The sequence below is a fragment of the Pseudoliparis swirei genome, chromosome 13 (genome assembly GCF_029220125.1).
Source record: "Pseudoliparis swirei isolate HS2019 ecotype Mariana Trench chromosome 13, NWPU_hadal_v1, whole genome shotgun sequence".
Taxonomy (NCBI): Eukaryota; Metazoa; Chordata; class Actinopteri; order Perciformes; family Liparidae; genus Pseudoliparis; species Pseudoliparis swirei.
The window spans coordinates 4,765,345-5,053,702 of NC_079400.1; the positions used below are offsets into that span (position 1 = coordinate 4,765,345).

Genomic DNA, 288,358 nt, shown 5'->3' on the forward strand with positions numbered 1-288,358 from the left:
AGATGTATCAATAATTTAGCTTGAATATTGAATGTTTTTATATTTTGAGGATTGCACTCCTACAGGTAGCCAGAAAGCATTTCACAGAATACACATTTCTGCTTTAATCATTTTGTGGTTTTTAAAGGATTCTTGGGACATGATTTCTTTTAATGTTGAATAATTAAAGAGTCAATCCATAGTCAGTAAGCAGTGTTTAACACCGTGAATCTCTTGAGTCCTCTAAATCCCACTGCACATATGTTTATGTTTGTTGATCCTGTGGTTTAATGGGGAATAAAGAAATAGAAGAAATAGAAGCTGTCAAATTAAAGGAATATATACTGTAAGTGCTACCTAATTTACCCAGTCTGCATGGAAAGGCATATATATATAATATTTTTCAGATCAATTTATTGATTCTTTGTCATGAAAGTATGCTTTTGGAAAGTACAACTTTCACTGAATGTTTTGTAATTTTAATTTAACAATGTTTACTCTTTTACATCTGTGGCCAAATCAATGTCTGGGCTGGGGGGAAGAAAAGAAAAAAGAAATTCCTTGTCAACTAAACTCAACAGAAGTACTCAAAGAAACAGATTTGAAAAAATGCTCCCAGAGAACACCAAACTACTTTTGAGAAATCACTTTTCTGTGAACACCCTGATTGTTTCATGTCGAGCAGGGAAGGCAGCTGTGTGCATCCTCTGTGTTTGCAAACAGTTAATTACCCATCATGCATCCAATGTTGCCAACCACACCAGCTAAAAGGTCTCTCAACGCTGATTAACATATTACTGCTGGACATTTTTCCTTTTTTTCCTCACAGAAATATGTTTGTTTTATGGCGAATGTGGTTTGATTTATTCCAGTAATGACATTTGTTCACTTGACAACAAGTGAAACTTAACATTTAACTTCAGTTGCATTCGTCAAGTGCAAATTTCCTCTATTGTGCGGAGAGATGCTGTTAAGTATTTTGGCATTTTATTGTCAGCCCAGCTCATATATATTCTATCAGCAGGATAATACAGTCGTTAGCCATAATTACATATAGACTAATGGTCCTTTATAAATTTCTGGAACGGCCAGGAAGGAGAAATCTGATTTACCTGGTTATGAAAAGACTGTTTCATACTGTATAATATTCATATATTAATATAATATTCATGAGAGTAAAAGCAAAAACAGACAACAAATATCTCGATTGTGCTTGCGTTTCTGCGTCAGTTGTGTGTTTTTAACTTATTACTGTGCCTAATAAATTCATCATGTCACTGTTCCTCATGCAGAATATTTCTTTGTGTACTTATTTGTATTACTCTCAGAAATATTCGTTTGGCATTTGTATTTCTGACCTCAAAAAGATGCCGAAAGAGTTGGCTGCGTTGGAAATAAATCATGATGTATGTACTGCGTCGCAGCTCATATATCCCTCTCTCTATCTCCCTCTCTCTTATTGTACTTGTAGAAAAGGAGCTTCTGTGCTCCCTTGCCCCTCAGCGCGCCAATCATTTGACACAATAGGACAATACAGTTGATGAATACAAATAAAAGCTTTATATGCAGGAATCATGCTCTTAAGTCCTTGAATCTAAGAAGCCAAATGGTCAGAGTGTTGTGTTGACCAAAACCTAGGTTGGGGCTGAGGGTAATACCCTATTCACACACAGAAACTGTTGCTATTGTTATCATTGCACATGTACAGGAATACAGTGTGTGCTTTATGAGAGTCAACAACGTCTGAGGCCCTTTGGAAAAAAAGCACACTTTTTCTATTCCTTTTATAACTGAATTTCCTTTCGGGTTTGCAATCCACAATGAAGAGGAAGAGAATAATAGTGTAATGAGGAGTGAGTCACATTGGCCTGTGACTCTGCACTCATCTAAAATCAATATCCCCCTCCGGAGACGTCTCAACTAATATAACAAACAAGCTCAACATGCATTTCATTAGGTTAAAAGTTTATGAATCAATAACCAAAACCTTCGGATGCAGAGCCTCATTTTTATTCCCCCCCCCCCCCACCCCCCCTCCCTGTAAAAATCCCCGGAGTTGGATCAGGAGTGTTTTTCGTGAACAGCCTGGACACTCGTGATTTATGCAGGCAGTACGCTGCTTTTCCTATCAGTGTAGGTATTGGACTCCAGCAGGAGCCGAGTGTCTCCAGGACTCTCCCCCTCAGCATCGTGGGAACCGTATTAAACCATCCGAGCCGTCTCTGCCGTCCCCTCCAAAACAAACAGCCCAGCGGTTTTCAGAAACGGACGCGATAGTCATTAATCAAGGTCCGAGGCAGGTCCTGAACTCTGTGAACACGGAATCCACCCCGGAGAGACGAGGTAACCCGCTCGCCTGTCCGTCACGGCAGCATCTCGCGGGGAGAGGACAGCCGAGCCGCCGCCGCCTGTAAATGTTACCTAAAGGTCAATGCTATACTCGCCAGTGGGTTCACGGTTTGAGTCATATTTTCACGCTGGCTTTACAGGCAGGCAGCCGATTTGTGTCTTGATTGGGAGAGAAGATTCAATTCAGTTTAATTCAGTTTATTTGTATAGCCCAATTTCACAAATTACAAATTTGTCTCGGAGTGCTTTACAATCTGTACACATAGACATCCCTGCCCCAAAACCTCACATCGGATCAGGAAAAACTCCCAAATAACCCTTCAGGGGGAAAAATAGGGAAGAAACCTGCAGGAGAGCAACAGAGGAGGATCCCTCTCCAGGATGGACAGATGCAATAGATGTCATGTGACCAGAAGGACAGATTTAGAGTTAAAATACATTCAATGAATATGACAGAGTGTATGAATAGTTCATAGTAGGCATATTCCACGATGGAGACCTCCACGATTCATCAGGCAGATGGCGGTGGGGAGGAGGAGTGGGCGGAGTCTCAACAGTGGGCGGAGTCTCAACAGGACAGTGGCGTAGTCAGGAGCAGGAATTCCACGACCCAGACCTCGATGATCCATCAGGCAGATAGGATCTATGCCGTCTCATAGGGTCCGATGACCCGATGAGACGTGAAGTCACAAGGACTCCGGGGAGAAAGCAGAGTTAGTAACGTGTGATTGAGAGATGAAAATTCATCCTTAAGGAGAGAAAAAAGAGGAGATAGGTACTCAGTGCATCCTAAAAGATGGTTTTGTGTTTGCCACTGGAGCCTCTGTGGATTCACAGTTATCCACCTGCATGCCCACGCGGCGGAGCACGGTGTGGATTTCTCTTTTCCCCACAGAAACTCACTGACAGACTGTATAATGAAACCAGAAAAGGAATCATGGATGGATAACCCCCCACGGGTGTTCTGCTTAGGAATGAAGGGTTATTTGGGAGTTTTTCCTGGTCCGATGTGAGGTTTTGGGGCAGGGATGTCTATGTGTACAGATTGTAAAGCACTCCGAGACAAATTTGTAATTTGTGAAATTGGGCTAGACAAATAAACTGAATTGAATTGAATTGAATGCGTCCCCCTTGTGAAGAGTTGGATATAAGCTCTTCACTCAGGCTTTTCGGTCTCGACCGCCGGATCCTGATCAATTTGACTCGTTTCGTTAGTCGGCTCGCGAGCCACGAAGGAAAAAAAAGTCAGACGCCAAATTTAATCTCTTGACCTCTGTGTTTTTAAACCTTTGACTGCCGAAACAAAAAGCCAAAAGCAGATGCACGGGACAAATACAGAGAAAGTGGCTTCCTGTTGACCCCTGCTTTGTGATTGAGGAGCAAATTGGAACGCTCCCTTTCTCCGTGGGTCTTGTGTGCGGGACCCTCCACATCACGGGGCTTTTAATGGGGAGAAGCCCGTTGTGATTGTAGGTGAAGAGACGGGGAGCGTCGCATAGCAGGAACTTTCTCCAACAGGAAGCAGCAGGCCTTTTTGTGAGAGAAGTAAAAGAAGGAACAGTGTCATCTTCATGTTCCTGGCTAATTAAAATCACAGGGAGGGCAGGTTGACCTTTCGGAGCCTGAATGAAGGGTCAATATGTACAAGATGGAGGCAGGTCGCCTTTGTGAGAATGTGTGGGAGTTTAGAGCAAAGTGTGTCGGCTATCTTTTGTCTTAATTGGCATGTGCATTCATTTCAAGCTTTATTGAGGCTTTAATATATGCATTGACGTTCATCACATTTTGTACAATCGTCGATATCTTGTGATACTGATATAAAAGACAGTATATTGTGCGGCACTGGAATTCCACTTTAATTAAATCAAGGACAAGCGTTCTGCACACATTATTGCATCATCTTTAAAGAAAATCAAGTCAAACCGTGGAGAGGGATTTAAGAAATAAACATAAAGTAACCTTTTTTTTCTTCATTCGACCGCTGCTCATTTGCCGAGTTATAAAGTAGCGGCTGTATTTTCGTTCACTTCTTTGATAAATTATCGGAAAAGCGTCAGTGCAGGAAAACAACTGCTTCTTTAAAGCTCTTATATGCACAGTTATTAATGAGCAACACCGCGGAGACGTGACCTTGAGGCAAATGAGTCGCCGCTCAGTACAAACCGGAGCAGCATTTGGCTCTGTTTTCAATAACAGAATGGAAGATGAGGCCGTTAATGAGACAACAGTGTACGCTCTTTGTTCAAGACGAGTCAAAAGAAATCAAAACAGCATCCAAGGTTAAGTTCTGAGCAGGTTAGAGTTGATGCAGAGGCTCATATTTCTTTAGTCGCATATTTGTGCCACTTTTTTCTGCCGAGAGAAAACTGAGAGAGACAGCGCTCCTCTCTTAAAGAGACAGCGCTCCTCTCTTAAAGAGACAGCGCTCTCTTCCAAAGGGACAACGAGCACTTTCCTCCCTTCACAGTTAGTATGTGCACAACACATGAATTACCGTAAACACAAATTATAGAAAATGGACACCGTTGAATTACATCCGTAAGATATATGAAATTACATATTTCCAGGTGCTATATATTTGTTTATCCTATGCACAGTACAAGATCACATGTACTATATGCCTCAAACTTAAACGTCGTTGGGTACATCCGGGTCTGTAAGGATTAAAGTGTTAAACTCATCGTAGCATTAGTGAATCATCAAAAAGTATTCAGATAAAAGTCATGTATTCAAAATCTCACTTAAACTATAAGGAATGTAAGTTTGTTCTTTATATCTCAAAAGCAATCAAAGAATCAAATGCTCTGGTAATCCGATGTGTGGCTGTTGCTGAACTGTAATAAGCCCCAAATGCATTGAAAAAAGTAAATGTTAAAATACTTGATGAAGCGTTCTCACTCTCAGAACGCAGCTTGTTACTTTCCACCATGTGTCTAGTTATTTACATGCAGTTGTGATAGGTAAGGGTGGAAAAGCAGGAAACTTATGTTTCCAAGCTTTTATTACACAACTCTCTGTTGAGCCTCAAAATAAATAAATAAACAACAATAGCGAGGAGCATAAATCCATTTTGCACTCACATTCGACAGAACAATGAAAAAGATGTTGTTAACTAGCCTTGACCCTCGACACTGGATACAAAAAAACAGCCTATTTTAAAGTTATGGACATGGCTTAAGACATAATCATTCAACAGGTTTGAGGTAAATAAGTAATAAAGCAGACCTGAAAAGCAACAACAACAACTACAGTGGTGTACTTCCTCTCTTGTTGTTGTCAATATGACACACAGTTTGCTCAGAGCTGCTCTGAGAGGTCTGTTGTTTGAATGTTTGCCTCTGACGGAGCGATACGAGTGTCTGAAGTTTAAGGGCACAGTTGGTTCAGATATTGATTACCTCTCAGGTATTCTTTTTTTTTCTAAATTGATCCCAAAATCGTTCATTATCATACAGATAGTTCTGTTTTAGGCAGATCAGATACAGCGTGAACACACACACACACACACCAAAACGCACACACACACACACCATTAAGGCCCCAAAGCCTCATGCTTCCTCCTCGACATCAGTTTTTGGGCTGCAGCCCTCTTGGACTTCTTCAAGGATCCTAATTGAGAAATTAATGCAGAAAAATCAATTGGCCTCAAGTTTTGTGTCCGATAGCCTCCCGAAGGCTTGAAGTGAGCAGCGATCAATGCTTTCCACATGGGTGGCTCCAAAGCGCCCTCACTCTTTTGTTTATGTGCTCATAGCTGGAGGATTTTTGATATGTGAATTTCATTGAAATAAACACTAATGAATTTTCCACCTTTCCCTATCCCCTGTGATGCACTAAGTCTAAACCCGGGCATGAAACGATCTCTTTGGTCAGCACTTAAGTATCGCTTACCCACGAACAAGCTTCCTAAGAATTGGGATGTATTGTGCAGAAACTGTGCCCTCGCCGGCAATTCTTTTTGAGCCTGCCTTATTTACACTTCAAAATGAGGATCTTTTAACATTCTGTGATCATCCGCGGCATTGTTGAGGCGGCGTGTTTTGTGCATCCCTCTTGCCTCGAGGACATGGGCTCATTTAGGGCCATTTTAAAGCACTGCACATCCTCATCAGGTCAATGAAAAAGCAACCTTGAATTCCCTTTGACACAACTGTCTTTTTCCAACGCTCAAACAGCGCCGAGTGGGCATCACTTTGTTGTAGGACTCGAGGCAAAAAGGCAAAAGGTGAAGAGATGAGAGGTAAAAAATCTTTAATTATTGTAACAATTCCACCTCAAACACAACTGGCCTGTTCCTGCTTTTTCTCTCTTTTAGGGTCAAAATCTCAATGAGAAGAAAACGGACATTTGCGCGTGGTTGTTGCACGGGGGAAAACGAGTGCCATGTTCTTCTTTGTGCTCGTTAACCACCTTCCAAATTCATCATAAGCCCAGAGATCAGATCACAGTAATATTTGATCAATATTAATAAGGATAGGCAAACTCCTCCAGTAATTACCAGTCTCTGGGCTTTGATTTCGACCATTATTAACGCCTCTGCATCTTTAGATTTAAAAAAGCGACCCCCTTTTATTTCATAACATTAAATCCCGACATGCATCTTCTAAAAGCTCTAATAAGACAAAGATAAGATTTGCATCCCCATACAAGTGTCTTTTTCAATTGATTACGAAGCTGCCATTGATGTGCAAGAAATTGATGTTTTCCTCTGTTCTTAAGGGCGGCTAATAGAAGGGGCGGGCTTCGAGGAGGAGACTTTGCCACTTTGATCTTCAATCAGTGAAAAATCCCACTTCTTCTTTGTCAGTCTATATTTGGTAAATAACAGTGACAATCTGCAGGGCCTAGAAATGGAGAGAAGGAGAAAGGGGAGAGGAAGAGAGATGCGTTGAAGAGATAAGAGGGGTTGCTAAGTGGGAGAAAGAGGGAGGACAGTGGGAGAAAAGGGCATAAATGTGTGTGTGTGGGGGGGGGGGGCGCTTGTTAAATTCAGGGTGTTAAACAGTGAGATGAGACTTCATCGCTCTCCTTTAAAAAATCCCCCAAAAAGTACCGTGGGATAGAGTCCCAAACCTTTATGATTTATGTTTGTTTTTTAATTCATTAATTTTTTCTTCCTTGTCTGATTGTCCGTATAGTTGGTTGTTTTGTAATTTTTTATTTATGATCGTTTGGTGTAAAAACGTAAAATAAAATGATTGAAAGAGTCCCAAGACGCCGTCTGGCGCTCTCACCTCGCACAGTCGTGGACGGGAACTATTTCTAGCATTGTTTATTTTGGGCAATTCAGCCCCCCCCCCCCTCCCGTTTCTGTGAGCGACGTTACATTATAACACACAGTGAGCTTCTAATTAGTCCCTATGAAAAACAACAGGTGGATGTGAGGAAAGCAATAAATCATTCAGCCAATATGGCTGCCAACAGGACAGTTGTTTGTGCGCGTGTGTGCGTGTGTGTGCAGAGAGGAGTTGTTGCCGCACACGATGGTGTGTGCGCCCCACGCACTTTTTAAAACATTTTTTTTTACAGCACTTCGTTTCTGTCGGGCATTTTGTCATCAAACTCTCAGCGCTGCTGCTCGTGGCTCAGTGTGCGTCCCCTGGGCGCGAGAGAAGAGGTATAGAAAAACATGCCACCTATACATTTCACAAGCAGAATAACTGAGAACACGGAGTCGGATGAGAAGATTGATACCACCCTCCTATCTGTAGTAAACATGCAGCGGGAGACAGGCGTGAATTAGCATCGTTACCTTCGCATTGAAAATGCGGATGGTAATGTTTTGATCGCCGTGTATTTGTATGCGTGCGTGCGTGTTATTCGCATAAGTCAAAAAGTATTAAACCGAATCGCATGAAATTTGGTGGGATGATTGGTTATTATCCGGGGACCATTTGATTCGATTTTGGGATCGATCGGGTCAAAGGTCAAGGTCAAGGTCATGAAAAAGGTCAACATCTTCTTGAATCGGATGAAATTTGGTGGGATGATTGGTTATTATCCGAGGACCATTTGATTAGATTTTGGGATCAATCGGGTCAAAGGTCAAGGTCATGAAAAGGTCAAAATCTTCTTTTTACCATAGCGCGGTCAATTTATATCCAATTGGCATGCAACTAATGCCAACATGTTCATAATTCAATGCCCAATCTTGTGATATGTGAAGGTATGCGCTCTACCGAGTGCCCATTCTAGTTTAGCTTTTCAGATGGAATGTATTTACTCTGGGATTACAGTCGCAGTTTTAAACACATTACCTTTAGAAAATGAAACTAAACGTCAACACCACTACGAGGTTAGGTTTCATAGCGGATCACGGCTCGACTTAAAATAAGTGTATAATATGTTTGTTACGTAGCCTGATGTGAAACGTCACATTAAAATAAGTCAAGGTTGAATTTTAGCTTCACTTAGTACACAAATAGCGACCTCTTGGGTGGAGGTCACACGTTTGTTTGACCCGTCCATTGACCCTGACCTTTGTGGTCGGCCTGTGGCAAAAACTAACTGGGAGGAAATATGTTTCCCTGAACATGTAGTTGACAATGCAGTTCTGTTGTATGTGTACGTCGTGTTTATGACACCATGAATGTCCAACGATCACAAAGCCTCAGCCTCCAAAACTCACTCATCAATGTGTTATATTCCCTTAATTTATTCGGTCTGTAAACTGAAGTGTGTGAACGGGACGGTTTGTGGTTTTTTTGGGGCGGTAAATGTAAAATGTCTCGGGCCGGCTCAGTTACCTTTGTACTGTTAAACAAAAGAGAGAGACCGTGTTGATGAGTGAGTCTTTGAGTTCCTGGTCGGGGGGTTTGTTTTGAACCTTTTTACAAAGTCAGGCTACTAGTTTGTTTCCATTGGCTTCCGGTCTTTTATGCTAAATTGAGCTAACCGCCTGCTGGCTGAACCGCGCACACGTGAGAGCAGTATTGATCATTTCAGCTACCTCTCGGCGAGAGAGCTTCATCACTCCTCGAAGCTTTATCACATTAATCACCGTTACAAAAACAAAATGAATAAAGAAATAGCCAAACTTATATCATCCACTCCAGAGTGTCCAGTTTGATAAGTTTAATTTGTGATTTCTCAAAAACAGCACCGAAATAAAACTGTGAATTTGAATGTATCCAATCAACATAAGAGCTGTTATGGATAGCATGAAGAAAATTAAGCTTTCAACAAGTTTGTTCTACCATAAGTTAATATATTTTGAAAGAGACAAAGTGTTCACAGATAGATAATGGAAAACTTGTTGTGAAGGGAACTCAATCAACAGATGAAGTTGAGAATATATATATATATATATATATACAAATATATATACATATACTGTATTTATACATATATACACATATATATATACATATATATATAAATACATATACTGTATATATACATATATACACATATATTTATATATGTATATATACATATATATTTATATATACATATTTATATATATATATATACAAATATATACATATACTGTATATATACATATATGTATATATATATATATTCTCAACTTCATCTGTTGATTGAGTTCCATTCACAACAAGTTTTCCATCTTCTATCTGTGAACACTTCGTCTCTTTCAAAATATATTAATTAATTAATATTAATATATTACTGTATATATACATATATATATGTATATATACATATTTATATTTATATATATATACAAATATATACATATACTGTATATATACATATATGTATATATACATATTTATATATATATACAAATATATACATATACTGTATATATACATATATGTATATATATACATATACATATATACATATACATATATATAAATACACACATATATATGTATATTATATACGTATATATACACACATATACATACACATATAGACATACACATATATATATATATGTGTATATATATTCACATATATATATCCATAAATATACATATATATATATACATATATATATATTTACATATATACACATATATATATATATATATATATATATACACATATTAGAAATGAGAGGAGGCTGAATAACAAAGGCTTGAATAGAACACTGATATTTAATAAAGCCCAGAGTGTAGTTGAAAGGGACACGAGACGGGAGGCGGGAGCTGCGATGGAGAGCTGGATCGACGGAGCTGGAGATGAAGCTGCAGCCAGAGGGAGCTCAGTGGGAGGTGGAGGAGGAGCTGGGGGCAGGCTCCGGGCTCCAGGCACAGGAGAGGGCAGGGAAGGATTCATGATCCACGATCAACAACATGACACTCAATAAACCCCCACGGACGCCAGGGAGAAAACCTAATACGCCCTCAACACAGGCAAGCACTCATTTACAAATGTTTACAACCTTTAAGGAAGAAAAAGAGGCGGATTTGATGCCGTTCGATAACAATCCAGCAACGGGCAAACGGCAAACTGGGGAAACACCTGAGACAGAGGGCAAACACAGCAGACAGTCGTTTTATTCTTTGTTTTCGTCAATCGGTGGAGCGAATGAGAACAATCAAGTCTGAATTACACGTATATCCAGACCAGTCAGACTTGACGGAATAAACCAGACGATTGAAGGACGGCGGGTTATGGAAGGACTTATTTTCTTTCCGTCATGATACTAATATTCTATCCGAATTCAACATCATATTCATAAAGCAGCTCTTGACAAAGTGAATTAGACTTCAAAAGACTCGCATATGTACAAGTGTGTGTTTAAAAGTATTCTGAGATGTAATGAATATTCCTGTTTGTAACGCCTTTGTATTCATTAGAATAATTGTACAAGGGTTTATATATTTAGTGTACAGTCGCATGTGTTTCCAGATAATGAGAGAGCATGACCTCACCGCAACGTAATTGTGGAGTGATATTGATTCTCAAATGTCTAAGTGATTCATGAATATGGATTGAAAGAAAAGTCCCCCAAAAAAATGAATCCACGAGACACACACACAACACGGTACCGATAAGTCCGACTTCACCGCCTCCTCGCAGCAAGAGGCTGTGAGGTTGTGAGTGTGATCACGTCATTCCAGATCCTGCTTCCCATCTCGTCAGTCCAACTCCCTTCACCTGCCTCTGATCACCTCGTTAGTCCCTCATTACCTTCACCTGGTCCTCACGCCCTTCTCACCTGTTGCCCATCCCCTAATTAGTCCTTGTCGACTTAGGTTCCCTCACTTGCACTTGTCCTCTGCCAGATTGTCTTGTGTTTCTCAGACTAGGCCCTTGAGCGTTCCACAGTGTGTTTGTTTATTCGGTCTGTTCCGTTCCTGACAGCACTTTCAGTAAAGGATCTTTATCAGCATTATCTGTCTCCTGAGTCGTGCATTTGGGTCCACCCCAATCCAGTCGTGACAATCTCCGAACAAAACTATTAGAACTCTTCAGGAAAAAATCCACACCAGCAGAGCTCTGCGTTACGTAGAGTAATGAGGGCTCGGTAGAAGCGCGCTGTCGCTTACGCAGCGGAAATAATACGCGTTTAATAACTTCCTCATTGCCTTTACTCTTAACCCTCCTGTTACCTTTAGGGTCAATTTGACCCCATTCAATGTTTAACGTCGGTGTTCTTTGGGGTCAATTTGACCCCAGGCTGTTTTTCACTGTCAAACATATAAGAAATATCAACTTTTTTATATATTTAAAGGGCTATTTAGGTAGTCAACAAACAAACATAAAGTACCTCACACTTAAACTTGGAAAACAATATTAATTCTAATAATTTTCTGGAGGATTTAATTGCTGGGGTCAAATTGACCCCCGAGGGTAAAATGTGAGTAAATGTGAAGGTAACAGGAGGGCGCTAAAACGTGCTCATTTCAGTTCTGCCTTTCCCCGAGTGGTTTAAATTCAAATAGCAGCAGAGAAGAAAACCTTGACGTCTTTTACGAGGAATGAACATTTCAGAAAGGGCCGTTGCTCTCCGATCCCCGCAGGTCCATGAGCGGCCCCCGCAGCCCACCACCACGGCGGGGGGGAAAAACCTGTGTCTCAAAGTGTGTTTTCTAACGGCGCCTCATCTGCATATTTGAATAATACATCGCGCTTATAAGCATATTAAATGCGATGTGGCCATGCGTCATTTGAAGGCCGAGATTAGACCTTCCCAGTGAATTATAAAGATGTCAAACGTCAGCGGGCGACCCCTGGCCCTGGGGTCGCCCCCTTTAGTTTGGTGATTATATGCACAAACTATCGATACAGTGTCATCATACAGGCTATTAAGGCGCCGAGGCTGAAAGAGAGGCTTCCCCCCTCGCCCACGCTCTGAATGGATCCTCACACAACTCCTCCGCTCAGCCTCATCGGCCCCACTTTGAAAGATTATCAGAGAGGCTCAAGTGATGTTCACTTATTAGCTGGCTTAGACCTTCACGTTTCTGAAATCTTTTTGAGATAATACAGCCTTGCCTGAGACAATAGTGAGGCCGCCTGTGTGCATATATGTGTGTGTGTGTGTGTGTGGGGGGGCTTGCTTTGGTCATCACTGTACCATTAAGGCCCAATCAGCTCAGCAGGGGCAGCCTTGTGGAAAGCAGCGCCGGGCCTGACCGGGCCTGAGAGAGCACCTTGGGTTCACCTTGACAGGACCGCCAGTCAGACGGGGCAGCCCTCTCTGTGTTCCTGTCAATCTGACCCCCCCCTCACTAGCTCCCAACAGGTAAGAAGGGCTCATATCATCGGCCCTTAGAGAGAGAGCAGGGCCGAAGTCTGATGTGCTCTTTCAACTGTACTAAACTGTCGGTACTGTAGCTCGCTGACTGACTAGACACACACACACACACACACACACACGCACATATATTCAGCAGCTCTGGCGACTGATTGGAAAACAGAGAGGAAGAGCAGAAAGTGAAGGAGAATAGGCAGAAAGATGAGAAGAACTGATTTGCATGTGGAAATGGAGATGTAAAGAAACGAAAAGATTAAGGGTACGTGAGATTAAATCTCGGAGAGCCCGGCTGGCATGTGTGTGTGTGTGTGTGTGTGTGTGTGTGTGTGTGTGTGTGTGTGAAACAGAGAGGAGGGGGAAGAGGGGGAGAAAACAAGACAGAGAATGGTATCTTTTCAATGGAAGGTATATTGCAATCCACTTTTCTGATTTTAGGAGTGCACCGGGGGGCGAAGGAGTTTGTTTTGGTTTGGGGGAGCTGACACAACATCCACTGCCTACACCGCCAGGCAATAACCCCCCCCCTCCCCACACACACACACACACACACACACTCACACGAGGCCCCGCCCTTCCAGCTTCCTCAATATTTCATGGGGTGGACCCACGCCGGCTGACTCAAGGCCGAAGCGAGCGCGGCTCTCCGACCGGCCGGAGCGCTCGTGGTCCGCAGAGGTTCCCGGTTGCCAATATCCACGATCGCGGAAACAATAACATTTAGCCACAGTTTTCCAGGAATCAAATAAAACGAGACAAAGGAGAACGCGGTTAATCCGAGATGAAATGTAAATGATGTCGTGTGTTTTTTTCAAAGCGGCTCCGAGAAGCGAAGGCAAAGGCTGCCAACCGGCGTCGCGGTGCATCTTTTGCCGATAAAAAGACGAAGAATTTGCGCACATCCTGGAAGAAAGGCTGAAGGCAAACGCGATTACACGCAGGCGCATCTTTGAGAGCATCCTGTGGGTCTCCAGCAGGCGAAAGTTCTTGAGCTAAAACTTGTTTTTAGAGATGATTGCGCAAAGTTACCTCATGCAATGTTCTGCTACTTTTTGGGGCGGGAGCTTTTTGTCTCCATTTTGTCCTGCTTTACAATCCCGGTTTACGATCAAGAAAAAGATGAAATAAAAAAAGCTCTCACTGGTCACATGCTCTATAGTTATTGAACACGCTCAAAGAAAAGGCACGAAAAGGACAATGCTGAAGATATTCTATATTTTTTCTAATTGTCAACCAGATCTATAAACAGACCGGCACTAACAACGTGTTGTCCATCCTCAATACTTCCTCAACTCTTCTGTTAATCTGAGACCCGTTGGTTCATATCCAAGACTTGAAATAATGCTTTCGGAAAAATAAAAGCCTTCATACTTTCCATAAACAGTGATATGGTAGTATTTTCATTTATTTTTTGTGATAAAGAAAGTGCAACTGCATGGCTGAATGGTGTATTTGTCTTTGTTTTGGGGGACAGTTTGGATCTCTATGGCAACAGGATGCTGTTACTGCACAGAGAGCGTCAACAGGGTGAAGTCAGGGTTGCTTTGAGTTTTTTTTCCATGAGAGTTGTTGACAAACAACACAATATAGAATTGTAGGCTTAATGTTTAAAAGCAATTTGGAGAAAGTGTAACATTAAGTGTTCGGGGGGTGGATTTATATATTGAGAGATGACCACTGAGCCCCCCAGGGGGGTCTCCTTCCAGCTGGTGAGGACGGGGACATACAGCGGCAGGTTCATCAGAGGAAGACGTGAGGATGAAGATCAGCGTGTCGTTGGTAGATTTTAATGACAAACCTGAAACTGTACACAGTTTTGTCCTGATCTTTGTTCTCCAGTCTATTTAGATTGAATATCGAAACCATCAAACGCTTCAATTTTCGCCACTCTGCCTTGTTTTGTCGACATGTTCTTCAAGCCGAGTGTCATTGGAGAGTAAACTATGTGTATGCTTTCAGTCCTTTGTATTTTTTCCCCTCCCTCTCCCTTTTTTTTCTTCCTCTCTCGCCGGATGCGTGCAAGAGAGCCGATGCGCGCTCGTGTGTGTGTGTGTGTGTTTGCAAACGAACGTGTGCAGGCTTTGTTTTCCTTTTGAACATCCCTTTGATGTTGCTGTTTATTTATTTATTTCTCTTCCTGCGAAGGCCCTTTCTCTGCGGTTGGGGCTGCAGCGGATTGGGCGCGCGTTGCTCTGAGTGCCATCCGTCAGCGAGGAGCCGCTCTGACGGATGAACCGGTGACCTCGGCTGCCGCCGGCGCATCAGCTCGGAGCTGGAGACGCGCTCGGGGATTTTTTTTTGTTTAAAAAAACAAAAGGAGAGGAAGTGTAACCAGGAGGGCCTCTTCTTCATCACCAACCTGTCTGGCTGAGCATCAATGTGCGTCGCATGTAAAACAGCTATTTCATCTCCAGCCGGGAGGTGTTCCTTTACTTTGGTTTCCCAACGATAAAGGAGCTCTTGTAGTCGTGTGTGTACTTGTGTGTGTACTTGTGTGTGGCTGACTTGAGACCTGTGTCTTCTCTGCTCAGTGGGTTTTAAGATGAAGATTGTAATCATTCTCAAAAACACTCGGACCGACCTTGATGCGTCATCGCAGAGGGACGTCTCGTGTCTCCTGAATCTGCTGAATCTGTCCATGGTGCTGAAATGACTCGGCCAGCGTCAAATGTCCCAGAATGCAATGCATGGATAGACAGTTGACTCTGTACAGAGTTACTTGAATATTTGTTGGTTATTCATTTATCTGTTGGCACTTTATACAGGTTATTTTTTTATTTTTAGTGATGCAGAAAAATGCAGAAAGTCGAAAGCTGAATATACAGAAATGAAAAGCGTACCAATTTCAAAAGGTAGTTGAATAGCCTGACAGACACAATCATCTTACACGTTCATAACTATAGTGCAACTACACTTTGAAGCAACACATTCTCATTCCCATCTCCAAATGATGTCTATCACTCAGTGACCCTATACGCTCCAGACTATAACGCTCTCGGTGTCCAACCAGCGTAACTTTTGGACGTGCCAGTTCCCTCGTTAGGTTTCTCACTCTTTTCATAATAAACCCACGGAGGATTATTATTATTATTTACAGATGCAACAAAACTACTTAGTTAGGTTCATGCAACAACAATACCAGGTTAGGCTCAGAAAAAGAGGTTACATTAAAGTAACATTATGCAACAATTGTACCTTAAAATAACAGCTTGAAAAAAATTGTGCCGCTACAATGACTTTTAATATGGCGATTTGCGCCTCCGCCGTTGCCATCGGGGGTCTGTGGGGAAATAACTCCGCTATGTAGGATTCTGGAGCCGCCCGCTCCGGGGCGGATGGACTTGGACCTGCTTTCTGGCAGTGATTACGCAATGTCATATAGTGCCACTCCACGCTCGCAGCTCCAGTATAAGGGCGAAGCAAGCGAAGTCTCTTGTAATGAATTACACGTTCCAATGTAAATTATGAATATGTAGCTTTTTGGTGTTGTCAACAATATTGTATTGGATCACACGTACTCCACATTCAAACATTTAGAAAACAACGTATATCGGCTGAAAACGCGATCGGTATTTCATCTAAACTAAATGTTGTCATTCTTTTGGTTATGTTAGCATTCATCTCCGATATCACAATGAATAAAACTATGCAGTCATATTTATGTAAAATCTTTGAATATTCTTAGCTTATCGGTTGACATCATTTCTTGGTTTCTGACTTCGTCTGGTCATCAATACAAGTGTATGCGAGGCTGCATCTATCGTAACTGGGTATTTACGACACTGAAGTCAACGTTCAATACCTCCAAAACTGAAGGGGGCGCTAAAAGGGAAAAACTACATTATGGGGCTTTAACATAAGTATGTGTGTTGTGAAAAATAAATCTGCTTCTTACGTTACTGGGAATAGAATAGATGACGCGGTTCCCATTGGAGTAAGTTCAAAGCCGGATACGTCCCACACATTTAAACCGGTGATTTAAGGACTTATATACACTACCGTTCAAAAGTTTGGGGTCACCCAGACAATTTTGTGTCTTCCATGAAAACTCACTTTTATTTATCAAATGAATTGAACATTTCATAGAACATATAGTCAAGACATTGACAAGGTTAGAAATAATGATTAATATTTGAAGTATTAATTTGTGTTCTTCAAACTTCAAGCTCAAAGGAATGCCAGTTGTATAGCTTATATCACCAGCATAACTGTTTTCAGCTGTGCTAACATAATTGCACAAGGGTTTTCTCATCAGACATTAGTCTTCTAAGGCGATTAGCAAACACAATGTACCATTAGAACACTGGAGTGATCGTTGATGGAAATGGGCCTCTATACACCTCTGGAGATATTTCATTAGAAACCAGACGTTTCCACCTAGAATAGTCATTTACCACATTAACAATGTATAGTGTGTATTTTTGATTAATGTTATCTTTATTGAAAAAACAGTGCTTTTCTTTGAAAAATAAAGACATTTCTAAGTGACTCCAAACTTTTGAATGGTAGTGTATGTCTTATATAAGCACTAATGCACGTAAAGAATTGTCCGTCTCTTAACGTGAGCGCCTCTCTCCTCCAAGTCCACATCCTTCCATCCCTCGATGTTGATTTCTTGTCCTTGGAAGCACGTCTCTCAGACCATGGCTTCCAGGCCCGTGTTCAGCTCGTCTCTGACCACGTGTCTGGCGTTGCTCGGATGGCGTCTTCTCTGGCGGATAGCCATCATCCATCAGTCCGTATGTCTTAACCCGCGGAGTTACGGCTCTGACGGACGCCCGCCGAGACGTTCTGACAGCTGGAATAAACCCGGGCCCTCGTGTCCTCTCGCCTCTGCTTACTCCCAGTCGTCCATGTCGACCGACATGCATTGCTCGTTATTTAAGAGCGCTCGATGCTTCGACTTCCGCGTGGCTTTACGTTTATTTTTTAAGCCTGTTCATTATCCTGCTACCTTAAGAAGAAGAGTATTTTCAAATATTTAAAAACAAACTATTGGATCAGTCCAATGCGAGCAGCTGGAAACCTTTCAAGGCACATCTCCATCTCCATCTGCCCAGGAATTAGTCAGTGACACTCGACAGGTACACAACATATAGATCGCAAACTCCTTATCATTAGATCCCTGAAACCCAAACTCCACAACGTTTACGACTTGGCACTGTACGTTTTAATAAAGCGTGATACGAGGCTGATATTAAACGTATTAATAAACTTGTATCCTACGATTTACAGAAACCTACAATACCCCCAAAAAATACTCCGGCAACTGGGTTGTGTGAACAGGATGAGTTCCGAAAAAAAGGAACAGTGGACATCTTCAAACGAGTATTTTCAACCACAATAAGAAATGGCAATCAAACAACGGTGTGTAGTAAAGATCCATCACGCTTTTCAGACGTCCTTCAAGGTCAAAGTTGACCTTTTGTACTGTGCACACAGTTATACTGTCCAATGAGGGATAACAAAGTTCTCGCATATCACAAGATTGGGCATTGAATTATGAACATTTTGGCATTAGTTGCATGCCAATTGGATAAAAATGTACCGTGCTATGGTAAAAAGATGTTGACCTTTTCATAACCTTGACCTTGACCTTTGACCCGATCGATCCCAAAATCTAACCAAATGGTCCCCGGATAATAACCAATCATCCCACCAAATTTCATGCAATTCGGTTTAATACTTATTGAGTTATGCGAGTAACACGCATACAAATGAATAAATAAATACACGGCGATCAAAACAAAACCTTCCGCATTTTCAATGCGAAGGTATTAAGAATAATGGCCAAAGTCCCAAAGGTAAGACCCAAGTAATTACATGGATCTACCTTATACAACGTGAATACACCATTCTATAGGGGCACCAATAATCAACATTTTCAGGTTGCAAAAGTAGACACACGTTCTTTGATGTTATAACAAAAACAACACGTCTTTCTACTGTAACCTTGGTGAGATCCAAACTAGCCGGGCATCACAATGATGTCAGGATCCACTTTAATTAAGAAACTTTAGTACACAACTCACGTGTAAATAAAAGTGACCTCCGCGACGACAGCCGGCATTGTGAGACGTTTTACTAATATTGAGAGCGAACGGAGCTCCCTGACAATAGGCCCGACATCATAAACACAACGCTGCACCAATGGGATCCCGAGGCCGCCGCACAATCGCACAGCCCGACGCCCCGTTGGAGACGAGCGCTCCAGCTACTGACCTCGCTGCATTCTTTAGGTCACGGCAGATATCAACAGTAAAAAAAAACTTCTTAGTTCCACCATGTTCCGCTTTTACTTAATTTGCCATCCCATTGTCCTGCATTAGTGAGCCCTGCGTTTCCATTGAAAGGCTCCCGCTGTGAGCGACGGTAAGATCACCCCCCCCCCCCCCCCCGTCCTTCAACCGCTGCCATCAGCTCGAACAGCGGCTCGGTTGAGTTCGTCCCGTTGAACTCGTGAAAGAGGTTGTTTTACTTTTTTTGTCCATTGACATCATTTCTACGACCAATACATTTCAAAAACCCAGAGAATGCGTTTCGCGTTGACCGCGACGCCCCGGCTGCTATTGTGTCCTCGTCGGGGGGGGGGGGGGGGGGTGGAAGATCCAAGGTTGAAGATGTACACTACCGTTCAAAAGTTTGGGGTCACTTAGAAATGTCTTTATTTTTCAAAGAAAAGCAGTTGTTTTCAATAAAGATAACATTAATCAGAAATACACTCTATACATTGTTAATGTGGTAAATGACTATTCTAGGTGAAACGTCTGGTTTCTAATGAAATATCTCCATAGGTGTATAGAGGCCCATTTCCATCAACTATCACTCCAGTGTTCTAATGGTACATTGTGTTTGCTAATCGCCTTAGAAGACTAATGTCTGATTAGAAAACCCTTGTGCAATTATGTTAGCACAGCTGAAAACAGTTATGCTGGTGATATAAGCTATACAACTGGCCTTCCTTTGAGCTTGAAGTTTGAAGAACAAAATTAATACTTCAAATATTAATCATTATTTCTAACCTTGTCAATGTCTTGACTACATTTTATATTCATTTGATAAATAAAAGTGTGATTTTTCACGGAAGACACGAAATTGTCTCGGTGACCCCAAACTTTTGAACGGTAGTGTATAAACGGCGTGCAGACAAGAGTCGCCGTTCTGAAGGCGGGGGCAGAGGGATGGACGGGAGTCGAGGCGGGGCGACAGCAAAGCCAACGCAGAGGAGGGAAAACGAAGGCGACGCCCACATTAGGGTTACAAAGACAATCGGGGAGGGCACAAGGTAAAAGAGGGGGAAACAGGTGTAGGGCATGCACAACCAGGACACACACACACACACACACACACTGGGTGTTACAACTGGATGGAAATGGGAAACAGCACTTTTACCTACAGCCTATTAGAACAGATCAACAGGCGGGAAACAACGGTCAGTGATTTAGCTTTTCTTCACAGAGTGAAGAGTGTTTGACTGGGTTTGAACCGCTTCTGTTCTCGCGGCGCTTCGGTCTGATCTCACAAAACCATTCGACAAATCCAGAAGGTAAATACTCAATAAATCCGTGTGGTTTCAAAGTCTGGCCAAATATTTGATGGAGCAATCAGTCATTCTGAGAAGTCGGACAAACAGAACAATCCATCACTCAAACTGGACAACACGATAGTTATTTAATATAAGCGTCTCTACAGAGTTGAATGGACTCTTAACCTCATGTTGTTTTACAGTGGAGGCAGGTCAGCTGAACCGAATCCATTACTCTTACATACTTTTATCTACTATTTTAAAATTTCTATAAAAGTGAAAGTAGTGATGCACTTAAAAAATCATGACCAGTTGGAAAATGTAAATTAAAGATCTGCATCACACACACTTTGTAGCTGTTCAATGTTGTCACTATAAACAACAGTTGGTAGTTTAACATCATGCATTTAATTTTTTTTCTTTTTCTCTCTCTCTCTCTTATATTTATATATATATATTTTGATGGCAGAGTGTAATCGAGCGTCTCCTCGGCTGCAGAGCCGCTGAGGGGTTGCAGCTCGATCCATCACCCTCTCTCTCGACCGTCCGGCCCGTTTACATGTGGCTGAGTCCAGGCTGCTCGCTGGCTGGAACCATGAAGAAGAGGAGGCGTGAAGACTTCTCAGAACACGTGTGACATGTCTGCGGCCGAGTTGATGGTTTTCTGATCACGTCGATGTAGCGTGACGTTCACTTTCACCGAATATGAACAGACGTGTGCAACTTTAATAAAAGAAAACAACACACGTCGTGCTGGTTGTTTGAAATTTGTACCAGCAGTTTATGCAATATATATATTTGTTCTCCACCCTATGGAAGAAAAAAAAATACATAAATGAGTAATTCGAAGAAGAATTGTCCCATGAGTTGGGTCAACTTTTATAGTTTACTTTAACAAGCCAACAGAATAAATGTGTTGAGCCCCTCCCACGGTGGTCAAAGAAAGGCCTATAGGCCAAAAGTGTTATTGGATTGTTTAGCATAAAATAAGCGCATTAATACCTCGAGACTCAATTATTTGAGCTTGTTTGGCTCTACAGGTTACGAGAAGTGACGACTTTAAAGACCTCGAGACAGAGACAATGCTGCCGTTGCTCTTCTTATACACAGTCAGACTGAACTTGAAATGTTTCTTTAAAAACATGATAGAAAACACAATTATCATTTTTGGATCATATTTTTTTATTTGATCCAAATAATAAAAGAATCTAAAGAAATTCAAGTGTTTGTGTTGTTTGTAAAAGTTAAATTAGTCATCCTGCTTCGCGGTATGCTCGGTTTGGGTTCAATCCCACTTCGATGTCAGCTCTTCGCTCTTGGCCAGTGGATCCAGACGATTCTCTTTACCCATAATCCTCTTGCTGACTCCTTCCCCTTTCTCTCACCTGATTAGAATTTCTGCCGTGGCCTTTGGGATTGGACGATTTCAACATATTTTATTTAACTGCTTTTGTAAGCCCTAATATTCAGCAGCTGTGATCTATGGCTGAATTACAATTTCCAGGGTCAAGGAGGGACTTGGCTGTGGAAAAAAGGGGTGGATACAACCGCTGTGTGCTGGTGGGGGAGTGTGTGTATATGTGTGTCGGGGTGTGGGGGGTAGGGGGGGTAGGAAAAGGAAGAACAGAGAGAAAATGGGAAGGAAGAATCTCACGAGTTGTCTTTAAAAATGAATGAGAAAATGGGTAATCCCAGAGTCACAGCATGAAAAGAGGGGAAATCAATCTGGCCTCTCAGTTCACCGGGGCCCTCGCACGTCCTTGAGATGAACACAAAGTTGTGCATTTTGTTGCCACATACGTCTCAATAGAGAGGTGTGTGTTTTGTGTGTGTACAGTACGCCTGTCTGCTTCAGGAGACGTGGCATTGTGTGTGCGAGGCTGCTGTTTGCGGGGAGGAAGGCATTTCAGGGAAAGTTTGCTTCGTAATTTAGGGCTCGAGTGAATATTGTGAGTAAACCGATTGTTCCAACTTTTCAGCTGGTCGAAAGAGGCTGAGAAAATACCCGCTTATAAAATAAGAACCAAAGCCGGGTCCTTTCATGTGCGGACGTCAGACTGGTTCTTTGACCTTAAGACTCCCGATTCAATTGACCCCCATGGAACTGACCCCCCCCCCCCCCTTAAAAATACAATTCAACTTCCTGGCCCACGAGGAGAAAACGGGCCGGCGAGCTCTGGGATTGGATGCCCTCTCATGAATATTTAATTGCCACCAACCATCTGAGGTGGAGGTTTCAAAGAGGGGGGGGGAGAGTAGGTAACAGGCTGCTGGGGGTATCGGAGGAGAGGCCTTTAAAAAAAAAATTCTGGACAATGCAAATGCATATTCCCGTCTCCCTCTCATTCAGACATCCTTCCATCCACCTGCATGTCTCAGAGTGAACAAGTACGTGCACACCTTTCCCCTCCCTCCCTCCCTCCATCCCCCACTCCACCAACCTTCTCCTCGGTGCCGTCGTGCTAAGCGTGGCCCCCACCTTCCTCCCCTCCCCAGTTGATGAGCGAGCTCTTCAGTAGCCCGTCATGGCGGATGTGCTCCATCAAAGCTGATCGACTCCCCGTTCTCCAGAAAGATGTCTCGGGGTATCGGCGCGCGCTCAGATCTCGGGCTGCGGGACGAGCGTGACTGGCAGCCCGTCTTTTGAAGACAGCGATTCCTCCACTGATGCCTCCCAGTTGGACATTTAGAATCGTGTCTGGTAAGACACCATACGCAAAGCTAATTAATGTACCGGGGCGAACCCGACTAAACCCTCCTCTCTCCGAACGTCCAGGCCACTGAGTGCCTCCTCGGCAAACCCACCTCCTTTGCACTCATCACCACTTTTCTTCTCATTTGTCTGTTTCTATCATTCACCCACTCGTAAAAAACGGGGGGAAACTATGCTGAGCGTAACCAGTTATGAATCTGCTGGCTACTTCTGCTTAAGCATAGGGGGAATCTATTCAACACATGTGGCTATCTTTACCATCTACATGTGTACATGTACACATTCACACATTCACACACAGCAACAATCTAACTGAGAGGGCAAACGAGAGAGAAATGCCCACGAATAAATGTACGTGAAAGCTTCTGCCGCTATGAAACGGCTCCATTTCCTCCAACTCCCCATTGTCATGCAAATGACATCGCTGGTTACAACTGTATGTCTTTGTAGTGGTAAAGTGTTAATTTCAGTTCAAAGGCTGAGGCGGTATTCTACGGGGAGAGGTGGATGAAGATGGAGGGGAGAGGGGGAGGAGGAGGGGTGCCGAGTGGTTTAGCCCGGCTCAGCCCGGCTCTGACCGGCTCTTTGTGTTTCCATCGTCTCCGCGGCGAAACAGAATTAGAGTCTTCTGTACAAGGCTCGGTGTGCCCTTAAAACAAATAAAAAAGGCTATAGGTTTTCAGTTTATTTGTATAGCCCATTTGCACAAATTATAAATTTGTCTCAGAGTGCTTTACAATCTGAACACATAGACATCCCTGACCTTTGACCTCACATCGGATCAGGAAAAACTCCCAAATAACCCTTCAGGGGGGCAAAAAGGGAAGAAACCTTCAGGAGAGCAACAGAGGAGGATCCCTCTCCAGGATGGACAGATGCAATAGATGTCATGTGACCAGAAGGACAGATTTAGAGTTAAAATACTCATACTTCAATTAATATGTTTTAAAATGTCCGCTCCACGGCTTTACCGCCACCCTTTGTTTTTCCGGTCTGTTCGATGACATCACTCGGCGGCTCGAGGAGGGAAATGCAACTCATGACGCGGCGTCTGGGTGACGGAGATTCAGAACTGCTTTAAAACACCGACAGACTTCACCAAAAAAACATCCCTCTTTATAGTTTTTCGAGCAGCTCAGAGTCCGGAGGACACGAGACCGACGGGAGGTGGGCGGGACGCCTCCGTGACGCGGGCCTCGCGGACGGACACACGCAATATGCATGTATGGCCGCTCAAATAGCGGGGGTCATTGTCGTTTCTCCACGAGCACAAACGCCATTAAAACGGTCGGCGGCGCTGACTGACGGGGGCGAAATGAAAAAGACAGATAGAGGGCCGAGAAGAGAAAGAACGCCATTCTGCTCCGGCCTGGTGCCGTGTGCAAACGGAGAACACGGGTCCTCTTCCGACACGAGCGTGTGTGTGTGTGTGTGTGTGTGTAAGATTCATTGTAGTTCTCATCCAGCGCCATTGTGGGGCTTCTCTTGGGTATCTGTTGTTGCAGGGCCTCCTGACATGTGTGTGTGTGTGTTGTGGAGGGGGAGGGGGGGGGGCAGCATCTTGGACACTCCTGGAGCGTGGTGGCGTTTCCGCTCCTGATGGACACTCGCCGCTCACAGGGCGAGAAAGAAAGGGATGAAGAGAGGGAGAGAGAGATGCGCAGGTGGAGGAAGAGAGGAGGGGAAGATGAAAGCTGGGGGGGGGGGGGGGAAAGAGGAGAATAAGGGGAAAAAGGGGAAAAAGGAGGAGGAAAAAGGGGGAGGAGTGGTGTATTATAGCCAACGTCTGCCAAAGGGATCACGTGTTAAATAATAAAACAGGACGGGGGCTCGAAACAAATCGCTCTCTTCCCGCCTCCCCTCGACCCCTCCCTCCCCTCGACCCCTCCCTCCGTTCCCCCCGCTTTTAAAAAAAAGAACTTGTTTTAATTCCATTTTCTTAATGAACGTAATAGCTCGGCGCTAATAATGAAAAGAAAATGAAAACATCTAAAAACCCGGAGAAGCCCCCCCTCCCCCTCCCCCCCCCCCCGAGTTGTCGCAGGCGCTCAATTATTTCCTTGTCAAGTGGGTGTGTTTTTAATGAGGCCCCGCGGGACGGACGGCTGTCAGTCAGCCCTGACTTTTTGACACCATTACAACTTCAAATAGAAGCCGCCGCCACGCTGCCTTCCACCGCTCGCTCGCTCGCTCCCGCTCCTCTGACAGGCTGGGAGGGAGGGAGGGAGGGAGGGGAGGGGGAGGGGGAGAAAAGGTGGCAGGAGAGGGGGAGAAAAAAGGGGGGAGCGGGAGGCGTGGAGAGGGAGGGAACGAGAGAGGAGAAGGGAGAACGTCGGCTCGTAGGTCGGCTGCACGTGGAGATGGAGGCACACACACACACACACACACACACACACACACACACACACACACACACACACACACACACACACACACACACACACACACACACACACACACACACACACACACACACACACACACACACACACACACACACACACACACACACACACACAGGGTGAAAAAAACAATCACTGAGGGTCATTATCAGATGAGGTTTGTCAAACTGCCAGGGATTTCACCCCCGACCCGCCTCCCCACCGCCACGCTTCCTCCTGCACTTCCTTCCTTCTCCTTCCTCTTTGCTTCCCCCCCCCCCCCCCTTTCATGACTCCTCCCTCCTCCACTTTAATGATAAGTCTTGATGGGTCGCCATTAATTTGAGGCTTTGAAGCAGGTAAACACAGACACGAGGGCCGCGTCACGATCCCGACGAGAAACATACAGAACAGAAAGCGACAGATCTAAAACAGGTTTGATCCATTTATAAAGAACAGGAGAAGAAGAGAAGAAGAAAAACCTTTAAGACACAAAACATTTCAGTTGGTCCTGGTGTGCAGCTCATCGTCTCATTACTGAACGCCCAAAAAACGAGAAGAAAACGTGGTGAGAGGAAAGTCTGAATACCTTTTAAGTGAATAAAATGTACAGTTCTCACGTGGAAACGTTAAATGCATTCATAAATAAATAGTCAGAGAATCACTTGTATTGAGAGCAACGCACCATCACTGATGGAGATTTGAAGGTTAGTACATACAGCATGTGGAACGTTACGCAACGTTAGATACACGAAAAGTCTTCAGGAAGTCTGTTGAGCGATGAATGTACATATATAAATGTAAATATAAATCTACTTATTATGTGTGAGGACAACTTTCTCTGTATTTAGGTGTTGAGGTCAGTTAAAAACAAATTAAAAGAGATTTTTATTTAATTTTCTCAATCACAAAACCTTCTTGAAATCGTCATAAATCCTTTATTAAATGCGGTAATTGTAAAAGAGACACTGCGTTCCCCTTAATTGACGGAACTGAAGCTGAACTGACCTCGACCTTTTTTTTTTTCTTCGTGCGATCTCTCTTTTGGAGGCCGCGCCGCTCGTCTGGAGGCGCTCGCCTTTGTGCTTTGTCGGCGCTACGTGAAGAAGAAGAGCTGAATCATTTAGTTACAGGAGCTCATACATATTACAGCGCGTTGGTGTTAATAACAAACACGGAGCGGGCCCCCCCGATCCGCGTCAGTCATGCACATGCAAACATACAGAAGTGTGCGCTGTCTTTCTCCACACACACACACACACACACACATTCGGAATAACACTTGACCCGCCTCCGTCACGAGAAAAAAATAATCTACATATCTGTTCCGCTTTTGAGTTACAGAAAACAATAACACGGCCTTGTTTACCTGGCCGAGGACGACGCTCTGAAAAATATTAACTACCGTAAAAACATCTCCCCCTATTCGTGTCCCCGGAGATGTACGAGAGAGCCCGACGGAGAGAGAGAGAGAACAACACAGAGGAGAAAAGAAAGAAAGAGAAAGCAAAGTGGAAAATGAAGGCAGAGGGAGAAAGAAAAGCAAACAGGAAAGGAGAAAAAAAGCTCCCTGTCAGACATTGGAAACAGTGATTCATGGGGACCATTTGTCCTAATTACAGCAGAGCAACGCTTTTGTCGCTATTAATCACGCGTGTGTGTGTTTGTATTTGTGTCAGGGGAGTGTGTGTGTGTGTGTGTGTGTGTGTGTGTGCAGAGGGGCGATCAGTGGCCTCGCAGATTGAAATAGATGGCCAGGATGATGGTGAGAAGGATGATGGCTCCGAGGATGAAGACCAGGGCCCGGTTCTGGATGATCCTGCAGAGAGAGAGAGAGAGAGAGAGAGGGGTCAGCCAGGGTTCACAGAGGTCCTCGTGTTGCACGTAGAACAGTCACATGTTCATGTGCGGACTAAATGACCAGCCATCGGCTCGAGGATTATCCTGTTTAAGAGCTACCATGAGGTCTGCACACACACACACACACACACACACACACACACACACACACACACACACACACACACACACACACACACACACACACACACACACACACACACACACACACACACACACACACACACACACACACACACACACACACACACACACACACACACACACACACACACAACACACACACACACACACACACACACACACACACACACACACAATTTCAAAACTGCAGAACTTTGCAAACACATTCGTAGCCTCTGTAAAAATGTCATACTGACGTGTGCACACTCTCTCACACTCTCACACACACACATATCTATATATATATATGAACATACAAAACATTTATAAACAAGCATGACACACACACACACACACATCAGTATGAGGACGTCATATACACACACACACACACACACACACACACATATATATATATATGAACATACAAAACATTTATAAACAAGCATGACACACACACACACACATATATATGAACATACAAAACATTTATAAACAAGCATGACGCACACACACACACACACACTCAAACTTTATTTGCCCAATAAAGCGGGAAACAAGTGTCTCGGGAGTCTCCGGGAGGTTTTAAAATGACTGAATTACTGATGGAATTTGCCATAAAACGACTCACTCTTCTGCACATTTAAATTTCCCCACTGTGACCTGAGTAAAGCTGACAAGACGGGGGCTTTGAACCTCACACACTCGAGGGAGGGAGAGGGTGCCGGTGTGCAGCGGAGTTACAGGCCTCTCAACTCATCTCACGTGCGTGTTCCCAAAATTCTCCAGTTTGCATCAGCACACACACACAAACACACACACACACACACACACACTCTGAACCCTCCGCTGCTCCTGACAAATGAGAGAATTATCACATTTGCTGACATGTGGAGGAGAGGCCGAGGAGGGGGGCACTGTCCACTCCTCTAAGCAGGAGATGAATAGCCCATGCTGGGGCCATTTATCACTGGGGGGGGGGGGGCTGGCTGGTTGCTCAGTCACCCTTCTGCCCTCTAAAGCGCCAGTCTGAGCCCGACAGCCTCCTCCGGTCCACCGGCTCGGACCGGCGGTCGCCTCCGCGCTTAGTCTACAGCGCTCGGCCAAAAGCGTGACGACAACGTCCCGCAGTGGCGCTTTATGCTTACGTTGCATTTCCTTTGTGCAGAGAAGTGTCTACGTGTGAACTTTGGACGCTTCAGATACATACAGCATTTTATTTTAACTATAACCAATCACTTGTGAAACACCATTAGCATTTTTCACGGATTTTTTGGATGTAGTCACCGAGGCGACGCCCATCGGTTTCGTTGACTGACGATTTGAAGCCTCGACTTTGGATTTTTAGCCGTCGTCATCCTGGTTTTCTTTGCAACCAGAAGTGACACAGAGGGGGCGGAGCTAAGTACAACCGAACATAAGTCATTCGTAGTATAATTTGTTTTTTACCATCTCTAAAATTATGTTTGCAACCAGAGGAGTTGCCCCCTACTGGCAATTGGAAAGACCCGCGGGACAACACCAGCGAGCTCATTACAACTCCTGTTTGTAAGAAGCTCTGCTTTATAAGAAGACAGTTTATCCTTGAATAAATGCATATCTTATCAGGAAAGCGTCAGATGGTATGCAAAAAATAAAACTAATAAATAATGTTTTGTGAAACACAAGCGACAGCTTAGGTATATTTTTATATCCCGTTCCTGTTGTGACCACACCCCCCAAACCAAGAGCAACAAATACCAGCAACACGCCGATGTTGACGCCGTATTAGTGATGCTATGAGAGGCGGAGAGGATTGGCTGAAGCCAGCTGGGGAGATCCCACTGAAACACTAATCAGAGCATGTTAGCAAGGCCACGTCTCCCCCCATTAATTGACATCCATTATTTACAATGATTATTTATCCCAGCCAAATACCCAGAGGAGGTGCTTGCAATGTGTGTGTGTGTGTGTGTGTGTGTGTGTGTGTGTGTTGGGAGAATCCGGATCGCTTTATGCCGTTTGTTACTTTTTCAGCTGGGCAAAAGAGGGAAGCATGACGCGAGTCCTCAGGGTGGAAAAACGAACAGGAAGTTAGTTTTAGCCTCATGGATGAGGAGCCCGGGTGCTTCGAGAAATAGGGAGAGAGAGACAGAGAGGGAGAGGAGGGGGTGGGGGGAGGGAGGGCGCTGTTCTGTAAAAAAAAAATCGCATTCATTAAAAATAGTCTGATTTGGTGGCAGACAACGCTGAATAACTTCAAACAGTAAAATGTTCAAAGCAGTGAGGAATGTGACAGCGCTGAGATTCAAGAACTTTTTCTCAGGGGACAGATATTCTCAAAAATACTTACTTTGACCTAAACTGGTTCTCTGTACGCCAATCTAACAAAAACATGTCTGGCAGTCCAATGTAAAGTCGCTGATCTTATTTGCCGCGGCTCAAACCCCGAAACAGAAGCTGGATGCCAATGTGGCACGGACCAATCAAAACCTTCGAAGGTTACAATTCAATCTGGCCACAACTCAAAATCTAAGTATGCCTTTCACTTTTCTAGCCGTGTGTTTTAATCCACCGTGAGCAACAAAACGGCCAAACAAGTAATCTTATCCTTGCCATAATTCAAGTGATTTTGCAAGATTTTGCGAAGGTTATGAACCAGGGTTCACCTACGAGCAGAGGACCTGAAAGCACACACACACACACGGGGGTACAGTCATAATTCACTGGTTCAGTGATAAAACTAAGACATAGTGTCTGTGACACCGTCCAGAGTCACAGCGTTTTCCTTGCGGAGCGAGGATATTGATGACATCACTTTGCTTTAATCACCCCACAGGTGATGAGGCTGGAAAGTTACTACTTATATATTATGACCTGGGAAAATAGTTTTTGTCTTCAATCTCAAATGTATGAACTCTGGTTCGTAACTCAATACTTTAAAAGAGAAATAATAACGTTTATTTGTTCTCATCGTGCATTTAATCGGTTTCTATTCAGCGGCTAATAACAACTTGTGTCTATAAAAAGAAAATGAACATCCCAGGGGACGGAGCATTTTCATATCCGCTTGCTGTCACTTGTAGATTTGATCGACAGATTTATTTTCCGTATCCAGCGAAGAACTTTACGACGAGCTCGCACGTCAAATGAGCGTCTGCAGTCGGTCAATTCACTTTTACGTTTAAAATGTTCGGGGGAACAAAAGCACCGAGGATAAAACTTACGCCACAAAAAACCTGCCCCATGGCAAATCCCCCCCAAAACGAATGTTCTTCTTTTTTTTTTGAAATCCCAAAAATTGGGGAGGTAGGAGAGTAAAGAACATGGTTTTCCTCTGCCTTATGGTTGATCCCACCCTGACACGTGGCCAGACAGAACAGAACTTATCAAACCGGATCCATCCTCCAGCTTTGACACTTGACATAGAGGTGGGGTGCGGGAGTGTGTGTGTGTGTGTGTGTGTGTGTGTGTGGAGGGGAAGGTTTGGGGATGTGTGAGTGATTCAAACAGCGCACACACAAATACACACTCCTGAACACCACGTTTGAGAATCCCACTCCCTACTCTGATCCCCAAATATACTGTCTCTCCCCCCCCCCACCCCCCACCCCCCACTCATATGCAGACAAACCAACAGTAACTGTTACCACGACGCTAGCCAATAACAGCACTCGATACTGGTCGTTCTATTGGCTCCCGATTGTTCCTTCATCGCAGGCAACCAGTCAGCTGACGCCTTCCTAGAGGGAACAGCTGAGATACACACACCTAATGTGAGAGAGTCCAGATGAATGCAGAGGAGAGCAACACATGGCGCAAGCAGGAAGGACGGGAATGGACAGGAAAACAGCCCAGAGTGAGAAACAAGTGGAGAGACGGAAATAGAGAGGTGGAGTGAGGAAAGAAAGACAAAGAGAGAGAGAGAGAGAGAGAGAGAAGTCCGTTTACCCGGGGAGGCAGAGCTGGAGGAGAGGCTCCTCTGAGACAGATGAAAATAATGAGGACTTTTCTGTCAGGAAAGATTTACAAAATTGTACCAGTGTTATTAAAATTTAAAATCTACCGTTTTTTCCCCCTTCTTTTTCTCCCTTCCCACCCTCTTCCTCCCTCCCTCTCTTCCTTACCCTGTTTTTTTCCCACCTCTTCCAGCAGCACAGCCTTATTACCAGCTCTAATGAGCACGGGGATACACCTCAGCTCTGTGTGTGTGTGGTGGGGTCCAGGACACACACACACACACACACACACACACACACACACACACACACACACACACACACACACACACACACACACACACACACACACACACACACAGACACACACACACACACACACACACACACACACACACACACACACACACACACACACACACACACACACACACACACACACACACACACACACACACACACACACACACACACACACACACACACACACACACACACACACACACACACACACACAGTCTGCACTAAGAGGAAACTTAGCTGCAGAGTTGCATCTCTCTGGCCCTCCCCTATCCCTCCTCTTTCCACTAGTAGACCAATAAAATAAAAATCAATGGCTGTCTGAGCCATTCTGGCTCTCCTCCCTCCAAACCCTGGGAATATGCAGCATGGGAAAGGAGAGGGGGACGAGGGAGGGATGAGGGAGGGATGAGGGAGGGAAGGATCAATGTGTTCACAAATGGTTTGAGTGATGGACATGGAGGTGGAACACTGGTGGGGGTAAGTCCTAACTAATGCATCGTGTTATCATAACAAACTAATACAGAATCATGTTTCATTGCACACACACACACACACACACACACACACACACACAGAGTGGGGGCTACCACATGACACAACGTAAAGGTAGAGATGGACCTGCTCTCAGTACCGTTTGAGTGAAGAAAGGTGAGAAATGTGCGACGCTTCAATCAAGTGAAGGAGACGAGGAAGCGTCTTTGGGTACTCAGAAAAGCACTATAGAAATCTGAATTATTATTATTATTATTATTATTAAGAACGATGAAGAACAATCCACAACAATCCGATCGGGTTCTTGTTAACGACTCGACCCGTCTGTGAGCGATCTGATCCCGTCACGTTGGTTTTTCCTGTTGTTCCCAAGGGGGTGTTCAGGGTAAATGATGATGTTCAACGCACGCACCTGGAGTACGTCTTTAATTAAAGCCGTTTAGTGTCATTATTTAGAGCCTTCAACATCGAGTCCCTAATCACAAACGATATTTAAGAACGTGGCCACACACCTCAACACTCACACGTCACACGGTCTGTTGGTTAGCATGTAGCGTGATGTAATACATGTCTATTAACATAAATACACTTTTACGTCATGTTTTATATCAAAATACAGTCTACGATCTAAGCTTCTATCACTCCAGCAATTGATCAGATAAAACCCACCGTAATACTTGGGTTATTGATATCTTTTGATTATGACTGGGTTTGTTGTATTCAGTTTAAAATTTAATTAAACAAAGAAATGTGGCATTTTTTGCTGGATGATTGTTGGCTGGACTCATCAGTGCAGCTCTAGAGCACACAATACATTTGTTTTAAAAGTATTTATGTAAATAAATAAAAAATATTTGGTGTATGTGGCATTAAATCTGTTAATTTATCATCAAATCTACGTATTGTATGGATGTAGTTAACGAAGATATACACGTTAAATAAAAGAGTGGAAATATGTTTGACCCCCGATTCAATTATCCTGCGACCCACTTGTGGGTTCCGATCCCGGCCGTTCGAACGATATTGGACATCGTTCTCACAACGCATTCATTTTTTTAGAAAATATAAAGCCACTTCCCAAATTGAAATAGTTTCTCGATTTTTTTCCGTTGAGATTATTGATCCCTAAAAAAAAAAGACGGCAACCTTTTCTTGACCTGTATTGACAAAAAATATCTTTTTTTCACAACTGAGAAAACTGACATAAAAGATGGACATGTTTTTATGTGGAGGAGGTGGTCTGAGCAAGGTATTCCATGTCAGCCTGATTCTCTCTCTCTCTCTTTTCGCTCCCACTTTACTCCCCCTCTTTCCAGCATCTCGATGCAGGAGAACCGCACCGGGGCTCTACGAGTTCATCCATTTTTTATTCGCCGGCTAACAACCCTGGCTACAGCAGCAGCCGAGACCGGGGCCCGTTTCTCTCCCGGAAAAAAAAGTGTTGCAAGGAAGGAAGAGAAGGAGAATAGAAGAAGTCTGAGAGAGAGGAGGGATGGAGAGAGGGAGGTAAAAAAGAAGGAGGACATTCGGCGTGGGAGGAGAAGCGTGTATATGCGAGAAATGTGTGAGGCATGAAAAAAAAGTGAGAGAGAAAAGGAGATGGAGAGGGGAATGAAAACAGAGAGAGAGAGAGTAGGTGAAGGAGATGGAGAGAATACATTGAAACTGTGTCTGGAATTTTGAAGAACTTTTTTTGCCGGAAGCAATCGTGTGTTGCTGCAGCTTCTCCTCATCCCGGTATGATGTACAGGTGGCTTTCTGTGCTCAATACACACAGATCATCCCCCTGCCTGAACCCTCGCCTCCTCCATCTTCCCTATCTCCTTAATCTCCATCCTCATCCCCTTTCCGTCCCCTCTATTGGACATTCAGTGCATCCGTTCAGGAGACGGAATGGCTTATTTTCCGATCAACTTTTCCCAACTCCTGTTTCTACTTTCTTCATTCTTGCTGGAGGGGTGTGTTGATAGGAAGTACTTTATAAATGATGTTTACCCTCTGTGCTCATCACGCCATCAGGTTTATAGTCGACAGGAGCATGGCAACAGCCCATATTTACAGTACAACTGTCAATGTAGGCAATGAAAGCACAAGTGATCACGCCTTCTGCAATCAGTTTGTGCGTGCTTTAATATTATGAGTTTCAATACTTGGGAGCTGCCAATGAAAAAAAAGAGTTAAAGGAATTAGATTGTTTTATTATTTGACTCAAAAATGAATAATAGCTCTTCTAATCAGCTTTAACCCTCCTGTTATCTTCACATTTACTAACATATTTTACCCTCGGGGTCAATTTGACCCCAGCAATTAAAACCTCCATAAAATTATTAGAATTAATATTGTTTCCCAAGTTTAAGTGTGAGGTACTTTATGTTTGTTTGTTGACTACCTAAATAGCCATTTAAATATATAAAAAAGTTGATATTTCTTATATGTTTGACACAGTGAAAAACAGCCTGGGGTCAAATTGACCCCAAAGAACACCGACATTAAACATTAAATGGGGTCAAATTGACCCGAAAGGTAACAGGAGGGTTAAGGCAGTATGGTAACACACTTGGAGTATAAATAAAAGGGATTTAAATATTGTGTGAAGCATTGCAAGTTGGCTCAAGTTATTAAGTTGTACAGGTATTCTGTATTTAAACATATTGTAGTTGTGAAATAGTCGCAATATTGAGGTAAATATTTAACTCACGAGGGAGGGAAAAACCCACCAGCAGTAAGTTTCTGTTATACGAGCAAACTAAAGTGAGATGAAGTTCCCTTTGCCACTCGGTCAGAGTCACTCAGTGGAAAGGACATCCAGATCCGGAACTTGTGCTCAGTGTTTGCTCACAGTATTGCTGTATTCAAATTATGAAGAAATAAACATATATAGATGACCCCTTCTTTATTACACTACAACTTGGGCGTTATAGAATAGAGTAGATTCAATATCCCAACGTGATAACACGGCTTTCCTCACATTTCCTCCTTTCTGCCAAGAATTCCCCAAACCCCAAATCCCCCTCGTACACATTCTGCGAGGGCCAGCTGCAGATCCGATTACTGGCCACGAGGGAAAAAAAGGGCGTAACATTAGCCATCGGGGCTGTCGGCTTCCAGAACTATGAGGTCCATACATTTGTATTGTGTGTCCAGTCCTGAAATCTCATTAAGACACATGAATCATGTGTGCACACTGCTGCTCAACTGCAGTAAAGAAGCAGAAGAAAAAAGGAAATGAGACGGGAGAAGTACAGCTGGGATGCGTCGGGAGCGTAGGACACCCGAGGCGGTGGTTCATGGCATCTGCATGCCGTGTTACTGGTGACACAGATTAGGGGGAAAGAGACTGCTTATGCATCACAGAGTGTTTCTTTATCCAATTAATGCACAGACTTTTCTTTACACAACTTTTCAAAGCGAATGTTTTTTCGTTGTCGTTATTTTTACCGAGAGATATCCCGAGATGCGTTTCTGTTCGCGTTCGCGTCGGGGAAGCGAGGAGTCCCGCATCCAGAGTCCGACGCGGAACACCGACTCTATTGTTGTGAAATGTGAGCGGACTTTGTCGGGCTTAGCCGTGAAAGTGTTTGCACTCACAATGGGAACATTTTCACCACACAAAAGACTTCCATTCGTATTTCTGAGTGTAGAGAACATCTTTACCTTCGCATTGAAAATGCGGAAGGTTATGTTTTGATCGCCGTGTATTTATTTATTTATTTATTTGTATGCGTGTTACTCGCATAACTCAAAAAGTATTAAACCGAATCGCATGAAATTTTGTGGGATGATTGGTTATTATCCGGGGACCATTTGATTAGATTTTGGGATCAATCGGGTCAAAGTCATGAAAAGGTCAAAATCTTCTTTTTACCATAGCGCGGTCAATTTGTATCCAATTGGCATGCAACTAATGCCAAAATGTTCATAATTCAATGCCCGATCTTGTGATATGTGAAGGTATGCGCTCTACCGGGTGCCCATTCTAGTTGAAAGATGTGGTCGTGTGGAAAAGATTGGACTTTTATTTCCTTATCGGGCCTTGTATTTTTTTGGGGACTTTTTTTATACAAGCTGGTGTTATATGTCAATGGCAGAAGTAATGTTTATAATTGTTTACGTTAATACTGGAATCAAAACGCTTCCCTTCACAAGGACTTGTCACGACAGTTTCACTTCGTAAGGTGCCTAAAACTGGTTTCTGCTCAAAAACAAAACCATCCATTAGATACATGCTATAAACTCGTTGGGCCGTATGTTTAGGATTCCCCGGCAACGAAGCGCTGAGGATATTAGTGTTTATGTCTGAGTCTTTTTATTAACTCGTGAGGAAGCTCATTCGCGTGGGGTTTGTTTGCCATTTTAAAGCAACTCTCCAAATATTTGCTTCAAGTCCTGTGTGGTTTTAGTTCTGCATCCTGAGTGTCTCCAGATACGGATGATGTTGCAATATTGCCCACCAGCATGCACAAACACATCTACACACACACACACACACACACCGAACATACAAGAACACACACACACACACACCCACACAAGCTGACCCTCTTCTTATACAAATGTACAAAGAATGTGCACTGGCCAAGTCGAAAAAACACGATTTGCCTGCAACCATCCCCTCGCATGTCCGTAAAAAAAAAAAAGAAGATTGTCCATGACAAACTTTGTTCACATCACCAGTCGTTCTTGACAGTGTGCATCTCTGCCTGCATCAATGCACGGAGCATAAAAGAAAAATAAATATTTGTTTACAGATCCAATACACATGAGCAGACCTTTACATTAATATACATTAAATGTAGGCAACTTATAATCAAAGTGATTTTAACAGACTGGAGTGAACTAGATGCCTGTAAAACCCTCCCATGAAGAATAAACTTCATGTTTGCCTTTTTTTTGGTATCTTCTGTGTTGATTAGAACAAACTTCATTTTGAATAATACTGATGAATATGACAAATGTATGAGTAATCTAACTGATAGATAACATCAATGTCCCTGAGCAGTCCATGTGGATCGTGCACCTTCATGTCTTTACATTAATCATTTACTTTCAGAGAATAATGAAGGGACTAGAGTCATTTATTGGTTCGATGTTGCCATAAAGCAGGAATATGACTGCAGAGGACTTTCAAAACGAGTGAAATAAGGAATAAAAAGGAAGGCTGATCTCTCTTCTTCTGGAGTTGTTGTTTGTAATCTGCCATGGATCAGATATCTCAAACAGCAGGAAGTCTGCCAGTAAAGAAAGCAACGAAAGATAGTTTCCTCTGTTGCTGTCCAGGGGTTAAAGGTCACATATGCATGTCAGTGCGGACAGAATGCAAACTAACCAAGCAAAAAAATTCATATCAGGGCCAAGGGCGAGCAAAAGAAAGAGACATTTCTTGAACTTGACCCCTCGCTCTGTCCTGCAGGTATAGAATGACTCAGCCAGCCAAAGGTCAGCGTCGGACTGTGCGTGTGAGAGCAATTTTGGATGTGTGTTTGTCCGCATCAAGAGGGTGTTGAGAGATATGTGTGAAAACCTACAGGAGCGCATCTGGCAATCTGGTGTGAAATAACACAGAACAATTAAGGATTATGTGAACCATCAAGTCCACCACGTGTGGACCTGCAGGTACAGATGGGATTATCCATCAGAGAGAGAGAGAGAGAGAGACTGGGAGAGAGAGTGTAGGGGTATAATGTCATCCCACAACCCCCCATTTGACACTACAAGGGAGGCTTTAGTCAGCCTAAATAATCCATGCTGTTCCATTAAATTAGCAGACTAGCTTTCCCAGTCCCTGTGTCTAAACTGAGAGAGGGGAGGGGTCGAGCTGGGAGAGATGAGAAAGGGAAGTTAGATAATGGTTGATAATGGGGAGAAAACGCAAGCAACAGTTGTTTTTTTGCATGGAGAAAATCCCTGTTTAACCAGCGTTAAAGCCAGATTAGCTGCCCAGAACGGAATAAAAGAGGTTTATAAAGTGAATGAGACAAACGAGGGGAGAAAAAGAGCAAGTGTGCACACCGGGCCCTTTGAGTGACACTGATGTGCTCATGATTGCCTGCCTCACTGCCATATTTCTCCTCCAACCCATACCAAATAAGCACCTGGAGAGTATGTGTGTGTGTGTGTGTGTGGTGGTGGGGGGGAAGCCACCAGTGTGGCGGGGATTGTTGCAGTAGCAGTGTTATTGACTTGTTGCTCCAGCTACATTTGCTTGGTGCTCTGGAGGCCTGATCAATAGGCTCTGGGCTCTGCTAATCAGGCCTGCAGCCATGCAGTGTGAGCCTTTTGCAAAAACTCAGTTAAAGAAAAAAGGAGGGGAAGAATAAGCGAAGAAGCAAGAATTGGGAGACGATAAGGGGGAAAACGAAAGAGATGAAGACCAAAGTTGAGGGCCGATGACTGCTGCCTGTGTTATTTGACCAATAATTCTCTTTCAATACATTTCATTCCTTCCACCGCTAGAGGTGGCATCCCTCTCCCTCCCTCTCTCAGCAGCAGTGTGGGGGCGTGAGGCGCCATGAGAAATGCAGATTGCTGATCCACGTCTGCTTTCCTGTGAACCGTGGTTCAAAAGTCAAGGGGCAGTTGGGCCGCTTTGGGACTTTTGGAAATGCAAGAGCCAATCCATATTTGCAGAATCCAGTTGTGAGATCTCAAGAGGAGTCCATAGTGCAGAACAGATACCGGAGGAGAGAGTTCACCGAACGAGTGTTAACATGATTATCCTGGGGGTAGAAGCCTTTTAAACAGTGTGACATAATTACCTGAATGACATAATGAGCGTCGTAAACATCGAAACACAAGATATTCCTTCCGACTTTGTGACATTTGCGAGGCGGACAAACACACAAACACGGCACATGTGGACACATATCACCTCCATCTGTAGCCGTATGTTTAGCACATCACAAGCCCACTGTGAAATGCTATGGCAAATTCATGGGGGAACTGACCATCAAATATTAATGATCAAGTCGAGCGAAGTGGGTTTTCTTAGCCCCCCCCCCCTCCGATATCTATGGTCACTGCCGCTGAGAGACTTCCCACATGAAACGGACAAAGAGAAAAGGAGAGGATAGAAAGGAGAAAATAGGGCAAAGAAGGGTAAGGGGAAAGGCTAGAAGGGTGTTCAGTATTGTTCTTTTGAGGGGCCAGAGCCTGAGTCTCGATACACGGGTCCCAAGGTGTAAACACAAACGTGTACACTGCTGATGTCACTGTTTTTGCTTTTTCCTCAACACTTCTGTTGTGTTGTCGGCTGGCGAGGTGGGATTCTTGCGTCCAGTGACGCCGACGTGAAGGCCGGGTGCTTTTCACTGACGCCGGGCTTTTTCTTTGCGTGAACTTCTTCCAGACTTTGGGACAAACTTAGTCCAATGACTGAACTGTCGGATCGAATTTGACGGCCGGATGTAAAAGGCAATGGGTAAAGCTCTGAGGAAGAATATCAACTTTATGAAAAGAGAATGTGCAAATCTTTTCCCTGGGAGTCAAAGCAAGTCCCTCGTGGCGAATGGCTGCGGCGACGGGTCCTTTCTAGAGGATGCGAATCAGATAAGGGCGCCAAACAATAAAAAAAAGAGAAACCGTAGAACAAGGACGGGAACAAACCTTCCAGAAAACATTCAGCTCTAAAACACACTGGGATGGAAATATCGAAAACTGCTCATCGATGGAGCCCCGTCTTCCCCCTCTGGAATACCAACGCCCACCATCACAGCAACAGTGGAAGTGCAGGGTCAGCAGCATCCCCTCTGGCCTTGCTGACCAACAGATATTCCAATAATCACCTTCCTTCCGTCAGGCCCGCGACCGGCGGATCCCTCATCCCGCCTTGGTCCTCCGTCTCCGCTCAGACGAGGGGCTTTACGGAGCGGCGCTGCTTCGATACGTTAGAACCGCTGCCCCATGATCAAACAAGCAAATACCTCCCGGGTCAGCGAAGGGCCACCGCACGTCAGTTAACAATGCAGCATTTAAACATCAGTCGTATGCAAAGCGGCTGGGACACAGGGGAGGAGATGGGCGGCAGGAGAAAGCAGGGAAGCGAGGCCTGGACTGGGGAGATAATGAGCGCGGGAGCACACAGGAGAACATCAGCTGCTCTTTAGCGCCATCGTGTCAGCTCCTACACAGCGTTATGATATAAGATGTGAGGGCCATCCGCATCATATGAGCTAATGATTGAGCGCATTTTTTATCTTGGTCAAAATGCAGACTCAATATTAATGTATTCGATGGGAAGTTATATTGAGACATGTCCATTTGCTATGTCACTTAGAAGTTTGATTTACTTCAAAAGATTTCTCCAAGTTTGTAATGAATACTGAGAAAAAATAGTTTTTTTCCTTCATCAGTGTCACTGGGGCTGTTTTGATCAATTAACTTCTCTCATCTAATTATGTCAGGCAGACAAGAAGAATGAAAAGATTATTGAGAATCCTTAAGACATGCTGTTGCCAGGACTGGATGTCCCAGAAGATGCAGGCTAACGCAAAAAAATATATACATACAAGCGTAGGTCATATTTCCTCAAGAATTCTAGACACACTGAGACTATGTGTGGGTGTGTAGCCAGCATCAGGCTTCCCAATGAGAGCTGTATGTCTACAGAGCCACTAATGCTAAGCAAAACTCACTGAAACTGTTTTTTTTATTTTTCATATCTTTGAAAAAACAGGAGGGTGCATCTTTTCTTTTTTGTGTGTGAATAACCCTTCAATGAAGCTGAAGGGTGAAGAGGTGAAGAAGAGTGTTTTTCCCCCGGCTTATCCCTCTCTCCCTCTGCCTACTGCTTGGTTAACCAACTGACCCGCTGTCAAAGGAGCCTTTGTGAGTGCGCTTTGGCGGATGGCCAATCAGATCCTCTGGCTTGTCTGTCTCAGAGAGGAAAATGGCGCCCCTGGTATGCCATCAGCGGCAGAAATGTGCAGACAGTCTGACTGCTGAGGCAGGCTCGGCTTGCTGAGGTCCTTCCGAAACTATGCCGGAAGAATTACCTGCTTGGCCCATGGCCAGAGGGACTCGTTCTACAAGGGCGGGTGGTTACTTATCTGTTTATTCACTTAAACCTCATGCACACGGGCACTTTAAAAAAAGCAGTTCATCTCCTTCACTTCCACAGGTTCTGACAAGAGTCTCCGTTGGACTACACGGGTCGTTTCATGGGGTTCGAGTTAGTAACGAACAGTTATGCGTCAAAAGGGTTACTAGAAGGGTTCCAAACTAAAGCTGCACGCACACGTGTACTGAATGACTACTGGGTTAACTTTCTGCATCTTCTACTCACTACTGGATACTATAGAAAGGTTTTCCTTTACTTTGCACACACACATATCCAACTTCCAATGCCTGCTTTAATGACACTGAAAAATGATACATAAAAAAATAAAAATATTTTAATATATATATATTTAAATATATATACAGGACTGTCTCAGAAAATTAGAATATTGTGATGAAGTTCTTTATTTTCTGTAATGCAATTCAAAAAACAAAAATGTCATGCATTCTGGATTCATTACAAATCAACTGAAATATTGCAAGCCTTTTATTCTTTTAATATTGCTGATTATGGCTTACAGCTTAAGAAAACTCAAATATCCTATCTCTAAATATTAGAATATCATGAAAAAGTATACTAGTAGGGTATTAAACAAATCACTTGAATTGTCTAATTAACTCGAAACACCTGCAAGGGTTTCCTGAGCCTTGACAAACACTCAGCTGTTATAAATCTTTTTTTTTACTTGGTCTGAGGAAATATTAAAATTTTATGAGATAGGATTTTAGAGTTTTCTTAAGCTGTAAGCCACAATCAGCAATATTAAAAGAATAAAAGGCTTGCAATATTTCAGTTGATTTGTAATGAATCCAGAATGCATGACATTTTTGTTTTTTTAATTGCATTACAGAAAATAAAGAACTTTATCACAATATTCTAATTTTCTGAGACAGTCCTGTATATATATAAATATATGTAAATATATATATATAAATATATTTAAATATACAGTATATATATATATATATCCATTGTATCATATACAGTATATCTAAATTACAAATATGCACATGTTTTCTGGTGTGGTTCAAACTATTTGATACATTCAGTAAATATCCTGAAACTAAATACAAGTTTAATATGACATGTTATGTCCATATACTGTTGGTATTGTGTCTATCGTGTCTATATATATATATTTAAATATATATATATAAATATATATATATATATATTTAAATATATATAAATATATTTATATATATATTTATATATATATCCATTGTATCATATACAGTATATCTAAATTACAAATATGCACATGTTTTCTGGTGTGGTTCAAACTATTTGATACATACAGTAAATATCCTGAAACTAAATACAAGTTGAATATTCCATGTTATGTCCATATACTGTAGGTATCGTGTCTGGGTGAGACTGTGGGAACTCCCACATTAAATAACAAATCAAAAGCTGGAGTAAACACAAACACTACACAACAAGAACACAAGTTGTGACAAAGCCCTGGTTTACAGAGATCACAGCGGTTCCTTTCCGCTGTGTAAAACCAGCCGGAGACGAATACAACCGCTCAACAAAGTGCCACTTGTGACACATCATCCGAGGAAGAAAGTGTTTAAGCTCCTGCTTCAGAAACAAATCTCTGACAGCGGGAGATGATGAAACGGAGCAGATCCAAAATGAGTCTCGCACTCCTCAGAACCTGCTAAACCTGCTGCCGCCTGGAGCATCCCCCCCCTACCCTCCCCAATGGGAGAAAGGAAAGGACCAAAGAAACTAGTTAAAAGAAGGTAGAAAGGGATTGCAGGGTGATGAAGGAATACTAGAATATTGTCATATTATTTAGGATTGCACATTGCCACCGTGCAAACCCCCCAGGCCCTTCGGTTGTTTACCTCCTACTGTCGACGTAATGTCAGCAGTACAGTAAACGCGCACAAACGACAAGTCCGTCTCTCTTAAGAGAATCATAAACACACGCTTGATTGTACTCACAAACATTTCCTCAAGCACTGCGACATACTGAACGACCGCATTTCAAATGACTCACTCGGCCAATCATAAACCTCCACATGTTTAGACCCAAACAGCAACGCCACTCTCGGCTGCGGCTCACGTGTGTCTGCAAGCTGGTGGGGTGGGGCGAGGAGGTGAGTCGAGACTTGCTCATTTCACACCGAGAGGTGAGCCAGGGAGCAGTAATAGAATCCAGCCATAAAACATGGTGAACCAGGGGGAGGATGACGATAGCGTCGTACGTGTCCAACTGCCACCTCTTCTAGACTCCCTCCCTCCGAGCTTTTCTCACAGTTATCCATTATCACAACGTCTGTCTCTGTGGGAAAGTCTGACACACAAGCCCACATTTTTTGCGTGGCTGCTCTCACCTCGACCGGCTTCTTGCCGACGAAGCAGATGGGAATGTTTTGGATTTGCAAAAGCTGAACAATCAATGACATAATTATTTGTGACTTCTACTCAGCCTCATTGTGCACCACTGAATACATATTGTGATTTATTGTTTTATAGAATAGAATATACACTTTTATTTATCCCCAAGGGGAAATTATATGACTGTGTATTTTAAGTGTTCTCCTGCTGTGACACATACATGTGGATTGTTTACAAACTCTGTCCCTTTAAATCATGAAGTACCTTTTTTTGCTGGTCAAAAACTTGATAAATTGATATAAAGAATAAAGTAAACGCATCAAAACTAAACTAAAAATGAAAATGCACATATTTACTGAACTTGGCAGGACGGATCTTTTCATATTCCTTCTTCAGATATTGGGGCCTTCTTGAATTGAACCCTTTCAGCTCTGTAGCATTATCAAAGTCCGAGGTTCTCGGAAGGGGGTCGACAGAGATAACCCGTATCCCCATCGGCTCCTTCATTTGGGCTCAGTGCATCAGCTCACATTGCCCACGCAAGGAGAGGCAATTAGATGGAGGTGAAAAATGGATGAGAGTGGGAGGGAAGGAGTGAGGAAAAACAGGTGGATTTGACAAGAGAGGTGAAGAGTGAGAGAAATGGGGGAAAGTAGTTGTTAATAGGTGGACTGTTCTATCAGCGAGAGCAAATCCACATAAGATGGGAAGTTTCACAACACACCTAAAGTAAGAAAATTATGTAAGATATATATATTTTTTTACTGATGGGGTCATCAGATTGATCCAAAGGACACTAGATGCCAAGTGTTCTAGTGACGATGTCATTCTGAAGCAGATTTCACGAGTTATTCTATTCTGGTCTGCGGGTCACAGTGGTGTGTAAAATGAGAGGGAATGCAATGTTTTGGGAAATCTAAATTGAGGCCTGTGTTTGTTTTCCTGGCCTTATTTTGCAACCAGGAGGCTGGCTCCAAAGCAGCGCCACTCTCTTTACTCGGTCTAGTTTCACAACAACAATGTCCAACACTAACATCCAACACAAAAAAAACGTATATTCAATCGAGGCGAGGACATTAAACTGCATCTTTTCCTGTTCTGGATGTCTCCCAGTGCCGCCACAGAATTCAGCACACAGTTAATTGGGAGTTTATTCACCATGTCGCAGGAACATATGCACACTTACATACATGGGTGTATTTGAAAAAACAAAAATATTAGCAGCCATCTTTTGGCCGCTAATTGCGACGCGCTCCCTGTGGGACGGCGGAGAGGTCCTCGGTCGATAATTAATCCTCTTTTGGAAAAGTAAATGACATTCATTAGCAGGGAATCGAGCCAAGTGCCATTATTTACTTGGAAATAATCTGGAGCGTACTGGTGGCGCTTTTTTTTATGTTACAGAAATAACTCTGGGACAGGGGATGAGTACAGTTGCTTTGCTCCCTTTCCCCCCCCGTCTTTGCACCCAGGAACAATTAGGCCCGGGCGAACAGATGGGGCGCCTCCAAGTGAGAAAGCTCCTCTGAACGACTTTTCATCTCCTTCTTCTTCTCTCTCTCTCTCTCTCTCTCTCTCTCCCTCATTCAGATGCACTCAGGCATATGCACACACACATCAGATATGAAGGCAAATATGAGCACGCACACACGTCAGATATACACACGAGAGCGCATAACAAGTACTGAGCACACGGAGCTAACTTTTAACATTAACCGTTGAAAGAAGAGCTTCTTACAAGAGGCTAAACAAGAACTTTGAACGTGTCGGGCACATTGAGAACACCGAGCTGTGACAGTGAAAGCACACAAGCCGGCCGGAGAGCAGATATTCAAAGAGAAAACTAGAACGGGCACTCGGTAGAGCGCATACCTTCGCATATCACAAGATTGGGCATTGAATTATGAACATTTTGGCATTAGTTGCATGCCAATTGGATATGAATTGACCGCGCTATGGTAAAAAGAAGATTTTGACCTTTTCATGACCTTGACCTTGACCTTTGACCCGATCGATCCCAAAATCTAATGAAATGGTCCCCGGATAATAACCAATCATCCCACCAAATTTCATGCGATTCGGTTTAATACTTTTTGACTTATGCGAATAATACGCACGCATACAAATACACGGCGATCAAAACATTACCTTCCGCATTTTCAATGCGAAGGTAAAAAACACTGGATTTCACAATTGATGAAAAGCAAAGTTCTACATGGCAAATGTCATTTCTTTTCTCTCAAGATGTGTGTTTTTCTTTCCGTGTTTATTATTCATGAGTGAAGTGTGTATTTTGATGTTATAAATGAGAAAACCTCCCCGCCTTTGGTTACTGCCGTGGGTTCATAGACAGTGAAGGCTTTGTGCACATTTGCAGAACCAAACACAATAGATACATATAAGTGTGTTAACACTGCTGAGGCTGCTGTAATGATACAACTGTTACACAATGGGCCATTTGTTGCACAATCGTGAGGTTTACCACAATGGTACTAGCCTCTGCACAATGTACTGTCAGGGATGTACACTTGAATGAAAAGCAACGAATGTAAAGACAAAGCGGACTTATTGGTAGTGCTTATAAAAGCACAACATATGTAGACTTGTATTTAAAAAAAGGAAACAAGTAATGAAAAGATGTATAGACTCTATTTGTCGTTACATAATCAGTAATTGTGTGTATTATAAAAAAACAAATTCAAGGACATTTTGGCCGTTTTCATCAATTACACTGCTCTCAACACAAAACTCACTCTTATTTACTGCAGGTTCAGAGTATAATCATATTCTATACTTCAAACATGAACTTCAGGAAGTTGAGACAGGCGACAACAAACGGGGGTTCCAAATAAACAATAACCACCGCACTAATTTCACACGATTAAAACACAATGATTCATAATGTAATGGCAAATGTTTTCAGGTCATTTCTAATATGCACTGAATGAACACAGAGGACTCTTTTAGTTGCTCTCTTTTATGTCTTTACCCGTAACTGCAACTGCTAAGTGACTCAAACGGCCTTGTATAAAAGGGGCAACCGCAATAAATATTTCCTTGAGTAATTGATTGGTGGACTTCTGTGGAGAACCGTCAGGTCCGTGTCATTTTACAACACATTAGCCCTCACGTAATCTCTCTTCAGGATCGTTATCCCTGCTGACCTGGATCCTGCCGGGCTTATCGTACCGTCCGACATCAAGCAGCTGGTCACAGACATGAAAACTAACACACCTGTTATTGTGCGACCAGTTACCCATCTAAGTACAATGATCACGGTATCAGTCCCTGGGGAGCAGAGTGACCAAAACAGAGGAGACATAATTGAGCGTATACATCGCAGCCTCCCGGTTTCAACGGGGCCCTTAGCCTCCACAGGTAGTCCCTGCCCCCTCTGGTTATGCTGCCAGACAGGGAGTGTTCCACGAGACAGTCCCACTCCTTTACCAGTAAGATTAGGTAACAGCATCTTGTGTTTGCTGACACCAAGGAAGCAGCCCTGAGCCCAGGAGGGCCTCTTCCTTCGTCATATTCTGTTACGTCTCCAAACAATGGACCCGTCAAAAAAGACAAACACGAAGTATCTCTTCATCCTTCCTTCTTCTCACTACTCGATCTCAAAACATCCCTCGACGAGTAACATTCTTGGAGAAAAACTAAACCGTGTGAGGTTAAAAAAAAATGTCTAAACAAGGTCATGGCTAATTGGAACTTTTTTTGCTCTTTCGGTAACTATTGAGTTAATGAATGCCTAACGGTGTCCATTCTGTAAATAAAAATAGTTTTCTCTCCAATTTGTGACCGAACTTGAAATTAAACCTACTGGCCCTCTTTCCTCCCTCGACGCTGACTAAAAGCCAGGTTGTTATTTTAGCTATGGGCAGGACTGAGGCCTAGCGTAACCTTTCCCGTGCCGAAGGGAAACTTCCCCAAGAAATCCGATACAATCCAGGTCGAGGGCCTCGCTAATTCGTCCGTCCGGCTCGGCACACTTTCCGCAACCTCCTTCTCTTCAGCCACCCCCCACCAACGCCCAATCGATCTGCTTATCTCTCCAGATCAAAGGCTTGCACCTCGGTTGTACATTTAGCCTCGGCCGGTTCCTCCCACATCATGTCTAAATATTAATGATAATAAAGTCTCACACCCATCCCTGTGTCAGGCAATTACAGCCAACATTGATCCTCAGCTCTCTGCTCCAATTAGAACTCACCGCTCGTAATGCGTCCGAGCACATCAAAGGAGAACAGCCATTGATCCACTCCTGGATCTTAACGTTTACCGTTAAGAGAGAGAGGGAGAGGGACGAGGCGGTGGGGGGGAAGCAATATACCGACTGGAGAAGAAAAGGGGAGAAAATAAATCATTTTATCCAGCCAGTCAGGTGAAGGAAGCTCTGAAACTCAGAGGGTAAGGTATGGCAGAGGGGGCTAAATAATATTGGACACCGACAGTTCAGAAGGCAACGCGCAATCCGGAAAGACTCCTTCACAAAAGCATGGCTGCACACTAAAACATCTTCTCTCTTTTATGTCAACATAGATCTTATTGCGCAAAACCATTAAGTGCATGTGTCTGCCCACCAGAACTGCAGAAGCAATTGAAAAGTCAACTTGTAAATTCAGCAAAGGAGAATAAGCCTAAATCGTACGCAATCACTGCCAGACTTTCAGGAGTATTCTTACTACTTAATATCGATGAATGAGCTACAACCTAACTTAAATATAAGACAATACAGGTCTGAGTGGGAGGTAAGAAAAGCTTCAGTAAAACACGAGTCATCATGTCAACACCCACATCGATGTCTTGAGGCCAACTACCCTTGACAGCTGACCTTTGTGACATCTTAAAGTTTGAGGAAAAGGAAATGTTTCAAATCAACAGACAGAATACTCCACCATACGTCTGTCTAAAACAAAACATGCTCGGCAAAAGGAACAGAAACAACAGCGGGGTAGAACCGGGCCCATCGAGTCAATAGACAGCGACGTGTCACCATTAAACCGGGTGCATTCCTTGCACAAATGAAGCTTAACAATCCCAGTGTTGACACCATTATTTGGCAGGGCCTGTTGTTATGCTCTTTCTCTGCTGGACTGATAGCTCTGATAGTCCTGGCCTCGGGCGCGACCTCACAGCCGCCTTTGTCACAGGGCTGGAGGAAGGCTTAACCATCGCTCTGGGCTACAACGACACTCTTCATGGCACCATAATACACTGAACCGCTGTGCACTGGAACGCAACCCAATGGTTTGTATACCTACAATTAATTGAGTGACTATGGCTGGTCTCTTGACAATAAGCTGAAATATGTTGAGCAATGAGGTAACGGTGACAAATAAATGAAAGACGGGTACAAAATAACTACGCCAATTATATTAGTGACAATGCTGTAATAGTCGTGAAGCTCGCATTACAAACTGAATGACGATTCATATCTGAAACGGGAATGTGGATTGTTGTCTTGACTTGTTGAGGTTCATTCAAAGGTCAAAAAAGGAGGAACTATTTCTATGTTTATAGTAATATGTAGCACCTCGTGAATGAACAGCAAGTTAAGAAACTATTAAAATAAGAATAAATCTCTCAATATTGATACACACAAACCAGATGTTAGATCACATGACAAAACGTTTTTAAAATCTAAAAGTCATCCAGGCCATAGGTCAAATAAATTGATTGGAAATCTTTTATTTTAAGTCTGTCTCCTTAACACCTTATGCTTTATTTCAGCATCTGCTTATGTAGAATATTTCCCTCTTCTCAACCCACCGTCCTCTGGCTGCGGTATCCCTCGCTATTATACGCTTTGCTAACACGGTGCTTTGCTTCAACTCTCTACCTCGGCCGACAAAACGATGTAATTAAAGATTGGTGAAATGAAACCAGTGTTTAGAAATGGTTTATGTCGAGTCTGTTCCGAAATGCTACACCACAGTGGAACTTTTCGATGGGACGGGTGTGCATCGACGTCTTGTGAAATAAAATAGAGTCTCGGCCTGAAGAGTCGGGCAAAATATCTAACCGACAGAGCCTCAGTGTGAGCCAGGTCGAAATACGGAGGCTGTGTACAATAGCAATGGTAATTTGCTGTTGGGTGGGATATCGAGGCTCCTCACATGTGTTTTATACTCAGTGATGCATTCAGGTCAGCTGAGGAGAATGAGGGGATTGGCGGACTCCACAAACAGGCTGGGAAAGTGACACTAGGATGCTAGGCCCAGACATCAATGTCCTCACAACGTCCCTTTAACACTGAAGCAATGTTAACCCTGGCGCCATCAGAATATGGGTTTAAAGTTTACACTTTGGCTGGCAGGATGTCCATGTTACCTAGCAAACACTCAGAAAACAAACAAAGCGTCTCTAACATTTAAGAGGCGCTGCTTTTCAGGGCTGTGATTGATGGTTTAGAAAGAACTGGATACTTATGTGGAGGTTATCTTTGTGGCCAACAGGATAAGATACAGACCGAGTTGTGATGCTTGTTGTTCAAAAAGCCTGTCGACTATTCTTTAACTTTTGTAAAATACAGTGCCTGGCAGATTGAAAGAGTTCATAGTATCCTGATGTACATTCGAAGAAATTCTCAAAATACTTTTTCCTCATTTTATTATGACCAATTAGTCAATAGTTAGTTTATATGGATTTTATAAATTGTGATAAGCATTCATTTATTGTTCCTGTTGCCAGTAACACAGCAACTCATCCTAAAAATAACACTCTATAGAGTAAAGGAGTGAAAACCTGATAGTCAGCATTTTTTTATTTCACATCGCTGCAAGAACCTTGGTAGATGCAATATGGGCGACTGAACTTCTGAACTGTGGAGGCAAACTGTATGTATGTGTTTAAAAAAAAAAGTGTTGTGTTACATTAAATGGTATCAAACTATATTTTTACAAAGTTTTCAGAGCTGTTCTGTGAGCAAGGTTGTTGAAGCTGAGACGGATCACGAAGGGATGGTGTTGACCCTCGAGGTGCAAACTAAGATCCCTGTCGCCAGAGAGACGTGAAGATCCTGGTGTGAGTGGGGAAGTCTTCTCTCCAGTTGGCAACGAGCCTCGCCTCGCACTAGGGTGCTCCGCCAACAGCTCCTCTAGTCTGTCGGACCCCCCCCCCCCCCCCCCCCTCCACAGACTCCTGGATGCCAGTCTGCCTGGCTGGTGTGGGCCAAACAAGCCCCAGCCATCGGGCCAAAGGGGGCAACGGAACTGCTGCCAGCTGGGCCGGCACTTCACGGCCGAGCACCACTCTCCAAACAAACAGTGCTGCGGGCCGCGAGCCACGGCCAACATGGAACCTGTCATTACCAGCCGTGCATGGCTGGTTCACTCCCCAAAACCCAAGCCAGGCCAGGGGCTTGAACGGGTACTGCACTTGACTAAAACATTTTTTCGAGAGATTTTCTTTTGACAATATTGCTAGATTATCAGCATATCAAGGTAATATGTCTATTTGACCCTGACAAAAAGTGTTGACTGTAACTGTCAACACTTTTTGAAGGAATAAGAAGCAGAATTTTCAGTCAAAGACAATTGCACATTGAAAGACAGGGCCTGCCAAACATCCCTGAGGATTAACTGCATACCGTCTAATTATACAACATCTAGAAAACTTCCTATGTCTCTGGGCTAAAAATGGGCATTGGACCTCACTGGGGTTTTCTCCGCTGATCAAGGTTCTCCAGGCTTCTGTGGCATAACTCTGCTTTGTCCTTACAACTTTGGCTACAAGAGATGATAGTTTAAGGCCTCTATCATGAAAAGAGGGAGGACCTTTGTGATCCCATGCTGGGTAGCAGTTTACAATGATGGCTTCTTTGTATGAACATTAGTAATTTTCTACAGGGGCAATGACCACGCTGAATGGGGTTAACGATACACGGCAACAGCTTGCAGTGATTACCTTCGCATTGAAAATGCGGAAGGTAATGTTTTGATCGCCGTGTATTTATTTATTTATTTGTATGCGTGTTATTTGCATAAGTAAAAAAGTATTAAACCGAATCGCATGAAATTTGGTGGGATGATTGGTTATTATCCGGGGACCATTTGATTAGATTTTGGGATCGATCAGGTCAAAGGTCAAGAAAAGGTCAACATCTTCTTTTTACCATAGCGCGGTCAATTTATATCCAATTGGCATGCAAATAATGCCAAAATGTTCATAATTCAATGCCCAATCTTGTGATATGCGAAGGTATGCGCTCTACCGAGTGCCCGTTCTAGTTTACTTATGTTTTACTGCCATGAAGAAACTTATGATATTAGACCACTTACATATTCTTTTATATTGAGTGTCTAAATATTATCCATAGCATTATAGCTCGGATTTACAATGGTTTATAGTGTATTGTATTATTTTGGATGGCTGTTGGATACAGATATGCAGATGAGGAAAAAAAACAATGACCCAATAAACTATTTCCTATGACAAAATAGGGGAAATAACATTGATTTAATTTAATAGTCAACTGAGACATCGATTAAATTGGGCAAATAAGATATTTTCTAAGCCTCGTTTTCTAACTGACTTTTAGAGCAAGCATCAAACCAAAGTATGGGATGGGTTGGGTATAGAGATCTGTCTCGTAGTGGGGAAAGAAAAAAAATCTAAATCGGATTTTTGTGTATAAAAGCACTCAAGGTTCGGCATCTTGCTTCGAAAAGAGACCAATGCTCCGTTTAAGTATTGTGACGGGAGCTCCTCTTTAATATGGAAGCCTATAAATGCCTCGCCTTGCAACCTTTTTCACTTCCTTGAAGAAAAGTGGCCCCTTTTTTATTGTTTGGCCCGCTGTGATAAAGGGGATCTTTGATGCCATCAACAAGATGGCAACAATGTACTGCCTTTGTTTCGTTGCACCATCCTGGGGGTCTGTTAGGATGAGATGCCGACGCACAGAGGCGCAGCAAATGATTGATGGGTTGGGAGAAAATATTAAAAGAGAAAACGAGTCAAAATTCAGCATTTGTAAATATTTCAGGCTCTTGCACCCTGCCAAAGAGAGATCTTAGGGCGACAACAATAACAGCAAAACTATACTTAACCATCTATCCTGGTGCAAACACGACTTAGACAGCTGACTTAGATTTGCTGAGACACTTTTGAAAAACTACTTGGACATCTTTGTCGGGAATACAAACTACACATAGTCGCAAACTAGAATATTGAGCCCTATTGGACATGCTTCTTTATTAAGTTATCAGCTGTAATAATTTCGATTAACGTAGTTCACGAGCACATGGGACTGAGGTCTTCCCTTTCCACTGGTCTTTGCCACTGTATGTTTTTAGCCCCCCCCCAAAAAATAACTGTACAAAGATGGTGAGAGAAATAATCAAAATGAGAGCTGACTGAAAGTTCAGGGAAGGAATGTTTAGGGCACATTTTTGGACACAAGCCACTTTATCCTGGCAAGAAATGCTGCCCAAGAGCAACTTGACATGGCAAAGAGATCCCATGTCCTGGCACGGCTCAAGATGGAATCGTGCCTAACATGCGCATATGGGGATAGAGTCTATAGTTAACAAAAAAGCCTAATTTCCTCACCGACACATACTGGCATCCAGTCACGCTGTGGCATTCCACAATATTCCAGGCAGCTGTTGCATAGTATGCCCAAAAGTATGCACAACGGCTTGCTGGGTGGGAACAACAGTCAAATAAGAGACAATGTGAGAGCTTCTAATTGCTTCAAAATGTCCTGAAGAAGGCCCCCTATTATCTATTTAAATCGGCTGGTAATGGGAGGCTAGGAGGAGGAGTTGGAGGGGGCTACCTAGGCAGGGGGAGAAAGCTATCCTCTGCGCCGCTGTCGCCTCATTATTTTCCGTCTTGACGGACGCCCGCGCTCAACCCCCGGATGAATGGCCCTGTGCTGAATAAGTTATCGCCAGACACACAAAGGGAAGAGTGCCACAAACAACACAGCAGTACTGCAAAGCACGAATCTCTTTTTCCTCTCCTTCCCAGCCCCCCCCCACACACTTCCCCCTGCTCCCTCTAGACGAAAGGCAGGCCCTGCCACAGACCGAGATCTCACCTGTAATTTCTGAAGAAGCTCACAGTAGGTGGGTGAAATTTTTTTTACGGATATAATAAAATGAAAGGGAGGAAGGATGGAGGCATCTATGTGTGCTGAAAAGATATATACCTCCAATCCTCCATTTTGTTTCATCCGTTCCTTTTTGTTTGTGCAACTCCTCAGTGACGACAGGGACCTCCGTCGGACCGCATCTGAAGATGTTCGAGGGGATTTGTTCCGTTCTTCGGAAGACGAGGCACACGGCATGATCAGTGAAAGTGGTTTGGTGTCCTCTGATGTTTATTTTGTTTCCTTTTCTGTTGTTTGGACTGCTGGGACCTCACATATCATATCAAGATCACCTCTATGCAATGCTTTCATGAGGGTGGGTGTGAGGGGGGTTCCCTATAGCTGCAAAATGGGAGTTAGGAAAAAATGACCACAGGAAACGGTCCATTCCCAAACGGTTATGGCTGCGGTTTTAGCCACCTACCCTCTCCCTAGCTGTCACTCAAAAGTAGCAGGAGAACTTTTGGACAGGAGAGCCTTTCTCCCCTCTGACCGGGAAATCAGAGGGTGCCGTAGCCCGACAGGCGCTCGACGGCAGATCAAACAGGGCGGGTACCCTTGGAGTGACACCTGGAGCCACTTCAAGGGATGAGAGCGCCACTGATCTCCAGTCATCTCGTCAGAACGACAGTCTGTCAGGGTTAAAGCAAGGGGGGAAAAGAAGCTCCATCAACTAGGATGCTATGAGCGAGGTCTAACGAAGCATCACCTTGATGGCATGGATGGCTGACCCTCGAGCTTTTGGAGAAGCAATGGTGCAAAGAGGTTCTTTTTTTTGGTGGAATGCTTAAATTCAGCGTTGATGTCTATTTCTGGGACTAGGTGATAGCTAATTGTGCTGACATGGCAGTTTCACTCAAGATTTGACCATCGTTTTTACCTGTTGTTCTTTGATTGCAAATACCTTCTTCCTAAAAATGAATTATAAAGTATTTGTACAATGTCACATCTTTAAAGCTAGCTGTCTTTCGACAACTGAGGGATTTCTTCACCGCCTTCTTTGGAATCATTTTAACTTTGTCCCCACCTATCAAAAAACAGAAGCCCACTATAGGGTAGATAATAGAGAGAGGGAGACATGTAGGAAGAAAAAGGGGGCTTTGGCAGCCAGGAGAGCGAGTCAATCCTCACCAGACAAATGCATCCCTTATATAAAACAACAACACGTCTTTGCCCTTGTCAACAACCCCTTCTTCTACACAAAACCCAGGCTTGTGTGTGTGTGTGTATTTTCTCTTCTGCAAAAAAAACGTCCCATCAGCACTCTCTAATGGGCGAGGTGGAGGAAGAGAGAGAAGAGAAAAAAAAGACAGCGATAAAGCATGAGGGAGAGCAAGAGAGAGGAACAGAAAGCCCGCGTAAGAGCGAGAGAGCGAGAGAGAGGGAGAGAGAGAGCGAGAGAGAGCGAGAGAGGGGTGTCAGTGGTGCTTGTTTGGCTCAGGAGCAGCGAGTAATGAGGCTGAGGCGCACCCTGTCATTCTCCCAGCTGCAGCCTGTAGCCACAGACATACACACTTAGACACACATAGACAATAAAAAGTCTCTCCAAACAAGACACTTATCTGACATTCAAAACCGAAAAGTAAAGTAACTTTATACAAATGAAACAGAAGTTGAATTATAAATGTCTCTATTGTTATTGATTCCCGCTGAATATAAGAGGGGCCAGTAATACTTGCTTGTCAACAGTAGCAAATACCTTTTCAGGCTTACATGCTCCCCTCAATCCACTGGATATTCCCAGAATATGCATACATGCACAACAGCTGCGCTCTACGTGTTTATGTGTAAAGTTTAGCAAGGGGGGTTGCAGTGAGGTCAGAAACGATTCATGCTTTGGCACTATGAAAACAGACTGGACATGAAAAGCACAGAATGCTTCCCTGGAGGGGGCAGAAAAGGCCAGGGATAGGACTGACCCAGAGGGATGCAGCAATATGGGGGTGGGGGGGGGGGAGAGAGGGGTGGTAATGATGCCAGGCTGAACAAATTGCAAAGCAAAGGGAATGTGTTTAAATGTAGTACATGGAATTACCGTGGCAGCAACACGGAGAGGAGATCAGAGCGAGAGGGATCCACTGGGAGCGATCTGCCACTCCCGGGACAGAAAACACGAAAGCTCGACTGTGGCTACCGAGACGAGTTCAGCTGTAATACAAAGTAAAATAGAACGCGAAATAGGAAATGTCTTACGTAATGTCAAAGTTATGGCGTATGCTCAAATATTCTGATGAAACACGGAAGAAGAAGAAGAATTCCATGAGTGCATAGGGTTGTATGCGAGAGGTATAACGAGAGCAGAGCGCCAGAAAGCTGCCGCTGCTCCACCGGGTCGACTCTCCTGACCCCACACCGGCGTAATAATGCTTTTCTTTTGCTCTTCGTAAGGCTAAAAAAAGGGCAACGCAAATAAATTTGTAAAAAGAAAAAAAATAGGAAAAGGGGAAGAAGAAAACATCTGAACTGCAATCGTCCACTTTCAGCTTCAATTAATAAAAATGTAATCTTTTTGTTCAACTTCATAACGAGATTTCAAGCGGGCCCCGAGACTCCGATCCCACCACAGCTCACTGGTAGAGTTCAATTCCATTAATTGTGTGACCTACATATCCCAGTCGTTAATATTCCAGACAGATGATTAGAGAGAGAGAGATTAGATATTTGCCAATAGCACAGGATAGAGGCAAAACTTACTGATGTTATCAAAAGTTTCCCACTCGAGATGTTATTTTGGGGCCGTGCACTCTGGTCTCTTGGCTCATGACATTGTTCGCATGAGTTTATTGGGCCAAACAAACAAGAGAAAACTTCCAGTTTCCTGTGAATAACGCAGGCAGGAAACTTTTGATTTGTAAATGTACACTTCTTCTGCCAATTAGTCATATGAACAAGGTTTATTCTTCCTTTAACCCTCCTGTTACTTTAACATTTACTAACATATTTTACCCTCGGGGTCAATTTGACCCCAGCAATTAAAACCTCCAGAAAATTATTAGAATTAATATTGTTTCCCAAGTTTAAGTGTGAGGTACTTTATGTTTGTTTGTTGACTACCTAAATAGCCCTTTAAATATATAAAAAAGTTGATATTTCTTATATGTTTGACACAGTGAAAAACAGCCTGGGGTCAAATTGACCCCAAAGAACACCGACATTAAACATTGAATGTGGTCAAATTGACCCTAAAGGTAACAGGAGGGTTAAGTGAATTATCAACAGTAAGAGCAAGACTCAGGGGCTTGTTCTCATTTGGCTGGACTACATTTGCACTGAACTTGCCACAGGTACCTGCAGTGGAAAATTAAAGAAACAAACTGGGCTGCACATTAAGACGGCTCGTCACGACACGTCTCAAGGGAGGAAGTCGGTGTCTTGGTAACAGTGCGGCTGCATCTGCTTGTGAGCTCCTGCACCATCCTCATCCCTGGCTCATGGGCTGACATCTGAATCAGTGTCCAGAGCGCACGAGTCCTCTTCTGAAGGCTGATGCTCTGTCCATCTTCCCTGCCCATCGCTACTGCCAGTCCCAGCCATGAATATGGAGCTGTTCTGTGGCTCGGAGCTTGCTTATGTTTTCCGTCTGATATCTCGGCCCCATTCCCATTTCAAAGGGAGGTCCACCCGGGGCCTCGACTTTTTGATCTGCTTGGCGACTGAGTCGACCACCTGCATGTGGGATCAGCTGCCGGCGTGAGTAGACAACCCCTCTGCTTCAAAATATACATCCTCCCCCTCTTCGTCCAGCTTCATCGCCCTTCGCTGTGCCCCCCCCCTCCTTCCATGAAGCTTCCAGGAGGCCCAGTGGTCCTAACTGGGTCTGGAGCCGCACCCCACTCCCAACTGATCTGACCGTGCTGGGTGAGCGGCTCGAGATGTTCAGGACAGCAGCAGGAAGGCTCACAGCACAGTCACAGGGCCATTTACGAGAAGCCGTCGTGTCATCATGCCTTGTAAACACCAGATGCCTCATCAAAAGGTCTGTGGCTTCTCGAGTCAGGGTTTGTGATCCACGCTGTGAGCTGTAACCCGTCACAACGCAGACCGTACCAAACCCATACATCCATCAAACTGGAACACTCCACTTCAAACTGGTGGATGATGAAGGCCGATACGATAGAAGGAAAACACACTGAACAAAGTTTACATACATACATGTCATGACATGAGAGAGTTCAGCTCATATCAGTTGGATCAAATCTCAAAGAGAAAATAATGAATGATTAAACGCTTAAAGTGTGTGGTCATGTGTTCTTTATTTTACAGAACCACTGGTTGATAAAAGACGTCCTCGCTCCTGGTCTGATTTCACAAATTGGGTTAAGTTCAGACCGTAATAAATCGGCGTTATATTCACTGTCAATGAGGCGATCACAGAAGGTGTTGCTTGACGGCAACGAGGATTCAAATCTAAAATGACTACCCGAATTAAGAATATTCTACAACGGATTAATTTATATTCTAAGATGCCGAAGAGTACCTGCTTCTGCGATTTAGGTGCGGTAAATAGATATTATAAATATATATTTGACATTGGATTGATCTAAATCTAAAAGTATTTAAGTATTTTTAATAAGAAATGCAACGCATCGGATTTGTAAAAAGGTGATGCTCTCCAAGATATTTTCTTAGTGGTGCAAAGGTTCTGGTGGTGATGCCAAATAAGAACTAAATGGAATGATGATGGATCATTTGATGATCATAGATAGTAATATGATCTCAGGTTTGCCTCTCTGCCTCATTAGGATCACTGTGCCTGTCACGGTATAATTAAAACCCAAAGGATTTCACAAAATTGAATTAAACATTTACTAAGAGCGGATGCCCCGGATGCCCACCACTAGACCACTGACATCCACTCCACTGTGTAAATGAGACAGAGGCAGATGTTTGACACGTCATTACGACCCGGCCAATCAAAACCCTTTTTTGCAGTGATGGGTTTCACAGTCAGAAATGTGTAAGATTAATTTTTTAAACAAAGCCACAGCTATTTGAGATGTGTGGGCTTCTGAATAGTCCTTACAATAAGTTGTATTCACAAAGTCGTTAAGTTAATTGGCTTTCTTGAACTCTGACAGCGAGCTTAATGAGTGTCTAATTGTTTCTCAGCTGGGGTGAAACCCAAAGGCCATTAAGACACTTCAGACGAGGTGTGAAAGAAAAACAGTGGATCTATTTGTCTCACCACTGATGAAGGCCAACGTGTTGACTGATCATAAGCAACGTACAATCACTGCAGTAGTTATGTATTTGCTACTATCACAGTTTAAGGAAAAACGTGCTAAATCTCCGTTATTGATGTAAAAAAAAAAAAAAGTGCAACTCTTTGCCTGGACAAAAATATTGTAGTGGCTTTTATATTTAGCTTATTACAACAAAAAGGAGCACCAACAAATGAAAAGATGTAATATATATATATATATATACAATTGTGTATGAGTGAGTGTTTGTGTCCATATAGGTTTAGTGTCATAAGTACAAAGGTTATATAACACAACAGGTTATGTCTCCTTCACTTACTCACCTTAGTGTACTACATTTACCTAAAGAAAGAAACTACTTCTACAGCTGACATGTGGAGAATGACAGAGTAACTACCCCCAAACCAAACCAACAGTGTAAAGACACTACAATGCTCTGACATCGCACACAAATACACAATTAATCAAAAAGGCAGAAAACTGGGGGAGAAAATAATTAAATGAATAGAGAAATGAGAACAAATTGCCTAAAAGGGTGCCTAAAAATTCATTGAACCATCCTGAATTTACTTTTCGCTCTCAGTTCTCTAGCTCTGGTTATAAATTACTTCAGATTTGACGTTTCCAGTCCATAAACTCACAACAAAACACACGTCCTTTTATCCAAACAGCGAAGAAACGAAAAGAAAAAGAAGAAGGAAAAAAAAAGACTTTTTGTTAAAGAATGACAGGGGGTGTTCGTTGCGCTGCTCCCATCAAGCAGAAAGGCGGGCGGCGGTGGAAGAGCCTCGCAGCCGGGCCCCGCTTTGGAAGACCCTCATAAATCCTGATTTGAGCGGGGCGCTAACCAGAGGAGGAAAGATGCGTCGAGAGAGTCGGAGGGGGGTTGCAGCTCGCCTCCTAAAATGCTACGTCTGATTAAGTCTTCCCATTAGGTGACAGCTGAACTTTAACATTAATATGATAATATTGAAATAAGTGTGTTATTTACTTCAGCACCAGAAGGGGGTGGAGGGAAGAAAAGAGGGGAGGAGGAGGGAATGATGAATGATTTATGGACAGCTTTGGGTGAAGTGCCAGGCGAGCTGACCCCCCCCCACACACACACACACACACACACACACACACACGCACACACGCACACACGATCCTCCTCCCATAATCAGACTTGGCAAAATGGAGACATATGCAGAAATATTGGTTACAGTCGGCGTCACAGCCCTTCTCGGGCCTTCCCTTTCTAGTAACTGCCGGCCGCCCTGTGAGCCACCCTCCAAATTGTCTACGGGCACTGAAGCATCTATTTCAATTGACACTTCCTTTCTGGCCCGAGGATTTTACATTTAGTCGGTGTCATTTACATATTACTCTTAATCAAAATCCACAGTGGGCGACAGGGAGGGAGAAAAAAAAAACAAGAAAGAGGGAGCGGGGAAACAAAACCGTGTCGTCACGGTTCAGGGGTAGGCACACAGGCACTTTATAAAATGGAGATGTGACAAGACATTACGGTGAGAGCGTGTGCGTGTGTGTGTGTGCGTCTAAAAAGGTGGCAGTTGCATAAGACAATCCAAGGACTATTGGAATATCTGCGTGTGAATGCTTGTGTGTGTGTGCGTGTCGGCTGCCTCGTGCACGAGAGAGAGACAAAGACAAGTTGGATACGGGTTGTAAGTGCATCTTGTGAAAAACAAAAAGGCTCATAGAAGAAAAGAATGGAGACATGTACAGTGTGTACTTGTCTTTTCCAGCCTTTTTTCTGCGGGATCCGATGCAATGCTCGGCTGCCTGTTTCTCAGTCAGCCAAGGCACTTCACACACACACACACACACACACACACACACACACACACACACACACACACACACACACACACACACACACACACACACACACACACACACACACACACACACACACACACACACACACACACACACACACACACACACACAATAGCGTCACACGGTTTGTCGGCTTGTTCGTTCAAACGTACAATAAGTGTCTTGTTAGCGAGTCATAATCATGAGCAATCTGAATGAGTGAAAACATGACCTTCACATGTGTAACTAGAATGGGCACTCGGTAGAGCGCATACCTTCGCATATCACAAGATTGGGCATTGAATTATGAACGTTTTGGCATTAGTTGCATGCCAATTGGATAAAAATTGACCGCGCTATGGTAAAAAGAAGATTTTGACCTTTTCATGACCTTGACCTTTGACCCGATTGATCCCAAAATCTAATCAAATGGTCCCCGGATAATAACCAATCATCCCACCAAATTTCATGCGATTCGGTTTAATACTTATTTAGTTATGCGAGTAACACGAATACAAATAAATACATAAATAAATAAATAAATGGCGATCAAAACATAACCTTCCGCATTTTCAATGCAAAGGTAATTACACTACAGGACAAAGCTACAAAGAAGTGCATTTCTATATTGCAGTTGCACCTTGTTGAGTAGTTGTTTGATAGGTGTTGTCACAATAAAATAAACAGAAGTGGACAAAGTCAACTGTCAATTTAACTCGTGATGAATTATAATATTTCCTTTGAAATACAAATATTGTGTTTATTCATCCATGTTGTCTACGGTCTGTTTGTTTATCTATCCCCACCTGTGTTCTCTGGAATATCAAAGCAGTGTGGCAAAGAGCAACTAATCATGGATAGAAAGATGGATAATATAAGAATAAACTCAATGAGCTGTTGATGACTCGGAGCTCACAGCGCAGTTAAAGCACGAGACATACAGAGAGGTGCAGAAACGAGGTCCGTACCTGCCTCTTACCTTCTCAGCATGCCAGTAAGGATGCGAGAACTCTTGCCCAGGTTGGCGTCCGTTTCCCTCAGCTGCGGGAACAGAACAGGTTTTAGTTTGCATTCGGATACAATGATTCTCAAGGTTATGAAACACAGTCTACGTCTAGCCAGTAGTGAAGCATCAAGTATCAACACTGAGTACAAGAGTATACACAAGAGTATACAAGAGTATAACACCATCCTTTGACGACAAAATACACTGACATTAAAGCCAGGGTTCTTACACATTTTGACCAATGGATTTCCATGACTTTTCCATGACTTTTTCATAACTTTTCCAGGACTTTAAACCAAATTTCCATGACCAAACTGAAATCTCGGTTTAAACATGAACAATTTAGAACATTGTGCGTATCGAGAGCGTACGCCGGCTTATATTTTGAGCGTCTTTCTTTAAAAAACACATTAATTATTTTTAACTCCGCGTAAATGTGATGACAAATTTCCATGACTTTTCCAAAACCTTTAGGATTTACGTTTTTTCCATGCCTGGAAATGACCATTTTAAAATTCCATGACTTTTCCAGGTTTTCCATGACCGTACGAACCCTGTAAAACCTTTTAACAATTGCCCATCTCATTGTAAAAGACAGAAAGGAGAGGCCTTCTCTTGTTACATAACCGAGGACACTGGCAATGAACACAACATCGTATGTCAGCAGCAGATTGATGGATTACCAGCAACAAGGGGACCGACCTTTTATTTTAACACAAAACAAGTAATTGCCAATAACGTGTTGCAACATTAAATTAATTTCAGTTTTTACAGTGGTACTTTGAGCTTGTGCGAGGCTGTACTGTTACACAGTCGTGTATTACTGGCCTCAAGGCAAAGTACCTTGCTCAAGGGCAATTTCAGAAAGCCCCTCTAAAGTTTGGCACTTGAATCACAGATCCTTTGATAAAAAGCTTGCTTTTTTTTGTTGCTTTAGGTTTCTGGTTCACCCGTCTAGAGACAAACCTTTTCCCCCCAACATAACATAACATGTATTGCAAAGTATTTGAACTAGAGCCATCCGTAGTTATTTGCAGGTAGTAAATCTCTGTAACTTTAAAGTAGTCATCAACTAAGGAGGTCATTTCCTTCTGATAGCCTTCTGCTCACCTTGCTGCAAAGCAAACATTAGAATGCCGTTGTAAAATGTGTGAGGAGGACCATTTTACTGTTTACGTATGTAACAAGCACAGAGCGTCCTTGAAGGCAGCCTTGAAATAACACACATGGCTACTCGGGGTTAATTGCCTTGGATATTTCCCTTTCTTATAGCTCCATCTTCTTCTTTCTCTGTCTCTGTCTTTTTTCCCTCAGGGGTCAGGGAGATGTGTTCATTCCATCCTCTTATCAGGTGTAGGCACTTTCACTGGGAAAAGGAGTTGGCGGAGATGTTGCCAAAAAGGTGCGAGTGGGACTACAAAAAAAACTGCTGACACCGTGAGCTGCCACATACGTCTACCTGTAATCGCATTTCTAGAGGATGATGAGGGAATGTGGGGAAGACTTTTTGCAGAGAGGGAGTCAGCAGGGAGTCATTTATCTTCATCTCTCTCTGAGATCATAACTACTTTCCCAGTAAAGCCACTCTGACTCAGTTGTTTTCATCAGTGTGCTTATACACTCATTATACTGGAATTTATTCTATTTATTAATCCCTCACATGTCTTCTTCCAACCTTCCTCTCCGCTACAATGGCTCCAGCATCACTCTTTTACCCGTATGTTCTGGCTCATCTTGGAGTCATCTCTCAATCCGCCCTCTCTTCCCACCCCTCCTTTGCTGCTACTTTTTTCCTCTTCTTCCATCCTTCCCTTCTGCCCTCTGGCAGCCTGGGTCGGTGCGAAGCAGGTTGCGAGAGCCAAAGATGCATGTGGTACAGGGTAGGAGGTGGGGGACTCGGGGTATGGGCCCTCTGGCAAAGACAACAAGTCCTGCAGTTGCCTGATGTCTGCCTCTACCCACAGATCTGTCCCCTAGATACTTTACACTTCCTCCCAAAATACATCTCTCTCTGAATCATTCCTTCTTTCCATTCCTCTCTCTCTCCACAGCCTCTCACCAAATCTCCTGCTATCCTCTTTAATCTTAAATGGAAACTAACTCAAATTAACTGTGGTTCCCCACATTCATATTTAATGTACAGTTCAAAACAGAACTCAGCAGCAAAGACGGACTCGATCACTTTCTCGGATAACATCCATAGATATTATGTCACAGTTATCATAAAACAAAGATAATTTGGACATCGAATTCCTCATAGTCTCCGAGCCATATCATTTAAACCTATAGTGCCGAAAGTGAACATTTAGAAAAGAAAAGAGCAAATGATTTTCTTAATAAAGTTACAATCTCAAAGATCTGCGTTTTGTTCTCTTTGGCGCCACCTATGGCAATAATCAGTAATTGCAGGTGTGTTTTTTCCAAAGAGTGTGGGGCCGCTTGGGAGTTTTGTCACAGACACCCAGTTTGTAATAATGCAAATGTTTGTAATAATGCAAATGCAAGGCCATCACCATTATCTTTGTCATTTGACCTTTGAATCCTACTCTAAAAATACTTAAATGTAACTGTTGACGCATTAGTTATAGCTTTGGGGCTAGTCTGGTCAGTAAGTGATAAGAGGATAAGTAGCAGGCTACAGCTAAGTTTCACAGTTGCGGTGCACTCAGAGTATTTAACTCATGGTGCCTACAATAATGAGATCACATATAGCTGGACAAATAAAGCAACATTCATGTTTTCAATAGAGAAAATGTAGTAATTTGAAGGCATTAGGGGGTTCGGAACAAATTAATAATTGTACACCGTGGCATTATTGATTCAAGAATATACGAATTTTAGGGAATAAATCTTTAAATCCTCCCCATGATACCTATCGGCCCCTGCGTGAGCTGGCCTGGAGAATAAAAACTCACCTACTTCAAACCCCTTCGGTTCAGAGTTGGGAGTGAACTGATTTGACCCAGTGCTGAAACCGTCCATTGACTTCTATTTGTACCATGAAAGCAAAACAAAAGGCCACACCCCCTGCTGAGCATAGGGGTCTGTGTGTGTGTGTGCGCGTGTGTGTTTGTGTGTGTTTTGAGGTGAGTTTGATTGTTCATGGCTAAAACTATACCTCCTTCACCTTCATTTTAATGCAAAAGAGGTGTTCTTCCATCCCGTGTCTTTACATCTCGATTTCTCTTCTCTTGGCTTCTGCCCCACAAACTGCCTTTAAAGCCCTCTTCAGAGTGTGTGTGTGTGTGTGTGTACATGTGGTTAAAGGGGTTCAGCGAAGAAGACTCATGGGAAGAAGAGAGAGAGAAAGCAAAAGAAACACTGAGCAGGTACTCTCAGTAGACGCTGCGCACCGTTTTGAAAAGAGATGTTTGCCTTCCTTTGAAATCGCCTGTGCGAGGCCCACTGCCATGTTGTGGTCTTTAAGAGGGTGCAGTCAGTGCTGAGCCCCGTTCCTGTGTTTGGTCTTTTCTGTCCGTTCACTGTATGGGGAAGCAGTGCGGAGGATTTGGGGTTGGTGGGCAGGGGGCTCTCTGAGGGGGAAGTGGGAAAGAGAGAGGGGAAACTGGAGAAGAGTGCTGAGAAGTAAAGGAGGGTAGGTGAGGAAGGACGGCAGCTGGCACATCGCCGTTCAGATGAGGACAAGAAAAGGGGGAAATCCTGGAGAAAGGTGCACAGGTAGCGACACTATGTAGGTGCATATGAACAACAACATTTTAATTCCACTTAATACAAAAGAAAATTCTAATTGTGAGGTGATAGACTATAAATATGTACTTCACTTCAATACAGTGCTATCAAGAAATATGCACATTAACGACCTTGTCAATACAATTCTACTGATTTTTTGTGTGCACCCGTGTAAGCATACCCAAGACAGTGTGTGTGTGTGTGTGTGTGTCTACTTGGCAAACCAGGCAGAAAGTGGTGAATGTTGTGAATGTTGCGACCCAGCTGTAACACCTCGACGGTCTCACAAACACTTGTGAGAATAGACAGACGAGTGTGTGCATGTGGGGACTCACCCTTTCTCTGGCTCTTTGGATCTTCTCACGGTCACTGTTCAGGTTGGAAAGAATCTCCTGACCCACTTGTTCTGGAACATAAACAGGTGCAGGATGAGAAGAGCGGGTCTGACGTTGGCAACATTAAATGTAAAAAAAAAACGGAAAAATTATTTTGCTTGTAACATTACACATACACACGTCATATCTGCCTCGTTCGGAGTAGACGCTCTCTTTTAAAAGTCATGTCTAAACAGTCAAGAAAAGAAGAATATTTGTGAGTCTTTTTAGTAGAAACTGCTTTCTGCAAAAGGTCGTACCCGAACTGTAGAGTGGAAAGAGACAACGCTTTCTAGAAGGAGCGTCAGGCGGCCAGAAAGTAGAATATTGGAGTCTGTTTTTAGAACCAACATAAAATGCTTTAAATAGTAAATAGACAACAGGTCCTAGGGAACAATACCCCAGCATCCAGCCTGCCGGTGGGGTCCACTCAGCCAATGCAATATTCATTACGCCACTCTTTTTTTTAAATGCCTCTCGTCAGTTGCAGATGTAAACACATTAACGCAGCTATAAAACATCCCCGACGAGGCACCCGACGAGCTCGTCATCGGTCACCGTCATTTTCCCGCCCCTCGGGTTGAGAAGGAGAAAACAAAGCAAAAATAAGGATAAGCCAAATAAGTCGCGCCCCCCACCCCCCCAATCAAAATACCCACTGCTCTGCCATCAATGTGACTGTACCGCTCCAGTATTAGCGCTTAAAAACGAGGGAGGCTGAGGATGAATCGGGGGGGAAAAGAAGTGAAGAATCTTTGCATGGATCAAAGACGGGCTTTCAAGCGCACCAAACAAATCCGGAATAAACAACGCAGTTGCTGACTGTATTACACTACACAGGTGCCGCACACCAAAGGGCCCACGTGCTGAGAGCCTGTTTGGGAGGGGTGGGGGGCACAAATGGGCTACATCTGGCAGCTAAACAAGAGAAGAGAGAGAGAATGATAGAGAGAGACGGACAGAGAAAGGGGATCGGGGGAAAGAGGAGGAAGAGAGAGCACTGTCAAATGAATGACGTTTGCCTCCCATTCATCCCATTCCTTTTACCCCCCCCCCCCCCCTTTCACTGGAAGTGACTCAAATGTGTCTCTTCCTGCCTTCATTAATTTCTAATCTGGGACGAGACAGATTGAAGGATACCCAGATTAAACAGTGCAGTCAGACAGTCACATGTGACAAATAGGGCAGATTAAAAGACTGAGTGCAGGTATTAATAACCATAAAAATACAAGGCCCACCCCCGTCCCCATTGGAGAAGAACAAGGGATAAACAGGGAGGGAGTCGTTTCAGAAATCTTCTGTTACAGAGACAAATAAGCACATCTATCTGTCTCTGTCAGGGCTGGGTCTTTTTTTGTAAATAAATGAGTTTGACGAGGACTGCAGCAGCAGAGGTTTTTTTTGATGGCAGGTGCATTATTGGAAAGGTTTGCAACGTGTAAAACGATGGATGAGGCGGCAGGAGAAAAGGCCTCCTATGGTCGCTGAACCCGAGCAATCAGCTCTCATTACACATATTCTTAAGGTATGTTTTATAAAACACAAAACACAATACTAAAAGACTAAATACTAATACTAAATACTAAATCTACAATTTTGCGACATCATCAAGGTTTCATGAACTATAGGTAACAAAAAGGAACTAAAAAGAGGACTAATGATGAATAGCTACGCTCAGTGGACACGAACGAAACCACAGTGTGTTCAGGTTTACGTCTGTTGTCGAGAACCACGGGGCTGGTCTCATCTAAAGCAGGATATGAGGGGTTGTACATCCACACGTGAATGATTACCTGAGAAAAACATAACGTCAGGTCCTGAAGAACAATTAAGAAACTATACTGTACACTTGATCAAGAGAGGAGAACGTTCTACGCTCTTTCGTACGTCACTGAAGACGCCTCTTCTGCTCAAATGCGGGATTCTCCATAGACAACAAGGGTCGTCTAAAATCAGCAAAAAGTTCCATTACAGCGCGTGAAGATAAACATTTTACTCGGCTGTGTAAAGTCTCTCACCAGCCCCCCCCCCCAGCCTTAAGGGATGTCCAGAATGCCTCTCGGGGGAATGTATGGTGTTAATTGTCTTTATCATGGATCTTCCCTGGCATTGCTCATTCTCTGACATGTATCTACATCTCCATTCATCTCATTTAAGTGTCGCTGTCCAGTGGTCTGTGAAAAAGGTCATTAGTTACTGGGAGAAAGAACTTGTTGAGCAGCAAAATATTGAGTAAAATTTTAAAAAATTGAACGTAGAGGAATAATGAGAGGTTCCTGAAGAAACTACATTTCATCCTCCTCATCATACACGTAATGAAGACAAAGCTCCACCCAAAACTGTCAACGCCTGTGAAAAAAAACAGCAAACTGGTCCCTCCAATAATAATATCCTAGCTCATGTTGATGTGTTTTGGGGAGTCACTGGCCTTACACGCATGTTGGTGTGTACGATTTGGACGTGTATTGTTAAAATATGACATTCCTGTTTCAACAGCACCTTTGTGACACAGAATGACCACGGCAAATGTTGCGTGGGGTATTAAAAAGAGGAAACGTGTACAGTTGAGGAGCAGGAGAGGAGAAATAATTTCGTGTTAATGCTCCTGACTTGTTGCTCGTTAGTGTTTAAAATATTCCCCTCCTGTTTAAACAGCTATTAACAATTTAAATAACCCTGGCCCAGAGGCCTTGCTCTGACTCACTTGTTAAAGATCCCCCATCCCCAAAGGTCCATTTAACAAGCCCATTATTCCACTACATTGCGCTCGCACCAGCACCAGCGAGCCTTCATTCAGCGTATTCCCCAAATGTGACTGTACGAAACAATTAGTATCGAAAAGTTGAAGGCACAAATTAGATTGAAGGGGGAAATAATGTCTGGATCAGGAATTAGACACACAACTGACATATAGCACACAGCTCGGTTTTATCAACTCTTCACTATTCTGCTAGAAATGCTACGGTGGACGGAAAATATATATTTACTGGACAATTAACTTTACTAGTGTCGAACAAGCCCCATAAAGCCAGCCAAACACAGTTTGCTTCGACGCCTCAACAGAAGAACAACAGGAGGTCGATCATCAGGATAATAATCGGCAACTTACTTGATCATTGTTTATGTTTCCAGGCATGAATGCCAAACTTTCCCCGGTCCCAGCTCCCCGAGTTGTGAAGATGTGCTGCTTAGTGTTGGTTTTGTGTGATAGTGGACTGAACATCTCTGGATGGTGGAAGGTGGATGACATCATCTTGAGCTTTATACAATTCTGCTGTGACATTTTGCAGACTAAAAACAGATTTGAAACTAGAACGGGCACTCGGTAGAGCGCATACCTTCGCACATCACAAGATTGGGCATTGAATTATGAACATGTTGGCATAGAAATTGACCGCGCTGGTAAAAAGAAGATTTTGACCTTTTCATGACCTTGACCTTGACCTTTGACCCGATCAATCCCAAAATCTAATCAAATGGTCCCCAGATTATAACCAATCATCCCACCAAATTTCATGCGATTCGGTTTAATACTTTCTGAGTTATCCGAGTAACACGCATACAAATAAATAAATAAATACACGGCGATCAAAACATAACCTTCCGCATTTTCAATGCGAAGGTAAATATAACGAATTAAGAAACTAATCGTTGGTTTCAGTCCTTCTTTTGATTACTTCCAACAGCAGAAAGGCTTACGGGACTTATTCTCTCTTACCGTCAGGGGCTCGAAATAAAAGGCTTGACCGATCATTCAGAACGCTGTGTAAAGTAGAAATATCATAAACTGCACATGTCCGCCCAGCTCGGCTCAGGACAATACTGTTCAGAAGAGCCAACAACTCTGCTCCCATTCAATCCTCCACAGCCTTCCGCTTCCTCCAGTCCATGGACACATTTAATTGGAGGCATCATCTATTTTACAGGAGCTGTTTCAGAGCAGTTACACACTGTCCAAGGGCTCTTTCTCTCCTTCTTTGTTGCAGCTTTTTTTCTTTTTGCCTCGCTCCCTCCGTCCCCAGAGCGGAAAGGGTACAAGACCTGACAGCGGTGTGCTCCGAGGCTCAGCACAGCTCCTTTTCATTAAGCAGGTGAGACCACTTTTTGAAGGTTACCACACACAGTTGTATTCGGACACAAGCCACACACTCCAACAAACGGGGGATGGAAACCCACGGGAGGGTTGGGGGGGGAAGTAAGGAGGAGCCTGAGAAATGTTAGACCATATTTTGTGTCTTCTTCTCTCTCTCCCTCCCCGCAACACACACGCACGCACACACACACTCACACACCGTATATGCCTGTGACTCCCAGGTGAATAAAGTTACCTGTCTTTGTACACTTCCAGAGAAGCCTTTTTTTTTTGTTCTTCTTTTTTTTTTTAAAGAGCTTCTCAAGTCTACAACTGCATGGTGACAGACTTTCATCACCTCCATCAAAGTTGTACCCACACAGGGATGCATTTGTAATGCTGAGCCCACAGGCCATGAGGCTAGCGCCTTCGCACCGAGCTGCAGCTCAAAATAAAGGGATGCCAAGTGTTAGGTCACAGTGGGGGGGGGGGGGGCGGGGGGATGTAGCATCTGGTAGCTCGGCAACGTTCTGCTAGGAGGTTACCTAAAATAATGAACTTTTATACGTTATCAGGGACTGTTTCATGCATGAAGGGCACGGTCCTGAACATACCTGAACATCGATTCCTCTTTAAAAACACACCGTTTCAGGTCGGTGAGACGCGGGCAGACGAAGCACTTAAAAGGCCCGAAACAAGAGATATTCTTGGCGGGGAGAAGCAGAGCCAGTCCACACTGACTTAGCCCTTCCCCTTGCATGTGTGTGAGCGGCGGTGCGCAGTCAGGCTGGATTTCTGGGGCCTTTCTTCACTCCGCCAGGCTCTGTTTTATTCATCGCCTGCGCCCTGACCCCGCAGAGCTCCTGTTCTGACATATCACTTCTGATTAAGACGGATCTCAGTTAGTCAGCCACTCAACTTGGCCTATTCATCATTCCATAGAAAATATCCCTCTCTCTTCCTCCGTCCCTCCTCCACCCGTCTCGTTTGCCTGTCCGTCAGACCGAAACAAGGCGCAAGAGAAATTTCCGCCGCCGTTTTAAATGGCTGATTATAGACAATTGGTAGATGGAGAGACGTAAGAGCGTCTTGTGGGTGATAAGACGCAAGTTTAATGGGTATAAATGACCGGGCCTGTAGGAGAGCAGCTGGTAATAGAACCGTTTGTTGAAGGGTGAACCGTGGTGGAGAGGACTGAAAGCTATTCCTTCTATTTCAGCTCCGCCTCCACTTTTCTGTCGACCTCGGCCTCAAACTCTCAGATCACCAGATTCACGTTTTTTTTTAAAAGAAGTCCCTTTCACCTCCATTCAATGAGAATTGATGAGGCTTGGAAAGGAACAGCTTGTTTTACATTTATGAAATTACCCCGACCGGCACGTCCCTGTGGACATGCAGATACTCTGACATAACCATTCTTATCTTACATTGTTACCGTGAGTTAGCTACAAATGTAAACAGCAGACACGGTGAGTGTATTTACGAACGCAGTCACATGTCGAAGAGCATTTATATGCAAAGATAGGCCCATAATTAGAGCGCATACCTTCGCATATCACAAGATTGGGCATTGAATTATGAACATTTTGGCATTAGTTGCATGCCAATTGGATAGAAATTGACCGCGCTATGGTAAAAAGAAGATGTTGACCTTTTCATGACCTTGACCTTGACCTTTGACCCGATCGATCCCAAAATATAATCAAATGGTCCCCGGATAATAACCAATCATCCCACCAAATTTCATGCGATTCGGTTTAATACTTTTTGAGTTATGCGAGTAACACGCATACAAACAAATAAATAAATAAATACACAGCGATCAAAACATAACCTTCCGCATTTTCAATACGAAGGTAACTACAGCAAACTCCTTACTATGTACCAAGGCCACGAAGGTATTGTGTTAAACTGTCTAACAAACCAGATTAAATTAACCTGAACGACAACCCTGCTAGTGGCAGCGGGCTGAGTGGAGAATGAGGGTGCCGACAAGCAAATTGCCTGGACTTAATCAACCAGTCTCACTGAACCATCCAAATGAAAACTAATGGACTCGGGTGCTCGCTGTGATTGCCTCACATGCAACACTGTCGAGGCAGGAGCATTGCTTTCTGAAGTCTTCAATTAAAAAATAGGGAATTTCTACAGACGGCTGGTCAGCCTATAATCGTATCGCCTATCCCGATTGGTAAATTGTGAAGCTCAAATAGAGCAGATTTATTAATTCCTTTTCCAGTGCTGGGAAAATGATTTGTTTGTGTTGATTAAACTGTCAAAATTGTAAAACAAATTTATGACGATTAAAATTAAAACTCATTTCCGAATGAGCTAATTTGTGAATGCATTATTCATCCGTGTGACATTTGTGTCACGCAATTTTTGCTGGCCGCATTGCAGCTAAAATATTTGGAAAAAAATAAACAGCGATCGAATAAAGTACATCAAACTTTCTATTCAACCAGTCAGCCGAAATAATAAAACTAGATTGTAAGTGCTTTAGTCTGCAACTTAAATAATTTGAATTTATTATCAGCTGTGTGGCTGTATAAATGATGGTGCCACAGGAAATGAGCACTGTAATAACATAATAACCATATCTAAGCTGAAGGTCAAAGTTGTGTATAAATACATTAATAGAAGCATTTTCTCCTGGATTTGGAAAACAAACACATTGAAGCAAATGTGTGCTCTCCCACTGACTAGAGAATAGAAAAAAACCTGTCATTTGGTCCTCATCAAACACAACATCTGATGTAGCAGCCGCCGGTGGAACTGACGGAAGAGAAAAGTTTGTGGGAAATAGGAGAGAAATACAGAGGAGGGAAGAGGGAAGAAGAAAGGGAGAACTTGACGTTCCTCTGGTTCATTTTCAACAGTTTAGAAGCGCTAATCATCACATTACTGTTGATTAAAAGGCGTTCACGTCTCTAATCAGTAAGTCGACAGGCAGATCAAAGAGCCAATCGCAAATTTCTTGCCTTTTAATTATCTGTACAACACCACACCTCGGGCAGCTCATCCCGGCCCATCTCCTCAAACTCAGCGAAAGCAGATCTAACACTACAACAGTTCATTATCCAATAAAATTGGGAGGAAAAGAAACACACACACTCACCCACACACACACACACACACAAAGCATTCAGGCTTGATTGGTGAAAACCTGGGGGAGGCCTGCAGTCTTCTTTATTAACACGTCCCGAATTGGAACACCTTAATTATGTTCGTCAAAATCAGACGTGGCGTCAAGCTCATTTGCATGTTTTGACAAGGCCTGTTGGGAGGCTCCCTCTTTTTTTCTTCAGAGTGCTGCTGGTGCTTGGAGTATTTAGCACTTTTCAACGCCGACTGATGGCGGGTTCTTGCTGCTTGATGAATTAAATAAATAGTTAAACGTGCTTTGTTGGATTCACCCACCCAGCCCCGCTGTTTGTGAGCTATACGTTAGAACTGATGCGAACGCTGAGTGAAGTGCACACAAAGGAGCCTCCGGACTGTCTCCATCGCCGCTCCTGTTCAAACTGATGAGGACGTGACGGCTTTTCGGAGCCCGGCCGTTCCCGCCCAGCTGTTTCCCCGCCAAGTGTTTTGGACGGGAAGAATCGGCACTATATCCCTCAGTAACTTCTTTTAAATCACTTCTTAACCCTTGTGTTGCCTTCGGGTCAATTTGACCCGATTCAATGTTTCACCTTTTCAGTCGCTTCAATTTGACCCGATTCAATGTTTAACCCTCCTGTTACCTTTATATTTACTAACATACTTTACCCTTGAGGTCAATATGACCCCAGCTATTAAAATCTCCAGAAAATTATTAGAATTAATATTGCTTTCCAAGTTTAAGTGTGAGGTACTTTATGTTTGTTTGTTGACTCCCGAAAGAACACCGACATTAAACATTGAATCGGGTCAAATTGACCCGAAGGCGACAGGAGGGTTAAATATTGAATCGTGTCAAAATGACCCGAAGGCAACACAAGGGTTAAAACCCATTTTTATAGAACATCTTTTAAGTGATCTAGTCTTTTTATGCAGAACTTCGGTTTCCCTAATTTAGTTGTCTGTTTTTAATTTATTTGGTTTTTAATTTATTTATTCATTTTTTATTTTCCATTTTATTTTTTATTTTCCATTTAATTTTAAAATATACTTTTAAATGTAATATTGGTTTCTTGCTATTCCACTTGTTTTGCTTTGACTCTCTGTGGAGCACTTTGTAAACATTGTTTTTAAAGGTGCTATATAAATAAAGTTATTATTATTATTACTATATTTAGAAAAGTGTTCGCATCGCTTTGGAGGCGCTCAGATGTCCTACTTGTCCCTTCGCACATTCGGCACTACAACAGATTGCTACCTGACTCGTGATCCCATCCTATATCCCGCAATGGACCCCTTCCCCCATTAACAGCACACTTAATGAATCCTCGTTACGTCGACGATGTGTAAAACAAGCACGGTCGAAAGCAAACAAACAATCAGTCGGGACATCGGACTGTCGGCAGCAATTTAGCGACGGAAAAAAGGAGGGCATGAAAACGAGACTTCAAACATGAGCCTGAATGGAAGGCGTAGGCCTTTAGAAGTGGTTGCACTGACAGGATCTGACAGTTGGAAACACTTAGAGATTATTTTCCTCAAACTTTGAATTCATTAATACTCATGAGCCAAAACCCAGCAAAAAGGAGAGAGCTGGGCTAAGCGTGGAAGCTGGCTGTAGAGAGACGGGGGCCAGTTGATTGTGCAGCATAAAGAAGAGTTTGCTAATACTTCTTTCAGATTCAGTATGAGAAATATAAATAACTAAATAAATGATGATTTTCCAGATGGACAAACCTCATCATTTAGTGTAAAGTTAGGAAAAGACTAATGACAGCTATTTATGTATTCCTTAATTCTATCCAAATAGGAGATTCCTACAATAGCTTTATACTTAATAACTCTAAACCGCTTTCTGCATCCCCAGATGACAGGAAGGAAGTTGTAGAGTGAACAATGGCCGAAACTCAACTCAAATTGTTCAAAAAAACATCCTTTGCGTTCAGTGTCAGAAGTATACAAGGTCAAAGGGCAAAACTGCTCCTTAGAAATATAATGTTGCCTCTGATATCACTAGGAGAATAAAAAATGCCCCCATAATTTCCTCTAATAATTATGATAATTTAATAGCGTTTTATTTTTGTTCTATGTTGTGTGTGTCCTATCTACGTACACGAACAATAATGAATAAATATCATTTGTAATAGTTGTGTAATAACAATAAATAACCACAAAGAAATAAGAATACTATTGACAGTTTTCTGTTAAAAAAATCTAAGAAAACACTTTGAATCTGTAGACTACTGCCTAATAGTCTTATTATTGCCGTTGTATGACAACGCTTCATATACTGTAAGGCTAAATAAGTATATTTATTATTTTTGAACAACGGGTAAATGTTATTTCACAAGTTTCAAAAAGTGTCCCCAAATTTCTTTTTAAATGCCTCTGGATTTCAGTCAGTGGTGGCAAAAATTGCCCCTTAAAAAAAAAGGAAATTTCCTACCCTGTTTGTGTTTATCTTAAAGCCGATAAAGTTTGTTCGAACCACTTGCCGACAGAGATATACAATTAAAATGCTCGTCCTCTATTTTTTCGTGCTTGAGAACTGAAAGTAAAATGTTAATTTCTTCTCTCACAGCGTCACTTCAACATCGCATGTTTCTATTGGTGGCGTGTAATAAATTCTTTTGACAATTATGCGCAGACGATGCATCAAATTATCTCTGGAAAATCTAAGGTGCTCTGACAATTTCTTTTTTTCCTGAGCAACAGTGCAGCCTGTTATCAGAACACTGCGTCGTTGTGCGTGCTCCGACAGACGGCACAAACAGAAGTTTGTGTTTTACTTTAGGGTAATACCATCGCACTTCCCTTGCAAAGGGGAAATAATACCGCCATTATAGGCGGAAAACGAGGCACAGAGGGAAGTCGCAAAACGAGAGACGCATCACGCGCCTCATTTAACAATGACCGCGGCCACAGAGTTGAAGGCAGATTAATGTCAGCTTCTCCTGTGAACACACACAACGTGGCACCACATGTGAGGGCGTGCAGACGCTCTGGCGTACAGTGACACTGTTGATTGCTGCTCGCTTTACATTGTTCCTTTACGACACAGTTATTTCCCAGCAGCCTTCGGGCATTCTCATTGAAAGCCTCGTGTGTCGAATCCCTGCTTTCGTTAAGTGACATTCATGCAAATATCACATTGTGCATTACTGCTGGGCGACAAGGTGTCTCCTGTTCCTCATCATTAGCTAAACCGAGCTTAAGTGAATACCCAACTCGTCTGCCACCATCTTCCACACTAATGAAGCATATCTAAGTTTTAAGACGTGGCAGAACTAATTTAATCGTCTTTCTAAGGGGCCTTTGCACCATCAAATTAATTATTCATAAAGGACATGATATTAAAACTCAATTGTCAACCGAGTAGCTGGCCCTGTTTTTTAACCTCCCCTCGCCTGTCCCTATCTTTCGTCTTAGACTCCCTTTCTTTTAAAGCAAATCTTTCGCTTTTAATTCATAACTAAGCCTAATGTCATTGAAGCTGCCGAGCAAAATAGTTTCGGTTTCTTTTTTGAGTTTGCAGATGAAGATGGGATGGGGAGAGTTTCTACGATTAGCGTGGCTCCCTGAAGGTTTTACAGTATGCTCATATGGAGAGCTTCACCAGAGACAAATAAGACCGTAGATACTTTTTATGTTCCCCTCGTGAATAATGTGTGACATCTGGCAGAGCTAATCTTGCCATGAAGTTGCTTGGACAGGTCGGACATGAGGAAGTGGCACCAAATTACGACTCCACACAGTGGTTCTTTTAGCTAGGTGTTATTTTCTCTTCGGGGGCGGGTTGAAGGTATGCGACCCCGTCATGACAGCCAGCAGCAGCCGGGCCTTGCCTCGGGGCTCTCAAGTTTTGAAGACAGGCAAGAGTGACACTTCCATCAGCACCCCCCCCCCCCCCCCCCCCGCAGAACGCGAAATTGTCGGATATTTTCGTCAGTCGCACGCAATTCCAGGGTGCTTTATTTTCATTGGTTGCTGGATTAAATCTTACCCAGATACAGGTTTTTTTCTGATTTGGCTATTGTGTAGCCCATTTCTTTTTTTTTTATTGGCTGATAAGTGGCTCCTCACAGCAGACCTCCAGGGGAGCGCTTGATTCCTCCACGGTGAGGGCAGCGCGGCCAGCTCATGGCACATTAAAACATTAAATAGCCGAGAGTTTTTTTCAGCGTGAGAAATACGATGTGTGGCGGGAGTGCGTGACGTAAGACCGAAATGCGTGAGTCTCACGCTCAATGATGTATTTCAAGGTGCTCAATTGTTGTGATTTAGTTATATCACTCATCACTTGTCAAGGGCCAGTAGTTACAAGGTGAAGGGAAACAGAGTTTTGTGAATGCAGTCATGACAACCAATGTTGAACACAACAAGCGAACAGCATTAGGAAATAAAATGTTGATTTTGAATACCTATCCAAAATGAAAAGCTTTTTAGTTGCATATGTGAGGCTCTGCTTGTTGGTGATGGAATCGCTGTAAAAGAAAGAGAAATTCCATTGGCAGTCCATCTCCAGCGAACGTCATTTGCACGGGAGATGGGATATGACAGAGCGCAGCTATTACAACTGCAATCCGAGCCGTGACAGTGGGCAGCCGCCCCCCCCCCCCCCCCCCCCGTGTGCCCTCTCTGCAGCGGCCTGGGCATAGGGCGTGCTGACAGAGGAGGCACCGGAGACAGTGGCACTGGGTCCTGGCCTGGCACGACCATGGCGTGGCACCCTTAGGGGCACTGACCCCTTCCCCTCTCAACCCACTGCAACTTCCACCGCCTCACCTTTGTCGCCAGGCATCTCGGAGGCTAACGAGAGGGCAGCCGAGACTGCTTAACGATTCCGCCACATCCGTTGGCTGGGTATGCAAGCAGCTCTTCTTTTTTTTTTCTTCCTCTCTTCCCTCAGTGTTCCTTCACCCTCTGCTCTGAGACCTTTGGTGAAATAAGTGTCAGCCTGAAGAGACGGGCGCTCATCAACACTTAATACCTGGGAGGTATATTAATGCTGTGATGGTTCCCTGCTAGAGGGAAGAAAATATGCTTTGTCCTCGTGGAGAGCGATAAAGGACAAAGCATTGGACAACGTTTGAGGATGTTAACTTTGCCGGTGTTTATGTGGATATAATGTGAAAGGTAGAAGGAAGCAAGAGGCACAGACTGATAATGATCTTATCTGTAGTATCTACAGACACTGGCAATATATGGAGTTTCTGTTGATCAATGAGTAAATGAGAGTGATAGGAATAACATAATGTCAGAGCACGAGCGTGTTCGTTTCTCTGGACAGATCCTCCCCACCAGGATACGAGTTACAAATGAAACTTTACTTCCTCAACCGGTGGAGCTGGAAGCCTACGGGGGCCTTCTGGTAATCCAGTCGGAGACACATCATGAAAGGAACACGCAGAGGGAGCGTGTTATTACCTTCGCATTGAAAATGCCGGAAGGTTATGTTTTGATCGCCGTGTATTTATTTATTTATTTATTTATTTATTTGTATGCGTGTTATTCGCAAATCTCAAAAAGTATTGAACCGAATCGCATGAAATTTGGTGGGATGATTGTTTATTATCCGGGGACCAGTTGATTAGATTTTGGGATCGATCGGGTCAAAGGTCAAGGTCAAAGGTCATGAACAGGTCAAAATGTTCTTGAATCGCCTGAAATTTGGTGGGATGATTGGTTATTATCCGGGGACCATTTGATTAGATTTTGGGATCAATCGGGTCAAGGTCAAGGTCATGGAAAGGTCAAACTCTTTTTTTACCATAGCACGATACATTTTTGTCCAATTGGCATGCAACTAATGCCAAAATGTTCATAATTCAATGCCCAATCTTGTGATATGCGAAGGTATGCGCTCTACCGAGTGCCCATTCTAGTTACCAATGTTTTCATCAGGCCAAGTTAACACATTGGTCTCCCACAAGCTACACAGACAACCGTCAAGGAAGAGGATGGAATAGGACACTGCCTGTTGAGGTCTAAAACTGTTTAAAAAACTTTCAAATTAGTGCTAGGTCTGCATCTTTCCATTCTGCCATAGCTCACTGAAAACATTGAATTTTGACATTAGAAATGTGAAAAAAGCGTGAGATTTTTTACTCTTTTCCCAACATCCAGGCTTAAATTAGCCAGGATTTTTAAGATCAGGGACTGTTTTTTAGGCTATGAAAAATGGATTAAATGAAGAGGAAGTCTGGCCTAATGAGCTCCCTGGGCTATGGAGCAGCAGGGACCGTGAGGGGAAAGAAGGGAGACGAGGCAAGCCTTTGAGGAAGAAGGGGCCGCAGCCATGCCCAAAGTATGCCAGCTTCTCCTCGCTTTAGCGCCAATGGCACAGACGGCACCTGGGCAAAGCCTGGCCCTCCTGGTCCTGTGCCAAGGAGAAAAGAGGCTGAGCCGCAAGTTTGTGTTCAACCGGAAAACTTCTTCTGGCCGTCTCGTTTTGCTGTACGTTACTTTTATATATGTATCTCTTCCTGTTTTCTGTTTTGTTTTTGATGATGGTTCAGTGGAGAAAGGAAAAACTTGTTCTGCATTGTGTCTCAGCCTATATATGCCTTTTCATTAGAAATATCTCCAATGGCAGTCTCATTGTAAATGATTCAACACAATGGTGATGAATACTGTACATCATGGATGAATGACCTGCAACTTCCTGATGTTAAACTGAAGTTATTTTACTCGGCCCTGAGCACCTCAGAGATCAATTTTCTGGAGATGTGGTTTCTGTAGATGGCATTGCCCTGGCATCCAACACCACTGTAAAGAATCTCAGCGTTATCTTTGATCGGGACTTGTCCTTTAACGTGACGCAAATCTCAAGGACTGCCTTTTCTTCATCTACGTAACATATCGTCTCAAAATAATGCATAAAAACTGCAGTAACTGCTTGTTACTGCAACTCCTTATTATCAGGCTGCTCTAATAAATCTCTTAAATCGCTCCAGTTAATCCAGAATTCTGCAGCTCTACTTACAAAAGCTAAGAACAGAGATCACATGACCCCGTGTTAGCTGCTCTGCACTGGCTCCCTGTAAAATTAAGAATCACTTATAAATTCTTATTCTTTTCTTAACCTACAAACCCGTGATTGGTGACGCTCCGTCATATCTTAAGGAGCTTGTGGCACCAGTAGGCTGCTGGGGGACGTTTTAGGATACACTGAGCACCTGTCTCCTCTTCTCTCTCTCCTTATGGATGAATTTACATCTCTCCATTGCACATTATTAACTCTGCTTCCTCCCCCGAGTCTTTGTGACTTCACGTCTCATAGGGACCAGGACCAGGACCAGGACCAGGACCAGGACCAGCTTCAGACTGTGTCTGTGAAGATGGATCTCATATGTGTTTTATGCAATGTACAAAAATGCTAAATCTCTCACAGAAATAGAATATGGGTGTCTTGTCATGAAAATCACAAGAGACAAGAGCATCACAGTTGTGTAAAAGATATAAAGATATATAGTTGCTGAAGTCATATTTTCAGTCAGACAACTTTCTCATCCATTTTTCACATATTGAATAATTTGGCAGAGACACTAAACCAGGCGGGATGCCAATGACCATGGGACACATCGGGACAAGCCAAGTCTTTATGCCAAAGGAATGTCAACTGTCCACAGCAGTGGAAAAGAGGAGGTGGGGTCTACAAAGGGGGGAGCAAAGAGGAAGGGATTAGACTGGGAGGCACAGGCTCCTGGATGCCAGCCAAAAGAAAGAAAGAGGATAAGAGACAACTAAATAGGGGGAGACAAAGATCTTCCACTCACCTTTAAGAGATTTAAGTCAAAGGACCAGAGAGAAAGACAGAGAGACAGCGGGGAACAACAGCTACAGGAGAGGACCGGAAGGGGAGGGGGTGGAGCTGGCACATTCTCCAGCTCCTTCTCCTGACAGCGATTAGAACCTGTCAGAGCCTCTCAACCTGCCACTCCTCTGCGCCCATAGGAGGCCTGTCATTACAAATAGCCCAGATTAAAATACCACACTCACTGGGCACAGGCCGTGACCTCCACCTTCCCCACATGTCTACCCACACGGCCAGCCACCCTTTCGAAAAGGGAGGGAGGAGAGAAAGAGTGAGGAAGGCTGGAAAGAAGAAAATAAATATGGAGTCGGGTGGTGTGACTTTTTTGTCACGAATACGTACGGTGAATATAATATGGGAGACGAGAGAAGGGAGCCAGAGCGAAATGTAAAAAGATGGACTATAAATATATAAGCAAGATGAAGAATGACATGAAATATAGGAAGCTGCAATCTGGGATCAAATCCTGCATTTGTTTTCTCTTATGGGACCCCTCCAATGCATTATTTCTCACCATTCGTCTCCCACACCGATTGTGATGTCTTTGTTTCAGGTTATGCATTTTCTAAATTCAACACACACTTGTACTGCAGTTGCTGTCTACTGCAATGCAGTCTGATTGGGCTAATGGTAACAAAGCACCGGGAGGCGTGATAGGTTTTCAGCTCAAGCCTCCTGTACACGGCGACTTGTATTTCAGCTCGGAGCAGACGCATGCAAACAGAGAATAATGAGCCCAACGTGTCCCGGATCCGTCTGGTGCCAACGTGAATCCTCCGTCCTGACACTGAAAAATGACCTCTCTCAGCAAGATTTGGAGAGGTGTGTGTGTGTGTGTGTGTGTGTGACAGTCACCAGCAACATGCTGACAGCCCAATAGAGTAGAGAAGGAAGGCATCATTAGGATTACACACACAGATATATACGAATACACACGACATCAACGCGCACATATTCGTAAACAGAATACTCGCAAACACAACGTCAGACATGGGGAAATGTGTGCGTGCCTGCTTCCACGGGGGGGAAAAAAGGAAGAAAACATCTCTTGACTGATATGTTCTACCTCAAACAGAGCATGAAGTTGTGGCCGCTGTCACGTCTCAGTGGCAAGCACACTGTGGCGGAGCCAGACGAGGCTAAACGCAAGCAAAACAGACGGGAACCGATGATATGACATCTGAGTTATACATGGCCTTAATATAGACGTAAACACACGGCTGAGCGTAGCTCACTAGGCATGACATAATATAATACACACATCACTGCCAGAACATTTGATTGAAATAGATTAGCCTGAAATTACCTGACAGTCTTGCAAGCTCAAAATCAATGTCCATAGGGTGTCATAAAGAGAAGCACCAGGAGTGGGATGGAAACCAATTCAAATCAGTGCGAATACCTTTGGTGGCTCTAATAAAAGAGAGAATTGGAAATGTAACCCACGGGGACTGATGCCAAATACATGACATAATATATTGGCCTCATACTCTCAAAATCAGGGTGGAAACATCTTAGATACGTGGACAATGTGCGAGAGGATTGGCCTGGAAGCAGCATTTGCTCACCGTGATGAATTTAAATGAGCACATTTAGGGGGTTGAGAGACCAGTTTTTCCTCAAGAGAGCCCATTTCCTGAGAGGAGATGACAACTAAATGATCAGCAATCAGGCCCTCTGGGCCCTCTGTTTGTTTAATTTTCCAAACAAGGGTTTGAAAAGACAAACAGGAATAAAAGCAAACCTACAAGAGACGTTTTTACATAAATGATTCAACTTCAATAAGACCGGCAAGACCAACCAGTAAAACTAAAAGGACTGCTGCTCAGCCAAACCTTTTCTGAGACTAGAGCTATTCTAATGTCTAAAATGAATGTATGCAGGGCCGCAGTCTGTGTATTTATTCTTGCCAGAAACTTGGATTTGCGTGGAAGCTTTTTTTGGACGACAGCTTGGGTTTCCGCCCTGTTTGCTCATCCTGGATGCCTCATTACAGAAGCGGAAGCAAGGGGCGAACAGAGGGAAGGAAGGGTACAAGGAGGTGACAGAGAAAGACAGAGATCTCCAGTGACATGTTGAGACATAAACAGCTGATAGTTATCTGTGCACCGAGCCCAGGTCACGTTGCTGTAGGTTAGGCTTTCAGCGATGATGTCTGAGATGGGGGAAAAAAACAAAATCAGATGAAATTTCTTGACAGACGACCTTCACTCTGCTGCAGTGGTCATTTTGATGGCTGACTTTTAGCTATACTATGCAGAACACTTCATTTTTTATTTTATTTTTTAAAATATACTTTATTAGAGAATGTGCACAATATAGCGACAAGTATTTTTTTGTGTGTGTGTGTTCTGTTTGCAGTAATACTGCATAAAGTGACAGGAAGGTAGAGCAAACAGACAACGTAAAGTGAAAAATGAGAAGAAACGCAACTAATAAATTTTAAAAAACCACTTCATTTTAAGGATATGCCACATATAGTGAATACTCAGTGATGTTTATGACTCGACAAGACCGCTCAGATAGCTTAGATTTTTAGCTGGGAGTTGCTTTACTCCTGTGAAATGTTCCAAAGGGACCCAAATAGTGGAGTTTCTAAATCTAAAAGTGTCGTGACCTGAACAGAGGCGTGTCTCAGTTTTGCAATTCCGAATAGCTCGAGACAGTAAATTCAAATTCCACCTAGAGTTGGGTACACAGCAACACCTCCTCCACGCTCCTTTCTCCACTCCCTCCAAAAAGAACGTACTGAAAAAGCCTTAATTAAAATAACAAACAAAAGCCCCAAGTGCCGAGCTGCACAGTATTCATACAGTATATCATACCTGGACTGTACAAGCATATAATGTATAATGTATAGCCCACTCGCCCACCACATGTGAAAAATATGTACATATTCCAAAACAATGAGGCGGTACACAAGTGCAAGCAGCAAGAGGGAGCAGGAAAGCGTGTGTGTGTGTGTGTGTGTGCGCATGCTTGTGTGTGTTTGTGTGTGTGTGTGTTGTTAGAAGAAGGACAAATAAATGCGAATTTTTCTGGGATTAGCAAGAGCAAGACCAGACGGGATGGCACCTCTTGTGAGATTCAAATGCCTGGATTCATGTGTTTTAACCTGCCTGTAGATCAATGGTCATTGATAGGATAATGTGATATATGTCTCCCAATGTGTTCCTTATCCTGACCCCCGGTTAGAGGGTGTTGGCGGTCACTGGCTCCGGAGAGTCTCACCAGTCTGAAAGGATCAGAGAGTGTCGCCTGAGAGGTCAGAGGAGGCATTTACAACAGGCTGGTCAAGACAGGACAATGGCATCTCTGGTGATATTCAAATGAAGACCTGGTGGATTGTGTGTTGAGGAGCCCAAAGCCTGATCAAAGGGGCCAGAGAGGATGAGACTCCGGAAGTGAATAATCAAATGCATGGATTCATATGTGTTGGCCTGCCTGTAGATCAATGGTCATTGACATGATAATGTGATATATGTCTCTGTCACTGGCTCCGTAAAGTCTGACCCAGTCTGAAAGGATATAGAGGGGGGACCCAAAGTACCCAGAGACAGGAGGGAACAACGCCCTCTTTGATGTGGGACAGAGAGTCTCTCCAGAACCTCTCAGGAAGAGAGGGGGGGGGGGATGAATCCCCCATCAACACCCCAAAGAGGGGGACGGATATCCGGTAAAAGTGGGAGGAGCCGAGGGTATAAAGATGACGGACAGGCTGAAGAAAAGAGAGTTTTAGAGGTTTTTTTTGAGGGTCTTTGGGGGAGTTTTTGAGAGGTCAGAAAAAAGGGTTTTTTAGTTGGTGTGATTTAGCGTCAGGCTTCCGTGAGGGAACTGACTTGTAATTGTACTTTCTTTCTTTCTTTTTTTGAATAAAATATTTGGCTGCCTTGCAGTCTTAAACTTTACATTCGGTTTGTGGACCTACTTTGTTTGTGAAACCTATTTCTTCACCCGTCGACCCACCCGAGGAGACGGAAGGCGGAGACCCGGGAGCGGACCCCCCCCCCCGCAGCCTCCGAGGTGAGTCTGCACGGCTACCCCTACTGACCTCAGTCCCCCAGGGACCATTCTGAGCCCTCACACTCTCCACTGACATTTTGTACGGACGAGAGAAATCGCTGCAGCTGGTAGACCTCCGGCTCTCGGCCGAGCCGTGGTTGGCTCCGGGACCAAGAGAGGGACTCGTAACACTCGAGTCCTCGTCGCGGAGTTTGTCCTAAGAATAAGAATATTAATAAGTGTCCCGCCAGCCGCTCTAAGAGCCTCGTACCCTCGAGTGTTTGGGAGGAGACTAGATAATTGAATACCCAGCATTTCTCTCGCGGAGATCGATCTGACATCATCCGGGTGCCGAGAATAACAGCTACCACTGTCTATGTGCACGCGTCATTCATCAGGCCCGAACGATCGCGGAATCATATAGAGGAGTTACTGATCTCCGCCTCCTCTCCCCTTAACTCGGTCTTCGCCCTCGCTCGTTTTCTCTCCCTCCCCCTCAGGCCGTGCTCTGAGACCGTGACCGGGCCGTTCGTCAGAAGAGAGGACAGGGCATCGTGACGCCGGTCCCCTCTCCAGTGCGACAGGTTAGTCACACAGCTGCGCCTGGGCGCCGACGGGCTCTTACGACAGTTATCTACAGGTCTGTCATTAGAGCACGATTATTTCCCTCAATAAAGTACCGGTGTGAGCCGGCTCGCACCTCAAACCTTTTCCCCCTCTCTCCGCTCCTCTCCCCCCCAGTTTCCCCTACCCGAGAAGACTGCAGCGTGCCTTTTCTTTCCGTCTCCCACCCGAGGCGACCGAATCGGTTCACGTACGCGTCTCTCTTAACATGGCGCCCGAACAGGGACCTGAGAGGTAGATAGGCTTGTGTGTGATAACTTAATTAATCAATACGCGGTTAATTAAATAGAAACCAAGGATTAGATATTGAAATCTGGGTTTCTCAACTTCAAGCACAAGGAGCGGATTCTTCTCTCTCAGGTTAAAACACACGAACCCTCCCCGACGAAAACTGTATGAAACCAGTGAAAACGAACTGAATTGATTTATTTACTGAGCCAGAGAAGGTAACCGGTGATTTCCCGGAGCACTCGGACTACCTGTATGCTCGTCCGCGAACACCCATTATCTCCTCTGCCCTCATCACCGAGGCACTCCACCTGTTTATCGGGCAATCGAAGCCGTAAATCTGGCCGTCTTTCCTGGAAAAGGAACCGCCCATTTAACGCGTACCGATCGATTTTCAGCGTTTTGGTAGTTCCGGAGAGGAGGAAACTTTAAAACTAGAAGTACTTCACGAGAGGGCTTTAAAGGGAGTTAGCATAAAGTAAATAAATCAGTGCGCAATAGGTTGAAGAGTTACCTAGCTCGTTGGAATAACCCGCTTGGCGAGGGCGTACTTTCTTCTACCTCCGTCTAAAACCCAGCTTAACCCTAAAAATGCGTTATTGGCACACAGAGAAGGCCGAGCTGAGCTGATCCCTTAGTGCGATAAAGGCCGAGGAACCGAAGAGACGAAAAAAGGCACAAAAACTCTCCTAGTACTTGTAATTAATTGAGTTTAATTACAAAACTTTAAACACAAGCCAAGGAGTGAGGCTCCCCGCTTGGAGATAGCCGTCGCTTGGCATGTGTGTTTAAATAATTAACCGCGAATAAAAAGAGTGAGCGTATCACCATTTATTCCGGCTGATGTGTGTGTGTGTGATTGTCTATAGTGACGCCGTTCTAACCAGACTGCGGCTGTAACAATTACTCTAATAACGATAGGGGTCGAAATCCTTCTGGGATTTCTCCTCAAACATATTCCAAGAGGTGTGTGCGTGGGATCACAGCCTTTTTATTTGGAAGAGAGGTGCGCGGTTCAAGCGGAGGCTGAGAGGAGAAAGAGGGCCGTATACATCGTCACCACGGCTGTAAGTGACGTCCCACTCCGACCACAGTTGTATCGCTCAGACACTGGCCTCCCTCTTCCTTTATTGTGCATATTGATGTGCAGGGTGGCGCGAATAATACTGTAATAACGGCAGTGTTGTTTTGACCATCTATGATAAATCTGGCAGTGTTGGATAAACAATCCTTGTGTTCCCCCAGGACATGTGGAAATAAATATCTGACTAAATCCCGATAGGAGGCTGCCGTGTGATACATGCTGGAGCTTTGTTTTCATTGTTTCCCCCCCCTCTTCCCAAACAGGCTCTTGTCAAATGCATCATGCCTCATCCTCACGACCTCACCGAATATAGCAGTTTATGGACACTCAGACGTCCTAGTTAAACAGGAAAGTATAACAGGAACCTAGAATAGGATAACATATCCTCCTTTTATTTCCGAAGCGAGTTGAACTACCTTGAACAGGTGGGATCCTCCTAGGTTGTGAGTGTTCGATTGAACACACATTATTGACTTTAATTTAGTTGATAGTTTACATTAAAATAACCGAAGGACTTTAATTTGATTTATCGAGTTTAATTTGATGCATTGAGTTTGATTTGATTTATTGAGTTTAATTTGATTTATTGACTTTAATTTGATTTATCGAGTTTAATTTGATTTATTGACTTTGGTTTGATTTATTGAGTTTTATTAGATTTATCGACTTTAATTTAATTTATTGAGTTTGATTTGATTTATTGACTTCATTCTGATGAAGTGTTTTTGTTCAGGTTGATCCATTGATTGCAAATTATATTTTTGACCGTTTTAATCAGTTGCGACATAACTACTAACGTTCAAAATAAAACTGACAGATCGTGAAACCAAAACAAATTAAATAAAAAAAGACACTAATAAAAAGAACAAGCCGGTGCGTAGGCACGGCACAGACAGCTGAAGTAAATGACTTTTTGGAAGGCCTCTTAGCAGCTAAGAAGAACAACACTTCTAAACCAAGACTTGTAACTGACAGAGATTACTGTCACAAAACAGGTACTCAGGAATTGGAGTACTGGACACCAAGAGATTTTACAAATGTAAAAGGCGAACCACTCGCCCACGCGCATTTGTGGAGTCTGATCGCAGAAATAACTTGTTCTAGGTACCTAGATTGGAATCATGTTAATAGTCACACCGACGTTAGAGATTACGATCAGAAGGGTAATAGACAAGTTAACCTAATGGCTCAGACACGACTCAAGGTGGCCAAACTCTCCCTGAAATTTCCACCGGGATGGAAGGGAGAAGACGCACTCACTAAGGTGCCGCCTGACGATGCCTATCAGGTGGTCACTGAAGTGCACGAAGGACTAGGGCATGTGGGTCATGAGAAGATTCTAAAGGTTCTGAAACATGATCGGCATCCCTGCTCTGAACACACACACAACACAGGTCAGATCACGATGTCAGCAATGTGCCATGGGAGATGGGTTTAAGAAAGCTACGCCGTAGCGACTTAAGTCGAATGGCAAGTCCTTATCCCATCAATCCTGAACTTGAACTTGACATCGGTGACCTGACCACACACACAACACAAGCCATGTGGATGCTCAGCTGCTCGGGGGACAAAACCTGGGAAGGCGAAAGCCTGAGTAACCTGAAATTGTCTCTCAAAGGCAGCCAAACCCCCTGTGGGTTTGGCCAGAGAGGGCCTCCCCTCCTGTCGCATGATTTTTTGTGGGCCCTGCGTTACCACGTTTGGCCTAAGAACAGTAATGGGGCGTTATGTTGTAACGACTCAATAATAACTTTGATAGACGATTTAAGGACGAGCGTCCTATTTTTCTTTGATACGTTTATTCAGTTTTGTTTATTGTTTTGACCTCCCAGGATATTCCTGGTGGCGGAAATATCTGATACCTGTTCTGATTATGGTGATATTGGTTGCCATAATTGGTCTACTGCATAAATTAGGTTTGTTACCCTTAGCCCGATACATCACGGCTAAAATTCTGAAGGGGATATGTTATGTCATCAAACCCACCATTATCATACTGTTCCGTATGTTAAAATATGGCGTAGTGGCTCTAGCAAGTGCACTACATTCAACAGGTGCGAGCCCGAGGAATCGGCTCGTGCAGACCAGGGGTAGATCTCCGAAGGTGAGATTTGAACTTGGTGCTAAACAAACAGGTAGGAGAGCAACTCCCACAGATGTTCCTTAAGAACAGGACGAGGGGCGCGAGGAAAGGAGAGAGGGTGTTAGGGGAACGGCGGTTCTCTTAAACAGGATCTCCTGATGACAGGTAAAACAACAATTTTTTGACAGGTTTTTAAGACATTTTTAACGAACTGACTGATCGACTGAATGTGTGGATTTTTGTTTTTTTTTAACATTTTTTATCACTTTTTAGCCAGTTAAGGGTAAATGTTTAGACGGGGTAACTCTTTGTTTTGAATTTTGGGACGGCGACCTGTTGACCTTTTTGTTTCTCTCACAGGGTGACCTTGTCACCTGAGGGGAGTTTACTTTTGCGCCCGTTTGACCTTTTATCTTTTTGTTTTGTTTTTTGTTTGTTTCTCTCACAGGGTGACCTTGTCACCTGAGGGGAGTTTACTTTTGAACCAGTGCATGTCCCGCTATATTTTTCTTTTTGTTAGTTTTTCCGTCACATTCCACGTGATGTCGTTTAATAGAATTTCAGTAAATCATTGATGCTGGCGCGGCTATCTAATAGGAGAGCACCGTGAATTGGAAGTCGCGTACAGAATCATTTGTTCGCGCCAAACCTGGCCATAAAAGGGCCCTCACTGTTTAAATGTTTAATTTTGAAATTTTAATTTTTTTAATTTTAAAATTTTTTATTATTTAAATTTTTACTATTTTAATATTTTTTATTATTTTAATTTTTTTATTATTTTAATTTTTAATATTTTAATTTTTTATTATTATTTCCATTTGATATGAAAAACTTAAAAAAAAAAAAAAAAAGAACATGCATTAATTAGTCCAACAGAAGGGTTCTAAAACGAGCTTTCTGTTTTTCTTTGATATATTCTTTATTATTAGCTTTTATGTTTATTGTTTTAACCTCACATCACCCATCGGTACTTTGACAAGTTCAAACCCTCCGCCCAGAATGGGAGCACCATGAATCCCAATGTCAAGCAGGTCCAGGGCTGTTCGCGTCATCCACCCAGCGAAGCCTGGATCTGAAAGAAAGAGAGAAGCCCTGCATGTGCATCCTGTGACCAGAACCAGTGATCCGTCTTCCTGAAGACCGAGCAGCGCATGCAGTGACGTTCCGACCTCGACCTGGGGATCAAGACAGACTGTCACAGATCCCACCAAGGCCAACGGCGTTTCGAGAATCCCCCGAGCGGACCTGCCTCTTGGAGGCAGAGCCAACGGACGTGGCACTACCAGGACCGCAGGGGAGCAGCAGAGATCGAGCAGTATGAGGCTTCATACTGGGGGCCCGAAGTTGACAACCAAGGTCAACACAACGACAGTGTGGGCTCCACCCACATTGTTTTTCTACAGGCAGGACCGGGGCAGACGCGTCCCGGTGCTGACCTTTTCGAACTGAACTGTTCGACCGGGGGGACCAATTGTAATTCGTGCAGAGGGTTCCCCCGAAGGAACTCAATTGCACCCGGTGCAGAGGGTTCGAAGAAGACCCGGCTGTACATTGCACAGCGGGTCAGGACAGTTTGTCTACGAACGGAATATTGGACTTGATGGGTAATCATAACTCATAGACATTTAGCGGTCCTGATTTCTGGATTATGTGGATTATATGGTGACAACGATGCGGAAGAGACACTGGGACAATGGAGGGGTACCAAGGTGATTGAGCGTGAGTAACATGGGAAAAAAGAAAAAAAAATATGTGATATGACTTGTATTGAGGTATTCATTTTATGTTACTGATTTCAAGGTTTTCAATAGTTTATGTTGTATTTTGTTTTTTTATGTACATATAGGGGTTTTGGTTGGAGCATGATTCAGGTTTTGATGTTAAGTATCTGTGGCTAATCCGAGAGAGGGTGTGAGGAGTAGTCGGGTTAACACAGATAACTGATAATAAGGGAAACAAATTAAGTACCATTTGCCTAAAAGTAATTGAAATATTAAAGGGCTTGGTTTATCAAAATTCACAAGAGAGGGTGTTAGAAGAAGGACAAATAAATGCGAATTTTTCTGGGATTAGCAAGAGCAAGACCAGACGGATGGCACCTCTTGTGAGATTCAAATGCCTGGATTCATGTGTTTTAACCTGCCTGTAGATCAATGGTCATTGATAGGATAATGTGATATATGTCTCCCAATGTGTTCCTTATCCTGACCCCCGGTTAGAGGGTGTTGGCGGTCACTGGCTGAGAGTCTCACCAGTCTGAAAGGATCAGAGAGTGTCGCCTGAGAGGTCAGAGGAGGCATTTACAACAGGCTGGTCAAGACAGGACAATGGCATCTCTGGTGATATTCAAATGAAGACCTGGTGGATTGTGTGTTGAGGAGCCCAAAGCCTGATCAAAGGGGCCAGAGAGGATGAGACTCCGGAAGTGAATAATCAAATGCATGGATTCATATGTGTTGGCCTGCCTGTAGATCAATGGTCATTGACATGATAATGTGATATATGTCTCTGTCACTGGCTCCGTAAAGTCTGACCCAGTCTGAAAGGATATAGAGGGGGGACCCAAAGTACCCAGAGACAGGAGGGAACAACGTCCCCCTCTTTGATGTGGGACAGAGAGTCTCTCCAGAACCTCTCAGGAAGAGAGGGAGGGGGGGGATGAACCCCCCATCAACACCCCAAAGAGGGGGACGAATATCCGGTAAAAGTGGGAGGAGCCGAGGGTATAAAGGTGACGGACAGGCTGAAGAAAAAGAGAGTTTTTAGAGGTTTTTTTGAGGGTCTTTGGGGGAGTTTTTGAGAGGTCAGAAAAAAAGGGTTTTTTAGTTGGTGTGATTTAGCGTCAGGCTTCCGTGAGGGAACTGACTTGTAATTGTACTTTCTTTCTTTCTTTTTTTGAATAAAATATTTGGCTGCCTTGCAGTCTTAAACTTTACATTCGGTTTGTGGACCTACTTTGTTTGTGAAACCTATTTCTTCACCCGTCGACCCACCCGAGGAGACGGAAGGCGGAGACCCGGGAGCGGACCCCCGCAGCCTCCGAGGTGAGTCTGCACGGCTACCCCTACTGACCTCAGTCCCCCAGGGACCATTCTGAGCCCTCACACTCTCCACTGACATTTTGTACGGACGAGAAATCGCTGCAGCTGGTAGACCTCCGGCTCTCGGCCGAGCCGTGGTTGGCTCCGGGACCAAGAGAGGGACTCGTAACACTCGAGTCCTCGTCGCGGAGTTTGTCCTAAGAATAAGAATATTAATAAGTGTCCCGCCAGCCGCTCTAAGAGCCTCGTAGCGTGTTTGGGAGGAGACTAGATAATTGAATACCCAGCATTTCTCTCCGCGAGATCGATCTGACATCATCCGGGGTGCCGCGTGCGAGAATAACAGCTACCACTGTCTATGTGCACGCGTCATTCATCAGGCCCGAACGATCGCGGAATCATATAGAGGAGTTACTGATCTCCGCCTCCTCCCCTTAACTCGGCCTCGCGGAGACCGTGACCGGGCCGTTCGTCAGAAGAGAGGACAGGGCATCGTGACGTGGTCCCTCCAGTGCGACAGGTTAGTCACAAGCGCCTTACGACAGTTATCTACAGGTCTGTCATTAGAGCACGATTATTTCCCCTCAATAAAGTACCCGGTGTGAGCCGGCTCGAACCTCAAACCTTTTCCCCCCCTCCTCTCCCCGCTCCTCTCCTCCCCCGGTTTCCCCTACCCGAGAAGACTGCGGCGTGCCTTTTTCTTTCCGTCTCTCACCCGAGGCGACAGAATTCGGTTCACGTACGTCGTCTCTCTTAACAGTGTGTGCAGACAAACTCCTGATAGTGACCCCCCGTACCTCATCTCCAGGGCATAAATAAACATGTGTGTGTGAGCGCTCTTGTGGATTATAATCAGAGAGAAAGAGGGAATCAAATTTATTCTGCAGCCGTCATTAATATTTCAAGGCTGTTACTGTAGCCCATGTGAAAGATCATGAATGATTAATTTAGACATCACCTCTGTCACAATCCCTTACCGGGCCCGGCCCATGATCCACCTTTGAGAATAGTAAACAAAAGGTGGGTTCTCCTCCGTTTCAGTTATGGTCTGGTTTGGGCTGTTACTGTCTGGCAAGTGTGTTTGTGTGTGTGTGTGTGTGTGTGAGGGGTGAGGGGGGCTGTGTGTTGTTGGACAAGCTGGCTGTCTTCGTGGTTTGTCTGTGACATTCAGGTGTTTGGTTGCTCGGTGTGGCGGAAAAGATCCACAACTGGAAGCAAAAGTTATTGTCGGTTCATGGCTGAGGAAGGATGTTATGCGGTGTATGTCAGGTTGTAGGGCGGCAGTGCATTCTTCCTTTTCCACTAGAACCTGATTTAGCCAGTGATTCAAAAAGTTCAAATATGTTTGGGTTAAAAATCAAAATAACACCTTGACTTTTCTGAACTGGGACAAATGGTGCCATGCCAAAACCACTAACAATGCCCTGGCTATATGTTTCGGCTGTAGCTCATGGGGGCGGGTGGTCGTCCCGCAACCACAAGGTACCCATTGTGTTCACCACTCTGCCCATATGTCAAAGTGTCCTTGAGCAAGACACTGAACCCGGGCGCTTCACTGCAGCCCGCTGCTCCTAAAAAACTAAGGATGGGTCAAATGCAGAGGAGTATTTCCCCACTGTGGGATCAATAAAGTGTACATTATGATTGCATTATTATTATAGACAGATAGATAGATATATACTTTATTAATCCCCAAGGGGAAATTTGTCATCACAGTAGCAGCACCAATAAACTAAACACACAAGAATTAAAAAAAAATATTTAAAAAAACAGGGATGAAAGATATAGGAGTATACAAAGTAAAATATAAAATAAAATATATATGTATATATATATCATATATGCATACACAATACACAATACTAATGACAAATTAAATTAAATATAAAAATATTAAATATATTAAATATAGACAGTGTGCAAAATGCAAAGTGTGACTGAAAAACCAAACTCCAGATGACACGATAAACCAAACACAACTGTTCAACCCATTAGTCTGCAAAGCAGAAACATCAGCAGCCCAAACACTCTGACAGGCTCACGTTTACACCCTCATCCCACGTCAATGGAAGAGCATCTTAGCTGCTGACGGGTGGGGAGGCGTCTGCGAGGTCCTCTCCCACTGACATGTGCCCCATACCTGGGTTTTTCATCTGTGTTTGGGCTTTGTGTGACACTTGTCTGACAAGTGGAGATCACAAGGAGACAGGCTCCATCTATCAGACCGCCGATGCCACTGCTGCCGCCTCCAGGGCCCGAGGGCGTGGTGCATATGTCTGTGTGTTTGTGTGTGTTGGAGAGGGTACAAGCAAGTTTGTGTAGAGTCTATATTTGTCATATATTTTGTAGTTATCGGAAATCTATTGACTGTGTGTGCGTGTGTGTGTATTTTAAAGTGTCCTCATGAAGCACATTCTTAAGGTTTACTTGTGTTTTAGAATGTTAATAGTAGGTGTTAATGCTGTGTGTGTGTGTGTGTGTGTGTGTGTGTGTTTGTGTGCATGTGTGGCTACCTGCTGAGCAGTAAGCCCACAGGGGCAAAGCCAGGAAGGATGACACTGATGTGATGTGCTGGCATGTGCCCTCGGGTGGTTTTGGTGTGGTTGTCATTGTGTTGTTTCCGTACAGCTCCCCCTCCGTCACACCCCGCATTATTCAAATAACGCCCTTTAAAGTTCCATAAATAAATAATAATTTCGCAACGAGATTGATTGATGAACAGTGATGGAGAAGTATTTGGGGTTTTTTTGCCACCGATCTCTCATTTTTTGGACAAAGTCTCTGACAGGCATTTTGTCTCTCGGGAGACCGAGCTTACCGGAAAAAGAAGCGCTGGGTTAGAAGGATGCCGTCTCGCTGAGCTGTGTGCGTGAGTCTGTCTGTGTGTGTGTGTGTGTGTGTGTGTGTGTGTGTGTGTGTGCGTGTGCGCGCGCTGATCCGTTTCTAATTCAAACCACGGCTCTTTAAAAATAAAGAAGTTCCACACTCTAAAATAGTTCTCTGGATAAACCGGCTGTGCCAGTCAATAACTTGAAAGAAACAACCGAGTGTGTCAAGAGGTCACACTCGACAAGAAGAGCAGTAAGATACATTATACATAACACAGCACAATGGAGAATGATAACACACACAATTACACGTACACAAAATGGAAATTAACATGACAGAAAATTACATATGGGATCGTGCTCATGAACTTATTTATTACACATTGACATGTTACAACGCCCCAACCCCATCCTCTAAACAAATCTCCATAGCTTATGGGACCTAAGGAGGTCAATATGAATCTGAAACTTCCTCGTCTCTCCCCAGAAGAAAAACATTGTGTGGGACTTGAAAGCAGCGGAAACTCGCTGACTCTCTTCTCTATAGTTCCTAAAGCCAATGCAGATCAATACACAGCCATACATACCACAACTGGAACAACTCCTGTCAAAGGTTACTCGTTTTTCTCTGTGTCTCTCTCTTCATTTTAGCAGGGTGGAGGAGGATGAGGAGACGGGAAAGAAAACGAATGAGAGGGAGGAGACGGCTGTGGAGCGGCAAAAGGAAAGCAAGAAAGATAAACCCCAAAAAAAGGATCCCTCTCTATAGTTGCGGAACTCTGTGCTAATGGGTTTCGACACATCGCCAGCAGGCCGAAGAGAGAGGGGGCTGGGGGTGAGTCGATAGTGGTGCACGACGGTGGCCAGAGGCTAGCAGCAGCGGCGAGGCCAAAGCCCCGGTACCAGCATGGGCCGGGGGCCTGACCACCAATCATTAGAAAGTCAATGAGTCCTCTAGCGCTCGCAGCTACGCTAGCCTCACTAGTGAGGGCCCTCTTGTGAACATGCATGCACTCAAAAACAAACACACAAGAATACCAGACGTAGAACGATATTATAATAGAAAATATTAGGGAGAATATTGATATTGTTATTAATGTATTATGAAGCATAGGGGTAATGTTTACTCTATGCAAATGTAAATGGCAAGAATTAATGTATATTGCATGAGAGTGACTGTATGTTAGTGTTATAGATTGACGAGGCCGGTTGAATTCCGTCAAGTGACTTACAATAACAAGGGACTTTTATTGTGAAAGTGACTTTAATGCGGACAATAACAAGACGGGACTCTTATTGTGAAAATACTTGTTTAGCGACTTGCCCGGAAGTGACGTTTTGACCGGGGCCGGGGACATTGAGTATGAAACTCCGTGGATTCGAGAAATCGGGGCTCTTCCACAGGTATTCTCGACGCCGGAAGGAGGGCGGAGGAGCCGATGAAGATCACGATCGTGAGCCTTGAATGTTTGTTTTACCCTTCCTGCCATTAAATGTTGATAACTTAATTCACGCGCGTCCGGAAGCCTGTTTTCCATCATTTGCGAAGTGCCCGGTTTCAGAACTACTTTACAATACAAAAGGTGTTATGCACACACAACGACAGGTACAACGAGACACGCGGGAATGTGACGTCCACAAAAAACATTTAAAGACGTAAAGAGCGCAGACAAAAACAACTCGCTTGAAACACACACTGAAACACACACAGCGACACAAGTTGCACGATGTGTGTGTCTGCAGCCTTTGAAGCCTGGGCTCTATTATTAAGCGCGGTCCCTTCTCCTGCCCGAAACTGGCAGTTTCTATAATTGGCTTCATTAAAATAAAAGTTACATGAATGTAAGAAGAAAAAAAAATCATATCGATACCGATATGATTCATATCTAATGTGTTTATATCTCATGGAACCTAAGATTACATGTTTGAATTTGTGTTTTACTACGATGTGTGTGTAGGATCACTCTTCTTGACATGCTGTGCTTGAGGCACTAATATTCTCTACACACACCTACTCAAAGCTAATGACTGGTTAATGATGGTTGAGTAATTACAAATAACCTCTTGGTAGTGTAACATTGACTTCAACTTGATGTCCTGAGTTATCAGTATTATAAAGACTTATTCCCCTGTGCCTGCATGTGTGTGTGTGTGCGTGCGTTTGTATAGACACACTCTTTCCAAATATTTAGACGATTAAAATAAGCTAAAACAATGCAAATCTCCCAAAACAAAAGAAAATCAATAGCCCTACAGCTCATCAGCCTCACTCTGATCAATATGCATGCAATCAAACTTTTTGGCAGCATTACCTCCACCACTATGCCCATCGATCGAGTCCATTGATCACGCTCAACCTCCTTTTAGGAGCGGAAGGTATGGATATTTAGCACTAGAGAGCCCATCTGGACATCTTTGTCAACTTTGACCTTTGTGTTAATCCTCAAACAAAAGAACGAACTTATTGGAACCGATACAGTCCGACCCGGAAGCGTCCCAGGCGGTGGCACTCGAGCAGCGGGGTGTCGACAGAGACTCTCAAACTCAGACCAACGGCTCCACATTTGAGGTTTGTGACACACAGGCAAGGCTCATTTTTGTGATTTGGAAATACGGAGATTCAGTTTGATATGCAACCGTGGTGCAAGTTTGTCTCGACGTGTCAATTGAAACATTGGTTGAACATGACAGAGGAAATCAAGAGCAAAAGACACAAAGACTGAGCGGGACAGGGAGGAAGAGAGAATGACAGAGGGTCAGTGAGGGCGGGGCAGCCAGAGCCAGGGTCTAGTGGGGATTGGTGTTCACTGAGGCTTCTCACTGATGTGCCGCCGGGCCCTTTGAAGGGATTATTAACACATTTTGATTACTCTGGTCCAGTTGTCACAGAAAATATAACCTCCATCAGGACTATAAAATGGACGGCGCTTTTCTTCTCTTGCCTCCCTCATGTTGTTGCTCCCTTCACATCCCGCAGCCGCCCTGGGCTGGCCTGCCTCAAAGCGATCCACTAATTACAGTCACAGGCATCTGGAAGAGTGAACTAACACATTACTAGGCCTCTTAAGCACACACACGCGCATTATTGGATACACACTTATGCATTGGCACCGTGCCTGAGGTTTAAGCGCATAGACCGTGTTGAAAAACTTTCTTCATCTCAACTGTCTGTACCCATATTCATGACAGATAACAGAAATAAGGCAGGTTAAATAATTTAATTTAACATAAAAAAAGTTTTAAAAATCGTCATATCAATTTAATCCTGGTTTCTACCTGTAAGAGCCCAAATGGACCAATGGTTCAGTTACTGCAAGGCTGCAGTGTGAGGGGGCAACTTGCTATCGACACCACTGAAGCTGAAACATCCACTGTGTGCCATCAATTGCCCGAGTTCCCATCACACTAGTTGCAGGTGGCAAGGCCACATCCGGCTTTGCCTGAAAGGACCAGTTTGGATCAATTATACGACACAAAGCCAGTTTAACCTTCCAGTTGGAACCCAAGACAAAAAGAGCGTTATCTATGCATTTGCCGAGAGGTGCTGGCAACACACTGATTAGCAGTTGGCAATACTGAACATTGCAGTCTTTAACCCCGTAAGTCAACAGTGCGTTTCCCCAAATGGCACGGTGGTCATAATAAAGACATGACAAGAATCCACTGTAAGTGTACTTTATTGCTAATGTGCCTTTTTTCATTTCAAGTCTAGATTCACTTGTAACTACAACTGAGAAATGTTCAAATTACAGAAACTCCAATGTTATAATAAATGTGCAAAACTATTCGTGTTTAACCCTCCTGTTACCTTCACATTTACTAACATATTTTACCCTCGGGGTCAATTTGACCCCAGCAATTAAAACCTCCAGAAAATTATTAGAATTAATATTGTTTCCCAAGTTTAAGTGTGAGGTACTTTATGTTTGTTTGTTGACTACCTAAATAGCCCTTTAAATATATAAAAAAGTTGATATTTCTTATATGTTTGACAGTGAAAAACAGCCTGGGGTCAATTTGACCCGAAAGAACACCGACATTAAACATTGAATGGGGTCAAATTGACCCGAAAGGTAACAGGAGGGTTAATTGATAGTGTGCCTGTGTTATTAGAAGACATGGGTATTTGTAAGAGACAAGTCCAATTACGGTCAGTTTGATTTACTCAATTGTGAATTCTGCATTTGTGTGCACTGAAAGAGATTTGGATGAAACTTTGAAACCTGATGACTGAGGTGAAAATGTGAGTCCCTTGGTGGAGGCTATATAACTCTACACCCATATGAACTATACATAACAGGTGTGACAAGAAGCAATGCAAACTGAATAATGGAACTGAATGTAAGGAACTTAAGGGGAGTTCATGGAGGGTGTGCTCCACTCACACTGTGACGGTGACTTTGCACAGCCTTAGTGGCGACGGACAGCTAAAAATAAAAAGCCACTAAATATGTCAGTTGCAACTATATTGAGCGAGCAATGCAGTTTTTGCAAAACAGTTTTCTAAGAGGGGAAATGCCAACTGTATTCTAGGACTGAGTACAGGCTTAGCTAAAGATTGAGGGTGGTATTATTTCATCATTTCACCTCAAGAGACTGAAACCAACAATGAATGCGTTTAAGAGTCACAGTCCGATATCACGTCTACTTCTATACGGGGGGATTGCATCGTTTTCTATTGGCTTTTTCTGGATAGACATTCCGAATGCTCGTCATCGGGTCTGATTCAGATGAAACGCATGGTCCCAGCGAGGAGCAAACACGACAACACGGAGAAGGAGGCCCGGGCCATATTGATGGGCTCGCTGGAGTGAAGGGCGGCACGGGAAAACCAGAACCAGGACAAACCAGGAATAACACACCCGGCTGCAAGAAAAGGAGAATTCTTCGACAGGGACTCTGAAACACTACGTTCTGCTTTAGTCCACAGGAACCGGCAAAAATCAAAACCAATTGAAAGTTCCTCATATGAGCTTTGAATACACGAGAGAAACAATTAGTTGCATTAGATGGCATACTGAATTAGTGTGATCAATTGAGAATAAGTGTTGTTTTTCAAGCTATAATGTACTGGCTTGTAGTATCATCTATTCATTCGTTTTGATTGAAATACAAACACGTATGCACTTTGTGGCGAAATGATTTGATAGAAAGCCAAACTGACCAGAGAAATATGAATCCTAATCATTTCTTGTTGATTCCACCTTCGAAAATACAAACGGCCAACTTGGTGTCTTGTTGGCGTTTGCACTTTTGACTTCTGGGATGCAAACGCCGACTCAGCTCTACACCCCGTCACTTCAGGACTGAATGAAAAAGATGCTTACAGACAAGCAAACACACACTTCTTTCCTCTTCTCCAGGAACTGAGTGGGAGATTCGTAGGGGGGAAAACATCGACAACAAAGGGAAACAAACTCAGCAGCGACTCGAAAAGAAATGAGAGAATCAAGTAAACGGAAGAGTGGTTTTCACTGGAAACCGTAGCATCATTTACTGCGGCAAGCACAGCTAATACATAAGAGAGAATGCTGCTCTTTGTGGACCATTAACTGCGTATCCTGTTTGTGAAATGTATATTCATAAACAGACTGAGGATTGAGGAAAGGGACAATTTCCAAACATGCACATGATCTGTGGAGAGGGCCAACGTAGTCGACATCAAAGCGTCCAGAGTGGGAGAGGTAGAAGTAGGCCGGGCCATGGCCTGGGAGAGAAGTGGAGGAGGATGCACGGGGTAGAGAAAGAAAGAGAGAGAAGAGGCGGTGTGGATGGAGGGAGAGAGAGAGAGAGAGAGAGAGAGAGAGAGAGAGAGCTCAGGTGCGAGTTGTGAGGAGGCACCTTCTGTTCGTGGCGCCGAGGCCCCCATTGCCCAGACAGACATGGGCCCCTCTTGTTTGGCCCAAATAAATCCAGGTGGCTCAAGACGCATGCCCTTTCTCACTCAACACAACTCCACCCCCCCAAAAAAAAGTTACACACAATATTTTCTTTCTTTAAACGTAATTACGTAATGCAACCTTAAAGTGTTGCAAAGGCAGTAAAAGTATCAAAGAGTAAATAGAGCCTCCGTATACACGAGAGGCCGGCCCACGAAAGGTCCAAAGAACTTGAACGTGTTGAAATGCAAGACTTGCTAGTCTGAGGACTTCCTGCACAACAGAATCATATCAGAGGGCTCTTTGATTTCTGCTCCGCTGTTGACGCGTGTGATCGCTGTGCTACATGCGCTGCTCTCTGGTCCCGTTCAGAGACCCGAGTACACCGCGGCCCCACATGTCCACCGTGATGGCTGTGACTGCCCCGAAGGGCCGCACTGTCGCCGACGCACAGAGGCACAGGAAGCACATTTTTACAATGGACCTTCAAGCACAAAAATACAGTGATATGTGAAATATGATAAAAGACGCACTTTTTTGGGGGATTTTTTTGTAAATGAGACAGAAATGACCTGCTTTCCTCTGAAGATCATCTTGACAGATCCACCAAAAAAAAGATGCTCGAACCACTCAAATCAGTGACATCAAAGATGGAGCCCGCATATCGAAACGTGTTAAGTTAACTGTCGTCGTATTTGCAAAGGTAGGGTGCCGGAGCCATTGCTGTCACTTGGCGACGCTTGCGTCTAAATTGGGAGTGAAGGCCTCCCCAGGAGAGATGGGTGAACCTTTCACAGAAGACTCAGGGAGCAGAAATGTTCAGAAAAACACCACAACAGCACACACAGTATCTCCATATGCTTAAGATCTTAATCATCATCACCATCATCTGTTCTGTCCTTTTAGTGTGTGTGTGTGTGTGTGTGTGTGTTTCACATAAAAGAAGGACATCTGGAATACAATTATTCCAGGGCACCCTGACACACACTCACATATTTCCCTTTGCTCTGAATTTGCATGAATTCCATACATCTGGCCTTTAAGAGGCAAAAACAATTATTCATTGAGCTGGTTGTTGCAGCCCAAATGCAGCGGCCACTAGTCTAAACAGCTCATTATAATAGCACAATTGCTCACTTCAAGCACACAGGGAAATTGGCATGCAACTCTATCGTTGCAATATCGCATGTCCATTCTGGATAATATAATGAATTCTGAGGAGCTTTGTGGAGAAAAGGAATGTTCTCTATATTTTGTTTTGGGGATTCTGAGGCATTGTTTTTTTGCACTCCTTTGTCAGTCCATATTGTCTGAAATTAGGCTTTTGCATTTTTCAGGTAAGATTTATTTGGGATTTGGTCAATTTGGAAACAACATTCGAACAATGCATTGTTGTCAAATGATTTTGCATGTTTATTTATCTGAACGGACAACTACTTTTTCTTAAAGTAATGTTGACATTGTATGACTGATACGAGCGCATGGGAGTGAAATATATCATACATTTATATGAATGTGACTTTTAACAGTCAAGTTAAATAATTCTCTATATCGCAAAAAAATAATAGAGATAAAATATTGGATGAAAAAATGTAATTTCTACTTTCTGAAATGATGAGTTTTCTTTCCTCTTCCTGATTATTTCCCATTCGTGTTTCCATGCAGTTCAAAAGTATGAAATGAAAATGATATTATAGAAAAGAAAAACACAACAACATTTTCAGGGAAAAAACAAACCAACACAAATCCTAGTGTTTCTACGATCAGGTGGCCTTCGGCAAACATGAAACAAGTCCACATCAATGTGTGGACTCTGTTCTGCGTGTCGACTCATAACCACGCACATATTCACATCAAACCTGAGACGGGCCAGAACAAGGAAAGTGTCCCTTAGGCCATCTTAGCCAGTCCTTCACAACTGAGCTTTAAAAGATGGGCGACAGTACAGTACGCTGCAGTTGGCCTTGATTGATGATTGAGTAACCCGAGATCATAGATGTGCTCAGGGAGGACTTGCCGGTGCAGAGCTGTGCATACATCAGCCCTTCAGGACATACATCATGCGGTGAGACCGACTGATGTGAGCACGGGGACGATGTCGACCACTTAAGGGAAGCTTTCTACGCGGCAGTAAACAGTCAAAGTTGACGAAAAATTATTACAGCACAGGAAAATGAGGACTTTGTTGTTATGAATCACATTTTATCCGAGCCTGAAACAACTGAGGTGCAAAGCTCGTGCAACATCCACATATTACGAGGAGACATACACACACACAGCACACGTACAGTATTAACTTGTGCTGATATCCTTGACAGGCACAACTACAAAAGCATAACTCGGTGGTAAATAAATAAGTTCACGCTGTCTGCGTGTATTTTCTTTTAAGGAACTCTTGGGCTCACATAGACCCGTCCAAAGGATTATGTGCGTGCATTGGTGCGTGCACAGAGGCCCCGTTTCAGCACATTCTTACTCGGTGAGAACAAGCGGCTCCTCCCTCCGAAAGCAGCTCAAGGGCGCGGCCTATCTACCGAACGATAGAATGCACGAGTGGGATTGTGCTTCATCTCAACCAGACGGGCCAGCCGCCATCCACTCTGTGCATTTGTTTATTTATGTGGAAGTCAAACCGTTTGTTCTGTCAAGGTTATGTTATTTAACAGGGGAACGGGGAAAGGATAGAAACAACTTCCAGGCAATTTAAAAATTCTGACGAGAGCTCCGCCGACTGCGTGTCCACACGAAGTGGAGAGAGCTGAAATGAGACCAATTAACTTCAAACCAGCCGAGGACATTTCTTCGAGACCTACACATTGTATTCCCTTGAAATGTGTGCCACTCAAACACGCCGTGATTAACGCAGCAGTTACTTCACCCCGATCCGACGACAGAGAAGCCACGTTTAAATGTTGCCCATTTTGGTCCAAATGTGACCGTCCTGTATGTCCACACGACAATTAAAAGGACAATGTCAGCGTGTCGTTTGCGGCCAGCTTTGCTCAAAACCGCGATGCGGAGACTTCTGTCCCAAAAGCAGCGAGCGCACCATGCGCGCACACAGGTCCACGCTTGAGCGGCACACGGAGCGCTCCTGAGGTTACCCCCCCCAGGACAAAAGCTTTACCGTCCCACCGACTGGCAGATGGGGCAACCAGCTGACATCTCGGCCCGGCTCCGTTTCATGTTCCCTGGGTGTCTTAAACGGGCGGTGCACCCTGTCGGATGGGCACAGGACAGCCGAGGAGGAAGCTCCTTTGACGGGGGGGCTCCTCGGGGCTACCATTGAGGAAATGAGGCGCGAGGACAGACGGGGATGGCTAATGTGCTTAAGTGTGTTTGTACAGTATAATCGGGCGTCTTGCAGGGCGGGAGGCCCGGGTAACGTCGACAGACGTCACAGATTAATAATGAGCTAATGACTGCATTTAGCCCTGTATGGTTTTCTGACACGGGATTAAATATTTGCTTCAAAGCGAGAGCCATCGCTTGCTGCTGCAGAGATCACGAGCAGCTCCACTTTTATGAATTCAGACCGAGTCGTATAAAAAGCCCTGGTTATAGTGACACTTCAAGGAGCCGCATAGCAGTCTGCAGACATGAGGCTACAGGGTCTCTATCCGTGGTTCTGAAAAACAGCTGTGTTACGATCCGGGAACCGACACGCACCGCATTCACGAAGAGACGCTGACAACAAAGCAACAACGACAGCGTCTTAAGCTAAAAATGAGTCGTTGTTGTTGTTGGGTTGTTCCCTCAGAGACCTTTCGATGCAATACCCAGCTGGGAAAGTTGCATTATCTAATACTAATAACTTGTTTGAAATTATAAGAAGCAACACAATGTTTTAGATGAATTAACACCATTTATTTTATCACCTAAAAACACATTGGCACTTTTATCAAACCACATTAAATGATGTGATGTGTCAATTGTTACTGCTTTTATTTAGTACAGTAATCAATCATGTCTACAGGTGTAAAACTTGTATCGACAATATAACAAATAATACATCAAGTATTAAGTATTAAATTGTTTTTCAGGAACATTTCACTATAAATGATTTTCTGATAACATATCACTTATAACTCTCCAGCCTGCATTGAAACACTGATATAAGAATAATAATGAATGGGAAACACAACATGAGTGCACATTGCTTTTTCTAAAACAATGTACTGTATGAACACTGGCATAGCTATTAAAATGGTTTTTAGTGCAAGATAATTACTGCAAGTGCAGAAGTCATTGATTACTTTGTGAGGGGAGAAAAAATAAACAGGAAAACAAATAAAATACAGATAGAGTTTCACAAATACACTGTGCACTGAATTTGGTGGCACTGTGTTAACTTAAAGTTGTATGTACAGTTAAAAGTGACAACTGAGTATTTACATATTATAGAACACTAAGATTGTGAACCTGAAGAAAATGCAGATTTTAAGGTTTGTTAAACAGTATCTAAAAAACGATTTTAAATTATTTTTCACTTATTACCATGTATTTATTATTTTTATTTAATTTTAACAGTAAGACACGGTCTTCAAAAATATTTATGCAATCCAACTTTTATGTAGCTACCTACGTAAAGGGAATGATGGCAGACTACTGACATTAAAATGCTGGATAGCTAGCTGGGTAGTACCTTTAGACTGTCTGCTTACTACTACTAAATCTGACACAATTTCAACTGCACAGTGAATATGATTTAGGTGTTATTTTTCTCCCAATATTAAACGTTTGGAAACTCGAGTTCATTCTAGTGCCATTACAAGAATGAACTCTTGTGGGAGGTAGGTATTCCCAATTAAAAAAAAGTGTATATCGACTAACAGTCATGGGTTAATTACATATAAGTTACGAACAACAATCTGTGATAAATATGTTTTCAATTAAATAAATAATTCAATTGCATTCAATAAATACAATTGTAGTTGTAGGATCTTTTTGAAGTATAAGGAGAAAAAAGTTGTTAAATAAAAAATGTAAATAACTGAGCAAAGCCAAAGCGAAATGTTGAACAGTGATAACGCGACTCTCCTCTTCACAATTTACTTCTTTTGAATCTGCATAAAAAAATTGCCCGTGTATGTGTGCCAGCCTGACAGATGACTCGCTGTGAAGACACGGTTAATGGCAGTTTGACTCAGTAGTCATTTTTCAAGTGCTCGGCCGTAGCTCGCCTCTACCCTCTTTTCAAATAAAGATGGTTGTCACTTTACGACATTGGAAATGAGAACACATATAAAGGAGGTTACTGGTCAAAGAAGAGCCTCAGGATTCATTTGTTTTTAAACTAGAAAAATAATTAAAAACATTTTATCTGACTTTTGAATTTAGTCATCTCCTGCCCAACATCTCCATCTATTGTCCCTATAAAGAAGCCTTTCCAGATAAATGACTCCTCATTGTTTTTTACTCCTTTTAGGGTTTTGAATAACATCAATCCTCTCGTCATCCAGTGCGTCATTCTCATCACCAAATTAATATTTCTGATTTACGTCCTCGGGTGACAAGGTGGCACAATTCTCTCTCACTGCTCCTCCTTTGGTTTATTTCACAATTTATATTATTTGGTTCTCCCTTTCCATTTTTTTATATATTTCAGCGCCTTAGATGTAGCGGCTCTTTAAAGCGCCCACGGGGGCTCCAAGTCTTTGCTTTTGTCTCCCATTTCCTTCTGAAACTGTTTTTCTTTAACCCTATGCGGCTCTTCACAGTTGTTGTCTTAGCTCTCGCCTCTCTGTCGCACTTTCTTTCCCCCTCCCTCCCTCAGCTTTCTCTGTCAGCCAGAGGTCAATGCTGCATTTTTCTTCTTCTGCATGCAAGAAGGCAGGGGGGTATCTTTTTAGTTACTGTGACCTAAAAATAGAAACAAATAAATCAGATTTACGGTTGGGACGATGGTGTCTTTTAAGATATAGTGGCATACCACTATCTATCAAATGGAGGGTGTTTTTGTATCTTGAGGATTAGATCATATCAATAAATGATCTGGATGAGGTCTGATAGAGAATATAGTCCAATTTACAAACTAAATTACCCAAATTACTTATTTCTTGAGGTGAAGGCTAACTGAGCCTGTGCATCACTCAAAGCTGAAACCAGACATGTTCTTTGTATTCAGAGAAGTGTGACCGTCTGTAGTGTATCTAGTGTGATGGAACACAAAAACTCTGCATTTATCAGACTTCTGGACATTCCTCATGATCTGCCGTTGAAAAATGTTGATCAAGTTGTTATAATAATACATTTAAGTTGATGCAACCTGCACATACCCATCACAATGATGTAAAGCTTTACTTGTAATGGATAAAGACCCATCTTGAATATTAAAATGTTTGATTACATCTGTTCTTGTTGAACTAAAACTCAATCGCACAAAGTTTAGATTTCATTCAACATCAGCATCCTTTCAATTGAGAAACAAACATTTCTCTGAGTAATGTTGCCTCGTGTTTGACAGCCTGAAAGCTCCAATGAGCTCTCGAGTTAGATCATTACTTCCAAGGGTCTCATTATGTTGAGAGCCTTGTTGAAGCTCATAACTGACTGAAGGTCTAATTATTAGATTTTCTCATAATGTTATTAATGCTAGCTCGGGCTTTGTGCACACAGGGGGACACGAGGAGGCGAGTTCGTAGTTGCGATAGTAGTTGGTGGATTTGAACATTTGACAGGCATCCATCTCTGGCGTTTGGGGCTAGGTTCATGGAATTCGACACAAACGAGTCTCTTCTTCGTAGCGACACTTAACTTGAGCTAATATTTGGATATTTCTGACAACACCTGTCGAAATTCGGGGGAAATACAGACTTGGCCACTCATACACAGGGAAACCAGAGCACACACACACACACTTGAGTCTGTTGGTTCAGCTCTTCCATTGAGGGCGTGTATGCTAGCTGGCCATTGTCCCAGTTAGGCCCTTTGTCTGTGCTGCCTGAAACTGGTGATTGCACCTTAGCTACCGCAGTTCAAGCGTAAACAGTGTTTTCATGCCCTACGATATACACTGTTGCCAGTGGACCCCTAAATCCCTGGAACAGCTGAGTCCTAGGGTGTCAAAGATAATGGCGATTTATTGCAGTGCGAGGCTTTCTCATTGCCCCCCCCCCCCGCCCCCCTTTCCAATCGTCCCCCCCCGCCCCTCCCCCTTCCTCAAACAGATTAAAATTAAGCCTTAAACATGTGAGGATGGAATTAACACATTTAGCGAGTCTCCTCTTCCCACATCCCATTTTCGCTCCGGAGCGGCTGATCCCCGCTGCCGAACGCGGGTGCAATTTTAATGACTCGCAACGTTTTTGAAGTCCACATGAAAAAAAGCGTCGCTCGCCGTTTGTGGCGGCGCTAGATACGGCTGGGCCACGGCCGGCCATGATTGGGGGGGGGAAACGCAGCCGACTCGGACTCCAGGCTCTTCGATAGGATCGGTGTCATTTTCCTCTCCACGATAAGACGCCTTGCTGACAAGGTCCGATTAGGAGTGAAAAAAATCATTATTGCTATGCCTTTCATCCACCGGGGGGTTTACCGATAAACAGCTCACCCGCGGCTAGATTTTCTGAGCGCGAGATGTTATGTGTTGAAGCATATACATTTAGAAAATGTGGTTTCAAGCTACATTTTGGGAGTGTTTTTAATAATTATTATCTTTTTAAATAGCTATAGAAAAACATACTTTTCTTTAAAACTTTTTTTTTTACAAAAGGCCTCTTATCTCGTCAACTGAAAAATCAAGCTGTGAAATATTTAAGTTCTAGCTCTCAGCTACATTAATCAAACAAATATCAAATCACTACATGTTCTTTTTTAACACAATACAACATGAGAATTGTATCAGTCAATACAGTTATTTATTAAGCTATACCTAAAGGAAATTCACTTTAGCAAACTGATCCTTAAAATATCCACTATACATAGTGTACACAGAGAGAATACAGTGAAAATAGAATTGGGAAAAGATTCAGCTACTTGTTGAGAAGAAAAAAAACTTACGTTGCAATTAATTGTAGAAATTAGTCACACAGTGAGTACAGAAATAATTTATAATAAAAAAAGTATCAAATTGTGGTGTATTAGCAGGTCAAACTAAACTTTAATAATTTAATAATAAAAGGTCTGGGCATTAATAACAAAACTATTTTTAATTTGTAGGATTTTAATTTGTATACATGTTTTATTAACATGATTAAATAACAGAAGCAAATATATAGTCACGGATTAACACAATATTGTACAACATTAAAGAATTAAATAAAATGTGTCAAGAGCCAATGATAGCTCCAGCTTAAAATACGACTTGCGCACAATAAATGTCACTGATTATGTCATTCGCTAAGTGTTTGCTTTTGGATTTGAGGAGCGAGCGCCACTTTGGTGGCCCAGCACCAAAAGAATAACAGAGTCAGATCTTTAGAGGGAAGAGGGAGACATGAAGTGAGTGGGAGAGAATAAGAGAACGAGACGGAGATGGAGGGGGAGAGATAGAGAGTCGGGACAAACGTGTGCTGTGTTACTGGGCCACTCCAGCGCCCGTGGACTCTCAGCGAGACTCAAAGACACACTCGGCTTCAAAAGGGAGCCGTGGAGATTTTTTTTATTTTTTTTTTATGTTTACAAAAACATATTTATTTATTTCTCGTCACTCTGTCATTTATCTATTTATTTCTTGTCGTCCCGGCACCCCTTGCTCCGCCACTGGAATCGTGTTCTATGACGCCGACACTCTCGCCCTCCCCCCCGTTCCCCCCCCCCCCCCACTCTCTTTTAATACCGCTGCAGTTGGAAATCAAACTGCTCTAAAACAAATTGATGTACTCTTTAATATAGTCGTCACGACATCACAGGGTCCCCACGCGCCCGCCTTGCTGACAACTGCAGGGCTGCTTAGCCCAGCGATGGCTGCCACTTTGTTGGTCGCGTCAATGATTTATCACAAAAAGAGAGAGGGAGATTGCGAGAGTGGGAAGAGAGAGAAAAGGGGAGCGATGGAAAGAAAAGACCCCTGGATCACGATTGAGTCACTGGCACCTTTGATTGACACGGTCTAATCAGCTTATCTCCATCCTAATAAAGTTGATAGCCTGCGGTGCTGCTCTCTACCTGGTATGGCGTGAACTATGGGCTCGGCTGGGGCCCCTGGGGGCCAGGCCCTGGCCCTCTCTGCTTATCTGAACTGGACTGAAATCCATCCCTAATGAGCTGTTTTTATTTTGCAGGATTGATTACAGGCCCCTAGACACCAAGAACGGTCACCTAAGAGGTGTCCTCAGCCTCTCGCTGGCCACCTTTAAAATGCAGAGTAGCAACGCTTGTGTCTGCATCGGTTATTTTTTGCTGCCATTGCTATGTCAACTGAACGGATATAAATGGTGTTACATTTTAAAATACATTTAGTCCACGCTGGCTGAGTTATTGAGTCAAATAATATTAAAAAAATTGCCTCTAAGAAGCATCCATTCATAATAATTGTTTTTTTTTTAATCACAAATCATTTAGAAATGCCTCAAACATGCATTAGTCATTGCAGAAGCTTCAAGCACACATAAATAAATGTCTGCTAACACCCATCATTTAAGTTGATTATTATTATGCTTTTTAATATTATTATTAATATTATTATATAATGTCCTAAAATGTGCATTTACAGCACCATCAACCAAAGCTAAAATAAAGCAAAAGTAATTGAAAGCAATTTGATTATTAGAGTGATGCCGGTTCACAAAGCAGTGGATTTTTATTAACAGAACTGGAAAATTCAGCAGGAGTTGTTGATGGAGCATATTTTTGCCAAGTCTTGTATGAACTGTCGAACAGTATGTAACTCTCTTTCCTTCAATGAATAATAATCAAAAACGTGGAGCAGCTAATCATTGCAACTTATCTGACATGCTATCTATTTCTAAACAAGCAATCATAAATCATTCAAAAATCTTTTCAACTGTGGAGGGAAGGACTCAAATCTGGCATGTCTTTGATTCAACATCTGTCAAGCCTCCACTTTTGGGCATTTCAAATGCCTCTGACTCAAATGTCTTTAAATTGGCTAACTGCATGCCCTCCCTCTTTATTTAGGGCCCTCTTTAACTGGGCTAGCCCCCACGTCTGCTTGTTGCTAGGCCTGGGCTTTTAAGTCACTAATGAAGTTCTATACTTTATTTATGAGACAAACAGAGGACCCTGGTTCTTGAGGGTGCGTGTGGTAAATAGCTCTGCGTGTCCAAAGAGTCTCCTCTATATCCCTCTGAGGGCTCTCACTGCTTTTGGCAGGCCTTTGTTTCGCTAGATACACGGGAGACATTGAGAATGGTCGGGGGGAAAAAATGCTGAAATCTTAAAAAATGGTACTGTGTGAAGATGTATCTTTTCTCAGTAGCAGGAGAACTCTTTTTCTCCCTTAAATGTGACCTAGAAGCATCTTGGCTTTCTTGTTCCTGGTCATTAAGAGTCAACGCTAAAAAGAAAAGGGGGCAACGCTGAGTTTCTACGCCATTTCTTTGTTCAGGATCTATCTCTTTGAAATAAAATGTCTTTTCGTTCCACTTCCCCCATTGGTCAATTACAGTTCCAAAGGGTGACGATGTCATTGTCGATGGAGAATGCAACTTTGAATTACTGGAAAAATAACGATGCTAAACTACGTTTAGCATCCGTAAAATCCGTAAAAAGTACATCTTAGATGTCTGGGAAGCGTTGAGGTTTTGCGGCGAGAAAATAATTTGCAATATGACTAGAGAGTGTCTGATTGGAGAAACACTTGATGCTCTAATTATTTGTGTTTAGCGTCCGTGGATGCAATACCTCTGCGTTTAAAAACTCTAAAGCATATTCCTCAACTATTGCAAATGCCATGTGCACGAAGAAAGCGTGGAGCACTTCTTGAGCTGTTTTATATCATTATTTTGTATGTATTGATGTGGAAGAGAACAAACTACAATAAATTGAGCTTTTATTGGTCTATGGAAATAAACAGTTAAGCGTTTGCAAAAAGACAAATCATTAGTACCCTGTGTCTAAATACACTAAGAACTATGGCAGGACTCTGATCTAAATAGTGCAGTATTTCATAAAGGATGTCTTGGAAGTGTTGCGATCTTCTGTTGTGGGACCACAAGTGTAAACATATAATAAGAGATGGGTGAACAACCCTAAATTAACAGACCACACTGAACCATGTCAGATCTCATGAACCAGAGGGTAAACATGGCTACCTGAGGTTTGTGCCCAGCGTGTTTGCTGAATTAGAGAGCGTGGCATATATAGTAATTAGTCTGGTGGAGGAGAGCATATTCCCCGTGTGTCTATGTTTTTTGTGCAGATGTATTCCCGGTTTGACCCGGAGCCATTGCCATTTCAGGTTGTGCATCTGAGCGGAGGGTTGGTATCGACAGCGGAGTAAAGGAAGGGGTCATGGATTAAAGACGTGGGGCGAAGCTTCCCCAGCAAACCACAAACGCACCCCCAGCTGCTGTGGACCAAGCCAAGTGTGTGGGGACCAAGGCGGGATAAACGAGCATTGTTCTTAGTAGCTGCACACACAGTGGATGAGAGGGCCACCGGTGGAACGGGGTCAAGGGGCATGTGGCCGACCACGGGAAGAGAAACCGCCGGGCCCGGGAGGTTCTGAACACCGCGAAGCCACGGCCCACTTCTTTTAACACCGACCGAGCTGCGAGGAAAAACATCGAAAAATGAGACGCTCGAGCGAAAGATACAACTGGGTCGAATTTTAAAAATATCTGTCGGCTGTCGCTTAATTTGACGCAGTCAAGAAGCTCAGACGACGGCACACACACACACACTTACTGTAAATATTGTGTTGTTTTTTATTTGTAAATAGTGTGTACTTGTTGCCCTTGCACATTCCTGCTGCCGAGTGCCACACTTTCACTGCACACCCTGTGTGTGTATGTGACAAATAAAACATCTTGAATCTTGAATCTTGAATCATCAGAGCCGTTTCAATCGACACTTTTAAGCAGAGGGTGCAGATTGTATTTGTGAATTTGTGAATGCAAGTTACGGAGAACATCAAAAGCTGGTGGTCTGCGTGCGAAGCTTCCTTGACTTGAATTATTAAATCTGTCGATGTCGCACACGCCAGCCACCCCGCGATTATAGTGTAAATTGACAAACTTTTTCAAAACTACAACGGAAGCCACAGAAAGCCGGTTGATACTTCCAAGAATGAGCTTTGATACATCTCTGAGGAATACACTGTGCCTCAATACTGGGGTGACTGTCAGGAAGGAAGACAGGGAGAAGAAAAAAATATGCGAACTGGTTAAATCTATTTAAGAACCCAATGAGCTTTTTTTTCCTATTTTAAGATTAAAAACATCCTTGATAATGAGGAAAAAAGGACTTTGTGTACGTGTGTGTTTTATTTTTTGGGGATGGGTTATTTAGGATGTGATATGTGTTTTGTCTTCCCTCTGCACTCCTGAATTAAGAACTTCAGGAGGAACGCTGACGTTGTTTATTTTCATAGACCCCCCCCCCCCCCCTGTCTGTTTGAGGAAAAAATAAAAACACATTCGCTCAACCAACACACACACACATACACAACACACACACACAGCCGTAGCGAACACATTTTCTTCGGGAGCAGAGCAAGAAAAGGCGGCACTCGATCTGTTGCCTGTACATCTCTCTCTCCCTCCCTGGCTCGCCTTTGATGTGCTCCTGAAAATGTCATCAGGCGTCAAGGAAAGAGGTTTTTTTTCACCCACCCCAGCCAACACACACAAACACACACATCCACCCACCTCGCATATGAGCAAGACAATTAGCTGTCGCTCACTCGTCCCCACCACTATCTTGACTCCCCTCCCAACTACCCCCCCGACTCCTTCCTAACCCAATCCAAAACAGGCGACGTACCGGTTTCTACTGCTATCTGGTAGCCGGCCTCCAGTCTCCGGGATGACCTTTCCAGCTTCTCTGTGTTGTCCAACAGATGCGCTCTCTGCAACACATGGAGACACAAAAATAAATGAAGCCAGAGAAACAAACACAAAAAGAATTGATTGAGAGGGCGGGGACCCATTTCAAAGAAACACGTGGACAGTGTCACCTAAAGCAGACAGAACACATCCACAGCAACAACATAATACAGCTTGGCAATAACCTTCATGGATGACAATGTGTTCTATGCTGATGGAATATCAAGCGTATGCATGTTGAGGCTGACAATGTAAGAGGTGCTGCTGCCTCATCTTGGACATAAAACCCAAGAAGGACTTTGAGGCGTGTTGTTCCTCAGCCTTCAGCTGCAAACAGAGGAAAGTTTAGGCAGGGAGGCGGAGCAAATTAATGAAGCAGTACAATTTAATTTGAAGCTTTCCAGTTAAAGAAAATTCAGTCCAGGTGAGAGTTTTTAACAAAAGGAAAAATGTAAAACAGAATTCAACCTTTATCTCCTCAACTGTGCGTAATGCAACAAATAAAATGCACAAATGCTTGATTAATAATACTAACAATAACTACCCATCAATGTTATAAATGTTAAGAAACATCACTATAGATGTCAAATGTAATAATTCTTAAAGAAAACCATCAAATGTATTTTCTCCTTCTTGTTTATCCACATTAGTGGACAAATACCGCAATTCATGACGTGTGAGTTGCTGCATCCCCCCTCGCTTTACTCACAGCCATCAACAATTGACAAGGCTGCCCATTGAAAGCATGGAGCTCAGAGAGCATATCAAGAAAAATGTGTTTCATAAATAATTAAATACTTTTTTTCAAAGTGGATGTTTGAGTATCAAGGTGTTAGGAAGAGCTCTAATATAATGTGTAGACATATACATTGATGGCAGTTTCTTAGATACCAGAGAACCAGTGGTTTTGGTTTCTATTTAGTTTCATGTCTGACGAGCAAACAACAAATATCTGATCTGTGACTGAGGGCCTTGAGTTCCACCCAACACTAGGTGGTCTTAAACACACAAATCTACCATTATGTTGATATTTCATAATGTTCACCGATCCAATTATTAAGTATTAACGTATTTAATAATATATAAACGTGCAGTTCCATAGAAAAAGGAATAGGAACAATATTTCATATTTACTTAAACTTTTGAGTTCAGTTCAGTTTCTTTCTATCCAGATAAAAATAAATAAGGAGGAACCAATGCTACATTTACACTAAAGCTTATACTGACAACAATGCATATTAGTATATTTCTGACAATTAGTATTGTTCAGTAGTTAGTTGTACAAAGAGTTTCCAGGAGTGAGAGATTAGTTGAGGTTACTTGACTTAATGGCTTCCCATTTGGTTTGAACATAATCCTTTCCACTGTCACGATGAAGGTATCCAAAATGTTTATCTCAGTTACTGTTAACTACAATACATTGTTTTCACTAATTGGACAATAGAGGATTCCTAATTATGACTGAAATGTTGGTTGTGGTTGCAATATACTGCATAAATGTCAATAATAGATCATTTATCAACACAAATTCCCCATGCAGGTTCCCCTCCCCCTCACAAATGTTTTACCCCACGAAATTGTGAGTTCCCCACAACCTGTAACTGTCATTGGGAAAACATGACAGTTGTAAGGCATCAGAGGGTAACTTCTGTATTTTTCAACACGGTGTGTGGAAGGGATTAATGGGGATAGCAATTGGTCCGGTTTCGAGAAAGAAAGCTGCAGACGGTCGCCGCTCAAAGGGGCTGCAATGTCATCGTGGCGATTCCTTCCCTTCAATGCTAAAAGTGCTTATTTTTGCCCCTGGCTGCCTCAGGTTGTTATTGTAAGTATCTGACAACATTATGGAATGCAAACCTTTTCGCCGGATCCTGATGAGTTTGTCATTGTGTCTAACAAAGTCACTTCCACATTGTTGAAACAATGGTTGAAAAATACAGACGTTGCCCTTTAGGTTTGTTTCTGTGTTTCTGACTTTGTATGTTTTTAATACAATCCCCAAGATCTGATAAACTACAACTCTCATTAAAAGAGTCTGCTGCACTGTATCACAAGGAGCTTAATCATGGGAGCATCCGTTTGATCATTCTTTGTTTCAAACAATGCTTCAAAATGATATTGAAGTTCAGAGCAAGCACACCATTTCACCATCGCGGTTGCTTCGAGCCGATTTCAAATATAGACTAAACTGATATTTTGCCGATTGGTTGCAATAGACTTGACTACTTTCACCTTTTTACAAAAGTTCAGCAATAGAAATTAAAAATCTAAGTTTTACGTTTTGTGTATAACCTTAAAAGGGAAGTCAAAGCCATAGTTCAATCGATCTTCTCAGGCAGAGCCACAGTGTAATCTCAATAAAGTCTATTGATCGGTGGTTGTTTAGTGCAGAGTTGCAAGCACCTATCCAACACACACACATAGCTTCAAACAACATCTACAGCCCCATGTTGTCCACTGCAGTGCCCTAGCTTTGATTAAAATCAGACTGAATTCAGAAGAGAGGATTATAAAGAGCACAAACATGGAAGGCTTGAATGTTTACTCCAATGTGGTTGTTTTTGATCGCCTTTCTAATATGCTAAGAAACTGATCAGATGTTACATATTTGACACTCAAAAACAACCCGACGAATGACAGTCTCCTCTCTGACGAGGGTTTATGCCCATCAAATGAGCGATGGGGACAGGGGGAGAAGTGAAGTCTCTAGTTTTGGTTTGGCTGTCAAAATGTGTACCAGCTAATCACTCAGAGGAAATGAAAAACGTGGAGGGAAGAAAAGAAAAAAAGAAGAAAAGTCAACGACACACTTTTCAAAGTTTGACAATAAGAGGAAAGGGAAAAGAGCAGGGAGGAGAAAACTCCCACTGAACTCCTTTCTTTCCCTCGCTTCCCTTTTCTTCGCACTGCTGACAGATGTCATTTAAAATTGCAGAGATACTTCTCAATAGTTAAAGGGAGGGCAGGGGGAGAATGGAGGGATAGGAGAACGGGTGGGTGGGTGGATCGGTGGTAAAAATGGGCTGCTGGCAGGAGGAAAGCGATAAGGAGACGGTGAGCGGGACGGGATGCAAGGTGCGCTGTGTTGTTTGGGGGGCTTTCAGGGAGGGGTTACACGGGTGTGGAAGTTGTAGCGGCGCCGGCAGAGATGGTGGCGGCGTGCTCGTGGGAGAAAATGGATTGCGAGCTCGGGCTATAATGAGCCGACGGATCAGAGGGGACGTATTGACATGCAATGCTTAAGCGTATACACCTAGACCGTGGCTGCAGTGCCTGTGTGTGCCTGGGAGCAGGAGGCAGCCGGGGATACTGACAGAGTATAGCGCACTCCCCGGGTTCTTCAAAGAGCTCAAGTGATTAGTATGTTATCATTACCATTCGAAACGTGATTTTCCTATTCCCTCACGGCAAAGGTGACACGTCTCGGGGAGACGGCCGGCGGACTCACTGCGATGGAAAAGCCACTTCAAAGCGTTCTCCTCCTGAATCTCTCTCTCTCTCTCTCCCTCTCTTTATCGTTCTGTCTTCTTTTAGGGCCGGGGGGAGGGGAGGGCGAGTGTGGGTGGATGGGGTGTGTGAGGTGGGAGAGGGGGGTGCTGGGGTAGTGGCGGTGTATATGTGTGTGTGTGTGATCATTAGAATAATGTGCCCCCGGTTTGATGGTGACAGAACCTGAAGGAAAGGGTGAGAGTTCAGCCACTAAGAATCCAGTCATGGCCCACTGTGATGGCCCTAACAATGAGACAATCCAGCCATGGACACAGAACGGGAGCATGGGAAATAATGAAAAGGAACATGTACAATGAAAACTAAAACACCCTATCCTACATTGTCACAGTTTTCAGATTATTTCTACAAACGTAAATGAGGTGACCCTTATTCCCCAGAAAAGCCATATTGTTCCAATATTCAAATCTCACACAACAACCAATGCCAGACATGCCTGTCAGCATTTTGGCGAAGGAAATGTAAAGTGGCTTCCAGCCCCAGCTGTGCGACAACATCCCATATCAAGGCTCGACCTCTGCACTTCAGAACACCTCCACCAACGCCTACTCGGAATCCAAATGCTGGTTTAGAATTCAGATTAATTACCTTGAAACTAAGGAAGCCATCAACATCCTATCTGATGGTCTCATGGAGCGCCTTCTGGCAAAAGATTTAAATATATGATAAAGAGTTTGCATGTCTGAGTGCACCCCACCACCACCACCACCGTTTCTGCCGATGCATGTATGCCTTTTCATCTGACACCTACATTTTGAACAAAGATGGTGTTTTTTTGTTGTGCTTTTTTGCGTCGAGAAACACTCTTCAGTTGTAAGTTATTAACAGGGAGCCCCAGAACAATGCAGCTGTAGCTCAAAAGAAATCTCTCCCCTCTTCTTTCGCTCTCCTGCCTTTTTTCCAATATCAAACACAGGCGGTTACGATCACCATTTTCCAAAGTTCAGATGATTTCCTTATTATTTCAATAAGGGTGGGGGAGAGTCAAAGTGAATAATGATGACAGCTGTGATTCAGACTGACTGTGTGATCTTCTGTGCCGTTTGTTTGGGACTTGTAAGACGAGGAATTACAAGTGTCAAACAGCTGTGAATATGGGTGCTAAATATTTAAACATGTTTTGCAGCTGAAGAAGAAAAAAAAGTATAGTTTTTAAAGCAAGGCTTAAGTGTGTATAAGCTGTGCCAGCCTTTGATTCAGATGCAGGAAGAGCAGAGGGGTAAAAAGCCTGCGATGGAGAAGAGGGCGCAGAATCAAGCCCGATTACACAGATCGGTCCGTTCCACGAGGGGTGGACAGGTGAGGTAACACAAGCTGTCTTCTGACCCTCAGGCGAGGAAGAAATGCACAAAAAGGTGGGAAGAAGAAGAAGAAGGGGAAACAAAAGTACAGCTAAATAAAAGGGAAAAAAGTGGGATAACATGGCATCTATAGGCCAGGTTGGTGCTCTAAATTATGGATAGGTGTGAATGGTGAGCCTTGGATAGGAATTGAATCTTTTGATCATAGTCTTACTCAAAAGGCACATTTACCAACATACTGGAACTAAACTACACTTCAAAAGGACCAGCAATATAATGCAAACTACAGAAACAGTCAAACAATTACATATGCCTCAATTACAGGGAAAATGCACCTTCTCTAAACTGACAGTCTCAACTTCATAAACCCACTTTTCTGACAACTGAATCAATAATTAGGCATTTGTTTAGATGGTTGGTAGATCACTTATCTAAATGATGTTTAGAGTTGAAGTTTCAGCCTTAAAAGAAACATGATACCTGGTGTTTGTGTCTGCTGGCTTTGTATCGTCACAAACTTCATCTGATGAACAAAAATGATGTTAAACATGATCTAGAAGCCGGCAAATAAAAGTACCTGACAGTTTTCATTTTTGTCGTTTGAACATATGTACATTTTGAGTGACAGTTTCATTAGAAACTTAAAGAAAACACAGAGAAATCATGAACAGAGTTCAATGGTGGTGATGTTAATGCAATGGTGACAGAAAAACAACCATACTCCCTGTCATGTACAGCACAACATTTAAACACATTATATCACTAACAATAACATCAATTCAATTTATTATTATAAACAAGGCAGAAAGCAACTTATGTGGCTCCATTTTCAGAAAATGAAGGGAAAGGAAATCTCACAAGCAGCCCATCCCTCTTGAAACTAAAAAGTTGATCAAGATCTGAACTGAAAGGGACCAAATTACCGAAGATACTCCGAGTTTATCTATGTTGCCCAGTATTTGCCTTTATAAAGTTGTATCAGAAACAATATCTCATCTTCACTTTATCGTATTTGGGGTAACTGGAGAAAGTCGAGAAAGTTCATTATCTTTGGCGGTTCAATCAAGTGTCCAAATGAGCTGCGTTACGTTTCCCACCGGAGGGAGGAGAGCAAGTTGAAATGTCAGTGGGGAAGCGGGAATGTAAATGTTGGAGCAGAGAAGCACTTACCTCTTCACGTAACTTTATCAACTGCATCGTGAGAGCAAAGGGGAGAAGAGAGAAAGATGGAGAGCGTGAAGGAGAGGTTTTTAAAAAGAAAAAGAAACATGGCAGGAAGGAGATGAAGTCACGTGGCAGAATTAACCTCGACGATTCATCCGTTTGAATGTTTAGCGTTCGGAAATCATAAGACAAGCACATTAAACGGAGATAAACACGCCGCTCGGGCTGACTGTTTTGAACAAACAGAGATCAAGTCCTGGCGCCGTCACATTAAACAAGAGCGAGAACGGATCGCTCGACTTGCAATATCAACTAACATTATCAAGGACGTCACATCGCAGAAGTTGATATAGCAAGAGAAAGGAGAAAGGAAGCGAGTAAAATATAGTCAGCACGGTTACATTCCTCCTCAACATTTTAAACTGTATCTGTCATTTTGCTGAATTCTCTGGGGAAAAAAAGATTAAAAAAGAAATGCGTGGCCTTCGGAGCCGAGTTGGAGAAATGCCGAGCCGCTGTTTATCGACGCCGATATCCTGTCGATATTTCATGCAGTTTACGGTTACAGTGAAAGTGCATTTGGAATATGTATGGAAAGCCATGCGAGGCCACCGCTGTGTAGACACACAGTGCAGCGTATTATTGGGACAGCCACAGATCATGAAAAATGAATCTTAGCATAGCTATACATTTTTGATGACAGAGAATAGGAAATTTAAAGTGAAGTAAATTAGAAATGCTATTCCCATCCCCAGTTCTGGCAAAAACCTTGCATCTCTGATAATGAATCAGACATTTGAGGGAGGGGAAATAAACCCATTTGCCATTAATTATGCCTAATCACAATTAAAAAGGTTGCTTCCCCAGCCTGTTCTTAGGCGAGCGCTGCAGAAGGAGAGCAAAGGCTGAGGCTTATCGTGGGAAAGCAACACGCCTGGCAGAAAAAAAGGGGGAAGGACACATTTCTTTGCGAGCCTTTTCGAGACGGCTTTTCTCTTTTTTATCCACATTTCTTGACCAACATTCAAGATTAGGAGATCTGAGTAGAGGCTCAGGGCCACTGTTACTTGTTCTGTTTATTTGAATTTTGTGAGCCTGGAATAATTGTGTATAATATAACATTGGAGTTCTTAGATTTGAATTAAAAACTTAATTGCTTTTAATGTTTAAAAAAAACAAAATACTGCTGGTCAGACACTCAGAAACTGAAACACCAGCTCCTTCTGACAGCTCTTTTGACAAGAATAAGTATAATACAACTAGTATTAAACATTTGCACTTATTATACAGAAATCCTTAACAAAAAACAGGACTGTACTGCATACATTTGTCTTCTCTATTTATATAACACCGCTAGTAGACACACTCAAAGAAATGTGCAAAATGGTAATACATTAATGAGGAATCTATACCATATAAAACACAAACACAAATATCAACTACTTCACTTATTACAATCGTGCATGTGTCACTGCACTCCCCCCGGAATTTTTTTTTTTTTTTTTAAAGGCATCTCAAAATAGTTCTAGTGTCGTTTTAGTTTTCCCACCAATAAAAAAACAGAACGCTTCACCGCATTATTGCAAATATAAAAATATTGTTCATATAATGTGGGAGGTAAACAAGAATAATTGCATGTTTTTCTTTTTCTTTCCCTTGGAAATATCGGCAGCAACAAGACGCACTTGAGAGGAAACTGTCTTTTCCAAGTCGAGCAGCAACTCCCCACCAAGAATGCATTATTGAAGAGCCAAAGTTTAAAACTACACTGTGGATGTGATTATTTGGGGCTTGAAAAACCAGCAGATTCTGCGATCCCTCACCCCAGCTCAGCCATCAGTCAATGGGCCCCAAACAAAACGTGTTCTAGCTCATTTGTGCTGCCTCACTGATTGCAAGTCCTCGCCGAGGATTTGTTAAAATTATACGAGGGGCACGTTGAGCCGTCCTCCTCGTTTCTTCCCGTGTAGCTTTATTTTTCTTTGGCATCCATTCTTTAGCAAAGCCAACGATGCTCACGTTGCTCAAGAGATATAGAGCAGTAAATACGCAATATTGTAAATGTTATAATTACTCCGGCATGAGCGCCTTGCCTTGTGTTTTTGTGATGCCAGCCGGTATTCAAAATTGCACTGCTGCACTTTTTCTGTTATGATAATCAGCACAAAAAAAATTCAAACAAAAGATTTTTTTTTTTTATCCAATAAGGAATTCGATACAAGTGGTAATCTGCTTCCTTTGTAGCCTGTAAAATCTGGTCCATGCCGGCTCAAACCAGCACAATCTCTTGTGGCCAAGCCTTCTGCTGTGTCTGAAATCGAAACTATTCCGTATAGTGTTCGTGTGTGAAAAACGTGCGCGCAATTGCTGCTTTGTGTATGGCGTCTGGGTGTGTGTGTGTGTGTGTGTGTGCGCACCAACATTTGTGCGTGTGTTGCATGCAGAGGAAACAGAAGGAGAAAATGTGCAATGGTAACCTACCACATTATTTTAAAAAACGAGTGATAGTGCCAATTCAGTCTCTGTCTGCATACAGATAACGAATAAATGCCGAACTCTATTAAATCGTCCTTTAGCCATTATCGCAGGGCCAATACGCCATTTTCAGAACTTATGCCGGTTCCCTATTTACTTAACTAGAAATCCTTGCCATGTAACCAACAGATTTGTGACTGGTAATGATCTGCTCAGCCAGGGCTATATGAAATGATCCTGACCTCTTTCAGATAGTCAGGAATTAAATTGACCGACTTGCCCCGGCCCCCACCATCTATTCCCCTCTCCTATCACCGACGTCTCGTTAGATAAAAAACTCTGAAGTTCCGAGTGCTCCCCACTCACTGCAAGACCAAGACAAGTATTATCTCCACAAGTTTTAAAATGAAAAATGTGGTAAACACGGCACCTGGGAGGAAAAAGGGGAAATGTATATCATCCATTTACTTTGCTTTTGGCCCCAGCATGAATTCTTTCCCCGGCTTTGTGTTTGTATTTTACATATAATGTGGAATACAATGTTATACGTTTCACATCAGATATTAGAATTGCCAACTGTAAAACTGTTTTTCAAAATGCAAAAATTGATATTGTATATTTTAACCATATTCCAGTTTAGAGTCGCGGTGATATTTTTGAACAAAATAAAATTGGAAAAATAAGAAAGGAAAAAATTAAAAAGGAAAATGCCTATTTGGCCTAAATTCCATAAGATGAATACGCTTTCAGCTAAATAATTTTGTTCTACCTTTAACATTAATTCAATGTAATTAATATTATTTATAAACATTTCAGAATTTAGATTTTCATGTGAACTGAGAATTAGGAAGAGTTAAATGTCTCATTCTGATACCTCACATTTTTCGGACATAATGTTCATGAATGGATCAAAATAACATGTTATCGTTTTCAATCAGGAATATAATAATTTGCCATGAAATAATATAATTTTATCATTATAATTAAGACTAAAAAATAAAAAAACAATAACAATAAAACCCCAATTGACAATATAAATGCATCATCCCATAATATTAATTCTATACGTACACATTTTTGGGATGTTCTGCTGTATAGATTTGTACATTCTACATTAATAAATATTACTTTTCAATATTTGGGGATAAATCTTTTATGAAAGGGAAATAAGAAGGGTTTTCTTTCCCTTGACAGGATTGTGATAGAAGTCCACAGAATCTCAAACGTGACATTTCTGGCAGCGAACCCTTCCAACTTCTGCAGAAAATGTCAGAGGCACTTTTGTGGCTTGCTAATTTGCGGGGAATATGCATTTCAATTACACATCTTGAATCTTGATATATATGTTTCTAAGATGTGTAGTTCATGAGTCATCATTGAAATGGTAATAATGTAATAAAAAGAAGAAAAAAAGACAACTTTATTTAGCTTTGTTGAGCTGTGCATTGTCTCAATCTACTCACATGAAGCACTGTGGGACTAAATGTGCAAATATGCATTTGAGTATTCATCCGTGTCTTTTTTCTTTTTTTGATTGTGCACATGCAAAGTATTTATTTGCATACGAGTGTGTGAGACAGTGTGTGCCTCGAGACGCCGTGACCCCTGCAAGTTGACGGGCGATTGTAAAGGTAATATATAATTAGTCAAAAGACGGTTGGTCATAGTTGAGTGTGGCTGCGTATGAGTGGCAGCTGAGCAATATGTAAGTGTGTCTCAAACGTTAAAACGCTGTTTGATGAATCCGTTGATGCATCGTTGTTTTGATGCCGTTCTACATTTATTCAAAACAACTTAAGTTAAAAAGAACATGGCATATTTTAAGCAATTCAGATCACAATTCAAGATAATTGTTTTTCTTTCATTGCCACTTTCACGATTGCTGAGAATAATTTTTTTGCAAACATTGCTGACAATGAACAGAAATCACATATGTGGTCTTTATTTGCTTGAACTCAACAAGCTGAACTCATATTCAAACTACACATCGTCGCTAATTAACCAAATGTGAATTATTGATAATTAATAGAATAAAACCATAAACAAGTCAAATAGAATTTGAATGTTTTGATTAATGGCTAATATTAAATGATGTAAAAATAGGTATTACGGGGTAAAAGAATCATTGGTACTGCACCAAATATATTTCAGTCAATGTTTTTTTAAATATCAGTTAACAATAAGAGAACCTGCATTCTTAGTTATTTTGAGTATCTGCATTGTGCAGGTCCGCCACCCTTTGAGTTAAAAGAAAGACTGAAGAACAACATTCAGAAATGAAATTCTGCGTGTGTGTGCGTGTGTCTGTGTGTGTGTGGACCTCGATGGAGGATCTATTATTGGCCTAAGTCTACACCCGGCGAGAGAACAGCTGTGGGACGGTTGGAGCGAGGAGGCCGGGTTTTGGGGTTTTAATTTTGTGTGGGATAGTGCGCTTGTATTTCGGTGTGCGCGTGTGTGTAAGCTTGTGCATGTGCGCCGTTCACAATCTGGCTTTGCCTCGACACTGGTCCCATGCCCTCAGCCCACTCGCTGGCAGCCCAGCTTTGCATTAAACAGTGTTGCTTCCGCCTGACTTGGTGACAATACTGTGGCTTCGGCGCCTGATGGCCGCTATGAGGGGCCCACCTCCTCACCCTTGGGGCCAGTCAGCCACCCACGCTGCTGTCGTTCGGGCCCCTGATTAGCACCTCACCTGGTTCTCCGAGGTGCTGGCGTCATCCCCCAGGAGCTCGTTGCGCACCTCGTCACTGTAGGCGATACGTGACCTTTTCTGCAGGGGGAGGAGGATGAGGAGGAAGGACAAAAAGGAGAAATGAAGGGAAAGGGAAAAGAGAAAACAAGTGGGGAAATATGGCTTAGTATGGTTGTTGATGCAAGAACACGACAGGCATTCCTTAAGCACGAGAGCCCCCTAATGGAACTTGGTGACAAACAGAGTCATACACATGCAGCTTGTGAGTGTGTGTGTGTGAGCGTCTCTCTCTCTCTGCGTGTGTGTACCACGACAACCCACGTACTGAAAACCAGTATGTCTGGGTTTGAGCCCATGCCTCCTTCCAAGGTGATCTACTGTACCTACTGCACTTGTGCCACAGAAGTGATAGCAAAGATCCCCCCACACTACCTTGCCCACTTAAACAAATATAAGTTGAAGGATAAAAAAAAAGTCATATTGTGCACATGGAGAGATTGTGGAACAGGGGACAGAGGAGAGGGCCAGGGAGATGTATTATGAGGAAGTATCACTTGTCAGTGCTAAATCTTTTCTGGGGGCTGTCACCGCTGTCATCCCAGTGCGGGAGCAGGCTCTGTGATAACACCAATGCTGAGACTCAGACAGGGAATAATTCATCACCCATTGGTGGCCCATCGGATTTGGGGTTGCCTCTCTCTCTCCAACAACACACACACACAAACTCTCTCTCTCCGTCTCCAGATAGGCTAGAAAAATAGGGAATGCCATGTCCAAAAAGAAAAAAAAGAAAAGACAAACACTCAGACACACACATTTCATACACACTTCAGAGAGTGCCACCTCCAATTGTCGAAGAGCGGGCTGCCGTGGTACCGCTTGTTTACAGACGCCCGACCCGTGGAAAAACAGCCTCTTGGCATGCCCTCTAAACTAAATACACACCAGCAGCAGACACAGAAAGTGTTTACTAAGCCTCCTTCGCTTTCTCTCACTGCCTTGACAGGGTTTCTAGGTGGGCTGCAGGAGGTGGGTAAAATCAAAGACAAACACCAGCATAGGAATGAAAATATCCCTTTTTCTCAACACAAATTCTTTCTATTTTCTATATTTACTTAGTTCTCAACTGTGAATAAATAAAACAAAGTAACAGAATCATTCAAGGAACACCAATTACCTGGTAGGGGCATTCTTTTCCTCAAATACACTTTCCCTTTCCCAGTATCTTTCTATTATCGGTTGAAGTTTGAAGTCGCTATTGCATGAAGTGCTTTGATGCTCCTTTCAGTAAGAGAAGCACGAATGCAACTTGAAAAAGACTATTCTAACCTCCCGAGTGATGATATCAAGTTTCTTGATTGAAATAACTTTGGAACCAATCACAATCAAGCCAGTTGATTCGTTTCATGTTTTATTTGTCTCTCCTTATAATCTGGAACACGGAGTGGAAAGCCATGGCTGATGTGATTTGGCTGTTGTTATCGTGATGGCGAGGGCCAGTTCAGTTCTCTGGAGTAATTACTGGCAAGACGGAGGGCCTGATTGACCCAGACCACAAAACCCATTAGATAAAGAGCGCACCCAAACAATACTCAACCGCAGGGACCTAAGCTCACCACAGAACGCCCACTGTGGGGAAAGGATCGACAGCACGGACCGCCCCGCACCCCAACACGCATTATACAGGAGCAGCATGTCAAAATGCGCTTGTTGTCCTTTTTTTGCAATTGTTTTGTGATTGTGCCATAAAGTTAGCTCAGTTATTCACTTTTAAGTTTGTGAAAATCTTTGTAATACTCACTTGTGTGAAAGCAAAGTTCAAAATATTTAGAAAAACTAGGTAAGTGTGATCCATACATTTATCACATTAGATTGTTTTGAATTTACTTTAAATAACAACAAATAGGCAAATATAGGTGATATAAAAATATATATTATAATAATTACTGCTTGTTGTCTTTCAGCTGAGACCCCTGCTCTGTTAAAATGTCTGCAAAAACTATATATATATTATTTATTATAATGAGATTTTATTTTAATATGTTATGTTGTTATGTTATGTTATTAGTTATGTATATAATTATTTATATACAGTTATGTTATGATGTATATAATAGAGTTCTGTAATTACAATACAATATATAATCCAATAAATATATATATTACTTATTACAATTTTTGCAGACATTGTAACTATATATTCTAAAAAAGTGATCATATTGTGTCTCTTTAAAATGTAACTTTTATGCGGATTTCAAATTTATAAAAAATGTAATGTCAGCATTATTTAACGTAAATAAGTGGTCACTGCGCTGCTGTCAGATGTTAAAAGGAATTTCAGATTTGAATAAAATCAGAAAGACAATAAGCATCAATTTGAAGGCAGCATGTGCACTTGTACACCAGGCAGACACATATTTGTTGCCAGGAAAACACCCACATATTCCATTTAAGTCGAGTTTCATCTTAAAGAGCTGCAGTGCAACTTGGGGGAAAGACGACTTCACCAGTAATTGAGACGAGGAAGCCTGGGAGAAGCATTGATTCGAATGTTGAGGCTTACGTCGCCTTTAAACCATATGCAGGGAATTTGGGGGTTTTCTAAATAGCTGTCTGTTACAGATGAACGTATGAAGCGATTCTGCAATGAGAACAGTGTAGATAACAAAGGGAAGTATAAAGAATAGAAATGTCATTGAAATGAAAGTGTGCCGCTACTTCCCCTGTACCTACAGTATACACTCCAGTTTTTGTATTCCCCCTCAGGAAAACAACAGATTCCTGAGTGATTACCGCATTTCCATTTGATGTAAAACATAAACAGCTGTGCAATATTGACTGCTTAATACAGGAACAGATTTTGATTATAAGTTAGGGTGTTCAGCAAACTATTGCTACGTGACAACAGGATCCCTCTTGAGGTGAGGAAAGCAGATCTCAGATGGGAACAGCACGTATGTATTCTAGTTACAGTATATAGAGACCGAGCTCCACATCTTAAGACGAAACCAACTAATCAGGCTTTGTAATCTTTAAAAAAAATGAGCGCTTCAGAAGATACCTTATTGCTCAGAGGAGTAAAAAAAAAACAGATCTTTTTTATAATCCTTTTGAAAGGTCTGTCTTTTGTCACTTTTTTAAATCTTGGGTAAGAATTTGCTTCTATTCCCAGAAGCACACAAGAAAAGTACAAAGGTACATCTTAACTTTATGCAAAGTGGCCTGCCTTTAAAACTCCACTCATCCCGTCAAAAGCAGCGATGGAGGTGCTGGTGTCCTGTCAAAAACACACGTTGTACCTCTGTTGACGTGGAGAGCAGATGGAAAAAAACAGCTAGTCTTTTTACCCATCAAAATGTAATTACATATGCATGCATAACAATTCATATCAGATATGCTAATCAGTTTGGCATGATCCTCTGAGCAGAAAATGATATTTATTCAATTATAGCAAATTTATGGATATTTCCTTTGTGCGCAATTTCTTTCTAGTAGATGGGCATGCATATTGTCCAGGAAAAAGAAAGTCAATCTTAAAAAATTGTATTGATGATCGTAAAATAAATGACCTTTCCTGATTTCAAGCAGCCGACAATAACGATCTTTGAAATGTAAAAGAATAGTTCCCCGTCTCCAAAAAGAAATGTCCAATAACATTAATCAAAAGAAACTGAGATTCACATACACATTTCAATGCCCTCCAAGTCTCCTCCTTGCTTTTCACCCAATTCAGCAGGTGACACGAGGACAAGCACGAATAATTGTGGCGCCTGGAAAAGCAAAAAAAACCTGTTCATTATATGGGAAATAAAAGGCGTAAAAATACCCAGGGGCAGAGTGTAATGAGGGGCCCTGAAGTTCCTCTGCAAATGCCTTTTCCCTCCACTTTACCAAGCTTTTCCTTTTCGCCCTGCACACACTGTGAAGAGTAATTAACCATATTCAATTTACAATACTACGTTCCATTAGAGGCTGTTGCACCAGTAGAACAGCTTGACATTTCCAAGATTAGACCCAATGACACTTATATTCAGCTCCATGACATTGGCATTGACCCGATTATTTCCGAAACGTTCGAGCTGCTCAATGAATGTGAAAAAATATCAAAACGCTCTTTTAATAATGACTTTCAGGTAGGCATAAAAACACAAATTAACCAGAAATATGTTTGATAACCTTAAATATCTTGTAAAAACTGAACACACGAAAGTCAGCAATGAAATGACAATAAAGTTGGGTCCTAAAATGTCTTTATCTTCACAAGAATGTGTGCAAAACTCAAAGGTTATCGATATCACTTCCTTTTCCCCCCCCTGCTGTGATATTTTCCCAGGTGATGTGTGGACCAGTACCAGCGGGTCCCACTCTGGTTCCCCCCATAAGTGGGGGCAGAGGTGGACCGATGCGGCATGGCGTTAAAAGGAAGCCGAGACCTTTAAGCAGGCGCAAGTATCACAACAGCATCTTAAATAATGTATCTCTGCTTGGCAGGGGGCTGAACACACACACACACACACACACACACACACACAGCACAAAGAAGAAAGAAGAAAAAAAAACACATATTTTTGTTTAGTGTCTTCCACTCTCCTTTAGAACAAACAAATTGGGAGAGGCTGTTCAATTAAGTAAATGCTCTTAGTAAATGCATTTGATATATTATCAGACAAAGGCAAGGAGCTACAATTGGGATTGTCACAGGAGGGCGTCATTTGTGCCTTTGTTTCATTGTGGTCTTTGGTGCCATCGAATCCCCCACTTCTGACTGGTGTGTGTCTTTGTGCGAGTGCACGGGGTCCACTGTGTGCACGACGGAGGCTTTCTACGAGCCTTTGCATCCCGGGGAAACCTCCTTTAGAGAACGTGCGCGCACAACATATGTGAGCGGTAGCCTGGTGTGTGTTCTCTCCCCTCATAGAAGTGCAGCAGTGGTAGCCGCTGCTGCCAGCGCCTTAGATAACAGCGTGGGGCCTCTCATTAGCTCACAGGTCGGTGCTTTGGTGGCTTCCACGATGCAGTATTGTGTTCCACGTCCAGGAAAAAAAACCTGAAGGAGTCTCAGAGAAGCGGTTGTCGAAAAACAGAAATAAAAAAAGGTGAATGATCAACCGAGACGAGGTAATAAATGAACCCGCGACGCATCTAAACCGGCACGAGGTGACGAGACTTCTTTTAGGGTGACGGTGTATCCGTTTTATCGAGATCTATTGTCATTAAAAATAACTGACAAGGTCAGGGGCAACTGCGAAAAAAAATAATGTGTATTTGTTTAATTATTGATTTATTTTTCAGTATGCAAATTGCTATTTTCACATTATTACTGAATCTATAAAAAAAAAGATGTAATACTACGTCACGAGTAAATGCGATTTCATCTGAGGGATATATTCCTCTCCGTTTGCTGGTGAAAGAATGCGATATTCTGATCGGAGGCCTTTCATGCTTGTACCTCTGTGATACCGGCGGTGTATTTCCCTGTCAAAGTCATTTCTATTGCTAAGTACAGCCGAGATCAGTCAATAAGCCTAACGACTGTACCCACAAAGCGAGAGGCCGAGAGGCGGCAAGAGAAGAGAGGGGGGGGGATTGCAAGTGAACTCCAAACAAAAGAGCAAATTCACGGAGGGCTTTGATTGAAGAAGCGCCATATACTTTTTGAAGGCCGAGGGATCATCTCTCAATGGTTATTTCTTTAAGGCATGAGGGCCCGATTAAACCCAATATTAAAATATGGAAGCTCTTCTAATGGAAAATCAAAGGCCCCGTTTCCCCTCCCACACCCCCATCCTTCCATCTCTCGTTGCCTCCGTCTCCCGTGTTCCGTCAGCTTTTCTCTCATAGCCCATGGTTGTGTCGGAGAGGACAAAAAGAAAGAAAGAAAGAAGGAAAGAAAGAAAGAAGGAAGGAAGGAAGGAAAGAAAGAAGAGAGGGAAAGAGGGGAAATGGGGGAAAAGGGAGGGTTATAGAGATGAGGGACCGAGGTGCAAAACAGAGACAGACAGCATTGGTTGGAGGAGTAAATCAATAGAGCAGAGCCGTCGGGGAGGCGGGCAGCCAGGGCAAGGAGAGAGGAAAGGAAAGGGGGAACCAGCATAGGGGCTCGGGCTCCGATCACAACGCTGGCTTCTGGCGTGCAGTGGGGAATAAAGTGGGCCTCCCCGGGTCAGCACCAGAGAAAAAGGTGAGATTAGAGGAAAGTGGAGGAGGGATTTTCACAGAGTGAAGGTGGGAGTTGGAGGATGACGAGGAGAGAGAAAGTGTGTGTGGAGGAGGAAGGGGGGGGGGGGGGGAGGGTTCGAAGATGTGCAATGCAGGATACCTGGCAAGCCAGGGACCAACCGGCCCATTAGCCTGTGGCTACCTACATATGGTTCAGTGAACCCTCTGCTGAGAAGAGCTCGTCTCCTATCAAGTCTTCCCACTTTTTTTTAAAGAAAGAAATACCTTCACTTTTAACCCTTTCTCTGCTTTGGAAAGAGTTTCACTCCTGACCTCCATTTATGATTCATTTTCGTTTGATGTCTATTCTTGGAGTGTTATCTAAAATTGAAAAATGTAATGAAAAAAAACCTAGACACAAAGGGAGAGGAGTCGGGCCTGCTGAGCATGTGCGTGTCCGTCAGTGGACACGCACAGAAGACCGTCTCCTTCAGTGCTTTGCCGTTACTTGTAATGTGACCATTGTCGGCGCTGAATAGCTGGATCATTAGCATAAGAATACAGCAGCACATATAGGGACTTAGCCAGATCATTATCTCTATATATTTATGTAAACTTTGTTATTTCAGTAGCCAGAACACATTCAAATGCTGATGAGGCCAGTAAGGCCCCCTTCCAAAGCCCTTCCAACATGTGCCCTCCTGAACTTCCCAATACACTTACCAGTTTCCCGGGAGTCTGCAGGTTTTGTACTGGAATTTTAAAAAGTAGCTACATTTTTTGAGGGGAAATTACCAACCGTAGGCTCCGGAGAAGACTTGATTACACATCTGAATAAAACAAACAAAGTATACAGAAGAGAACACACTATAATCATCACAGGAATAAGTATGTTTGTTGTTCAAAAGAAAAAGCAGCAGAATATATAAAAACTGAAGTAAAAAGTACACGAATCACATCTATTTAATGAGCTATTTGAAATGGCTAAAATATTTTTTTTCATAATGAGGATTCTTGGCCATTTGGTACAAGCACTTAAAGCAGAGAATGTGTTATGTGAAACAGATCACTTCTGAAATAAAAATGTACAAAGACAAAATGTAGAAAAAGTTTGAGGATGCAAAGTGCTCTCTGGTAATGATGGGAACCGAAATAAAGAGTTTAGTCTCACTGCAGAGCGGGCTGACGCTATAATGGTGGCCAACCTCTGGGATAATTGAAAAAGAAACCCTAATTCATCTTCCACAATGTAATTCTGATCAAGGCCACAGCCAGACTCCACTGCAGGCTTCAAAAACACCAGAAAAAAAGGGCAAAATTGTTGGCCGCTGAGAGCAAAAACACGTTCCCTTTCTTTCTGACACGCTCCCTCATTCGAAACACTTAGGATGAGAGGTAGAAACTAAGTTTAATTGTGTGTCCCGCATGTGCGAGCATGGGGTTAAAACATGTGTAAACATGAAGCCTTAACGATAAAGAACCGCCAGTAAAGATGCAATGTAAAGAGTCCTTCCTCTATTTACCCCTTTCCTCACTCGCCTTCTCCAAGGCTGACTTATTAAAAAGCAAATGCCACTGCCGAAAATACAGAAGAAGAAAAGAAAAGAAAAACTCAGACCCAATGATTCATAATATATTTCATAAATACTTCATGAATGCCTTCGCCATACTTAAGCCAGTCTGGCAACAACAAAAAAAGAGAACACATTGTCACCTATTCTAGTACCCGCTTGTCAGCACATCACTGGGGAGTGGGTGTCACATGTCACTTCTGGTTTACAGCTCTGCGTGGGACAGGCTCGGTGCAAGGGAACCGGGGGTAGGACCGAAAGAAGAACAGAGGGAAAAGTGATGGGGAGGTGGAAAGGGGTGTAAAAAGAGGGAGCCGAGGAAGGAGGAGGACGGGGGTTGTTATCACATCATCGCCCCGTGTCTTTATATCCCCCCCCCCCTTATTATCTTTGGCCCCCACTCACTCCAGTCACTCAATCACACAAGCCCCGAGGACAGCGAGGGGACCCGGGAGGGCCTCCGCTTCGCGGCAGACTCCTCCGCCAGACGAGCGTCTGAAAGCCATCCTGATCGCTGTCAGTGTGTGTGGAAGCACGGCGACTTTGGAGGGGCCAGGAGAGATAAGCGAGAGAGGAAACGATCGCGTGGAAGGATAACGGCCGAATTTGCACACTGCCAAACAAAACCTGTGCTCCAGGCACAATGCAGATACCTCGCCCATACAGACAAGTGTTAACATAAAGAGATGGAGAGGGAGTCGGGGGTGATCTGCTTACAAATGATGTGCCGTGCGATTTCCGAACCCATCTTGTTAATGACCATGAAACTCATCAGGATGACAGTAAAGCAAATGTCCTCAAAATGTATTCCCACTCCTTCGTCTGGGACACTTATCATATTCCTAAAAATGGTTTGCTAGCGTATTATATTTGTGAAGACTTTGCAGTCAGATTTCTCCTAACTTTAAAATCAGGTCTGGGCAAAATACGGGTAAGTGCTTTTATAGCGTGGTTTTAGTCTCTATAATTCTACTTGTGGTCATTAATAGTGTCATTAAATTAGAATATTTGACAATGCATTTGTATAGTAGCTGTGGAAAATGGAGTTATGACGATTGTATATCCCTATTGATGCTCATCGCATGTGATTGACGGCATTGACGTGCTTTTCAGGTCATGAGTGACCACCCGGATTTTGCCAAAAGGGCCATTTTCAGCTTGAGGGACATGTCAATCAACCATCAATACAACTGGTTAAGTCACGCAACACATATGTTTTAAAGTAACAAAGATAATCGGAGAACTCATGCCCGTCGTGATATTCTGGCTCGTGTCTCGCTCACATATATTCCGATCGTGAAACACGAACACGGAACTTCGGGACAACGCATCCTTTTGTCCTCATTGTGACGCTGTCCTTCAACCCAGACGTGACCCGACGCCGTCATTACACCATCAAACCCGCGAAGAAATGACAACGCGAGCGACAAAAGGCTTAATCCGCAAATGAATCCCATCTTCGTGTCCATAAAGACGACATGGAAAAGCCTCCAATGCCACAAATCCACAAAGGGCTCGAGGAAGACACAGTGCAAAACACAACTTCCGAATGAAAGACATAATTCATAAGTAGAGCAGAAGATCTATTTGTTTACATCTTAAATCTGCACTCGGAGAAAATATATGGGGGGAAATCCGTCAATTGGCAGAGTCCTTTTAAAACGAGTTCCCAGTGATTACAACGTGCCGTCGTTGACGGGTTGTGAAGCAACAAACCACGAAAAGAGTCAATCTGCCTTCACTCCTCTGTGTTTAATCAGAACAATAAGCCAAGGCAACCTAAGGCGATTTAAAGTGTCTAACATCCTGCTTGGAGGAGTCACCAGAGCGAGGACGGGGGGCAAACAGCGAGAGCCCTTCAAGACGGATTACAACGATGCTAATTTATCAAACACGTGCGCTTAGACTGTGGGAAGTACAGTGGTCTGAAAATCTCCCATCAAAACCTAAAATCTCAACATAATTATCAGCATCTGGTTTAAAGAAATACATACAAAATAGCATTGATTTTGGAGCTCCTTAAAGAAAATGCAGAACTTTCTGATAAAGGACGTTGCAAACTTTTCTTTCCGCGTTTGTGCCGAAACATAATGAGTTTATGGCTGCTATCGGCCAAAGTTGGATCGTCTCCGCAACCTTGAATTGTCCGTGACCGCTAATTCAAACAAACGTGTCCATACAATTCATACAGTGACTAATTGAAGAGCAGCCTCGTCTTCTTTTATTTGGTTCTCTTTGGGGTGTGCTCTCTAAATATCTAAAGTGAAGAGTAAATAACGCTTCACACAGGAGACTGCAACCTAGAACCGAAAGCATGCACACAGACGCAACACCTTATATTGTATGTGGCATTTCAAGAACCCTGCAAAAATGTTAATTCACTGCAAAGAGATGAACGGATCGTGGATGACCTTCAGATGCAGAGGCGACTATAATAGCTCTGGGGTTTGGAAACAGGAAAAGAGGCTTCTGGAAAACTTCTGATAGCCTTCTTACTGAAAACTAAAAGATGAAGTCTGGGCTGTGTTTTGTAAAGTCAAGAGTCATTCATTAGTTTTTTCTACAACAAAACAATTAATTCTGATACTAGAGGACCAAATAAATGACTTACATTAGTATGCCTCGGCCTTGTTGGAGGCATATTCACATTTGACACACTCCGTAAAAACACTGATCTTAATTGTACCAACTCATATCAGTCGCATAAATTCTCCACCTTTACGAGTTGCCCTTAAAAAGTTAAAAGTATTATTTCAATAAATACAGGACTCAATGTTTGTGGCAATTGAAAGTTAAATCATCTCTAGAAGGTCACTGTGAAAATCATATATCCAGGTACAAGAAAACAGGACGCACCAACAGCGTTTTCTTTCCATTCACCTCTGTGCACCTGGCAAATAAACTGTTCAATAATCCAAGGTTGGCTGAATCTTTGGAAATGCATTAATTATCTCTCTGAGCAGACATTAATAAAAGGAAGGACAGTCTGGACGTCACACTTGACCGTGACTGTGACTCAAAACAAAAGCGCAAAAAGAACAATCAGAAAGTTGGAAGGCATGGTTTTATCCCTGTGGAAGTTGGATACATTTTCTATATCAAAAATCACAAACATCAACTATTCCAATATCCATAATGGAATAAATGAAGCTCGGAATGGAAAGAAGAAAATAATTTTCAACCCTTGCTTAGAAAAAGAGAAGCGCTGTACTGCAGGTGACGACAGAAAGTTGTCCGCATCCTATTTGTCCCATCTTGTAATAACTTGCATACCTTATATAAATACTGGGTAGTTATATGTATTTAAAAATCTGTTTGATCATTAATGACACATTAGTGACAGTTGATGAAGTACTATACAGTATATTATGACTAATCAACAATCGCTTTCTATACAGACTGAAATGCGGTCGATCCAACTAAATTAATTAACACTAAAGAAACACCCAAAGCAACATATCGGCTCTTATTATATCAACAAAACTGCCTTGACCGTTATTGACACCCATATCCACTTAATGACAGGAAAATGTATTCAGCAATAAAACCTGTCAGAGCTTGTTATTTAATGACGACCAACATACCTTTATCAGAGTCAAGGTGTTGAACACAAAGCCTCCAACATGTGGACCAGAAGTGTTCTAGCTTTAGAAAACTAAATAAAGACAATATCTAACACCTTAAACACAGGGAGGGGACACACCAGCAGCAGCGCTTGATGTCAGAAAGATTAATTGGGAGAGTTACAGGATGAAATGTTTACATGATACTATAAAAGGCATTACACTTTCCTATAAGAAGAGAATATTTTTTTCAAATTGTGCTTAAATAATTAACTTTCTGTGCTTGACTGGGCAGAGATGAACTCAAGAAAATATGTAAAGTTAAACTCCTATAATGCACTTTGTATTAGATGGGTTTTTGCCACAAGGACATGTCTGGTCACAATATTTTCAATCTCCTTTACAAAGCATAAAGGAAAAGGTCAGGCCGACTAATAAGTGGAAGGATTTATCATAGCAAGGCCACTCACACATCAGAAAGGCAGAGTAATTGGGAAATGTGGCCCATATTGTCCGTGTCTTGTAGGTAGAAGAAAATTATTAGAGCAATACCGCCATCTGCTGCAATAAGAGATGAACAACCACGGCAACAAGCACAAGTGTGAGGTATGCTGATGAGGAAAAAAGTCACAATATAAAAGAGACCCTTAAAAAACACTAAGTATTTTTAAAAAAATATGACTCAGATTAACTGGATTAACTTTATGAAGTATTCAAGAGTGCTGTGACTTGTTTGGAACTAATGTGGAGTGAATATAGAGATGCACCTTCTATATGTGTGACTCGTGTTCCTTAACCCTCCTGTTACCTTCGGGTCAATTTGACCCCATTCAATGTTTAACCCTCCTGTTACCTTTATATTTACTAACATATTTTACCCTTGGGGTCAATTTGACCCCAGCAATTAAAACCTCCAGAAAATTATTAGAATTAATATTGTTTTCCAAGTTTAAGTGTGAGGTACTTTATGTTTGTTTGTTGACTACCTAAATAGCCATTTAAATATATAATAAAAGTTGATATTTCTTATATGTTTGACACAGTGAAAAACAGCCTGGGGTCAAATTGACCCGAAAGAACACCGACGTTAAACATTGAATGGGGTCAAATTGACCCTAAAGGTAACAGGAGGGTTAAGAAACAGGAACGTCACAAGGTTGGACACAGTTGTTGTAACTCTGCTTTACCGATGATCCCAAGATATTTTAAATCCATTAAGACAAACCCTTAACTGCAGGTTCACTGAAATATGTGCAAGACAAACATGTTTCGCTCTATATTAAACATATTCGAGCACAGACCTAACAATACAACATGGGACACCTTTGAAAATAGCAAGAAAGAAAAGGCTTTGATATACAAAATAAAAAAGGTGTCCTGACAAGTTTCATCTAAATCTCTGAGCCTGCGTTGCTTTATGACAGTTTATGACTGACACCTCGTTGCGCCCATGTCAGAGGCGCCGCGCGTTTTACAATTAGCACGGTACATCATTTGAGTCACATCCTCAAAAGTGGATTGTGTTTTGCGAGACACAGCAGACGTCAGCGGACCCCCACCTCCCCCACTGCGATGGACCGAGCGCGGCCCTTTGAGGCCGGTGGCTCTGTTTACCTGATAGATTTCATTAAATTAAGCTTACCTCTTCTCTCCCTGATCAAAGCCACCGCTAAGAGCCACGCCATCCTGCTTCCCCTGACCAGAACACGCCGACTCAATCAAATAGGATTTTTATTGTTCTCTTTTGTTTTTTTACACTCTTACTTAGTCTTTCTTTGGGGGGCCTCAGGCCAGCATCCCCTTCAGGTGCCGCATTTCCCGTTTGCCACGACCCAGCACCTTTAAGACCCCTACTGTCCCCTCTATTATCGCAATGAAGCCGTCAACCAAGCCAACAAAGCTACATCTCATATATACACCTTCGGGATGCCCGTTTGATAAGTCGTCTTCCTGGATGAAATGGCTGGGTTACTGGGGTCGACTCTGGCCCTGTCTGGAAAGGAGCAGGAATGAGGTCTCAAGCTGGCACACCGGTGGCAGGAAGACTTCAAACCACGGGTGAATGGGAGGATGAGAGAGCAGGTTAAGGGGGGAGACACCCGTGGGAGACCAGCAGGGGGTGGGGTCGGGGGAAGATTGGGTAGTGAGGGAGTGGAAAGGCCTTGATATCCACGGAAAGCACAACAAAGCCGGTGCTTTTTACATTAAAAAGAAAGGAGATTGCCTTTTTTCCACTAGACGCCTCTCGAGCCGAGTGTCATGTCCTCCCTGGGCCTGCAGGAAGTGAGAGGCTGAGCTCGGCTATAGCATTTGACACATCTGAGGCACATCTGAGGGGGCTGAGGTTCTCGCCCACTGAACACTTGCATCAGATTTATGGGAGACCGGAAATACTAGATGTTACCGCGTGAGGTGGGTGATCCTGGTTTAAATGCACACTGATCTGACCACACCGCACACAGAGGTGTAGAAATGAAGATGACTGTCAGTTACAAGCACAACAACAATCTTCATCCACAAGGACTAACTGCTACCCTCCGCTTGTATTTCACTATCTAGGCCCTTGACACATAAGTATGCAGTGAAGAAGTATGAATATACACGTCACATTTTGTTTTATAAAGTGGATGGAGGACATTCGTACTTTTCCCTGGTGAAAGAAAACTAATTTAGCCGCATGAGCGCCGAAGACAGGCATACAAATTCAAGTAATGGGAAAACGTGCACCGATATCGGCCTCAGCGGGCGTTAACTGCTTTGCGATTAAGCACGGTAAGGCTGGGGAGGAGAAAAGTTCAAGATTAATCGTCAGCCAATTAAATGCCCGTGGCGAGGAAAGTAAACTGCCTTGGCACAGAGATCTCCTCCTGTGATCTCCGTGGTGTTCTCACAGATCACTCGCACATGATATCTCCATCCAAATGGATTGTTAGTGCATGTTTACTTGTTTGTTCTGCAATGATCGATTTGGGGGAAATGTTATATCTTTTTTTACCTTCGCATTGAAAATGCGGAAGGTTATGTTTTGATCGCCGTGTATTTATTTATTTGTTCCTCGCATAACAAAAAACATTTTAAACCGAATCGCATGAAATTTGGTGGGATGATTGGTTATTATCCGGGGACCATTTGATTAGATTTTGGGATCAATCGGGTCAAAGGTCATGGTCATGGAAAGGTCAAAATCTTCTTTTTACCATAGCACGGTCAATTTGTATCCAATTGGCATGCAACTAATGCCAAAATGTTCATAATTCAATGCCCAATCTTGTGATATGCGAAGGTATGCGCTCTACCGAGTGCCCATTCTAGTTTTGTTATGTTGTGATGAATGATAGAGGGTTTCAAGCAGGTGTTTGAGGTGTTGATTAAGTTCTAATACAGATTGGTTTTGTTTCTCAGTGGCCGGTTCACGCATAGGCGGTGGTAGAACAAGATATTAAGGAGAGAATTATGTCATCATCGTTTTTGATAACAACATACAAAATATCCAGTTTTTCCAAGAATAATTCTGTTTTATTTTAGATGTAATTTATACCATTTTTATTTAATTTAGTCACAAAAAAAGATGTTACACTTTACGTGGAAGACAAGCACTCTTAAATTGTGTATTTTAATGACAAGTTTTGTACTAGCATTAGCTACCCAACAATAAATACTCTAATCAAGTTCTCCTTTGAGCGGAAAGCACCACCTTCAATTCATTTTAAGGTTTTTAGAAAGGTTTGTCGATTACAATCCCAAAATGCCCACAAAAAAGTAACAAAACATAATTGGAACCATATTAAAAACATAGTTAAATACTGCAACTATCCAATATGAGCATTTTTCGCAACCACTCTAAGGTTGTGGATCTTTTTCACATCACATTTGATTCGTGGAAGGACTCGCCTGCTCTTGAGCTCAAGGTCAGTTGCATTTACACGACGGGTTTATTATCGTGTTGTAAGCACCGGCAAAACAAAACAATAATGATACCATTAGAGATACATATGTTTGCAAGGTAAAGACAAAAATGTAACGAAAGATACTTTTAGGAAGAGCTACAAAAACTATAACAAATAACAGCAAGCATTGGAATTATATTAAATAATTACACATTTACATCACTTTATTGATATATATATATATATATATAGATGCACATTTTTCAAAGCCACACGTTAAAGAGAATTTTTTAAATGCTGATGTTTTTGTGTTTGTAAAATTCAAGTAACCATTAAGAAATAATTAACAAGGTGTTGTACTTACAAAGTCTTTCTCAAGCTTCTCTATCTCCTGCTTGTAGCTCTTCAGTCTGCTGTTGAACATGGCTCGGCTCTGGATGGGGATCTCCCGCACCTCCAGGTCCATCTGCTCCAGCTGAAACCAGCAGTTGATCCAGTTCATTTAACAAACACCATAATAAATATATACTGTATATAATATATATATATAAACTTAACTTGGAATATAATACATCACATAATGAACAGATCCTATCCTCATATGATCATTCTCTTGCCATCAATATATTTCTGTTAATGTTGTTTTTCTAAATCTCACAAAAGGTGAGCCTTTGCGGTCTATGTCAAAAATCAGCACAAGATAGAAATTGTGACAACTTTCTGAAATGAGTAACTTCAGCGGCATTAACTTTATTATGTTCCATGTTGATCGTAACAAGGAAACGGCTCCCGCTCGCGTCGCTCCGCCGTGATAAAAGTTGCGAAGGAGGAAGGCTGTTCCGTAAATAAATACACAATCAAATATGAGCGGCGACATGCACGGGCTCAACAATGTCACAGGGAATGAAGTAAAAGTACATTTGATGCATGGCTAGACAGGTCTCTCTGTGGCGGATTTGGAGGAAACTAATCACTGTGACATAACAAGACAACTGCAACGACAATTTGTCTCTGTCAGGTGACTTCGCTCATTTTTAAACAGCAACATGAAGACTCCAGCCCCAAGATAATAGCTTGAAATGTGTCATAGGGGTGTCACTTAAAAGCAGATTACTGGAAAGTAACCATGTGAGGAGGAAGCCGCCTTTCCGCCATGTGAGGTGTGTGTGTTTTTGTTTGTGTGTGTGTGTGTGTGTGTGTGTCTGCATGTCATGTCACCACCAGGATAATACAGGTGCTGTTGTCTGGTGCCAGTGAAAAGTGTCCCCGCCCTCTTTCCACAAATTCATTATTTAGGAAATGGGAAGAGGAGAAAATTACTGATCAAAGGCATACCAACTCTCTGACTTCTTCAAGCTGTTTGTCGACATTTAGAACCAGCTGCGTCTTATCCTCTGAAAGAGAAGAGAACAGAAACATATTGATCAGCCGACAGAGGAACGGCGCTTCATGACAACAACCTAACTCCCCCGCAACGGGGGAAGAGAGCAGGAGAGAGAAAGAAAGACCGGGAGAAAACAACACACGGAGACACATTTGAAGATATATTTACACATCCTCTCTACACCACGAGCCAACATTTGATGTCTCTTAGTTATTGGCGTCTATGAGGCCTTTGTTGGTTTCTGTTGAGGAGCGGTGAGACACCTCGTGCCAACTCAAAGGGAAGGGAGGTGTCAGCTTTGCTCACTTGCCAGGAGTATGAGTCCCACTCAGAATGACTAACGCACCGTTCTGCACCTCTTCCACATCACCCGTTGAAACTCATTATGACTTGAGAGAGTTCCAAACAAGCACCTCAGCCACAGTGCATCTCATCGTTATTTTGAGGCAGCAACACGACCGACTTCGTTCCTGTAAATATAAGAACTGGTCTTTGTTCTGAAATTAGAGCTTTGCCACAAAAATGCAGAAGTGTGGTCCGGTAGTTCAGCGATCAGGCATCATAGAACGTGTGGAACGAGCAGCATTCACACAACATAACGTAATGGAGAGAAAAGAAGAGAACATTGCAAACATTTTGAAATAAATGAAAACATTTTGAATAACAGCATTTTAGGTAGAGTCGGATTAATTACAAAGTCATGGTTGAAGCCATATGCGAAGAAATTTTTTAAAATGTTGACGGGTTACAAACTCTCAAATGTTTGAAATTGCTTGCTTTGAGACATATGGATAGGAACCAGTTAAAAACACTGATTTAGTTGGCTGTGTATGTGTAAAGATAATATATATATATATATATACACATATATACACACATAGCAAACTAAATCAGCATTTTAAACTGGTTCAGAAGTTAGTAAACATAAAACAGATTTAAAACACAGCAACAGGACGTCAGTCAAACTGCAACATTGGAATGTCACTGCGAGTCAAAGCTTACAAAGATAAAGATAAGATTGAATGATTTTAATTTGATACAGCTGCAGGCAGCTCATCAACAATAGTGTGTAACGACAGCATCAACAAAAAAGACCATATTTACTATGTATATTGCGTGGTTTAAGTGTACTTTATTGTGTCACTTCCACAGCTTAGTCTTACTGCAATATTGTGTTCAAGTATTTATTTCAAGTTAGCAGAATTTCAGATATGTTGTCTACACTTCATCACAAGGCTGCAATAGCATCAACATTTTCATTTCTCAGGCACCATCGGCCAACACCAACTTTTGCCAGTCCTCAAATTCATTTTTAAAACATGTGTCCAACCTCACAGCCTACACAGTAAACAGCCAGAGGCTGAAAGGTGAGAAGGAGCTCTCTCGCTCTCTTCAAACTCTAGAAAGCTGTGAAATATACATGGATATTTACAGATGAGAAGTTGTGTACACAGAAATAAGGCAAAAAAAGAAAAAGTATGGCTTGGAATATATATATATGTGTTTATATTTATTCATTTATATTAAATTTCATTTTAGTTCGACAGGCAATTTCTTTCCTTAAACACTCAAAGGTGAAAAGATGACATTTATGTTTCATGGAAGAAGGCCTAACATGTAATTGGATTCATATTCAAATAGTCCTTAAACATTAGTTTTTGGGGGATGGTAACAAATAAATATATAAAAAACGCATGCATTTGATTGTTACATAAATGAAGACAGTCAAGGGCCTTCTTTCCACATGCCCTGCCCATTATTAGCAATTATGTGAAATGTAGAGATACAAACAACAGCAATGACAAAAGCCTTTTGTCTACACTTATATTAATGTATTAAATGGAGGGCTGTGAAACAAAAAAGAAAATGAGAGGAAAGAAGAAAACCCGTAATGAGACGGAAGGGAATTGAAATTAAACTGTAAACTATTATGTTAGTGGCAGAAGACATTGAACAACTACTTATGGTTCTAATGCGTTTGCCTGGCTTTGTGCATATGCATATGGGATTACTCTGACACAGTCTACAGATGGCGGACAGACGCAATGTGGAACTAGAACGGGCACTCGGTAGAGCGCATACCTTCGCCGCAGCCACATGTTGGCATTAGTTGCATGCCAATTGGATAAAAAATATGGTAAAAAGAAGATTTTGACCTTTTCATGACCTTGACCTTTGACCCGATCGATCCCAAAATCTAATCAAATGGTCCCCGGATAATAACCAATCATCCCACCAAATTTCATGCGATTCTGTTTAATACTTTTTGAGTTATGCGAGTAACACGCATACAAATAAATACACGGCGATCAAAACATAACCTTCCGCATTTTCAACGCGAAGGTAATTACACTATGGTATGGGCTGCCATGAATCTTCAAAGATGTCAATTCCAAACCAGAAGTATTCAGTTGGAGAGATAACTGTTCCAAGGAGGGGTTGGATTGGAGTTTTTAGCAGTCAAAACTGAAAACAACCTACATGCAGTCGTCAGTCGTGTCCAATACAATTTAGCCCGGGTCACTGCATACATTCACAGTAGTTCATCATACGATATCCATGGTCCGCTTGATAATTATCATATCTTTTTGGCTTTGCATGTTTTTGAAATAAGATCAGCTGTAGATAAAGAAACGTGGAAAGGCTCTCTTTCTCCATTTTTATTTTTTACATATTTAAAAAAATTAAAACTTGATAACTATTTCAGCCCCACTACTAACTGTGATTCATAAGGGAGTGCAGTATCTGTGTAAATAGTGGCCGGTCTGTACACTGGCACAATATAGTGTCTGGGTAAACATATGCCATGACAGCATGACGAATGTCCAACAATGGACGCTAATGAATCTGAAGTTTCAGGACAATAGGAACAACATTTTGAAAATATAACATGAGCTCCACTTTCAGAGACACATTTTATTTTTTGGGGGAAAGGAATTATGTGCCGTCTGTATTACTGTATCATGCAATTACTCTACTAAAATGAACTGCTGGTCTGGTAAATTCTTTAATTATCACGCGTGACCTAAATATAAAAAATGTTAGATAGATGAACAAGAAATAAACTATATAATAAAAGACTGTACCACAGATTGTTGACCTCTGCTGTATGTAATATCCTATTATTTTTAACAAAAAGTTGAAAATAAAAGCTACTACACAAGATATGGGTTGCATTGGTAATGAACATGTAGTTTCTGAGCTTACATCAGGACCAGAAACGTGACTACGGGGCCTACATGGCTGCATTTGTGTAAATCCATGTGGAGAATACAAGGAAAACATCTTCTATTCAGGCAAATACAACTCGAATGCTCATTTGGCTGACATAGTGTTTCATAATTTCATTTATCCATCCTCCTTCGATCTCATTTTTAGACACACGCACATTATATTATCATATATTCAGCAGATGGCGGGCCATTGCAGAAATAACACATGGACAGACTCGATGCCCTTATTAACAATTTATTGTGAACAAGTCAGCTGGCCTACATCCAAACACACATCTGACCTCTCGTAATAAAATGACAGCACTCAATACTAAACGTATGATAATCTAGTCACGAATTTCAATTTAACTCTGAAAGAATAAAGATGCTGTGTTGTCATGGTGAATCAAAAACTCAGTTTCCCAGACATGTTCATTGATTCAAAAAAGAAAGCACCGTTTTCATCATCGTAATTGGGTGCGCCACACGAAATCACTGACAAATCTACTTCCTAGTCATTCATTTGTAGATGTTTACCGACTATAATACAAGTAAGCACATGTTGATGTCCTCTTAACACAACATTATAACGGTATTAAACAAGCAATGAATTAATACTTCAACTACAAGGAAACATACGATTGTATTTGCCATCAAGCCCAGACTTACACCTTTATATATTCACTAAATCCATAAAGATATGCCACGCCATCAAGCCAACCATCCACACGTGATGCATCCTTTTACAAACGCGTTTCACCTGAGTGCGATACGTCTTTTACCCGAAGACAATATGTTATATTTATGAAATAACACAAGTACAGTAGGCTACTCCAACTTATCATTCGCTAACCTTCTCGGCTGAGAAATGCCAGCGAACTGATAGCTAGCTCCAGCTCAGCCTTTCCAGCTAAAATATTTAACTAAGTTGTACTGTCTTACCTCCACTTAGTTTTGGGATTCTGCCAATTTTGTTAGTTAATTCTGCTGTGATGGTTCCAAAGTCCAGCTCGTAGGCTTCAAAGTCTGAAGACATGTTGAGGGTTAGGTATAAAACAGGTGGCTTTCTGGTTGACAGTTGAGGTTAGCTCACGATAATAACAACAAGTCCCGAATGGAGTCCTTTCCTTGAGTCACAGTATAACGGGCTCGGCAAGAAACATTTCTTTATTTTTATTTTCCGCCACTGAAAATCAATCGGCTAAACTCGTGAATAAAACAAATTTAAATTCGTTTTAATTTGGCCGAACATAAATAAATTGTCCCAGATTAGTTATGTGAATTAGTTGACGGTTAAGTGGCAATTTACTGAGATTTAAAAAAAAAACGTCCACAAGGGGTTGAGGGTAATTGTTTCCGAGACACCGTGAGAAAGGTTCCTCTCTGTACACTGAAGAAATTGAAGAAAAAAACCAAGGAAGTGCCAGGTTGGTAATTTAAAGTCCGAATATACGTCTAGCACTAAACATTCGATATATCTTTAAATGGCAATATCATCCGTGTTTCTACGGTGCGCCTGGCGGCAGTTATCCAGTCCTTAGTCGTGTCAAGCTGGCTAACAAAGCTAGCTAGCTAGCTAACTAACGCTACAGATGTGCACCTAGTGAGTTAATGAAGGAGTTGCACCCCTGGGTGCTTTACTGTATCATATGATACATGCATAATGACATATATCATATGATCCGTGACGTGTTCAAATTATCGTTAGTTAACTGATCGATAGTATTGCAATATGACTGACGATCAAGTTGTTGCAGGCAGCTTAGCGTTGCGATTAAAATGTTCCAGTAAAAATAAGAGTCTGAAAAAAATGGCATACATTCTTCCTTATTATTTATGTTGATGAGATCAGAGTACGTATTGGAAATATTTACAGATCTGCAGCGTCAGCACAGTCCCCAAAATGTTCACTCAAAACCTCTCTTAATAATAGAAAACTGAACATTATAACCTCCATGAAAGTATAATTTATAGCATGGATGTTTGTGGCATTGTGAGTTTATGTGTGGTTAATAAATTGCCAACTTATTGTAGCTATATATAGACTAATGTAAAGCGAATGTGCTCACTTGATAGATGACGTTAGATCGATCATTGATGTTTAAAAATCTCTCTCTCTCGTTCTCTCAGATGGGGAATTTCAGTCTGTCACAAGGATAGTGTGCTCCGAAGATTGGCAGGAGAGGATGCTGCTCTTTGCCAGGGCAAGAAACAATGGGACAAGGAGAGCCCCAGTGACCCAAGACCAGGCCAGTTGCTGGGTACTCAGAAGACGAGAAAAGATACGTGCATCATCTGCACCGCTGACTTTGCAAAATAGCTGAGGGGAAAAAATAACTTGTTTGGTCAATACAATTCAGGAACCCAACCGAAAGTACTCCAACTTACCTTGTGGCTGAAAGATGAATTTCCTGTCAACTTTTGTGACATTTCAGAACCTCCATGAGGTTCGAAGATTGTGCCACTGGGGTCCGATCATAGCCCTGTCTGTCATTTCTATATGCTCCACAATGGCGATTCTGGACTCCATTATCTGGTTCTGGCCGCTAGACACTGCAGGAGGTAGCATCAACTTCATTATGCTTCTCAACTGGACTGTCCTCATCCTCTACAACTACTTCAATGCGATGTTTGTTGGACCTGGATACATTCTTCATGGCTGGAAACCAGTAAGGCTTCTCAATAAGTATAAAGGCGTATGACATTTGTCATTGGTGTTTGTTTTTGTAGATAGCATTAAAGAACAGGTTGTACCCATGTCAGCAAAATTGCAATGCTAAGATAGAGTGAAACCCTCATTCATAGGAAAGATCAGAAATGTAACTTATTTCTTTATCCCGAAACAGGAGACTCAACAGGATACCCAGTACCTACAGTACTGCAGACTTTGCCAAGGGTACAAGGCCCCCAGGTCCCACCATTGTCGCAAGTGTAACAGGTAGCTCCATTTATTCCGAAAGTAAGAATACGTTGTCGCTCATCTGTGTGCGATGGACTGAAAGAAGATAAAAGCGCACAGAGACACCACGACTTCAGCTAAATCACTGAGGTATTTCTGGCACTCCAAGCTGGAGCTGGCTGGTGCATGTACTTGAATGTTCTGCAATGCTGTAAGATCTCTGTTCAGCACTCCGTAGGCTGCAGACAGACGCATCGCATAATCAACTTGAACGGGCACTCGGTAGAGCGCATACCTTCGCATATCACAAGATTGGGCATTGAATTATGAACATTTTGGCATTAGTTGCATGCCAATTGGATACAAATTGACCGTGCTATGGTAAAAAGAAGATTTTGACTGTTCCATGACCTTGACTTTTGACCCGATTGATCCCAAAATCTAATTGAATGGTCCCCGGATAATAACCAATCATCCCACCAAATTTCATGCGATTCAAGAAGATGTTGACCTTTTCATGACCTTGACGTTGACCTTTGACCCGATCGATCCCAAAATCTAACGAAATGGTCCCCGGATAATAACCAATCATCCCACCAAATTTCATGCGATTCGGTTTAAACCTTTTTTTGTTATGCGAGGAACACGCATACAAATAAATAAATAAATACACGGCGATCAAAACATAACCTTCCGCATTTTCAATGCGAAGGTAATTATGTGATGTTAAATAGATTAATCTATTGTAGGAAAGAACCTGTCAAACAACCAGTCAAATCCCACGACACTCCTCCTCTGCCTCCCCTCCCCCAGGTGCGTGATGAAGATGGACCACCATTGCCCCTGGATCAACAACTGCTGCGGCCACCTGAACCACGCCTACTTCACCAGCTTCTTGCTGCTGGCTCCAATGGCCTGCGCACACGCTGCCATCATCTTCATTATGACCATGTACACACAGCTATATGAGAGGGTCAGCCGTCTACCCCACCACACACCATGTTTTTGGATGGCCCATTACCACCACAGCTTTCATCATTTGATACGGATGTTAACCCATGTCAAGCTGTTTTCTTTTCCCTCACTGCAGATATCATTTGGGTGGAGCACTGTGAAGATTGATATGAGCGCTGTGCGTAGATTCCAGCCCCTCATGCCTTTCAGTATGCCCGCCTTTGCTGCCACACTCTTTGCCTTAGGCTTGGCACTGGGCACCACTATTGCCGTTGGCATGCTTTTCTTCATACAGGTACATTTTTCATCGGGGTTTACAATTTACACAAGCTGTTGGTGATTTAACGTTGCCGTTTCAGCATTAACACTTCAAAGCCAACCATCTATTATATTAAAATGATCTGTCCTTTTCAGATGAAAGTGATCCTACGGAATAAGACCTCGATCGAGTCCTGGATCGAGGAAAAGGTAAAGTGTCTCTTGATTTTTTTTGTTTTATGGTCAAATGTGTAATTTTTTATAGATTAATTTGTTTACATTTTTTTATTTGATCTACAAAAGATGATCCAGGATGTTAAAGTGCTATTTTTTATCCACACAATATTAAGGGATTTCTAATTAACATGTTTTGAACACTGACAATAAAGTAAATGTCAGCTTTATGACTAATTCACACATGTTCCAGGATCATCTGTCGCACACTATAGCGGGCTGATTACAGAAACTTGACACCACCCCGCCTACACAATGCCATTAACTCACGCACACAACCATTCTCCTCTACCAGGCCAAAGACAGAATAGAGCACTACCAAACAGGGGAGGACTTCACCTTTCCTTACGACCTCGGCACCCGCTGGCTGAACTTCAAGCAAGTCTTCACTTGGACAGGGACGCCCGAGGGTGATGGCATCGAATGGCCAGTGCATCCCAAGTGTCACCAGCACACCTTAACTGTAAGATAAGTTTGTTGTCGGGTAATTTGGGTCATGCATTCAATACTCTTTTTGATTTTTCTGATACGGTTCTTCTTTGTATGTTGAAGGATGAGTTATCGTTCATTTGTAGAGTGCTTAAAAGCAGTTTAGGAATTTGGTATTGTAAGTCCTGCTCTTGATGCTCGTCCTGTTGCAATGTAACAATACATTGTCAAACATCAGGACGTTGATTGTCTTCTTCCTTCCTTTAAACAGATTGAGCAACTGAAGCAGAAAGCTGATAAACGAGTGAGAAGTGTAAGTACCTGACGGATCCGTCTTGTGACATCAATGTGGGGTTGATTTACACAAAGCACAGGCACACAAGTAGGATTTAGGCTGGGCCAGCTATGATGTGTGTGTGTGACCTCAGAGAAAAGTTAGTGAGAATTAATACATTTGTCTTCATCCAACAACAAATGCTATTGGTTAAACTTTTTTTTTTAAACACTAATATGGAACGCAGATTGTCCGACATGTTGGATGTCTGAATCCATTAAGATTAAAGACCACGACTTTATAAACACATACTGGTATCTCGTCTGAATTAAGGTTGTGGTCAGAGCGGTAGAATAACCTGATTTTGTGTTGGCCTCGGCTAGCAGGTCCAGTACCAAGCAGTGGAGGACTATAACGGAGCGTGCTGCCCTCTGAGCAAAGGGATCCAGACGTTTTTCAGAACCCCCTGCACCGAGGAGCCCAGGATCCCCCTCAACAAGGGGGACACCATCCTGGCCACTCGTGGCACCAAGTGAGTTCATTCAGGCTGAACAGAAACTACCATCATCATTGTTGTTTGTCGAGAACAGAGATTTTTAAAATGGGTGGCAGAAATTGAGTGAAACTAAGACGAGTAATCTAAAGGGGGACAAAACGAAAAACACTGGTCTAGAGGTCTGGCTGTTTGGGCATCCAGTTAAGGATTTATTTTGAATCTGAGAGTAATTGACCAGCATTGTTTTTGCCCATTATAATTCTCAGAATTAAAGTTTTTCTTTCTCTCTAGGTGGTGGATGTATGGAGACAAAGTTTTGATTGAGGGGCATATGAGAGGTGAGATGTGGTTTGAAATAGTTGTATGTTTTTTTTAATTCCTCTAAAAGAATGTGTAACAGGTTTTCTTTCTGTTTTGGCTTTCAGGGGGAGAGCGTGTAAGGGGTTGGTTTCCAAGGCGATGTGTGGAGAAGTGCCAATACGACACAGCTGCCAGCGATAGCACCAGCGATAAGAAAGCAAATTAAGATACTTGGCTTTATGGAGAGCAGAGGAGTGAAACTGAATGAAAGGTGGCTGTCCGTGTTCATGAACGAGGTCATGCCTGAAGCTGCAGGCTCATCATCAAGAATTTCTTATTTTGATTAAAACTTCTCAAAACCAACTTGAATTTTTTAAAGACAACATAGTTCACCAAGTTTTACTGAGCACCTTGCTGTTAATTAAAGTTCATGAGACGGATTGGTCCCATGGCTTCAGTTTGACTCCTCTGACCAAAAGTGAAATCCAGCAAGAGTCTTAATTTCCAAGAATTGCCAGCAGGCTTTAATGTGACTTCATTGTAATTACATGACTATTTTACTTGAATCTGTTGTTTTTACTTGTGTTGTGGTCTGTTTTTGCTAATTATGCAATGCCTCTGTCCAGCTAACCCCGGTACTTCTTCATGCAACTCTTTCTACAGTATGGAGTTTACACTTTATTATTTTTGTAAAAATTGTTGGCCTCAAACGATAAATTGAAAATGTAAAAAATATTCCGCAAGAGTTATTGTTTCCCTCTATCCTTGTCTAAATGATCATGTTAGAATGCATATTCATTTCTTAATTGCCTCAGGATTAATTTAAAATTCTGCATTTATTTTATTGAATTGCAAGTATTCCACACGAGTCCAGGATGGCTTTGCATTTATCTTACTAATTCTAATGTCATTCCATGGTCTTAATTTGTCATGTTTCATGTTTCCACTGATTGGCAACTTCAACATTGTACTATATAAAAAATGATTCTAAGCAAATGTTTATTCACATACATTGTGGTCCCTTATGTAGCTTCCTTAACCACGTGGAGGTGCAATTAGAAAGCCTTTCGAAGTTAACCCTAACCCAAAACTCCTTATACTCAATTACATGTTTTTAAATCTCTCTTTTATTTATGTTTTGGCAGCTTTCTGATGTCAGGCAAGTCAATCAGTTTCCACTCAAGTTGATGTGATTGCTATCGACTAAAATACGCCTAAGACATAACAAAAGTATGCTCAAAGAGGAGTTGCCATGGCTCATTACTGAATGTTAATGACATGATGCATAGAGTATGCATGTCAAATACATGGACTTCCATTTTCAGTTCCTCATAAACTGAAGGCGTCGTTTTGAAACAACCTTATTTAGGAAGTCAGGTTTTCAGAGTGCAGCGTTCTCGATGACGTCACTTCTCACAGGCCGCTCACAGGTGTTTTTGATTGGCCCTTTTCTGCTCAGGATGGATTTATTCGGAGCTGTCGATGTAACCGAGACGAGCACACCGACAAAAATAAAATGTCATCTCAACTGCTAATACATCACATAAAGACACTATTGTGGGAGCTGCAGGAGATGTTTAGCAAAATAGTTGTTTCTGTTCCTCCCCGTTCCCCGACGACTACGTGTCCCAGACGTCCCAGCGTTTGCCTAAACCAATCAGAGTGCATGTCAAATATCACGTGACAATCCAACCCAGTTCATGTGTAAGTGACTTTCACCAGTGGGCGAGTTTACGGCAAATTCGACTGGACTGGAGTGGACTAGACAAGACAGCTCCTCGTTGAAGATTACCAAGAAAAGGACTTATCCAGAAGGTGTTTGGACATGTCTACTCACGTATGCATTATGATGCATGCGTTCACCACATCGCTTTAGATCCGCGGCACACTTCAAAACAGGTAAACTCACGCTACATTGCAAGGTTGCCCATCTGCCAGATTTTCACTTCTAAACGAGTCGCTCTGTGAGAAAGTGGGCCCAACCAAATGTTACAAAAATTAAATGCAGACCGCACCGTTATCTCAGGTTAGGCCGAGTGATAAGTAACGCATCGTTGTCGTCATATCAAGTTCATCCCGTAAAAGCTCTCAAAATATATTTTTTTTATTATCTGCAGGCAATGTGATGGTCGTACCATGTGGCTAGCTAGCTCAAACATCACCCCCCCCACACACACACACACACACACACACACAGACACACACGCACGCACGTCTAGCTGTCAACTGTTTTTGCAAAGCTAAAAACAAATCACGAAGCTAGCTAGGTAACAAGGCAACCCTGTATCACAAAAAGTACGTTCCCCCAGACCTAAAATACAATTTGCAGTTACGTTTGACTGAAACGTATTTCTCTCCAAATTACGTTTGACTGAAACGTATTTCTCTCCAGATTACGTTTGTATTTGACGTATTATAATTACAAATACGTCTCTGATCAACGTATCTTTGCCGTTTGTTATCTCTCTTTTCTACAATGCTGTTATTAATTGTAAAAAGCGTCCTCTAGTCTTATTTATTATTATGTTATATGTTGTTTCGCCTGCGTATTCTGACAGCAATAAGCGTTGTAACGGATCATATATGAATTGGCGTGAAGACTTACTGCTGGTGACGCTCCTTTATTTTCTTTTTTTAGGTGACAATACATTAATTAAAACTCGTACACTATCATCACCTTAACAGAGTTAGCCCCATACGGGTCAAATCAACTATTAAACTTGTTATAAAATGCGCATCTGTCCGTTATCTATACCATAAAGTTCGCATTTTAACCTAAACATTCAAACAATACAATATAAAAGGCATACATACATCAAAATCAATAAGGAAAATGCTAAACAGTCAAACAACTCAAAACAATAAACCCTTCATGGGGTTATTTACAGGCGTGTTTACTTCTCATCAAACAAAAAGAGCAGGTACCCGGAAAAATCTGGGAAATAATTTGGGAATTGTTAATCAAACATGATTTACCCTTCAACTTCCACTGATATGCATGCAAACTAATACATCGTTTCACACACAGATGTATGCCTTTTATATTGTATTGTTTGAATAAATATAGACGTTTTATACTACTTCCGCTTAACAGACAAACCAGACTTTTATTTTGAAAGGTTAAAAGGAAGCGCACTTTTTTTTTAGGTTAAAATGCGAACTTTATGGTATAGATTACGGACAGATGCGCATTTCATAACAAGTTTAATAGTTGATTTGACCCGTATGGGACTAACTCTGTTACGAGTTTTAATTAATGTATTGTCACCTAAAGAAAGAAAATAAAGGAGTCACCAGCAGTAAGTCTTCACGCCAATTTATATGATCCGTTACAACGCTTATTGCTGTCAGAATACGCAGGCGAAACAACATATAACATAATAATAAATAAGACTAGAGGACGCTTTTTACAATTAATAACAGCATTGTAGAAAAGAGAGATAACAAACGGCAAAGATACGTTGATCAGAGACGTATTTGTAATTATAATACGTCAAATACAAACGTAATTTGGAGAGAAATACGTTTCAGTCAAACGTAACTGCAAATTGCATTTTAGGTCTGGGGGAACGTATTTTTTGTGATACAAGGTTGAACAAGGAGTCGTAGTGGCTCATGAAGTCAACTTTCAGCTCAGATCTCTTGCTATATACTTGTCGGTTAGTGCTCGTATTTGATTGGTCAGTTGCTGACAGTGTGACCAATAGCGTGGTCGGGTTGATAGCCAGCTTCCGTGTTCGCTGAATGACAACAAGCAGTCGCTCTTTCATTTACTCAATTATCATGCATGTTTTAATTAATGTTTGAAGCTACTTCGCATCTGTATAAACTTGTCGAATGGCAACACATATTGACTCAGTGCCTCGGGTTGTAATCGCCGGAAGACGACCGTGTGGGGCTCGTCACAGTGTAATAAACGAGTTGCAACATCAGCGGAAGGTTTTTGACGAGAGAGCTATTGAAAAAGCTCGTAAACGATTCCGTTCACATAGGCAAGGTGAGTTTATTTGTATAGCGCATTTAAACAAGGCAATTAAGAGTGCTTCACATAAAGCCATTAAAAGCATCAAAACATACTGCAAAAGAAAACATGTAAAAACCATTAAGAACATATATTAACACAGTCATTTAATACAGTCAAAAAGCAAGAAACGGAATAAAGGTCGCAGTGCAGTTAAAGAAATAAAATGCAGAAATTGTTTGGTATTCTTGAATCTTGTGGCAACAGCAAACTGAAAAGTCTTAAATCTGGATTTAAAGGCGCTGAGGGTCTCTGAGGGTCTCGGCAGACCTGCAGCTTTCATGGACTTTGTTCCAGATATGTGGAGCTTGAAAAACTAAACGCTGCTTCTCCATGTTTAGTTCTGACTCTTGGAACAGAAAGTAGACGAGTCCCAGACGACCTGAGGGTTCGGGGTGGTTCATAAGGTAGCAGCAGATCACAAATGTATTTAGGCCCTAAACCATTTAGTGCATTATAAACCAGCAGCAGGATTTTAAACTATTCTTTGTTGAGCAGGAAGCCAGGGCAAAGGGCTACATAATGACTCGACACACCAAGCAAACACAACACGGGGCTCACAGAGACACTGCAGGAATGCATTGCAAGAATATTGATGCAACAGATATAAACAAAGTTAGGGTGAGGGCCACTCCCTTAATGGTGCAGTCTGTATTGCATCTCAAGAACTGTCTTTACATGGTAAGCAATAAGAATTGGATCAACATATGTGGTTCCCAAACTTTTTAGACCATGTTTCACCTTAAACCAAACCAAAGTTTCCAAGCGCCACTTTCCACTGCAGATATCAGCAATGTAACAATAAAAGAGCAACCTCACCTTTACAGACTGTACTCTTCCTTTGGCCCTGTGACAACATATCCCAGGTTAATGTAGCTATCCTGGTTTTGTCCTTTCATTTTTCTTGTATGCGTTCAGCATTGAAAGGTTTCGTCTGACTGCCTTGTGACTTGCCACTCGACTGTCTATTGGACATAGCAGCTTATTTTTTCATTGTCCAGGTATTCTACGACTGTTTTTTGACTTGTCTACTTCCTATTCCTTCCAGTGTTTACCAACTCTGTAACAGTGGCCGAGCAGATACTGTGACTACTGCCGTTCCCTGTGATATCAGCCAGTAAGATGTCCATGTTCAGCACGGGCATCCTGGTGCTGACGTCTCCTCTCCACACCCTCCACTTGCGCATCGCTCCAGTGCTCAGCTCAGCTGCTCAGCTTGTGGAGCGCACACTGTACGTCCACCTCCACCCTGGGCTGAACTTGGGCAATGGGAGCCAGCCTCGAGCAGTTTTCATTCCACCTGTAGTGGACCTGTCTACAATCATTTCCCGCCTTCACAGCAATGCAGCAGACATATGCGGGCACCTGAATGTTCAAGTGTTGCTGACCAATGTTCATGCTCAGTCAGCCTCGCTCCCGAACTGCCCCTTCCCCACACCGCAATCTCTGGCTCACCCCCCGGAGGTGGTGCTGACAGACTTTCCTCTGCAGGACCCGAGTCAGTCCCATCAGGTTACGCAGTCTCTGCAGAGGTACACAGGCCACTGCTACGTCTGCAGCCCCAGCCTGTCCTCCGTGCTGCTGCATCCACTGCTAATGAGGCTGCAGCCGAATGAGGAAGAGCTTAAAGTGCCTGAAGAAGAGTCAGAACCCTTGCAGACCTACAGTGACGTGGTGGTAGGGGGGACGTTCGACCGGCTCCATGGGGCCCACAGGACGCTGCTCAACATCTCATGCCTGTTAGCCAATCGAAGGTTCCTTATTGGGGTGTGTGACCACGCAATGCTGAAAAGTGAGTCCTTCATTTTTGGAACGTGTATTCATGTCATTTCTTTGAGGCTAATGATGAAAAGGCGGCACCCTCTCCCCGCATAACATCCTTTTCTTCCCGGCTCAAGGGAAAGTGCTAAAGGAGCTGGTCGAGCCCTACTCTCTGCGGACCCAGAGACTACAGGAGTTCCTGCAAGACATCAAGCCCTCACTGCAGGTGGAGATCGTGCCCCTTGAAGACCCCTTTGGAGTTTCTGTGGTTGACCCCTTGCTGCAGTGCATCGTGGTCAGTGAGGAGACGAAAAGGGGAGGCGAGGCTGTCAACAAGAAGCGCATTGAGAACGTGAGTCACGAAAACACCGATACGTGTTGTGCCTTCCCCACTGTTTTTTGTTGTTTGGACTAACCATTTTTTGAAATGCATACAAAATGATCCACTGGAAAAGTTACTAAATTAACCCTCCTGTTAACTTTACATTTACTAACATATTTTACCCTCGGGGTCAATTTGACCCCAGCAATTAAAACCTCCAGAAAATTATTAGAATTAATATTGTTTCCCAAGTTTAAGTGTGAAGTACTTTATGTTTGTTTGTTGACTACCTAAATAGCCCTTTCAATATATAAAAAAGTTGTTATTTCTTATATGTTTGACACAGTGAAAAACAGCCTGGGGTCAAATTGACCCCAAAGCACACCGACATTAAACATTGAATGGGGTCAAATTGACCCTAAAGGTAACAGGAGGGTTAATCATACTGTGTTATTTGTGTTTTTTTATGATCTACAGCTGATTTTAAATGCAGCATTGTTTCTAATACAACTGTAGTATAATTAACATTTTGCCTAATTAAAGTTTTCTTGGGCATAATGTGTATGCCGCAGATAGCCTTTTTTAACGCCTGATGCCTATGTCGGTACCATTTGAAAAATTTTAAGTTGTTCTTCCCCGCTACATGTTTGTGTATGGGTGTTTTTAAATGTAGATCTGTCCTTTTTATTTTTTTATGTTAGGACATATTTTTAAGAACTGCAGTGGAAAGAAAAGCACAGGAGATAGTTTGAGTACACATTTTTAACCTGGGATCGCAGGAGAACTTGTTTTTCCAGAAATAGGAAACCCTAGCCTACACATGAGTACATATTTGATGTGTTGTGTTCTCTGCTTCCTAAACCAGGGCTTTCCTCCTCTCATCCTTCACGAGATCCAGTTGCTTAAAGATGCCCATCACACTGAGACAGAGGAGGAGAAGATCAGCTCCTCCAGTCTCCGCTCTCGTCTGCTGGGTACCCTCCTTACCCCGCCAAAAGTAGGTCATTTAAAATTGTAATTAAAAAGGATATAAATAGTGGTATTATAGCAGCATTATGGAAATCCAACAAAACTAATATATATAATTAAAATATATATTTTAAAATTATTTCCATATCATGAAAAAGTGTTGTCATACCTTTTTATAATCATGCAACCTTTCTTTCAATTAAAGTGTTCAATAAAGTGTATGCCTATGAAGAAGACAAAACCATTTTAATTGTATTATATGTTAAAAAAAATTAAAAAAATAAAAAGATGTATAACTTCATAACAAGTTTATTTTTATAGCAATTTTCAACAAGGCCATTCAAAGTGCTTCACATAAAACGTGTTCTGACCACACCAGAGGACCAGCTGTTCGACCTCCCGTCTGTACGCAGACTCTGTTCCTGTTGAGGTCGATGATCGTTGTGTCAAATGTTGAAAAAACTCTGCACAGCCTCCAGCCACCAACATGTAATCTTACAAATCATGCTCCAACTTGCATTAGATTTTTATTTTTGTCAACACGCAACTCATTTTCTCGCAGCATTTGAGCTGAAGAGTGTTTTCATGCAAACGCTGACGGAGAGCATTTTGTAGCAACGTCTTAATGTGTAACTTGTTCTAAAGGGAGCCAACTTATTCAGGTAAAAAAGTAATAGCTTTTCTTTCCAGTACATGCCAAAGTACAATGTCTTTAACCCTTGTGTTGCCTTCGAGTCAATTTGACCCGATTCAATGTTTCACCCTCCTGTCGCCTTCGGGTCAATATGACCCGATTCAATGTTTAACCCTCCTGTTACCTTTATATTTACTAACATATTTTACCCTTGAGGTCAATATGACCCCAGCTATTAAAATCTCCAGAAAATTATTAGAATTAATATTGTTTTCCAAGTTTAAGTGTGAGGTACTTTATGTTTGTTTGTTGACTCCCGAAAGAACACCGACATTAAACATTGAATCGGGTCAAATTGACCCGAAGGCGACAGGAGGGTAAAATATTGAATTGGGTCAAAATGACCCGAAGGCAACACAAGGGTTAAGGACCAAGCAGAGAATGTTGTGTGTTGGGAGTAGAAACGAAAGACCAGTTCCCCAATTATCAGGTTGACTGGAAAGGAAGTTGTGGAACAGATTGTGTCAATGAAAATTATGAAATGTACATGATTTGGGTGCGTTCTCTTTGTTTGACCGTTGCCGAGAGATTATTATGAAAAAGTATCTCTGAGGAGGCCTGACTTGTTTGTGTGATCGTCCTATCATCGCCTCCACCCGTACATTCTTGGTGCCGTCATGTTTAGCGCCGCAGCGTTCGGTCCTTGTCTCCACTGTTTACTCTGCGCTAGGACGCGTCCCATCTCGCTCCGCTTCCATACGTGATCGGCCTGACGGGAGGCAGCGGCAGTGGAAAGAGCTCCATCGCCGGGCAGCTGGAGGCTTTGGGTGCCGTCCGGATCGACTGCGACAAGCTGGGCCACGAGGTGTACCAGCCCGGCACTGCAGCCTACCACCGAGTGCTTGAAGAATTTGGGTCAGGTGAGGAAACTCATTGTGTGCTGTGGGGAGGGAGATGCATCTCCTTATGATACCTCACACTCTATCCATTTACTTCTAGGACTATGATGCATCTTTGCATTGGCTTGAGTTTCGTGTTAAATGTTCTGATGCCTGAAATATCCGGTGTTGCAGTGCAATAATATTGTTTTATATTTGTCACTTTTAGATCTTCTGAACGAGGATAAAACTATCAACAGACGTGCATTAGGAAGAAAGGTTTTTGGAAAGCAGGTAATGGGACAAGTAGTAGCACATCACATAGAATACACCACAGTGTCCGGACCAGTCACCGATGGTGCTGTTTCACATGCAGGAGCGGTTAAAAGCACTCACAGATATCGTATGGCCTGAGATTGCACTTCTGGTGGAGAACAGAATCAGCCGAGCCAGAGAGGAAGGTATTGTATGAACTTTAAAATGTATAAATCGTAGAACTCAACATGTCCCTAGTATTTGAGGATAAAGGCTGTTTGTGTTAAAGTGTTTAGTGTTGTGTGGCAGTAAAATAGTCTTTGTGTTCATGCAGCTCTTTTCCTTTGCCTTTCGTTTGACTGATGTACTAAATGTATAAAGAGGCCGTGCCATCGCGTTCTACCTGGAGAGATTCCCACCATGTGCGTGTGATCTTTTGCAGGTAAGCAGGTTTGCGTGTTGGATGCTGCCGTTCTTCAGGAGGCCGACTGGACATGCATGGTACACGAGGTCTGGGTCACAGTCATCCCTGAGGAGGAGGTAATGCGCAACAAACATGGAGTTGTGACACTTTGTGTGCGTGTGTCTCTGTGTGTGTGTGAGAGAGAGAGAGAGAGAGAGAGAGAGACTATCGCCATGCATTGTTGTCATCCTTATTTTGCTTTTCGTAAAATACCACTGGGTGGGTGCTAAGAAATCCGTAGTTTGGGATTCTACACACACTGGCTTTAAGACAAAAAACGCTCCCCTTGTTTCCCTAACTTACATTGTTCTGAGAAAGTGACTTTTTATTTGTTTTTATCTGATGGAGCAATCTGGTTTGACTCAAAGTGAATGCAATATTCTTTATTTTATTGATTTGAAAAAGCACAGAGTCACAGGAGTCACACAAAGTTGTTATTTCAATACAAATTCAGCGTGGAACATTGAGTTACAATTTTGTTCGGGCGGTGGAGCACGAACATTTTTCTTCCTCCGAAGTGGGGCGTGACACATCTGCCTCCCCTCGTCACCCCTCCCCTCTCAGGCGGTGTTAAGGATATCGAAGCGAGACGGTTTGACCACAGAGGAGGCCCTGCGCCGTCTGCAGAGCCAGTGGTCCAACAGCAAGCAAGTAGCGCACGCCAACGTTGTGCTCAGCACGCTGTGGGAGCCAGAGGTCACTCGGAAACAGGTCCAGCACTCGGCATGCCATTAGTATAGCTTCTGCACATCTGCAATACGTGCAATTACATGATCGTGAAATGCAAAGTTAAATTACTCCTGTGGGAATTCTCCCACTCTTTTATTTTGTAGGTACTGAAAGCTTGGAATCTCCTTCAGAAGAGGATACAACAGAGACCAGAGGGCCATGTGGTCCCGACATCATCTCAGCTGTGACCTGTGCATCGAGAACTCATAAATGACTGATGCACAGGAGGAAACGTTGCCTTAGAAAGAAGTGAGCGCTCTCACTTCTTTTACCAAGACCTGTGCCTGATTGAGTTTCTACAGGTTTTTGAACTTAGTTTTATTTTAAGACGCTGACTTGAAAGACTGGATGGATGAGGAAAGAGAGAACCTAATGTTACTTTAAATTATTTTTGAATTTGAAAGCTGGAATTCATGTTTGGGATTAATTGGGTGTAATCAAAAAATAATTGAATGTGTAAAGATAGTTTATTTTTAATGAATGTCATGACCTTTTTAAAAAGCAACTAATGGCGAGAGGAAAAGGAAGGTACCACATTACGAGTTGCCACGATGACTTATGATTAAATGTTCATCTTTACGGTTTTGGGAGTGGGATCATATTTTATCAAATGTACTATCATACCAAACATGATGCATTGTATTTTAGAAGTATGTGCAATAGATTAGGATATTCTTTAATATAAAAGTAGGTGTCACGTTCAAATACACTGGGAACTGTGAAATATGTTAATGTACATTAACTAATAAATAAAAATCAAGCTGACAGAAAAAGGTTTGTAAATATTTGAGATGTTATAAATGAAATGTGACTTTTGAATTGAAATCTAAGAACAAGCTCACTTATATATTCATAAATACCCACCTGAGCCTGTGGAAACAAATGACTCTTTAGCTCATGATAAATTCCATGTTCGATCATACAATTTATAAACCAAGATTTATAGAATTAGAATACAATACTTCATATACCTGGTTGTCGAAAAGTGACATGTGGTCACTTGAGTGTCTTTCATGTCATCTCGAAAGTCAGAGTTTAATCAAAACGACTCAACATTAAATTAAAATTTTTAAAGTGATTTCTCTTTTTAATTTGTATAAATGGCACCAACAAAAAATAAATCCCTGTTCAACTTTTTGCAATTTATTGTGTCGCGTTTAATGGTGATGCCTTTAAACATTTACATATAAACAATATTCAATTGTTAACGGTTGCTTCTGCAACACATTGAGAGAAGAACTCGGTGCACGAACAGCTGGTGAAACACGGGGCTCTGGGTGTGCAGTCCACAGCTGGTTATCCAGCCCCGTGATGGTAGAAGACGCCTTTTTGCCTTTGAATCACATGGAAGCAGCCTTTTGTGTGGCGGTGAAGAAAAGTCCATCTGTGGAAGTCTGGACTTTGTCAAGTCTCCTCCAAAAGGGTTTTTCCCCCCCACAATCACAGCTCCACTTTCAGCTTGGCAGAGCACATTCCTTCCCCTAGCGCGTTGCTGGCCCTGCACACATACACCCCGGAGTCAGACGGCTGCAGATCCGCCACAACCAGAGTGCAGAGCCCGTCTTCATGCTGCTCCGTGGTCACTCTGCCGGATGCAGACACCGGCTTCTCGTTCTGAAGCCACTTCAACTCCGGCTGCGGGTAACCTGGGATTGAGACAAGATTTCAGAATCCGGAGCATAACATAAAAAATGATATAAATCGATCGGTTTGCATGCATTATAGTTGTTCTTGGTATAAATAGTGTTCATCGATATTCATCCAGCCTTATTAAAGTTGCTTTTCAAGATGTTTTGGTTGAAGCAGTTTTAAATTAAGTCGAGGAATAGTTAAGTTAAATCTGTTAAGGTCTCATTCTATTACACTAGTAAATATTACATTTTTCCAAATAAAGAAATTTAGAAAAAGTATGTCTTCTCCCTGTTTAACATTCATACACAGTATATAAAGATTTTTAAAAGTGTTTACGTACTGCGTATGCATGTTAAACCGGGAGATTTAATATAAAGTGTTACCACAATGGCTTGATGTGTGTTCATTGAAATATTGTCAAATACCCTCAATATTGTCTGACTTCTCAAGATGCAAACAATTGAAGCTGCTATAATTAATACTTGTATTCTTTGAGAGCACCAACTGTCACCAACATAATAATGTCACATTCATATTTTCTCTAATTCTTATCCGGGAAAATATTGTTTTTCTTCTGCTTTCTGTTTTCTTTACATCTGGTGATTCTATCTACCCCCATTTTATTGGGTTTATTTTTAAAATAAATTAGCGTTTTACTTAGTGTGAATGTAAAGTGTTACGTTTGGCCAAAGCAATATGTCAATTAATTAAAAAATATAACTTGATATAAGCTCAAACAAATTAGAGTATTTATGTAAAGTAAGTATTTTTTCCAGTGTAGATCTTTCTAGAGCCCATTGTGTGGTTTAATGAAGAACAGCACAGTTCTGTCGCTACCGCTGACGAGGCACGTAAACCGAAGAGTTGCTCCTTTGGGGAGGCTGGCGTCCTTCAGGGCCTGCTGGAAGCGAGGTTCACTCTGAAGCTGCTCATCCAGAGACTGGATGGCCTCCTCTGCCTCTTGGCTCCAGCCTGGCTCTGGATGAGAGGGAGGATGACGATGAATAAAACGGAAACGAGGCTTTACAGATCACAAAAGGGTAAACTTGAAGTGACAATCGGAAACTGCGAGTCATCTGCCATATGCATGGAGCTGCAGGACATATGAGGGCATTGTGTGCGTCTGTATGTGTGGGTGTGTGTTTCTTTTTTTATCAGTCTTACCCTCTGAGGAGCTGCCAGGAGAGTCTGGCCTGCAAGAGAGATTAGCCATCCGCTGGAGGGCCAAAACAGCCTTGCCAGTTTTCTGGAAGTTTAAAAGGACAAATAGCACAGGATGAGGTGCACAGGTCTCCACACGACAAAGATGAAAAGGTCATCACAGGGAAGCATTGATAAGAAAACGGTGCATCTGTCCAATGCCTCTATGGCGCTATGGGCATTTTTCAGTGTTACCTTCCACTTGCGCTTGGCCAGAAAGTGTTTCATCTTCCCCTTTTTCAGGGACTTGGTGGGTCTGCGTTGCATTACTGTGAAAGAGGCCATCCAGGGGTGAGCGAGGGCCTCGGCACATGACAACCTGCATCTAGAGGGAGCAGCAAAGGCTGTCAAATGGCGGCCCTGCCAAACAATATTCAGAACTTGCTATGTGGTTTTGCACGTGTATTCGCAGATGGTGGAAAAGTCGTTGCTCATATCTACGGAGAATACTGTTGTAGCCGCTTCTCATGGGTACCAATCTTGAATCTCTCTCTGTATCACAATGCGGTCATCAAATCCAAGCAGTTTGTGGGCACATGAATCATGTAGTTGGAAGTCATAATCATAAAAAGAGGAACCAACCTCCGGTCTTTTTTCAGGAGGGAGCTGATGAAGTCTTTCGCCTCGTCAGAGATGTCCTCAAAACTCTCCTCACCGAACTCAAATTGGGCAGTGGTCACAAGAGCTAAGCTCTCAGCATTGTTGTTCCCCTGGAAGGGGGTTTCTCCACTCAGCCTACAGTCGCAACACAATTTAACGATGAATAAAACAGATTGCGTCAAGATATTTGTAACTTCTCACAATTAAATATTTGTAAATGAGAGAATAACATATCTTGAGTTTGTTATTCCCTCAAACGTGTCCCCACTTTAAGAAGCGCACTCCTAAAGTGGCCGTTGGGGACTGTAGTAACATAACACCACCAGGGGATGGTGCAATATATTAATTTGTAGAATAGAATCAATACGTTTCAATCCGTTACATAATTTAGGTGAGCAATGCATTCGTTTTTCTTTGTTATTTTTAAATTACTTCAAAGTATTCAACACATGTAAAAAGGATAAATCAATAATAAATATAGGCAAATACGTGCGTTTCATTTTCTTTCTGTCCCACACAAGAATCTGAAAGGTCTGCCAGTATTACAGCTTTCACTTCCACAGAGTATCCAGAGCTGCATTTCTTTTCTTCAACTCACAGAAAGAAGCAGATGACTCCGATGCTCCACATGTCACTCTCCAGGCCCACGGGCTCAAAGCTGATCACCTCAGGGGCCACAAACTCCGGCGTGCCGTGCATCACCAGCAGAGGTTTGCCCTCCTCTGACGAACATGCAGACAGAAGGAACGCATTCAAAGTGTCCCCCTGAATGTTTTGCGTTTGCCTGTTTACGGCTCCAGTCTTCTCGAAATAGACCACCCAGTCTGGAGATGCAGCTGCTGGAGCATCACCACATTTACTGCCCGACTTGGTTTCACAGCCTCGCTGAGTTGAGGTAGTTGTCTCTTAAAAAAGACGTTGGGCATTGTGTACATCTAGGTATTTAGAAACAACGGTCCTCGATGTTATCTTTAGTTATTTTTGCCATGTATTACAATGATTGACCCCGTGTTGAACTTGCTTTGTTGTCAGGAAACCCACATTTAGCGAATTAGAAAGTCACAAAGATATGTTGAAACCTGATGTTTTCAGCCCAAAATAAGTGTTGGTGTCTTTATGTGAACGATACCAGGGAGCGTTTTACTCTCCATGCTGGGCAACTTTCAATGTCACCTTAGTTTTCCAAGGATTGTAACTTTTACTGTCATACACACCAGATGGGTGTTTTATTCACTGTCCCCTCTAGGGAGAAACTGCAAAAGTTATTTAAAATAGCAAAAAGACTAAGTGCTGCGTTCAAGAGAATGACGCTCTAAAAAATGTAATTTCAATTGAGGAAATTTGGTTTTAAATGTTCCACGTTGGGACTTGAGACACTTTGAGGCCGTTTACACAAATCCAGAAAACTCACCCAGTTCACTGGCCAAGCCAAAGTCGATGATCTTGATCCGAGTGCCAGTTGTATCCACACAGACGATGTTCTCTGGTTTCAGGTCCAGATGGACGATATTCTGCTTGTGAACGTACTGCATGCCCTCCAGGATCTGCTGCATGTAGCGGGCGCTGGTGGGCTCCGTGTGCTCGAAGTCGTCGGCCACGATGCGCTCAAAGAGCTCCCCGCCCGCAATGCTGGGCAGACACACACATCATTCAGATCCGAGCTTCAGAAACAAAATATACTGTCGGGACAAACATCTAATGCAGAGCATCAATATGAAGTCATGTAGTCGAATCCTACAAATGGTAATGGACACAAAAGATGTGTCCATCAAATCATACTGAGGCCCATTTCTGCCCAAAGACTATGTTTATTATGATGGGAAAACGGCTAAACACGTGTTGTGATTTTTCTTAAGTCTTGAAATCCACTATGGACATACTTTGGATAAGTATTTTATAGTACAGCTTTGAAATTTTAGAATACTTGAAAAATCACAGCTTTTATCAATAGTCAGGACTTTTTTAGCGTGTGCATATGTTTGATATTCAATTTGTTACGAGTTCATATACAGTACCAAATTCTTGATTTTGCACCACACAGTTTGAGTTACAGACATTTTCTTTTACTAAATGTAGTCTTTAAGTATACATAGAACTACAAACAGAAAAGAAGCTCGAAGGAAAAAGAATTTGCCCAAAGACTAGATGCAGTATGATAAGAGAAATCCCTTTTCCAGCCAAATGGTTTGACCGATTTACACAAACGCCATCTCAGTATACTTGTAAAAGATAATAACATATATTGCAGGAACATGTTTTTTGTAGTTTTTGTACATCTTTTCCAATATTGTTAGCTAGCATTTGGTCTTAATAGATATCCCCTCTGACATCTCTCTCCAACCAAGTTAAATAAACACATCCACTAAATAACAAGTGTCCCCGGGAAACATCAGCAGATGAAACTCGGCCGAGGGAAACAATGATCTTGCCAGATCAAAGTGACCTTTCCAATCCTCCATTACTTACTACTCCATGACCATGACCATCTCGGAGATCGTTTCGTAGGCGGCCAGGCATCGGACCAGCTTTGGGTGGTGAAGCTTGTTCATGATTTCGATCTCTTTGCGAGCGGCCGTTCTTTCCTTGGCGGATCGGGCTCGGTAGAACTTCCCTGCAACCTCTTGACCCGTGTCTTTGTGGAACATCCGGAACACCTGGCCAAACATCCCCCTAGAAAAGTCCAATCCAAAAGCACGACAACTTGACCTCACTTTCAAAAGCCAGTTATCAATTCCCTAATTTACAATCGACATACACTACCGTTCAAAAGTTTGGGGTCACCCAGACAATTTTGTGTCTTCTATGAAAAATCACACTTTTATTTATCAAATGAATATAAAATATAGTCAAGACATTGACAAGGTTAGAAATAATGATTAATATTTGAAGTATTAATTTTGTTCTTTAAACTTCAAGCTCAAAGGAAGGCCAGTTGTATAGCTTATATCACCAGCATAACTGTTTTCAGCTGTGCTAACATAATTGCACAAGGGTTTTCTAATCAGATATTAGTCTTCTAAGGCGATTAGCAAACACAATGTACCATTAGAACACTGGAGTGATAGTTGATGGAAATGGGCCTCTATACACCTCTGGAGATATTTCATTAGAAACCAGATGTTTCCACCTAGAATAGTCATTTACCACATTAACAATGTAGAGAGTGTATTTCTGATTAATTTAATGTTATCTTTATTGAAAAAACAGTGCTTTTCTTTGAAAAATAAAGTCATTTCTAAGTAATCCCAAACTTTTGAACGGTAGTGTACATTTGAATTTGTATTGTAAAATCTGAGAAGTTAAGTTTGTTTGAAACATAAACACTCCATGCTTACACTCCCAGCTTCTCGTGCACATTGTAGTGGTCCTTGGCCTTGTGCTCGGTGTCAATGGTCACGGTGACGAACGACTCGGACACTTCCTGCTTTTCTTTTTCTGACGCAGAATATACACAAGTGAACAACCACATCGGTCCTCTTTTCAAACATTTTTCAAATAAAAAACACATCCCTTACTTTTAGTCACCATCTCGACACACTCGGACTCCTGGCTCGGCTCGCTGACCCCTGCCGAGTTGTAGGCTCTGACGCGGAAGCGGTACCGGCCCAGAGGCGCCAGGCCCGAGCGGACGTGGTAGGTCGTGTTTTTACAACGACTTGCGGCTTCAGTCCAGCTCTCGGGATCGTCCCGGCCCTCTTGTCGGACCTCCACTTTGTAGCCCAGCACGGCTGTGCCTCCGTCGTAGCTGGGGCCCGTCCAGGAGAGGACCACGGACTCAGTGGACAGCTGGGAAATAACGGGCTGGGATGCTGGTGGGGCGGGTTGGTCTGAGGAGGAATTCAAGAACAAAACATCTAGTCGCATCGCTTGGTGCTTTTTGGAGCGTTTTCCTGAATTCATATCTGAGACTGCGTTGAAGAAACGACAAATACCAGCGTTGCATCCTCTCAAGTCACCGGAGGACTCCATCACAGCGAGATAATGAAGTGGGTCGTACCTATGACCCCGAGGGAGACGGTATGCTGGGCAGAGCCTTTGACGTTTCGGACCACGACGGTGTACGAGCCCGTGTCCTCGGGGCAGGCCTGAAAGATCTCCACGTCGCTTTGCGTCTCACTGCTCCGGACGGACATCCTCGGACCTCCTACCAGCACCTGAAGAGGAAGCATGGTGGAAGTTCATACCGAGACCAGAATTTCAAAGTGAGAATATAATGTATCGAGCAATACTACCAACCACTTGGACAAGCGTTACCTTGGTTTTATTGTAGATCCAGCAGCAGGCCACGGGCACAGAGCTGCTCCTGAACTCACAGTGGAGTCGGGCCTGCTTTCCTACTCGGACCTCCACCTGCTCTGGTGGATCCACAAACTCCACAGGAGGTCCTGGGGAGAAACACAGTTGGTTTATCGAACTAAAGACATGTCCACATGAAGCGCGGTACATTTCCAAGCGGACGTGTTGCGGTGCCCTCTGCTCTGCTCACCTTTGCAAGAGGAGACTGGTGTCTGAAGGTCGACGTCACTGTCAGCTGTGGAGACTGAAGAAGAAGGTTGATTTACAGGTGTGTGCATGAGGCAGGTTTATGAAGTATCTATCCAATCACATGTGAGCAGTCATGTTTGGTTGCAGGGGCACTGCAATCAACAATGCATTGCACCATTAGATGAAGAGGGAGGCTCCATTTTTAGTCAGCACAAAACATGTGTGTTGGTGGTCTGTGAGTGAAGTTTGAAGACACAATAAGGATGTTTTTCTGCTTTTCCTGTATTATTAATACATTTATTATAAATTGGATTATTTCTTCAGAGGTGTGTAGCAAGAAGAAAGGCTAAAAGAAGGGATATATACATATATATATGCATATATATATATATATATATATATTTATTTCGATATACAGGACTGTCTCAGAAAATTAGAATATTGTGATAAAGTTCTTTATTTTCTGTAATGCAATTAAAAAAACAAAAATGTCATGCATTCTGGATTCATTACAAATCAACTGAAATATTGCAAGCCTTTTATTCTTTTAATATTTAATAATTTTTTAATTGCATTACAGAAAATAAAGAACTTTATCACAATATTCTAATTTTCTGAGACAGTCCTGTATATGTATATGTGTATATATATATATATTTATATATATATGTATATGTATTTATATATATGTATATGTATTTGTTATTGTACTCGGGGATTTTAACAAAGGAAACCTCAGCCACGAACTCCCTAAATATAGACAGTTAATTAAATGCCCTACCAGAGAGAAGAGCATTCTGGACCACTGCTACACAACAATCAGCAGGGCCTATCACGCCGTCCCTCGAGCTGCACTGGGAAACTCTGACCACGTCATGGTTCATCTGATTCCCTCATACAGGCAGAGACTAAAGCTCTGCAAACCTGTGGTGAGGAAGTTCAAGAAGTGGACCAGTGAGGCTCTGGAGGATCTACGGGCGTGCTTGGACTGTACTGACTGGGATGTCTTCAGGACTGCTACCAACAGCCTGGATGAGTACACAGAGGCTGTAACTTCCTACATCAGCTTCTGTGAGGACAGCTGTATTCCATCCAGCTCCAGGGTGAGTTATAACAACGACAAACCCTGGTTCACAGCGGAGCTCAGGAAGCTAAGACTGCAGAAGGACCAGGCATTCAGGAGTGGGGACAAGGACCTGTACACAGAGTCAAAATACAGGTTTAGCAAGGCGGTGAGAGATGCTAAACGACTGTACTCTGAGAAACTGCAACAGCAGCTCTCAGCAAACGACTCTGCTTCTGTCTGGAGAGGGCTCAGGCAGATCACCAACTACAAGCCCAAATCACCCCACTCCATGAACAATGTGCTTCTGGCAGACGAGCTCAATGAGTTCTACTGCCGCTTTGAAAGACAATGGAGCAGTCCTGAGACAATCCCCACAGCCCCATCAGCAAGCGACAGACCAGCAGCCGACCCTCCCGCAGCGCATGAGGGGCACACACCTCTGGAGCACGCTGCATCAACTCAGCGGCGGTCCTCGTCATCCTTGAGAGACGTCAACAGGCTGTTCAAAAGCAGAACCCCGCAAAGCAGCGGGCCCGGACTCCGTCTCCCCTCCACCCTGAAGCACTGTGCAGAACAGCTGTCTCCGATGTTCACCAACATCTTCAACACCTCCTGGAGACATGCCACGTTCCAGCCTGCTTCAAGGCCTCCACCATCATCCCGTCCCCAAAAACCCAAGATCACAGGACTCAATGACTACAGGCCCGTCGCCCTGACCTCTGTGGTCATGAAGTCCTTTGAACGCTTGGTCCTGTCACACCTCAAGACCATCACCGACCCACTCCTGGACCCCCTGCAGTTCGCCTACAGAGCCAACAGGTCTGCAGACGATGCAGTCAACATGGCCCTTCACTACATCCTCCAGCATCTGGACTCCCCAGGAACCTACGCCAGGATCCTGTTTGTGGACTTCAGCTCTGCTTTCAATACAATCATCCCGTCCCTGCTGCAGGACAAGCTCTCCCAGCTGCACGTGCCCGACTCCACCTGCAGGTGGATCACAGACTTCCTGACCGACAGGAAGCAGCACGTGAGGCTGGGGAAACACGTCTCAGGCTCCCGGACCACCAGCACAGGTTCCCCCAAGGCTGTGTTCTCTCCCCTCTGCTGTTCTCCCTGTACACCAACAGCTGCACCTCCAGTCACCAGTCCGTCAAGCTCCTAAAGTTCGCGGATGACACCACCCTCATTGGGCTCATCTCTGGTGGGGACGAGACCGCCTACAGGTGGGAGACTGACCACCTGGTGACCTGGTGCAGCCAGAACAACCTGGAGCTCAACGCTCTAAAGACAGTGGAGATGGTTGTGGATTTCAGGAGGAATGCAGCCCCACCCGCCCTCTCATCCTGTGTGACTCCCCCGTCGACGCTGTGGAGTCCTTCCGCTTCCTGGGCTCCATCATCACCCAGGACCTCAAGTGGGAGCTGAACATCGGCTCCATCACCAAGAAGGCCCAGCAGAGGATGTTCTTCCTGAGGCAGCTGAGGAAATTCAACCTGCCAGGAAGATGATGGTACAATTCTACACGGCCATCGTTGAGTCCATCATCTGCTCCTCCATCACCGTCTGGCACCCTGCAGCCACAGCCAAAGACAAGTGCAGGCTGCAGAGCATCATCCGCTCGGCCGAGAGGGTTATCGGCTGCAATCTGCCTTCCCTCCAGGTCCTGTTCACTTCTAGGTCACTGAAGCGGGCCAGAAAGATTGTCGCTGACCCCTCCCACCCTGGACACTCCCTGTTCGAGTCCCTCCCCTCGGAGAGGAGGCTGCGATCCATCATGACAAAGACCACCCGCCACACCAAAGTTTTTCCGTCGGCAGTCGGGCTCATCAATGGAACCCGGACTGACTGACTGTCACCCCCAGGACTACCACCTCTTCTTCCACCTTCCTCTCTCCTCCTTCTTCCCGCTCCTTCCTCTTCCTCTTCCTCCCTCTTCCTCCCACTCCTCCTCCCTCCTCCTTCTTCTTCCCTCCTCCACACACGTCACTTTAACATGCACTTTAACTTGAGGCCTCCTCCACACACATGCCACTTTATTTGCATGCACTTTAACTTAAACACACGCCACGCGTAACATACACTTTTAACTAAAACACACCACTTGAAGCACACACCCAAACACTTTCACATTACTTGTTGTCTTTCTGTCGTGTTGATTGTTGTTTGTTTGTCATGTCCAAATGTTGCACCTTCCACCAAAAAAAATTCCTCGTTTGTGTAAACATTCCTGGCAATAAAACTGTTTCTGATTCTGATTCTGATTCTGATATATGTATATATGTATATATATGTATATGTATTTATATATATATATATATATGTATATATATGTATGTATAGCTTGAAAAAAGTGTGTTTTATACCGTTGTCGTCTTCCTCTGAGTGCTGGCATCTCTCTTTAGAAGTTGAAGATAACTGAGTGTTTTTGGGTGACGCCTTCAACGTGACTTCAGTGTGGAGCTCATGGTTGTTCCTTCTTAGGATTTCCTTTGTTGCTGTTTTCAGAAACAAAGAAGAAATGGGTTTACCGAACACGGATCGAGTAAGAACGACTCATTCAAGGACCGCTTGGTACCGTATGTGATGCGTGTGAGGAGTTTCTAACTCGACGCTTTACCCCTGCTTTACCTGTGATATGTAACTCAGCGCCGCTCGACCGTTTCCCAGCAGTATTCTCCGCTACACATGTGTACGTCCCAGCATCTCCATGTGAACACTGAGTCAGAATCAGACTGGCAACCCCATTTTGGAAGGAAGTATTACTTGAGTGCACCCTCTTACCTACATGACAAAATAGGAATGGGCCAACACGTGTTTTTACTATTGAGGATGATTATTGAATACCCTTCTAATGACAGGATATTGTGGCTCGACCCTCGCTCATGATGGAGAGGAGGTGGACATTTTTGCATGTTTGGTAACCGGACATTTACCATTGTGCAGCCAGGATATGCTCAGAGGTCGACTTCCTGTGATAACACCTTGAAAGGAACCATCGCTTCCTTCACAGATCGCACAGTCCCTGAGAGGTTGTTTGAAGCGAGGCGTCTCGAGCACCTGGACAGGTGTCAGGCTGGAGTCTAAGCAGAGTGGAGAAGTTTGGGACAGTGGGTTTGTTTTCAGATGAGTTTTTCCTCCACCGCTGACCAACCAGGAAAAGCCATTCGTCAATATTTGAGAGGAGAATTCTGGGTCTTTCCGCACCAGACACGCTGAAACTGATCAAACTATAGACACACTTTAAATACACCTTCTGGTAGATGCAAATGTAGTCTGAAAATAAAAGAACTGCTGACTGATGTGCATGTCTGGTCTTCATCTGTTTTACCTCCACCGGAGCAGCATTACGGGCGAGCTCATCCGTGACTTGATGCTGTGTGTACTGGAGTGTGTTAGTTGTGAGTTCAAGTGAATGTGACATGCCTTTGCCACCACATGATGTGTGCAAACACACATGTATTTTATTGTGTTCATTCGGGAGGAGTTGTATGCCTGTACGATGTACTCCGAGCTCCTCAAGGTATTTCTGACTCCAGTAACTACAAAAAAACTACACATTTCACAATGATCGTGTCACATTAAGAACTGCACCCCAAATAATATGTTGAGAAGTAGCCCGAGGAGAGCTAACAGACCCCAGTACTCCTGGTTCCCCTGATAGGCTTTGGCAATGTTAAGAATCCAAGTTAAAGATGTATAAAAAATGTTGGCTGCAGGGGTCGGAGGCTTGGGATGAGGTGCACATGTTATGAATAGATTTCAGTTCTGTTATAAAAATAAAAAACCTTTTTCTCCTGTTCTTCTTGCTTTTACCTGTTGCTGATGAGACTCCCAGTTTGTTGTTTCCCATGCAAGTCCTCTTCGTTGCATCTGGTTCGTTCTCTTTTTGCTTCTCAACATGGATACTTCTGGTTTGAGGCTGGAGGGCCAAACAAAAAGTAGACACGAAGGTCTTTGGCTTCCCGCCATCCTTATCCATCCCGAAGTAGAAATGGAATAGCCACTCATCCGTCAGGCCTTCTCTTCCTCTCTCGGTGGTGATGTGGTGTACTCAGTATTTGAAGCTGATGTGTGGAACAGTCATCCCGTGTCTATTCACACATATTCTTACATGCTAACAGGAGGAGCCTGTTTTCAGGCGGCCTCTGAAAGAACCCACCCTTGGCTCCCCGGTTCAAAGGAAACGTCTCTTTTTACCGGAAGGACCATTAACAACACACATGTCCAGCCCCCTCTATCCCTCTGCACTGAGAACAAAGGGAGAGAAACAGATGTGATCGAAAACAAGAGGGAGAGAGTGAGGAAAATTGTGCGAGTGAGAAAACATTCAGTCTGATGAAAAACAGAGCGCACTGAGGCGAATACTAAGAATAGAAACTCCAAATAAGTGTAAAAAGCATCTTTTTACCTGCAGGTTGTCGTCATAAAAACTGCTTCTCTTCCTGGAACGTACTTACACATTTCCACCGTCCGCTTCTTTTAGTCATTTTACCCCCTGTAAACACCGAGTTCCTTTAAATACCCAGCAGGTTGAGCAACACTGCCAGAGTCACCGCAGGAATCAAGAGGAGCCTGAAGGGCAGCTTTCTGTGTGGATCCACTCTGCTGCTGTGCAACAGACAACATGCAGAGAAATCACCGAGGGGACGTCTATTTCCAGGGATTTGAATAAAAGTGGGGAAGTGGGACCATGTGACCACACACTGTAAGTGCCACTTGTAAATGGGATGCCTTTTACTTCTGTTGAGGTATGAATAGATGTGGTTTCTGGCTGGGTGTGTCTCCAAGGTGTGCTCTCATTTCCCTTTTGTTGCATGATCGTTAAGTGAAGACTGGTTTTCTCTTATCTGGTTTCAAAGTATAAATAATTTATAGTTTCCCAGCCTCCATGTGCAATTCAGTACAATAGACCCTTGAGCCATTATAAGTTGTCTGCTACATTTTTTATCTTTTGATAGTCATGTAATGATTTTTTTTATTTATAATTATGCATGTTAAGTTTTTTCTGAGAATGTTGTGTTAATGAGGATGGGAGTGAATATTTTTGTGGATGTTCTTTATTATATATATATATATATATATATATTTATAATATATAAAGCCACAAAAAATAAGGTACACCACATACAGATAAGTCAAATCCAAGTATCGATACATGGCGTTGATATCAAATACAAATGAATATTACATTTTAGCAATGAAATGTGGAATTATCAAATGATGCATTTGTGGGGGATTCGTTCGAAAAAGAAACACATGATTGTTGTGTAACACACAGTGCTACAAAACCAGTGGTTGCGTAATATTGTCTTCTCAAAGCTCCCCCCAAACAAATGTACAAAAACATGGACTGGTGTGTGTAAGCGGTACCATATGGTAGGAAACACGTCATTTACATAAACTACAAACATGTCTCCTGAGAGCATGTTGATTGATGGAGATATGGAGAAACATTTAACAGTTTACTGGCTGACGGACTCACTCGGTCCACTCCTAAGCGCTCAGATATAAAGAAAAGTCACAAATGTTGCTCACACATGCACGGTGTACACAGATGCGGTTCATGAAATAAATAAGACTGATGTCAGGCAGGGAGCACTTGTGAAATTGCATTCCTTTTCAGGATGATTATGAATGAAAAATGTAGATCCTGCACTTGGATAATAAAGGGAACGTTGAATACGCAGTATCCAAACTAAATAACCGATGAGGCCGATCTGAAATGTCTGAGGAGAATAAATAAAAGTACATCAAAACACATGACATCACCCTTGCAAAATATGCTACTCCCCCACTGAGTCCAGGACCTATAAGCTTTGGCACATTCCTTAGAACGAGCCATATAAGGTCACTTTTAACGTTTCCTTTTTTTTGTTACAGTATTCTGACCTTTTTACGATAGAAAGTCATAATTGTAAAGTAGACTGCAAATATTCCGTAGAAAATAGCCCCACAACCCCCTCTTTCCTCGACAATTATCCTTATCGGGAGGAAATTGAACAAGGCTTGTGGAATTCAAAACAGGAAAAGCAAAGAGTGGGAACAACAATCTTCTCTCTCTAAGTCTAGAACTATGGTAATCACGTTACTTCCTTTTCCCATGAAATCCTTCAAGACGTGCTGTCACTGTGTTATTGTGTTCCTATGCATTTCTCCAGAAACATGCCACACTGCATCACTCCATTAAAGGGATGTAATGGCAACCCCGATGCCCATTTAAAAAGTGGAATGGGGCCCTCCTGTGGTTGTACTCCTCACATTGCAGAGATGAGCAAGTCGGTCCAACAAGTCCGCAACAGAGCTCAATTAACTTTAAAAAAAATAACTAAATGGATTGCATTTATGAGAACTTAAGCGCAACTGCTGTAAACATTTCATCAATAATTGTGGATGACCTCCTAACCATTTGTGGGGTGAAGCTCTGGTCGTTCAATTGAATTAATCCAAGTTTCTGTTTAATAAATGCTTAAAGACGTTTAAGTGTTTCGTCATCACATCGGTTTTCTCTCAAGGAGATTGAAAAGGTTAATTTCTACTACAATGAGGACAGAGAAAAGAGTTTAATTTCTGACATTATATCTGAAATTAGAAAGCAGCATGGTCCCTTCACAGCCCGATGCACCCTGGCTTGAGCTCTGAGAAAGCAGACGAAGAAAGGGAGGATAAAACACTGAGGAGATGGACAAAGAACAATACTTGAATGGATAGAAAGAGATGTGAAGAATGGAAGACGCTGGCAGTGTGTCACACGCATCCCAGCCACTCACTCCGCTGTGAAAACGATGATTATTGAGCTGCAGCCAGAGGCCTCGGTCCCTTTCCAGCCGGTGGAGTCGGGTTCGGCTTCCTGCTGCTGCTCGTGTTGGTGGAGAAGCTCTGGGGAAGAGTTTGGTCCTCAAAAGGATGGAAGAAGCCCCGAAGCAAGTTCCAGTATAGACGGATCCAAGTGCTTTGAACTGCCACAGACAGACACAGCCTTTCTATATTTCTCTGAGAAGAAAGATTCCTATTCTCTTGATATGTTTCTGTAAGTTTATCAAATATCTTATGTGGAATTTACTGGGAGAGCTAATTACAAGTTTTACAGAAAACATCAAAAGATACAGTAAAAGGGATTAATATTGGGAAAGAATAAAACATTTGTAAGATAAATTATAAGTACAACACTCTCTGCCTAAACCATCCTCCTCTAAACTGACTACTTTTAGACTTGCTCGCTGCTGGATGCTTTTACAATAGCGAGCCTGCCTATAATCGCTATAGTCCTCATTGCAGTGGGGGTGGCTGTGCCTTGTCTCTTTGTTGGGCCATTTGGGGGCATTCTATAATCACCAGTCTATGGTGTCTTCTGTAAATAACATAATGCTCCATATTTAGGTAAATGTCTACTTATAGATTTGATTAAATATCTGTGTGACGGTTTTTCGGGCGATGTTGGATGTTATTATTTCAGATTAAATGAAGACGCTTACGCTGCTCATTCTGTTTCTTCATGAACTAGTTCATAATATATATATATATATATAATCCAATATAATAATATAATATATATTATATTATATATATATAATATAATATATATTATATATATAATATAAATAATATAATATATAATTCATATATAATTCATAATGATTTTTGAAATGTCCCACACTAAGATGATATTCCTTTATTCTACCCACAATGGGGACATTTCAAAAATCTTTATGAATTATATATGAATTATATATTATATATATATATATAATCCAATATAATAGTATAATAATATAATATATATTATATTATATATATATATATAATATATAATATATAATTCATAATGATTTTTGAAATGTCCCCATTGTGGGTAGAATAAAGGAATATCATATCATATCATAAGTCATGATCATCATTATCATCCTGCAAATAATCACAGGGACTGTCTTTTACCTGCTCCGCAATCAGGCGAGACACTTAAATCCTGAGATCAAGGTCGAAACATTTCCAGTGATTTGATGGGCGAACAAGAGCCATTGCTATTACAATAAGTAAGGCTGTGGTGCCGATCATAAAACATCACTATAATCTTATTTATTCTCCCTTTAAACTGTCCTCCTAGGGTTAGGGGACATTTCATTTAATTTCTGTGAACAAATGACACATGAAGTATTTTGTTAGGTATCTGATGTCTGCATTTGTCTTGGAGTTGCAGAGGTAAATATATAGCGGATATATATAAAATGGCAGATTTTTCTTTTTTAAATCACATGTAACTCTCTGGATGATTTAGTAATTTACTAAATAATCTGTCTGCAGTTTCTGACAATTTTCGTAATCAAATATTCATGAAAGCAATGGTAATGCAGACATTTGAGAAGTAATGGCATGAATGATAATAAAGCCTATCTCATCCTGTTTGCTCCAGGTGGTGAAGTCCAGAATTAATTTGATTTCACAGAGAAAGAAAAAAAGTGTGTCTGACCCGTCTTTGAGTTCATTTGCTGCGAGTAATTTACAACCTTTTTACCCAGTCTATGTTGTTGGAGTATTCGTCGGGGGCATTATCAACTCAACAAAAAAACAAAAAGCTATGAAAACATGAGCTGGTCATCGTGGTCAAGCACAGCCGACTTCGCACATCACTATTTACCCTATTTTATTTGCTTTTCCAATCTGTTTTTTATTTAAATTTGTACATGAAGATTAAACATAAAGTTTATATGATCACGTCACTGATGTGTTTGAAAACAACTTCCACTTTATTGCTTCTTTCTTCCCGACAAATGGAAGTATTGTGGTCTATAATGGCTTGTTATAGTCTCATGTTTAAATGTCATGCTACTGGGAATATTTTCAATAAATGTGTGATATTTATGTCTGATTGGTTTCATGTGCATGTTTAACAAATATTTTTTTTACATACGACCATTTGATAAGGTTTTCTTTTGAGCTGAATTTGCACGTGAGTTACAAATAAACCGTTTTGCATGGGCCTGAACATATTGTGTTTCACTCTGCTGAGCGTATATATATACATATATATATATATATGTATATATATATAAATATTTAAATGTATATATATACAGGACTGTCTCAGAAAATTAGAATATTGTGATAAAGTTCTTTATTTTAAAACAAAATGTCATGCATTCTGGATTCATTACAAATCAACTGAAATATTGCAAGCCTTTTATTCTTTTAATATTGCTGATTATGGCTTACAGCTTAAGAAAACATCTCATAAAATTTTACTATTTCCTCAGACCAAGTAAAAAAAAAGATTTATAACAGCTGAGTGTTTGTCAAGGCTCAGGAAACCCTTGCAGGTGTTTCGAATTAATTAGACAATTCAAGTGATTTGTTTAATACCCTACTAGTATACTTTTTCATGATATTCTAATATTTAGAGATAGGATATTTGAGTTTTCTTAAGCTGTAAGCCATAATCAGCAATATTAAAAGAATAAAAGGCTTGCAATATTTCAGTTGATTTGTAATGAATCCAGAATGCATGACATTTTGTTTTTAATTGCATTACAGAAAATAAAGAACTTATATATATATATATATATATACATATACATATACATTTAAATATTTATATATACATGTACATATTATGTATATATATACATATATATATATATATAGCAGTTCAGAACAAGAAGCATTATCCAGATCTGAAGAGGTCCGATTAAATTGAACAAGACAAAAATAAAATCATCTTTTGAGGAATTGTGTTCTTTATTCACATTATTATTTGGACAAGTCCTACCTTTCGCAAAACAAATTGTTCTCAAGCATGGATGTAATAATTTAAAAAAATAAACTAAATTTCCCGGAAACCTCCCCTCAGGAAATGCGTACGGTCTCTAAATGAGTCAGACTCGAACAAACCACGTAGAGTAACGTGTGCGCCATCAACCAAGAAAAAAATAAGAAACAGACAAGAAGTTTATCAGCGACATTGAAACAAAAAAAGGTAGAGTAACTTATTAATTGCAATATTATTTCCGGCCAACACTTGCTTTCCTATCCGCCATGTAGCAGACCTCACGAGCTGAGCGGACAGGCTGCACATGTAGCGTGTAGCTCGTCTTAGCTGTTGAGTTAACATCAACTGTGAATGGAGCTAATGTACACACTATACTGCTTAAGTTGCTTTGCATTAAATATCTATTTAACAGCTAGCTAAGTAGGTCTACTTTCATAGTTCTTAGGTGACAAGGGTGCTCACTTGTAGTCATTAAAGTTGTCTTCTCTCCATTTGTTGTGAAGCAGCATGTCAGAGGCTTTAATCGGGCGAATAAAGGAGCTGGAGGCAGACCTGGAGACGCTCAAGTCCCAGCTGAAGGAGAGGAGTGAAGCCGGAGATGACGTGAAGCTGTCCTCCACACCCCCTCGTGAAAACACAGACTGTAAATCCGATCCTCGCACCAGTAAAAAGGGGAAGAGAGCGTTTAAAGAGCGTCCTTTTGACTTCCATGGCAGCCCTCGGCGCCATGCGGCTCTGCGGCTGGCTTACCTGGGATGGTCCTACCAGGGGTTTGCGGTCCAGGAGAACACGGACAACACCGTGGAGGCCAGGCTCTTCGAAGCTTTGCTAAAGACCCGCTTGATTCCGGACCGACGGAGCTCCAACTACCACCGGTGTGGTCGCACCGATAAAGGAGTCAGTGCCTTTTCCCAAGTAAGTTCACCGAGACTCAAAGTGTCATTTATTGACCGCTTGGAGAGATTCGACGACATACATCAGGGATTTTGAGGCAGCAGCATAAACGATATAATGGCCTGCATTCATGACCACTGTCTTTTCTCCACAGGTCATAACCATTGATTTGCGCTCCACGCAGTTTTGTGGCGGTCTGGGCGTCACGGTCCCTGAACACGTCGTCGGTGGTGCCACGGATAAAGTTACCGCCGAGCTTCCGTATGTAAAGATGCTGAACAGAGTTCTGCCCCAGGACATTAGGATCTTGGACTGGTCACCGGTAGCAGAGGGCTTCAGCGCACGCTTCGACTGTCAGTCACGCACCTACCGGTACTATTTCCCCCGCGGATCGTTGGATGTGGCGTTGATGACGGACGCTGCGAAAAGGTGGGCGAAGACACAAAGCGTTGCGCCCCGATGTCCCCGTTCTGAATTTAGATCCTCTTAACGCTCGACAGATACGAGGGCACTTATGACTTTCGCAACCTGTGCAAAATGGACGTGGGCAACGGAGTCCTGCAGTTTGAGAGGACCGTCTTGTCGGCTTCGGTGAAGCCCGCACGGCCGCAGCTCGTCTCCAGCGGCGACCGGTATGACCTCTTCATATTTGAGATCAAAGGACCGGGCTTCCTTTACCACCAGGTAAGAGAGAGAAACTCACTCGGGGTTGTTTTTTTCCCTTCGCAATAACTTGAAGCCGTTGCATAGACATTGATGATTCATGACATTTTCAGTCTCTTACGGCAGCGAATTTCCCACCGTGTCGTTATGCAGGTGCGATGCATGATGGCACTGCTTCTCCTGATAGGGCAGAAATTGGAAGCCCCGGAGATAATTAATCAGCTTCTGGATGTCCAGAGCAACCCCAGGAAGCCCCAATACAGGTTTGACTAGACTAGAGGAATGTTTTCCATATTCTACACAAGTATAAAAAAAATACATCTGTCAATAATGGGAACAAACATCCAGTGAAACTACAATTGCGTCTCCTGTATTGTCTCTAGCATGGCAGTCGACTACCCGCTGGTGCTGTACGACTGCCACTTTGAAGGTTTGAGCTGGACACAGGAGACTGAAGAGGGGACCCACATCCTGTCTGCGCTACAGCAACACTGGACCCAGAGCACAGTCAGGACCCACGTCATCCACGGGATGATCCAGGGGTTGGAGGCCAGAGGTGAGATGTTGAAATAAACGGATCCTGAGTAACTTTTCACTTTTTTTTTACATGTCATGATCTGGGATAATAATTTCGGAGTCTAACGTCAAACCAGAACATCCACAACAGAACATGTAGACTATAGCTATATTAATATATCCTTTAGTTGTGTTACTCTACACAAAAGTATGTGTATATTTTCTCACGTTTTGACAATTTAACGCATTACCTAATTTACCTGTTGCATCCCGATGTATGCGTTCAATACTTTTATAGGTCCCAGTCTAGTCTACATATCAAAATGTGAACTAAATGTAAATTGTTTCACTTCTATCCACAGGTGGACTGTCCTCTAATCACTGCTTGCTCGTAGAAGGCAGCAGGCAGAGAAACTACCGGCCGCTTCTGGAGCGTCCGTGCTGCGAGAGCCTGGAGTCCAGAATAAACCATTTTGTCAAAAGAGGCAGGCTGGAGCGGGAGGAAGGGGAGAACGGAGGCGGAACGCTGCACAGAGGAAAAAGGTCCAAACATTCCCACAATCCCCCCGGTCTGCCTGGACTGTCAGAGATGCCATCTTCAAAACAAAGTACAGATCAACAAGCTGAAGATGTTCTCACAGAATGAACCTGTCAAAAATTTGTTTTGTTGTCATTTAATTTTCAGTGTTGATTTTAAAAATACTGTTTTAACGTTTTATTTTAGGAAACAAAACCATGGATTAATTTTTTTCTTCTCATAAAACTGTGTTTGCGTTTTAATTTATGCAAATATTTGTTTTGCATTGAAATAAACACGTTTTGGAGAAGGTGTCTGTCGTTGAGTTTGGTTTTCAACACGATCGTCGTCCCTCAAGTCGTGAACGGGGAAATCAGAGCGAAGCGGAACCAATGTAACGAAACGTCGGAAGACGTTTGAGGTGGCACTCGTCAAGCTCAGAAGCTAGGTCATTAGCAATCAGTTGGTTAAAAGTCAAATTTACAGACTGCGCTTTTATAACAATACGACTGTCTCCGACCTTTTCGTCTGATTGAGTGCTTAATAGACCGGAGTGAACATGTCTGTAACCTCGTTTCATTGCCAATGCATGTGACTGGCCTGATAAAGACTCGTGCTAACGTTAGCTTGTCAGTCCTCCCGGTTGTTTACTGCCGCTGCTGCGGCTCCGCACCCGACGGGACACGCGCTGCAGGCTCCGGTCACTGAAGGAGGTTAACGCGATTACGAGGTGAGCGCAAACGCAACACGACTCAGAGGAAGTCTGATAACTGATAAAGTAACTTAAATGCGTTTGGAAACGCGTCGTTCTCTTCAGTGTTTTCTTTTAAACGTGAGTTGATTCCAGCGTCAAGAAGCTGTACAGCCTGTTCTGTTTATTTTGGTGCCACGTCCAGAATAACTTGTTTACTAAGTTTACTGAGACCGGAGAACACGAACTGCGTGGAGCGCAACACCTCACCAGCAGGGGGCGTGTTGGTACACTTCATGACACGTTTTTTAATCTGGAAATATTTGGCATTTGTGTCTCTTTCTTGGGTATTTATTTGTTAGTTAAATATAGACACTATTGTGTATTTGCTGTATATTCCTGTTTATTTAATTTGTGTATTTCCAATTCAAGTGGAAACGTATGTATGTGTTTATAACGTTATATATATATATACAGGACTGTCTCAGAAAATTAGAATATTGTGATAAAGTTCTTTATTTTCTGTAATGCAATTAAAAAACAAAAATGTCATGCATTCTGGATTCATTACAAATCAACTGAAATATTGCAAGCCTTTTATTCTTTTAATATTGCTGATTATGGCTTACAGCTTAAGAAAACTCAAATATCCTATCTCTAAATATTAGAATATCATGAAAAAGTATACTAGTAGGGTATTAAACAAATCACTTGAATCGTCTAATTAACTCGAAACACCTGGAAACACATTTTCAAATGTTTGATTTTGTTTTGCTGTTATAAATCTTTTTTTTGTACTTGGTCTGAGGAAATATTCAAATTTTATGAGATAGGATTTTAGAGTTTTCTTAAGCTGTAAGCCATAATCAGCAATATTAAAAGAATAAAAGGCTTGCAATATTTCAGTTGATTTGTAATGAATCCAGAATGCATGACATTTTTGTTTTTAATTGCATTACAGAAAATAAAGAACTTTATCACAATATTCTAATTTTCTGAGACAGTCCTGTATATATGTGTATATATATGTATGTATATATATATATGTGTGTATATATATCATACATGTATATGTATTTATATATATGTATATATATTATATTTATATATATATCATACTTTTTTTATTTTTTATGAATAATGCTGCCATAAAAAACAACTTGTATATCGGTTAAAGCTGGATTTGTTTGTAAATAAGAGCAATATATATACATTTCTCTCATTTACAAACAAATCCAGCTTTAGCCAATCTACCAGTTGTTTTATATGCCAGCATTACTATTTTCATTCACATTTCTGTTCCGTCTCTTGGAGTCACCATAGACTGTTACAGTGCTGTTACTCCTCCTGCTTGGACATCTCTCTGTGTCTTTGCCTCCAGATGTTCCTGGTGGGGCTGACTGGAGGCATCGCCTCAGGGAAAAGCGCAGTCTCTTCAATGCTGCGGGAGCTTGGGTGCCCCATTATCGATGCAGACGTCGTGGCCAGGAGAGGTATGCGAATGCCCCAAACTAGTTCGACTTACAACGTTAATACAAACTCGGCTGAATCACCAGTCAAGCTGAACCCTCAAATAAACACAGAAGTGGGATTTGGGATTCACCCCTATGGCTCGCGTCACTGACGTTACTCATGTTTATTATTATTATACTGAAAGGACATGAAGAGACCTATAGGAGGTTAATTAAGACCAATGATTAAAGAGAGTGCATGAATCATGAGGGCTGTCTCCGTTGACTGCAGGGAGGATGATGTAGCTCCGTGATGAAGATAAAATGGTCACAGAACTAGGGGAAAAGTGTCAGTTTATGTCAAAGAAAATATACGGCATTGTGCTAAAGATATGAGTCTGTTAAAAAATAGATTTCGATCATCCCTCCAATATATATTTTGCGCTAAAGAAACAATTTTTTTCTTCATTTGACGCATTGTTGTGTGAGTTAAAAAGACCAAATGTTGTTTCCTTCTCTTGTTAAAAGTTGTGGAGCCGCACACTCCTGCCTATTCTCGCATCGTCAACCACTTTGGACCGGAGATCCTTCTGGAGAACGGAGAGATCGACAGGCAGAAGCTGGGTGAACTCATCTTCGCCAGCGAGGAAAAGAGGAAGCTGCTGAACTCCATCACCCACCCAGAGATCCACAAAGCAATGCTCAAAGAGATCCTGCTCTACTTTCTCAGAGGTGAGGGAGGACCGTAGTTTGGCTCGGGTATCTGGGAACGTTGAAAAAGGAGGATCATTTCCTGAAAGTGAGCCACGGCTGTTTTGTGGTGCAACAATGAGCGTTAGAGTCTGAGGATGTTTCTCACAACGCTGTACGGATTGCTATCTGCGAGCCAAATAAGATAAGATAATCCTTTATTAGTCCCACAGTGGGGACATTTCAGGATCATTAGAGCATTAATAAAAATAAAAGATCAAAATAAAAACACGAAACACAATAACAATACTAATACTAAATAAACAGAGGATAAAACGAGCGACATGTTTGAGAATATTACCACCATTTATGAGGCAGGGCAAAGCAACTGAGATAAAATTCTTGTTCTTAGTTTATACTCTAGGTTGAAATGCACTTATTGTAAGTCGTTTTGGATAAAAGCGTCTGCTAAATGACATGTAATATAATAAAAGTAGATCTTTCAAACTTTCACTTTCGAATAAATAAAAGTAAAACCTACTGCACCAGTCGTGACTCCCACTCGCCACGTAAATGCTTTAACATCTCCAGATCTCTCAAATTCATTTTAAAATAAACTGCGGCAGTTTGTGTGTGTTTAAAAATAATAATAATGTGCTTGATTCTGTCACCCTTATTTTCACAATGTTGGTGTGAATGTGTTGACACTGATTGATTCTGTTCCTCCATCCTGTTCTGTCTCCCCAGGGTACCGCTACGTGGTGCTGGACGTGCCCCTTCTCTTTGAAGCCAGACGTCTCACTCAGTTTCTCAACCACACCGTCGTAGTTTACTGGTAAGACCCCCCCCCCCCCCCCCCATGTCCTCCTTCACTTTGACTCTTTGTCCACTGGTTTTTAAATCATTATATATTGTGAAGCTTGATTGTGTCCATTAAGCCCAGTTCAGTGAGTGATCGGTTCCCTCTCTGCAGCCGTCTGTGAGCCTCGTGAGCGTGACTCGCCGCCTCTGGATTTTTTTTTCTAATCACGGCACCAAAAATAACCTCCGCTGTCTGTTCCTTTTTCAGTGACCCCGCCACTCAGCTCTCGCGCCTGATGCAGAGGGACGGCCTGACCCAGGAGCAGGCCGAGCAGCGCGTGGCCGCGCAGATGCCGCTGAACGAAAAGCGCGGCATGGCCAATCACGTCATCGAGAACTCCGGCGGCCGAGAGGACGCCCACCGGCAGGTCCTGAAACTGCACACGAAGCTGGAGGACTCCATGGACTTCCTCGCGGTGAGGCTCATCGCTATCGCCGCCACGACCGGCCTGGGCGGGATCCTGCTGTACGCAGCCATGATGCTTTTGTCCTAACGGCCGCGATGAGGAGGAAAGAGTTCGGTCCGCGATCCGGTGAGAGACGAGCGGGAGGTCCCGGTGCAATTAACTGTGAGATTAGTTTCCCAGCACCCACCACGACAGTTCAGTGGTGTGACATGCTCTGTTTGCTTACATTATTGACACCAAATGCACTGACAAGTGTGGTTTAGCGTGTAATCTCACTTGATTTTGGCATTAAAAACACGAAGGTGATACTTTTGAGTCTGGATGCAGATCTTTGAGTCTGCATCCAGACCCCAGAAAGCATTTTATTACGGCGCAGCAGTCGACACAGAAATAAAATCAGTAAAAAATGTTTTTAAAAAGTCAAAACTGAGAATTGTAGATGTTTTTTGTTGCACCTTTTATACCCTGTGAAGGAGGAAGGAACAACTGTAGATGTACAGAAGTCACTGGGGTTTCTGTACTTGTCATTTGTTTGCAATTTTCCACCTCAATTTTAAGTACCAGATGCCAGCGCTATCTCCGGGGCCGAATATATTTTTTAAATTGGTTGCAATTCTCATCATAGGAAAAAAAAAAACATAAAATGCCCAATATGAACGATCCGATGCCTACAGAACATGTTATGATTGTATGTTAATATCCTGTAAAATGAAGATGTATGACAGAACTATTTGACAATCCATTTTCAATGGGAACAGTGAATTTACATGTACTAACAGATATATATGTATATATAATATCACAGTTTTTTTCCACTTGAAGCTGCCCTCAGTAAACACTAAGTCTGTGATTTAGTTGTTCTGTGCACACTCACTTGTAACTAAAACACAACATTTGAAACACAAGCTGCTTAACTGAAATATAAATGATGCAATAGTACTGTTTTAAAGTATCAACGGTCTCGGTTTGTAATTTTTTAAAACCTTAGTTTTATTGCTGGAGGCCTTTCTGTCGAAACATATATGATGTGTAAACATTATATATCATATTTACTGTGCAGACTGATGTTCCTGCAGTTTAACATTGAGGCTGATTTCAAATGTATCTGCTGAAGCTGGAGAACGTTTCTCTGTGTCACTTTAAATCTGAATTCATTAAATATTTGTTCAAGCAAGTTTTTGGGACATTACAACTCATTTGGGATTTCTTTCTGGTCGCATATGGTCATTGCAAAGATTTGTGACTTAAAATATCAACTTTGCATTCGCTGGGATTTTACTGCACGGAGAAGAAGTGTATTTAAACTTGTTTTTTAAAATCTATAAATCATATCGGCAATATTGAAAGATATCAACCAACGAAATATTCAAACACAGTTTCTTCTTCAGAAGAAAGTAATGAGCTTGTGTTAACGGTCAGTTGTGATGTCCTTGCTCTCGTCCACATTCAAACTTAAGCCTAAAATTCTCGCCCAGGGGCAGGCGTGGTGACATCATCTTGGCACTGAGGTCCGTCAAAACCCGACTGGTCTGCTACTTGTTTGTGTCCGGCCGCAGAAGAATTAATGCAAAGTGACTCGGGCTGCAGTGGGCGGCGGGCAATGAACCAAGGCTGCATGGCGACGCGGACATATTTAATATACATCAAAGCCACAGACACAATGTCATTTTGTCCAAACACGACAAACACATGTCCGTAAAACAGGAGGAAGAGCGTGGCGTATTCTTCGGTGGCTTTAAATACAAAAATGAATCAATGTATCCTCTTATTGATGATTCAAATCTAAATACTGATGTCATGTTAATAACACACATCCTCTCCCGTAGTTATACAGCACCTCTTAAATAATTCCAGGTATGGTTAGAGACTCTCTCCACCTTCATATACTCGTGTTTTAAGTCGAATCAATTTGATTAAAAATGAGACAAAGCGCACCATAAATATGTATTTATAAAATGTTCCACAGCTATAAAGATACACATCTTTACTGCTCTAGGGATACACATCTTTACAGATATAAGGATACACATCTTTACAGCTATAAGGATACACATCTTTACAGCTATAAGGATACACATCTTTACTGCGAGTTTCTTAACTCGTGCGTTGGAAAAGCTGACATTGTGACAGCTCTAACTCAAAGGGCAACGCGCATCACAGCAGCCAGCTGTTCAGGAGAGATTTCCAAAGTGTTCCTTCTCTCAGTCTCTCTCTCTCAGACCCAGACAGAGGCCAGATGCCGTGTGGGGAACGAAGACTATATCTGCACCAGCGAGTGTGAATGCTCCAGGCACGGAGAGGTGGTGAAGTCTCAGTCTGAATATAAATTGGGTTTAATTCTGAAGGTGTCAAGCTAAAAGGTGAACGTCTGAAGTTGCCTTGTTACACTTTGTGCAAAGTGCATGGATACAGCGCTTTATTGTGCTCCACGGGAGCAGAGCAAATCATTCCCTGATGGCAGGGGGTAAAGACTTCCATCATCTCACCATCGTGTTCAGAGAGCCGGCCTCCGGCACCGCACTGTGTCCACTTTTTGGAATCTCCTATCTGTGTTTATTATTAGGATGAGACGACTTAGACCTTTGTGATTCTTATTGGTACGTTAACTTTGCCCCAGGGGTGGGTGTAAAGGACCTTTAGCGGAACTGTTTGGAAGCTACAAACCCAAAATATAGCAGATGATTTCTTAGCCACACAAAGTCAGTCTCCGTCAGTGTATTCACATTTCTGTGGTCCCTTTTCATAGAAGACATCTGGATGTCACAGAAGGAAAAGTAAAGGTTTAAATGATGTAATTAATCATGGCTGAATGGAGGAAATGCTCAGATTGTTACTTAAATAAAAGTACTAAAACAAGGATTTAAGGCATGAGGTATAATTTAATTCTCCTCTGGGTAATGAGTTTCACTATTACACATTTATTAACTGTGACTAGTCCAACAGACTGAAAATTAAGAAAACCTGAATAGGTGGATAGTTGCCTGACTGTGGTGTAAATGGGTCCATCTCCTATGAAATGACAACACATTGTATTACAGAAGACTTGAAACTGGAGCGGTTGAGATCATAAATTCATGTTTACCTATAAAATAAACCAGTGGGGTGATTTTCCACATGGACTCTGGACTGTTTTCAAATGTATCTGCTGAAGCTTGGGGTGAGTAATAGACTAATAAAGAATCATTTTTGAGGTGACTATTTTCTTTTAAATGAGATTGAAAGGCTTTATGCTGAGGATGGATTCGTCCTTTGAATCTCTTCAATATCTATTCATCAGGACCACTTCTGTGATGAAGCACACATGAACGAGAAGAGCAATGATGAAGAACCCGCGAGGCCACTGGTAGCGTGCCCGCTCTCACACCAACGGGGAGAAGGAAGTGGCCCGAGCGACCGTCACGACTTCAGTGTTCTTGACCTCTGACCTCTTGTGTCATGCTGAAGAAAGAGGCGCATGCAGCGCCTCCGTAGCCCGTTGTCAGGCCGCATCCACCAGACTGCAGTGAGGTGAAGAGACAGGCGGCACGCCAGCGGAGCGTCCCCGGCCACATGACTCAGCCTGTCCCTGCGCGTTAGCCCCGGCTCAGTCAGGGAACAAGGCCATGAGGGAACAAGGCCATAAGGAAACAAGGCCGTTGGTATTGAGTCACTGACACGCCGGACAGTCCCCACATCGAGCATGACGACGGTCGGAGAACGTGGAGGATGCATGTGCTACTGTAATAAAAGGGGGAGGATTTTGCGCTTGCATGCTTGTCTCACAAGTGACACAATAAAGGGGTCACAATAATTGGACCACAAATGAAACTCTCACAATTGGGATGCATGCATTCATTTCCTTCCTTAAGAAGACGTTTTATTATGAATAAAAAAGTCTGCGTTGTTTAAGCCAACAGCATAGACTGTCAAAAAGAAGTGGACCTGCACGTCACCCGTCGGTTCGCGTTCTGCCGTTTTCAAGTCTGGATTTATTGCAGAATTATTTTTGCAACCAGAGGAGTCCCCTGCAGTCTTCCCTCTCCCTCCCTTTGTTGCCACGTTGCTGCATAATTTAGCGAGTTGCAGCCACCTGTGGATTAGTGGAGTAATGTGAAACCATTAGCAGGAGTGTGTGTGTGTGTGTGTGTGTGGCCTGTCACTGCTGGGCGTGCACCTGTGTGTGTGTCACTGTGCATGAGACAAACACAACAGGCATCCTCTCTTGAAGAAGATCAAATCAAACGCTCCATAACACTCGATAAAATACCTTTAACTCCCAATTTGCTTTAATCAGCCAACTTCTTGAACCAGTTGCTTTCTGACGCTCGAAGGTTGGCTCACAAAACTGGAACGTTGATGTGAAATCTAATATACAGCCTCAGAAACCACGTGTAGTTTGTGTAGTTTGTGTAGTTTGTGTATTTTGTGTTTTTTGTGTTTTTTGTTGTTTAGCTACATGAGAGCCGGTCAGGGTGCTCCACTTTAACTACTAAAATATCTCTAAAGCACTTTTTGTCAGATACTAGATCTTCTGTTAGCACAACCTTCATAACGACTATGAGCAACATGCATAAATTGTTTGTCTTACAGCATTCAATAAGGAACTAGAATGGGCACTCGGTAGAGCGCATACCTTCGCATATCACAAGATTGGGGATTGAATTATGAATATTTTGGCATTAGTTGCATGCCGATTGGATAGAAATTGACCACGCTATGGTAAAAAGAAGATTTTGACCTTTTCAGGACCTTGACCTTGACCTTTGACCCAATCGATCCCAAAATCTAATCAAATGGTCCGCGGATAATAACCAATCATCCCACCAAATTTCATGCGATTCGGATTAATACTTTTTGACTTATGCGAATAAAACGCACGCATACAAATACACGGCGATCAAAACATAACCTTCCGCATTTTCAATGCGAAAGTAACTAGAACGGGCACTCGGTAGAGCGCATACCTTCGCATATCACAAGATTGGGCATTGAATTATGAACATTTTGGCATTAGTTGCATGCCAATTGGATACAAATTGACCGTGCTATGGTAAAAAGAAGATGTTGACCTTTTCATGACCTTCACCTTTGACCCGATTGATCCCAAAATCTAATCAAATGGTCCCCGGATAATAACTAATCAACCCATCGAATTTCATGCGATTCGGTTTAATACTTTTTGTGTTATGCGAATAACACGCATACAAATAAATGAATAAATAAATAAATACACGGCGATCAAAACATAACCTTCCGCATTTTCAATGCGAAGGTAATAACTGAATTAGTACATGGGAGTCTATTTGTGCTGCCAGGTAGAGATTTCTCTTGTGTTAAAATCTAAGAAAACATCTTCGGTGGCCGTGCACACGAGTAAAACCACTGGCGCGTGTAAGTGTGTGCAGGCTGAGCGGTCGTTGGGAGGAAGTGTGGTACACGAGCAAGAAGGGCTATTTAGCTTGACAATTAAAGCATCTGTCTTTGGATCTCCCCTGGTGAGGTAAGTGGGGATGCTAAAGATAACAACACCGAGGGCTCATTAACGTCACTTCAGACATTTCAGATGAGGTGCTCTGTCCGAGCCTTCTCTTGTCTCATGGAGACAGACACATGCAGAGACACGCTGACCCGTACGCCGGCCGAAACGCTCACACACACACGGAGCCACGAGCACGAGCACGCTCTGCAGCCGCCTGACAAGGCTCGCGCCTCACCAATTGGCCCCTGCAAATGTCACACAGGAGCCATCTCAGTTTATTGATTATGAGGTGGGAGGGAGCGAATGAATCAAAATTCCCCTCAGTTCGCCTTCGCTGGAGATCACCGAAATTAAAACAAGTTTGCGGGAGGGACGTAATCGTTCAAATCCTTCTACTTATACATGATGAAAAGAAGCACGGTGGAGAATCACCACGGCCCAATCCAAGAGACGAAAGCTCACGTCAACAAGAAGCAGCTCACGGCACGTCTCGGAGGAATCCTTACCTTCAAACCCTGGACCTGGAAGAAAGTCAGGGAGGACAGGAAATGAAATGTGAGTCAAAGGTTCAAGCTCTGCATACAGTACAGATGCTGCTTCATCACATATTAAAAGCTCGGCCCCCAGAGCTGCCGGGTGGGTCGTTCAACTGAAGTCACCATCAAAACCAAACACCCCCGAGGAGGGCTTTCTGCCGCCACACACGCACAATAGCTTGAGCGAGGATCACCCACTTTAGCAGGATCAGGCAAAAGACGGCGGCTGCCAAGAGAATGTTTCTACGTTTTTTTACGCAAAGGCTTCCGCAGATGGTTTTGGGCTTACCCCCTGCTTCCTGTGTGACATCAATAAATGGCTCCAAAAAGGATGGGCGTACGGCCAAAAAGGGAGTTCAGTTTTATCTATGCAACACGATGCAATCATTACCTTCGCATTGAAAATGCGGAAGGTTATGTTTTGATCGCCGTGTATTTATTTATTTATTTAATTGTATGCGTGTTCCTCGCATAACAAAAAATGTTTTAAACCGAATCGCATACAATTTGGTGGGATGATTGGTTATTATCCAGGGGCCATTTAATTAGATTTTGGGATCAATTGGGTCAAAGGTCAAGGTCAAGGTCATGAAAAGGTCCACATCTTCTTGAATCGCATGAAATTTGGTGGGATGATTGGTTATTATCCGGGGACCATTTGATTAGATTTTGGGATCAATCGGGTCAAAGGTCAAGGTCATGGAAAGGTCAACATCTTCTTTTTACCATAGCACGGTCAATTTGTATCCAATTGGCATGCAACTAATGCCAAAATGTTCATAATGCAATGCCCAATCTTGTGATATGCGAAGGTATGCGCTCTACCGAGTGCCCATTCTAGTTTGTGTTATTTTGATAACATCCAAAGTCTTTTTGTCTCATACAATTTATTTATTTTAAAAAGAATTCTTTTAATTCAGGTGCATTTTCATCTGACTCTCTTAAAAATGATGAATACTGTTGATTTTCTGGTCTCTTAAACTGTTTTATATAAGAATGTTTTTGTGCATTCATGTTTCTCCTGCAGGGCTTCAGAACAAGTACAGATGTTGCCGACTCCGGGGCAATATTCAGTTCCACTGGTTTCAGCAGTGGGAGCTGTTTCTCACAGACCGGGAGGCGTTTGGCGTTGACATCGTGACATGAAGTCTTTTAATTTGAAGATGTGCTCATACACCCTGCAAGGAGAAAGCAGCCCGTGCTCGTGCTCAGCTGGCCCCCGGCTCGGGTGACCTCTGCTTAGGCACGGCCCCTCAGCCTTAATTGTGTCTGGAGGAATTCTGCTGTCTTAAGACAAGCTTAAGTTTAGACCGGAGGGCTTCCTGGCCTTCACTACAGCGAGCAGCTCAACAGGAAACAGGATGCTGCTCAGTTTAGACATCTTGTCTCAATTTGACACCGATTTACAGCTCACAACAAAATGCAGAAAGTAATTGCGCTTTAGAGGAAACACTGGACTCAGTTTTCAGTGTTATCAGCTCCTTTAGAACAGGTAAATATGTATTAAAACATGGTTTTCCATGTTTACATATTATGACACCCTCCAAGCTTTAGTTCTTGAACTCTTAACTTGTTGTTTCAAAATGAATAAGAAACTCCTAAATAAGTTTTGGACCCTACACGGTCCACGTCAAAGGCAAACTATGTCCGAAGAAGTTCATAATATCAAAAGGAGCTTCTAAGAACACAGACGAATGGTTTTCACAGTTTAGTCCCGGAAGTTGTTTTTTACTCTGACACTTGTCAGCCTAATTTGCCGACACTGATCTAAGCTCCGTCATGATGTTATAACACCCGTCCCCTGACTTCGTACCTCTTAATCTCAGGGTCTTTACACACATTAGAGGAAACACACATCTCGCCTTTGATTGTGAAACATAATCATCTCCTGCTCTTCATCTGGCATTTAACACAGCTGTGATTTCTTCTCCCCTTTCCCTCAGTGATCATCTCTGTGTTGATTGCCTCTCGCTCTCTAATGTGTAACGTTTGCACGACTAAAGTGTTAACCCTCCTGTTACCTTAGTGTCAATTTGGCCCCATTCAATGTTTAACGTCGGTGTTCTTTCGGGTCAATTTGACCCCAGGCTGTTTTTCACTGTGTCAAACATATAAGAAATATCAACTTTTTTATATATTTAAAGGGCTATTTAGGTAGTCAACAAACAAACATAAAGTACCTCACACTTAAACTTGGGAAACAATATTAATTCAAATAATTTTCTGGAGGTTTTAATTGCTGGGGTCAAATTGACCCCAAGGGTCAAATATGTCAGTAAATATAAAGGTAACAGGAGGGTTAAAAGAACAGATGAAAAATTAGATTGAAAATTAGTTGACATTAACCACATAGTGTGTGAGGAAATGCGAAAAACAATATTTTTAATGAAAAAATCATGGACATTAAAATGAAATGCAACAGCAATATACGTTCCTTAATCCCACACCTATTTAAACTTTGTTTAAAATTACTGTATTTTCTCTTGTGGAAACATACAGAATATTTTCACAGGTGTTGCATGCATAAGTTAAATAAATAAATCTTTACAATTGAGCACATTACGTGAAATATTGTACAACTATCGATCAACAGCTATATTCTTGAAGTAGACACGCAATATGGTGTATCTACACTACTTTGATTGTGTTCAGACATCGAGATTCAATATCAAATTTACAGTTTATACACTAACAATATGCCATATATAATAGACTGATATGACATGATTTTCCAAATCATCACACTGAGACACAATACAGTTTGTGACATTGTCCGCCAACGAAAAACAATCATAATCTCTTTTTGGCATCCACTTTTTGACTAATTATAATTTCTTGGGACAGAAGACATCTCCTCAGTCCTTGAAGCACAACAGCTTATTGCACAAACAGCTTGAGAAAACATAGTTTGAACATAATCTAAACTGCACGTTTACAAACACTCCAGTCCACAAGACTGTTAGATTTCCAGACTTCAAATTAAAATGACAGCTCAAAAATGATTGTGAGGCTTTTTCACTTTCACAATTGTTACTGCACCTCAGCATGAGACATGACGTGACTGTCACCGTTGCGTTGCTTGCTCGCGTCCATTAGAAGAGGCACCCTGTACGCAATGGGACATGTGGATGAGGAGGTCGACAGTTACAGATAACCACAGATCCACAGCCCTTGTCACGTTGCCAATGCTGACCTCAAACATCTGTAAAAACAATCTGACTGTGGATCAGTGACTATGGGCAACGTTAACCTCACTGTGAAAGTCAGGCGGTGAATGTCTTCTGGCTGTGACCTTTCACCTCTGAGCCCACGTCCTGTCCAGTCTTCAGTCAGCATAGAGGATGAACCCTGAGAAGGTGCTGTATTTGTTGCTGTTGCCCCCGTGAGCCTTGCCCCCGTCCAACTTTATGAAAACCTCGTCGCCTGCATCCAGGTGAAGGATGGCACTGTTGCTGGCGTAGTCGTAACTCTGGTCCTGGTCTTGAGCGATGGCGCTGGCCCTGACCTGGAATACGACATGCACACACGGACAAGTGTAAACGGTAGAATGCTGAGGAATAGATCGCCAATGAAGATTTGTTTATTTAACGTGCAGATATTAGCTAAATTGATCAATTCATCCTCATAAAATGCAAACATGTGAAATATCATTAATTATTATTAATAAGGCCAAAAGCATGATATGAATATGACATTACTGAAGTCAATGGTGACATTGAAACAAATGGTTCATTTGATGCACGCTAACATTCACAGACGAGATGCTTCCCTGTTGTCATGAGACAATACTTATTTGTATGTATGAGTTGACTAAAATCTTATTTTAAGATAAGTGTATTCGCAAGACTTGTGGACTGAATTTGAAAGTTTGTGTAAAGTGTGTCTCCTGTGGTGAATATGTGTTATTTGTTTTCCCTCATGACTCAGCTGAAAGGGTCACGCTTGAGTCAGTCTGCCTCTGAGGAAGGATGGCAGTGCATATTATCGCTTTGCGTCGTGTTTGTTTGCCCCTTACATCCACCTTTTTCTGGGTGGAGCACTGATAATGCCCTGTTTATCCCGAATATAAGCATCATCGTGTCTGCGTAGGGTAATAGATCTGGAGCATAACACCCAAATCTCTTCCGCACGTCTGCGTAAAAAGTGAAGCTGGGTGAAGTTTTATCCGCTCTAAGCTTTAGCTTACGTATAATGATCTGTGTTGCCAGGTTGGCTGTTACGCTACAACTTCATCATACACACCATAAAAGTGTAATCCCTAATTCAACCAGATTCTGGCGACAGGTTCTGAATTAAATTAGAACCCAAAGAAGACCAACGGGTTCCTATTAATGCCAATGCAGAGCAAAAGTGTTCGTCAAGAAGCTGCAGGGTTTGAGCCACAGAACACACCACGATGACGGATCTCTGACACATCAGGCAAATGCTAAATGAACTCTTTTCTTGTCCACCGTCCACTCTGCAGCAGGAAGATGTCCACCCATCACAAAAAGACACTGATTGAAAACAAAAAGTACTGTAATATTGTGTCATAAATGCAAAAAGAATTGTCTAACTTGGAGTCATTTTAATTAGGGATGTGTTTCATATTGTGGCTTTACACGCCCAACATCACTTTGCCCCACTGGACTAAATACATTTTAAATTATTTATCTTACTGTTGTTTCTCTTCATTTGTTTGCATGTTTTCCTCAAGCTAAGTGCACATGCCTGTACTTAATTGGTCCTCCTTAATCACATAAAGACTGCATTTGTGTGTTTGTGTGTTGTAACTATTAGCATCAACCTTGATAGTGTGTATTAAGATTTTGCAACATTTTCAGTGACACTTTAATCTGTCTATCTCAAATAACATATGCTTCTACTAAGGAATTTATTCATAAATAATAATACGATAATGTGGAGCTCCTACTTTCTTAAGAAAGTTTGAGATTGTCAGAGATTAGATTTGACAATATTAAACTATATACTATCAACTAACGAATGCATAGTCTTTACATATCATCATGTCTGATACTGCACAATATCTACAATGTCACTGCCCTTCAAAGAAAGCGGCGGGAGGCAGCCGGTGGCAGTCTGAGCAAATCAATAGTCAGCCAACAGGTGAATCCTTCTGAATATAACATCCAGCTCCCAGTTCTCACACTGTCTCCAGTAAGTAGCCTATACCTGTCTGTTTAGTCAGTTAGTTAAAGTGTAAAGTCAGCAGGTTTTGTCAACTGGTCACCGAAATACTATCTTTAGTATTATCATTAGATTGACTTTTTACTTCCCTTTTTAAAATTGTATTAGCATTTTACGTCTTTTTTTTACATTTTTACGTCTTTTTTTTTAACGATGTAATGTTGGACAATGTGTGTGTTTGGACATACTGACATCATGTAGTTCACCAGCATCAGGCTCAGGGGTCCTCATCAAGGACATCATGTCATAAGCTGACAGTAACAATAGAGGGTTATGGGGTAACACAAGTACCTAACAATCTAATGTTAGGAATAAACTGCGGTTGTCTTGGATTGATGTGTAATGTATGTTATTCCTTCGGGACAAAATAAGGCAAACACCGAACAGTATGATGCAGATTAATATGACAGCTAAATGTGTTTAGCATGATGTAGCTCGCTATGCAACCTAGTTAGACACCAACAACTACGGCCACAGAATTTAACCCACAGTTCTATAAAACAGTATCCATGAAAAAAAGCTTTACAAGTATACTGGATTGCATTCAAATGTACAGGTGTTCCTGTTTCCACTCACTGGAGCCTGTTTTGCAGATGTTTGTCGGAAAATGTCCAGCCTCAGATTGACATGGTGTTTGATCAATGTCACCACCTGGGGCTTTAAAGACGTTGCAAAAGTTTAGCAAATATCACGGTTCGATATTGAAACGCCCGGATCCGACAGGCGGACTGATAACGCATACTCGCACATCGTGGTTCCAGGAAGTGTGTTGCATTTCAAAGGGCACCAGCTTTGAACTAGCCTCTACCTCAGGCTGTGTTTTCGATGTGTGCAGACTTGAGATAGCGCTGCACTCCTTCCACTCACTTCAACGTGGACATCATTGGATGTGTAATACGCACAGATGCACAACCTGGCAGCACGCCACTGTGCATTGTCATTATCTGGGACTGTAGTCAGATTTAAAATCACTATTCACATGAATGCATGACTACTCAATTTAGACTGCCAGCACACTGGCTACACTCGTCCCTGAGCATTTTCATTCGGGTTCATCCCAGCGTATTCATGGTTTTTCTCGACTGCTATTTTTCCATTTGTCAAATTCAACATGAAATGAGGAAAACATTCTCTCTAAGGAGCTTCTGAAGAGTGAAACGTGTTACCCACCAGCCCATTCTTGATCAAGTCGGCCCACATGCTGGTGCCATCTCCTCCTCTCATCAGCACATTGTAGATGAAAAAGTAGGTGCCGGGAATCTTACAGGTGAACTTGCCGGTTGAGCCCTCAAAGTTCCCGCCGATATTTGTCACCACGTCGTCGAACCGCAGGACGTCGTAACCTTCTTGAGGGTTTCGTAGTCCCGCGAAAAACGCCACCCGAGGTGTGGTGTTGTATGTGGTTGTGCTAACTGCCCCTTTACCCCCTAATCCCAGAATCCCAGTCCGCACAATGTCCACACCGTCTCCCGGTGGACCCGTCGGTCCCGGTGGGCCTGGCTCTCCAGCTGGTCCTGGGGGTCCAGGCGTACCTGGACGTCCTGATTGGCCCTGTGGGCCGTGAGCACTGGAAGTAGGCAGCGGCGGGCCGATGCTGTGGCCCCTCAGATCCGCGTCGTTGTCCGCGCGTAGGCCGGCGGTGGCTGCGTCGGTTCCCGCCTGCGGCCCTGGGTCCGCCGTGGGGAAGGGGTCGCAAACCATGCGGCAGGTACCCAGCATCTCGTAGTGGCTCGCACCGTCGTCGGCGCCACCCGTGCCGACGGAGCTGACCAGCACAGGGATGAGGACCACCAGAACCAGGACCAGCATGACCCCCACAGCAGCTGCCACCAGGGTCTTCCGCCCGATGCTCAGCCGGGGAAGGGGCTGCGCTGCCAGCGTGGAACTCTCCGGGGTGGAAATGGTGACTGCGGGGAGCGCCGTCCACCTGGCAGAACGCAGACACGACGAGGATCTCCGAGGGTGGAGACGGTGCCCAGGGAGAGCCGGCGTGAGTGACTGAGCTGTGTAGGAGTAAAGGGAGAGGGACCGAAGTGATCAAAAGGAAGAGGGAGATTGAGAGAGTGAGGAGAGAGAGTAAGAGGAAAGGAGGAGGGAGAGAGGAAGACAGCTTGAGAGAAGAAAAAAAAGAAAGAAAAGAAGGGGAGGAGAGAGTGAGCAACATATACACTCACGAAGCCATCTGAGTCAGGTCTGAGGAGGGCACTTTCCTACTGGCAGATGTGAGAAGCCACGGAGGACACGAGGAAGACGTGGGACAGATTCATGTTGATTGGATGATGAAGATGGAGCTGAAGAGAAAAGTTCACGGATATGAGAAGGATCTAAACGATGCATGAGCATTCAAACGCCGATATTCTCCATCCTGTGGCCATATTCTTTCAATGTTTCAATAATATGAAACAGTTTTTATGTTTATGGCTGACATTTTTTAATTTGTTTTATGAATATGTCTAAACGAATAAAAAAATGTAAGTGCCAACATTTTTTTATATTAAACAGTTGCCATTGTTTTTTGCAGTATAAGGAAATATTTAATTTTGAGAACCAGCAGAACTTATTTGAGACATCTAAGAGCCAGCAGCAACTCCAGGCATGTAGGTAGTTGTTCTTCTTGTCTAGTTTTCTTAATTTACATTTAAAGTTAGTTTTTATCAAGGCCAGAATGTGTTTTTCCCTGAGTTGTTTGAGTGGGTGTGTACCGAGAGATTTTGTGACTGTGGTCAGTCAGTCTGTGACCTCGACAAGAACTGGTAACTTTTTAAGTTGCACTTAAAAACTTGCAAGTCAAATTCTGTTATTATTGTATTGGATATGACAAGATGTAGAACCAAAGGGACACAAGTTGATTACAACCAACCCCACTGTACACCATAACCTCAGTAACTTCACTGATCCACAATATGTCTTTTCAACTGCATCTGTTCACCAGCCAACGTGGTATTAATAGATGTTTTGTCCACTTGGAGGCAGCAGGACAAGCTGTTGACTCACCATTGTCGTATTATCACCACATAAAGGCGAACATGAACAGAATCAGCAGACATTAACAACATTGGCATTAATCTCTTTTCTCGCATTAGATTCTCTTTTCTGCTCTGGTCTTGTGTCTACCGACTCCTGAGGGAGGTATTTGTTTCTTTCGCTGCTAAGTGCTCCTCACATGTTCACGAGCTTGATGCTAACTTTGTCTGTGGGGTTGTCACCACGAGCAACGCCTTTGACATTACACGTTGTCATTTGACCCGGCATTACATGTTTCCCATGAGCTATGAAAAACATGGATTCTCAAGCCTCAGAAGATTGTATAGCTGCTATAAATATCAATTCATTACACATGTGCTTTTCCTGCTATGATATGTGATGATGTCGGCTCTTATTCAGCTGGTTTGGTCAAGTTCTATATTAGTTTGGTTCATTATATCTGCTGCCATGATTAGCAATAAGGCTTTTTTAAAATGCTGTGCTGCTGCTGCTAACACTGCTGTAACATTCAATTCAATTCAGTTTATTTGTATAGCCCATTTTCACAAATTACTAATTTGTCTCAGAGTGCTTTACAATCTGTATATATAGACATCCCTGTCCCAAAACCTCACATCGGATCAGGAAAAACTCCCAAACAACCCTTCAGGGGGGGAAAAATGGAAGAAACCTTCAGGAGAGCAACATGGGGATCCCTCTCCAAGATGGACAGAACAATAGATGTCATGTGACCAGAAGGACGGATTGGAGTTAAAACACATTCAATGAATATGTGTTTGTAGCGTTTCATGAGGTAGCTAAGCAGACATGAACCTTTAGGAAGACTTAGTGGAAGGAATGATGTTTGCATAGCTGATGCATCTTAGTCTGTTGGTATGGGGAGTCCTTTGCAATGGTGGGAGAGGTTCTGTTGAAGAGTGGCTGGTTCTCTAAAGCAGCAGATTACATAACAGCTGGTGCCCTGTGCTGTACCTGGTGTGGTTGAGGTGTTTAGATTGTTGCTTAGTTTCACTTGGTGTTAGTGTATGGCAAATGACAATCTCAAAGCCTAAATATTAAAATAACGATTCAGTACATATTCTGTATTAATGAAATTAATTTGTTCCACATTCGTTGGCTGAATTAACTTATACTTGTCCAGACTCAGTGTGTTGGCGGAGAGGGCTCTGCTTGATTCAGGAACCATTGCCAGCTGTCAGTTCAGTCCACAGTTTTTTAAAACTCAACTGAGTTGATGCCATTTAAAGTATATCATTTGTGTATGTTTGTCTGAATAATTGCACGAGGGATGAATCATGCAAATCAGGCATTGAAATCCTTTCTTTTCATACACTTGCGAACACAAAGACTGTTTTTGTTACTTAATCTTCTTTCATTACAGTAAGGAAGAAAGATAGCAATGTTCTTTGTTGGCGGATTTATTCAAACTTAAACCTCTTTAACCAAACAGACACTTCATTTGAGGTCATTGTTACACACCTTTGTCAAACATACTCAATATTTATTTAAATTCTCAAGATCCCATACTATAACAGATAGTAAATATGTAAGTACTTTTAAAAAATGGTATTAAAGGATGCTTAAGATATATAGATGTTTCCATTTATTGCGATTTCGAAGTAAAGAGAAAAGCATCTTGGATTAAAAAATTTTTTTCACAAAGACTGTACCTTGAATAAATCACTGATGCTTGAGTTTTTTTTTAGAAATGTTCGTCTGCCAACTACACACCGGAAACGTATACATTCTCTTTCGGAGGATAATTAACCACCAGTTAACGAACATATGTTCACAAAACAAACCAAGTCACATTGTATACCGGTATGACTGAAAATGTTAGAATCTTCCAGTAATATTAGATTTTCATGAGAGTAGTGCAAGCAGACAGCAGTCCTCCACATGTATGATGATGCTGGAGTCACAGGACCTGACAGTGATACTGAGTCAGACACCTCGAGCAGCGCTTTCTTGCTGAGTCTCTGTAGCGGATGACAGTTTAAACTAAATCAGAGAGATTACAAAGCCAGTAAGACGGAAAAGGTCTTTTATCTTCTTAAATCTTTCAGCTTACAAAAACACCACAACAAACACAAATATAGGCGTGATGCTTGAGTCACCACACCAGGACAGGCACTTGCCGAGCCCCCCCATCAACTCAGAGAACCAAACATGAAGTCAAACCACTGGTCAGATACATACTCACACACGTTAAAGACCTGTAAGTTTAACAATATTGTGAAACAGTAAATACGTTATTGTCAACCTTCTCTGAAAAGTGCTTTAGTACACTATTTGCATACTGTAGTGCCCTCATGTGGCATTTTACTAAATATGTTATCTCCACACCTTTGCTCTCCATCTCCTGGCCTCACTGTCTGCTGATCACACTTTCAATAAAGGTTCAAGACATTTGACATTTGTTTTTTGAGGCTGTTACTGGAATAAACTCGAAGTTTAGGAATGTTAGCACGCTAACATTTGCTTTACACTAGTGCTGTGAAAAATAACGCGTTTACTCAGTTAATTCAATTACAGGTTTAACTAGTTATTTTTTTAAACGCATTTAACGCATGCGCAGAATTAGCTTCCAATCCGTCTGTTGTTGGTCGTCGGGACGAAAAAAAAGTCACTTGCAAAATGAGCTTCCAATTCACCACTTCAATCTGAACTATGTCCGCTCTCATGCAGACGGTCTGTTCATCGGTAATGATCCTTCCGCAGGTTCACCTACGGAAACCTTGTTACGACTTTTACTTCCTGTAGATCAGGGTCTCAACACGTCGATCGCGACCTGCCAGTCGATCGCGGCGTAGTGTCGGTAGATCGCATGACATTAAAAAGATTGGCCCGCCCCCTGACATGTTCTCTATCGCACGTCTTTGTTCTTTTATTAAACTAAACGTCTGTTGTTGATCGTATCTCCACAGCAGCATGTCATTTCTGTCTCTTCGCGTTGCGTTAACACTTATCGATCTCCGTCTCGCGCGCCACAGAGCTCCGTGCGCGCGCATCGGGACCGAGCAAAAAAAAAGTTACTTGTCAATCTGTCCCCGTGTCCGGGCCGGTGAGGTTTCAGCTTTGCAGCGGTGTCCCCGCCGTCCCTTTCATCACGGCCCAGTTCATGAAGAAAACCCACACAGTCAGTTTGCCTCAGCAGCTGCTAGAGGAAGACTAGAGGCCTTTAGATTGTATCATGGTGGAGTTAATGGTTGACAAACAAGAGAAAAATGTTCTGTTGAACCCTCCTGTTACCTTTACATTTACTAACATATTTTACCCTCGGGGTCAATTTGACCCCATCAATTAAAACCTCCAGAAAATTATTAGAATTAATATTGCTTCCCAAGTTTAAGTGTGAGGTACTTTATGTTTGTTTGTTGACTACCTAAATAGCCCTTTAAATAAATAAAAAAGTTGATATTTCTTATATGTTTGACACAGTGAAAAACAGCGTGGGGTCAAATTGACCCCAAAGAACACCGACATTAAACATTGAATGGGGTCAAATTGACCCGAAAGGTAACAGGAGGGTTAAACATTCTGTTTAGGATGAAGATGTATTAATGTTCCATATGGAAGAAAACTGCTAAATAACTGCTGAGTTGCAGCACCATTGAATAGAAGAATGTATAAATGTATATATCCGTCTTTTGTCATAAATCTCTATGTTCTCACAAAATATACCGAGAATATCGGTAATATGTGATTAATCATGATTAATCCACAAAAACCTGTGATTAACCCGATTACAAATTTTAATCGTTTCACAGCCCTACTTTACACACAAACTACAGCTGTTATGAAGTAGGACAAATAAAACATTGTGCCAGGGATCCCTACAGTTATTGCATTTTTGTTAAATGAATTAAAGGGTTAAGTCATGACAGGTATTTCTATTTGTATTCTTTTTTTTTTTTAAAGATTTTTTTTTTTATTAACAAAAATGTTGCCCCACAGAACATCCGCAGTGGAATAGCACCTACAGTTTGTTATGCTGAAAACACTACTCTACAAAAGAAAATACACAAATGTATAATCCTGTGGAAATCACCACACAAGGATGATGTTTTTTTTTTTAACATAAGATGAAAAATAAAAATAAAAAATAAGACCAAACAAAACAAAAACATTACACAAAACTTTTTCCCCATCCCACCCCTCCCCTTGTATGGCTCTCAGTTTCCTTTCATTTATACATCTACACAGTCTCTACACAGTTTACCTACACCCATCCGTACACATTTGTATCAACATAAACCAATACAGCACTCACAACAAAATAAAATAAAAAATAAAAAATAAATAACCTGCAGCGGGCTGAATTTGACGCCGGTCTCACACCACCACGATCAGCCGAGTCCAGAGATGGCAAAATATCTATGAAGGGGCCCCAGATTTTTCCAAAGGTTGCCTGCTTCCCTCTCACATTATATAATATCTTTTCAGGTGTGCAGTAGGACACAAGCTCATTAATCCAGTGTCTTATTGATGGTGATTTTTCAGATTTCCAGTTAATCAGAATACATTTTTTCACTGCAGTACTCGCAAGTAAGATAAAGTATTTATTATGGTAGTTTGCATTGATAGAGCTTGTGTCCCCCAGAATCCATATCTTTGGGTCCTGTTCAATTTGAATTCCTATTATCCTTGAGGTTAATTCAGTGACGCGTTTCCAAAGTTCTTCTATCAATGGGCAACTCCAGAGCATGTGTAGAAGATCACCGTTTGTCACTTTACATCTCTGACATCTGGGGGAAATGTTGCTGTCCATTTTATGTAACCTGTAAGGGGTGTAGTATGTCCTATGGAATATATTAAATTGAATCTGTCTGTGTTTTGTGGAGATTAATACCGTCTGTGCCTGTTCCAATAGGTGATGCCAGTCTGCCTCCTCGTAGACACATCCTAGGTCTGTTTCCCATTTCCCTTTTGTAGATGTTTTATCATAAACAGGTGACTTTCCGTTGATGATACCGTATATTGAAGATATTATTCCTTTTGTTGACCTGCATAGTTTGTTACATAGGTGGGTTTCAAGGGGAGTTTCTTTCGGGATATCTGGGAATATTTCTTTAGATTTCTCCTTAACCCAGTCTCTAATTTGTAAGAATTTGAAGAAACTATGTTTGGGAAGGTTGAATTTATCATTTAGTTGTTGGAGGCTAGCAAATGTATCATTAATGTATAAGTCAGCAGCTGTTTTAATTCCTCTATCCCCGCAACACTATTTGTATTCTTTAATTAAAAGTAGAATTTTGATAGAATATGTGGGCCCACTTGTAGAGTGGAAATGAAGTACTGTCACAAATGGATTAGGGTGGACCCAAATGCATGACTCAGGAGACACATAATGCTGATAAAGATCCTTTACTGAAAGTGCTGTCAGGAACGGAACAGACCGAATAACCAAACACACTGTGGAACGCTCAAGGGCCTAGTCTGAGAAACACAAGACAATCTGGCAGAGGACAAGTGCAAGTGAGGGAACCTAAGTCGACAAGGACTAATTAGGGGATGGGCAACAGGTGAGAAGGGCATGAGGACCAGGTGAAGGTAATGAGGGACTAACGAGGTGATCAGATGCAGGTGAAGGGAGTTGGACTGACGAGATGGGAAGCAGGATCTGGAATGACATGATAGTTAGAGACAGGATGAAAACAACTAATACAAAAAGGAAGGTGTGGAGTTAAACTGGTACAAGTACAACTCATCATGTCACCATAGAATAATGTAACCTTCCAGAACCTAACCTCATTGTCTAAGAAAGGCTTATATATATATATGTGTGTGTATTTGAAATAGTACTTATTTCATTATTTAGCCACATCATTCAGCCCTCTCATATGTTACCATAAAATAAAACAGCACATCCCTTCAGTTGTTTATTTTGCGGTGATGTAATTTTTTAGTGATGTCCCTTCAGGTGTCCTCTATTTACTCTCAAGGGAAATACACCTGCTGTGACATCACTGATGGAAGTTTGGCCAGAAGTGCAACTCTCTTGAACATAAAACAATTGAAAAATACAATCAGAGAAATCGGTGTAAAAGCAATATTTGGTGTAAATGTGTGCTGATTCGGAAATGGAAACTTCGCTCATAACCTAAATATAATGAATAAGTGGGCCACCTGGAACAGGTGGTGGAGAGGAGGTCGTTGAAGAAACTGGTGTCCATATTGGACAACCCGGACCACCCTCTCCACCACCTCCTACAGGGACAGAGGAGTACTTTCTCCAGACGTCTCCTCACGCTCCGCTGCCACAAGGAGAGATACAGGAGAACATTCCTGCCGACGGCTATGAGGCTCTACAACAGTTCACCTCTTGCCAGATCACCCTAACCCTTCTTATATTTTGTGTTTTGTTTTTTTATTCTTGTGTGTTGCTGCTACTGACTCGACAAATTTCCCCTTGGGGATTAATAAAGTATATATCTATCTATCTATCTATGTTCTTAACAAGTTACTAACATGTTCTGTTTCTCATTACACTGACTGCATTTACTTTTTCCCACCAGAGGATGGCGCTCGCTGCTCACTCAAAAAAAGAAGAAAAGCAGCCAGAAGTTAACAACTTGGCCGATGAATAACTTGATAAAAAACATGGTTAATGATGTCACAACACATTGTTACATCAAGTAACAGTTGCAACTTTTTTGGTTGTGATCAACCATTCAAGAAAAAAAAATGTTGCCCAATATATTCCAGATTATTGGTGTTGAGTTGAGTTCACACACCGTCAGGACATTAGCACGCACCTCCATGCAGCAGCAGGACAGTCTTCCAATCTGCACCACAGTATAGAAGGTGCAGACCACCCATCTTGACCCGGCGTGCTCACATTCCAACATGCACACACCATGTCAGTAAACGGAGAGCTGAGGAACAACAGGCTATCTTTGATGTCTAAATTCAGGATGGACTCTGCTGGATAGTGTGACTGTTGGTTAATATTATTTTAAGAAGGGATACATTATATTGTGTACTTTAGTTTTGCCTTCTATTCAGTAGACATACAAATAATGAAATGTCTGTAATGGCAAACTTCATAGTCAAGATAGTTTAGAAATCCTGATCTCTTTAATGTGATTATGTTTCATTGACATTTTGTATAATAACCCCTTATATAAAAGGAAAGCATTTCAGCCCCTTGTATGTGAACACAAGGGTTCAAAGTAACAGAGTAACTTCCTTGACTTGGACTCTTCCTTTTTAGGTAATGGGCCGCTGCCTTGCAGTCACTCCCTCTTGGGATTCTGTGGGAATTCCTTAGCTGGTTTACTTGGCAGTTGGTTTTCAATCCTAAATTATTGTTATTTCGTGGTGTAAAGTTGTAAAGGAGAATACATTAATACATTGCACAAAATGGACCACTCTTGATGAAGCAGTGTCATACGTTTTCAAAGTGTTGTAGTGTGGTTGGTGTTATTTTGAAGAAACGGCAAAGGAACTCAGTCTCTTATTTTGCCACATTGCAATTAGTGAAATGACACCACTGGGAAACCATAGAGCTGTGATGTCTCACTAAGCTTCCTATTCATTTTGTTTAAGTCCATTTGGGTAACAGATTATCTTGGGATAGTAAAAAAACAGCCTTGAATAAACATTCCATTATTCCCTTTTATTGGGAATATCCTTTCCTGGTTGTTTTCCGTGAGGTCAGCGATCCTATCTCTTAACAGTCACAGCTTCATGGTGTGCAGGAAATGCCAAAGGCAGCGCGTGTCTGGCCAGTAAATTTACAGCGGCTGGAATCTACTCCTCACAAACAGGAGACACATATTTCCCTTTTTAGGGCATGAGAATCTATTACGTAATTTAGGGAGCACCTCGGATCTCCAGTAAACTCGCCTCGAAGCGGGAGGCGCCCTATACAGAGTGGCACCACGATCGACCAATCAGACGCCAAGGAAGTGAACTTCTCGCCCGCTGATTGGTCAGGGGGCGGAACCCTCCCGCTGACGTTTAGGTTGCTCGCGCTCACTCTCCGGCTGGGAGTTTTTCCGCGTCGACGGTTGCACTGGAGTAGAGTCTCCAGACCCTGGGAAAGAAAACAACCACCGGGACTATTTTGACTTTCTGTAGCGGGATTTGTGGGAGAAAACTGCCGTGGGTGGTAGAATAGTAGCTTAATTCTCTCTTGGATAGTGATAAAAAATTGTCACCATGCCGGTCTTTCACACGAAGACGATAGAAAGTATCCTGGAGCCTGTGGCTCAACAGATATCCCATCTGGTGATAATGCACGAAGAAGGCGAAGTTGATGGGAAAGCCATTCCGGACCTGACGGCGCCGGTGGCTGCCGTGCAGGCGGCTGTTAGCAACCTTGTTCGTGTGAGTAACTTTCTCCCAACCCCCCTTTTTTGTAAAAAAAAGTGTATCTGGTAACGTGTGCCTCCACTCGGCGGGTGTTGCAAGGCTACCTGTCGCTCTTTGTCCCAAACCGAGCTCCCTCGAATGACGTCACTCGCCCGGTGTATGAATGCAGCTCGCAGACTGATGATTGCAGATATAATGTAGGCACGCGTTGAAAGTTTCTTTGAAGTTTTTTTTGACTCGGCAAAGGGCAGTGACGCCCTTTTCCCCTTGAAAATATGCCCTGCCTCCTCCGTCGCTCCCATATCCTGACGTAGGCACTGCTGCCTGTGAGAGCCAGCAGGGACTGGAGGAGGCGTTATGGGCTTTTTTGACAGCAAATACAGTTTATTTTGATCCATTATTAAATATGTATGTGAATACATCTTATGAATGGACCTCTAGTACGAAAGTATTCATTTCGAGAAACCCCAGTTCATGAAACCACTTAAATGTTAAACCTGTAAATGTTAATTGCATATTATTTGCAACCAAAACTTCCAAATAGATTTATAGAGATACATCTCTATAAATCTATTTGGAAGTTTGTTAGGGTTAGGGTTAACCCTATGTTACGCTGCTGGGACAGTTGGAGAAGTTGGAGCGTTTGATCATTGATGCATGTCATACATGCTGTATCTTGTCAGCTGTAAATACTCTGCTTATACGACAAAGTATAACTATATAGCACTATGAAGCCTCCCCAAGGATGCACAAGTATGTGTCAACATTGTTGTTTTGCAGGCGGCTCCAGTGTTATGCTGCATTCTGTGACTCATCAGATTGTGTGACCTGACAAGGAATCTGTGTTCCTTCTCCACAAACATATTTACAGTTACTTGATATTTGTAAACCAAAAGTTGTGACTCGATAATATTTAGACGGGCCGTATACATTTTAATTGCGGCGGTGTCAGCAATTGTTAGACTGTAGTGAAAACTGAAGGTCTGCTGTCAAGACAGAAATCCTAAACAGTCATAATGTTTTCTCTTTTCCACAGTTGACTTTAGCAATAAACAATCGGACTATTCTAACACATAGTATGCATGCTTCAAAAGGAACATCAAATTATCACTAGTTTTGTGAGCCATGGCCTAAAACAACTAATGTGAACCTGGCAACTAACAAACTGAACAAATATAACATCCTTGGTAAAGATATAGTACCTATAATTTTATACTTGGGTGGCTGTAGCTCAGTGGGGTAAGGGGGTTGATCCCCGCTCTACCCATTAGTTGCAAGTCGAAGTGTCCATGAGCAAGGCACTGAACCGCATCACTGCAGCCCACTGCTCCTTAATAACTAAGGATGGGTTAAATGCAGAGAATACATTTCGTTGCCTGTGAACCTGTACTCTGTGCAATGACAATAGGTTGAATCAAATCAAATCCAAATTCACTCTCTTGCTCATACATTATCATATCTAGTTATGACTTTGGAGCTATTAGTTATGCATTTCCAGACTGCCTTTCAAACAAAACATCAAATTACGTGCACCCCTTGGCTGTGGTATCGATTACATTTAGATCCAAGCATGACCGAACCACAGTGGTGTTATTTAGAGCCGCATTGTAACCATCATGGCTACAAATAAGGAAATGACAATGTTGTCTCCTCGCCTGAAACACAAACCACTAAATGAAAAGTTTCTTGCGAGCGAAGCAGGGAAATATTGTCGGAGATGGTGACTTGTACAGAAAATAAGGTATAGAGGCTGAATAAAGGCAGACCTGTTTTGTTGCGTGTTCTCGATGTCAGCCCTGCCGTTGTTGGGCAATATATTTGGACAATTGCTCTGACATTTCCTGTCGGCAAAGGAATTCTCTGTAGAGTGATTGCTTCCTGTTAACCTGCAGTTTATTTAGAAGGTTTTACGATCCATAACCACTTCAAGCTACATGACTTATTTATATGCCTTTGCTATTGCTCTATACCCACTCTCAAATTATAGGTCTGCGCCCCATTGTGAGCATTATTTATGTTTGCACCCACAATACCTCATTCCTCTGAGGGGCATGACATCGAGGTGTTTTAGATGGTGTGTAATCTTTGTTTGACGTCATATGCTGTCAGAAGGCCCTCTCTACCAAATCATATATGGTAATAATTCCATATCCAATCATAGTTATGGTTTTGTAATCGATGCAACTACTAATATTAAAGAGATCTGCACGTAAAATGTTAAAGTGTCTTTCATGATGAATGTACTAGTCTGTCCTTCAAAAGATTTATAATAATGAAAAATTGTACACCCCTTTTTATTTTTTTTGTATAATGAGATTGCAAATTTAAAGTGAGCCAAGTTAAACATAGTTAAAAAAAACAAAATCAAAGCATAACATTAGTGCTTTACATTAACAATGTAAATCATACATTTAAAACAAATGTATCATATACAACTATTGACAACGGTATGCGGTATTGCAATGATAAACCCACACAAAATGTTTGACCGCTTTAAGTTATTTCTGGGCGAGTTAACCCAATGTCCGGCATCAGCAGGTGGCTGTTTAGTGTTTAATATCGGACTCGCATTCATCAGGTGGACCCGCGACTCAAAATAAATGCTAATGTTGCTTGGAGTCTCGTAAATGTATAAATAGGAACATCTCAGCTCCTACATTAGAAGATGATGCACTTTAAGAGATGGTGTATGTTAGCGTGTTGTAAAAGTGCACCTGCTCTGAGTTGCAGAGATTTCTTTTTTTTGCTTTAAATAGAGAACCGTTATATTGTGGTTAAGGTGACTTCACTCGGTGCTCGATTGCATCTCCTGACGCGAGACAAAGTCCTGAGCAACCTCAACTCGCTTGGGGTGAAATGATCCTGAGATGATCTCGGCATCGTGGCCGTTCTGAATTGAGATCAGATGTTTCCGATAGTGGCATGAGTGAATGGAAAGGTCTGTAATCATTTCCAGTTGCTGTAGCAACACGACGACGTGGACAGTGTGATGACATTATTTGAGTTACGGATGAGTTGTAATTTGTCTTGGTTTTATTCCCACCAGTCCTGCGAGTCATCCATTGCAAAGCTCACTGTATGGCTACTATCCTCTTTGTATCTGAATTTAAAACCCTCAGGAAGCATGTTTTTTTCTTTAATTTTTTTTTACTATCTCGCTGTTGCCATTTTGCCAACAAAAGTGTTTTTGTTTTCATGATCTTGATTCAATCGGAAAGGATTGTCCTTGGAAGGGAAAAGGATGAGGCTGTCTAATTATATTCCTTCAAAGCAACTCGGGGTGAAGCTGTGCAAAAACAGCCTCATTGTGTTGTCCAGAAAACCACATGTTACACAGACTTCTTCCCTCAGGAATTCTGTTCAAAAATATCTTGAGCCAGGATCTTAAACCCAGTTATTCAAGGTTGACTTTGGATGACCCAAATTATATGATTGGAATTGGGTTACGAGTGACGCTACCGTTCAAATCACATGTTCTCGTGGTCGCATCCGGTTACTCTCTATAGCCGGACAAAGAAAAAGAAGGCGAGCTTTTAGAATGCTCTTCAACGCTTGTCCGAGGAGATCTGGTGCACTCGGTGCGACAAACGTGCAGACTTTTAAATTATTGAATTAATGGGGCATTATTCCAAATGCATGGAGATACAAGTTCGACCCTCGTAAACAGACCTAGTATTTAAACTGTAGCGTGACCACGAACCACTGGGAGTCAAACATGTCCGGTCTAACTGAGACGCTTCACTGGTGCTCAGCAACTATTGAGACAATGAGCCAGACCTCAATTAAGGAGGAATGTGAGGAATTCGTCCCTGCTCAGAAGGGGGTTGAGCTGATCTTTTTGAATGGACAATTTTGATGAAATCTTGAATAAGATTAACAATTCAAAAGCCTCCCCTGAGAAAAACCTGCGTTCACATGAGTCTTCATGCCCGCTTCATCGTCGTCCGCGATATCTGCGTTTGGCCCACAATGCAGCTTGACGTTGGTAAATGTGAGTAATGTGAAAGACGAGACGATGGTTGTGCAATAACCAAGCCGTGTGGTGACTGCTACAAACATGCCTTGTGCAACAATGACGCAGGAGACGTATCTAACTTTTGTAGATGCGCTCCATCTGCTGAGCTGCATTGAAAGAACGGAATCCAGTGCTAGCTCTGTCGTTTCATCCAGCTCTGGTGGATAATCATCATCATGAGGTTCAAGTTCAAGATGTGGTGCTAAAAAGTGTTGCCAAAATGGAACCATTCCATCTAAAACATTCTCAATAAACACATGTTAAATGATATATTCCTGAGAACCTCGCAGCTAAACAGACACGCACATGGATACCAAGTGATTCTGTTCCCCCCTCCTGGGGCAAGTGGAAGAACAACATGCGTCTCTGTCTGCCGTCTGTCTTTTGATGTGACTATACAGGCCTTCTTTTATTTCAGACCTGGTGCACTTCAATATATTTATGGCTCCTTTTTATAGACGTGGGTCGGATAAAGAAAAGAGTGCCGGTGATGTAGGGTCCTGGAAGCATAGTGGTGAGTGTTAATCTTCCGGTTTTTACAGATTTGTAGAGTTGCTCCTATGTGCAGATCACTTAGTGGCTGAGCAGTTGATTTTTGGCTGGAAAAAAAAAAATCTTCTGCAATGTGGCTGAAGATAATAAATACTATGGGGCTATATGCAAGAATGCCAAAGAAACATAGCAACTGGAAGTTGGGCTCACCTGTAACATTTAACTATTTCACTCGTGCAGAAAATTTAAGCAACACATCTGGAGTCCATTACTTCTTAAAAAAAAGGATTATAGCAGAAACAACCTGAACAGGTTTTGAAATACTTGACGATGGTTAAATCAGTATTTGATGAGGCCTTGAACAGTAACTTCAGTCGCCTCTTCAATCCTTTTCAAATGGGAAACACATGTGTCCATTTACGAAAGTGCTGAAAGATAACATCTTTCCTATTACCTGACTCCTAGCTTCCTGCAGTTTGTCAGGGGAAGTCATTGCACGCTGCTCACCACTCGATTCCGTCATCTTGGCAACGACACAGAGACGACAGCGTCTGTAATGGTTGCGTTGTGATGGACCCCACTGACGAGAGATAATCTAGCCTTCGCAAACAATGCATTGTTGTGTAATGGAGTCACACTGCATCTGGACCTTTTTGCATCTGTCAAATGTAAAAAAGGGTCAGGATAGAAGAACAGGGAGGAGTGATGAGTTGATTAGGAAATGCTTGAAGCCAAGTCGGGAAGACCCGGCAGCTGCCGGCCCGACTCGGGAACAGGAGCTCCACCCCGCGAAGGGAAACCCCGTCGGAGCCAATCGGATGTTTACGACTACAGACCATGCCAAAAGATGCTATGCTGTAGGGCGGTCACTTTTTCCAAAATATCAAGTTTGAATGATTCCAATGATAACTAGAACGGGCACTCGGTAGAGCGCATACCTTCGCATATCAGAAGATTGGGCATTGAATTATGAACATTTTGGCATTAGTTGCATGCCAATTGGATAGAAATTGACTGTGCTATGGTAAAAAGAAGTGTTTGACCCGATTAATCCCAAAATCTAATCAAATGGTCCCCGGATAATAACCAATCATCCCACCAAATTTCATGCGATTCGGTTAAAAACTTTTTGTGTTATGCGAGTAACACGCATACAAATATAAATAAATAAATACACGGCGATCAAAACATAACCTTCCGCATTTTCAATGCGAAGGTAACAGACACTTGGTTGGAATTAATATGAAAGCAAATCATCTCGCTTTATCTTTTAAATATTCTGTATTTTATTATGTCGGCGAACCTTCATCCAATGCTTGACCTGACTTCCATACCATGCACCTGCGGGTTGCAGTTTTTGAGAGTGCAGATAACGTGTAAGAGGTATTTGCTGTATATGAGGGTAAGAAAGTCGCGCACGCAATGATAAAGAAAATGCATGTGGGCCACGAACTTTCCCCGTGGATCAAACCCTACATTTGTGTTCCATGTTTGAATGATGTTCTCGGTATTTCAAATAATAAAATTGGTGGTTCCACAATGCACTGACGTATTCAGATCCATTCAAAGACGACAATTACGTTCGGGTTCCATTGAATGTGATGGTTCTCCTGCAATGAAAATAATCTTTTTTTCTATTCGCAATCCTTTTGTCCCGTTGAAAAGCAGCCGTTTATCTCTGACTTGTACCGACTCACTCGTCTTTTAAGAGAAGCCTTCACGCAGATGAGTGCCCCTCCCTAGTAACACTGAACGAGCTGCTCGGCCCCCTGTAACACGAGATGGATCGTTGTGATGTATCCTCTCTGCCTGCACGGCCGAGCAGGCCGTTTGATTTGTGGCTTTCATCGCCTTGGACACCGCATGTGTAGCTACTTCCTGAACCAAATTAATAAACCCTGTTAGACACCCCTTGGCAGATGCATGTGAAAGACCCTGACCCTCAGTCTGACCTCTTTGCTGCCCCTTCGAGGCACTGTTGGTCAAAGTTATTTGATATCTCAGAACGCAGCCCTTGCCGGTTCTGAGACTATTGATCAAGCGTAGCTAATGGAGTGCTGCGCCATCAATTTGCGTGAGCGGGAATCAGAGTTGCACTTAGAGGAACTAAACCACAGTGCAGAATAGTCTTCCGTTTATCTGTAGGGCGTTGCTCAGGGCAGCGGGGACCATGCTTGACAGAATCCTGTGACCGTAGATCTTCGTGGTCGCCATGACTAACGCAGCATTGTGCCTCAACGGCCCAGCGTGTGAAAGGCAGGCTGTGTCTCGGCAGCCTCGAGGCTTTCCGAGTGGCCTTTCTTCTCCCGGCGGAGCGATGGGCTGCCGTCAACAGAGCCGAGTCTGTTCTGAAGGAGCGGCCACTTTATCAAGCTACTTCACACGCGGCGCTCTCGGATGGCAAAAGGAGCGTCAGTGTTTCCTCTCCGGACACAAATGGTAAACGGCACGGTCAGCCAGCAGCGTGGTGTGCGACGGCTCGGAAAGAAGATGATACTGAATCAGTGAAACGTTATAAAGGGAGGTGGAAGTAAACGACTGCCCTTCCTTAAAATGGTCGATAGAATCTATTTAAGCAACAGGAAATGCGCGTTGTGGTTTGGCCTGCGAGTCTGGGCTCCGATTAAGAATGAGTTGTAAAGCGGACGTCCTCGCGTCTTTTCCTTGATTAAATATCAAACAAAGACATCTGGGAACAAGAGATGGGCCTTTTCACCACCTCCCCTGTGCAGAGTAGAGTGTCGGTAATGTCACGCTCGGCCAGGTCATAAGAATATGGTCCAAAATTTAGACGGAGGCTTAAAATAGTGCATCAGGCCTGGCAACACGAACTGCTCGACAACAACGGTTATAAACCCGCATCACAGTTCTATTTTGGCAGCAAACGGTCTGGATGGCCGTTTGGCTGCAGACCGAAGGAAGAGGCTGCGTGGGGAGGATGAAAAAAGAAAGACGCCGATGACTTGTTTCATACAGCACCAAGGGCCTCAACGTGCTTCAGGGAGAGTGTGACTCAACACACTAAATGCAGTGAACACTCTGCCTCCACGTTGCTGCCTATGGTCTGCCTTCTCTCCTGTGTTCACTTTAGGTCGTGTCTAAACTCGATTTGATCTCTCGTTTTTTTTTGTGTGTGAGATTACTCATGCTTTATCAAACTAGTTTTTCAGTACCTTGGAAAAAGTGTCCTGCATGGTTCAGAAAGCTCTTATTTTTTATTGCAAAACGACGAGGCGTTAATTCAATTCAATTCAGTTAATTTGTATAGCCCATTTTCGAAAATTACAAATCTGTCTCAGTGCTTTACAATCTGTACACATAGACGTCCCTGTCCCAAAACCTCACATCGGATCAGGAAAAACTCCCAAACAACCCTTCACGGGGGGAAAAAACAAAACAAACATAGGATTACATATGATGAGATGGGTTTCACTTTGCTGTCCTTAGGAAAATATGCACCAAGATACAGTCTACAAACGGTTATCTATAGGTAGACGAAAGATATTTTACAGGAGTTTTGCATTGCGAAATGAAACATAACAAAATTTCAAAGTGGTTAGAAGCAGTGACAACAGTGCTGGCTTGCATATTCAAAGTCACACGGCAGGAGAGCGGTTTTACTTGAAGGAGATTCCGGTGTTCTCTTGTGTTTGCGAGGATGTACGATCTTTGTGGTATTCCCCCCCCCCCCCCCCCCGTCACTCACGTCACGTCATGGAAAACCTGGAAAAGTCATGGAATTTTATTATGGTCATTTCCAGGCCTGGAAAAGTCATGGAAAAAACATAAATCATAAAAGCCTTGGAAAAGTCATGGAAATTTGTTATCATCACACGTTCATTCACGCAGAGTTTAAAAATAATGAATATGTTTTTAAAAGAAAGACGCTCAAAATATAAGCCGGCGTCCGCTCTCGATTCGCAAAATGTTCTAAATTGTTCAGATTTATACAGAGATTTCAGTTTGGTCATGGAAATTTGGTTTAAAGTCCTGGAAATCCATTGGTCAAAATGCGTAAGAACCCTGTCATGTGAACTCCTCTGCCAGTGCCCTCTATCCCTGGTCTGAAGCCCCGCTGGCCTTTAGTTGTTGTGGTTGGCTTTTGTTCCGAGCGACTCGCTGGTGGAACGTCAGGTGGCATATGTACGCTGTCTCTTTGCTCTCGATACGGACGGCTCGGTTTTAAGCCACGACCTTTGGCCCTCGTTCATAACCCCTCAGTAACTCTGAGTCCCTCTGGCCCGGTGAAAAGAGAGTGAAGAGATGATGCTCCACGTCAACTATCCGGAATGACTCTGCTACTGCCGGATACAGTGATTGGCTCGTAATGCTCGACAAAGCTTCAGGACCATATCTAACTTTTCAAAATCATTTCCAGAAGGCCTCTTTTGAATAATCAATGAATTATTGAGTCTATGAAATATCTTCAAATCATGCCAACACAGTGCCATTAACGATTCCCTTAGCCAAGATAAAATGGGAAAACGGGTTGAAAATGTTATATAATGCTCAATTATGTGTGTGACGGGGATGTAATCACTAATGTGGTTCATATATGTCATCAAAAATATGTTGAACGTCACATTTTCTTTCTTATTATTTAACATCTCCCTATTGGGCATTTAACCCAGTCAGTGTGATGCGAGCCCTGGCATGAACGCGTGTTATCTCTCATCCGTGGCAGCTCGATGTGGCTGAGTTGTGTCTCCCTACTGAGCTGAGGTCACGATGGGGGAGGCGAGTAATTTTGGCATTTGAGGGAGAGGCGTCGTTCAGCTGCTTTACACATTATAATAGTGCTGAGGCCTGGCGTCCCCCCAGCAGCTGCCTCGCTGGACGAGTAACGGGACATCATTCTGAAAAACGACAGAATTAAAGACAAACATTTGTGGTAACTTATGCATATGATGTGGACCATGTGCACCCAAGTTGCATTACAGCTTGGGAGTAGATCTAAAACATGAGTATAACTGAGCTAGCGCAACTGTTCCAACTCTGTAACTCACTCCTAGAGTTGATCCACGTTGATCCTGATGACTGATGAAGTCGTCATCAGGGCCTTTGGGGCCACCTTTTACTGCTGTGAAGGAATAACATGTAGCGTCTGACCAATAAAAACAAAGTGAAAAGTTAAAGCATGACTTTTATTATGCTCTCTCTTGCAAACACTTTGGGTTTGGCTATAACCAAGTAGTTTGCAGTGTCCTAATCATAATTACCTTCGCATTGAAAATGCGGAAGGTTATGTTTTGATCGCCGTGTATTTATTTATTTATTTGTATGCGTGTTACTCGCATAACTCAAAAAGTATTAAACCGAATCGCATGAAGTTTGGTGGGATGATTGGTTATTATCCGGGGACCATTTGATTAGATTTTGGGGTCGATCGGGTCAAAGGTCAAGGTCATGAAAAGGTCAAAATCTTCTTTTATCCAATTGGCATGAAACTAATGCCAAAATGTTCATAATTCAATGCCCAATCTTGTGATATGCAAAGGTATGCGCTCTACCGAGTGGCCGTTCGAGTTATTACTGTAGTCATGATTCATGAGGATGGATTCAATATGAGAAGACAACCTATGAGATGGGGTATGCTATGGTAACACTATACAGTAACTCTTGCTGTCTTTCATCTGGTTTGGTAGCAGACAATGAAATACCATTTGATTAATAAATTACTGTATGTTAGACTAAAATAAACATAGCTTGGTTTTTACACCGAGCCACAATATGCAACATAACCGGGTCCTACAATAAAATAAAAAATAAAATAAATAAAAAAGCACATTTCTACCAAGAGTAATCATGTATTTAGTTAAAACCATTCCAGTGACTACTGTTTGGGGAGCTGAACTGTGGCAGTTTTATGTGCTGAAGCTTCACAACTACGAGTTTGATGCCAAGACGTTCTTCCTGGGCTTTCATCTGGTCCCCAGGGTTACCCGCCGAACAGATTCCTCCTCTCCCACGACTCCGTACTCTGTTCTGATACTGTAATGGACCAACGACCTGCATAGGATGTGTTTGACTTTGTTCCAGTGCATGCTGGGATGTATTCTGGCCCCTGTGACCCTGAAAAAGATTAAATAAAAAGAGCAAATTCCAAATGGGTGAAGTCGGTTTAAAACTTACTGGATGACTCAAATAAAACAAATAAATTATTAAATTACATGAGCAAATTAATAAGAATTGGGTTCAGAATCAACAATTAATAAAACATTATCTTTCATATTAGGAAATATTGACTCACACATTTCCTTTTGTGCGTAATGTCCTCTCATGTCTTAGTTTGGAAACCTCTATTACGTGTGTCTTGTGGATTGTTCTGCCTTATTTCCTTGAAATGTATTGTTCCTTGAGTTCAATGTTTCACTCACCAATAATCTGTGTTCTCCAGGTGGGGAAAGACACCGTACAAACCACAGAGGACCAGATCATGAAAAGGGACATGCCACCAGCTTTTATCAAGTAAGCACAGATGGTTTTCTTTGCAGACCCCCGTTCCATACAGCAACAACCTCTCACACATGTGTTTGAATGAAATAGTTGTCTCTCTACAGTATGTAGAACCCACTCGCCTCTCTCTGGCTCTCTTTCTCTCTTTATCTGTTGCAGTAATGGCTGGTTTGTCCAAGCAAAGGTCAGACACGGCATGTTAAGTGCCTCAGAATTGTGCCCTGGTGTAACAGAAATACCTTTCTGCCTCGGGAGGAGTTCCTTTACCCTAAAGCAGAAGGGCCGCCCGCAAACTCGTACATGTCCTCATAAATACGAGCCACAGGCTGCTGCTGCTTCTGCTTTTGGTTTACGTTTAAACATCCAACGCACACAAATACATTTACATATTGAGGTCGAGCAAGAGAGATGTACATCAGCAAAATCATTACTTCTTGCTCAGCAGCTGTCCATCCGCATCAAAGTCGTTCATCGATTCTTACACGAGAGACTACAGTCGGGGCGGGGAGTGCCGGGACCTGGGATCCCCAAGGTCAGAGATGAAATGCATTGGCAGGCGCAGGTCGTCGGGCTCAACACATTTGGCGCCTCGACGTCAGATCGTCACCCTGTCGTCATCCATCAGCACATGTGCCAGAATGCATCTCCTTCACTAAATATAGTGTCTGCTGAGGTCTGGGTAATGCATGGCCGTATCTAGCTAATGCTCACTGAAGGACACTGTTGGCAAACACACACACACACACACACACACACGTCAGCCTTAATGTCATGCACATACATTATTAGCCATTATCCTACAGGAGACTTTCTACTTTTAGAATAATGGAAATTTAGTTCCTCTAAACGGCTAAAAATGTGGAAAATAGAACCAAATTATCTCTTGTTACCGAGACAAAATGTGTCCGGTTGGTAAAAGTGTAGAGCGTAAAAGCAGTAGTCTGTGGAAACTACAACATGCAGCGGTCCTTGGCTTGTTGCCTGTTTCTATGTGCAATACGGCTGTTATGATGCAATGCAGTGAGCACGTATGACGCTGAATAAAAAATGCTGAGCCTGCAGTTTTCGCTGATTGCATCGCACCCAGGAGGCAACGATCAATCATAGAGACTTCTGTGGAAACGGGGATTTAAACTGGGCCAGAGCGAGCTAGAACTCCGCCTCCTGGGGTCCAAATCACATCCTGTGGGAACAAGTTTAACCTTTATGGATACTCAAGCGGCAGAAGTCAAGTTTTAAGTAAGTTATGTTTATATAGCACAGAAGCATCAATCACACATTTGCGTCAAAGGGTTACAATCTGCACACCGTATGACACCCTCTATCCCGCAACTATTAAAGCATTTAAAAGTGTGTTTCAACCGGCCCACAACTTGCTTCCCATCACCCTCTGACTCAAGAACTCCCTGAGAGGGAGTAGTCCTGTCTGTCGCTTCGTGACTCAGTCGAGTTTTTCTGGCGCATCCAGCTGAAAACTACGACTACTATTTCCAAGTTTCAAGAATGAATCTTCAAGCTCAATTCATGAGGCTATCTCTTACAACCTGTCAGAGCAGTAACGCGACAACAACACGGATGTTTCAGTTCACAACAATGTTTTTTTTAAGCAGAAATATATTTTTGTTAGTCTAATCTAATCGGGTTAAAAAGCTAATGTTTAAATTGGATGCATATAGAAAGTGTACAAAGAACTACCCCTTCGCTAATTTCCAATTTAACCCCTGTAAAATAGTATTTTATCCATGAGTTAGAAATGTTATGTAAAGCCGATAAGAAGAACAATTAAACGGAATCCTGCTCGGCCAGCAGTTGGTGGATGTTATGGCGAGCTGTATCCCAAAGCTTCCATCTGTTTTTGCTGAAGGCGATTTGCTGTTTCAATGCGTGAAGTCCATCTGGCTTCTGAAGGGCTTCGTATCATCAGCATGACTCGTTTTGGGCTTTTTTTTTTTTTTAGCAGGTATTAAAATCAAGCGTCTTATGCTTTCCACAGAGTGGAGAACGCGTGCACTAAACTGGTGCAAGCGGCCTCCATGCTGAAAGCTGATCCATACTGTGTTCCTGCTCGGGATTACCTCATCGATGGCTCTCGGGGCATCCTCTCTGGGACCTCTGACCTGCTCCTGACCTTTGACGAAGCTGAGGTATTCATTCATTCATTGGTTCTTGTGTTTAACAAATCTGTTAACCAGAAGAACAAGGAGGTCAGAATGCAGATTTTGTGAAAAGAAAGTAATATCTATCCGGTGACACGGCTGGATGAGGTGTGGATTCCACCCAAAAAAATTACAACTCCTGCATGAAAGTGAGCTACACCTCTAAGGAAGCCAAATATCTGCTAAACATATATAACACCGCTGTGAAAAAAAAAGTTGCAATGCAAATTTGAACTTTTATTCAAATGTTGTTACATGGGTATTGTTTTTTTGTTGTTTTTAACATTAAATTGAAAGTGCCAAATTGCTGCTCATCTTTCTTTGATAATAAAGTCAGTTTTTAACTGAAAATGATCCTGCTCCATTCATATTGTATATCTGACCAGTTCTGGTCAGGTTGTAGAAGACGCTGTATATCTGGCAGATTAAGTTGAGAAATGGACCGTAGATAGCGAATCTAGCTTGTAACTGTGTTAAAAGCTGCAGTATTGATTCTCCTTGAGCAGAAGCTGAGCTGGGAGGCTTTCGTGTCTCTTTCATGGACACTTGAGCATGGCAGAGGCCTGCTGTTACGGATTCTTCTGCTATAAGTACAGTATCCATTCCTGCATACCCCTTTGGTGCTGTATTGCTCACACAGAAGACAGAGAGGAAGATGCATATTCTCCACATGCCTGTGGAAGTCTCTATTTCTTGCACACTTCTTAAATCTTGAAATGAGCAGGATTATCATCTAGCGGGGGCCCATCCCTCTTATCCTCTCAGGGATGCAGAGTTAAATAAAAAAAGTTGCGTATCAGCTGTCTGCGAGCAGACATCATGCGTCCCAGCGCTGTCTGCAGCAGTCAGCAGTTTTCAACAGGACTCATCACTCAGCAGTGCCATCGCGTTTTCCAACGCAGCTCAGGCATGGCTCTGTATGGTGGAGTCGTGACTCCAGCAGTCCACATAGAGCTGGAGTGAAGCGGGACAAAGAGGCTGGAATGCCAGTCGGCAGCATTATCTCACTGTAATTAGAGTAAATTTGAAGAGGGGGAGGGGCTGTGTTTGCATAACCACTTTTATCCGGAAATGCAACTTTATTTGACTTATCTTGTCATTATTGTAGGTCCGCAAAATAATCCGTGTGTGCAAAGGCATCCTGGAGTACCTGACGGTGGCAGAGGTGGTGGAGTCTATGGAGGACTTGATCACGTACACAAAGAACCTGGGACCAGGTCAGTCTGCTGATGTCTCATCTATATCTGTATCTCAGAGGTGTTGCTGTCTTGTTTGACTGATTCAGAGCGTGTATTTCCTTTAGTTTTTTCTTTGTTTCCATTCATCCGTGGTGGAAGTAGAACCCAGAGTCTCCACTGAAGTGAAAGCAGTAATACTTCATTGCAAATATTCCATTAAATTGTTTCCGAGTAAAAGTCTAGATCTTGATATTTTCTCAAGCTAAATGTATAATCTGAAAATGAAGAAGTAAACCCCGCTGTCAGACATTTCATTCGAATACCTCAATGGAAGCTTTGCATGTAAACAAATGATCTTTTTTGTACGCTGTGTTCAGGCATGACGAAGATGGCGAAGATGATAGACGAGCGACAGCAGGAGCTGACGCACCAGGAGCACCGTGTGATGTTGGTGAACTCCATGAACACAGTCAAAGAGCTGCTGCCCATCCTCATCTCAGGTACTCACACACTCACTCCATGAAGAGGGAATTGCTCCGCATTGCTTGTTTTTAATTGGCCCACACAATGCATTCTAGTGCGGTCTTTTTCTGTTAAACTATTGTCTTGTTTATTGTGAGTTTGTGCCTTTTTAAAAAATATTTCAGGTATAAAAATCTTTGCGACAACCAAGACCTCTGGCAGCCACGGTGTGGAGGAGGCCCTGAAGAACCGTAACTTCACTTTTGAGAAGATGAGCGCCGAGATAAACGAGATCATCCGAGTGCTGCAGCTCACGTCCTGGGACGAGGACGCCTGGACCAACAAGGTACGCACAAGAACTGGCAAGCTTTTTAACCTTTGTGTGTCTTTGCCCATCAAAGTCACATGCGCACACTTATCATGAATACATGCGAGGAGCAAGAGACTGCTTTGCCCTTTGAGCTGCTCAGTGTCTAACTTTGTTTTTGTGCATTCTTTATGGATCCCAACGGGCGGCAGTGTTTGAATAAGCAAAAAATGTATTGTGTGCTTCCCATTCACACACCCACCCCAGAATGCCTTTGGCATGAGGCTTCACGCTGGAAAGAATACGAAGTGATGCTCTTCTCATTTGGCGTTTTATTATTTTTTTCAGAAGGCTCCGTTTCATCAGGATTACATTATTTTAGGGTAAAATATTAGTTTGCTATATTTTAAGCTTAGTAATTAGAGTAGCAATGCTTTAACTTTCTTTTTTGTCTCTGTGACGGTTAATCTTTATGGCTCTTTCTTGTTTTTCTGCTCTGCACGTTCTGCTTCTTTCGTGTCCCAACACTCTGAAATGGCTCTTTACCGTGACGCTTTGTTTGTTTTGTTCCTCTCAGTTGGTATGTCCAGTTCAACATGTCTATTTATGTGGTTCTTCCTTTCTTTTCACCGTTTCTTTCTCCCTTCACCCCCTGTAGAAGGTAAGCCTTACCTCTCCCGCCCCTTGGTTGCGCAGCAGCATGTCTGACCGATGTGTGTGAGCTGTCTTTGCTTTGCGGTGCCATTGTGTGCTCATCAGTCGTGAGGTTAAACTGTTGACGACACATTGATAGAGTAAATTAGCGGTTTTAATTAATTTGGCTGCTAATTGAATGTTGTTTTTTGAAGAAGTGCTCAGCGGGTTAAATAGCTGTCGTGTTGATCTCTTCAGTATTTTCCTACCCCTCTTTTTTGGATTATTTTTCCTTCATGACATACCATTGTGTCAACATCTGCGTGTCCTCACTATATGCATGTCCTCAACCTGTGTATTGATTGACCTTACACATGCTGTATTGATCTGGGTGTCATTAATGAGAATTCTCTCGGCGTTTTCCTGATCCGTACTTTAACAGCCTTCGGAGGAGAGCACATAGAACACCTGATATGGATTTTGTTTGAGAGAGATATGGCCTTCTCAGCTCACAAATCATATTTTTATGAACATCACTCTACATAATCAGGGTTACTCATGCAGTGAACCACACCTTGAGTATTTTTTAAATATACCACTATACCAATATACCATTCTCTGTTTGATTATAGGCTGTAATGAATGTGTGTTTGCATTTAGGAGCGCAAAGATCCCAGATCTATCCATTTCTCACGTACCTTTTCACTCGCGTACACATGTGGATTCACACCGAGGAGCAGCTGCACAAGTTTGCTCAGTAAACCAACACCCCCGCAGCTCGGGTGATACCACTTTTGTCCCTCCCACTTCGCGTTATTCAAACATGCGGGGTTTTTTTCTTTGACGAAGAGATTCTTGTCAGAGCTCAGACATTTTTTGGGATGAATATTTTTTTAAACAAGCAGGAGAGGTTTGTTCTTAATCTGCTACATTTGCTACGAAACTCTAGCGGAACTATTTGTTGAAGATCCACGCTGCATTTTGACGGATTTTTATGTGTGTTTTCTGAATTTCTTTTGCTGTGCCATGAAAACCAAACTTCACTCATTCATCCGCCGCTCCATGTCCTCCAGGACGCCGCTTTGTTTTGCAGACTTCTCAATGAGTCGACTCATTGCAGAGGCACTGTCGGACAGATTGTTGTATTTCCATCGACTAATTGAGATGCAATGGAAAGTCGTTTGGCTTTTATAACATGACACGCTCATGGCGTCGACTATGTGGAGGAAATATGGAAACGGCATGTGCGACGTGGTCGTGCCTGGCGGATGTTAGCGATGCTGCACACGGACTTTGCTGTGTTTCTTGTACTGGAATCACTAAACAGACGGGTTCGACCAAAACGATGACGGAAGCCTGGACCTTTTTTTTATTTTTACCATCATTTAATTCCCTCAGGGAAAACTCATGACTGTTTCTCTAATACTAATAATATTACAACTCATGTTAACCTCATTCACACAGCATATACTATTTATATAAACATTGACTGGGAATTTAAAATGAGATTCCAGTGTCTAATAATCAAGTCATGATTTATACAAACAACGTGTATACATGGAATGACTAAGGGCATTAATCAACTCCTTTTTTGGGGGTTTTCTTTGGTTGCATTGATTACCCTTTTAAGATATTCATGCATTCTGTGTTTCAAACCCAAAGGACACAGAGGCCATGAAGAGGGCTCTGGGGCTTATCGACACAAAGATGGCTCAGGCTAAGAACTGGCTGAGAGATCCAAACGCTCAACAAGGTAACACATATCCATGCCCTATTCCTTAAACAGCCACTATTGATGTGTTAAGGCGGATAATCTGGTTGTATCTGACGTGTGTGACTTGTGTTGTGCTTCTAGGGGATGCAGGTGAGCAGGCCATCCGCCAGATCCTCGATGAAGCTGGGAAAGTGGGTGAACTGTGTGCTGGGAAGGAGCGCAGAGATGTCCTGGGCACAGCCAAGACCCTGGGCCAGATGACTGACCAGGTGTCTGAGATCAGGGCCAGGTAAACTACACTCCATAAAAGGCATTGCTCTTGGCGAGATATTTCCCCTCATGTTTCATGCAGTCTCTTTCATTCTCCCTCATGTCCTTTTGCCGTATGACTCCGATATCATATTTTCATTGGATATTTTTTATTGATAAATGTTCCTTTTACAGAGTAGTTTCATTTCCCACCCTCAAAGGGGAGAAGGTGTAAGGCAGTAGGCATATGAGAGGGGATTACAGTGTGTAAGAGTGGAATCGATCTCCTTCTGATATGAAATCCGATTGTCACCTGGGACTCTGAGTCACGCTTGATTAAAAGCAGATTTCTGGTATTATTCCATAATCTACTTTAACCCCTGGTTGAGTTACTCCGCTGAAAACTGAGAAGTGCCTTTGAGCCTTGCCTGGTAATAGAGGCATTCAGTAAGGAAATACATTTCTTAAAAAGCAACATAAAGCTCTTGAATTTACAAATGTGTGCATGTGTGGGCTTTAGAGGAATAGGATGCAGTTCATGGTATCCATGTGTTCTCCTTCTCCACTCCAGAGGTCATGGGGCATCCCCGACCGCCATGCAGAAGGCGCAGCAGGTTTCCCAGGGGCTTGACGTGCTAACTGGCAAGGTTGTAACTGCTGCTCGCAAGCTGGAGGCCATGACTAACTCCAAGCAGGCTATTGCCAAAAGGATCGATGCTGCACAGGTGAGTCGTTAACCCGGTTTGCCTTACAAAACATGGACTCAAACCTCCAAATGGAAGTCTTTGATGGTGTCTCCTGCCCCTGCAGAACTGGCTGGCAGACCCTAAAGGCGGGCCAGAGGGAGAAGAGAACGTCAAGGCCCTGCTTATTGAGGCCAAAAGGATAGCAGACATGTGCGAGGACCCGAAAGAAAGGGATGACATCTTGCGCTCTATTGGAGAGATCGCTGCCATGACGGCCAAATTGTCTGATCTCAGGAGACAGTAAGTTCCTGTCTGCTGGAAATATGCATCATTTTCTGCTGGGTTTGTTTTTAGAGTCTGATCTTAACCGTTATTGTCCCTTCTTTCTAACAATATTCCTCTGGTGCTTTAATAAAGTATTTATAAGCATTAGCATTTGTTTTTACATATGCAGGACCATTGAGAATTCAGTGTTCACATTCCACTTTTAGAAGTGGGCTGGAGTATGAGCTTTTATTTTGCACCAGGAATTATAAAAAGCACAAATCATACTGCATATTAAGCTGATGTACTCCTAGTCCTACTGATGATTTGGACTAAAATGGTAGTATAAAAGCACTCTTTGTGTAACTGATTGATGCGTATTTGTTCTCTCACCATTCACAGGCCTATTTCAGCCATATATTTATAATGAAGTAGCACCTAAGACCTTTTTGCTGTTATTAATTCCTTATAGGGGTAAAGGTGACACTCCTGAAACCAGAGCGTTGGCTAAACAGATCGCAACATCTCTGCAGAACCTGCAGTCCAAGACCAACAAAGCTGTGGCCAACAGCAGGCCTGCGAAGGCAGCTGTTCACTTGGAAGGAAAGATTGAGCAAGCGCAGCGCTGGATCGAGAACCCCACCATGGATGACAGCGGAGTGGGTGAGTCTGGCTCCTATCCTCCGCAACTTCCCTCGTCTCTCTATCTTTCTGTCGCATTCCTTCCACTGCTCCTGTGGTTACCGAGCGGCCCGGGCACTTGTACATGTCGCTCTCCACTGTAGTCAAGATTCCACATTACAACATTGTTGTTATTTACTATTTAACCTGAACAGTGTCTTATATGTTCTGTAGGCTGTAGGCTGGCTGATTTAAGATGAACAACCCTTACATCAGAGGAGCCATGTGAAATAATACAGAAGCGGCCATGGCCTTGTTTTTCCTCCTAGTATTGATACAATTTTGGCGTTTCATTTATCAATCAAAATCTTTATCTGGTTCAGGCTTATTAAATGTGAGGATTTTCCTCTTTCTCTCTGTCACGATAAATTGAATATCTTTGGGTGTTGGTTTGAGGCTATTGGTTGCACAAAACAAGCTTTTTGACACCGTGGGAATGTGATGGCCATTTTTTATTTGACACGTTTTCTAGTATTGATGTACCCAGATGGAATAACAGAACATTAACTAGAAGTACTAAGAACATTTTGTTTTTGGTGAATCGCTAATATGTTTGTCTTTGTGTGTGTGTGTGTTTAGGCCAGGCAGCCATCCGTGGGCTGGCGGCCGAGGGCCGCAGGCTGGCCATCGCTCTGCCGGGGCCGTACAGGCAGGAGCTGCTGGGTAAGTGTGAGCGGGTGGAGCAGTTCATGGCCCAGCTAGCCGACCTGGCGGCCCGCGGTGAAGGCGACTCCCCTCAGGCGCGAGCTGTTGCTCGGCAGCTCCAGGAGGCTTTGAAAGTAAGACGGCGCTCACTCTCAAGTCATTCTTATTCAGACCTGTAGCTTTACTGGGATGGATTGGGATTCGTACACAGAGATAGGGAAACAACCCCCTCTGCTGGTTACTGGTGGTGGAAGAAAGTACAAGTAGCGGAACATAACGGGAACACATTCTACTAAAAGTCCTGTGTCAAAAGTAAAAGCACAGTTCTAAAAATCATTAAAAAAATAATGTAAACCTCAAATCTAAAATGTTGCGGTTTTCTTTCTTTCAGATGAGTTGAAACATTATAAGTCCGACTTGTTTTGTTTGTTTGTTTGTTTGTTTTGTTTTGTTTTCCACAAATACAATTTTAAAAATAAAAATAAGTCCGACTGAGAAACATCTCTAAAACTCTTAGAATAATGCCATTTTGAAACAGGTTTTCCATGGTTGCTCTTTTAGAGGCTATATTTGTGTTTTATGTTGAACTGAATGGAATCTCTAAATCTACAAGATGCGTAACAACATCAGATTAAACAAAGTATAACGTCCTCACTAAAAGTATACATTCCTCAAAAATGGAAATGTACAATTAAAACCGTAATATTTTGAGGTAATGCTTACTTCAGCGGGTATTGAAGCTCATTACAAAGTGTTATTTAATCTGCAAGATCATTTATTTTCATTCTTAACACGTGTACGGTATTTCTGTAATCTCAGCGAGCCACAGTGAGTGCGGTTGTAACGTCTGCTCGTCCTCCTCACAGGATCTAAAAGGGAAGATGCAAGATGCGATGACTCAAGAGGTGTCAGACATCTTCAGTGACACCACCACCCCCATCAAGTTACTGGCAGTGGCTGCCACTGCCCCCCTGAACTCGCCCAACAGAGATGAGGTCAGCCGTCCAGTCACTCTGCTCCTCACTGTCATCTCACTGCAATGGGCCTCCTGCAGTCGTGTTATATATGTATTGGCATGGTGTTGTATTATTTACAACAACCCTTTTGGATAATTGTTTCATTTGATCATGTGTAGGTCTTTGACGATAGGGCTGCCAACTTTGAGAACCACGCCAATAAGCTTGGCACCACAGCGGAGAAGGCTGCTGCTGTCGGCACTGCCAACAGAAACACGGTGGAGGGAATCCAGGCTGCTGTCAAGTCAACAAGAGACTTAACACCACAAGTATGTAACAGTTTAGTGTTTGTATGCGTTTACATTTGTGTCCGCCCACCACTCTTCATCACGTCTTGCAAAGCATAAGCGTTTCTTGCTTCGTGAGCCAAGTCTTTAGCAGTTGTCGTGCGACTGACGATGAATGGCTCGTATTATTTCGTAGGTGGTGTCTGCTGCTCGTATTCTGCTGAGAAACCCCGGCAACCAAGCTGCATATGAACATTTTGAAACCATGAAGAATCAGTGGATTGACAATGTGGAGAAAATGACAGGTGATGTGCCATAAAGATGCTGTAAATTCCCTGCTTGCAGGTGGTCCCTTTGTCATACGTCACCGTGTGATTCCCGATATTAACATGTTATGGATGTTCAGGTTTGGTGGACGAGGCCATCGATACCAAATCCTTGCTGGAGGCCTCAGAAGGCGCCATCAAGAAGGACCTGGAAAAGTGCCGTTTGGCCATGGTCAACCACCAGCCTCAGATGCTGGTCGCCGGCGCCACCAGCATCGCCCGCAGAGCCAACCGTATCCTCCTGGTGGCGAAGCGAGAGGTGGAGAACTCCGAGGATCCTAAATTCAGGGCGATGGTGAAGGCTGCGTCTGATGATCTGAGCCAGACGATTTCTCCCATGGTGATGGATGCTAAAGCGGTGGCTGGAAATATCCACGATCCAAGTAAGTTGATGTTGATCGCTAGTTTTGGGACGACGTTTTATGTGCGAGTGGAACCTTCTGATTAGCGCCTAACGTGTTTCTTCTTGCATCGGCCAGGTCTTCAGAAAGGCTTCTTGGACTCGGGTTATACGATTCTTGGTGCTGTGGCAAAGGTCAGGGAGGCATTCCAGCCCCAGGAGCCAGAATTCCCACCACCTCCTCCTGAACTGGATCAGCTCAATGTGAGTCCTCAGGCGAGCACAACGTTTATTTAGGCAAACAATCTGAAGCTGTTTTAAAAAATATACATATTTAATTCAACTTGACTACTCTCATTTGTCCTTGTAGCTTAACGATGATGCAGCACCACCCAAACCACCTCTTCCTGAGGGCGAGGTTCCTCCCCCCAGGCCTCCTCCCCCAGAGGAGAAAGACGAGGAGTTCCCTGTGCAGACCGGCGATATGATTAACGAGCCCATGATGGTAGCTGCCAGGCAGCTCCACGATGTAGCCCGCAAATGGTCCAGTAAAGTGAGTGAACACTGTAAATGGATTAGTAGAGTTTTACATTGGAGTCTTTTACTTTCAGGGATGTTGTACGTGTACAGATTGTAACTGAGGCAAATTTGGAATTCGTGATTCTGGGCTCTACAAAATAAACTGAATTGAATGATGTTCCTGTCGTCCCTCACAGGGAAACGACATCATCGGTGCTGCCAAACGAATGGCCTTGCTCATGGCGGAGATGTCTCGTCTGGTGCGTGGAGGAGGTGGAAACAAGCGCGCCCTCATCCAATGCGCCAAGGACATCGCTAAGGCTTCTGATGACGTCACACTGCTGGCCAAGGAGGTGGCCAAGCAGTGCACCGACAAGCGCATCCGGACCAACCTGCTCCAGGTCGGTGCCGTCGTCTTCATCGGAGGGTCGAGCAGTGGGATTTCGCTGCGTTCGCGATGCTTTCTTTGTTTCGTTTGGCCTCGTCTGACTTTCTGACCTCGTTTCAGGTGTGCGAGCGTATTCCTACCATCAGCACTCAGCTCAAAATCCTGTCCACAGTCAAGGCCACCATGTTGGGTCGTACCAACATCAGTGAAGAGGAGTCAGAACAGGTGAGCGGAGGCTTTATTAACCCTCCTGTTGCCTTAGGGTCAATTTGACCCCATTCAATGTTTAACCCTCCTGTTACCTTTATATTTACTGACATATTTTACCCTTGGGGTCAATTTGACCCCAGCAATTAAAACCTCCAGAAAATTATTAGAATTAATATTGTTTTCCAAGTTTAAGTGTGAGTTACTTTATGTTTGTTTGTTGACGACCTAAACAGCCCTTTAAATATATAAAAAAGTTGATATTTCTTATATGTTTGACACAGTGAAAAACAGCCTGGGGTCAAATTGACCCGAAAGAACACTGACGTTAAACATTGAATGGGGTCAAATTGACCCGAAGGTAACAGGAGGGTTAAGAGTGTGTCTGATCACAAGACCAACATAGTTTTCCGATAACAGCCTTTGAAAAGTGATTATTTCATCAATGGATCTTAATTTGTTCTTCGGCAGGCTACCGAGATGTTGGTCCACAACGCTCAAAACCTGATGCAGTCTGTGAAGGAGACGGTCCGGGAGGCTGAGGCAGCTTCCATTAAGATCCGCACAGATGCTGGTTTCGCCCTGCACTGGATCAGAAAGACCCCCTGGTACCAGTAAGAGAAGGGCCACTGTTCCTGTGCTTGATGCTGGCTCCCTCCAGCTGTCTAGGAGGACATTGAATGGACAGATAGATATTTTATCAGCGCTATGATGTCAGTGCCCGTCACACTAATATGGGTGAACTTTCTCTATTAGTCCCATTTCCTGTCTAACAGTTGCTGTTCTGGTAGAATGTAAACATTGGGACTGAGTTATGGGTTAGATTCTTACTGGGGATGTCTTTTTTTCCTAATGTGTGTATGCAAATTAGTTTTGAAGATTATTTTGACAAATCGCAGGAATATATACTGAATGTTTTGATTAGAGGTTGGATTACATGTATTGCAAGTTTTTTGGGGGCCTCTTCTAGACACACAACTTACGTTACATTTAAATAACGACATTTTCTCAAGAGACATTTTTATATCTTTGTACTGATAATGGTATTATGATCTTGCATTCATCTTTGCTAGGATAAGCACATGAACTTGAGGAGTTGTTACAATTACAGTATAGGCCGACGCTTGGCAAACGCTAAATATATTCAGTGGTATTATGCCATGTTTACACTATTCTATATGATCACAAGTGAAAGCGAAACACTGTTTATTATTTTACATATTGTAATGCCATTGTAGCATTCTTTATTTTCTTAAAAGTTCTGCCAAAGACATTCTGCCATAATCTTTGAAAGTGTAGTTGTCTTTCTTTCGTCATCAATACATATTTTGTTACTCAAAAGAATAACGTAACTTTAACTGCCAACAACTAAAGATAATTTTTTTAAGTGCTTCCACTTGACTCATTGAACTCCTTCTGGATACGTTCAATGTTTCACATGTTGTATCGACATTAACTAAGAAACAGGCTTGCGCTACAGTTTGAGGCCAAAGTAATTGCTTAAACTCTCACAAGCCCAAGCTCGCCTTCTTGAAAGAGGCTTTTCTTGTCTGCTGTTTTCTTTTTAACACCGCACACAGTTTTATGTCTCATGTTGTCTTGATGTGCACAATCATTTGTTTGTGATGTATGAATTGCACACTTCTCATAGGTAGCCAAGGGAATGACAAGAGTTCGGATGTGAAGCACAGTGTCTTCTGCCGCTGGTGAAATCTTCAGTAGTCACGACACACTAAACATAACTGGCACCTGGAGTTGATATTTTAAATGTCTGAAGACCGAGTTTATGTGTCTTTAATAAGTATCCAATACCAACTGATGTGCCTTGCAAAATAAACTTTGCAATTAATAAGTTATCATTTACAAATGTTTTGTATCATTTATACAAGGTATGATGGTGTTGATTTCTTCAAAATACTACACACGCTTTATGTCAAATTATGCTCTTTGCAAACCCAGTGAGTTTGTTTAAAAAAAGATATAAAAATTATGCAACTGGTTTTAAATGGGCCTAAACAACATTTTCCTGAGGTGTCGTTCACAATTTTGTAATAAAGCATTTTATAGCACTATGATGTGTGTTTGTTCTATTATTTATGTTCTGTATGTTATTTTATGCTTGCCAGTGCCTTTTTTATTTTAAGGAAGTGGAAGCTTTTTTCCCCTAATTGATAGTCCCACTTTCTTTTTTTGTATACATTTATTGTCCTATTATATATTATTTATAATCTTGTTCCTGGGGGTTAGAAATTAGGTGAAGGTGAATGGACTTTTTAATGCGAGTGAAAATATACATGCGGAAATCTGCTTTAAAAATAAATAATTAAATGACTTTATTAATTCTTGCCTTTTATTGAATATGTGACACTGACAGGATAGCTTTAGACCAGAACCGTGGCGGCGGGGGGTGAATACAACCAAAGTCCTGGGCTGGGATAACGTAGTTCATCTGGGACACCGAGGCATATCTGATCTTGACTTTTGCATATTTTGTAACCTGAATTTGCATAATATCGTTTGCCGACGTGATATTTTGTTAGTTTGCGCCCCCCCCCCCCAAACATGATTGAGATTAAGATACGCTTTAGTTGTGCTTATCAAACTAATTTCAGTTTGATGAAATTGCTCTAATCAGTCGGTCAGCAATGCATACATGCTGTGAGACCTTCAGGGTCTGAGGTCCGTATGTGAATAAACTGAGCAGATGTGTGTATTTTTACTCCACTAATATATTTTTGGATACTACTCTCTTTTAAATGGTGCATTAACGCATCAATATCCAATGAATAATGTAAAGTAGGTTACTGTGGAAATACACAGTAGCTTGAACCCACCACACTTAATGATAGGCTACCAATGTGGTGTCTTCCATGTGTAATTCGCAGACTGAAGTTGAACTAAATCTCGGGGAACCATGTAAAGGGAAAGCACTCTCTTATTAACACGAGTCAAATGCACATCGAGGAGAAACAGCGAGCCCATACTGGTCTTTCCCTTGTAAAAGAACTGCTCGTATTCTCTCCAGGTCCCACGCTGTTGATCTAATTTCTTCTCTATCATCATCTCCAGCGGGCGAAGGAGGCTGCAGCCCGTGTGCCCGCTCGACTCTCCTCCCGCCGGTGTGCAGTGGCTTCCCGGGGCTCCGCTGCCTCAACACGGCCTTTATTTCCTGATTAACAACACATTTGGACGAAGACACAAACATGTCGACGGGGAGGAACACGGCGTTAAGGTAACGACCCCGACGGTGACTCGACGAGGGGGGACGCTTCCCCGGAGTTAGCCCGCCGTCGCTAGCTGTTAAATGAACACCGACGTCCCCCCCCTGGCGTTGCGGCAAACTGACAGCAGGAGGTGACGAGGCGCAGAGCCGTTGGAAACCGTTGGAAATCGTTGGAACGTTCCATCGAACGTTCCATCGACTCGGGCGGTCGCGTGAGACATTCGACGGCGTTGGACGGAACGCGCCCGAATGTTCGGTCGCGACGATGCTAACCGAAGCTAGCGGGACAGGACGGGCTCGTTCATCACATGATGACGAGTGGGAGACGGGGAGCTGTTGCTTTATCCGACGTGTACTTATCGTTTTTAAAAGTGATGCCGTCAGTTAGGGTGCACTTTTAAAATTTAGAATTTCATTTTTTTTAAACGCAACTAATATAATAATGACGTAACCAATTGCAAAGTGCATCCTGGATATATTTGCCTAGTTTCAATATGTGTTTAGCTAGTTTATTGTTATACGAACATAGCTTTTACTGTGCTAGCAGGCAGTTAACTTTATCGATTGATGCACATGTTATGAAGTCAATGGTGCAACGTTCACTTGACTTGAGGGAAACGTGGCAAATGTAATGCACTCAACTATATAAGTATTGTGCTTTCAAAACACAGTCAGCTGCCACTGCTGCTCCTACTATTACAAACGGCTAACAGAGGGACCGCAATTAACTTAATGCGTCGGAAATTCAAGAGGCGAAAGGGCAGTGGCCTTTTTCATGGATGACATTTTGACATGTCGCAGGAGGATTTGGGAAACAACAAGATTATTGATGGCTTTTCAGTTTCCCGGTCCTGGTGTTGCGCATGCTGGCTCACTGTCACAGCTGAGTGGGACACTTGAATAGGACAGAGCCATAGTTATAGTTATTAGCAACACGTGTGTTATAGAGGCGTATTTGCACCGTTTTGGGGCACTTGCTGAGTAATTGAAGTTGGCAGAGTGCTAGTCCTGCACCCTGCACTGCAAGAGCATCTCAGGTTTCTGACTGGTTTGGGAAAAGGAGTTTGTAATGTAAGCAGGGAAAGGTAATGTTCGTGCAGCAACACATTAGAATTTAAACTCTGTTTGTAGGGGACGACCGGGAAATGGTATTCTACAATTAAACATTGTCACTTTTAGTAACAGTAAGCAAATAATTGCAACGTCATGAGAGGAAGAACATTTAGTCCCTCACAACAACACACATGGAGGATGGCACAATGTAGCCCAATACCACTTTATATTATTATTATATTATATTGAAGTCCTTGACGTTACGATTGCAACAATGCAGATTACCAGGTGATATCACACTACCATTAATTCCCTAAATACTTTAATAATCATTAATGAAATCACTCCAAGGCTAACATAAATGCATAGATATGAATTTAATCCATAATCCACGTTCCAAATGTAAACAAAAGTGACAGCCCACCAATTTTTTTTAAAAACACATAGAAATATGGTTATACATTGTTATTATTCCATTTAAATTGGCATTTAATACACAATTTAGATACAGAAGAGCAGAAGAACACTGCACACATCTATTTTATGAGACAGTGCAGGAGAGGTACAAGTAGATTCAAACTATATTAATTGTGATGTTTGGGTCCCAGGTGGTCTGGCACAGTTAGACAGCGCGTGGGAGTTTGTATGCAAGATCTAGAACAGCAAGTAAATTAAAATTACTAATGTGTTCTGCTGCTGTTAGAAGCCGGTTCATATATGTTAGTATTCAGCTCTCAAACGTAATTTTCTATATGTAACTCAAACAGCTATGTATTCATATCAGAATAAACACATCTTGAGTGAGTGTGGTTCAAAACATTATCAATGAGTTCTTTTTAAAATGTCTTCTTTTATTCTTTTCTTTTTGTATCGCTAGTGTTTGGAACAGGGTGCATCTTCTTTCCCATCGGCAGCAAACGCAGCATAGAACGCTTTACAATAATTGGAACGTGTTTAGCCAATCGTATGCCTCGAAGATACTAAGACCCGCCCACCTCCTCCACCAACCAGTCACTGTTGATCAAATTGCAGCTGCAGTTCCTGTCGGCAAAAAGCACATTGCTCTGACAGAGAGGAGGAATCTGTTGAGCATTTAATCATCAGGTCAGGCTGCTGAGTTTTCTGACATAATGCCAACTCCAAGGTAAGATCCAAATAACAACATCCGCCTGGGTGTCCACAGCGATCAACTCGGCTTTCATGATTTCCTTTTTTGCTGTGCTCACAGCATTGCCAGTCTTTCAATGGGTTGGTTGAAAACACTGTGTCAGACCTTTTAGGCTGACTATTAAGTTGACATGTTTGAGATGGCTTCAAAGAGTCTGGGTCTTCTTGCAAATCACATAAAAGCCAAATTAGAGAACAATTATTCAACTGGATATTCAATACGTTTTGGTCTTGTGTTTTGTGAAAGTGGGGTCACCTGGTATGAAAACTCTCTATACTTAAACCACTGTTATTTCTCGCTGTTGAAAAATCCTTGATGAAAGGGTCATATAGGTAAAATGCTTAATACAGCATTAATAAGCATGCAATATGAATAAATGGCACATGCCTGTACATGAGAACATTGAACATCCCATCAAAAATGATTCTGAAGTGCCTTTTTTTCATTTGGCTGATTTCCATCTGGATGGGGGGGGGGGGAAATAAACTATATTTTTCAGTTTTAAATTTCTCACGACAAGTTGAAGAGGGATCATCTCATTTGTCAGTTATGAGCACATTAGTTTTCAGTTGTCCATGTTTCTGTAGCTTTATTTTCTCCACATGTCGACAGAATGTCAGGTAACAGAGACATCCGTGAAACGCAGATCCACCCCTCATCAAAGTTTCACTGACCTCAACAAATCAGAAACGGATGATTTTCTGCTTTCCAATAGATTGTTTGTGTACTCTGTTCGTGCAAAGCTGGCGCGTGGGAGTCTGCATAATACAATACGTTTTTGTCCCCCCACAGTGAAAACACCCTCTTTGGGATGGGAAATCCCTTGCTCGACATTTCAGCTGTTGTGGACACAGATTTCCTGGACAAGTAAGTCGAAACAGCTGTTTGTTTGTTTGTCACTGACATCTTCATATTTCTGTGCAGCATCTGACCAAAGCGCACGGACGTTTACACATTTTTCTTTGGTGATCTTTTCTAAAGGTTCGGGCTGAAGCTTAATGACCAGATCCTCGCTGAAGACAAACACAAGGCCTTGTGAGTCAAAGCTTCCCTGGGACACCACATGTTTCAGTCGTGTAACACAGAGTGTTAAAAATGACATGGAACCAAATAAGGGAAACACTGGTCATGCATACCCACTACAACCATCTTGTCACTGAGCTGTGCTCAAAATAGCCAAGTTATAAATCAACTCTCTGTAACTGGGAGCCTCGTAACTTGACACACACACACACATATTTTTCACATACTGCGTTTGAGACAACTATACCAAGATGCCTCTATTTACTACAACTTTGGGATAAGAAGTAGATATACATAAATATGTGTCCTACATGTTTAACCGCTTTCCAATGAATTATTATTTAATCCGAGAAGTGTTTTACTGAGCATGCACGCACGCAGGCTCCTCCTGCGGACCCCTCCCTCCTTCACGGTGCAAGCGGATGCAACAGTCATATTCTATCCTTACTCGAAAACGTGGTTGCGTGTCCCTGAACATAGCACGACGCGCTTTTAAAATCCACCTTGAGGTAAACGTAGACTGTAAACGACAGAAAGACTGAAATTAAAACGGAACTAAGCCTGAATTACTGACTGCTATGCAGACGTAAAACCTTCATCATCTGTGAGTGTTGAACAATTCTCACATTCACAACAATCATCACATGCTCCATATTCCGGATATGTAAACATTTCTTTGCATGTCTAAAAAAACATTGATTTGATGGTCTTCTATTATTCTGGACTTCACACTTCATACACAGCAACATGTGTTTTTTTTCAGAGTTGTAAGGCCTCAGTAATTCATGAATTCTATTTGTGACACGTGGATTCACGGATTCCAGAGCTCCTCTTGTTCATTTCGCTCATGATGGAGCTTACCAAGCATGGCGTGTAATTCACACCTCTAAGCGCTTCAGTACAGCCAGAGTCTTATCTGGAGCAACGAACCAGCTCCTATCGGCTGGCCGCTGAGGAGCTCCACTTGAGCACTTTAGTGCTTTGCTCAAGGGCACCTCTGTGCTGTTCTTTCACTTTCTAAACCACAAATTCATAGTGCTGGTCTGGGGATAAAAGGGACATCACTCCTGTTTGGCCCTTCACAGGTGAAGAGTTTCTTTGTAAGTGCGTACTGTTTCTGCTCCAATTTAAATGTAGCATGACATCATTCTTTGTCAGGACGCTTATCCCATCAGGACCACTTATCTGAGATTTGTGAGCATTTCATATTCTTGACTTAAAATAAAATTAAAATTAAAGCTGTCAAATTTACATATAATTTATATATATACAGATAACATGACATCTGAAAGCCTTGGTTTCTATGGCTGCCAAAGAGGAAGTGTTCCTTTGTGTTTTTAATGCTTAGTAGCAGAATAATACAAAGTTGATTCAATTAAGTTTGGTGAAAGAAATGGCCGGCGGTAGATTTCTGAACGTTGCAGTCCTCGAAAGAAAGAAATGTCTCATGTTGTTCCCCCGATTATATGTCGCAGCTTGTACTTTAATGCATATCTGGACCCAGATGTAAGAGAAACGGCTGTAAACATTCTCTGTTGTTGAGATGACAAATCTAGAGGATTACTTGTGCAGCCCTGTCCAAAGACTGTGCTCTCTAGTTTGATGACGTCTAATTCGAGCGCAAGTCAAACAATTTCTTACCTGAGGATCATCTGTTTTTCTGTATTTCTGTATTTTGTGTAAATTCAAAGCAAATCACTGTGCGGTAAGTGTAAAACCACAAAGGACCTGAGTAAAGCACAAACAACTAGAACGGGCACTCGGTAGAGGGCATACCTTCGCATATCACAAGATTGGGCATTGAAGTATGAACATTGTGGCATTAGTTGCCAATTGGATAAAAATTGACCGTGCTATGGTAAAAAGAAGATTTTGACCTTTTCATGACTTTGACCCGATCGATCCCAAAATCTAATCAAATGGTCCCCGGATAATAACCAATCATCCCACCAAATTTCATGCGATTCGGTTTAAAACTTTTTTTGTTATGCGAATAACACGCATACAAATAAATAAATAAATAAACTAGAATGGGCACTCGGTAGAGCGCATACCTTCGCATATCACAAGATTGGGCATTGAATTATGAACATGTTGGCATTAGTTGCATGCCAATTGGATATAAATTGACCGTGCTATGGTAAAAAAAAGATTTTGACCTTTCCATGAACTTGACCTTTGACCCGATTGATCCCAAAATCTAATCAAATGGTCCCCGGATAATAACAATCATCCCACCAAATTTCATGCCATTCAAGAAGATTTGACCTGTTCATGACCTTTGACCTTGACCTTTGACCCGATTGATCCCAAAATCTAATCAACTGGTCCCCGGATAATAAACAATCATCCCACCAAATTCCATGCGATTCGGTTCAATACTTTTTGAGTTCTGCGAATAACACGCATACAAATAAATAAATACACGGCGATCAAAACATAACCTTCCGCATTTTCAATGCGAAGGTAATAAATAGAAAAAGACAGATCAGTACATCCGATCGTGTGTACCTTACATTAGGCTCCCTTGTCAGGTCTTGTCACTCGACAAAGGGACACGCGTGACCGTGGGCGGCAGCAGCAGCACAAAGCAGCATCATCAGCAGTGTTGTTCTCCTCCGGCACAAAGGCAGCGCTGTTATCTTTAGCTGCACAGACACCGCTGCCTCCATTCTGCACAAGGTCAGGGCAGGATTAACATGCGGCTTTGGTGGTTTATTCCCAGTACAATGCATTTCAATGCATGTCCCCTCCAATACCACACACACGCCAGTCCCCTCGCCCTCATTCCCGTGAATTTATATCTAAATGTACATGTGATATCTATTTTTCTCTCACATTATCTATTATTTTATAGCTGGACAGGTTATGAAAACGTCAGACGCTGCGATAGGAGCCACGGTATTCCTATTGAGGATGTTGGGCCTACGACTACATAGAGGTCGTCACAAGGTCATTGCTCCGTGGAAAAAGAAGAACTTCACTGCATTGTTTTGACAAATAACATCATTACTTAAAAGGCCACAATAGACTTACAAGCCTAGTCGACTAACACTATTGTCGTGGTTCTGAATCTACAGAGTGTAATTTTTTCCATCACCCTGGTGGGAGAGAGATCATTGGATGCAGTGCACTGTGGCCATGCCTCAATTCAATTATCTAGTCACAGCAGAGCCCATATAATCCTGTTGTGGTGGAGGAATTGCCTGCTGTAGAAACCATCAACATCCCTGTTAGCACTGGCTGGGGACTTGGTGCTTTTTTCTTTCCCCCGAATAACCCTCAACTGTGACTCTTAATGCCTTTTCTCTTCTCTTCTCATAGTGGTTGACAAGTTACAGTTGAATTCCAATTTTGCAGAAAAGAACGCTGAGCAGCATTGATTAGTTGACCGACAGAAAGTTACTTTGCCAAGAATGCCACAGCGTCTCAAATATGAATCCGCTATCCATCGTTGGACGTTGACTATCTTTAGAATCGCGACTGTCGGCTGGAAAAGAGAAAATATTATAATGACGCCCCCCGTGGTGTTATTAATTGAAGAAATAATCAGGAGATGCAGTACATTGTTAATGAAAATAAACAGTTGCAGCCTTAATAAAACAACTATCTGCTCTGCTGACCACAGTGGTTTGTTTCCGGCCCTGATGTGTGTTGTATTTCATCCCTCTCTTTACCTCCCCCTCCCTTTCCCCATGTTACCTGTCTGCATCGATACGTTCTCCTGTTTAACCCTCCTGTTACCTTTAGGGTCAATTTGACCCCATTCAATGTTTAACGTCGGTGTTCTTTGGGGTCAATTTGACCCCAGGCTGTTTTTCACTGTGTCAAACATATAAGAAATATCAACTTTTTTATATATTTAAAGGGCTATTTAGGTAGTCAACAAACAAACATAAAGCACCTCACACTTAAACTTGGGAAACAATATTAATTCTAATAATTTTCTGGAGGTTTTAATTGCTGGGGTCAAATTGACCCCACGGGTAAAATATGTCAGTAAATATAAAGGTAACAGGAGGGTTACACATTGAATGGGGTCAAATTGACCCGAAGGTAACAGGAGGGTTAAGAAAGGCACAAATCAAAAGAAAGAAACTCTGAACGTACAACTAAAAGTAAATTCATAACTCGTGCAGCACAATCTCGAGCGCTGCCAGAATCGCATACCAATAATCTCTGTGATCCAAACAAGGCAGCTGCTGCTTCTCAACGCCGGTGTTGTACACATTGTTTACCGTGCGGTGGTTGGTTTGCAGTGAATGCACCGGGCGAGTGCTGTACGGTGTTTTCTTTAGATGATACTTCCACGGTCGTTTGAGCTGCAGTTGAAAGGGTTTGTTCTCAGTCGTGGCTGGAGAGGATTCTTCAGGTGTTTGGCGATGAGAGGTCACCAACACTTTCACCTCGACTTCTATCATTCTACAACGCAGAGGATGACATTCTCAGCATACATTGAGGCGAGGCGTAATTGGTAACAATAAAACCGCTTTCTTTAGGCGAGCTGGAGCCAGGGTCCAAGTCAAAAATGTCTCCTCTGGAAACAGCCCGGTGTCAGATGTGAGTCACTGCTGCTATCCCGTGGTTTCAAATGGACAATTAATGGACTTTAGGACTTGTAAAGATGTGGCGTATTTACGATCGTTATGTCGGATGATAAGACACGTAGGATCACGGGATAGTCCAAGTCAAGTTATCTTGTTCACTGGTTTTGTCTCTTCAAGTTGATCCTGTGTCGTCTTTGATTGTCGGCCGTGACAATATAGATGTTGTTCGCAGTGGGTTGATCATGTATTCTAACATCCACTTCTGTCCAGCAGGGGGCAACAGGAGCCTGCTGTTTCTACACCGAGGAGCCTCTGTAGGAAACGCGTCAACATAATGAAAACACCTCTTTCTGCATACCATTAGAATATAAGCAAATGGATCTTGTGTTTGAGGATAACTGGGCCTTGCAGGTTGTTACGAACATGCATCATTGCGTAATATACCATTCACGCGAACCCTCTCGGACTTGTTATCGTATTAGAGCTAATGATTATTAGTGTGTCAAGTGAGTGAGTCATTGTTACAGAGAGTGTATTGTCACCTCTGAAATGGGAATGAAAAAAAAATCAGCCGCCTCCTGGATGTTAGCCGCGTTCCAACATTTGTTTCATGACTTCCTCTGTCCGATGGTAATTAATTGTTTACTTTCTCATCTCTGGATGATGGCGTGACTCTTTTCAGATGTTGTTTGCTCACAGCAATTAAGTTCATCAGTGCTCATCCTCCCTCCCTCCTGCCCCACAGCCCCGTCGCCCTCCTTCTCTCTCTTTCTCTGTGCTAAATGCAGATTAGCAGCGTCACAATCGCATCCAGGATGAGAGTAAACTCCTCATTATGCCGTGTGACCCTCTGCTGAATGAATAATTCAGGGTTGCAGCGTTACTGGCTGGCTGTTATTAGCATTCCGGATGGCGAAGGCGAGAGAGCGAGAGAGAGAGGGTGGGAGGCTCATATCACTGACAGGGCTGACTCAGGGGGATCAGCGCTGGATTGAGACACACACACACACACACACACACCATCACACGACACAGGAGATCAGTGGAGGTGCCTCTCCACTCACACACCCTGCTGTCTGTGTACATCTTCAACAGCCCTGCTGCTGCCATGCAGCTCAATCTGCTAACTGGGAGGAAAACAACAAAGGCCTCTCTCACTGACTACATGCTAAACACTCACACTGTGTGTGTGTGTGTGTGTCAGTCAGATTCAGATTCTGCTCTGTAAACACACTTGACTCTACCTCCTGTTTTTTTTTTTTCTCCTCCCTTTTTATGTATAACGAAGCGAGCTGTGAGCACTAGAAACCCCGGCGGAGTTATTCTGGTGTGTCAGGAGGAGAAACACTGCTCCTTGTGTGTGTGTGTGTGTGTGTGTGTGCTCACATGCAAGCATGCATGCAGAAGCTGCATGTGCCTGCCATGGTGCCACTTCACTGGATGCACGCGTGCTTGACTGAGTGTGCAGACACATTACAACCCCCCCCCCCTTTCTTTGACTTCCCAGCTCCCGTCTCTGCTGCTGAGGCTGTACGACAGTACTTAAACTCACCTCCGCCGGCCCACTGGGGGGGGGGGTCAGAACATCCGGCTGCCACTGAGGGCAAAGGTCACGGGCCTGCATCCATCAGCTGACCTCTGAGCAGAAAAGAGAGTGAGCAGAGATTAATGGCACTCGACTTGTAATTGAGACATGGGGAACATGTTCGGCCGCTCTCGATGTTTTATTGATATGCATGAATCCGCCGATTAGTGGCGCTTGCATGAATCCGACATGCTCACCAGACCGGGTCTCAAGTGTGAGCAATGCGAATCGAGACCTTTTGAATTATAAAACGAGGGAGCTGAACAAATAATCAATCGGGGGGGAAAAGAAACCCCACTTCTTGTTCTGCCGTTGCTTCACGACGAAATAGGTTCCCACCCGGCGAGGCAGGGGGACGGCTCTCACTCGTGCTGCATCGTGAGAGATGGCTGATGCAATCATAATGAAGACTCTTCCTCGGCGGAGCTGCGAATGCTTCCCTCTTGTTGTAGGTGACTGCCAGCAGGTGGTGCCAGAAGGAAATATCACAAGTCAAAACACACATCTACATCTCTGTGCATGTTGCCCCCCCCCCCCCCCCTCCCACCTCTCCTCTCCCTCCAACTCCATCTTTTTTTTTAAAGAGCGTTTTATAATTAAAATGTGGGCGTCACAGCCAGTACATACTGCATGTTCAGTTCAGAGACGCATGCTCAGGGCTATTTATAGTCGTCTTTGATCCCCAGCAGCCACACAGGAAAAGCCAACGATGGCAGCAGCCCGAACACATGTAGGCTAGTTGGTGTACTGTCGGAGCCGGTCGTTTCTCTACGCCTAGCCTGTGCGGGGGCAGAGATGGGAGGCCTGACTGGTGAACGGCAACACTCCCCGTGTGTTTAAAGTTCACACTGGGCCATATGGTCCCCGCAGTCGGGGGTGTTGGTGGAATTATTTACACGGAGTGCTCTGAATCACCAAGATCCTGGTCTCAACCTCCGAGATAAGGGGAACGTCTCAACGGCTTTGTGCTTCGGCTCCAAATCTGAATCCTCGAGAGAACACCGGAAGCCCATCTTTGCTTACACGCTCGGTATTCCCACTCTCTCTCTCTCTCTTTTATGTCCTCTCACACACACTTGCACGCCCTCTCCCTCATCCACACAGTACTGTGTGACAAACAACGCCACCCTCTGCAGCGCGAAGCCAAAAAACCTGTGACATTTTAAGAGGGAATAATATGAACTCATCGTCCATGACCAGATTTTGCCCCCGCGCCTAATCCTTGAGTGCAGCCTCATTAAGTGCAAACGGCAGTCCTCAGCTAATGCCAACAAATAGGCTGATTATTAAAGGGATGTACAGTTGTTGTTTCTGCATTCTAATGCAATTACTCACTCATTATGACCGTGTAATTGTGCATCCAGCTTATGATGCAAAGAGGCTCATCGCGGCTGAAGTCGGTGAGTTCTCTGTTTTGTTCTCTGCCCCGAGGGACTCGAGGCAGAGATTCAAGCCAACGGATTGCGATACCTGCAGGATGGCGATATCATTCTGCTTTTGCCTCAATCAACATTCATCCCTTACTGTGTTAGAAGATGTCATCGCCCCCTCTTTGAATCACGACTCATTTATGTTCCGTACTTTCACGAGTCCCATTCTTCGCCGTCTATTACCATCCTGTCCTAATGTTCCTCTGATAAGAATGTCCTATTCATTCTGCATTCTTCGCCAGTGGCTGCACAGTGGAAGAGAGAGAGAGAGAGAGAGAGGGACAAATTCTACACGCACTGGGTGAAAAGCACATCTATTTCTGAGGGGGAGTTGCGAGCAAGGTAGAAGATAATTATTGATTTGAAATAAGAAAAGATAAGGCTCGACCTTGAGCAGCCCGGCGATAGCGTGCAGAACGGCATAATTAATGGGCCTGTCTTGTGTCGGGACAAGCTTTCACACTGAAACGAGCGTATTGATTTTAAACAGATAAACTGAGTAACCCCTTGTGAAGGGTTTGACAAACAATTTAATTGGGGTGGGGGGGGGGAAACAACAATATTCCTCACCCTTTCCATCTCCCTTTCATCATGTCCCCAAGCTGTTTTTCCTCCGCCTGACCAATGGAAACAATTACTGTGCATCAGGCCTTGTACTGCCTCCAGACTACCAAGGACGGCTGGCGTGGGATGCACACACTGATTTGGGAATCTAATCAATGGCGGAACCTGTCTCCACTCCAGATGCCTGTGTTGAAATTGGGATTACCAAAGCCTTTTAGCTGTGCGGCGGCGGCCTCTCCGCTTCTGTCAGAGGGAGAGAGAAAGATGGGCCTGCCTGTTTGAATGTACCTGGCCGCTATGGCTGAAGCAGAGACAATTGACTGTTCCTGTACAACCCTCCTCCTTCCTAATCCCCGAGGGGGAGCAGCAAAGAAGCCCCAGTCCTCTCCCTTCTTCCCTCGGCCCTCCCCTGATTAGCGATCGGGGCCGTTTGATCATGTTTCCCTGCCTGTCCATGTGATTTGTAAGCTGTTTAAACGTGAACGAGGCAATTAAATGAGGACGAACGCAGGAGAGTGGGTGCCGCGGTGATCATTAGCGATGAATTACCCTGGTGTGCACTCAAACACTCGGGAGGACTTTCAGGCAGACCTCTCCCGAGGATCCAGATCCAATCTAGCCATTGATTAACAGAGACTTGTTCTTCCTGTGAAATCACTCGACGGGGATTTTAGGGCACTCATCCGGTCTTATCGAGATCGGCTAACATCAAAGGCGCATGAAGAGGGATTGGGTTCGCCTTGCCCTCCATGTAGGAACTTGGAGGAGAAAATCTTGAATTATTGCCTCATGTAAATAATCGTTTTTTTTGGGGGGGTGGGGAGGCGAGAGAGGAGCTCACGAGTCACTCGGGGGGGCAGAGAACACTCGTAGTGGAAGCTCTCACGTTTCCCTTGATGGGAGCCGTCGGCGGGGGCTGCATGCCCAGGAATGTAAACATCACGTTTGTTCCCGACTTGTGCGATCTGCCCCAACAATTTGAACGTGTTAAGCCGGGGAGAAGTAGAGGTATTAGTATTCGAGGAGGACTCGGATACCCTCTGAATACAAACGTTGCATTCAGTATCCTAATTTCCCTAATTTGATTGAAGATTAATAAATAAGTGCTTCTATTAGTCTCGATATTTGAAGGTATGAAATTGAAAAATAGCACGGTGCCTTTTAGTCGAGTATTGTATTCAATCAGTGTCAGGGGCAGCCTCTCGGCAAGCACGTGTTGCATAACGCCGTACATTGTTGGAATGCATGGCATAGTTGGAATTGCTCCACCGCTGAACAACACCAGCAGGTTTTAAAAGCCGAGGTTACTGGCTGAGGACATTTTGTTCAAAACAATTTATTTCCCCCTGCTCCCTCCCATCACCGAGTGAGCTCAGACTGCAGTAGATGGAAAGGGACTTTCTCTTCCTAAATGGCCACGGGGGCCGTTTACGGTGTCACTACTACGGGATCACATGATGTTTGAGGGTGTAAAGGTCTCGAGGCAGCTGCTCCTTTTCGGATGGGATTTTTCGAGGCGTCCGAGAGCAGGGCCCCGTGCCGTCTGCACTGAAAGGTGGAGCAAATACTTCGAGGAAGGGGAGGAAAAAAAGGAAAAGAAGCTGAAATCCTCAGAAGCTGTGCGTCTATTTGAAATGGGGTCTGGAGTCCCTCGGCTGCCTCCGTGTTATAAACACCCACAGTGCTCAAATTCTTCCTTTGTCAAGGAGTCATAACAGGTGTCTCGGGAAGGATTTTTTTTCCCCCCGGGTTAGCATATTTTCCACTTGCATGGAACGTTTTTTCTTTATTAGGAACATTCTGCCCTGGGTAGACCCCTCGCCTTGAGACATGATATGCAGACTTTCTTTGAAGCAGTAAAGGTTACTTTCACACTCGGCCATGCCTTGTTAAAGCAGGTTGTACTGAAGTATTGGACACCTCTGGCTGACATGTGTTGGTAAGCCATGATGCACTTTGCATACATATTACTCCTGTCTGCAGCGACTACATACGACACACATGACATATTCCAGGTTCTAGTTTCCAAATTCAAGTTGGCTCCCGAGAAGTTGACTTCTCTGAAAGTGTTGTTTCAGTCTTCAACGAGGGAATGAATTGGCACTCTGTCGCGCCACCTTTCCCCCCGGGACCACGCTCCGGCATTTACTCAAAAAAACGCTTTCACTGAATTAATTCGTAGGTGGAACCACACACATAACGCTAAAGGCGACGCTGTGTTGCACCTTGAACTACTCACTATGTCATTGGATGGTTTCCCCTGATGTAAATACACTTACAATTTGACAGTTGAGAGACCTCCTTATTTGGCACGTCATCTTAACTGCAGTTAGGTCAATTTCCTGAGCAGGGCGGACACATTTATATAGCCGGCCCCCTGGGAGGCGGTTTGTGTGAACAATGTCGAGAATACACATTATTCATATTCTCAGCTCCCCAGATAAAGACTCTATCTCGCCGCAGAGCCCAGCTTTGCATCACGCGAGGCATACGCATTGAAGCTATTGATGTTTGAAATGGAAGTATGATGGGAAAATACATAAATGATAGAACTGCCTTCAGTATTTCACTGGAGACCCAAGAGAGTTCCTGGGGTTTATGTTTGAAAACTCAGCGATTGTTTACTCCCCCATTCCCCAATGTCATGTCTGTTTTTGTGACTCGTTGTTTAGTCTGTTACACTCATCTCTAAACTCTACACTATGGTTCATACGTCAAACATTTAATCAGATGTGGTCACTAAATAAGTTATCCGGCTATGAGATTTTTGCACACAATAAACTGTAATTGCTCCTAAAACACCAGCTATGAAATACAATTGGGCTGCATATCTGGAAAGATGAATATGCTGATGATATTTTAATGCATGCATCCCTTTAACCCTTGTGTTGCCTTCGGGTCAATTTGACCCGATTCAATGTGTAACCCTCCTGTTACCTTTATATTTACTAACATATTTTACCCTTGAGGTCAATATGACTCCAGCTTTTAAAATCTCCAGAAAATTATTAGAATTAATATTGTTTTCCAAGTTTAAGTGTGAGGTACTTTATGTTTGTTTGTTGACTCCCGAAAGAACACCGACATTAAACATTGAATCGGGTCAAATCAGAAATAACTTTCTCTGCTCATCTTGCTTTAAGACTGTAAGTCCAGAAACTTTGTATTTTTTAGTTCACAAATTTTGATTAGTTATTTGAATTACCAGCGTGCACTGTTCAAGAATTGCAAAAATAGAGAATAAAGAATGCCACTTTTAGGTTGGCATGCTGGTGTTTTCTTTACTGAAGGACAGAACATAAAAAAAATAGGTGGAATTTGAACCCATTGACTCCCAACAAGGTGGTTCTTCTGCAGATGCCAGACAAATGTTTTAAGTTTCAAGAGTAACTAAAACATTTTTTTTTTAAATTGTGGTGAAACAGAGAGGTCTAACATGTTACTAAAGGTAATTCATAAAAGATGAATAATTGGTTTAAACTAGTGGATATGTATTTAAAATAGTCAGTTGAAGGAATTGTATACATGATATAAAATAGTTACTTAAAAGTATTGGATACATTATTTAGATTGTTAAACATGTTGTAATACTCATGTTGGCCACAAGAGGCTGAAGTGCACACATTCCCTAATATTCTAAATAGGATTAAAAAAGAACTAAAAGCATTCATATTTTGTTTCAGGTGAGATTTAATATACATTACTGGCTAACACACAATATAAGTACCTTGTGTTTAGAATGCATGGGAGAAAAACATGAATGCCTTAAGTCTTATTTCGATTGTGGTGCACTTCAGCCCCCTGTGGTCGGAGCGAGTATTACAACAACAAGCATCTTTTTTCTTGCACCTTTTCTTAAGTCATAACACATGAGGGAAAGAAAACGAGCTAGAACAGACTGGGTCACCAGCGTCTTTTCGCCCTCACCTGCCTCCACTGGCTCCCTTACACAAGTGACAGAGAGCAGTTGAAATAGTTTAGCTAAGACATGTATAACTGGTTAAAATGGACCATGGATTAGAATTATTTATTTGTATCCTGTGGTGAACAAGCGGAATATCTGACATGTTGATGATGGTGATAAAAATGAGGATCCTAAAGTCATTAGGATCCATTCCCTGGAGACCACACATGTCTGTACTAGATTTAATTATCTATAATCACAGCTGTACCTGCGTAACCTCTCATAATGGATTTTGTATTGACTAATTTGTGGTTCTTATTAAAAGCAATTTCTCCTCACTCCCACAGTGTTGTTAAACCTGTCGGCTTCCAATGTCACAGCTGGTTATTTCTGGTGTTTACACTAAGCCTTAATCAGCTCTGGTAATATTCATTTTGTGGTGAATGTTGTTTTGTGTGACACGTCTTGTACTTATTGCTTTCAGGTTTGATGAAATTGTCAAGAGGAACAAAGTTGAATACCATGCCGGTGGTTCCACCCAGAACTCCGTCAAAATTGCTCAGGTTAGTCTTTCTCTGCAGTGTGCCTGAATGCGTCCTGAATGCGCATCGATATGCTCATAACCGGGGGTTCGTCATCCCGGGAATACCGAGCATAGCTCCATAGCATGTTGCCACATTACAGTTTTAGGTGAAGTGAATTCATCCGACCTGGAAAGAGAAAAGGCGAAGAGGATTTATAATAGTTGCAGTCTTATCTTGTTGGCCTAATTTCCTGAGACATATCAAACATCAATTAGAGAACATTACAAGGAGATGCATTTAACCTGTCACAAGGAATTATATCAGACAAATGCTCATCGGCTCCCTGGCTGTTCGACAGATTTGAGCGTCTCAAGATAATGTGTGATAGTCTAAATGTAAAAAGGCAATCTGAACCTGAGAAGATTATTCACTGGATCCTTTTTTTTCCTTCTTCTTTTGAAGTGACGGCAGTAAGTCTGTGAATTTGACATGCAGTGATTAGCTGCTGATAAGGCTTTGGTCTGCTTACAATAAACAAAGAGAAAGCACCCAGCTGAAAAATAATTCTCTTCCACGGAGAAACGAGTGCAGAAGCTAATTGAGAGGCTGATGCGTGTGAGAGCGGCGTCTCTCTCTTGTGTGTGGCTTTTTGTTTGTGCTTGTCAGTGCAGTGTGTAGAGTTGGTAATTGTACACATGCGCTTGTGTGTGTGTGTTTTTTTTAATGTATGTGTGTATTTCACACGAGATGGATACACAGAGAGGGAAAAGAAAGCAGGCAGGCCCTCCGGCTGCCACCAATTGGAGACAGTAAGCATCCTTTAAAAAACCTCTTTAATTATCGTCAACAGAATTGTTTACATAAACCTCCGTCACTCGCAGACGAGTATTGCCGCAATTTTTTAAATCTCGTGTGCTAGATGTAGTTTAAAAATGAGAAAACAACTGGCGGGCTGACTTTACTTCCAACTTTGAAAATTACAATTGCAAAAATGTTCAGATTACTTTTTTTTGGGGTTTCTTGTCCTGACACGAGCTGAAGCGGCAGATTTAAGTCCGCTTCAGACTTTAATTGGACATGGAGCTTGACTCGGATTTTTCCCGTTTTATTTAGTAAGACACTGAAGAAAGAAAGAAACCCCTTTATGGAATCAGATGGAAAAGGAGATGTTTTTTTATTGTAGGCCCTGACTGGAGAACGAGCCGTCATGGCCTCGGTGCCCCGTGAGAAGCGTTCAGTCGACTAAATTGGTCTCATAACGGCGTGGCCAGACCCCAGTCAAATGTTATTCTGCTCTGTTTATTTGGACATTTACCCCCTTCAGAGAGAAGATATCGAGCTGATTCTGAACTGCTTATGATAACAAGAGGGTTTTCGTCCCACACCCAGAAGTCTCAGAAACAGTTTCTGTCAATATATACCTTGAAGCGCTGACTTTTCCCCATTCCACTTTCAGGTGATGGTGTTCTTTTATGAAAAATGTATAATGCATAACCGACTCCCAGATTATCACATTGTAGCACTTGAAATATGTGAAACTTCAAACCCCACTGTATTGTGGAAGCTGAACCTTCAAACACGAATGATATGCACCGCAGCACTGAATCCACATCAAAGGGCCCCAGTGACTAAATGAGATGCTCGATCCAGGGCAGGTTTGCTCAGGAGCACCGCCGCTGCCGGAGGAGAGAGAGAGAAGTGTTCAGAGGCTTTGCCCAGGAACCGCTGCACACGCTGGGAAACACCAGGGTGTGGGAGGATCAAGGCCTTTGCCAGGAGAACCCGTACTTTCCTCCAAAACCTAACCGCTTCACCGGAGGCTGTAATAGGTTAAATACTGCCGCTTCATCGAGCTAAGATTTCTGCACTATCAAGGAAAACCTAAACCTCGGCTTTAAGAAGATGCAGAATCGATGGTCATTGGATTTAGTCAAATGAGAATTGACCAAGCTGGAGCTTAGCCGGATAAGTATTGTTTCCCTGTAACCAGCGTCTCTGCCCCACTCGTTGATCGAAATCATCCGTTGCAGTGTTTGCTTGTCGTCGATTGGTTGCAACACCGCGCTATCTTTAGCACGGAGACATTACTTTTATTGTCCTTTTGATGGATTATGGCTCCTGTCACTACTTATCCATATTCATAGCGCACATGGTGACAAACAAGAAGTCCCGAGGTTGACGTATCGACACGATTGCTCGTGCCCATCTGTGCACCAATGCTCCTAAACGAGCATTATATTTAGTCTGGATCAAGTCCGGGAAGTTGCAGGCTTGCATGCAGAGTTGTCTGGCTCTGATTCTCAAGAAAAAGGGGGGGGGGGGGAAAGCAGCGATGGAAGTGGGTTGTAGGTTGTTGCTCTTCATCATCATGCCCTGAAGGGGCATCCAACATGAAGGCTAAACTACTGGATGTTGCAGAGCTGTAAGGTAACACAAACCAGCCCAGCGCTGCCTCGCACATCAAAGGGCGTCTCCTCAGATAGGCGGGAAATGACAATCGTGTATATATTCATCTTTTCAGTCATTTACAAAGTTGGAGGGGTAAACATCGTGGCATTTCTGCGCATGCGATCCGGAATTTGGTACCGGCGAGCCCGCGTGGTGTTTATCTCAGGTGACGGAATCGGTGGGACGAGTCATTTGACTGCAGGGCCGTATCGAGAAGCACAGTCAATTCATTTAGACAGAACATCAAAGTCCCCCAACAGCTCCTTAGGGCCAAGAGAGTGAACTCTGAGCAGAGACAGGCTCACAGGGAGTTATTGCTGCTGCCAGGGAAGTAGATCCGACTCTGAGTGCCTCGTGTAAACCGTGCATTCTCATTATGGTCCTCACAAATCAGCTGCATTGACACATTTTATTACTTTGCACTGTAAGCAGGCTTTGTACCCATTCACCAAAGGGACACATTGCTGTGTCTAAGTGCCCAAGCTGTGAGCCCGTCACAAAAAGTTCTGATTGAGTATGTTCCCCGCTCCTTTATTTAGAATGTGTGCTTTGTTTGCAGTCCATATCATCAATTCACTGTGATGTCTTAATTATTGTTTAGAAAGTAAAGGCTTTTGAGAAATCTGCCGTTTTTTTTTCCTTCTTCTTCTGTTTTAGTTCTGATGCCTGTTTAACATTTCCTCCGACTTGGTCAATCGTCGAAGGGGTGAATGGGGCCCAGGCCTGCATGTTGGCTCCGAGCGCTTAATTGGAAACGCATGTGCACCACACTGTTGAAAGTTGTATTTAAAAAACAGAACAATCCCACAGCACTACTTGACTTCGGAAAGAAAAAAAAAGTTCCTCACCAGCTCATATTTTGCAGGGGAATACTTAAACTGGGTTTGATGTCTAATTGACTTATTTCTCGGGGTGGAAATATTCCATGACCTAATGTTTGGCTTTTAAAGCTCGTTTGGTTAAATAAATAAAGAACCGGAGCAACTCGCCTCCATTTGAATGGGCTAAATGAAGAAATACCTACGTCTGGTTCCACTTAGAGACAAGAGGACAGTTAAGGGGAAAGAGTGGAGCTTTTGTGTTCAGACTATGTGACTGAACGTGCAGCAGGATGTGCTTCTGCCCTAAAAGAGGGCATTCACAACATGTCTGACTTTCATTCTTCTCACGCTTCACGATTGGTTTTCAGGGGAACTGTTCTTTATCTGCGAAGAGACTTTTGAGGGAGACGTTCGATGCTGAGCCATTTAGCTTCAGGGATAAGAGCGTTGGCTCTTTGGTGTTCTGGGTTTTGATCACATCGAGTGAACTCGTAGTTCATAGATGCAGAAATGAGCACGCTAATGACCGATTACAACCTGAACCCTGGTGGGCCTTCGAGTTTCACGCCGCAGAAATCAACCCTCTCAAGTACGTGCCTGTTGTTAATGCAAAAGCCTCTTATTTGTTTTAAGACAGGTTAATTGCTGAACCACTGTTAGCACCCGCTCCGAGACGTTTTAATGGCGCCGGGGTCTTGCAGTTTCCTTCCCATTACCAAGCAGTGCAAGGTTACAGTCTGTTAAGTTTCTCGTGAGAGATGCAGGAAACCGAATGGATCCCCCCCACCCAACACCCCCTCCACCTCCCCCCTTTCATTCCCATCTCCGCTCATTCTAGACATTCCAGGTGTGCAAGTGTGCACTTGAGGGGGGGGGGGGGGGCTGCCATTGTTTTTTCCTCGGCACAAGCAGCGGAAGCAAAGAACGCCTCATTCGCTTTGATGAGCGATGTGTTCATGCGTGGGCTTCAATGTCACCCGCCATGAGGCAGCTGTGAAGTCGCAGCTCACGTCTGTGGTGCCATTTACTCAATGATGAAGTGGGGAGATCTCTGTTGGTTCCACATCCACCTCCCCTCTACACACACACACACACACACACACACACACCCACACCCACACCCAACCCTCCCACCTCAACTGTATTGTGACTGTATGTCAAAGCTAATACCAGCATGCATTAACTCTCGAGCTCTGTGATCACATAGATAAAGGTTGACTGGGCAATTATGCAAGGCCTTGTCATCAGAGGGATTCGTTAACAGCTGACGGCCCCCGCCACGTGGCGCCCTCTTTCTTCAGTTTCCTCGAATTTCACTTTCACGCGAAAAATAATCTGTTTGATTTTTAAAACGTTTCCCCTCGGAATGCACGAGAACCCGCGTCGTCCCCCGGCGGGAAAAATGCGCGCAGATCGCTGCAAAAGGTGACGTAGCGCCGTCCCCGTTGAAGTTAATTTGCCGTCAAATGCGCGACTTAATTCAAACTGCCAAAGGGAAGACGTGGGGAGTAGATCGTAACTCATAAGTATGCATTGGAAAGCGCGTCGATTAACATCGAGGGCTCGAGAGACGGACTCGCTCGATGCGTATCATCTGGCCTCGGAGGCCGGCAGCACAATTCATCGTGATATCTTGCATAACGCGTCCTTTGCTTTAAGTCCTCGGTTGCAGGCGCAGGAAGAAAGACAGCGCCGTTGGCTCGCCTGCTCTCCGCTTGGCTGTTGCACAGTCGAGGCGAGCTCTGAGTGGAATCTAAAAGGACTTGTTAAACTGACAGTAGTCTACATATCTGGCAGCATTCTCATGTCAAATTAGCGAATGATATTTTGCACGGGACGCTCGGTTCGCCTGCCACGTCGCCGTATTCTGCCCTTAAAAGCAGGCGCGTGCACGGGCGGTGAATACAATTCACCACTGTGGAATGCGAGCCTTTCAGACTGTAAACAATGGCTCATTAAACTATTGCTTGGAATCATCTATTGACACGGGTCAAGTATCTGATGAATGAGCGGATGATTGGGCATTTTACACAACTGTTCGACATTTTTCACACGATTATCGAACAATGCCCCGCTCTCATATTTCCCCCGCAGAATGTCTGTGGCGGTCGCATTTATTTGGCACGCTCTCAGCATGCTCCCACTCTTGCGGTTGAAGTGTTGCATAGCAACTGAGAAAAACAGCTTTAAATATTTTGGTTAAAAAGGTCTTAAGAAAATAAAGAACAGCCTGCAATTACTGTTCATTTCTCCCGAGTTCATAAGTTTAAGGAGCTGTCGTATTGTGCCAAGTAATAAATGAAATACCAAATTAGGCTTTGTGTTTGCATGGAAAAACTGAGAAACGGTATGTCTCGAATATTGCGTCTCCCTCGTGCCAATTCAGTTATTCATCTCTGGCTGTGTTGTTTATCGAATAAATGCTGGCAGCCTTCACTAATTCACAAGTGTTTTGAAACAAAGCTCACAGTAGTTTTCCGAGTGTAGCTTGGCTCACTTTTCACGCCGACGGAGGATATCTGTGGCAGGGTGGAGAGTGTGTAGGTGAGTGCAAATTTGAAGTGATGTGCCGCAGGAAAACGGATGGGGATGGATCGACGGGGATGGGGGCGCATGTGGAGAGAGAGAAGGCTGGATGACGCACAGCAGGTGACAGACAGACACTAATAGTAATGGCTCTTATCAGCGCTTCGCTCGCTCCCTCTTTTCACATGGGCTCTGACATCCTCCTCCTACTCCACCCCCTCCATCTTGCAGGGGGTGCTGGGAGCTCGCTGGGTTGTGCAGCCCGCTCAGACGGAAAGAGCCTGCCAAACACCGGTCCCCTCACATATAAATTGCATCATTAACATCGCCTAGATTATTCCAAGCTCTCCCACCGGGTTTATGGCAGCACCGGCTCAACTTAACTATTTGACTCACTGAAGACGTTCAGGTTTCCTGAGTGAGCTGTACTCGGATCTGTGGTGAAATGTTATATTCTCCCTTAAGGTTTTAAACAAATCCAGAATAAACCTGCCTGATTTTTTCCACCCAGATAGGCTTATTATATTGTCTCATGTGCTTTATTTTCCTATCTTGAGTTGTCAGAACTTGAGCAGTGTGTTGTCATGCACACCACAGTCAGACTGGTTCCTATAAGGGCTGATGGGGATGAAATCAATTTCACAGTATAATAATAGTATATTTATACTATCTGAATGTATATCACACTGTAGAAGTCCAATCAATCTTTAATGCAGCAAAAAGTCTCCTGACATGTGTAATAGAAGAAGTTGTTTTATGACAATTCATATTCTGTAATGACTGCACTGTGTAAAGTGGAGTAATAACACCATATGCGTATTTAATCCACCAATATGTTTTCACTGAAGGTAGATACGTGTTCACGTTGAAATAAGGCTATAGTTTATAGTTCCAATTCATAGTATAAATAAGACATTTTCTAATATTGACCTGCGGTATATCACAATATTGGAAAATCACACATACAAAATTGTGGAGTAGAAGATGAGTCAACAAACATTCAAGGAATCTAATGCAAACAAAAAATGTCAGTCACCGTCTCCAGCTTCTTAAATGGGAGGATTTGAAAAAGAAAAGCACATTAATTGACGATATAACATGTATCATTAGTTCCATGAATGACGATATTAAATTACTCTCCAACTCTAGCTCCTCTCACATCTAACACCTACAACTTTAACTCGACCCTAAACTGCTAATTGTCCCTCCTTTAAATTACACAAGACAATCCGTGATCTGTTGCACCTCAGAAAGAGGCTCTTAAGCCCAATTGACATCGGCAGTGGGGCTGGATGGAGCTTCCTCCTCAGATCAGGAGGCAATTAACTCTGTAATGACTATCCGGGGTCGGGGTTAAGCTCCAAGTTAAAGGTTGGACCAGCAAACATTTTATATGATCCTCTTACTCTATTATCCTTTCTCGCTGCTACAAGGTTTTACCTCATGGGGAGAATACATTACATAAAGCCCCTTGGCAATTACTCCTCAATGAATATCCTCATGGTGTATAGTCCATATGATTAATCTGGAATCCCCTCTGCCCCTGTCCAACGGCTCTGCTTACCATGCAAGTTTCATTTTCACCTGAACAAATGGCTCCTTTAGACAAAAAGTGCCAACCTTTTACTTTTACTGGCTGCTCGGGAGAAGGGGGAAAAAACAAGAGAGAGTGAGAGTGAGAGCACAACCTCCTGCAGTAAAAACAGATATTCCAACAAGGAGAAATAGGTGAGGTCAGAGTGGCTGGTGGTGGGGAGTTTTTTTTGGGGGGGGGGGCGCTTAAAAGTGTTGAATAAAGGAACATTTATTTTTGTGCTTCGGCCTGTAACAGCCTGAGGAAATAGCTCAGTCTCTTGATCGGGAGCAAATCCTATTAACTTACAGTGCTCTCACTCAGGGTAATGGTCTCCACCTTGAGACTTGGGAGAGCACTCTTCCCTCTGACACATTGATACCGGTGTCTGCAGGGCTCGGCGTTGGGTAGTCTAACGCTCGGGCAGAGACTAATCAAGTCAAACAATCTGCCGGACTGGAGCAACACGGAGCGAGGATGTTGATATCCAGCAAGCTCATTCAACAGGCCCCTTCACACGTTCCTAACCCAATACCAAAGGATCAGTGCGCGGGATCAGTTCAAGATCAGGTTATTCGAGCCCCTGAGAATTGTAAAGCGATCCCTGAGCAGCTTTTGCTTTCTCAGGAGCGATCGGAGCTGTCGGCTCTGTTATATAGACTGCAAGGGCCAGGGCCAAAGGGAACTCCTGGGGTCTCCATTTATTTATGTCCAGCAAGGGTTTGGGCGGTGAGTCTCTGAGAGTGTGTGGACCGTGTGTGTGGGAGAAAGTGAGAAAGAGAAACTCAATACACAGTATGTGGGTAACCACCGTACCAGGGCCAATTGGTCGAGAAACTCCAATATCTTTTTCGCAAAAACATAGGGCACCACGAGTTTATTATTTCCTGTCAGGGATCTGATGTTTAAAAAGCGGCTGTAGTTAGTTTAAAGCTGCCTCATACTGTTATTAGCCTACTGCGAGAACCTCCGGAATAATGGGAGCTCTCTATCAAAGCATAACTACTCCAATTAAGAGACTAAACCGGATTGAAAATCTCCTTTGTGGGTGGCAGCCAGAGACTGTGTGGCAGCAGACTTCTCCTGTGCTTAAAAAGCAGCAAATTGCTGGTTTCCCAACACACATCCCACATGTTTTTTTCTTTTCTTTTTTCTTTGCTACTGGCACCCTTTGAAACCGCCTCATTTAAATGTGTCCGAAACATGAACTCGTTTGATGCGACGTGTCTGCACTGATGGATCACCTGGGCCTGGACCCGCTCATAAATCCATGTTCAATGGCACATTCTACTCCTTTCACCATTACCCCTTGTGCCCGCTGTCATCCGGCTGTCTTCTGTCTGCAGAGTTACAGTGTGTACCTGTCGGACACAATTTATGGCAAGCAATTTGTTGTGTACCATGGGAGTTGCAGTTTCTTGGGAACTTTTTTGTTGTTGTTGTGTTTGTTGCACATTAGACATGGATGTATCTTCTTCATCAGCATTTATGGCCAGGTGAGAAGCATGAACGGTTATTACCTTCGCATTGAAAATGCGGGAGGTAATGTTTCGATCGCCGTGTATTTGTATGCGTGTTATTCGCATAAGTCAAAAAGTATTAAACCGAATCGCATGACATTTGGTGGGATGATTGGTTATTATCCGGGGAACATTTGATTAGATTTTGGGATCGATCGGGTCAAGGTCAAGGTCACGAAAAGGTCAAAATCTTCTTTTTACCATCTCACGGTCAATTTATATGCAATTTGCATGCAACTAATGCCAAAATGTTCATAATTCAATGCCCAATCTTGTGATATGCGAAGGTATGCGCTCTACCGAGTGCCCGTTCTAGTTGTGATGTGTTACGTGTTCAGGCCAGTTGAGGAATTACAAGCCCAGATATGGGGTTTTAGATCATCTAAAAAGTGCGTCGTCACTAAGCTTCAAATTCCCGAATCATTTTTGGGAGGAACATCTTTTCTTTCTTCTCCGGACAGCTACATTAGTTGACTTGCGACGAGCTGTCACCAGCTTTGTTGGATACAATGACAGGAAATGACTGCACAGCAATTAGATGTTTGTTCTGACTCATTGTTGCACAACTGCGCCTCTGCTGCTTGTGCTCTCAGCCAGGATTATCGCCCCTAAGAGGGGGAAGCATTACAAAATGACAGCCTCTCATGTCGAACAAGTCAAGCTGATTCAGTGAATATTGAAGAGGTTCCCACCACATGTTCTCTTGCATTTTAAGGGAGCAGCGTTAACCTTGTTTTGATTTGCATCTCCTTTGCAATTAAGATAATATGTCGTAATTAGAATTTTAATGTACCGCTGTGAGATTTTTGATAATTATACAGAATTCTCCGCGGTGATTTTCTCCTGCCGGCTTGTCTTCACAGATGAATTCGGGGCTGATTAGATCACTGCTCTAATCAGATTTGAGTTACATTGTAAGATATCTTCCCACATGTCTCCATCAAGCTGAGTTTCTCAGCGTACGCGTTAAGCGGTTAATGTGAACGCTCATATGTTCGACGGGGACTTTGCAAAGAGGGCTTTCACAAGCAGCAGGCTGCTCCATGACAACAGACAGAGCGCCGAGGTGCAACTGCAGTCTGCCAGACCCGGACAATTAGGAGTAAGGGCTGGTTTGGTGGAAGACGGGGTTGAAGTGATGTCTTGTGCTGCGTCTAAAATCACTCCCTCCTTCACTCATGTGCTGCTCGGCAGAATAAAACACACTCTGCTCTTATTGTGAGCAGTAAATATGGTATATCACTGACAGGTGCTGTGTCACAATACATCCAGCATGGCTCTCTGTTTAATGGTGGGATTTTTCGGTTGGAAATAGTGTAAACATTACATTCGAGGGCACGACAGACCATACTGCTCTAAGTTTGATTCTTTAGGACACTCAAATGCAAAGGCAGAAAGCAAGGAGGGGAGAAAGTAGAAAGTGATCTGGGATGCCGAATACCTTTTTTCATGTTGATTCTATATCTTAGCCGTAAATAGATAAAACATTTACTTTTTAAACCAGGTAACGGTTTGAATTTAGCGATAATAATTGCAGTCAGAACTGTATGTTAAAATGCTAATGTTACCATCTTAACTAGCCGTGACATATATTGTACTGTACAATGCATGCTAACATGCTAGTGCGAACAATTCAGCTGTTTATACGGTAAAGAGACTGAGCATTAGCACTGTGGTGGTGTTTTTTTAAAATAACTTTTTATTTTGCATTTTCCACAAACAGATTAGTCCTTGACATCGAGAAGAAAAAAAATATATATCTACAACAAAATAAAATCAGCACACATCCAAATCCATCCATATCCATATACACACCCGCCCAACATTCCCACCATCCCCTCCCACATGTTTATACTTCTACATCTACCCTCCAAGAGTAGGACCCAATGAGGAGGGAGGGAAGGACCAAACAATCAAACTAAATGAACACAACCAAATGATGAGCATTAAATACAAAGTGAAATAACTAAAGAAAGGTAAAAGACATTCATGTGAAAAATAGAATAAAAAGTGGTGGTGTTTTTATATCATAATGAATTGAATATTGTTTAGGTTTTCTTGATTCAAGTTAGGCACCTGTCGACCAATCATAAATGAGTATTACTGATGCCATGAAATAATACATGGCGGTGGCACTTTTCATTGTGTGACCTCAAAAAACTGATCACGCCGATATGAATACATCCACTTTTAACTGCTGGTGTTTCAGTTGGTCAAACTGGGATGTAAAAATGTATGTGAAGCAGCATAGATGAGTCTATACACCCCACAATGCAACATTTGGACAATTCCACATAATGCATATTTCATCAGTATGCCTAACCTCGATACATTAACTGCGGTTGTTATTGTGTGTTTTCACAGTGCAGTTTCCTAACTGCTTGTTTTCATTCAGCAGCCAATATTCCCCCTGGCCTTTTTCACTACAACTGTACAAACCAGTCAATATTGGCAGGAGAATATTTTCTTGCCCCAAGGAGCCTCAGTATCAATACTCAAGGACGATAACGGGGGGCCAGGTTGGATGAACCGAGATCTGCGAGGAGGGAAAACTAAACCTGAGACCTCTTTGTGTTGTGCGAAATTGACAACCACAAAGGAATTAATGACGGATCCTTCCAGCATAATTGTCTAATTATGCCGGGCAGATGGGGCACTGCTTTAACTAGGACACATTGTGCTACCTCTCCAGACTCTCCACAACAAAAGGCACACCAGTGTGACAGCCTCTTCAGCAGTGAGTGGGAGGGAGAGTGAAAGAAAGAAAGAAAACGGAGAGAGAGGAAAGGAGGGAGAAAAAAAAAACCCCAGTGTCTGTCACCGAGCCATTCCTCCACTCGATATGTTACCACAGAAACAAATGCATGGTGTAAACACTGCATGGATCACAGCTCCTGGGAGGTGAATCACTGCAGTGTAATGAGGTTGGTTTACATGCTGCTTCTCAGCTCCCCACCCAGGCTAACGCAACACTTAAACCCTCTAATTAAAGAGAATCGGCCACTAGATAATTGATCACATCGGTTGCCTCTGCATACGCCGTCACTGTACGGCTTCGTGCCGCTGTTTATTAGAGCTGTCTGCCTGCTTTGTCTCCAGGGAAGGAAGGGAGAAGGGAGGTGTTAGGGGAGGAGTAGAGCGGGATAAAACTAAGATAAACATCTAAAGAAATTAAATCTCTGTTAGCTGCTGCTAAAGCAGCAGTGGGACTCGTAGAACATCACACATCGGTTTTTGTCTCAGAGCTCTTTCAGGCAATGCAGCTGTGCATGCTGCCGGTCTTTGGAAGCATTACTTCCTGCATCACAACGTTATTAAAGGGCCATTTGGTAATCTATGACCTCTATCTGCAACCAGCAACACAGGGACGCTGTATCCCCATTCCAAAGCGGGCTTTTAAAAATATAGTGATAAAACATGCGCTTGGTTTTTGAGTGTGTTGCTGACACACACGATTGTCTTATGAATCAATGTTCAAAGGAATTGGAGGGGTTTTTTTGCGGCTGAAAGAAATGTAATCGAATTCCAGATGGTGGTACAGCGGCTGCAGGAACATCTCAGACAACAAACGACGGCATTTCATTTCGTTAAAAAAGTTTAATTGGCAGTGGTATTCCAAAGTTGCAGTTTGATTAATGCCAGCTGATTCAAGTCTTGCATTGTTTCCTCTTGGTGGGAAACAGAGATGTGCATTGATTTCCTAATATACTAACAGTTCAGTAACGGCAGGCAATGAACAATTGCATATTGTACATACTCTGTGTCTTATTAAATAATAATAACAATAATAAAACGTTCATTTATATTGCAGTTTTGTACAGGGGTCGCTAAAAAACAAACAAGAAAAAAACAGGTAAGAAGCATAATACAATACATTAAAAGATGGCGCATTAAAATACACAATAAAAAATAAAAATCAACTGCCACATATGAAGGATTCAGGCCATGTAGGGCCTCCTAAGTGATGATGAGGATTTAAAAGGGAATCCTATATTCTACAGGGAGCCAGCGAAGAGGTCTGAGTAGGAGTATATTAGTATGTAGTATGAAATTAGGACCTCATTTGCATGTTTCAAAACCGAGTTTAAGGAATTCAATATTTATATTCTTACTAATCTCTTGGTGGAATTTAATATGGAAGGTGCTATTAGAATGAATGTCTCACAAAAATACATATTAGATCCTAAGATACTTTATATATATGAATATGTAGAATATTAATATAATAATGAATATATCGCATAAGTGCATATATTAGAACATTGAGACTAGCCACAATACAGTTCTATAGTTTTTCTTCTTTTTCCTCCATCCTTGCTCCTCTTGTGCACTTGTGTCTAGTCAGATGGTTATTATTGACCTGTGTTATCTTTACCACTGAGGTCCATCACTGTGTTTTGAAGCAGGCGGACAGGAAGTGACAGGACTGACTATTGAGCATCTTCAGGACCTCTGACTTATAGATTTCCTGGGACTCCCTGCGGTGTTGGGTAATTGCCGAGTTTCACAAATTGATTTACGGAAAGCAAATGTATCATCAACTGGGAGGGCAGTGGATTGACGGTGAGCAGACAGGCGAAGAGACGGGGCTGCCGGAGGAACGTAACATACAGTAGCATGTGTTTGTGGTAAATGGGTCTGGAGTAAATACCCCGAGTACACCTGCAGAGTAGACGGCGGGTTATTATAGCCGGACCGGAACAGGTCGAGGAAGATGTACGACGACAGTCGGTCCGTTGAGCTCCTTTCTTCTGGAAGGTTTTCGCTGCTTTTGCTTGCTTGACATTCAAACCTCTACAGTCCCCATCGACACAGCAGCTCCGCACCACACTGCTCACTGTATCAAAATCACTCATTTGCCTTATAAAATGATATACAATTACCGCCATTAATAATGGATACTATCCATTTATTCCATGATTTTGTACAGCCGTTATTACCTCGTCAAAAGGACGACTAGGTATCGAAGTGTGTGGAAAAATATGATGGCAAAGAGCTATGATTAAGGCTTATTGGTCAAATCGACTTTTTGAGTGCAGTCGCCATGATCAGATTTGTTATACAAGTTACATCTCATCTGTATTTATGAGCTTTACAGCAACCTGAGCCTGACCTCACACAAATAATTATAGTCTTTCTTGGCCTCATGTTTTTTTACAGAAGGATCTGATCAGTCCGTCATGTCTACATTGGCAGCAACCCACCTGGCAACGCGCCAAAGAGAAACGTATTATTACAAAGTGGGTGTAACTTCCTGATGCCAATCACAAAATGCTGGTTTGGCATTTCTGAATTCCTGTGGCTGGCAGCTGTTAGCGATTTCTCTGACAACCTTTTAAAGAAGCCTAGTGGGGCTTTCCCATCATTAACAATTATAGAAATAAATCTTCTCCTTGCGTGCACACTCATATACAGTGACTGGCAGATGAGAATAATTAGCCCCTGTGCAATATGATGCAAGACGAGATGCAAAAGTGCTTCGTGAACTCGTTGTCGTTGGCACTGCACGCTGTTAAAGGAAGCTTGAATCTAGTCCGATACAACAGCACAAACTACACCGTGATGTTCGTTAAGTCTGATTGATGATATTATGAATTATACATGTGTACATTTAAGTTTTATCTGCATCTGAATCAGCATCAATATAAATTATGAGGAAATAGCCACAAAGTTCTGTCTTGAATTATTAACCAGTAAATCTGGCGATGCTCTCTATTTTCTTTCTTATTGTCCACAAATCCCATGAAAATATAAACACCAGCAAGTACTAATTAGGATTGTCTGTGTATCCAAAGTCTGGTATGTGCCTCCATTGTAGTCCAACAACCTATTAACCAATGATGTGCTGTAGTCCATTTTGAGTCAGTCCCACAAACACTTGAGCACCGAATGCATATTGATTTGCTGCAGAAAGTCGTACCCAACAAATACGCTGCATTCTCTTTCAGCGACTCCTCTGGTTGTATAGAAGTCTATGCTTCATTCATGTGTTAAAGCTGCATTCTCTCTCCTGACCACCAGGGGGCGACTCCTCTGGTTGTATAGAAGGCTATGCTTCATTCATGTGTTAAAGCTGCATTCTCTCTCCTGACCACCAGGGGGCGACTCCTCTGGTTGTATAGAAGGCTATGCTTCATTCATGTGTTAACGTTGCATTCTCTCCCCTGACCACCAGGGGGCGACTCCTCTGGTTGTATCAAAGTCTATGCTTCATGTGTTAACGTTGCATTCTCTCCCCTGACCACCAGGGGGCGACTCCTCTGGTTGTATAGGTTTTTGCTAAACATTTCCTAAAATCTACAGCGCTCGGCTGTTAGGAAGCGACTGGCACTAAAATAATTTTCTTTTAATTCAAGTTTATATTACGATCCGTTGGGAGACGGACTAACGCATTGTTGGTTTTGTTCTTTTCAATTCATTTTTGACAAAACAAAAAACTTAGAATAACACCAGCCTTATAAGCCTTTAAGAAGTCCATTAATATGTTCCTGGATGGGCACCAGACACTGATCATTTGTTCTCATGGCTCACCGCCCAACTTTTCACCAAATTTAATTGAGAACTAGAAACCAGATTTTAAGATATCTTGCTATCTCAGAGTAAAAAAATAAATTAAAAAAACTTCTGCCCCAAAAACAGATGATTGAAACTTAACATCTCACTGTTTTATTTTGTATTGTTGTATTGAATTGAATTGCAATGTATATTGCAGCGCCTTTTCAGGGTCACTCAATATACAACTTCAGGTCAACGTCTGTCCTTTTAAATCAGTTTTCTTGCAGCTGTGACGATACATTTACCCTGGAAGACTCTGGTATTAGCTTATGCCATTATTACATCCGCACTATATCCACGATGTTTAGATTGGAAGCCCCGACCGTTAGCCTTGAGACATAATTGATGTTGCAATGATGGAGATTTTCTTATCCACACAGTTGGTTTACAATGAAGTGAATGAAACCATAAGAGCGAGCACAGCCTGTTAGCCTCGCGCTTCTGTCGTTTTCCTGCAGAGGTTATATAGAGAAGTTAAGTTTATTGAACTTGGTATCCTTCTGCACTCATTGGTTTCCTTTTCAAGGGTGTGAGAGAGACACAGCACTCCCCCCCTGGCTCTGAGCGGATACTCTGTGCTGTGTTATTGTAGCGGTGACCTTGGTTCTTCTCTAAAAGCCTTCTGTCGGTGCAGATTCTTACAGGCATGCAGCCTTGTAGTGTTGGCTGAAAACTCATTGAATCTGCTCCGCCAACAGGGCAGGATGGTGCAGGTGCTGCACCGGAATTGGTTTTCTTTTTGCTTGAAAAGTAAAGTGTGCTTCACCCGGAATGGCTCCCTCTCACAGTCTCTGTGGCCGGAATCCGCTCCACTTTGGGGTTATGGTTTCACCGGTAGTCTGTTTACAATGTGTGAAAAGAACACAGGATGAATTGGATTCAGATACTAGACTGTATATATTTGGGTTATTGAGATTGCTCAGATGGTGGTGTATGCGACCATTCCAGTACATGTTCAGTGTGGGATGGGAGTGAGGTGAGCCAGTGTTGGCCGCCGATCGGTTTTTAAAGATTATTATGAGACTGTGATTTCAAGGAGAAAATATAATGAATGAGATCAAATTTGGTTTTGTTTCTGGCAGAGAGAGACGCTTGTTGGCACATGGAACAATATCTAAATAGAAGTCACATTTTTCACTCAAGTTAGATTTAACTGGAGCGCATTGTCCTCTTTTCTGGCTCGGTGACGTTTGTGTCTAGAAATGTGAAAGTTGCAGCCGCAGAGTTTCGGCATATTAACATTATTGGCACGCGGGGTGTTGTATCTGGCAAGGAGAATCCATTTCGAGAGAGTTTGGAAATGTAAAGAGCATCTGCCACAGACCTTATTTTCTTCTCTTAACCTGCAATGCGTTAAATGGGTCAGTGATATTTCCCTTCTTTTTCGGCGGGGTTTGTAAAACGCACAGGATGCAGCACCAAATCATTAGCGTGGTCGGAATCCAGAGCATTAATGGCAACCAGGCCAGAGTCGAATGACATTGTTATTGCAGCCGTTCTCAAGAAAGTGAGGCGAGCTGAACATTTATATTTGATTTATAGCGGGGTTTGAATTTATGTTCCAACTCTCAATAGGAAAGTAAGTGATCTTCGCCCGGCTTCTCACAAGAGGGGGCCCCACAGCATCTGGTGCTGGACACATCTCTGTATCAAACGGAGCTCCTTCTCCTTTCTCCAAGAAGTTACACCTGTAGAGGATATAGTATTGCTGTGATTATTGGACTGGTTTAAAGTCTGAGCCTTGAGAAATTATCAAATGAGGGCAATAAGCTGCTCTTTGTTGGGAACGCCGAGCAACAGGTCGCGAGACGCATTATATTTTCTGACGTGCGCTCGCTGATTACCTGCTTTCTGCTTCTACTTCTCGTCGTGATTGCAAAGATGGAGCCTAGTCATTACTTTTCTCGGTTTAATATACACTACCGTTCAAAAGTTTGGGGTCACTTAGAAATGTCTTTATTTTTCAAAGAAAAGCACTGTTTTTTCAATAAAGATAACATTAATCAAAAATACACACTATACATTGTTAATGTGGTAAATGACTATTCTAGGTGGAAATGTCTGGTTTCTAATGAAATATCTCCAGAGGTGTATAGAGGCCCATTTCCATCAACTATCACTCCAGTGTTCTAATGGTACATTGTGTTTGATCATCGCCTTAGAAGACTAATGTCTGATTAGAAAACCCTTGTGCAATTATGCTAGCACAGCTGAAAACAGTTATGCTGGTGATATAAGCTATACAACTGGCCTTCCTTTGAGCTTGAGGTTTGAAGAACAAAATTAATACTTCAAATATTAATCATTATTTCTAACCTTGTCAATGTCTTGACTATATGTTCTATTCAATTTTCAATTCATTTGATAAATAAAAGTGAGTCTTCATGGACGACACGAAATTGTCTGGATGACCCCAAACTTTTGAACGGTAGTGTATGTACTAAATGATAACTCGGCTGTCTGCTCCGCGTTGCGAGCCGTACGGCACCGATATAAAGATGGTTGATTTACTCTGCTCGAGCGCTGTTATTTATTGCCAGCTCTTCTTCCAACAGCGTATGGAGGAGAGCGGAAACACACAGCTCACCGCGAGTGTGCTTTTGAATCCTTGAAACGTTGTGTCTTTGTATTATCGCTATCTGCTTGAAGTGATGATACGAATACCACTCTTTATGGTTTTGTAATAACTGCCTTGTTTTTCATAGGGACGCCGGGCATTATTTATCACTGGCAGTGTTCATGGGGATTAACGATGCATAACTCTGTCAGAGTCGTCTGGCATACAGCAGCAGCCGAAGGAATCTGGAAGGTTATCAGAGCAATAAATCCCAAGTTTTCCGCCGTCGTTTGTCACGATGCTCTGCAGCAGCCAGTCGTCATGGCGGTTGCGGCGTGTTCCCCCCCCCCCCCTCTCCCTCTGTCTGCAAGCCGTATGAAGAATAACACAACTTGTTTACGCTGCCGGTTGATACGGTGGAATTTGATGGCACGACCTCAAAGTTCAGAGCGGGCAACTGTTCTTAAATCTCCTCCTCATTACGTTGACTCTGTCTGCTTCCAGATGGATGATGGGTGTGGATGAGGAGCGCGCTGCACACTCGCTCCACCTCTGACGTTGGTTCTTGGCAAACGGGAACACGAGCACAGTCTGTTCAGTCTTGCATTTTAACTGTTTTGTCAATTGCCGTCATCCAATTCTGTTAAGTCTATAAACTGGAAATTAAATTAGGCGCGCAGACTGCCACGCAAGTTCAATCTTTACCCGCCCAGCAGCAGTGTTTCTTTCATCGTGGCTTATTTTCTGTGTTTAATTTATCGAATAAATTGCCCCTTTCACTCGCCCGAGCAGGAGGGGAAGCCACCCGTGCATTGTCCATGATCTGGGCACTGAGGAAGATTCAGTCTATTACTGCAATGATCGGGCTTTTACTGCGGCAAGCTCGCTGATTGAATGGCTTCCTTCTCAAGGTCAGGCCGGAGCTCGGAGCTATTTTCTGCTTACCTGTGCAGCCAGCCGGCCACAGAATCTGCGCACAAACCGCCTGTCCCACTGCGAGCTTAGTAAGCGGAGAAGCCCATCACTGATATTTCCAGCTGGTAACATGAAGAGAAACCTCTTTGCCTGCAGAAAAGGACACAAAGGCATGTGTAATATGATAAGTGGGTCTTGATACGGTGCATAAAGACGTCAGGAATGTTTTTTTCTTTTCGATCTGCGCCAAGGGCCGAATCGTATCCTCCCATTGTGTCCCTGTCAAAGTAAACCAGTGTGTTCAAAGCGAATCGGTTTGCGGCGAATGCGGATGGGGTCAGAGGTCAAAGTGGGAGCACAGATGTTTTGTCTGCTTGTTTCTGACGGATGGCAACGAAGTGCATGCTGCCGCTCGCCCACTTTCCTTGAAATCTCCTCTGAAATGATGCAACACGATCACCATTGACATCATTTCTGGCAGTTTTAAGCTTATGATTAGGAACCTACTTTCTATAGGTCCACATTACTGGTGTGTCAAGGATCCGACGAAGGATACACGGAGATATTAGGGTTTACAGTGTCTGGGATGGATGTGCTTTGTTGAAATGATGTTGATCATTCATTTGGCTGATGGTATATGATGTCACAAGATGCAGCCATAGCACTCATTAGAGAGCACTTCCTCCCAGCAGCTAATGTTTTGAGGTGAATTTTCCGCACTGCCGCTTTGAATTTACTCGGGTTTGACCGGTGCTAAGCCCTCAACCGGGGCTGTCATTTGCCGTATGTAAGAAAAGAAAATCTCTTCGGAAACACGGATCACCCGCACTGTCACCGTATCTGAAGGGGGGGGCACTGCCACTGCCACCTCCGTGAGATCAAAGCACCGTGCAAAGCCGCCACACTGCAAACAGGGGAGTTGTTGGAGGGGGGGCAGAACTGATTCACCTGTGCAGGGGCCGAGCACAGCTGCACTCCCACCAGCTGGAGCCCGTGGGCCGCAGACAGGATTATAGGCTCTAGCTGCAAAGGTCCCTCATCATCTCTCTGCCAGAACCTTGTATGGCAATAACCTCCACAAACACACACACGCCACTTTATGGTCACTTAATAACCCCCCCCCCCCCCCATCCTCACTCCGTGGACACCCTCAGCAAGAGAGCTCATGTGCTTTTATAGCCGCCATTGTCTCAGATAAATAGGACAACCCGGCAGTCTGGGACTCCCAGCCCATAAATCTGGTGTAGAGGCATTCCACCTCCCCCCCCTCTCCCTCCTTACAAAGGTATCACTGTGAAACCTGCCATTGTGAAGCTGCTCCCCGGCTTCTGGATCCGAGCTCAGCCCCTCCTGCCTGCCAGGTAAACCCATCTGCCTCTTTGCTGCTGCGATAGGGGAGTTTGGCTCCGACTGACTGAAACAACATCAACTTGTTTATCCTGTAAATAATTCACCCCTCCGGGGCAACAGAAACAAAATCAAGGTTGTGTGTTTAACAAGGGAGGCAGGGAATGAAAAAGAGCCAAAAAGAGGGGAAAAAATTCAGGTATTTCCTTTTTAGATAAACTTGCTGCCTGGGGACGGCGACACATCCCTGATTCCTACACAGTGTGAAGATGCTGCTGCTGTGTGTGTGTGTGTAGGTTTATTTTGTGTGCTCACTGAACTTGCCCTTTGATAGCTCTCTGAAGAGGGCGCACAGATACTGCCGGGACATTCTTGTCGTGTTTAACATCAGAACCTATGGAGTGTGTCGGCGCGTTATCGAGTTTGATGCTTATCATCGGGGGCTGTTCCTGGGAGCTGTCACCTCCCCGCCCGCCGCCCCTCCTGTGGGACACATGTATGCGGACATGCAAGCTGCCTGCCTTTTGTTTGGGTGTTTTGTGGTGTCTAATGCCCCTCCTCCCTCGGGGTAGTGTACCAGTGTCTAGTCTGGTCAGACAGGGGTTTTCCTTCTCACTTGTAGCATCCTCTCAGTTGTATTTACTGAGTTTAAAACATGGCTGATACCCTCTACACTATCATTTTATATGGTGTTGGCTCTGTACTCTTGCACATTGTACCTATTTTTTTTTTGCGTGCACATTTTTCAAATCGAGGATCAAAATAAATTCAGAAAGTCACGCAACCCAAGAAATAGTATTATTTTTTTCATTTGTGGATTAAAAAAAAAAGTTCCTTTGAAGGATTTGAGGGATGCCCTGGTGGTCAAGAGATGTAATGCGCTGACCATGAACACAACGTCCCCAGTGTGTGTTTGGCTGGAGACATTTCACAGCTTTCTCCACAGCTGTCAAGTATCTAATAAAGGAATAAAATGCTTTCATTTCTCAATGATGCGGTTCTGCTTCTTCTCTTGCAGACAAACCACATGCACGTCGTTGTCACTTCCTCTTACAGTACAGGCCTTCACGAGGTGCTGTGAACCTTACGCGTTACACGTCAACTCCCCTCTTTATCCCCAGTGGCTGATTAAAAATGCGACGCACTATACATGGATCACGTGCATAACATAAATGCCATCTTAAGCGGGAATCAGCAATGAAAAGCCATTATCAAAGTTGCTGCTCCTTGATTAATTTTGTAATCATGTTGTGGTCTATTTGCATAACAGTAGTTGATGGCAACCCAAATTGATTTGCATTTGCACAATATTTTCATGCAAAATAACGAACTAATGAGGAAATGTATCCCCGTCTTCATCTGGTTGCACTGGCACAAATCACGATTGTTCACACGGTATGAATGTAAATTAAACAAATTTTTAAAGGTTCTATAAAATGGTTTAATTCCCTTAGAAATGTGTGCTTGTGGTGGGATAGCACAGTGAAGGATCAAAGTGTAAACCAAGGGGATGTCGAGAATAGATCAACTCTGATTCTAGAGGCCGGTCCTCTCGGTCACCTGCCAGTGCAACACAAGCGCTTCATTCAAATGAAACTGATTTCTATTAAGAAGATTTCCGAAAGTTAAACATAAAAAGCTGAGTTTCAGCCATTTAACCACCGTTCCATTTTAAATCTGGAGCCAAAACAATAGGAAACTAGAATGGGCACTCGGTAGAGCGCATACCTTCGCATATCACAAGATTGGGCATTGAATTATGAACATTTTGGCATTAGTTGCATGCCAATTGGACAAAAATGTATCGTGCTATGGTAAAAAAAGAGTTTGACCTTTCCATGACCTTGACCTTTGACCCGATCAATCCCAAAATCTAATCAACTGGTCCCCGGATAATAAACAATCATCCCACCAAATTTCATGCGATTCGGTTCAATACTTTTTGAGTTCTGCGAAAGATTTTGACCTGTTCATGACCTTTGACCTTTGACCCGATCGATCCCAAAATCTAATCAATTCAATTCAATTCAGTTTATTTGTATAGCCCAATTTCACAAATTACAAATTTGTCTCGGAGTTTACAATCTGTAACACACATAGACATCCCCCCCTCAAACCGGACCAGGACCAAAAAAAAAAACCTTCAGGGGGGGGGGGGGGGAAAAAGGAAAGGGAGAGGAGAGCAGAGGAGGAGATCCCTCCAGGAGATGATGAATATATGCACTGAATTGGACAGAAGGGACAGAAAGTTAAAACACATTCAATGAATGTGACAGAGTGTATGAATAGTTCATAGTAGGCATATTCCACGATGGAGACACCTCCGATCATCAGGCAGGGAGGTGGGAGGAGGAGGAGGAGTCTCAACAGGACAGTGGCGTAGGAGAAGGCAGGCAGACCCAGACCATCAGGCAGATAGAGAGGCAGATTGTATACTGTCCATCTCATAGGGTCCGATGACCGTCAAAAGCAAAAAGTAAAAGGAGTTCGAGAAGTTGTGAGAGAGAGATGGTAGATTGAAATTGAGAGATGAAAAAGAGATAGAAAGAGAAAGCATCCTAAGTCCCCCCGCATCCTAAAGCGCGCCCCCATAAGCCTAGCCAATAAGAGCATAGCAAACCTGATTCAACCAGAACAGCCCTAACTTCTAAAGGAAAGTCTTAGGTCTTCTTTAAACGAGTCTCTACTGTGGTCTGTGTCTGCCTCCGTGGAAAAGCTGAAGCTGGTTCCATAAAAGAGGAGCTTGATAACTAATCAACTGGTCCCCGGATAATAAACAATCATCCCACCAAATTTCATGCGATTCGGTTAAATACTTTTTGAGTTCTGCGAAAGATTTTGACCTGTTCATGACCTTTGACCTTTGACCCGATCGATCCCAAAATCTAATCAACTGGTCCCCGGATAATAAACAATCATCCCACCAAATATCATGCGATTCGGTTCAATACTTTTTGAGATTTGCGAATAACACGCATACAAATAAATAAATAAATAAATACACGGCGATCAAAACATAACCTTCCGGCATTTTCAATGCGAAGGTAATTAGTCATGTCCAAATACTTGCAGATTGCACAGCACATGTGAACCTTATTAGAGCATCAGTCCTCTTGATGTTGTACAGCAGCCAGAGCCCAAAGCTGGTAAACAACACTTACGAAAAGGAGACTTGAGTCGTGATACGCGAGCCTCCCCATCATGCTGGTGTGTCAGCGATGGACGAGCCACGCACTGACAACGCAGATCTATAGATATTTTGAAACTGATATTGGGCCTTATTCCCGTCGGGCTACACGCGATGCCTCCTGCCTCCCCTCTGAGTGTTGATTGCAGAGAGGAGAATGTGGTTGACTGATCTGAAAGGAAATTACTGGAGAGGGAGCTTATCCATGCCTTTGACTGATAATCAGCTCATTATCGTGTTGATCATTTACAGCTCTCCCTCTCGCCCGCTCTCTTTTCTTTTCGCTGTGTCACTGAAGCAGAGCACGGATACTTTTAATGGCTTGGCAGGGAGCCCACTGTGGTGAGGGAGCTTTAAAACAGGCATGCTAGCCCTGGCTAGTCTCCACTTTTAAACAGTCCCCCGCCCCACTTATCAACCCTCCCAGGGAAGAAAAAAAAAATGTAAGAAAAAAACAACAACAGCGACAACAACATATGCAACCCTGACGCGAAGCAGTGCCCTAGAACCCCAACACGGCTAACTGTGCATGAAATTGAACTGATTGGAGTTATTGACCAGAAGGCTCCAGCCCCTGAGAGGACAGGGAGTATTGTGTGTGTGTGTGGGGGGGGGGGTGGGGGGGGGGCTTGTGTGTTACCTGATTGAGTGAAAAATCCTCGGCCGGTTGCTTGGATGCCCTGCACTTTACAGGCAAGAGTGATTTAATGGAAGCTGCCAGACCTCGTCAATGTCAGCGCTTGTCGTGAGGGCCCTCTGCTCCGCCGTGCTTTGTATAAAAGCACTCGCAATGACACAACCTGATGGACAGATGTTTGCTCGTTGTTTTAGCTGCACAGTAAAAAAAGAAACAAGGATTTCAGCCTCCACCTCTGGCGCTAAAAGACGGCGAGAGGAGGCGGTTACGGCAGCACCCTCGCTCTCAGCTGATTTTAGGCCTCTATGAATAGCCCTATATAACTTTTGCTGGGCCGATAAGCCTTATAATTAATGTGACCATCATTAGGCACGGACATGTTCTTCGCTAGAGGACCCCACTGGTGACTCTGAGAACGGAGACTTCACCCCTGTCCTTGTTTTCAGGAAGAACTAAGCTGAGTGTGGGAGGGCGGGAAAGTGGAGTGACGACCCACCGGCGTCCCGGTGATGTGCAGAAGGCGCCACAGTGTCATCCATCACGCCCACCGTGCAGCGCCTTCAGTAGATCTGAAGTACATCGGAATTGCATCATTAATAGAGCAGAAATGATTCCCGGCAGCTCTGGGAGAATACATTGACCCCTGGGGGAGACTAGAAACAAGGCGATGTTTTTACAGGAGGAATATCTAACTAGAGGTCCCATTACCACTTCATCAATATACAGCAGCAAGTGGAGACGGAAGAAGGCAGGGGAGCAACAACAACAACAAAAAGAAGAAGAGGAGGGGAATGTAATAGCTTATAGTGCTAATGGCGGTCTGAGCGCTCGAGTCCCAAACGTTCAGCCGCCTCATCTCATCTGGGCGGTGTAATTGCCCTCCTGGAAGCTGCCACGCGAAGCGTCTGCCTCCGTAGTGAAGAGTGGCAGCTGCTGGATGCTGAGGAGGAGGCCGAGGTCAACTCCCCAAGTGGAGGCTCCTTGCAACCATGAGATGTCATAATTAATAGCTATCCGGGGGCCCCAGGGTGAGTGTTGGGCAGGCGGGTGGTTGCATGGGTGGGAGGGTGAGATTATGGAAGCCAAACCGAAAGAGACACCAGACTTATTCTCCACTGAGCATCATGTATACTTCTAACTTTGCCTGTAGCGAGTACGCCTTCGCAGCGTCTTACCCCCTGCTTTTTAGGGATATTGTTCTCGATTGTTTGTCTTAGGTTTCCCATTCGTATCTAAACGCACCTCGAGATCTGTCGCTGTGGTGCATCATGGGAACTTATTACTCTTTGGGGACCACGGTTCTCCCTAGTTAAGTAAATACACATGAGCTGCTGTGCAAGATACAAGCTCCCAGCATCTCTAGCTTCCCTTTCACCTTCTCCTCTATCTCTCTCTCTCTCTCTCCTTTCTCACACACACACACATGCAGCCTGGGGGCAAGTCTCATCTGCTGCTTAATTTCACTGGAGCGGCCCTCAGTAATGAAGCGCCTTGATGTACATTTGCCAATTTCTGCTTCTGCCACTGCGGTATAATTGGGATGTGACTAAGCATGAATACCCAGCGCAGGGTTGGTTGACCTCTCGGCGACCCCGCGAATAGCGCTTTTGTCATAATGGAGGTATTATCTCACTTAATCTGGGCATGGAGAGGGATTGTCTGCAGGGTTCCAGGGATGGAAACGAATTGATATAACTCCCTGCTCCTGTGCAAGAAGAGGGGAGGGGGGGAAACCTGCAAGTAATTTTTTTTTTTACGTGCTCATAATGAAGACATTTTCTTCTTATCTATTGCTGCTTTGTGTTTATTGCAGTAGGAGAGCAGCTTCTGGCAAAAGCAGGGGTGTTTTTAGGAAGGGAGGGAGTTTTGATGCTGTGGCACTAAAGAGGATTTCTCTGTCTGCATGTGTGTGCATATATGTGTGTGTGTGTGTGTCAGCCTTTTCCCTGCGTGGGTGCACTGTGTACTCATGCACATGTTAGTGTGTATGTGTGTCTGTTAATGACCCTGTAAAATGACAAGCTGAGCTGGCAGTGAGAGTACAGCCGACGGTCAGGGAGACAGGGAGAGAGAGGAGATAGGAGAGTTCAGATGGAGGTGGAGAAGGAGGAATGGGGGTGGGGGTTGTGGTTGCGAGGTCGATCGTTCCACTGTGATTCACCATGCTGTCATCAGAGGGACGGGGGCCCCTGAGTGGCCCTCTCTGTTCCCACCTGAGAGGCTTGCAAATGGAGGGGCCGCGCTGTCATTATTTACAGCCCGCAGCTCCTAACCTTGGATTCGGAGCTCATCACGGCGAAGAGAAAATCAGATCGGACTTGACGTGTACCCGAGCCAGTGACCTTGATAAGTGTGAGGCGCCTGCAGCAAGAGGTTAGGGAGGAAGAGCTTGCTTCTGTGGGCTTTTGCTGTGGATTTGTGTGTGCGTGTTTGTGTATTCTAGACATGTGGGGGGGGGGGGGGGGCTATATGACTGAGCCTAGACTCCTGTGCCAAAATTCAGCATTTATATGTCGCATTATAACTTTTTTATTTTGTCGACACCGGTGCTGATAATAACACCGAAAATCAATCGACTATTATTTTGATTATCACTCAAAGCGGCAACTTCCGGTTCCTGCAGAGTGAAGCTAATGCGGAAACTTGCATTCTCTCGACTGGCCAGCAGGGGGCGACTCTTCCGGTTGCAAAAAAAAAGAAGTCAGATTGTCTGGAAGTCTATGAGAAAATGACCCTACTTCTCACTTGATTTATTTCTAAACGTTGTAAACTGGAGTTTATGGTCTCAGTCGCTCGTTCCAAGTCTTCTTCAATACAGCAGGATGTTCATTTAGTAAACGATGTTCCCATTTAGAGTCGATAGACCATAAAACAGAGGATGCTTGAGGGCGGGCTTACTGTGATTGACAGCTGGGCTCCCCGTCTCTACATCAATCCTCCGCTTTCCAAATGTGGTGACTTCCGTAACAAGTCAAGATAATCCAAGATGGCGACGGCAAAATCAACAAACTCAAGACTTCATAACGGCAGTTTACAAACCGATGGTTGACGTCCACTTCTTATATACGGTCTGTGTCACGTAGTTTGCCATGTATCTGGGGGGAAATATAAAACTTTTGCTGATTGCAGCTACTGGTGAACTAAATACCGGTCGTATGTGTTTGATATCAGTTTTAATATTTTTGCGGAAAACAAGCAATTTGAAGATTATTATTAATTTGATTATCTTTGGCCATCGGAAATTCTGATGGGGTGAATGGATATTGCAGACTGATTTAGTTACCAGGTAAAAGCCACAAGATCCGCTATGTTTGAAAATACACCTGACCCTTGCTTAAAGTACATCTCCGTACATTTTTTGTTGTTGCTTTATTTGATTGTTAATTTGTTTCCATCTGAACTAGTTATAGACCAGAGGGGGGAATCGCAACATAACAGGGGAGAGCATCTCTGAATGGGTGATGAAAATGCATTTTTCTTCCCCCACCGAGATGCTATTTGGTTGTGTGAAATGATTAATTTCACACATATACAGGTCATCCCCAAAAGCAGCAACATCTCATTCACAAGGGGGCCCCGTCAGCAACAAAACAGGAGGCTGCAATAAAATGAGCAAACAGCAGCACGTACTGTACGTCAATAAATCTTTGGAGGTTAAACCTGAGCGCTGTAGAATTTGAGCAGCACCCCCCCCCCCCCTCCTCCTCCTCATCCTCCTCTTCTCATCAGGTAAATGTCACTGAGTGCATCAGGACTAGCTAGACCAAAAAATGGCAGTCGAGCATTTCAGGGAGTGTCCTGTGGTAGCAGGTACACACACACACACACACACACACACAGTCTGTGTTTGCATAAGTAGGATGGAGTCTTGAATTATGGGGTTTGTGTAAATACGGAGATGAGACTGTTTTTAGCACACATGGAAGAGGGAGTGCTTGGATGAGAATAGTGCTTCTATGTGGAGTGGAATTGGTCTGGGCTTGTTTACGACAGCTCGCAGCCCTCGTATATCACAGGCAGTATGTTTGCTGTGAAGCTACAGTTTGTATGCCATCTGCCTTCGCTGAACTTGACCCTTCAAACAGACTTATATTTTGTAAACTGAGCTCACTGTAACTGCTGTTTGTGTTTTCTCTTCCCTAGTGGATGATCCAGAAACCCCAAAAGGTGGCTACTTTCTTCGGCTGCATCGGTTCCGACCGGTTCGGGGAGATTCTGAAGAAGAAAGCGGCGGAAGTCCACGTCGACGCGCATTACTACGAACAAAACGAGGAGCCGACCGGGACCTGTGCGGCCTGTATCACCGGGGACAAGAGGTCAGCCACCTTTCAGTCACCCCTGACCAATAAATGATCCTTTAGCCCAGATTTCAAATCGCCATTCTGCTTCATTTTTTACATCCTCGGGCTGGCAGTTCACTCCTCTGGGCTGGAATCATAGCTCAGCTCTCACATCAAAAGGGAAAAGAACAGCGTGAGTGTGTTTTTCCAGGCCCCCACTCGGTCTCTGCCGCCCCAGTGGGTTGTCATCCATCTATAGGCTGACAGTAGCAATGTGTTAGAGACGGCTGGGCTATCCCAGCCCTCACCTGTCAGCCTTCTCGGCTGTAAAAGAGGCATTAGCATCTCTGGCGACTCTCGCGCGAGCATCATCATCGGCCCATCGGAGACAGCCGAGGTCAAACCCTGCGCGCGGCAGCACACAAATATCACTAACAGTGAGGGCTCCAGTTCATGATAGACCAGGTGTGGATCAATAACCTACTTCTCCAAACACTCCCCTCCTCTGCAGCCCTTCATCCGCCGCTACTCGAGTTGTCAGTCAGGCAGCGGCTGGACCCCGACCGCCCCGGGAGCCGGCCCTTCTGAACGGTCTTAGTGGGCTTGTTTGATGTGGCTCTGACACCTGAAAAGGTCAGGTGCCGTGCTCAGGGAGACGGGCTCTGTAATATTTCTTACAGGTGTTTAACAGACAGCTCAAGAGGCCAGAGGAAAGGTCTCCGGCAGGGCCAGATTGGAAGGTTGATGGCTTTGAAGGATTGGGAACCAGTATGTCGCAGTCCCCAGGCTTTGATTCGTGCTGGTCTTCAAAGAAAAGAAAATCTGCCTCCCCTGCTCAGTCTGACAATACGAGTTCAGATCTGTGGAGCGATCCGTTTATCTATGATTAATTACACTTAAGGCGTTTGGTTTATTCTGTTCATACATTTCCAATCAAATGTCCAATGAGTCGGTCCCTCCAGGCTCTCTGTGCTGCGCAAAAGGACTTATCGTGTGATTTTTGCAACTTGTAACCAAATTATGTTTATTTTGCGATTTAAACATTTTAGATTGTTATAATAATTTACATACGCAATCAATTCCTGTTAGGAATCAAGTTGTCGCTAACCCGTGCATTTTGTTATGCAAGATTTATATTCTTCTGTGACTTGTTTGACCCTCGCTTAAGTCTGTCAGATGACCTTAGTGCTTCCTACAGTATCAAATCAAGTGGTTAGTTAGTATTTGAAATAGTTTTTAATTTATTTTTAATGAGTGTGTTGTATCAATGTATCTTATTGTAGTGTTTCAGTTTTACCTTTTGAAGATATGGTGTCGTTAGATCTCGCCAGTTCTTTGACAGCGCTGTGCTTCGCTCATGTCTGTTGGACTTCCTCGGTAATGACACCGATTTCTTCTGTCACGCTGGTTCTAACCTTTGAGCCGTTACTCGGGTCAAGTGCAGTCCTAATCCTGCTGTCATATAGTCCCAGTCGTCATCGCGCTCTGGTCCAATCGGCACGCTGTTACTCTTTGATGCTACCCACCGCGAGCAGCCCTTTCTCGTGGCGTGAGAACGGACCTGTTGCAGCACCCACCTGTCACGTGATCGGCTCACAGTTTCCACGCAGTAACGGTGCACTCACTTTGATGGCCGCGAATAAAGCGACTCGAGGACTGACTCATTAAGATGTTAAATAAAGCCACCTGCCTCACTTCCAACTCCCACCACCTACTACTCAACCCAAGTCTTCATTTAGTAATGCAGTTCTGTTGTCTCTCACCTTCGCTAACAATGGACCACTTTTCTAGGTGATTTGATAATATGAATAATTTGTTCGCCTCGAAAATCCCTCTGCTTGTTTTAATTCGTAAAATGAAAGGAAAAATATCCAAATGCCTTCATTTCAACTCGGTTGAGACATTATCATCCTTTTATATTGTGAAAGAACAAAGGAAAGTCCGGGGCCAGAGTGTTTTTAGGGATGTTTTTGAGACAAAATGAAGATGCATGATAAGCGAGGTGGAAGATTTATGGGGTCTGTCTCGGCAGGTCCCTTGTTGCTAACCTGGCAGCGGCAAACTGCTACAAAAAGGAAAAACACCTGGACCTGGACAGCAACTGGGAGCTGGTGAAGAAAGCCAAGGTTTATTATATTGCGGTAAGTGAGATCCTCTACATTCAAAATAACTGTTCCCCAACTCTATTGCCAGAGGAGGACACAATGTTAAGAGGCTTTATTCAGGGAATGCCTCAGCGCTCCTTCTGCATTGTCAGGATACCCATTCATCCTTTGTCGAGTGAAATGAGCTATGTTACCTATTGAGACAATACGGATCCATTCTCCCGGTTTCCCCCTGGTCTTTGTGCACGAAGCTGCAGCACACGGTGAAATTGTTCTACATGTAATGCATTCATTCATATCTTTTTACGTGAAGACAAGCCAACAGGTGCTGTGAAAATTGATTATTCAAGTTCATTCGGCTTTACGCCCTCCTTACACAATCTTCCCCCTACAGACAAAACACACACACACACACAGATTGAGGAGGACAGATGTGCCTATAGACATTCACACACCACTGAGGTAATGTCTTCACTTACAGCTTCTGGGGTAGGATGGCCTGCCATGCTCACGTTTCACTGTTTGGGATTACATTTAATTCTGGCAGATCAACATTTTCTCTGCTCTCAAGTCAAGACGATAGCCCTGAAATTGCGCCGCATTCCACGTCTTTAAGCGGTTCATTATCGGCATAAATCAGCATTACTGCCTCGTCGTCAACATACCTCTTGTCATAATGTCCCAAGTGAAATTCACAATGCTCCCCCTGTTGCCCACAGGCCCTCTAAACATGAGTGTACTGGAGTACAATAATGATGGAGGTTTCATAATTAGCCACCCAGTGGCAGAAACAACCCCCCCCCCCCCCCCCATCACCTTAACAAAAAAAAGCATCAGTGTTTGTGCCAGAAAGCAGATGAGGCGATCCATCCTCCAGAGTTTGTGTGGTCTCATTTTTAGCCTCTGCTTCGCATTAGCAAACACGGCACATCCTCTGCAAATTGGCAGTTGGGTTTTGCCCACATCCGACAGTCTAGCGCCCAGGGAAAAGCTTCCGTGGGATTTGAGGGGGATAGAAGGGCCACAAATGGGTGTTTGTCAGTGCTTGGAATCTCAAACGGCGTTTTCAGCGTCCCTCCCCGGGCCTCTTTGTCAAAACAGGGGGATCATTCGCTTTATTAGGGTCCCAATCGCACTTCTAAAGTACTTAGTCAGATACACTGCCACAGCTATTCCCACTTAATACAGTGTGGCGTGTCTAGACCGGTGTTCACGAAGGCCTCGTCTCTCCATCACGAAGGCCTCGTCTCTCCATTAACCTTGTCCAGAGCACTCAGATGTATTTACCCAATTTACAGCCAGGTTGTACATTGTCTCTCTCTCTATCTCTCTCTCTCGTTCTCGTTCTCTCGTTCTCTCTCTCTCTCTCTCGTTCTCTCTCTCTCTCTCTCTCTCTCTCTCTCTCTCTCGTTCTCGTTCTCTCTCTCTCTCTCTCTCTCGTTCTCTCTCTCGTTCTCTCTCTCTCGTTCTCTCTCTCGTTCTCTCTCTCTCGTTCTCTCTCTCGTTCTCTCTCTCTCTCGTTCTCTCTCTCGTTCTCTCTCGTTCTCTCTCTCTCTCTCTCTCGTTCTCTCTCTCTCTCTCTCTCTCTCTCGTTCTCTCTCTCTCTCTCTCTCTCTCTCGTTCTCTCTCTCTCGTTCTCTCTCTCATTCTCTCTCTCTCTCTCGTTCTCTCTCTCTCTCTCACGGTGCCGACCTCTGCTGCGTATTAATGTGCTTTTTAAATTTTTTTATGAAACGACTGCTGGGCGGCATAAGCAGTCTTGTAAACTCTAATCTGTAAATAAATGTAATTACCGAGTGGCGCGCAGGTGTGTACGTTAGCATGTTACGTAGCTTGCCTCCGTGTTTGTCGGAGCACGCGTGTTAAAGAGGTGATTGATGATTCCTGGCAGAGGCTCTCAAGGTGCCGGCTTCTATGTTGCGTGATTGGAAGAAAACAGAATTATTCGAGGGCTCTTGCAGCCAGTCTGGCTCACCCAGCAGCAGCGGTGGCAGCAGCAGCAGCAGCAGCAGCAGCGCTGGTGGCAGACGCAGAGCAGGGAGGCAGCGCTGCCATTTCTCACAAAGACAGAGAATGTTGAACTCCTGCCAAATGTTTGGTGGCAGGCTGTTGCTAGGAAATCTGGGTCCTTAGGCAAATCATTGCACAAAGACCAATAACAAAGGCGCGAGGGGGAAGAAGGAATGGCTAAACGCATTTCAGGCCGAGGATATCTCTCTCTTTTTTTTCTTCCTGAATGCCATCGCTGCTGCGGCGGTGTTTACAGTTATTTCTTTACCCGACGATTGTGAACATCAGAAATGGAAGGGTGATGCATTGTGTGAAGGGGAGATGAGTGACTCTAATTGGTGGGGGTGATGTGTGCGCGCTGGCCCAGTTAGCCTCTTCTCCCCACCCACCCACCCCCTCACTCCCTCTTTTCTTCCGTCCCCATCCCCCTTGGCCCTCTATGGACGCCCCCCCCTCTTCCTCCTCTCCTTTTGCTGTCTCCTTTGCCCCCCCCCGCCCCCCCTTTCTCTCTCAGACACACATACACTTGCTGCTAAACACACACAGCATGCACGCACACATTCTGCAGCATACCACTGGCTTGTTTTTCCTACTGCTGAGCGCTTTGCCCTGTAATTTGATCTCCGCCGCTCGATGCATCCTCCACGATGCCACTTTTAATTAACCTATGTCGCCACATCTCTCTTAAGCCCCAAGCTAATAAGATGGCCTCTCCTAACTTATGCCATTTACATTCAGGGGGGGGGGGGGAGAAGCACTTGGTCCCATCTCATCGTCATGCATGAAGCAAGTACCAGAAATGAAGAAGAGGGGAGACAGACAAGACAATTGACTGTGAAAAGGCCTGTTAATGACTGGGCACAGATGGTCAGAAATAACCCAAGGATAGATGGAGGAGACACTGGCCTCTGCCAACTGGCTTGATACACAAAACTCACCCAATGGGACACAAGCTGCAGTGCTGTTAGGTCACAAACCTGATCACAGCTGTGCACGCTTTTCGTTTACGCCCTGAGCTAATGGCGCTGTCCCCGTTATGCTGCAAGAGGTTAGCCACGCCCCAGGAAAACAGCTCACCCACCTTTTCCCTTTTTTTGGGCTTTTTTTGCAAACGGCACAGCGACTTGGAGCGAACGCCTCACGCTGTTAACACTGGCACACTGCACATAGCATTAATTGGCAGTAGTATTCTTGCCCTCACTGCAGGGGAAAGCCGAGTTCAGCTTCAGTCACCGTAGCATAATATGCAAGAAAAAGGAAAGAGAGGCGAAGGGGAGGGCAAAAGCACCCAAAAAAAAGCGCAATACTGGCACCACAAGCAGAACGTCAGTCTGCTTCCACTCCAGAGTGGCACACACACACAAATACACACACACATTGTTACTCCGCCCCAACAGCCCAAGCAATTTGCAGCCAAAAAAGCAAAGGGAGAGGTTTTTCCACACACACACGACTAACTGACATCTCATCAGCAGATTAGCACAGAGGGGACCGCGGCTGTGTCTCTGTCCAACTCAGAAGACCAAACTGTCCTCACGCTGACCTTGGGCTTCTTTTCACTCACTGCCACTATCCTTTTTTTATAAAATACTCTATCCCTCTTCTCCCTTTTCACCACTGCTCTTTATCTCCAATATTCCTCCCTTCCTCCGTCTCCCTCCTTTTCTGTCTTTTCTCCCTCTCCACTCTGTACTGCACCACTCTGCACTGCCCCTGTCCTTCCACATAGCCAGGGAGGGATCACGAGGCAAAATGCAGGCAGTGGAGAGAAAGAGGGAGGGAGGGAAGAGAAGTGGAAGGGGGAGAAAAAAAACTGGCAGGCTCCCCCTTTGTCTGCAGGCGATCAGTTACAGTCTTGGTTGCCGATGAAATTTAATCCCCACCGCATTTACATGCCAAGTTTGACTTCTGGCAAGCCTTATTAAATAGATTTGTAAATCATTTCATCTTGATTAGAATCTCTTCTCAAGGGATCGACATTTTTTTTTTTTCCGCCTTGCTTGTGTTTTGTTTTGTGAACAATCTGTGCCCACTGGTGTTTGAATTTGAAAGTCAACCCTCGGTGGTGTTATTTTTCCGCGCGAGTGAGTCTAAGCAGTCGGTTTAGGGGACAAAGAGCGACGGGTGCCAAGTCCCGTCCGTCACTGGCCGAGCCGCAGTGTCAGCATGTCTCCCATCTCTGGAGGTCATGTTGGTGGGCGAGCAACTGCTATGATATCTATTCTCTTTATTAGGCTGACACCACAGTGTCTTTAGCGTGGAGCAATGTCATTTCAAATGGTGTCTAATCAAATGGTATTTTGTAATTGCCAGCCAGCATCTTATGAATATGAATTCAGAATTGTTCAATTACAAGCCGACTGCGTCGTACTTATTGGCGTTTTTTTATTTATTTTTTATTTCTTCTTCTCCCGCTGGCCTGGGCCAATTATAGGATTTAAATCTTGAGGCAATCAAGTGATAAGGATGAGGCGTTTAGTGTTTGCTGTCACTATATAATTCTCTCGAATGTTAAACATGCATCTGGGAGGACTGTATTTGTCAGAAGGCTGTGCGTGGAGGTGCACCTGCCTAATTGAGTGGTAATGAGCTGTCAGGAGTGCAGGCTTGGTGATTGGCTCCTGGCGGGGCGTCCCATGCCAGTGGGACGCATGGGATGGCCCAGCCCTGCTGGAGGATCAGCCAGCTCCTCAGCCCCGCAGGCCTGAGTGGGCGGAGCGTGGTAAATTAGGGTGGAGAGGCCAAATGATGCTGGCTGTGGAGACATCCTGTGGTTCCACTCGTCTGTGGGATTTATTTAGGCTGTTTACAATTATCCCTTCTCCCGATTTACTTCTTTATGTCAACAGAGGGGGGGTGAAAAAAAAATCATGTTTATTTTTTGTCGCTTCAGTATAATACTGCACACTCTCCATCGGAAGTAAAAGTCCTGAAATAACTGTTTACTTAAGGACACGGCGACTTATTTTTCATATATTTCAACACCTCAGTGATGAGTCGGCTCAGATACACTTTAAAGTAAACTATTTAGTGTTCATTATATAGTGAGAAGTGAATAAGGACGTGATTTAAGTTTATGCATCAAATGCAAAAGTACTTGTTATGCAAATTGTTATTATTATTATTCTTAAAAGTTATTATAAAGTGATTGTATTACTTGATTATTATTACTGATGATTTTAGTTTCAGGGCAGAATGCGGAGGATTTGTCTGTTGCAGTTTGTGAACACAACCAGCGCCGCCGCTCCCATAGCGCACTACGCGCTGTGCGTAGGGCACCAAGTCCTGAGGGGGCACCACAAAGTAGGCAACTAAAAAAATCCTCATAGTTCTAATAATTATAATGCCAATATTATTTCAGTCTAGAACTAGAACGGGCACTCGGTAGAGCGCATACCTTCGCATATCACAAGATCGGGCATTGGATTATGAACATTTTGGCATTAGTTGCATGCCAATTGGATAAAAATGGACCGCGCTATGGTAAAAAGAAGATTTTGACCTTTCCTTGACCTTGACCTTTGACCAGATCGATCCCAAAATCTAATCAAATGGTCCCCGGATAATAACCAATCATCCCACCAAATTTCATGCGATTCGGTTTAATACTTTTTTAGTTATGCGAGGAACACGCATACAAATAAATAAATACACGGCGATCAAAACATAACCTTCCGCATTTTCAATGCGAAGGTAAATATTAGGCACCTTTTAGGCATGTATATCACAAAACAGGCAGAACAAGAGAGATGTTTAATCGCTCAACACCCCCCACCTCGACGCCGCTCGCCGTGGGTCCCTTTCCTATATCATCATGAAGGAGTTATGCTTAGGGCACCAACATGGCGAGCGGCAGCACTGAACACAGCACTAAATGTCGGCTCCTCGTCCCCGTCGGTTGAATCGCTCTCGTTTGGGAAAAACTTTTGTCCCCTTTGTTTTGTCGCCTCTCCTTTGGGGGTTGTGTCAGTGCATTGGCCCACTTCAGTAGCTTTCTCCTGGATGCGTGCTCAGGATCTGCCACCTGATTGCTACTTATTTTGTAGAACTCTAGTAAGTCACGAGTGATGCTTGAGACGGATTGGTTCTGTATCAGAGGAAACTCCTACTAGTCTAACCCTCCTGTTGCCTTAGGGTCAATTTTACCCCATTCAATGTTTAACCCTCCTGTTACCTTTATATTTACTGACATATTTTACCCTCGGGGTCAATTTGACCCCAGCAATTAAAACCTCCAGAAAATTATTAGAATTAATATTGTTTTCCAAGTTTAAGTGTGATGTACTTTATGTTTGTTTGTTGACTACCTAAATAGCTGTTTAAATATATAAAAAAGTTGATATTTCTTATATGTTTGACACAGTGAAAAACAGCCTGGGGTCAAATTGACCCGAAAGAACACGACATTAAACATTGAATGGGGTCAAATTGACCCTAAAGGTAACAGGAGGGTTAATAACTACATTAACAACTGTTGGCGCTCTGCATCAATGCATCCAATGGTATCTAAAGATCATATGCTTCATGTAAATCCACAAAGTAAGAATTAGAGGTTAGATAAACAGATTGGCGTAAAACACTTCCCTCAGAAACGCAGTGAAGTAGTATAAAGTAGCATGTCTTTTAAATACCCACTGTTGATTGTTCCTTTTACTTATTTAACTACAACATCAATACAGAAATCGTTGTTGTGAAAGGATGTCAGGGTTCATCTCATTTTGTTACTATGGAGATGTTCTCATCACACTGAATGGCATGTACTTGTGTATTTATTTATTTATGAGTAGAAATGTGTGAGGAAATACTTAAAATGTGGCAGGGCTGTGTTGGTGTTATTTCTGGGAGTCTTTATTTCTAGCATCCTAATTTGAACAACAACAGGAAATCTGTATCTTGAGTTATCGCCTCTTGAGGGAAGGAGGGGAGGAGGACTTTTTTGGACTCTGGCACGCTTCCAGGCTTTAGTCCATATTACTCGACCAGCATGCAGTGACTCTCTCCTTGTACACCTACGTTACCTTGTAAAAACAGTTTTTCTTCTTCAGCAGGGAAAACACCATGTCCTTTCACCCCGGATTACTGTGTGCATCTGCTCCACGGGCAGCAAGTCTGTTTCCCTCTGCCTTCCTGTGAAAGGGATGAAATAGTTAAGACATAATGATATTTCTACTTTCCCTCACCTTGTCCCTTTACTCCCTCTGCATCAAAGCACTCTGTGTGTGTGTGTGTGTGTTTGTGTGCGCCTTTTTATTCATGAGGCCAAATTGTGAAATGTAGATGACTATTTCGGTCCCATACTTGTATGTTGTGACCATTTGTGTGAGTTCCGTGGCTTAATTGAATAGACTGAGTAATTATTTGTCAAGTAATGCTGAGCAGAAAATAAATAGCCACTTTGCGGCCGTGAATTGTGCCTGATGGCCATGTGTTGATCCTCTCACCAGGGAGAGTAAAAACCTGCTCTACTGGCTAAGTATCTGATTAAGATTCACATGATGAAACGCTTTAGGATAGTGTGTCTCCTGGGCAAAG

At 43.0% G+C, this 288,358-nt stretch overlaps 9 protein-coding genes across 19 annotated transcripts in view; 6 read left to right on the forward strand and 3 right to left on the reverse strand.

Moving 5' to 3' along the window:
- Window positions 1-26,054: 26,054 nt before the first annotated feature.
- vti1a (vesicle transport through interaction with t-SNAREs 1A) lies at window positions 26,055-145,654 on the reverse strand. Of its 5 annotated transcripts, none has more exons than XM_056429780.1 (9): window positions 145,509-145,654; window positions 141,306-141,364; window positions 140,335-140,445; window positions 124,791-124,868; window positions 119,627-119,647; window positions 113,587-113,671; window positions 65,901-65,971; window positions 61,849-61,910; window positions 26,055-27,441 (listed from the first exon to the last, which is right to left on the reverse strand). In XM_056429780.1, exons 1-9 carry the CDS (start codon window positions 145,600-145,602, stop codon window positions 27,348-27,350), a joined length of 675 nt encoding a protein of 224 aa, XP_056285755.1. In that variant the 5' UTR covers window positions 145,603-145,654; the 3' UTR covers window positions 26,055-27,347. The 5 variants fall into 5 exon arrangements, with proteins under 5 accessions (XP_056285755.1, XP_056285756.1, XP_056285758.1 ...); XM_056429783.1 differs by having other exon boundaries at window positions 27,354-27,441; window positions 61,842-61,910; XM_056429782.1 differs by having other exon boundaries at window positions 27,356-27,441; window positions 61,838-61,910.
- A 249-nt stretch (window positions 145,655-145,903) lies between these two features.
- Window positions 145,904-151,145, forward strand: zdhhc6 (zinc finger DHHC-type palmitoyltransferase 6). 2 transcript variants are annotated; one of them, XM_056429625.1, is made up of 11 exons: window positions 145,904-145,993; window positions 146,697-147,235; window positions 147,413-147,504; window positions 148,279-148,438; window positions 148,556-148,714; window positions 148,834-148,887; window positions 149,207-149,374; window positions 149,612-149,653; window positions 150,001-150,146; window positions 150,402-150,448; window positions 150,536-151,145. In XM_056429625.1, the coding sequence occupies exons 2-11, from the start codon at window positions 146,969-146,971 to the stop codon at window positions 150,634-150,636; spliced, it is 1,236 nt and encodes a 411-aa protein (XP_056285600.1). In that variant the 5' UTR covers window positions 145,904-145,993; window positions 146,697-146,968; the 3' UTR covers window positions 150,637-151,145. The 2 variants fall into 2 exon arrangements, with proteins under 2 accessions (XP_056285600.1, XP_056285599.1); XM_056429624.1 differs by having other exon boundaries at window positions 145,905-145,993; window positions 149,998-150,146.
- Window positions 151,146-152,142: 997 nt separating this feature from the next.
- Window positions 152,143-161,579, forward strand: coasy (CoA synthase). Of its 2 annotated transcripts, none has more exons than XM_056429561.1 (10): window positions 152,143-152,309; window positions 155,480-156,223; window positions 156,330-156,544; window positions 157,380-157,511; window positions 158,848-159,037; window positions 159,225-159,289; window positions 159,372-159,456; window positions 159,693-159,790; window positions 160,278-160,424; window positions 160,547-161,579. In XM_056429561.1, exons 2-10 carry the CDS (start codon window positions 155,554-155,556, stop codon window positions 160,628-160,630), a joined length of 1,686 nt encoding a protein of 561 aa, XP_056285536.1. In that variant the 5' UTR covers window positions 152,143-152,309; window positions 155,480-155,553; the 3' UTR covers window positions 160,631-161,579. The 2 variants fall into 2 exon arrangements, with proteins under 2 accessions (XP_056285536.1, XP_056285537.1); XM_056429562.1 differs by lacking the exon at window positions 152,143-152,309 and adding an exon at window positions 154,151-154,407.
- LOC130203416 (myosin light chain kinase, smooth muscle-like) lies at window positions 161,570-173,714 on the reverse strand. 3 transcript variants are annotated; one of them, XM_056429558.1, is made up of 17 exons: window positions 173,242-173,714; window positions 172,362-172,508; window positions 172,057-172,209; window positions 171,792-171,923; window positions 168,361-168,414; window positions 168,129-168,259; window positions 167,872-168,028; window positions 167,390-167,701; window positions 167,210-167,309; window positions 166,341-166,544; window positions 165,286-165,503; window positions 164,473-164,596; window positions 163,857-164,009; window positions 163,470-163,599; window positions 163,239-163,320; window positions 162,912-163,052; window positions 161,570-162,088 (listed from the first exon to the last, which is right to left on the reverse strand). In XM_056429558.1, the coding sequence occupies exons 1-17, from the start codon at window positions 173,405-173,407 to the stop codon at window positions 161,883-161,885; spliced, it is 2,610 nt and encodes an 869-aa protein (XP_056285533.1). In that variant the 5' UTR covers window positions 173,408-173,714; the 3' UTR covers window positions 161,570-161,882. The 3 variants fall into 3 exon arrangements, with proteins under 3 accessions (XP_056285533.1, XP_056285534.1, XP_056285535.1); XM_056429559.1 differs by lacking the exons at window positions 172,057-172,209; window positions 172,362-172,508 and having other exon boundaries at window positions 173,242-173,698; XM_056429560.1 differs by lacking the exons at window positions 171,792-171,923; window positions 172,057-172,209; window positions 172,362-172,508 and having other exon boundaries at window positions 173,242-173,695.
- Window positions 173,715-179,211: 5,497 nt separating this feature from the next.
- On the forward strand, window positions 179,212-181,914 carry pus3 (pseudouridylate synthase 3). Of its 2 annotated transcripts, none has more exons than XM_056429964.1 (7): window positions 179,212-179,395; window positions 179,692-180,103; window positions 180,237-180,511; window positions 180,583-180,766; window positions 180,899-181,008; window positions 181,129-181,301; window positions 181,624-181,914. In XM_056429964.1, exons 2-7 carry the CDS (start codon window positions 179,696-179,698, stop codon window positions 181,905-181,907), a joined length of 1,434 nt encoding a protein of 477 aa, XP_056285939.1. In that variant the 5' UTR covers window positions 179,212-179,395; window positions 179,692-179,695; the 3' UTR covers window positions 181,908-181,914. The 2 variants fall into 2 exon arrangements, with proteins under 2 accessions (XP_056285939.1, XP_056285940.1); XM_056429965.1 differs by having other exon boundaries at window positions 179,695-180,103.
- A 49-nt stretch (window positions 181,915-181,963) lies between these two features.
- On the forward strand, window positions 181,964-187,052 carry dcakd (dephospho-CoA kinase domain containing). Its single transcript, XM_056429779.1, has 5 exons — window positions 181,964-182,508; window positions 183,851-183,962; window positions 184,449-184,652; window positions 185,358-185,445; window positions 185,680-187,052. The coding sequence occupies exons 2-5, from the start codon at window positions 183,851-183,853 to the stop codon at window positions 185,963-185,965; spliced, it is 690 nt and encodes a 229-aa protein (XP_056285754.1). The 5' UTR covers window positions 181,964-182,508; the 3' UTR covers window positions 185,966-187,052.
- Window positions 187,053-194,245: 7,193 nt separating this feature from the next.
- Window positions 194,246-199,021, reverse strand: LOC130203680 (C1q-related factor-like). The gene is made up of 2 exons (XM_056430041.1): window positions 198,230-199,021; window positions 194,246-195,377 (listed from the first exon to the last, which is right to left on the reverse strand). Exons 1-2 carry the CDS (start codon window positions 198,866-198,868, stop codon window positions 195,198-195,200), a joined length of 819 nt encoding a protein of 272 aa, XP_056286016.1. The 5' UTR covers window positions 198,869-199,021; the 3' UTR covers window positions 194,246-195,197.
- A 9,021-nt stretch (window positions 199,022-208,042) lies between these two features.
- On the forward strand, window positions 208,043-233,399 carry LOC130203653 (vinculin). Its single transcript, XM_056430003.1, has 21 exons — window positions 208,043-208,378; window positions 219,268-219,338; window positions 221,320-221,470; window positions 222,591-222,699; window positions 223,038-223,160; window positions 223,308-223,468; window positions 225,725-225,815; window positions 225,918-226,065; window positions 226,597-226,750; window positions 226,836-227,011; window positions 227,448-227,638; window positions 228,236-228,435; window positions 229,168-229,296; window positions 229,437-229,586; window positions 229,741-229,849; window positions 229,951-230,253; window positions 230,350-230,474; window positions 230,581-230,763; window positions 230,927-231,130; window positions 231,238-231,342; window positions 231,796-233,399. Exons 1-21 carry the CDS (start codon window positions 208,211-208,213, stop codon window positions 231,940-231,942), a joined length of 3,198 nt encoding a protein of 1,065 aa, XP_056285978.1. The 5' UTR covers window positions 208,043-208,210; the 3' UTR covers window positions 231,943-233,399.
- Window positions 233,400-234,314: 915 nt separating this feature from the next.
- The window catches only part of adkb (adenosine kinase b), a 107,891-nt gene continuing 53,847 nt past the window's right edge, over window positions 234,315-288,358 (forward strand). Inside the window, exons 1-6 of one of the 2 annotated variants that reach the window (XM_056430225.1) lie at window positions 234,315-234,556; window positions 237,561-237,635; window positions 237,750-237,803; window positions 250,306-250,384; window positions 278,575-278,747; window positions 280,744-280,852. In XM_056430225.1, coding sequence (XP_056286200.1) covers window positions 234,528-234,556; window positions 237,561-237,635; window positions 237,750-237,803; window positions 250,306-250,384; window positions 278,575-278,747; window positions 280,744-280,852 — 519 coding nt within the window. In that variant the 5' untranslated portion in view covers window positions 234,315-234,527. Of the gene's footprint in view, window positions 234,557-236,523; window positions 236,745-237,560; window positions 237,636-237,749; window positions 237,804-250,305; window positions 250,385-278,574; window positions 278,748-280,743; window positions 280,853-288,358 lie in introns of those variants that run through there. The other variant, XM_056430226.1, reaches the window with a different exon arrangement.

Coding starts and splice junctions, on each gene's coding strand:
- vti1a (XM_056429780.1), bottom strand. CDS start 145,602: ATGTCTTCAGACTTTGAAGCCTACGAGCTGGACTTTGGAACCATCACA. Junction 113,672..119,626: donor TGATAAAGTTACGTGAAGAG/GTAAGTGCTTCT, acceptor CATGTGTTGCAG/AGAGCGCATCTGTTGGACAA. Junction 65,972..113,586: donor CCAGATAGCAGTAGAAACCG/GTACGTCGCCTG, acceptor TTTATGTTCCAG/AACAAGTGGGTCAGGAGATT.
- zdhhc6 (XM_056429624.1), top strand. CDS start 146,969: ATGAATTTCCTGTCAACTTTTGTGACATTTCAGAACCTCCATGAGGTT. Junction 148,715..148,833: donor GCATGCTTTTCTTCATACAG/GTACATTTTTCA, acceptor TGTCCTTTTCAG/ATGAAAGTGATCCTACGGAA. Junction 148,888..149,206: donor AGTCCTGGATCGAGGAAAAG/GTAAAGTGTCTC, acceptor CTCCTCTACCAG/GCCAAAGACAGAATAGAGCA.
- coasy (XM_056429561.1), top strand. CDS start 155,554: ATGTCCATGTTCAGCACGGGCATCCTGGTGCTGACGTCTCCTCTCCAC. Junction 156,545..157,379: donor ACAAGAAGCGCATTGAGAAC/GTGAGTCACGAA, acceptor TTCCTAAACCAG/GGCTTTCCTCCTCTCATCCT. Junction 160,425..160,546: donor CAGAGGTCACTCGGAAACAG/GTCCAGCACTCG, acceptor TTTATTTTGTAG/GTACTGAAAGCTTGGAATCT.
- LOC130203416 (XM_056429558.1), bottom strand. CDS start 173,407: ATGGATAAGGATGGCGGGAAGCCAAAGACCTTCGTGTCTACTTTTTGT. Junction 172,210..172,361: donor CATATCCTGGCTGCACAATG/GTAAATGTCCGG, acceptor TTTGTCATGTAG/GTAAGAGGGTGCACTCAAGT. Junction 166,545..167,209: donor GTGCACGAGAAGCTGGGAGT/GTAAGCATGGAG, acceptor GGACTTTTCTAG/GGGGATGTTTGGCCAGGTGT.
- pus3 (XM_056429964.1), top strand. CDS start 179,696: ATGTCAGAGGCTTTAATCGGGCGAATAAAGGAGCTGGAGGCAGACCTG. Junction 180,512..180,582: donor ATGACGGACGCTGCGAAAAG/GTGGGCGAAGAC, acceptor AACGCTCGACAG/ATACGAGGGCACTTATGACT. Junction 180,767..180,898: donor CGGGCTTCCTTTACCACCAG/GTAAGAGAGAGA, acceptor GTCGTTATGCAG/GTGCGATGCATGATGGCACT.
- dcakd (XM_056429779.1), top strand. CDS start 183,851: ATGTTCCTGGTGGGGCTGACTGGAGGCATCGCCTCAGGGAAAAGCGCA. Junction 183,963..184,448: donor AGACGTCGTGGCCAGGAGAG/GTATGCGAATGC, acceptor TCTTGTTAAAAG/TTGTGGAGCCGCACACTCCT. Junction 185,446..185,679: donor CACACCGTCGTAGTTTACTG/GTAAGACCCCCC, acceptor TTCCTTTTTCAG/TGACCCCGCCACTCAGCTCT.
- LOC130203680 (XM_056430041.1), bottom strand. CDS start 198,868: ATGCTGGTCCTGGTTCTGGTGGTCCTCATCCCTGTGCTGGTCAGCTCC. Junction 195,378..198,229: donor ACTTGATCAAGAATGGGCTG/GTGGGTAACACG, acceptor GTCGTATTCCAG/GTCAGGGCCAGCGCCATCGC.
- LOC130203653 (XM_056430003.1), top strand. CDS start 208,211: ATGCCGGTCTTTCACACGAAGACGATAGAAAGTATCCTGGAGCCTGTG. Junction 222,700..223,037: donor CACAAAGAACCTGGGACCAG/GTCAGTCTGCTG, acceptor CGCTGTGTTCAG/GCATGACGAAGATGGCGAAG. Junction 228,436..229,167: donor AGCTCCAGGAGGCTTTGAAA/GTAAGACGGCGC, acceptor TCCTCCTCACAG/GATCTAAAAGGGAAGATGCA.